The sequence below is a fragment of the Rissa tridactyla genome, chromosome Z (genome assembly GCF_028500815.1).
Source record: "Rissa tridactyla isolate bRisTri1 chromosome Z, bRisTri1.patW.cur.20221130, whole genome shotgun sequence".
In the NCBI taxonomy this organism is placed as follows: domain Eukaryota; kingdom Metazoa; phylum Chordata; class Aves; order Charadriiformes; family Laridae; genus Rissa; species Rissa tridactyla.
Genome location: NC_071497.1, coordinates 10,553,970 through 10,797,762, shown reverse-complemented (window position 1 = coordinate 10,797,762; position 243,793 = coordinate 10,553,970). Strand labels below are relative to the sequence as shown.

Here is a 243,793-nt window from a genome sequence, read left to right as displayed (position 1 = left end):
CTGAAGGTAGTGTTATTTATCTGTGGCCTGAGTCCAGTGCCCTGCCTGCCGTATACATCTCTCAAGTTTTCTCAGTGTCTGTCAGCCTTCAGTCAGCAGGATTAACATCTCCAGCTGTATCGCTATTGGATTATTTCCATTCGGTCTCCTCACGGTTTTTCAAGCTCACCAGCAGTAACTGGTGGCTGGCTTTGACTGGTGACTGGCAGTAACTGGCTTTGTGACTTAATCTTTGCATAGGGCACTGAAAACAACGGATGTGTGAAAGATACTGTAAAGTTTATACAGAATAAAGAATCATGAAATAGAGAATAGTTTACAATTACTTTTATTGCTATGATTGAAGACGCCGTCAGGTTTTGTAATTCAGGATTTGGCTGCAAAATGCAGGAATGAGCAAGGGTATGTATTTGGATTGCTAGGGAACTACTTAATCTGTCTACTATTCTAGGGGCTAAGTTTAAACCAGAGGGAGAGAAGATTCATGCTTCAATGGTGTATGGAAAGAATTCCCCTTCATTGGAATGTGCGGATGAAACAAGAATATCCCCTTGGTAAATTGTGGGAGTGAAGGGTGGAGAGAAAGCTGATCTATTTTATCCCCAGTTTTGTTTAGGGTAAGGGAAATTAGATTTCTTTGTTTTTCTTTCATTTATGAACATCTTCCATCTTGTGAAGTGGGACAGGAAGAAGGAAGGTTCCTGCACTTTCAGTAGGTGTAGCTGGCAGTGAAAAGTGACTGTGTGGCAGCTGTGTCAGTCTTCCCAGCCACGACATACTGTCCTCTGCAAGCCAAACCGTTAATCTGAAGAAGAAACAAAAAGGAGGGAAAACCAGTTACCTTGGAGTAAGAAAGAAAGATCTAGCAAGGCAGGAGGAGTAACCAAGCATGGCAAAAATAGCAGAATAACATCGCTCATGAACATGAAGCACCAGGAGGGGCGGGAACAAGAGGACCCTTAGGAAGGTGACAACATGTCTCCCTCCCTGGTGAGCAGCTCCTCTCTGCACTGGGGGTAAGCCTTGTACCTGTGCCCGCTTGCGGAAGGCCTCCTGTGCAGCCTTCTTGTTCTCGTTTTTGCCCACCCATGCTGCCAGGGCAGAGGCTTGCAGGGCTCTCCCATATGAAAAGGTCAGTTTCCAAGGCTTAGGTAGAGACAACTGATTCATGGCGTTCAGGTTGACAGATGCCTCCTCTTCACTCTGACCTCCAGACAGGAAGCAGATTCCTGCAAGAAAGAGGTTTTGAGGCTTAGAAACAGTGCTCCAGCCAGCACAATCCCTGACATTTATATGCCAGAGGAGTGAGCGTGTCTGATGTAGGAGCAAGGCCAGCAAGGCCATGTACAGTGTGAACGGATATGTAGGAATGAATTAGGAATCACCAGGAACAGCAGCAGGAACGGTGCGGAGAAGAGTAGTGACAGTTGCTATGGCTACATCCTGAGCGGTGTACTTCTTGGGGCAGGAATGCCCAGCCATCACCATGTTGGGTTTCAGCAGTGTCCCTTCAAGGTACACATGATGATCATTCAAGGCCTTGTAGACAGCAGCCAGAACCTGGAAACGGGAGGATTGAATACAGACCTCTGCTGAAATCTTCACCTTAACATGCTGTGGAAAGACAGCTTATTCCTTGGGAATGTGAGAAGATCAAATTGAACTTTACTTTCTCATTAAATTTATCACAGGAGTTGCAGCCCTGGAGACAGCACTGCTTTTGAGAGGTATGAGGTATCCTGATACCAGGATACCACTCTTGTGTACTGGATTTGTCCCTGCAAACTGAGGTGCTGAAAGAGGGGTAAGTATTTTTGCTCCCAATCCATATTTTTGATATTGAGAATGCTTATATTGTCAATTTGAGTGGAAATCCAAATGCATGGATTCTACTCTTGTGTTTGCGATTAACTAATTATTCAACCATGAGCAACTCATTTTTGTGATGCAGTTACAAAGTACTTTTTTTGGTAAAAAATCTTTGAGATCTGTGAACACAAACTCTGCATAAGATTAGATTTTTGAAGGGAAGGAGAGGGGCAGGAATCTCTTACCTTTTCTGTGACATACTGACAGCGCTGGAGATCATGGTCTCCATCAGGCAAGATTTCTGGCTCCACAATGGGCACTAAGCCATTCTAAGAAAAAAAAAACAGAGGAGTTGTATGGAGTTTAAAGGAAAAATTGTCCTTGTTGTCTACCCTGACTTTGGTGGTATTCCTTCTTGCTGTGCTGCCCTTCTTCCTCATCTTTCCCAAAACCATCCCAGAGATATGCCTTTCAAGTTACCTAGCATGTTATTGCAGGGAACAGTGAGAAGGGGCAACAGCATCACAGGAAGGGTTGCTGGAGGGTAGATACCTGCTGGCAGATGCTGGCATAGCGGGCCAATGTATTGGCATTCTCTTGGATGGCGAGTTGAGAGGGTGTTGTGCTGGTGATCTTCAGCACTGCACGCCACTTGCCAAAGTCAGCACCATCTTTTTTGTACTGGGCACAGCGCTCAGCTAGTCCGTCCAGCCCTGCAGATGAAAGAACAGTCCTTCACTGAGAGCAGTTACTCAGGATATAGCTCTGAAAAGTACCATGACACCAGCCAAGGCTGCGACTCAGGTGAGTCACCCCATGGCTTTTGCTGCACTAGTCATAGCTTAGGCTCCTTAGATCTCTCCTTACCTTGGATGGTGGTTTCTCCATTTGTTCCTGCTAGGGGGGCTGTGCCCTTATCCAGCTGTGGAGACCAAGAAAACAGGAAGGGTTACAGAGAGATGGAGAGCAGTCTCATCCTTATATTCTTACCCATGGCTAGTCAGTCTTTGCAGACTGACTGTGAGTAAAATACGGAGCTGAACATGGTAAGGGCGCAAATGAGGGAAATGTTGGAGCAAAGGGGAAGAAAAGGAGTGAATTGGGCAATGGCTTCAGGGAGTGGCTCAAGAGCTCTGTCAGATGCAGAAAGGACTGGATTTAGGTTACTGCATGGAGGGATTTAATTGCAGTGAAAAGTTCTTGCATCAAATACAAATGTGCCCCTGGTTAGTTGTACAAAAACAATGCAGAGAATGGTCGCAGAGATCCTCTAGTGATTTTAAAAACAAGCACAAAAAAAGAAAAAAAAAAAAGTGGAGAGAGTGCAGCCCTGTATATAATTTTCACTGGAAATGGGGTTTAGAGTATGTTGCCAGCCAGACATGTACAGATACTCACCTTTATTCCCACCACAATGCCTTTTTCTTTGATGAGAGCTGGAAATGGCTTTCCATTGCTGTCTTTCTGATAGAGTGTCTCATGGAAGAGGATCACTCCCCCAATGCTCTGGTTGATGGAAGCATCTGAAGAGAAGAGGATCTCTCGAAAAGCTCGGCGATTCTCCTCCGTGTTCTCTACATTGATCCTCTGCAGCCGGTTCCCCATGGTACCTAGCGAGGTGGACAAAGTTCAGACAGAGAAGTGTTCGGCTTGGCTGGCCTCCTGATCCCAGTATGTAGTCATTAGGGACTTCAGTTCAGAGCTTCCCTTCTTAACCCATAGTTTGTCAGCTTTTGTTGCTATATACACAGCCCTGCCTGGCTGAGTTGTTCCTGCTCAGTCAACAGTTTTTAAGTGTTTTTCATTTACTCCACTGATTTCAAAGATGAAGCAAAATTAAGAGGAAAAGTCTTGGGTACTGCTAATTGATTGATATCAAGAACTCACCCACTGATTCATCTGCAGCTAAGATCCCCTTTCCTGAAGCCACAATACGCTGAGCAATGTCTGAAAGAGCTTTCTTCTGCTCTGGAGACAGCGCTGGGAATTGGTGGGTCATGTTGGCTTACCTGTGGAAGAGAATACTGTTACAAGCTGAGGGACACTGTATACACAACCGTCAACCAGAGACACCACTCAGGTATTTCTGTTAGAGGGCTCTTGGTGCTTATCTGGTCGACGTTATCACAGGCGCATGCCCAGAAGTCCATTCAAGTTTCTTCTTGGCTTGGTGTGTCCGGCAAAACCAGAAGACAGAAATGCATCCTAACACATCCTTCCAGAACCAAGTGGGAAAGACTGCATTATACATGGATTTGCTGAGCGCCTAAAGGAAGGTCAGTCTGTCATAAAAGCATGCACCAAGCTAACAAGTGTGCTAATTGCAGACTCTGCAAACCTCTCTGCAAAGCATTTACGATTTTTTGGTCAGAAGAATTCTAATTGTCACATTGCTTACCTTTACATTTTTCCTAATAATACCCCTCTCCCATGCCCTGGTCTGTGTTGGCAGTATTTGCTGTTTTGTCTAGTACACCTCCCATCCCCATCCTCCTGCCTTGCTTTGTAATTCCCTCCTCCCCATGACTGCGTTCAGAACTGTAGTGCATTGCTTACTTATGCGTAAGACCTGGGGTTTTAGAAAGGTTCACCACGCATTTCTAACTTTTCTGCTGTGGCAGAGGCTTACAAGCTGCAGGTACCCAGCACCTGAAATCCATGTTCTGTCTTGTTATGACAAAATGCTTGATCTTATTAAAGTTTTGATTATGTGGCATTAAATCACAGTTTCTCGGATCATCTGAATAGTCCGAGTTACTTCCCTATGTGTATAAGCCTGTGAGCCTGAGCTATACTGACTCTTTTCCCACTGTTTATCATGTGCTATAGCTAAAGCAACACCCAATGCTTTATCAGCGGATGGTAAATCCACAAGATGAATTGTTAAAACCCACACAAAAGATCTCCAATAACAAGTTTTCCTCCAGAGGGGAAGGCCTCTGGGCAGCATCTGCGTTTTCTATTCCCAAACTCAGTCTTGGGAGTAAGAACATGCCATTTCCCGTTTCACTGTGTGCCAGAGATGGCCAGCAAATAACTCTCTCCATGTACACAGCCAAGTCCTGCATCCTCTTTCCCTGCACACAGATACTATGTTGCCAGAGAATCCGTGTCTTACCCTCCCTGCTGAAGGGCATTAATGGGGAGAAAGGATCACAGGTCTGGCTGCTAGTTGTGATACGGTAGATGCCAACATCAACAGAGTTCTGTGCACTATGCCAAATGGTGCCAAAATTTTCTGGTAACAATACTATCACAGTACTGTGACAGCTATAAATCCATGCCTCTGATTTATAGTTGAAGGTACTTTGTTTTGGTGTTGTTATTGTGCAAGATTCAAATGGCGTTGCCTGCCAGTACAGACCAGTCAGATGCAGTGCCCAGATGTCTGCTTTACCGTTTTGTTAGTTGTTTGAGACTAGAATTCATCCTATGCAACTTATCAATGGTGAGCCATTCTAGTTTTAGAGGGAATTTGAGAGAATGCGTGACGAAGACTGTGCAAATGGGAGAGGGTTCCCTCCTTTTCTAAGCACTGAAATGCCTTCCTGTGGTCCTGCAAAAGCAGGCTTTGCTGAACCCATATCTCTGTGTGCCAGGCTATGGCCAGAGCTCTGGGAAGCATCCTTCACTGTGGTGACCACAAGTTATTCACTCCCAGCTCTTATCCTGTTTGGCCCACCTAAAAGAACTTGAAGAGCTATGGTTTATACTGCGTAGGTAATTAAGTTCACCTCTAACCCTCCTTATCCCTCACCTGCTTTCTGCGTCTGATCTGTCTCTTAGAAATAGGAAACTGGCTTGTTATCATCATTATTATAATGATAGTTGGTGTTGTAAGCACTTCAGTCAAAACCATAGCGGTGTTAAATAAATTGTTTTGCAAAATGATGAGGAAACACTCCAGTAGTTCACAGTCTCCATGGAAAAGACTGTGATATTGTGATCTGGCAAGAATATGATCTTGTCCAAGGTCAAAGCTAATGAATTGCTAAATCAGTAACGGGATTTCAGAGTTGCAGTTTAGAGGTATGCTGCGGCATGAGTAGGTGTATCCAGATAATCTTTAATCCAGCTAGTTGAATTACAAGATCATCAGTCACTCTGGTTATGTTATTATGGGTATACTTTCTCTCCAGCAATGCAATAAGAAATGAGACTAATGTCTGTTGTGTCTTGCTTGTTTCCAGTGTTTGCATAAAGATAACAGAGAGACAGTTATCACTCAAAACCAGCCTGCAAAGCAAATTGCCAAAATACAGAAATATGAGTTTTCAGTGGATAATGCTGCTCCAAGTGAGTACTCTGAGAGACTGAAGCAATACAGTGTAGTTCCACAATGATGAATTGGTAGACATCAGATTAGTTCCAGTTTCCATGCAAGTATCTCATTGAGTGTGAAGGAGTAAGTGGAGATTTGCCAAAAGGCTCCCCAAAATGATCTGTAAGGCTGTGGTGAGTGGTTCCCAGCTACCCTGCTGAGCTGCAAGGATGAATAAAATGCACAGTGTTTCTAACTGAAATGGTGAAGAAATGTATGCAAAAGAGCAGTTGTAAAGCTAATGATAGCTCCAAGATCTAGAATGTTGAAGGATCCTTGATTTAGGACTTCATTTTTCTGTGACTCTTTCATAAGGAGCATAACCTCTGAGGATCTTCCCCATTGGATTCAGAAAGGGTGTCTCTGCTGTAAGGTACTGCTCTGAGTATTTAAAAGGGTAGTGGAGAAGTCTTACACTTCAGGAACACTTCATATAGCTGCCTTGTAAAGAGTTAGCTCCCAGCACATCCATATAAACATTGACGTTCCCCCTTAAAGAGCTGGATATATCACCTTACGGGTCCTGAGGAAAAATGGTTGTTCCCAAGCTGCCAAAGCTGCACAGCTCATTTCATTCTTCTGAGAACAAAGCTATTTGCCTTATTATTCTGCTTTATTTGTTTAATTTGACAACTTTTCCAGACAGGAAAAAGCTGTAAGGAACTGTGTTCTCGGTAACAGTATCTAAGAGTTGTCTCACCACTAAAGTTTTTCAAGACATTTTATTTTTATTTACCCATTTTAGGCTCTGGGCTGGTATCATAGTGTCACAAGCTCAAGTGATTTCACATTGATTTGACATTGTATTAATACAATGTTTTCTCTTTGTGGTAACTGCTTATGTAACATTTTTAAAAAGTGGAAGAAAAAAACAAAAGAATAAAACTGCACAGAATGCACAAAGCCCCCAGCTTTATGGCTACCTTGAGTGTTTGTTAGGCTTCAGCAGCTCCTTAAGCAAACAAACTTCTTTGTTAAGCCCTCAGTTTGTGACCAGCAGTAGGTGGGGGTGGGGGAAAAGGGGACAGCACAGTTGTAAAAGTAAATATTGTACTGCTGAAGTCTCAAGTTTTTCTTAGCTACCGTAACGGAGGACTGCAGGGGAAATATCTTCATGGATATCAGCACAAGCACTGCATCCTGTTAATATTAATAGTGAGTAGCAAAGGGCAGAGGCAAGATGAACAGCAGAAGGAACAAACTGTTACATTCTGCTTCAGGTCATCTTAGAAACATTAATAGGCAACTTTTCTTTCCAACCACCTCAAGTGACTGGCATTTTCCAATCTTACAGAAAATCTCACCTGAGTCCTGGTTTGCAGATGCGAAAAGATTGGATTAGAATCTGTAAATTTTTCTCTTGAGTCTCTTCATTGCCTTCTTTTATAAAATTGGTTCCAAAAGTGCAGGACCAAACTCAAAATACGGCTTGTATCCCATGCATGTAGCTTTTCCTGTTCAGCTACTAGTAAACGCAGCCTTAATCATCGCTGACAGTTAGCAATACAAACCACATGTGCATGTGGTTGCATTATGAACGCGAGAGGTTCTGCCTCCAAAGAGCAGGATTTGAAGAAGCAAAAATTGCATATATAAATAGATAAATACAGTTGATATGGAGAATGAAAAGTATTCAAAAATTTAGCCCATCACATGTAGGCACAGTTGTGACCTGGCTGGATTTACTCCTCATTCGTTTACACTTGTATGCATTGGAGAGACAGACACATAGTGAGTTAGGCACCTTATATTCTCATTACAGTGAACAACTGTATTGGCCTCATTTATCTATGGAGCTCCATTAAAAAGCTATTTCTAAGTAAGTCTAGTTACTTGGACATTGGGCAAACTGATAGGTATGAACGGCTGGGCAAGTCTGGCCCCGTCCTGCTGACAGAGCACGTTCTTATCTAGACACCAAGCTGGCAGGACTAGTTGATACGCTTGATTGCTGGAGAGTCATCCAGAGGAGCCCGGACAGGGGGCAGGAAGAGACCAACAGGAACACCATGAAGTTCAAGCCAGGACAAATGCCCAGCCATTGCCTTGAGGGCAGAGCCCTGGCAGTGATCCCACCAGGGCTAGTGGGATGGGGGAACAGCTCACATCTGGGTACTGCATCCAGTGTTGGGCCCCTGCAGTACAGGAAAGATATTGACAAATTGGAGTGAGTTCAGCAGATGCCACCGAGAAGGTTGGGGGCAGAAGCACTTGCTCTGCAAGGACAAGGCTGCAGAGCTGGGTCTAGTTCATCCTTGAGGAGAGATAGCTTTGGAGGCACCTCTCAGCAACCCCCAATACCTACAGAGTGGTGAGCGAACAGGCACAGCCAGGTTCTTCACAGCAGCAGGTGACGGGAGGGTGAGAGACAACAGATATAAGCTGAAACTAGAGAGATTCAGACTGGATATGAAGAATTTTTTTTCACTATTGGGACAGCCAAGCAGTGGAACAGGTTGACAGAGAGGCTGTGGTGTCTCCATCCTTGGAGGTTGTCAAGACCCACCTGAATAAAGCCATGAGCAGCCTGGTATGACCTTGTTTCTAACCCTGCTTTGAGCAGGAGGTTGGACTACAAACGTCCTACTATCCCTTTCAGCCTGAATATCTCTGCGACTCTGTAACCTTTCGGGAGTTGAAGTGGCAGCGGTGCCTCCTGTATGTATAAAGGAGCTCTGAGGGAAGAACAGGATGTTTCTCCCTTCATCTTTGCAGTGTGAGGGAAGGTTTTAGTATAGCAAAATGTTTAATTTCTGGGTTCTAAAAAGTGAGTCAAGGGTATGGAACAAAAAGAGATGTTCAGACTTCGGTCACCTAGAAAAACCAGCAGATGTTTTTGATTGACATACTGATTTCACCACCTTGATAGGTCCTATGTGGCATATATGATGGTAAATTGCCTGGTTGGGTTTTGCTCTCTCTTACGAGGGTAAAAACGAGGGGGTTTTCCATTTTCATGCTCTGTCTAGGGACCTTGCTTCAACATCCTATCTCAAGTTGATGGGAGTATGGGAGACCTGCAGTTCCCTGCGTACTGATTCTCACATTAGCCTCAGAGCTATACTTGAGCTCTGAGCAAAGGTACCGCCATTTCATCTCTCTAGCAAGTATGAAGAGGGGTTATGTACTGAGGGACATGGCCTCTGCAGTCAGTGCAGAGCACTCCTGCAGCACTCATGATGGCTAGAGACGGCTGAGGTGGCAAGAGACTGGTTTCTTGGAAGTAAGTGCGGTCATTAGGCTGAAGCTGCTTCCCTCTCAGGGCTAGGCTCTTCTCAGAGAAGGTAAAAAAATGCAGTCAGACTTGCATGGGAATTCAAGTCTTGTAATGCCAGCAGGGGAGGCTGGAGGAAGCAGTGGTGAGGGTTTCAGGTTGGCTAAATAGTTTTGGGTGCCAGGCACAGGGGGTAGTTGAGAAAGTGATGGAGGATCACAGACTCAGTGAGGATTTGAGTTTGTTGAGCAATTTGCTGAAGCTGTCTGTTCACAACTTGAAAGGTTACAGCCTAATGCAAGAGCAGTTTTTCGTTTCCTGCACTGCAGACTACCTTACATCCCCCTGCCGAAAAATCTTATCCACACTACTGCACTAATACTTCAGAGGAAGCTGCACAATGAACACGCATAATTACACTTCAGCATTGGTGTTTGTCAGGACCAGCTGCATTTTCCAGTAATTTTCTCTGTCTCCTTGCAAAACATAAATTTATGTACTCCACAAGCATCAACAAATACATACAAAACAAAGCACTAGAAAACAATGCAGGAAATGATGCAGGTATGTTATTGCTCTACTCCAAGACTAAGGATTCACTTACTCCAGTTCTGAGTGACTAAGCTAAGCTACAAAGCCAGTGCTAGCAGCTGATGGTTCACATTGGAAGACCACTGCAGAATGGCTGAGTGCTTATTTCTTGCAAGCTGTTCCTGGAACAAAAAAATGAAAACAAAACCAAAAACAACTCCCCAATCCCACTTTAAAACACATTGTGTCTCAGCTGCTGATATTATATACCACCTTTACAGTTTAGAAGTGAAATTATTATACTTACTTGTTTGTGGAAAGTGCTCTGCTGCTACAAGCTTCTGGTGAGGTGGTTGCAGGCAAAGAGACCTGGTCCTTCTAGACACTAACTTTTATAAAATTCTTGACAGTTTTTTTTTTTTTCCTCCACTCCTTCATTATCCCTCCTCCCCAGGCCGGCTGGGGAGGTGTCATTGCTCGAGGTCAGTCATTGGCTGTCAGATCACAGCCGCACACAACCAACGGGACCTACTCTCGCTCCCCGTGTTCCTCCCCTTTCCCCTCCCCTGTATATATGTAAGGCCATTCATGATGTGGTGAAACTGAGATGTTTTCCAGTTATTTCAAATTATTCCTCCTCTTTCTAAAACAGACTGAAAAGACCTAAAAGTTTTCCATTTCAAACGTAGAAATCATTTACAGGGATCTTTGGCATAGCATACAGTTTAGGGTTAGATCTCTGGAAGCTTATACTTAGGAAACTTCACAGTGCAGAAAGGAAGAGTAGAAAATAAAACACAGAAACAATGCAACAGATCCTTAATTGACATGAGTTACTATCATCTCAGTGGCTTCCTAGGTGTTACAGTGATTTTCCTCACTTGAAAATTTAGCGCAGAAACGTATTTTCCTTTTCTAATTAGTATACGGAAAGGCAAAATGCGATGCTTCAGTATCAGGGTTAATGAAACTGCAAGTTCTGATTTCCTTTAATACAGTGTATTTGTGACAATGATGGTTATCAGAAGAAATATGCCCACACTGAGGCGCACAAGTGTAAGCCAAAATTTTCCACCAAAATCCCAGTGAAACACCTATCTGTATTACAATGACATACAAACTTCTCAGTTGCTTAGCAAAATTTTTCTGTGAAAATTGCTAATGGTCTATAACCAGTAGTAGCATTCCAGTTTATATGAAATGGCACTACAGCTATTCAACAAATCCAAGTAGACAGGCTTGATTTTTTTTTTTCCTCCCGTCCAGCAGGTCAGTACTCCTGGAGAGAAGTACAGCGCAGGGACTGTTAGGCAAACATCATACCCTCAGCAACAACACGTTCTGCGGCCTTGGACATTAGTATGTCTTTACCACAAAGATCCAGTGTTTGCCTGAAGAATGACGTAGTTTCTCCATTTGTTTGGCTCATGTAGCGATACCTTTAGCCTTTACATAGACACAGTGAGACATCTGATTTCTCCTCTCACTGAGCAACACAGTCCTCATTTGGGCGCTTCCTCCTTGAGCCTGTCTCTTCTAGAGGTGCCTGCCAAGGTCAGTGCCTGTGGGAAATGGTAACAGCTTAAATGCTGCCAGCAGTAGCACTCCATGACAGTCAGCAGAGAAACCTCTGAAAAAGCTGAGGATACAGTCTAATTGAAGGCTTTGTGTTTGTATTGTTTTGTTTTCTTTATCATTCTCAGTCCTGCTCCGTACCTTTTTGCTGAAGAATGCTGTAGCACATAACATGGACATAAAGCCTCCCCTGCTTTACAATGTTCGTTTTATATTCCATTTCTCCCATCCTAGCAGAAAGATGAACCCCATGGTGTATTAAAGTTTCTCCACCACAAACAGAGGCATCTAGTATGGATTTAAAATATTTTGGCCACAGGAAAAATCAGAGTTTGAGTCCTGACATTCCTGGTTCAGTTAGAAGCTGTGGCAGGTAGGAAAGTATTTGGAGGTGTTTCTTTCCCAGTGTCATCTCTGATATGGTCTGACAGATTATTAGAGAAGACCTGTGTGAGTCTTCTTGAAAAAAATACTGTCTGACATTTAGAAACTGCTTTAGATAATTCCCTGCAGCCCACCTTGCATTCTTAACTCTTTCAGAAGTGCGCATATATATATATATATGTGTATGTATGTATATATATATTTTCCAGGTGGGTAATGGCTAGTATGTGCCTTTCTAGTCCTTCTGAGCCAATATCAAGCACTTCAAGTGCTAGGATTACAAGTCCTGGCAGAGATTCTGAGGACTGAGGAGGAAAAAGGTGAATGGACATGATGGTTAACTTTTTAACTTAATTTAGGAATGGGAGCCTTTTCAGGCAAGAATATTGAATGAGCAACCATGCTAGATAATGTCACTGTAAAGTTCAGTTCTATTAATATGCAGAACCATGACATTGACCATGCTGTGCAGAAATCAGTAGTAGAGTGGTATTAAAAAGACACTGGAAAAGAGTATATACTTTCATCATCACAGCTATGTAATCAAAGTTTGGGAATACTTATACCTCTAAAAATTAGGTTATAGTGGTATCATACATCCTTAAATGGTCAGAGAAATAAGCTCACATCGTGCAGGGAATGCAATGTACTCGCATTCAACCAAGCAACTAACCTGCTCCATAAAAAACATCAAATCAGTGCCTGCACTAATTATTCTACAGCAAAATTGGTATATTATCCAGGTTGTAAACCTGTTTCATTTAGTTAGTGTTTGAATTCATAGCATTGCCAACTCTCTCAGCTTTCCAGTGACCCAGCTAATTTTGGAATGGTTTCTTTTTTTGTTTAAGCCTTTTTCAGAGTAATGTGATGCAGCCATAGGTCTGTAGCTATCAAGAGACTGCTGGTGTGAGCACCCTTGGTAGAGGTGGCTACATCTAGACATTACTTTGACATATATTGAATTTGTGGCTGTGGACAGCATGACTTCAATAATACAGGAAGACTGGGACATCTTTGGTGGACATGGAATGGGAGGAACACTGAAGCCCTCATGGAAGGTGTGTTCAGAGGAATAACAATGCAGGTCAGGAAGCAGATTTGGGGGCTTCAGGAAAACAGGAGGCAGGGGCCAAAGAGAGGCAGAGATCATGCAGATGAATGTTAAAGGGAACAGATAACAACTTTGTGACAAAATGGCTCGGTAACAGCATGAAACAGATACCCTTTCGTAGCATCCACTGTTGTTTGTGTTCCCACCCATCTCAGTGGTATGTGGGGTTGGTCTTCACCTGCAGTTTGTTAGGGCTGGCCATGCAGGGAGGGTTTACTGTGGGTGTTCAATTCCTGAGGAAGAACCAGCTCTTCTCTGCCTCCCTAGGGTTCCTCATCCCCCTCTGCCTTCGGCATGGGAAGGGGAAAATACTGCAAAGATCCCAGGCTGAGGATAAAGATGGGCGAATGGGAAGAGAGGGCAGCTGAGCTAAAGAACAAGTACTTTCAGTTATTGGTATTCTTAAAAATAATTTTACACAATATTGCAGTGATTGCAGATCCACTTTTTTAGTGAAAAGAAAAATCTTTTATATAGAGGAAGAATTACTAACTATTTTTTAAGAATTTTGGGTGTGTGAGAATTGATTGCTTAAATACATATCTAACTAAATACAGTAATTGAAGTTTTTCTGCATGGATTATGGCTTTTTTTATACGTTATTGAGGAAGCTGACATAAACAGTCTTGCAATATGAAAATCTCTATAGCTCACTCAAATCTCTGTTTGAAACATCACTGCAAACAAGATGCATAAGTAGTAAGAGGGCTTAAATGTTTGTTGTTGTGCCTTCTATAGCATGGAACCAGAAAATGATGGTCAGCTATAAAAGAGATGGATAATGTTAAAACACAAGCATCTAGCATTTTCTCTCAAAAACGTGGCACACCATATGTGAATTTTGTATTTGAATGGCTTGGAGATTTTTCTGATGTTGACTTTTCCATCTGAAAGTTGACAGAAGTATACATTTAAAAATGTTAAAGACCACTAAGAACTGTATTTACAGGTGTCGGGTTATTATTTAGGTCTTAATTTGTGGGTTTGCTTTCTTGAGTTTGACAATGCAAGTACTGGATTTTCATAGTAGAAGTTAATTTAATTGCTGTCCTCGTTATATCCAACCTTGCTGTCAAAGGAGCTGTCAGTTCTGTATTGAAGTTTTGAGTGAAGATTGTTACTGGATTAAGTACTTTAAAATCACTAGCAAGCCTAGTTTAAAGACAATGGGTAAATATTTCAGAATTGCTTGTGTTTCTTTGGGTTGATGACTGTGTTTTTTCTCTGTGTTTCTAGCAGTATTATTCTGATACTGATTTTGCCTTTGCTCATATTAACTAGCATTTTAAATGAAAATAGTAAGTAAATGTAAAGAGAGACAAACTAGTACATCTGAGAAAGAAAGATGAAAAAGAAAGAAATGGATGAAGGAATTTCAGAGATTACACGGTCACAAAAAAGAAAAGAAAAAGTTAAAGCTTCCTTCTGCACTTCAGTAAATGAAGTACTATTAATTTTATCAACACTTCTGCATGTGGTCAGGCCTGTAGAAGGGTTTGAAATAGAATGGAAAAATACAGTGCAAGCTGGAAGAATGTTTGAGTATAATATGCATCCACATGAAAAACACCTGGCTCTGTGCGTCCCAAGAGAGTGCTGCCTGCGTGATGGGGTTAAAGTCTAATCAGAGCACACTTGAGCTGAGTGGAGTCTGCCTCCTCCTCACCCCTCCGCACTGTGCTGGATGTTTCCTGTTTTCTGTACTCTGAAGTCTTGCTTAACTGTCTCAAAGTCCAGCTTGTTCATCCCTATCTAATCAGAGCTATTGTTTATTAAGTGGGGTTTTTTTCCCCCATTCATCTACAGCCCTCACCCCCAATGCAGAGCGCCTGGCCTTTAACCCCACTGAAAGAAATGTCCTGTATTTCTGGCTCCACAGCAGTGTCTGTGGACACGTACATCAGGGAGGGAATGGAGGGTCTTGGGCAGGACTGTCTCAGGCCCACACAGAGCACAGAGGAGACTGCTCTTCGTTCTTTGCACCTTAAAGCTGGGCTGCAACAAACACCATGACTTGGAATGAAAAACAGGCAAGCACATAACATTATGAAACTGTTATGAACTCTTACAAAACAGGCAACCATGTAACTGTTCTGAAAACCCAAATCTTTGTAGTAATTTCAATAGCGGGGATAGCAAACAAGGATACAACTTTAAAATCAGGTTGCCAGTGGCAATGTTTCTGGGCTATGTAAAATAGCTGTAACAGGACATGAAGATAAATGCAGTAATGACACTGGTCTCTATGCCTTTCTGTTGACTTTTTGTTTTTCAAAAAGCAAGTAGGCAAACAACTGGCTGCTATAATGGGAGACACTTAACTGTTTATTACCTGTTTATCTAAGCAGCACATAGTCCCTCAAAAAAGCACACTTAGGGGCCGCATGTTAATATTGGCATACAATTTGCAAAATACAAACTACAGCAGATGTCTGAAGTGCGCCAGTTTGATGAAAAGACCATTGTAGAAGTGGTTTCTGCACTGCTGGCGGAACACTGGACACCATGGCAGAAATTCAAAGAGAAAGTAGGCATTGAAGAATACATCGCTGGCCAGAGGCTTAATAACAGGGCAAGAACGTGTAGCACTGTTTTTCTTCATCAACATTTAAAAATCACACATCTGGGAATGTGGCATTCATATCTCGACATGCAGAACAAAGTCTTGGAATGGACACTGATATTGCTGACTCTTGGCCTATAGGTGGGCAAATAAACTGTCTGGTGTGGCAGATTCTCTCAAAGCATGAGCTGTCAGGACAGAGTCTGTGGAAATGAAGTCACTCTAGCAACAAACACACATGAGGTGAAGAAGCACAGCGCATGACTACCTAATTCTATATGCATTTTTGGCAGATGTATGTTATACTAAAGATTATTCAGAACCATATGTTGTACCCTACCATCTGCTGAATTTGGATACAGCATCTATAAAGCTGGTGTGGAAATACACAAAAAGAAACTCTAAGTTCAGGAGAGAAACTGCCAGTGCCTTTGTAACTACAACTGTCTCCCACAGAAAATTACCTTTTTTATTTTGTGAAATATATAGCCTTTCTATACAAAAGTATACTAAGGTTAAATTCCAGCACTCAGAGCTTAATTTCTCAGGTCCTCATTAAGATGCCTCAGTACTTGATTGGAGAAGGGCCTGAGCAATGCGGTCTAATAAGACATGCTTTGAGTGGGGAATTTAGGACCAGGGACCTTCAGAGGTCCTTTTCAACCTGAATTGTTGTAGGATCCAAATTATTACATCCATGCAGATGCATGCAGATGCATAAATACCGAAGTCTCTTAGTCAAATATAGTAAGAAAAGAGATGGATCTGCTAGTCATGAAAAAAAACAGTGGCATACAGGAGGAAGAGACAATAGAGTTTTAATAGAAAGGGTTTTTTATTTGGTAGAAAGTTTGCTTGTAAATATCTTTAGAAAAAAAGTTATTCACCCTGCATCCAGCCGAATTGCTGTTGAAATACCCAGTCTGGCGACTCACAGCTCCTCACAACTGAGAGGAAGGCTTTCTCGTTCTCTCTTCAAACGCAGTGCCTTCTCACTAAAACATTGATTGTAGTTAGAAATGCTAACTAGAAAACTGCTAGAAAAAATGTAGAAAACTACTACAGCTGTAGTTAGAAAATCCTCTTTGGTTTCTAATATAATAGAGACCGATGAATTCATGTTTTGTATTCTGACGGAATCATGCTTATGTTGGACATGCCTTGGAAACAAAGGTAATTTTTGTTTAGTTTAATAACTTCCCCTGAATTTTCTTGGACAGTAATGCCTTGAGTCCTGCTGTCTGGCTTGTCAAGAAAGAATCCTCTTGTGCAAGCAGTAGTTGCTGCATTAAAAAATAATCTCCAAACTACTGGGAATGAAGCAACACCCAAGAAAATCTGTATTGTTCATTTCAAAAATAGTCATGAAGTTTGTTTTAATGTGAGTAAAACCAAACTCTTAAGTCTACGTTTCAAGGATTTAATGTTAGGCCTTAAACTTACGTAGCCTGAGATACAGCAACTCAGCTCCGTTCCCCTGATAGAGGGAAAAGGCTTGTGTGTTTGAGACTATGTTTTTAGCTCAAATTGCGGAACAAAATCCAACAGGACTTAAGAACTCACAGTAACCTCCCATTTTCTGTTCCAAGGGCAAAGTACACTTCTGTGACTTGTCATTTCTAATAAAACGTGGCACAGAAAACAGAAAGAAAAATCAATCTGCTTGTGAAAGTTCAGAGGTGGCCGCAGAAGGAACACTCACCTGAGACCCCACATTGGCATGGTGGGCACTGAGCAAGTACGTGAGAAATTCAGAAACAGCCCCAGCAGGCTCAGTGCAAGAAACACCCCTGTTGTAAAGGTGAACTGGGCATTTAAGGAAATTATTCCAGAAGGACATGAAGAATTTATTAACCTGCTCCTTGCACAAAGGAGTTTGTTCTCAACGGGTTTATCTGAAACTCTCTCATTGTCGGGTTCAAGCTGTAGGCCCTCTGAGTGTTGTTTGGTGTCCCGGTCAACTTCCCTCACTCCTTATGCCCTGAAAATTGTCTTCTAGTTTAGAAGGGATGCTGCAAATTCATGTTTTTAATTTTCAGCTACGAAGCTCACTGAAATTATTGACTTCCCCCGGACTTCTGGGATGACAAATAAAGTACTACTGAGCAAACAAGAAAAATAACTTTAGAGACAAACAGATAAATCATTTCCCACAGCAAAACATTTATTAACTGCATATCGTTAGCTGGTTTCTTTTCTAAGGTTTCTTTCTACCTTTTCCTTTCTTCTTCCTTTCCCTGTCCCATTTATTGTACCTTGCTGTGAGATTTCCTTTGCAAGAATGAGTATGAATGGACCCTCCATTGTCCTGGATTTGTATAGTACGAAGATAGAAAAAGAGTGAAGAGAAAGCACACCGCACGGAAACATTCACAGCTGAAGATGCATAAACAAACAAGCTGTATTTCCTCACACACGCAGGCACTTAGTGGAATAAATATACAATGACACTCAAATCCTGCCATCTTAACCATATCATAGTAAAGCCTGAGAATAGGTTTGCCCCGCTGCCACAGTGCGACCACTCTGGTATCTTTGGGATTTTCAGCAGCTGGGAATAAACGGGTTCTGCCTGTGCAATTTTTCCTTTGTCCTCTGACAGGAGAGGTGTTTTGCCTTCAGAGTGACGCGAGATCCACAAGCAGTTTTTACGCACATCTGATTTCCAAAGGTGTTACAGAAGTATTCCAGCTGATTACTAAGAGCGCAAAGCACTGCGCTGTGTTGTGAAGCCATTTCTAATTGGCTAACTTGCATTAGGCATGTGTGTTGTGTAATTGATACCGTCACCCGCTGACAACCAGAGGTTTGGAACTTTCTTTGGTTTCCTTTCTCAGGAGTTTTATGTCTTTCACATCCACAGCCAGACTTGTTAAGAGCTTAAGGCATAAATCACTTGGGAGAGACAATTATAGCTCTTCCTTCACCCAAACCAAAAACCTAAATCCCCACTGACCAAAACTCGACACAGATACTGTACTTAGTTCATTCCAAAGCTAGGAATATGGTTTCAAATACAGTTCAACCAAACTCCACGTCTAAGTGAATTTGATTTAAAGCCCACTAAAGTCCAGGTGGGCTTTTCATTAGACATAAACATTTTGGTGCCCGTTTTGATTCTGTATGTGATCTCTGTCATCCGCATGGTTTTATATTTAACTGCGCCCACAGCTGTGGTACAAAGTTCCTCTCCCAAATGCTTAACCACCAGAGCACATTTAGTTAGTGGGTCAGTATCAGAGCGGCCCCTTGATGCGTTGTGCTGTTGTTGCTTGTGTCTATGAACAGCTAGCTGTTTCCCATGGATATTTTGCCTGCTGCCAGGAGCAGTGAACGAACCACTCAGGCTGAGCTGTGAACCACAGCTCCAAAATGAAACAAGGATCCCGCACAATAGCAGCACCTGATCTAATTTTTCTGTTGCCTCTGTGCTGATAGGAAGTCAAGATAAATTCATGTTGCATGTCTAAGTCCAGTCTGCAATTGATAGGGCCTCTTTTAACGACCTGGATCCACTACAAGTGACGATAACAACCAACGCAGTAGTCATCCTATATTGTTTATAATGGCTATAATTTAGCAATGAAAATATGCATTTGTGAGCTGTCTGTGTCACATCTGGTATTCTGTTAATGGCTGTTACTCTGTTTTCTTATTCCTACCTTCAGAGGTGACCTTTAACAAAGCAGCAAAGGCTTTAAGAGCCTCTGTTCCAAGAAAAAGGAGTGGGAAGGGTGGAGATGCAGCTAGGATTTGTAGGGGGAGACAGTAACAAATAGAGGCTTTGTAAAATTTGAGGAATCTAGGCGAAATTTGTGGGAATGTTCACATAAACCACTGTTGCTTTTGAAAGATCTGCTCAAAACCACAACTTCGAAACAGAGGTCAGAGATCAGATCTTATTAAGAATGGGAAAGTAAGGGGTTTTCTCCTCAGTAGCTTAATTTTGAAACATTCAGTTTGTCCAACATTTCTGTTGCCCTAAGGTAAGGATTTCTGTAAGCAATGTAAAGCAGAGCAGGCAGTATAGCTGTTTATTTTGGTGTGAGTGCTTTTTCCCTAAGAATGATTAAGGAGAGTGGATAATCCACAACCCTCAAATGGAATCCTCCAGTCCCCCATCGCAATTGGTGCATGGTGATTAGTTCCAAGTACATATTAAATAAGGTCTGCATGAACATAAATTTATTTTTTAAGAAACTTTTTTTCTTTTTAAGAGAGTTACTCTTTTTCCACCTGGAGGCACAGGATAACCAGTGTGAGCAGCACAACATCTGAGTTTGCACACTGTCTCTCTGCCCAGAGGCAAATTCTGTGGGCTTTGAGTCTGGAAAGGCATGAACAGATCACAGCAGCTTCGGGTTGTCGTTTAGGCGAAGGCTGGAATACATTCCCACATGCCGGACTAGGTTGGGTTCCACCACGTAGGCATTCTCCCCCTTAGTGCGCAGCAGCGAGTAGAGGGCAATATCCTTAGCAAAACCCTGACGGCAGTGCAGCCCCTTCAGGTAACCTAAGGCACGGCGGGCAGAAGGAGCGGAGAAAAGCATGGCAGGCGTGCAGCACTCGGTGACCGGCATGATATTATATAGGGTGGGGGCCAGCCGGCGCAGCTCCAGTATGTAATGCCGTCCCACCAGCTCTGACAAAGCCATACTGTACAAAGCAAAGAACAAGACAATGGGCCAGCTGAGGCTGGGGCGCCCAGTCGCCCAGGAGTACACACAGTTCAGCACGGGCCCCAGAAACATGCCTAGACCTAGCCACTCGAGGATTCTCATGGGTTCGGGGTTGAAGTAGCGCTGAAGCCTCTCGGGATGGTAAAGCTTGAAGTAGAGTGCATCTCTGAGGTATGGTTTGGATAACCGGGCCAACAGGAGGTGCTGCAAGACAGCAAATATCTCCTCCTCTGGCACAGCATCATCTTCCACTATGAGGATGTATTCTGGGTTGTATGCCAACAGTGACTGCTCAAGGCAGAAGACATAGTCCTGCTTCTCCTTCTCAAACTGGTTCACTCTGGGGTCAGGGTTCTCCCCAGTTCTATCACGACTGACCATAGGAAAGAAGCTGCTCAGCAGCTTGACATCCTGATGGCTACTGGGATCTGACTCCACATTACAGAGGAGGATACGGTGGCTCCAGCAGCGTGCACCACATTTCTGGAGAAGGCGGTGGAAACGGGAGGCCACTTGCAAGACATAGTGGAAATCACTCCGCCTCTGCACAGTGATAATGGTGACCAGCAGCAAGGGCTGGAAGGCATCACTGCCAGCGGCCTCGGAGGCGTTTGGTACCTGCAGCTGCTCAAAGTAATGGAGGGCAGCCTGGCCCTCCTGCTGGTTCTGCTCCAGGAATTCCTGGCTCATGGGGTTCAGGTGCCAATGCCGCAAATAGAAGTAAGAGTGGAGAAGCCGGTGGCAAATCAAAGGTGCGAGCACACCGAACGTCACCACAGTCAGTGTGAGGAGATGGACAAAAGGACTGGACCAACGGCACCACCTCCCATAGAGCTGCCAGGCTTGGTGTAACATGGCTCCTGCAGAAGGAGGGCACCCGTGCTCTATTCATGCCCTCATTCCTTCACTTGTGATGTATCCTCCCTGGATTGCAAGGGGCAGTGGCTGCCAAACGTGCACAATTTGCCCAAGCCTAGAGAAGAAGAAAAAAGACAATTAAGACCGTGATTTGAGAAAATGGAAAGCTGAGGGCTAGTCACCAAGTAAGCCAAAATAAAAGCCCCCTGAGGAGTCCCTCAGGTGGGGGCAATCACAGAATTGTCATGGGAGGTTGAAGAAAGATGAGCTAAAGTTAGTTTCCAGCAAAGTGCCCCTAAGACCTTTTCTTCATGTAGGATCTCTGATCTGGCTTAGCTAGATAGGACTTTGTTGTATTTGCTACTGTGCACGTGTGCACATTGTTACAGGCAATGTGGATATGGGATGTGTGGAAATCTGTCTCTGTTGAAGGCGGAGAACTTAGATCTGGTCGCAGTGACACAGTAAGACTTGGGCCATAGCCAAGAATCAGAGCCAAGTCTCTTCTATCTTAGCCTAGCAAATATTTGAGAGACAAACTTTTACCTCTGTGGAATGACACGTGCTTCCCTTCTGTTGCTCACATGCTTCCAACCCCACGCATTTTCACTTTACTCCCCATAGTGTGAAGCCAGATAACAAAGATACCAAATTTACTTCACCAAAGCCACGTGTACGCTAAGTGTAATATGTGTGTCTATCAGTTGTCTCCTCCTCTCTAGACCCTGTAAAATACACAGTCACGGCAAAATTAACAAGTTGCAATTGAGCCATTGACTCATATTTGTTATTTAAAAGTTTTTAATTTAAAATTATATGCCTTTAATTTAAAACTGTAACATTTATTTATATATATATACATTTTTATACACACACACGCATGCTTTAAGCAAACATACACCTTCACAAAAATTAGATTTTGCCATGTTTGGCTTTTCTGTTCTGCTTCTCTGGGCTGCCATGAACGCCTAACAGCCTGGCTGCTGGAAGCTTACACAAAATCAAGGCAATTAGTCTTTTCAGATGAATTCTGCTGTGCCAGAAATTTCCCTTTTTAATCTGCTGTCTGACTCTTCCTTATACTTTCCATTCCCTCTCCTTATGAACCGAGTTATTTGTACCCCCACAGCTGATTGACTGTGCCCCATTCAATGGAGAGTTTCTCCCATTTTTAACCTTCTCCTTCATCAAGTTCTGATTACCAAATGGTGCTCCCAGGACAAAATGTTACCCTTTTTCCTTCTCTGCACTGTTGTTTGAAGCAGCCTGAGCAATCATGTGTGGATGGAAAGAAATCAGGGCTGAGGCTTTTCTTCTCTGTCTCAGAAGAATGGATCATCTACAAGAAATGACTCAGAGGACACTAAGCAGGGTCTAATCCTGGGACTACTTCAAAACTGACCTCATTACCGTAGTCACAGATTTGCTGTATTTACCATTAAGAGAACCGCTTCCTATTTCCATGTGGGAATCTGACAATCTTGTGTGAAAGGTCTTTTACTAACATTAATGGAAAATATATAAGAGTTATTCCAAATACTAGTTAGAGACCAAGCACTTCATGCTGTGAAATCTCAAACCATCCTTGGCATCAGTGACTGTGGCATCAGTGTTGTGCTATCTTATGATTCACAAAAACACAAGGCTTCAAAGATTTAGTGTAATTAATTTACACGAGGCATGACAATCTGCAGGGTCTTCCCACTCTTTTTTTCTTTTCTTTGTGATTACACAATCCTGTTTCACAGAGACTGCATGGTATTGCAACAGTGGACCTCATAAAGACCTTAAAGGTGACGGCTACGTTTCAGCCAGCAGATTCAAGCCATGATGATTGAGGACATGAAGACCTGAAATCCATCAGATGCAAAGACCTGGCATGTAAATTCACTTAATCATACAAAATCCTGGGCTTTCCTTTTTCTTATTTCCTGCTAATCAGTCACAAACATTAAGGGAACACACAAATGCAGAGTCATATTCTACAGCTCACACTGGCATACTTTTGGTCTTCCTCTTAATGCCAGCAGCATTGTTGGCACTGTCACTGAGTCAGCCTCCAGGCTTGAAAGTGAGGACCACAGTGGGAAAAGGAGATAAAGAAACGCTAGACGGTACTTTAGTTCTCAGGGAGTAAAGAAACTTATTTTCCATCTGCCAGCTATGCTGGAGATCTGAGCTACAAAAACTACGAGCCTGCAGTGAGCTCCGTAGCTCTTGGGATGCACACTGAAGGATTAATAATTCCCACTCAAGGAAGAGGCCTCCTCCCTCATACTGTCTTCTACTGAAAAGGGGGAACTGAGCGCCGCGTTTTCCCTGCAGCAGCAGGAACAGCTGCCGGGTGGCCCGATGGGTTGTGGGGGCTGCATCCTCCCGAGAGGAATCAACGGCACGCCGGCCCGAGGCCTCGCCCTTCTGCAGCCCGTGCTGTTCGAGGGTCGGGCTCACCTCGCAGGTCCCCCCCCGCTCCCCGCGGCGGCCTGACCGGCTGTGGGCCCGCGGCCCGCCCCGCGGCCCCGCCTGCTGGGAGAGTTGTGCTGGGGCTCCACCTACAGGCCGCGGTGGGGTGGTGCAGGAAAGCGCCACCCTCTCGGGAGGATGCAGCTGCACCCGGCAGGACTTCGTGCCACCGAGCAGCTGACTCTGAAACAGCACAGCGGACCGTAAGCCGCGCAGGTCCCTGTGTCATCTTCACAAGCCTTTCTGACTTACCCTGGCTTCACCTCCTCAGGAACACAACTCAAGGTCTTACACCTCGTACTCTGGTTTCGCAACTCAGAACACCTCAAGGAGAACAACCATCAAAGAGGCACTTCTGCTTCTCTCCAGATCTTCCTCTGCTGCCTGGGCTGTTAGTACTCACAGTAACAACCACGCTCTTTATCAGTTTATTTGCGGAGGAGAAGTCAGCTTTCATTGAGTAGTGGAAGAACCACAGAGGCTAAAAATGGTCAGCAACTTATTAAAGTGGGTCAAATACTCTAGTTCACGCCAAAAACAAGCTGAAGGATCTAGACAAGAGGGGAGACACTGACCCCCTCCCCATTCTTTGGCTGTTAACACTGGGAACCTGAAAATTCCAAATCTAAATAGAAATGTATTGCTTCTACAGAGGCAAAGTTTGATTTTATCTGAATCCAGAGTTTCTGGTCAGACTGTTTTCTAGTTATTAGGGTGGTTCTGATTTTATAGAAGCTATTCTGTTTTCAGAAGCTGTTGGTATGGTCACTTTCATTTTTTTCCCCTTTTAGGAGGGAAAAAAAAATGTTGTTTGTTCTTCTTTAGGCATTTAAGTGGCATTTCTGATAGAAAAATAAAGTTTGAGGAGAAAAGCAAGAATCAGAATTGGATTTTATAGTGCTTTAAAAAGCCCTGTATGAATCCTGAGTAGTAACAACATTGCATCCATGTAAATACTTGCAAGTGGAGGCCACTTTTATATATGTTCTGTGTAGAACTGAGCCATTGTTTAAACATGTTTAGAAGCTATGGTGATATAAAGCTATATATTCAGCTTGTTTCTTTACTTAGATCCTCATGATGAAGATTCCTTCCTGTCCTGGTTTGAGGTAAAACAGAACCAATTTTCTGTTCAGGAATTTTACTTCTTAGCTTAGCCTCTTCTAACTCTCTGAAATTAACAGCATGTTGTGCAGAAACTGTTTGTTCTCAGAGTTTATAGTTCTTAATGTTTATAGTTCATGCCAAGGAATGGTATTACTCTATTATACCTATTGACATAACAACCAAGGTCAGCTAATTTCATTATTTGCCCCGTTGGAGGGTCGGAAGGGGAAAAGCGTAGAGGGGTCCCACCTGCGGGGAGGAGCGGACAGGACAGGGGACCCAAAACTGACCAACAGGGTAGTCCATCCCATCTGCCTCCTGCTCAGTATACAAACCGAGGGAGCAAAGGGTCAGCTCTCTTCCTTCAATGGCTGACGTCCGAGGAGGACCCTGTCTGTTCATCTGCCTTTGATCCCGATCCGTGGGTTCCTGACTCGTCTGTGGAATCCGGTTCCCACCCGTCGCTGAGTGCACTCTGGGACTTCCCCAGACATTATATATATATATCATTATATATATATAGAGAGAGACATTATATATATATATCAGACATTTTATATATATATAATGGGTTTATATGGGTGTATATATATATATAATGGGTTTTTCCCAGACATTATATATATATATCAAGCTCCCAAGCTTGATATGGTTTTGTATATATTGTATTTATTTCATTATTTCCTTTGTATTTTATTATTAATATTTCATTAGTTTAGTTTCTTCTAAACTTGTAAAATCTCTTTATCTCTCCTTCTCCTCTCCTTGGAGCAAGAGGTGGTGGAGAGCATCTGTCTTCTCATCATTCACCAATTTGTCCAAAACTACAACACTTCAAGAAAAACCTGGTTCACCTGGTTCAAAATCTACATTCCCATGTTCATTAGTCCTCTAATTACTTGTCTGAATTATACTGTTCAGGAAAAGGTTACCTCTGCTCACACTAAGGAAGAGTACAAAAATTAGTAACGCCCTCTTTGGGGTGCAGAATACTGTCTGCTGTGCTACTGCTTTAAACAAGAAAGTTGGTTTTACCTCTGCTCCAAACTCCTCTCCACAGAGTTATCCTTGGGGGTTGGCATTCCTGGAACAAAGCTTCCTACGCTTCAAAGCTGTGAAATTTGAGGAGGCTCCTAGGTAGCTAATGTACGAGAGGGCATCTCTGTCTTCTATTGCCTACTCTGTGTGCCAAAGCTGTAACTATTCCTTTATTATTACAATATTAAATGATTCCTTTTTGCCTAGCTACATTTGTTTTCAGTGTCAATGGGAAAAGCCATTCCTTTCCTAACATACAAACAGCTGGATGAAGTCAGGTGGTCAGAAGCCATAGCCATCTCTGTGAGAAACAAAGGTAGTCTCTCAGAAGACATCACAGAAAGGCCAGCTGTTACAGTCTCCAGCTCAGCCACAGCAGTGGTAGTAGTAACGGTGTTCACACAAGTTGTAGTTTTGACTTATTTGTTGATTCTGTAGTGGCATCCCAAGTTGAAACCTTTGTGCAAAAAACACTTCTATGCCCCAACCTAATATTGTGTGGACAAGCTGCAACCTCAGGACCAAGCTCCTCTATTAATTAATCCTCTCTGGCAGAGACAAGAGCTTTGTCTTGGCTGTGATATTGTTCGCGCACCAGCAAACACTCCTGCTTGAATCTGAGGAAACCGATGGAAGCTTCACAAAGTCGCAAAGACCCATATAGATCTCCTTCTGTTTCATGTATGCATGCTGACAGCTGACCGTCGTGTACAGATACCCTCAGCTTCCAAAACCTGAGGTGCCTACCATGAGCTGATACATATTACAGGACGAGATGGCCAGCTTTTCTCATCTGCAATTCCTCTTGTTTTCTGACAGCTTTTAGTAGGTCAGGTGCCAGATAATATTTCTGCAATGTGTTCAGGATCACCGTGAGAACAGCGCTGCCTGGTAGAAGCCAAGCATTCACAGATCTGGCCGTTACACTTAGATGCCAAAGTGGGATTTGGGCTCCCTAGAAAATACAAACTATCTTGGCAAAGGCTGTGCCTCTAAAAACTTTCAGCAGAATCTTAATGGTAAGTGCTCTGCAGTTGTTCTTCCGTTATTTTACTAGCAGGTACCAAATATCTCTCTTCCCTCTTTTACTTCAAGCACTGCTTAAAGCAGTTGTCATTATGTTGTTTCTAGACAATGAATGTCAAATTAGCCAGGCTGTTTCATTTAACTTTCACCTAATATGCTTCCTGCTATGGCAAAGACCAGGGCTGCTGGTGATGCACATGATCGCTCAGTTCTCCTGAGACTTTACTTTTTGTTTCGTATGGTCTATGTACTAAATGGCATAACACTGCTACAGTCTAATGGGTTAATGATGGCTTGAAGTGCAAGAGAAGTGGCTAGGGAGGGAGAGAGCGTTCGGACTTGGCCCTTTGCAGGACTTATGTGGTGTAAGAAATAGAAATCAATGGCACAGACATCTGTTTTGATCTGCCATTCCTCAGAGCCTGTCAATGAACGTAAAAACTTTTTCTGTCCAACCAGATGGAATTTAAGCACTATTAGAAACAGGAAAATGCACAGATATGCAGGGAGTTACCCCTGTGCAGTTAGGAAACCCCAGAAACCGCAGAATTGCATCCTGAATGTAAATTTACTGATAGGCTGGCCTGCTTTTCTCATTTAACTGTAGTTAACTTTTACAGGTTGTTCATAAATCCTTAGAAATCCAGGGACCACAGTTTGAAAGCTACTGAACTAACAGGCAAGGTACATGGATGTGGCAGCTGGAAGATACTTTCTCCATTTCCCTTGAACCGAGAAGGTAAAACTACGCCACAGTGAAACAAGCTATGAATTGAATGTATATTAAGTTATGTCCCCAACTTCTGTCTTGCTTCTCATGTGTATTAGTTTTCCTCTGTCACATACATCTGAAGAGAGCCCACTCTCAACACCTGCTGACGTTCACCTGGCTGCCTCCCTGCTATGCAGTGTCACGGGAAAGCAACGTTCTTACCCGATGCTATCAAGCAGTAAGGTCAGTACACAGAGCAAGTGCGAGTGGAAAGCAGCCTGGAAAAGAGAGTTCTGGAATAATAGCTTAAGACAGAGACTTAAGGCAAGGAGTTTTGTGAGGAGCTGTCTTTTAGAAGATGACACCAAAGGTTTGCGTGGCTTCATGTGCTAAAATTAATTATGCAATCTGTATCTGTCTGAATGTACATTTTCTTTTGTGCCAGAGGTAAAAAAAAGGATAGAGAATTTGATAATGATCTGTATAAAAACTGCTGCATACTTTCCAGAGATCTGCCTGGAGCCCTCCAAAATCTTAAATGTGGATTTTGGTTTAAGCTCACTTGTGCTTTAGTATAAAATTTTCATCCCTATTTGTTAAAAAAAGAAAAAACATATTAGACGAAGCTGCTGCTACTAATGGCACTAGCTATTACCTTTTGCTGTCAGCTTTTGGAATCTCAGAGCTAAATGTGCATTGACTCATCAGAGGTGCTATAGATAATTGGTATTTTACCTCCTTGTGTCACAGACTTTTGCAAAAATAAGACCAAGGCCCCTGCATACAAGATACTGTACACAAATACAGCAAGATGCCATTTCTACCTTAGTGGATCTTCAGTTTAAGAATATAAAAGATAGGAGGGAATCTCTTATTCCCAGACACGTAACAAATCAGCCTGGTTTTGTTGTCATGAACAACTAGTATTTTATAGTTTAACCACACCAGTAATCCACACAGGTAAAATATCTGGAATAATATTGAAAAAAAGGCCACTAAATGTGGTATGCTGAAGTAATAGCAACTCTTTGCAAATTAAAGCAATCTGACAGACAAGGATGAAGAAGAATCGGTCTTGCAGAAGTCTATCAGGAGCTATTCCGGAGCAGCAGAAGTGAGGTATTCCAGTGCAGCTCTTGCAGAATAGCTCCTTATACCTAGCTCTTCTGTTCAATTTTTATATGTAATTGTACCCTTGGGGCTTGCTAGGAAACCAGCCATTTCACAGTCTCTGAAAGAGAAATGTGCAGATTAAATTAGCTCCCGAGTATCTGTGATTTGGGTAGGTGTGACGGGTGCCCCCGCTCTGAGTGAGTGAGCAGCACTTTGGGTCAGGCACCACCGACCCATCAGCCCTGCTGGGCAAACCATGAGAACTGTGCTAGGCCATGTCTTATCAGGAACCGGAGTCTATGCCACGTCTTATCAGGAGCTAAGAGTTACGTCCTGAGCCCGGACTAGACAGAACTACAACTGCTGCAGCTGCACACCTGCAGGTACACCAAAGCGGGGGCTGAGTACAAGTCAGTCACTTTACACTACAGATATCCGTAGCCCCCCTGAGCCCGCTGAGCTCCGAAAGGCAGTGGGCTGCACAGTGGTGATCTCCCCTTGAGCAGGCGGTTGCCCCTCGGGGTCGAGAGACCCCCTTACCTGGCATTTGGTGTCTATAACAACATAAACGACACTTTACAGGAGGCCTAAAAGTATGTTGTATGCTAACATCTATATATCCAGCTATAGCTTAAGTATTAGAAGTGTAGTAAGTAGCAGAGAGTTTGACCACCATCATAATTTAAATCATTGTTGAAATCACCAATTAGATCATTGTTCAAGTACCATTTCAACTTACTGATCAATTATTGTTAAATCATTGTTAAATCACTGTTTAATTATCAATTATTGCTTAATCGTGGTTTGATTATCATTTAATTATCATTCAATCATTGATTTATTATAATTTGATCATCATTTAACCATTAATAAAACCTTAATAATTAACCTGCGACAGTAGGGCTGGGGGTGTGGGTATACAAATGAGGGCAAAGGGAAAGAAAAGAAAACAGATGCGGTGATGGCTGCTAAATGCAGAAGATGTTGCAGCTTTACTGTTGTTCATTTATGAATGTAAAGAATAAAATACAGTAATAAGGAAACAGGATATTATTTTTGTGAACAAAGGCCTTTGCTGATAAGGTTGTAAGTTTCCAGCTGGGATAGCTCTGCGTAAGAACAAAACCATAAAACCGTACCAGGTGACAACCAGAGTATTCTGGTTTTAACCTCTGTTTGAAAGAAAAAAAAGTCTAGTCATATTGACAAGCAGCATTCCTCTTTGAAGAGACACTGCCTACTAATGTTAAACAGCACCGCTGACCTTTCCTCTGTCTTCACCACTTGTGTCCGAGGAATACACAAGGCTTCCTTCCCTCCAACCCCCCACCTATGAAACAGACCATTTATCCTGCACAGAAAGGGACGGTAATGGGATGCCCTGGTTATGGGGAACACTGGGGATCTGTTTGAGCCCCAAGGGAAGAAAATGGGATAAAAACAGTAGCTGAAAAATAGTCTTTTGTATAATTAGTATTACCCTTGTTGGACAGACAAGAAAGCAGCAGCTCCACATGTGCAGGAGGGTATTTCTCCTGGGTTTTGTGCTTGCAGATGCTTGCTGAACCTGGTGTGCCTTTATGGCAGCCCATTGGTTGTAGATAAAATGATTTTCTCAGCAACTGTATGAGAGCAAGCCAGCCTATGAACCTGTAGTGTGCAGCGGTATAGAGTTTCATCTTTTGCTGCACCATCTGCTGATTTGCAGCTGCAAATTTCCTCGCTATAATTTTCAATGTCTGCGACTTCAGCCCTTGGGTTTCTTAGGTGCTCCTCTGTCCCTTTGGGAGAGCTGCCAGGTAGCACAAGGTGACCCTTAAAGCACTGGGATTAATAGCAGTTACCTTAGTGATGATGGTCAAAGAGAAGAGGGTGTTAGATAAAAAAAGCTGATCCCCCCCTCCGCTCTCTGCTCTCCTTACAAAACAGCAGATGGTATTTCAGCGTCCCCAGTCCTCAAGCCCCTTACCTGGACTTCTGACCAGAGAAACACTGGCCATGCTTTTACCTTGGCCGAGGGCTCCTTTGGGTGGCACCAGCCACAGGGCGGAAGCCAGATGTTTTTTTTTTTCTTGTTTCCTTAAGAGTTTCATTCACCTTCCCTAACGGATGGACTGTTTCTTTAGGCCCCGCCAGGCTCCGGCCACCCTTTCCTCTGCTTGTCACCGCGTACAGTCACATCCTCAGAGCGAGCACAAAACATTTCCTCGTTGCCCGGAGGCTCTCCGCTTACCCCCTCCCTCACCTACAGGAGCCGAGCCCCGGGAACCGTGTCCTCCTCCGCTGCCCGTCACCCGGTAACTCCGCGCCTCCCCTCGCCCGCCTCCCCCGCGGACCACAAACACGCCCCGACACCCTCCGCTCGGGCGGTCCCCAAAGCCACGCCGGGCGAGGACGGCCCCCTCTCCCCGCGGGAGAAGAAAGAACCGCCCCCCGCCTCCCTCCCCCCCGGGACGGCCCGAACCGCGCCGGGAGATTTACCCTTTCCCGCAGGGCAGCCTCGCCCCCCGCCTCGGGAGGGGTCCCGCAGCCTCCGCGGCCGGGAGGACAGGGGGCGTCCATGCAGGTCCGCTGTCTGCCTTATCGTGACACTCCGCTTGTTGCTCACTTCTCTCCCGCAAATTTTTCTCCTCCCTCTCGGGCGGTGAGGGTGGGATTAAAGGCACCAAAGCCCAAACATGTGACTCCGCCGGCGGAAAGATGCTCGGAAGGAGGGGAAGGGGAGCGGGCGAGAGTGAGAAAGCGAAAACCAGAGAGGGGGGAGCTGCGTGAAAGCAGGTTAAGAAGAGAAAGGCGAATTGCCGGCGCCCCAGAAGGGCTCCCGGGGCAGAGGCCGTGCCGCAGCCCGGCTCCCCTGTTCCCCCGGCTCCCCGTTCCGGCTCCGTGGTCCCCGAACGCTGCCCGGGCAGCGCTGCGGGGCCCCGCGGTCCCCTAGGGCTGCACAAACCTCCCCCAAACCCCCCCCTTCCGCCAAAGGCAGGATTTGCAATGCACTCCAGGCACGGCTCAGGTGTATCTACCCGCTCCTACGGCCACGCCTTTGCGGCACTGCCCCGTCCTGCTCCTGCTGCGCGGCTCCCATCCCTCCCCCGCCGGCAGCCCTCCTGGGCTCCAGCCCTGTGCCTGCTGTCCAGATCTGGGTGCCTTCCTTGGGGGAGAAAAAGATCACACGCACACACACCCCCCGCCGCTCAAGTGGAAAGTCAGTGCTCCATAATTACCAGCAGACTGTCATTACTGAATTACCACCAGACCAGTCAGTGCTTCAGAATTACCATGCATTATGTGCACGTCAACCCTGACATGTAGAAATGCTTAGCTTTCGCTGTATTAATCTGTAATGAATTCATTACAGATGTCTTCACTGAGGTGAAGAGGCTCATCCGCTATGCCAAAATTTGTATCAGGCTGTTCAGGATCCAAAAATCACACCGAACTCACGCAAGGGTGTGTCTGACCTGCTCATTTCCCCTCCCCCTTTTGTCTGTGTTCCATTTCCCTGTTCTACACGCATACCTTCTGTCCCTGTCACCATAATACTTACTTATACAAATTGTTTCTAACTACAGTTGCCTGAAATATTCCTCAAAGAAAGTTTTCTATCTTTCATTGTAAGGAATTGTAAGAACTCCTTAGTTTTGTGCCTGCAGCTCCAGAAAAAGTGAATGCATATATTTAAGCTAAACTATTTTCAGGCTCTGGCCTCTCTTACTTCTAGGAAAAATCTGGGAAAAAAAAAAAAGAAGAAAATAAAGAAAAAAAACCCTTATGCTGTTTCAGTAATACACTACATTCTGCCAAAGCCCAGCTAGAATTTTGCTAGAGCCCAGTCCTGTGATTCGAAGCTTCTAGCATGACGCATGTTTTTGTTTTTTAACATGTCAATTTATATTATTCCCTCTAATAAGCATCACGAACAAAGGAACTCAGTTATGCATGCCTGTGATTCTTCTTACAACTGGCAAGAGCTATCCTCACCTAAGACTACTTATTGTGGATCCACAATGTGGATGAAGGGGCAAAAGCCAGAGGAAGAGTAACGCTATTAATACAGCCAAGCACTACATAGTAGTGACTTCTCTCCTAGGATAAGGTGAGACACGCTGTAAGGTCTGCAGGTTCACCTAGATGCATGTTACTCCCTGAAAACATAAGGAAAGACAGTAGAAGAAAGCATAGTTTCTCAGGTGATTTGCTTTCCAAAAGCCTTTGCTAACCACCTCTACTCCTTTTTCTACCAATAAATGACAGTGATTCATACTTTACCTTCCACTTGAATGTTCTCAGCCTGCAAATATTGATGCCCTGGAAACACAATAGAACCTGGAACAGAACAGAGGAAAAAAGGTATATGAGGGTACTGGAGGTGGGAAAGAGATTGTATGTTCCTGAGAGGTCCATTAGCATGTTTTTTGTAGGATTAGAGTTGCAGAATTTGTGAGGAACAAAAAATATTTTTTTCTGCTTCTGTGTCAGTATATGTGTGGGAGAGTGAGTAGTGAGTGACATCAGCAGAAACACATGTCACATTGCACCCAGCATCAGATTTCAGATGGTGTTTCAGCCAGCAGAACAATTTGGTGGAAATATATTAAAAAGAATGGGCCAGAAGGCCTTTTCTTCGGGAATAAATATTTAGGTAATTGTAATTTTGTGAGAAGCCTTTCTTTGTATCTTGTCTGCTTCCACTTTGCTCACTTGCCTGCTTTTCAGGGAACACTTGACTTTCATCCTTAAACATTTACTTCTTTGTTACAGCTTCTGTTAGACCCGAAAGACTGAGGGAGAAAAGTCACAAGTGATTTTGTGGCAGTGGCACGGTTTAAACAACAGCCTGTCATCCCTGACTGCTCATTCTTATCACAATACTGTTGTCTCCTGCTGTGTGCTAGCATAAGGGAGACTGATCTGGCTGAAAAATAAACCTTTTCTTACGGTGGATTATTTCTTATCTGGATCACTTCATCTCTCCAGTTGCCCACACCAAATGTCTATGTCAGCACAGCGGGGAGGGGTCTGGAGAGCAGAGATGATACATTTGGGGACACGACGGCTCATGGGGTAACCTAACTGCAACCTCAAATGCTCAGAAGAAATAGTTCTGAAATTATTCAGCCTGTACAGTAAGAGGACAATACTTTAAAATTATAATCAGAAAAAGAATCATGTGGTGAGAATCATGTTCAGATCCGAGTCTTTTCTGTCGCCATCTTCCCCTCTGCCATCCACTGTTAACAGCTCTCACAGCACCGAGCATTTGTGCAAGGAAATGCAGCTAATATTTTCTTTTGCTTTGCTCGAGATCAGGTGCAGCTCCTGCTTTTCATAAACATGAGCGTTAGAAGCAGGACAAGCGAGCCGGGTGATGTTTGGATGCTTGCACAGCGTGGAAAGCAGCAGAGGAGAAATCCACAGTCTTGAGAAGTTGTGTGATTCGTGCCCTGTGCGTCACTCAGAACGCCCTTAGCTCCTGTCTCGTGTTCCTTGCCCCCTCCCCATTTCCCGAGCTTTCTTCCCACACGGTAGTCCCGCTGCTGCATGTTTCGACCAGGAGCAAGGGCGTGAGGGTGTGTGTACTCTAGCTGATTTTGAGCCGCGTGTGCTGGTTATCAATGTACGTTACATCAAACGTACAGGTTCCCGTGCAGTGTATGCTGAAGGGCTCCATTCCGCGGGATGGAGACGTGGGTCACAAGGCTGCATGATGTACATAGCAACAAATATACTTGAGACTTACCTTCTTCAGCCCGATGCAATGAAATTTGGCAAGTGTGTTCAAAATTTATTAGGGACAGAGAGGAAGCTGTGAAAAGTCGGGGAGGGGGGGGTGGCAGGGGGAGGAAAATAAAAAAAGAGAAAAAAGGGGGGAAAAAAAAAGATTTTGTAAGCCTGGTGTCCTTAGGAAAAAACCCAAAGTTGATTGCATTCTAGCAGGAGGAATGAGCAGTATGTTTAGCACAACACATTGTACCCTTACGTGCATAACCTGGTCAGCTGTAAAGTCTCTGCCTCTTCTACAAGCATTTTGTAAAGTTCTCCAGTGCAGGGATGGAATTACTCCTTTACCTTCAACTACCAGATGATAATAATTATCTGTTTATTCCTGTACTGCTAGCTGCACAATAGGTGCCTTCTCCTTGTAGGAATCTGCTGTTCACTTCAAAAGCTAACTTTTTAAATATTTTTCTTCCCTTGATATGTATTTATTGGGAAAAATGCACAGGGTAAATCAATAACTGTTTCCTGCTTACATTCTGCTTTTTAAGAAGAAGCAGACATTTCTGATGGCTGTTTTGAATAGGAATACAATATTGATGATAACCAAATTATGTACAGTGGCTTTCTTTTAGACTCGGTATTGATCACTGGGGACAAAAAGTGTTCAAAGTCCTTTGTTGTTTACTGGAGACACAGCGAGCTCATATGTCAGGGCTATTGTGCTTGACTTCAGACAACAGTAGTGAGATGAAATACAGCTCCAAAGGGGATGAATTCATGCTGCCTTAGCTATCTCATTAATATTCTCTGAAAAGGCTGAAATATTTTGACCTCCTTTCCCTCCTGGTCCGTGCATTTGGTTATCTATTCAGGACTAAGCACTCCTCATGTATTTCACAGGCCTTTTCTCTCTACAGCCTCCTATGACTTTTCAGGCTTATGCCTATAAGTAATTCATCTTGTAGATAAATTATTAAATACGGTTCCTATAATCTCTTCTACCTAAGCTGCACACAGCTGAAGCGGACAGAAACACGCTCACTGCTAACTGTAGTCCACTTCTTTTCAGAGTATGGCACGCAGACGCACACGCAAAGCTCTTCTGCGCTTCCTTTGCTCCTCTGACCAAATCATTAGCTGGGGCTGTCCATGGCAAAAAAGAAATACCAGTCTGAGCCAACATGTCGATGTGTGAAACGATGGCAGAATTTCAGAAGGAGCACAAGTGTGACTGCACGTAGAGAAATGGATGTATCTTAATCGGTTTAGTTGTATACGCTCTGGTGATCCAACTTCCTACCTGTCTCGCTCCAACATTCTGACTCTTGCAGACCACAAACCAAGTATTTCAAAGAGAAGGACAAAGGGTTTAATTAAGAAATAGAGTCCAGTGGCTCTCCAGACTTTCTGCTGTTTCTTTCACGTTGGCTCTCGGTTACTTGCTCTGTGTTGCAATATAAAAGAATAGTCTGGGACAGTGTAGCTTTTGCAGATGCTAAAAAAGAGAATGGGGTAAAGAGGCAAAACACAAGATTTCCTAACTGGGAGTCAGGCAGGAATTATCCCCCAGGGACTGCTGGAAAGCTTTTAATTATCCCTTGCAGAATGGAGTAAAGTTATTTTGTATGGTTGCTGTGCACATTTCATTACAAAATTCTGTGCCTGTGTGAGAAGCACAGAACATTAGCAATTTCTTCTTTCCATCCTCTTTGACTGCAAATTTTAGGTGTGCACTTCTGGAACTAAAGGTCTGCTACTGGCATGAGGGAAATGGCCTGTCTAGCTGGAAAGTTTGGGTACCACTCATACAAGGTTTTAACTACACAAAGAGTCTCAAGGAAAGTTGTATCAAATTGTGACTACTTTAAAAACGCTTCAAATCTCAAACCGACAGCATTATTTGAAATGTAAGAAGTTTTCATTCAGTTTAGCTGAACAGTCCTTGGAAGTGAAAAAAGCAAAATAATGTTTGACCTTTTTTCATCTATATAATAGCATCTGTATAGGATGTAACACGGAGACCAAACAGTTCACTTTCAGTTCATATTTTTAATTCATTCAGATTAATTTTTGTGAATGTTTAAGTTTAGAAAGTCCTGGGAGGCCAACGAGGGGCACCCGCCCTACTTCAAGAAGGACATAAAAGTCCGTGACTAGTCCATGATATAGAAGGGTAACCTGCTACAATTACTAGAGCTACATTGGCTAGTATAAAGATGTAAGTAATTTTGGAGCTTATTTTGTAAATTCTGTAATTTTCACTGCTGATGACTAATGAATATTTTCAGATAAATCTCATTTTCCTTTTTCAGTCTCACAGGGCTAGTGTAGATCTTACCAAGACACAAAGCAATTTCTGAATAGCAGCTCTTTAAAATGTACTAGTACGGGTAGCGCGTATAGGCTCATTTTCAGGAGACTCTTCATAGCACTGTTTCCAGAATCACTTGCACACAGGAACCCTCCACACACAGACAGCAAACGAAGGCAGTATGCTGCCCAGCAACAAAAACAGAAAGAATACACTCAAACTCCTGCTCCATTTGCTGGGCTTTTTATTTCCCATGATCATTATTGCAACTGGGCAGTCAGGCAGCAAGGCAATAGCTAGTAATTCCTGTGGGACTTCTCCGTCTGAGTTACTCGCTAACTGGAGTCTTTCATTCCTTCTTTCTCTAGATTGCCTGCCAGGATGGTCTGGGTGTCAAGAGAGTGGGCAAAAGTGAGAGAGCACTTCTCTCCTCTACGGTCTTGACTTTTATCGAGCTGCTTCCAGTATTTACCTTTTTGTATCTCCGGGGCCATCTGGTTCTTCAGGAACTTCCAGTGTGAGTGGTGCAGGCAAACAGTCTTTGCCTTACTGCAGAAGATTGTATTTATGACTTACTGACGTGGGCAAACGCTACTGTTGTAGCTATATAGTTAGATGATATGCAAAGCTCGTATTTGAAAAAGTATGGGGGGCGGCATCCTTGTGAGTTACCAAACAGGAAGGGGAAGTATGTAAGGCATGTTTTGCAGACCTCATTATTTCCATAAAATAAAGCCACTTAATAATCTTTTGCATTCGCACCTATATTCTCCATTTAGCTTATAGCATCAAGTGTTTCTCTACAGGAGGAACACAATTAGGGAACGAACACGACAAAACAAAAGTAAGTGAGAATTTCTGTGCAGAATATAAAAGCCACTTAAACATTTTTGTCCAAGTCAGTTCTGGCCAGATGACAATGGAATTTCATTCTTACACCTGAGGAAAATACAATTTAAATCTCCTTTCCCAAATGTGTGTCCTAAGTATTCTAGTATGCTGTAGGATGAACTTAGATGAGAAATCATTAACTAATTTTAGTTTAAAAATTTCTTTTTACAGTAAAGCAAGAACCCACTTAGTCCAAGTGCATTGGCTGCAGTTCTATGTGTGTTTGTTTTCTTTAGTCAGCTTGTCTACCAAGAAAATCAGACCATCTTAAATAATATAAACAGCAATTGTCGGATAGATCAAGTATGCTGTATAGTGGTATATTTTTGTGTGATCTGGTGTACACACTGCATTGGGTGGATATAATTAGGTACAGTACCCCAATGTTATTAAATACAGTACCACTGGTGTCTCTAATAAATGCGCACCTAGCACAGCACTCTGCAACATCGCCTTTTCATTCTATTTCATGACCACAGCAACAACATTAGCTACTTCACAACATCTGTGAGAGAAAACCAAAAATGTTGCTGTTTTTACAGCACATCCTTAGCCATAATGAGGTAAAAATGAAGTCATGCCAAGATGATGGGATACTAAACCAAACCTCAAAGAACCAAATTTTGAGCAAGGACTGAAGCTTTGTGCTTCAAAAGTCAGATTTAAAAACTAATTTTCTTCTTACTGATCACACTTCTGTAACATGAAAGTGCCTCTTGTGAGGCCCAAGCCCTCAGGTCTGTTTGTCTGACCTCTTTCCATGTGCATGCAACTTGCAATCCCCTTCTCCATGTGCCGCTGACAGCATCAGGAGCTGACTGGCCGAAGCTCTTCCATTCCTGTCTTTGGGATAAATCTGTGTTCTGGTATTTCCTCAGCAGACTCCAGGGCACATAACCGTTCTGGCAAAACAGCGCATTTTTCTCTGCCCTCTAGGGCGGAGCCTCCCGTCAGCCATGAGCTCAGAGCGAGTTTCACCAACAGGTTTTAGCGAGATCAGCTATCACACCATCTCCCATATGGCCTTTCCTCCTGCAAGCAGCACAGTTCTGCTGGATGAAAGATCATTTTAGGTACCATCCTGGGTGTGCCAAATTTCCAAATTTAACTCCGTATCTGCATGCTGCCTGTCCAGACACATCTGGGCAACGGGTGAACAGTTCCCAACACCGTGTCTCAACATCCTGCCTTACTGAAGAGGATGCATTTCAAGCCAATGTGTTGGGCTTTCATAACAAACTTTGGTATACACTACTACTCTTTTAACTTGAGTGAGAGCCAGTATTTGAGTTTTTGTAGATCCTATTGATTTGGAATAGAGAATAACTGGTAATGGATGATGCTCAGCACAGCCCTGGTCACAAGGCTATGCAAGTCCTTCTTACGCAAGGAGAATCAGTAAATCTGAGTGTCCTTTTGCAGTCACAGCCTACGAGCTCACTATGAGCTCAAAATTGTCTCCTATGTAGGCTGCTCCTTTATTTACTCAGTTCATCTCTGGGTCTTTGGTGTGTTTCTTCATATCAGTCTCCCCTCTGCTCATGCCTAAAACAAGTGCACATCCTTTCTACGAAACTCTCTGCTTCAGACATTCAAATTCTTCTGCAGCTGTAGTTTTTAAATGAAATTTGTGCTTAACTCACAGCAATTGCAACTGAAGGACTGTGGCTGAACCTGCCAGTTTCAAGAAAAAGCAACCCTACCTGTCATATTCCTAGTAGACTGTAAACAATTGCAAGTTGCTGCAGGACACCCTCTGACGTTCCTCTTCAGTAACATTAGATTGCTTGGCTCTCCCAGTTTCTTCACAAAAGTATCTCAAGTATTAATACAAGTATTAATACTCCCTCTCTTTCTCTCCTTAGCGCTCGTTTTTATGCTAGTATTTTTTTCCCACATCTGGTGTATTATCTGTGCAAAACAATTCACAAGCATGTCAGAGTTAATCTATAAACACCACTAAGAGGAACAGCACATTCCTTCTACCGGAGGGGAGCAAGTGTCTCAGTGCTCAGAGGAAATAACTGTCGGGAGTTAGGTAAAATCAGAGTGGTAACAGAGGGGAGGAGGAGGGAAATCGTTATGTCTTGAGTTTGGAGGCTGTGTGGAAAGCTACACAGGTATCCTAAAGCACAGCCATCTTTTTTTAGCACTACGATCTAGCTGGCCGCAAGGACTTTCCCTTTAAAAACCTGTTTTGGGGCGGGCCCAAACACCATGCAGTATGCAGTATATAAAAGAGCAGCTCAAAGATAAGTTTGAATGCTTATCTAAAGCATGGTTATTGACACAGATATGGAAAAGAATGTACAGAATAGGAGGGTGCTTTGAAGGAAATGGGTTTTTCTTTCCCCATGGAGGAAATGCCGAGGTGCATAGAGATAAAAGACGTAGACATGACATTAAATAAAAGGTTGTGACTGTCCCCATTTCAGTTACAGTTTTGCTGTGATGATGTAAAGCTAGTCTGCATGGGATCAACACCTGAGAAAAAATATGCAGAGGGGAGAAAAACCAAGTATAAAGCAAAGGCAAGGAAAACACAAGCACTGAAAGCTATGCTGACTTGAAGACCTGATTTGGAGTGCATTTGATTCAACAAGAAAGCTCCTTTTGGTTTCAAACATTTTGGTCAAGGATTGGCTGCACCGAGAATCAATGACTTACCAACCATTTCTTACTCAGCTAAGTGGTCTCCAGCTGCAAGGAAATCCTGTGGGCGGAAAATGCATTAGCAAATGCTTTGGGGTTTTTGGGTTTTTTTAACTGAGAGAGGTTTGAATGCAACTTTTAAAAAACTCTCCTGAGGGGACTTCTAAAAGAGTCTTTTAAAACTTTAAAAAAAGTCACCTTTCCAGTTCTGTTATGTGAAGTTTGTTTTATGCCACAAGACTGTGTTGATAAAGACTTCAACCAAGCTGGTCAGATTCCCCATCCCAGCTGCTCCCACACTTGTTCATGAAGCTGCAGAAGCTCGCTGGCTCGCCAAGCTTGTTATGGCAGCTGCAGGAGGGGAAAAAAAAATAATTAAAAAAATCATAGGGGAGGCTTTGTTCTTCCTTCAGGAAGTCAGATTTTTATTCAGCCTGAAGTCTTGTAGTGTACTGCTAGGCTAGTCTATTGCTCTTGGGCATAGCAGCCCATTATATGGTGATGCCATTATATGGCAATGTGGGCAGTGTACCTTTTTTTGGCGTTTCCCAGTGGAGAAGGCTGCCATGGGGCCGGGGGAAGGAGCATCCCAGCACCTGCACGAAAAGCTTGCAGCTGCTTAAGAGATACAAATCTAGTTTAAATTAAGCAGGAACCCTATCAGGGTGATGGTGTTTGCAGGTGCGTTCATGTTTTTCTACAGAGACGGGCAAAAATAAAAATATTAAAGCGAGAACATTAAAATTTTACTTTAAATTTGCATTATCTAAAATATAACTTCAATCTCAGTTGGAGCTAGGCCTGCATGGTATATGTATTTTAACAATTTCCACATGCAAATGTTATCTGCACAAAAGTGTCAGTGGGGCACAGCCCGTGCAACGGACGCTGCTGCCGCCTCAACCCTGAGGCGACCCCCTCGCCCGCTGGTCGCCCCCGGCGGGAGGCCCAGCCCCCGGCGTCCTCCCCGGGCGCGGAGCGGCCTGTAGCGAGGAGGCGTCGCCTGCCTCGTCTGCCGGGGCGGCGGCGGCTTCTTGTGCGGGTAAAGACACTGGCCTCAGGCGCCTCCGCGGCACCATGGCAACGGCGGCCATGTCGGGCGAGGGCAAGCGGCGGGGCCAGGCGCCTCCATGACGGGTGAGGGCGAAATGGCCGCCGGAAGCGGCGGTGCTACGTGACGTCTGCTCAGCCCACCATCAAGGCATTGAACCGTCGGCGGGGACTTCCGGTGGCCGGGAGGAAGGCGGCGGCGGCTGTTTTTGAGGCGCGTATGAGGAGTCTGTGGGGCGGCCGGGCTGGGCCGGGGGTTTGGGGAAGAGTGGGATGTGTGGGGGAAGGCGGGTGGTTCGAGGGCGGAGGCACTGTACACCCGTGACGGAGGAGACGAGCCCAGGGGACGGTCGGTGTGGGGGTGCCGTGAGGTGCAGCCGTCGGTGTGGGCCTAAGGGACGCCTGAAGCAGCGGTGGGTGTGGGGCTCTCGGTGGCCGGGGAGCAGAGCCGGAGAGGCGAACAGCTGTCCAGCTGTGGACGCGGGCGGGGGTTGGTGGTGTGGGAGGCTCCCGGCTGTGCTCCGTGGGGGTCCCCACTGGGCGCGGAAGGCAGGAGCGGGCGTTAGGGCACGTCCCCGAGCATTTGTGGGCATCAGTGAAGTGCGTCCCTACGAGGGCCTGGGGAGTCCCAGCGGTGGTTTGGAGTGGGTTCCTTGCTGTGCGTGGAGAGGAGTCTCTGGTGGGTGATGTGGGGCTTTAGGCACCCTGTGTGGAGCAGTGTTGCTGGGGGAGGTCTGGGTTTTGAATGGGTGGTCCATTGGGGAGCTCCAAAGGGCTGTGGATTATATAAAAAAAATCCCAAAAAAACCCAAACAAACAATTGTAGAGAATGTCTGGTGTGTGTAGGAACCTGAATGGTGAGCTTTGAAAGGTTTCTTGACTAAGAGGTGCCACAAGCATGTGAAAGGGCTCAAATGTGGGCATAAGTTGCAGATGAGTGGCTAAGTACTGGGCCTGGGGAAGTTAGGTCTTGGCAGGTGGATGACGGTGGTCAGAGTAGATGAATTCTGGCCGGTGGTAGGTATGGGGAGTGCCTGGTGGAGGTGTATTTTGGTCTCTGTTTAAGAGGGTTTTAACCCTAAGAGAGGGATGAAGATGAAGCTGAGTCCCTGGTAGGGGTGGACAGTCGCTCTTTCATGAGGCAGTGTGATCTGTTTGGGGAGAGAAGAATGTGAATAGCCTGGGACTGAGGGTAAGGTTGAGCTCCTAAAGGAAAAAGGGCCTGTGGTCATGAAAACTTAGTGGGGCAGGTGCTGGCATACAGCACGTGAGGAAGTGAGTAGTGGGGAGAGGGGGAGCTAGAGCTGAGTGGGATGATGTTAGGAGCCAGTGGAAGAAATATTTTGTCCGTGGACAAAAACTCTGAAAGGCAGTGGTTACTGGAGACTCACTGGATTGATAGGTAGCAGATGTTTTTAGTGACAGCTGCTCTCCCCATCACCCCCCAATGGCCTAGTTGCCCACTGAATTCCCTTGATAAAAGGAGGAAAACGGTTACATGGAAGATGTCTTTGTTTATTTTTTAATTTTGAGATGTATTTAATACTTATGTTAAAAGACAAGTTGCAGGAACACTATACGTGCTGTTGCAGTAACTCATTTAGAAATAATCATTTTATTATTTTGCCTATAGTGAAGGGCAGTGCCAAGCTAAAATGCTTGTTAAATGATAAGATTTGGCAAAGTAGTATACCAGCTTAATCTTAAAAATACAGTAGCTTAAGTACTTTCAATAGAACTAGGCAAGTAAAGCAAATACATAAGAACTGGCAGTTTCAGTTTGTGGCCCTTAGTTTAACTGTAAATGCCATTATAGATTTCAGCGGAACAATATAAATCTTACTTGTGTGGTCTGCATTTCATTTACTTCTGTGTTTCATTTAGTTTAGAGGTAGAGAGAGATATGAGGATTGAGTTGTCATAGCATCAGTGAATATAGGAGAAGAATGCTATGTATGTCTAATGAAGATCTAATTGTTTTCGTTTTCCATCACTAGCCACGGTATTTGTTTTGGAAACCTTTCAAGTAGACAGTTGTTGTTTTACTAAATAATATTTTTGGGAACTACAAGAAATACTGTTCAAACATGAGGAAAACCCTGTTTAAAACAGTGAGGATCATCAAGTACTGGGATAGGTTGCCCAGAGACATTGCAGAGTTTGTATCTCTGGGGATACTCAAAGCTGACTGGACAAGGCCCTTGGCAGCCTGTGCTGTCTGACCCTGCTTTATTCAGGAGCACTGAGCAGGAGATTTCTGGAGATCCCTTCCAGCCTCAACTATTGTGTGATTCTCTAACTAGTAGTCCACAGCTTTTCAGATTGCATTAACTTGGGGATAAATACTCTTCAAACATGTCTGTATTTCTCCTGGTACACAGGAACAGTCTTCAAGTGGTTCTTTACAAAACTTGTCTCAGCATTGCTGTTCAATTCGATAGGATTTGTAAGATCTCTATGTAAGCTCTTGTAGGGCTTTTCTGCAAGGTGTTGCTGCCCTTGGCTTTAACTGATTTTGAATGTTGATATAATAAGAACAGTTTGGTGGATATGAAGCGAACTGGTGCCACATAGACGCAGTCTCAGTTGCTTGTTAATTTTTTGTTAATGCAGAGGGAGAGATCAAAAAAGCAGAGACTGAACCTACATGAAGATTGATTTCCAAAGAGAGTGATAAGGTACAGTGATTCCATTTTAACATTGCAGAGCACTGGATTTTTTTCCCATCAACTTGCTGTTTGCAGTGCTAATCCAACTGGTGTCTTTTAAGACTTTATGTTTGTCCAGTGTTTTCCAATACCTTTTGAGTTATATGGTCTGTACTGTGTTGGGCGTCTTGTTACCGTGAGGAATCTGTATGTTAAAAACCCTAAATTGTGTTGCTTGTGTGGGTGTGTGTTTGCTGGGTTTTTTTAATAATGTTCTTTAATGTTCAGAAAGAACTTAAAGAAAGCGGTAGTGTGTATGCTTCAGCCACCATGTCTGGAATTGGCAATAAACGGACAGCTGGAGAGCCTGGCCCTTCTGCACCTCCAGAGAAGAAGGCGGGGGTTGAAGACTCAGGGACCACGGTGGAGACCATTAAGCTTGGTGGTGTTTCTTCAACGGTATGTCTTCCTTGCACAACGCCACTCAACCTATTGTTTTTTTTTTCATCTGGAAACAAAAATATCTCTCTGCCTTCTATATGGGCCCAATGATCTGGCTTCTGTGGGATGTGCGCTGACTTATTCTTCTGCACAGGAGGAGCTGGACATCCGGACGCTACAGACCAAGAACCGGAAGCTAGCGGAGATGCTGGACCAGCGGCAAGCCATTGAAGATGAGCTACGAGAGCACATTGAGAAGCTGGAGCGTCGGCAGGCCACTGATGATGCCTCTCTGCTGATTATTAATCGATACTGGAATCAGGTTAGTAAAACCCTTTGTGATTTTATATACGCCACCCTCTTGTCTCTTCTTCTGTTTCCCTGCACTTCCTTTATTCACATCTATTCTTTGTCTTGTCTTGCCTTTCCTGTCATTCAGTTTGATGAAAATATCCGTATCATCCTTAAACGCTTCGACCTGGACCAAGGTCTTGGAGACCTTTTATCTGAAAGAAAAGCACTGGTAGTACCAGAGCCTGAACCAGACTCAGACAGCAATCAGGAGCGTAAAGATGAGAGGGAACGAGGTGAGACACCTGAGTGGGGACAGTGGAAAAGATGGGTTCCAACTGTGGACAATGTTGATATCCCTTTTTAAAGGATGACAGAGGCTTTCTGATTGTGGACTAGAGATATGTTGCCTGCCAGAGCACATTTACTTTTTGCACCTCTTTCTGTTCCCAGGTGAAGGACTGGAGCCAGCATTCTCCTTCCTAGCCACTCTAGCCAGCAGTACTAGTGAGGAGATAGAATCTCAGCTGCAGGAGCGTGTAGAGTCCTCCCGCCGTGCTGTTGCCCAGATTGTGACAATGTATGACAAGCTGCAGGAGAAAGTGGATGTGCTGTCACACAAGCTGAATAGTGGAGGTATGACCAAGGTGGCTGGTACTCAAGGACATCATCTAACCCCAGCTTAGACATGATTCTGCATTGTATGCGTTAAAGCCTAGTCCTTAAATCAATTGTCTCAGTTTTCCACAATGTCAATTAGTAAAACCTGTAGCAAAGACTAGTGCTATATGCTAGAACTGTATTATAAATGCCTCTAAATTTGAATGCTGAGAACTCTGCCCAGTGTGTTGGGCTAAGGAAAGCTTTGTTTCTGCCTTTAGTGTGTTCATGCACCTGAAAAGTTACGAATTACAATTGAACCTTACCACCCAGCAATCCTCAGCTACTGAGTTAACAGGCTTCATGCTTACAAGTGAAGAAGTGAAATCAGTGTTGCAAAATGATTTTGGACTCCTCGCTTGCAGTTTGGTAAAAGACACAGGAATTACCAGCTCCTCAGTTTCCTCTGAGTTTTGAGCAAAATGGTAGCTGTCTAGTGTCTTGGTATGCCTAGTGTAGCTGTCAGTTTTGAACACAGAGTTCTGCAGAAGAAAGCTGAACCACTGGCTTCTGAAAATTGATGTAGCAGATTCAATTTACACCCAGATGACTGTCTGAAAAACTTCATTAGCTTAAGGTTAGAATTTTAATCTTTTGAATTAAAATGTAGGTGGAGTATCAACTCCTCCTTGGTTTGTTTTCTGTCCATAGTGTTTTATATGCTGTGATCAAGGAGCTCTGGCAGGTCTAGGATTTGTGTAGCAAAGCATTAGTAGCCTTAGTTGGCAGTCTTAAACAAACTCTGTAGTAGCATTGGCCTTAGTGCATCATGAGCCTTACTCAGTTGCTGTAATTGTCATCTGGTATATTAGCTTAAACCACCTATTGTGGCAGGTTTATGCATGAATTTGGCCTTCATTAGGGTGTCACTGTGTTACAAGGGCATGTTCTGTGTTGCCGGTACTGAATGATCCCTGACATTAGGGGATTGTAGTTGACAATCATGAATGTATAGCATGTTAAACGGCAGAGCCTGCTGCTTAGTGAATACAATTAAAAGCTCTGTGTGGCTAGAGATCTGACCTTTGGGAACCACCTGCTAGAGGGATATGGTAAGCAGAAGACAAAAACAGAAATTTCCGTTTCTGTTTTCTTTTTTTCTTTTTGCTGTTTTAAAATTAAAAAGAGTCTTCCTTGATTTCTGTTTGTTTCCTTTTCTTTCTGCATCTTTCAGATATTACACTGATGGAAGAAGCAGTCCTAGAGCTTAATACCTATCTCTCACATGAAAATGGACGGCTGCAGGAGCTGGCTGACGTTCTTCAGGAGAAGCACCGAATCATGTCTCAGGAGGTATAAAAGGAGAGAGACAGAAATCTGCTTTGGAATTCTGCTTAGAATAATTTGTCGTTATCATAGTTTGGAAAGCAGGTTATTGCTTTGGAGAGGGACAGGAGCAACAAGATTTAAAAGTTGCCTTCTGAACAAAGGCTATGGAAAGGGTTGTTTTTGTGGAGAACTGCACATAGACTTTCTGTGTGGTTTGGGTTGATTTGCTTGTTACATCACTGAATGAAAGAGAATAACCAGACCAGTGAGTTGAATGGATTTAATTTTTAAAGAAAACAGAGCAGAGGAAGTGGTAAGGTGATGCTAACGTGGTTGTGTAAGCATCTGAGACACTTGACATGATATCGCTGTCATTTCAAATTCCTTGGTTTCTCTGGGTAATGTATGAAAGTGTAACAACATTAATTACAAGAGGAGCCCAGTCATTAAGGGATTCACATTGTTGGCAGTATTTATTTGAGAGGTTTTACTTCCTTTAGTAACTGTGTATTTAAACACTGGCGTTGCTTAATGTTAGACCATCAAGCTTTAGTGGTCTGTAGAGTAGATGAACATATGGATTTAAAAGATTAAAAAAAAGGTGCCTTGGAATAAGATGAGGTGGCTGCCTCTGTACTCTGCCAGATATTACCAGCTTCTTGCCCTTTTTCGATTTTCAGTTTTGTCTTATTTTTATTACTGTGTTGGGATGCAGCCGGTGTAAAATTCTGGACAATTCATTGAGTAGTCGCCACAGCAAAAGACAGGTGGAAAGCACATGAATCCAGGGTATGATGAGTAAGAGAAAAATTAATATTGAGCAGTCTTGGAAAACGTTGATTGTATTCAGTATGCCAGCTGAAACACTCTTTTGGTTGCAGTTCTCCAAGCTGCAAGAGAGGGTGGAGACAGCAGAATCTCGGGTGTCTGTTCTGGAGACTATGATTGATGACCTTCAGTGGGATATTGACAAGATACGCAAGAGGGAGCAGAGGCTCAACCGCCACTTAGCAGATGTTTTGGAACGGGTAAGCACCAGCCCCTTTGACAGGAAGCCAGATAAATGGTTGTAGTTTTGAGATGTATGACATCATCTTATGGTACTTTGCTGAGAGAAGTGAGAATCTGTAGAGTACCATCTTTCATCCTGAGTATGCTATATCAGCAGCTTTAGCATTTAATTGGGTGTTGACGAAATCTGTTGCCTTTTTCTGCAGGTAAATTCCAAAGGCTACAAGGTGTATGGAGCTGGGAGTAGCCTCTACGGGGGCACCATCACCATTAACGCCCGCAAGGTAATGTCAGACGCTTGGTTAAGAATAAAGTCAAGGAGAGCTTGTGTGTATGGCCACAGATTGGAACAGAATTTAGATACCTTCTTTGCCACAAATCTGTGTGTCTCTGGTCAAGCCATTTTGTCTGTGTGCAAGTTTCCAACTTATGAGACAGACCGGATGAAAGTAGACTCTGTCTCACTTGGTAATGTTACCTGACTGTTAAGTCTGTAATTTCTGTTACTGTATAAATAGTTACTTAATCAGTATCCCCAGTAGATACATTAACATTAGGATTTACAAGCACTTTATCCCCAACAGTTTGAGGAGATGAATGCAGAGCTGGAAGAGAATAAAGAGCTTGCTGGTAATCGCCTCAATGAGTTAGAGGAACTACGCCAGGATCTTGAGGAAGTAACAACACAGAATGAAAAACTCAAGGTGAGACATTTGTGCCTATTTGAGGATGAAGGTGTTCTGTGTGGTTGGTTGCCCTCTGTCTTGCTGTATTGCATCTCTGGAGAACTTCGTTAATACTATTCTGTTCTGTGCTTCCTCTAGCTGGGTTATATTTTGTACAAGGTACAATTTAGCAAGTTTGTGTGACTTACGCTTGCAGTTCAGTGCATTGGTGACACCATGTGGTCATCATTGGAAAAAGTAGTGGTTTCTTATTTCCTCTTTTCCATTCTGATCTATTCAATACGTTTTAATGATACCTAGTTAAAAGTAATTCCACATTTTTATGGGTATTGACTGCTCTTCCACCTTTCCCCTGCCCTGCGCAAGTGGAACCAGAGAACTGGAAAAATTGGGGAACTTGTGTATGAGAGCTAGGCTCTTGAAAGTGTTGACGAACTTAAATCTTTATCAGTGTTTATCAGAATGAATAGATAGGAAACGGCATATGAGTATCTTATGTCTTAAAAAGCTGTGACTTTATAGTACATAAGAATATAATATATAGAATAATCTAAGTTTTATCTTAGTGATCAGTAGGTCTGTTAGCCTGTTATAAGAAATGTCTGAGCTGATAACCTAAGTTTGAGATGAGATTCCAGAAACTGTCTCGAGGCATGTCTAAATTCTGTTTATCCACTTGAGTTTGTTTTAAGAGAAACATCATTTACCATTATAACTTTCTTTTTCTTTTAATTAGTGTTAAATTGTATGTGTGTTTATATGTGTCTTGTTTCACTGCTGGTAGTCACAATCATTTGTTAACATTTTTTTTGTAAGGAAAATTCAGATTCTGTACTTCTGCTTTCTCTCATTTCTCTTCCTTTCAGTCATTATGTCTCTTACTGGTAGAAAGCTAATGTAATGCCTACTTGCACATGTATTTTCTGTAGTTTTTTATCATACTTTTCTATGTGGCCATCTTTATTGATTTAAGTGATTATGGTTTTACAGCAGATCCATTGAAAAGGTATATCATGTTTTCCAAGCTCTTAACTTTGAGAGAAACTATTGCAGAACCTGAGAATCCAAAACTCTTGTCATGTGACTTTGCAAGAGAAATAGCCTAGTGCATACAGAGAGAGCATAGACTTTTTAAATTGATCCTGAAGCATATCACTTGCATGTACTCCACAGCAATGCTATTAAAGTTATACTTTTGTCTTTGCTTGTGGCAGCTTGATCACCGTTCTCCTACCTTGCAAAATAGATGCTGAAGACCAGGTAATAACTTTTCTTTCTGTGGCATTTTCTTGTGTCCTGACTAGGTTGAGCTGCGACGAGCAGTGGAAGAGGCTGTGAAGGAGACCCCAGAATATCGCTGCATGCAGTCCCAATTCTCTGTTTTGTATAATGAGAGTCTCCAGCTGAAGGCACATCTTGATGAGGCCCGCACTCTGCTTCATGGCACCCGCACCACACACCAGCGCCAGGTGGAACTAATCGAGGTAGCACCACCGCTCCATCAGACTAGGGAACGTTGTTGTCCCATTGATCATCACTACTGGGTGTGGGTGGCTCTGGGAATGCTCAGGAAACTTTTCTTCCTGGCAGTAATTCATCTGTGTTGGTACCTCACGTTGATGAGGTGAGAGATACTCCAGGGTCACAGCACTAAGTTCTGTCCCCTTATTACTTCTCAGAGGGACGAGGTCAGCCTTCACAAGAAACTACGCACAGAGGTGATTCAGCTAGAGGATACCTTGGCACAAGTCCGCAAAGAATATGAGATGTTGAGGATAGAGTTTGAACAGACACTTGCTGCTAATGAACAAGCAGGTATGGAGTTTTTCTGCTGTGCTTAAAAGCAAACAAACAACCCCGCTGTCCCTCCAGTGCCCATTAGAGACTGCATTGCAGTAAAACACCTGGTTGGATTCTTTGTCATTGTCAAATACTTCTTCTGGCAGGTTTCCATCTCAAAAAGCAAAGCTCTTCACGTGTTTTATCAGAGGCCAGTTCCATTTTATCTGACTTCATTTTAGATGTTGCAGAATGCATACATTTTGCTAATAATTTGGTTTATGACAGACTATTTAGCATTATTAAAATTATTTTTGGGGTGGATTTATTTACAAGTCTGGAATGACATGCTGGGTAGGAAACCAGTAATTTTCAAATTTAATCAGAGGAAATAAAGAAGTTATTTCTAAAGTAGCATTTAAATCACGGAGATTTTTCCATAGCATGACACACTTTCTATAGGAACATAGGGAAAAAGTAACGTTAAGGGGAAATTAGGACTGGGAATTTGCAAGAACTTATGGTTGCATGTAAACCTGGCATGGTTTTTTTCTGCAAATGTGTTGTGTTGCTCTTTTGTGTGGCAGAATGATCGTAGTCTTATTTGGTCCTTTGTCACTTAACGTATTCCCCATCTCCACGAAAGTCCTTGCAGGTCGGCAAAAGCGTGGTTTGTTACAGTTGTGTTTCTGCTTTTGTAGGCCCGATTAATCGGGAGATGCGTCATCTCATCAGCAGCCTCCAAAATCACAACCACCAGCTGAAGGGAGAGGTGTTAAGATACAAGCGTAAACTGAGAGAGGCCCAATCTGATTTGAGCAAGGTATCAGTGCAGCAAATGCCAGAAAAGAGCAGAAAGTGCCTAGAAGGGGGAATGCTGTCACCTTTGCCTGCAATGTCATCCTTTCTCTTATGGCATGCAGGATGCAATGTAATTTTTGATGGAGCTCTATGCTCTGCTGCTTCCACTTAACAAATTAATAGTCTTCCTTTGTGGCTGTATAGTGCTTCATGAAAAGTAGTAGCAATTATGGAGGGGGCATGCAGGGATGGATCTGGGAAGACCAGGAAAGAGGGGAATAAGGTATGTTTCTGTCTAAGAACTTACTGCTTTGTTTTGTTCTGTGTCTTCTTTCTTGCTATTCCGCAACAGATCCGCTCTCGCAGTGGTAGTGCTCTCTTACAGTCCCAGTCCAGCACAGAAGATGCAAAGGAGGAACCTCCAGAGATCAAGCAGGAACCTGATGATCCGTCTGCCCAAGTGCCTGTCCCTAAGGCTGCATCTGAAGATGTTAATGAAATGAAGGCCAGGCGAGATGAAGAGGAACGGGAGCGAGAGAGACGGGAGAGGGAGAGGGAACGAGAGAAGGAAAAGGAGAAAGAGAGAGAGCGAGAGAAAGAGAAAGAAAAGGAAAAGGAACGAGAGCGGGAAAAACAGAAGCAGAAGGAATCTGAGAAGGAGAGAGAGTCCAAAGAGAAGGAGAAAGGAAAGCATGAAGATGGAAGAAAGAAGGAGGCTGAAGTGATCAAGCAGCTGAAGGCTGAGCTCAAGTAAGTCTCTCCCTTTCCTGCTTGAGTAGTGCCCAAACTGTGGTGTTTGTGTGAGATGACTTGTAGCTCGCTCTTATGAGATTAGCTTCACTGAAGTGAGAGGTTTCTGGTGCCCTCTATATCTGATTGCGATTTGGACAATGTAGTAACATTTCTGCTTCAACAGCCTAAAGCATGAGCTACCAAACCAGATACTTCATAGGGTGGGTCAAGTAACTTTATTTGTTACTGTCATAACAGTTGAGTAAAGCTTTAAAGCAGCAGGTTATTAATAAAGGGCACAGTAGTCTTCTCTGTCTTGGATCAGTACCAAAGCAGAGATGGATAGTTTGTTGTTTACTGTTAGGGTATGTGTTTCCTCCCCACCCCACTTCTCTTGTGCCTGAACACGTTTCTTTTCAGCCTCCAGCCTGTGCTCCTTGGCTATTTTACATTACGAGGGAAAGATGAGCCAAGGATTACTTCATAATACGCATGCCATGTGGGAGATGGGGAGAATATTGCTCTGACTCTCATGCTGGATATGTGACAGCATAGGTTTCCTGCTGTGTTCTCACAGTTGTTTATCTCCCTGTCTCCAGGAAGGCCCAGGAGAGCCAGAAGGAGATGAAACTGTTGCTAGATATGTACCGCTCTGCTCCCAAAGAGCAGAGAGACAAAGTGCAGCTGATGGCAGCTGAGAAGAAGGCAAAAGCTGAGGTAAATCTCATTTCTCTTTTATTTTTCTCTTTAGCAAGTTACTTAAAACTTCTTTTCGGATACTCTGCACTTAACTGTGTGGTTTTTTTGTCTTCAAAACTGGAGATTGTTCCTCGTCTCATCTTTGTCACTTAGAATAGAGATTGAAATGTTCTGGAGATGAACAGGGAGGTTTTGGGGTATCCTTCTCTGCGAAGGATGGTCCCTTTGCCCAGGCTGAGGGACGTGCCTGCCTCTTTCTCAGTTGCATATTCAACCGGTAACGAAGCTGAGCATGTGTCCCGGAGACATACACACACAGAGGACGCTGATGTGGCCAGGCAGACTGCCACGGACAAGGCGCTGCCTTCAACATATATAGGACTGAAACAAAACATAAGCATAGACAGCCATGTCCCCTTCCTTCTCTTCAGCTGGTAGAGATCACTAGTTCAGGCATATGTACAAAACACTCCAGCTTCACAAGCACACGCGCATTCACAGATCCCAGCAGTACCAGCACGGCCCCTCTGTGTCTGTCTGGTACCCCTGTGATCCCAGGCCCTCTTACCTTCTTCACATACAGGTTTCACTTACTCCACAGCACTTACTCCATGTAGCACACTTACACACGGGGTAGAGAGTTATTTTACACCAAGATAGCTAAGAAAATAATAAGAACAGGCTGCGGTGATCATGTGCAGGGCTGAGCCGGACAAACATGTACTGACTGCAGTCATTCTACATGTGACCAGCTCCTTTTATACCCTTCTCTGTTGAACTCAAATTTGTTTGTCCTTGCTCTCCCCTCCCCTGCACATCCCTCCTGGGTTTATACAGCTCTGTTGATTCCCACAGCCCTCCTAGTCCAGGATCCACCCCTGGTTTACAGTTTTAACAGTTGCAAAGTCCAGGTTGATCTTCTTGGAACTGGTGCCTGTAGTTTCTTGGTAGCTTATCAACTGTTGTGACTGCAGAGATTTGTTTCTTGTGTTTGTTTCCACCTTTGTTTTGTCAGGTCCATATCTCTGTATATTTTATTTCTGGTTTCCTTCCCCCCACCTTGCTTTGCTTAGTTTCCCAATTGACAGGGTCCACAGTCAGACAACCTTGCTGGAACAAACATTCTCATGCTCTCACGTGCTCTCATCCATTAGTGTGACTGAACAGGTTTGGTTCTCATCACTGCCTCCCTTATCATGTGTCTGTCAGGTTTGTGTTACTGTGTGTTTTGTTTATGGCTCCCTCCTTTTCTTGTTCCTTTTTGCATTGAAAAACGTCCTTGACCAGACACCCTTAAAGGAGTAGATGCTCTCCGTCCACATACCCGTGCAACATATACAACTACAGGAGGCTGATGTTTCTACTCTGATAAAAGATGCTATGGAATTTTCAAAGGTTTTGGAAACACAATCTTAGGCTTGCAGCCCATCTTAATGGTCCATCTGCCACTAATACACTGTCCTGTCAAGATGAGCTGGGGTTTGTTTTCTCATGCTCTGAAGGCAGTTTCTCCAGTGTTTCAGATAATTGTGAGGAAAAAACAGGCTTTTAACAATGTTCAGGACACATTCTTGTGCTTAGTGTCATTTCTGTTTTGTTGTTGCTGTAGCTGGAAGAACTGAGGCAGAGGGTGAAAGAGCTGGAAGACAAGGAGAAAAAGGAGAGTAAAAAGATGGCTGATGAGGATGCCCTCCGCAAGATCCGAGCAGTGGAGGAACAAATTGAGTATTTACAGAAGAAACTAGCCATGGCTAAGCAGGTGAGAAGTTTTTGATGAGTTCTGTCTTGGCTGGAGCACTTGGGAAGGAACTGCCTTCATGTTATGGCCAGGAAGATTACCTGAGAGAAGCAATTCCTGTCTCTGTGTGTGCCAGAGATGTGAGTTTTCTGTTTATCAAAGGGGGAAAAAACCCAACTAGCCAAAAAACCAACAACAATAAAAAAAAAAACTCACAGCATTAGGGCTTCACAAAGCTCATGGCGGGGGTGGTGGGGAATGTTTAACTGTTTGTGGCCTAGGTGAAGAGCACAGAGGAGAGATGGCTGTATCAGCCTTTAGTAGAGGAGGTTGCAGTTTCTTTCCGCACAGTTCATATAAGTAATATATGTGCATGATACCATAATGTATCTTCTTCCATGAAAAGGGCTTAATCTAATGATAAGAGAGCAGGACCACCTCAGTAGGGGACAGGGAAGCGAGGACTTGACATACTTTTTTAGAATTCAGATTCTTTTTCTTATAGTACAGAACTGTTTTATCTCGTCACTACTTGTTTAATGTTGAAGTGGCCTAAGTGAGTTTAAGGGGCTTGCCAGCTTGTTAGTTGGAAGCTGTTGAGTTGTCCACATGTAGAATTCTTTGCCTGGTATATGTATATGACAGCTGTTCATTTAGCTGCCTGAAATTGGGAGTCAGTTTCTGCCCAGCTGTGACAACTACTGTGTCACAGCTGATTTTGACAGCAGACAAGCCACAGTCTGTGAATGCTTGTGGAGATGACCATCTCTTTTTTTACACCTTCTAATTTAGTGCATCTCTGCAGTGGTGCAGATTTCTAGGGAGCACTTTTTTCTGGTTGCTGGGAAGATGCTGTTCTCTGATACCGAGCTGTCTTCCTTCATCTGTGCTAGGGTTGGTGTCTTTGAGTAAAATGTTCAGGGTCATTGTAGGGGGTACAGGACACAGTTTTGCCAGAGCCTGTGATTATTCTGCAGGAGGAGGAGGCCCTGCTGTCGGAAATGGATGTCACAGGCCAAGCCTTTGAAGACATGCAGGAGCAGAACATCCGCCTGATGCAGCAGCTGCGGGAGAAGGATGATGCCAACTTCAAGCTGATGTCAGAACGCATCAAGTCCAACCAGATCCACAAGCTGCTGAAAGAGGAGAAGGAGGAGCTGGCAGACCAAGTTTTGACACTGAAGACACAGGTAACCTGGGAGAAGGAGAGAGGACAACAGAACTGATGGGGGAAGGTAGAGGTGTTGTGGGTTTACTCTGGTAGGCAGTAAGAAACAGAGACTGCTGTATGAGTATAAAATATTCATTGCTATGGAGAGCAGGAGGAAGAAGTAGAAAGTAATTTTCCTGTCATCATGGTACTTCTACATATATATTCTGCCATCCTTGGAAGCAAGGTGGGACTGTTCACTGCCTTGCAGCAATTCTCTAAGCCACCTTCCAAAAATATAAGACATCTTTGTTGTGATTATTTGACTGCTAGGTTTTAAAGTGCTCACTGGAGAGCTCTGGATACAGCTGTTAGACTGACAGTGTGTCTGTTTGGGGAGAAAAAGGCAAGCTGAAGAGGTACTCCTTGGTGATGGGGAGGCAGGGATAGTTTTATCATGCAGCTTTAATGACAGCTCTGAAGACCATGCATTTCAGTCTTTCTGTACCTTCTGTACCTATTCCAAGGTGGATGCCCAGCTGCAGGTTGTACGTAAGCTGGAGGAGAAGGAACATTTGCTGCAAAGCAGTATTGGAACAGGTGAGAAAGAACTAGGTCTCCGAACACAGGCCCTGGAAATGAACAAACGCAAGGTGAGTGATTGCTTAATTTCCTCTTGGATTGTAAGATGGAGTTGTTGTCTTGTGGGAAGCTTAGAAGGCTCCTAGCTCTCATTGGTATTACAGAACCTGATACTCCCTGGTTTTGGACTAGTATACCAGAGGGCTGAGAAGTACCTAAGAGAGTTCTATTAAAGTATTGTAGCATAATGTTTGCTTTGATAAGGACAAGCAGGTCATAGCTGTTTCAGTGAAAGTCTGATTAGGGAGCTGAAGTAAGGTGCCTTTAAAAGGAAACCTATCATGAAAGAATAAGCAGCAGCCAGATGAAGTTAACTAGGGTCAGAGCTTTTATAGGAAAGATGGGGTAAATAAAAGGAAAATATGTCTGGGGAATGTTAAGACCTTTAACAGATGTCTAAGATCAATAAAATAGGTCTGTTACAAGTAAAGTAAGACTAAGTCTCATAGTCAGTGCTGCCTTTGTTGTTAAATCTTTAGCAGAAATGCAGGAATAACATCTAAACAGACAGAAAAGAAAGCAGAAATATCACTGAGGAGGAGATGGGGAATTCAGCACTATCACTTGTGCTTAATATCACAATCTGTGGTATTGAGGGCACTTGGCTAATAGATTCATTGGTGGTATGCCAGTTAGAAAGCGATAGGAGAACTGGTGAAGGGAGAAAATGATTAAAAATTAAACACTTGCAGTTCTGTCTAGTTCAGCTATACAACTACCTCAAAACAATTTAGTAGAGAAAATGTAGAATGTGGAAGGGTGAAAATACTTGAACGAGAAGATAATTGTGTGGTCATTAGTATTTTTTATAAGTGACATGCATTGCAGTGTGACAGGGTTTGGCTCTACTGAAGAGGAATGTTGAAGCTAAATGATTAGAACTTGTTAATAATAAGGGATTTTGCTGTTGAAGTAATGTTTAGGGAGTAAATCATAGTTATTCCATTTGGAAGTACCAAAATTAGATTGAAAAAATAGATCTCCAGCAGCGCAAGGAGTATTCTTTGAGCAGTCTTGGATTGCCAGGCAGAGGGACTAGAAATCACTAGAACTCTTTTTCCGGGCTTGGTACTGGTTTTCTTTTTCAGGCCATGGATGCAGCCCAGCTTGCAGATGATCTGAAAGCTCAGCTAGAGCTGGCTCAGAAGAAGTTACATGACTTCCAGGATGAGATCGTGGAAAACAGAGTAACTAGAGAGAAAGAGATGTTCAACTTCAAAAGGGCTGAGGTATGTACCTGATGCCCAGTCCTTCAATATCTCTCTGCTTTGATGTCTGTCTCCTTGTACATTGAGCTTGGAGTGGGTTTCAACTACACTACTTTTTTGGGGGTCTGGTTTCGCTTTGATTTCAGCTTCATCAGGTCTTGGCTCTTTCATGTTTTATCCACTAATAACTGACAATACACGTGGCACCAAACGATAATGTAATCTGTCATAAGTCTGTTGGACTATCGGGGATGAAAGTATGGGTGGTGTGACAGCCAGGTGCACTGTTGGCCAGGTGCTAGTTCTCTTTGGTCCCTGAAGAAGCTGTGACAGAGAATATACTGCTCAATTATTTGGTCTCTTGGCTTTTTGCAGGAAGATATTTCCAGGTTACGCAGGAAGTTGGAGACTACTAAGAAGCCTGACATGGTTCCCAACTGTGATGAGATATTAATGGAAGAAATCAAGGATTACAAGGTGAGTAGCTGTCTCTATGAACTTCCGCCTTTAATGCTACTTCAGTCAAAAGGCTGTTCAGTCATGTTTTCAGTATTTGACATCTCTTGTCTGATCTCTAGCATTGTAGACCTACCTTTCATTGAAGAAACCACCTTCTCCTTATGAGGAATGGAAGAAGCTTCATCTTCAGTTACCTTTTAACATACCTAGTGCAATGCAGTGGGTCCTCACTGTAATGTTTCTGTCTTTCAGGCCCGCCTGACTTGCCCATGCTGTAACATGCGCAAAAAGGATGCTGTGCTCACAAAGTGCTTTCATGTCTTCTGTTTTGAGTGTGTGAAAACACGCTATGACACCCGGCAGCGTAAGTGCCCCAAATGCAATGCTGCCTTTGGTGCCAACGACTTCCACAGGATCTACATCGGTTGATTCTTTCCACTGGAGCGATGGAAAGTTGCCGCTTATGCTGACTGCCCAGCCTCCCTCACTTTCTGTGACTGTCACCTTTGGGGCACCCAGTGTTTCTGTCAGCTGATCTGCAGTCTCTTCTGGGAAGTGTGGTTAGGGTATGGAAAGAAACAGGTTCTGGATATTGATTCCTTTCTTGTCCCTTTTCTTTTATTCTTGCCCTCATTTTTTGTGGATTGTTTGTGCCTGAGAGGACGTTTCCCATCACTTTCACACTGCCAAGTTGGAAACGTCTAACTGAAGTCCTGCCTTGATGGGATGGAAGCTGTCTGTGGTGCAGCAGAGATAAATGAGGAGTTTGCTTGGGTGTTAATTATTAAATCCCATCAAGGTATGGTAGTGTTTCTGAGAGTGTATAGTTTCCCAGTTAAAGGTACGGGAATGAACAGGTACATCTGTAGACTTCAGTGGAGTGACTCCTTAGATGTCTATTTTCCTGAGTCAGGGCAAGAATCTGTGAAGGTTGGTGAATTACTAAACATCCTCCCTACCCCCAAAAGTAAACACACGTCTTAGTATCCAGAAGAGGAGAAAGATAAGACATTGGAGAATCTTTACATGTAGCATTCCACTAATGAACGCTGGTTGATGTTGACATCTTCCCCTATTTTGAGGCATGTCTGTCATTGTCTTTAGTTTCCAGAAAACAATATGTAGGGCTTACTTTGTTGCAACTTTGCCACAAAGATTAGTCTTGTAATGCACAAAATCTAATAAAAGCTGTTGCCCAGGTTATTTTTCTGTTTTTCTTCCTTCTGGTGGTATCTATCTGCACTTCTGTCCTTTGTTCAGTTTTTGGAAACACTTTTCACAATCTTTAAGCTCCTAAAGTAGAGAGATTAATTTCTTCCTTCCTCTGTTTTCAAAAAATGGTTAACTAAACAACCTTTGTTCTTTTGTCTGTATCTTCACTACCTTATTCCTGACACGGCAGAAGGGGCAAGTTGCTAGATTATTTATGCAATCATTTTGTCATGGCTGTTGAGAATTTTGTGAAAGCAAAATTGCATAGGTTATAGTCTCTGTGCTCCCTGTAGTGCAAGGCTGTATGTGAAGTTTGCTCCTAAAATTGAAACGCAAGGTCATTTATTTACAACATTCCTTCATGGGGCATCGTGTTTTTTCTGTAAAGTTAATTTTTTTGGGGGAGGTGCAACTGTCAGAGGTTTGTCTCATCTGTGTCCCTTCCCTGAATCATAAAATCTGTATTAGCTTCCTGTATTTACCATAGGAATTAATAGAAAGAATAGTAAAGTGAAAGCTGTTAATCGCAGACTATCTTATAGTATGTATTATTATTCTTATCTTTCTGAAAACATTTAAAAACATGAATTAAACTTGTAAATTATTATGAATCCTGAGAAATGAGAAGGAACACAGGACTCTATCTTTGCATGGGGAAGCTTGGATGCTGAGAGTTTGTGGTATGGCTGTTACAGCATATGTAGCAGAAATGAAAGCAGAACCTTTTCTGCTTTCACAGGAAGTTAATTCTTGGATTATAGTTTGTGACGTCAAGTTGGAGAAGCAACAGTGCGTTAGGAATACTAATGTTCATGGTAGGTTTTGTGGTACAAATGCTTGTTCATTAAAACCAGGACCTGGGTCATCAAAAAACCGTCTGGATGTTCAAACAGCTTTGCTATAATAGCAGACTTTTTTTCACAGCTCTGAAGAACAATCTGAATTAAACAGCCCTTGTAGAAGTGCAAAGCCCTTTTACCCTTTCCTGGTCATTAAGTCACATCAGCCTACTGAAAATTAAGCTTGAAACTTTTGTGTGTATACTGGCAGTGTTGGGCTCACTCTTGTCCCGGTAGGAAACAAGCATTTGAAAGAATTTGGATGTGTTTCACAAATGAGGTTTGGAAACTCCTATTTTCTCTTTCCTCACCAAGCAAAAAGTATCTTCTTATTTTAAAATAATATTTTAGTTTAAGCTGAGGAACTCCTTGAAGCTAATTTTGCAAGTGATTAAATTTCTGTGCTTAAACATTGAGAAACAGTGAAAACTTTAGATGGTCTGTTTTGACTTGCCAGAATGAAAGAAAATAATTTAAAAGTTTATCAAGACTAGAAGTATTTTGGAGTAAAAAAAGGGAAATGGTGACAAGTATTCTTTTATCAAAAATCTGTCTAAATTCAATGTCTGAGCCATAGTAATTAAGTGTGGACAAAGAAGAAGCCTCTTCAGCCATAACAATGTGTGCGTACGTACAGATTTACATATATATAAAGAAGAGTGGTTTTGCAAGAGTTCAGCTTAAATCTTTATGCTTAATGAGCAGGATTTTAAAGAGCATTGCTATCACAAGGCAGCCTGTAAACATAACAATTGTGTATCATAACCAGAATAAATGAATGTGGAATGATGAACTGAAAGAATTGTAGGGTGGGGTTTTTTGGGGTTGGGTATTTGTTTGGTTTTTGTTGGTTTTGTTTTTTGTTTTTTTTTTTTAAATCCAAAATAGCAAACGGGTCAGACTGAAATAAAGCTGCAAAGTATGGAAATTTTCTTGCTACCCATCTTGTACAGGGTGTGTAAAAAAAAAAAAAAAAAAATCTTAGATCTAGCCTGGGCCAGTTGATGTCAGTAGCATGACTCTGTGTCAAGCAGGAGAGTCATCGCCTGTGTTCTTATTTGATCCAGAACCCATCTGTTGTTCTTCAAATCTGTTGGTTGAAGTTATTTTCTTCTTGTGATAGCTGAAGTTGGAAAAGTGTTTGAACGCGCTGCTGTCTTGTAGATCTCCTGCCCTCCTCTTCCATATGATCAAGCTAGTCCTGAGGATAGTGTGGGGTTTGCAGTCCACTGGCTGTGACCTGCTGGTCAGCAATGACGTCTTCTGCTTTCTCCCCTGTGGGCTCTGCTTCCTTATGTGATGCTAGGTCTGTCCAGAGCTCTGTGGAATCTGGACAGGGTGAAATCCTCGAGCAATTCAAGTTCTTCCCTTAGTCTGAGGAGGGAGGAATCAAACATGAGGCCCAACAATGTGGACAGGCCAGAACCATCTGCAGTTACTAGTGCATCTTGTCGTAGCCAGTCCTCCCCCTGGTTACGCAGGCAATGATGTGTGTGTGATATTCCCCATCCCGTAGAAAGCTACAGCAATCTTTTTTCTGTCTCCTGTGGCATCAGGCTGGAGCAATAGGTGAATAAGAAAATAACATGCCAAAATGTCTCTCTTATGCAACAAGTTGGTCCTTCTCCCAAAAGGCTTCTAGTTAGTGCTGCAGTGATTTGGAGCAATCCCTATTCTGCATTTCACATGGGAGTAGCCCCTAAGGCACCCACCAGAAATACAGATTTTTGCTTAACGTTAATTATTAGGTGTTTGACTTTTTTTTCCACTTATTTTTTTTGTTTTTAAATGAAGAGTGATTTGTTGAAAGATTGGGTGTTTGGATTGGAACTTTGAACTTGAACATGCACGTTTTTGTTATTTGATATCATTAGCATTTTCAATTACTTTAAAAAAAATCTTTCTGGGCTTATGCTTAAACTGTTGATAAATGTATTTATAAAATCGTGCAGAAATATTTTTTTCCTAGTGTTTGTCTCATAATGATGAAAAGAGCAGTGTTCATATGTTCTAACCAAATGACGTTGGAGGTTGTAAGGTAGTGGATGCTACACAAATAAAAAGCTCTTCCTAAAAAGCTTATTATCTAAATGAGGGAGGGAGGGTAAAGGAGGGCAAGAAAAGCAACCTGAGTGACTTGTCCCTAGGCATGTAGCTTGCCAGGAGCAAGGAAAGACGGGACATCCTACATCTTTCAGACCTAGCTGATGTGCAGGCCTCTGGATCCCACTTTCCTCTTTTATGTCCTAATTACTCTTTTCTGTGTTTCTGACAGTATTGAAAGAAGCACGCTTGCTGCCCAAAAGCAGAGGCCAAGGACCAAGCAGGGAATAGAATATGAACTCCTCTTGATAAGGCTAATTAGTCTGGGTATCGCTGCTAGCAGCTTTTAGTGGTCTGTGCAGAGCTTTTCATTTGCAAGTGTGTTTCAAAGGTTAAAGGTGCAAAAAGGTAGAATGCCTTTTCAATCCCCAGAATACAGTTTCAGATCTGCTTGTAGCCTTCAGACAATGCCTGGTGAGAACATCACCCCTGTCAACATTCACACAGGTGGATGGAGACACAGAGAGGGTAAAAATTACTTTGGTGACGTATCTGGGAGACCAGAGTTAATTCTGACAGTGTTAAAAATGTTCTTTTTCTCTGTCATGCGGGATGCATTGGGAAGTATTGTTTAAATATTCATAGAAATCCTGTTTAAATAACACAGTCAGTTGGGTTGATGCAGTATTTATTCAGATGCTGAACAGCTTACCCTTCCTTCCCTCTACTCATCATTCAGGTGGGAGAGAGCTTCACTTAGTACATTGCCTTTAAAACCGCAACTCTTTTCTCCTTCACAGTGAGCCCTGGTCCACAGGGAGGCTTTGGTGACTCCTTTTGACTTTGCTGGGAGCTTGGTGTCAGAATAAATCATGGACCAGAGCACCTTTATGTCACTTTGGCTGTGAGAAAGAACCTTACTGTCAACTGAAGACAGAGAATGTTAAGGGAGTAGTTTCACATTGGTAGATACTTCACCTTTGGTGGTAAACAGTGATGTATGGTACTGCCACCCCTCCCTTCCCCTCATACTTGCTGTGGGCCACCGTGAACCCATCCCTCACATCTGCCAGTGCAGCTGTTTGCATGGCTTCTCTCTGGGTGGGAGTGGAAGCTGAACCCGGGCTCAGAAGCAGACACGAGGTGGTGGTTTGGTTTTCGCCAAGTTATTTTTAAGCTGGGTGAGTTCCTTTTTCACAGTCACAGAGCAGCCGCATCTGCATTTGTGCTGACAGAGCTGAGGGAATGGTGTGTACTGGGATTGCCACCAAGAATTTGTCTCGTGAAAACACAGCTTGTGCCAGGAGGGAAGGGACTGCCAACACAGAACTAGCACCTGCCGTAATGAGGCAACTATAAGGAGCCTTGGCATGAGCGGAGACTAGACCCATAGATATTACAACAAAAACATACCAACAAGGGACATGCTTTCAATGAGCAGTTTAAATTTCCTTTTTTTTTTTCCTTTTTCTTTTTTTTTTTTTTGAATTAATGCACAGAAAGGGCTAAAAAAGTGGGAACCTCACTGTGCTGTCAAGTGGAGGAACCAGGAACACTCACTGTTCGGATGCTCCTTGTTTCTCCAGTCCCTGGGGAATGGCTGACGTTTGCCAGGAGAATGAGAAACTTGTTATGAAAGGAGGAGGACTCAGGAGGGTGGCAGTGGCTGTGGGCTGCTGCAATTCCGCTCTCGTGAAGAGCGTATTGCCTGCTTTATTTTCGCACCTCTTTCTGGCGTTACAAAAGTGTGTTACAAATTTTACGGAGGAAGGGAAGAAAGGAAGAAAAGAGGAAAGGGCCCAGGTGTGCTGGCCTAGGGCTCTGCAGTCCTGTTTGTCCTCTGGTACTCTTCCAGCTCTGATTTCCTGTCCATGGCGAGTTGCAGCTCCTGCTTGATGATTTCGATCTGCTTCTCCAGCTCCGCAAGCTCTTGCGTGACGGAGGTCCTCGTGATATTGAGGGACTCTGCTTTCCCATTGGTCGTTAAAGAAGCTGGAGTCTCCCTCCTCACCTGTGGCAGGGGGATGTCTTGGTGCTGTCGGATCGTCACCTCATTTTGCCCTTCGTCGGTGCAGATATATTTTTTCCGATGACAGTTGCCCAGATTGGCGGTATTCCACACAGCATGCTGGCTGTTCCCTACATGGGACCTGAACAGAGATGTGAGAGTTAATATAAAATCCGAGCCTGCTCCTGTGTGTATGCAACCCTCTCCTGTGAGCCAGCCTACTGGAAAAACATGATGCTGCTCTTGCGAATTACATAGAAATATCATTCCTTTATCCTAGCAATTACTTTTCCCAAGAAGCACAAATCATGATCACAAATGGCCAGATTTTTCTGATCAAACCATAGCAGAGACTAGAACAGAATCCTAAAATTCATCTCCCCCAAAACTGTTTTTTGTTGTTAATTATGAAATTACAGTCCTCTCAGCTCCATTTTAGGAAAATGTGAGTTCTCTGGCTCCAAAGCTTTCTGAAAGTTTTTGTGGTTGCCATGCCCTTAGTTTGTTACAGCGTTAGCCCTTTGTGTGCTAGTAGTCTGTGCTAGCTTGGGCATTTGCTTCCATGGAGGAGCAAAGAGGCTGCCCGAAGTTGGTGTGGAGAGATGAAGGGGAAAGCATGTCCTTTGGATCTGAGGTCTTCTTGAGTATCTGCTTATGCGTTGGGAGATGGACACAACGATGTGTATCCAAACCTTGCAGTGTACAGACATGAGCCTCCTGACATAACAAATAGAATTGGGAATTTTTCATGTTGGGGGAGAAATTCCCATTTGGGAACTTTTTCAAATGCTTCAGTGTTTTCCTGTGGAGAAGCCTTTCCAAAATACTTTGATTCCAGAGAATCCTTTCCCTCTTTCTTGGGAACTTCTCTTTGTAACCCTCCCAAATCAGGGTTTTCTGAGGAGCACCCTGTGGCCTCCACTCTCCGACTGGAACGTAAGGAAGCACAGTTTGCTGCTGTGGGAGAGGAGCCTGGCTCTCCTACCTGCTTTACCTTTTGGACAGGTCTGTGTGCGTTCATTTTATAAACTGAGGTCGAAACTCTGAAGTAGTTGCTCGTAAGACTGCTGTCATAGATGTCTTCTGTGGATATCCTTGCACAAAACGCCTATTAGTGTGAGCTGCCAAGCGATAAGTTAAGGAAGAGGATTAACATTTCGGGACTGGGATTGCTGAAAACAGCTGGATTCAGGAGTCTGGAGCTAGGACTAGATACTTTTCTCACCTGCCTGCAGAGAAGGAAGTTGGAAAGTCGAAATTTCTCTAGAGGAGTTGGCAACCAGGAGCATTTTCAAAAAAAATGGGATGGCAGAGAGGGAGGAGGGGCGGCTTGAGGCAGGAGTGGCAGCCCCTGCCTGGGTCACGCTCCGGAGGGCTCAGGGAACCCCGGCTGGGACGTGTATGTAGAGTTGTTTACTTTTGTGTAGATTGGCAATTTTCTTCTATTTCAAAATAAAAGCTAGGAAGACTCACAAGTCTTGTGCTAAACTGGATGTGTGTTTTGTGATGAAATTATGTTAATCCCCTGAAGAGATGAAAACAAGAACGTACCTCCTGAAGCACATTTCAGACAAGGAACGGGATTAGCCTGGGCAAGTAGAAACTGGCAAAGCATTTCCAGGGCCAAGAGCAGACAGCGGTCCAGCCAAAAAAGGTCACTTAGCAAAAAGTGGCACAACTGACATGGGACTGATGTCCCCAGAGGTGTCTCCCTGCTGTGGAGCTCTGCAGAGCCCATGGTCCTGGGCAGACAGTGCAACCAACTTGCCTTGGAGCAGAAGTACACTTCTCAGAGAAGGTGCAGCCCTTTGTTTCATAAATATTTCTCAGAGTTATATCATTAATCTATAATTTCTGGTACATTTTTCTTTCACAAATCAAAATACAGCTTTTTCATGAATGTTAGTAACTGATATAGCTTCTGCTGTTGCTGGTGGCAGTGCTTTTGTCTGGGGGTCTGGGCAGGTGGTTTTAACAAAGGCTACGGCCCACAGTTAACACTCAGGTTTCATCAAGTAGATGAAAACCTTCACAGTTTGGCTGCTGATGCTGAGCAGCTCTCCTAGTGTTTGGAAAGTTACGACCTAAAAAAACCAGTGGCTTTTCTCCCCTGAGGGAAACAGCAGTAGCATAATACAAATTTTTTTCCACCTCTTTTCCATATCTTGATGCTTTTAATAATTCCACAGTCCCCAGCAGGAATAAAAGAAAGTGTAGTAATATAATTGATTTGAGAGCTCTAGGTTGTACCTTGCTATGTCAGTATTTATGCCAAGCTGGGCGCCATGTCACTAGGTGTCTTGATTGAAGCTCACCATAATTCTGAGCAAACAGCAGCTCAGACCACGAGAAGAGCAAGGATGATGGGTGGGTGTCCGTGCACACACACACACATGGGCTGGATGCTGTGTGGGCAGAAGTTTTTGGGCACCAGCACATCTTCACTCTCAATGTTGAAAGAATATTCGTGTGGTTCTTTTCCTACGCCGTTCGCTGTGGGGCTTGTGGCCGTTTCCTTGTGTTACGAAATTTTTGCACTGCTCAGTACGTGGCGAATAGGTTCAGCTGGTGCTTTTTGTATCATCAAAGATAGAGAGAGCCCCCTCCTCCGGAAGACTCTCCCTCCGGCTGAGTTAGCGCCGCGGGCTGTGGGAGTGCGAACGCTACCGCCCAGCGAGGAGGCTGCAGCAGGAGGAAACGTTTCGCACCAGCCAGATGCTGGTACCGACATCAAAAGCGAGGAGCTGCTGTGTGCAAGGAGGTGCCACATGATGGGGTTTTGTGGGGCAATAAGATGAAAGAATGAAGAGAGGAAATTAACCAAATGTCCTTTTATATACTTGTTTGTATGTATAGGCAGTCTAGGAGCTTATAGCTGCTTGCTTCTTATATTTGTTGCCATTAGTACAGGAATGACAAACTAAACAACATACATTTACATGCGTGGGTTTCAGTCATGCCAAATATCTAGCAACAGCCTGGAAGACATTTTTTTTTCCTATCGTCTGTGGCTGAACTTATCTGTAGAAAAGCAATACTGCTGCCTGTGGACTTAAAAAGTGCACTAATAGTTTTGAGTTACTGAGTAAATGCATAGTTTTAATAAAATGCCTTGTGTTCCTGGTAGCTAGAGATAAGATTATCTCCTATTCAGAAGACACAGGCTATGAAAACGAGGAAGGTTGTTACCTACTTTTTTTCTCCAACAAGAGTTGTTTGAGACAAAGGTTTCTGAAAGGACTGCATTTTCCTCTTCTCAGCTTTCTTATTTCTCATTCTGAAAAATAAGAAAGCTGAAAAGGTTTCTAATATGTATACTACTTGATCGCTCATTCACTGTGAAGCTGTTTTACAGGGCTCTATTTATCTGCTAGTGCTTCAGCGTGTGAGTAATTAATTACCTAGGAACAAGGGCAGTGGACTTAAACGACTGCAAAGCCTGTCCTTAGAATGGGTGTGCTTTTATTAGCTGTACACGAAATCATGAAAGGACAAAATTTCAAGATTTAATACATTCTATTGGAAACAATTAATTAAGTTCTGCCTCCTTCCCTTGTCACTTCTATCTTGTTTCCTTTTTTTTTTTTTTTTGGTTTTATTATCTTTGAGGTCTACTAGATGGCTAAGTAGATATCCAGACACAACATATTTAATTTCAAAGTAATTTTCATAGTTTGTGTTTTAAGGCATGCAACACTTCCCACCTCTTTTCTCCTCGTTTTGTCTTAGGCTGGCATTTGTCCTCAATAAATGAACTGTTCAGTGCACGATGTAATCTCTAGAGGGAGAAGAAGAAAATAAATTAGTAAAAGCAAGATTAAGAACAGCTCCATAAATAGGTAAACAATTTGGGCTTTGTGCGATGGCCTTGAGCATAAATTATTTTTCACGTTCAAGGATACAAGCAATGTCTGTGCATTGTCATTACAACAGATTTATTTTCACACAGTTTCCGAAGGAAGGGCAATCAATGAAAGGTTGATAAATAGGTTGCAAACAATCCTTGATGTTAGAATTCCTCAGAAAAAAAGCAAACTTTGTTATTTTCTAAATGATCTCTTTCGCTGTGCTGCTTTAAAGCAACAGAAGCTCTTTCTTTCTGTGCCTTTTGCTGCAAAGTAACCTCTTCCTTTACAGTGAAGACCTACAGCCATTTTCTTCCATTATTTTCCTAGAATAATGAAAGAAGTTACCCAGCACTTCTTGCATGCATCAAAAGTTTGGGAACTTGTAACTGTGAGATAAAATATTCTGGTTAGACAGTTCAGGAGAACAACACTGTTGCTTCTGGTGTCCAAAAGAGTTGTTAAGGTTACAAGCGCAAATGGAAAGGTCCCTTTTGCAGGCTTTGCAGTTGTGAATATTTGAACTCTTTCCGCTGTGCTTCTCATTCCATCATTAAGGAAGCCTCTTCAAATTCTAGAAGCTGCTGCCACACTTCAAATGCTAATCGTCAGAGCCCTTACAACGTTTTGCACCTTGTTCTTGTCCAGGCCTTCTTAATCAGCCACACGACCTTCACAGGGTTACTTCTGAATGCGTACCTGACTTGTATGGAGCCAGTACTTCATCTTGGATTTCTTCTTGATGCGTGGCAGGACCAGTCTGTACACGATGTGTTCCCCAATGGTAGTGAGAATGGACAAACCAAACCCAATGCACAGCATCACAAAGAGCCCAGAAAAATGCTTGATGCCCATTTGCAGTGTCTGTGAATAAAAACAAAGTGGGAAGTTAACGAAGTAGGCCGTTAGTGTATTTTAACAGATGCTTCTGTTTTCTCCTTTGGAAAGGTGGTCTGACTGAATATGCAGTGGTGAAATACTGCGGAATAGCCTGGATGCTGTTCACAACAAAGCCTTTCTGTGCTGCAGAGAGCTTGGTGGTCAGTGAGAGCAAAGGACCTGTAATGGGAATGAGAATTAGCCGCAGACCTGGGAATTTTTTATCCTTGTGCTGTTTCCCTAATGAGATTAAGTGTTGAATACGTATGGGAATCCAGTATTTGTGGTGTCTTTGCATTTGTAAAAGCAAATACTGCTCGACAGAATACAGTCAATGAACTGTAGAGCAAGTCCTTCATCAGCAGTAAGCTAAGCCTGACTGTTCATATTTTCTAGGAATTGATCATTAACTTCCCCTTTTTGTGCTTTACCCTTGATGGAAGGTCACGGAGAAAATGTTTTGAAGAAGTAGCACAAACATGGCAACTCTCCATTCCCTACATTAACAGGACTGAAAATGTGTTTGTTAGGAACCCTGACTGCAGTTATTAAAACCAGGAACACTGTCACCTTGTTCTGCCGACCCACCCTTTTCATGTAGGGTAGGAAGCCTTTAACGAGTTCGAGTCTTTAATTGGCATTAATCTTGTTTGAAGACCAAGAAACCATGTACAGCAGCCATCTGTACCACAAACACCTGCATTCCAATGGGTGAGTCAGGTTTGCATTTAATGTATAATCTTACTACCTTTATTCTCATGCCTCCGTAACTTGGTTATGAGTTTATCAATAACTAAAATCTCTTGCTAATAATTACGGCCCACAAACTACTTTGGAAATATTTCCAAGAATACAAGTTCTACTTGTGCCTTTCTATTAAAGAATGTTGTTCCCCAAGTCAGAAAAAAAAGCGATCAGAAAATTGCTTGGGTAGGGTTGTGTGTCAGGAGATGGTATCTGGGATGCCATCACCCTGGATAACTGACCTGATGCGTTCCTTCAGTTTGTTGTTAGTTTGGTGGGTGGGTGGTAGTGGGGATTCTGCTTTGTTACAACTACAGATGTACAATCCAGAAAAGAAACTGGATTTAGCCAAGAGATAAATCACAGAATGTTTGAAAAATCTTCTTATGACATCATTTTAAGCCAACGAGTTGATTAGTGATGAGTCCATTGAAGTTGAAGGCTTGGAAGCCCCTTTGTGTATTTGTTGGGTGATTGTGAGCGGTATTTCTCTCTTCTGGTTTTCATATTTGATTTCTGTTCTTTAAAACACAATGATATGAGATAGCATATCACAGGTTTTTAACAAGAACAGAGATTCAGCAATCTAGCAGAGTGAGAACTTTTGCATGTGGCACTGGCAATGAATGCTTATTTTGGGGGTTCTCTGCCAAAATCAACCTGCTTGCCCTCAAGCACACTGAGCAGAATTTTTGGGAAGAGAATTTTTATACCAGTGAACAAACACTTCAAGGGTGTTGAAGGGTATAAGGGGGTTGTAAAAGCAATTTCCAAAGAAATTTACTGCAGCCTGGAAAGGAAAGTGGAAAACCACCATAGAAGGATGCTGGGGTAGAAGGGAGTCAAGAGTTTTGGCACGAGGGTTTTCTGATACTGAGAGTGCATCAGTTCAACCTAAATGCAAATCTCAGCATTGGAATGTCTTATTGTCAAAAGCCTGTTGTCCCACACATTGTCGTTCCAGTTAGGGGAACAGGAGGGTGACACAAAAATCACAGTTAAGCCACTCAAAAAACAAAGTGTTTGAACTGGCCTGGCCTGTTTCTTTCAATTAGCAGTGAAGCCCAACTTCTAGCTGAGGTAGCATAAAAGCAGAATGAGGGCCCGCGTCTTACCTTTTTCACAGAGGTCTTTAGAGCCAAGACCTCAGTATGACCCACCTCTAACTTCAGCACATATAAGTATTTGTAGGAAGCAAAAAGACCGCTATCCGTACTAGCTGAACATACCAGTTAAATGTGCTTTTGTTAATTCTCCAAGAAGCATTAATGCAAATCACTTGCTTCCCAAAAAGGATGTTCAAAGGCAAGCATGAAATGACTTCCTTAGAGATGTAGAGTTAATAGTAAACATAAGAATAAATTGAATGAGAAATGGAATAATGATTAAAAAGGAACAGATTTGCTCAGTCATCTGAAGAACACACACCTGTAGGTGTGTGCGTATATGTATATAAATCTATCTCTATATATATGCTCCCAGGCTACTGCTGTTTGATGTCATACGGAATAACAGTGTATGGACAGACATTGCCATAAACTCCCTCAGTGTCAGGAACCTGTGACTCAGCTGGGTGAAGGTCCTTTTGCTTAGCTGCTTGAGAAGTAATGCAGAAGTCCCCACAGGCAGGGGAGATCAGTAAGGAGGCCCGATCTGCTAGCGTTAGGTTGCTGTATGGTAGGGAGCATTTATGTTGCTCTGAAAATGGGCACTAGGTTTAATGGGATGTGATAAAACTCTAGCCATGTAAAATAATAATTAAGAGAAGACACACAGTGGCAATTGCAGTGGGGATTCCTGCGTGCGTGAGATGTCTCCTTCAGCCTGAGGTCGCTGTTTGATGCCACCCCAGTACTGCTGCAGAGAGAACACTTGGCCAGCTCCGTAAATGAAAAATAACTCCCTGGTCTTCAGTAAAGCTGCTCTGAGTTATGCTGATGAGGGTCTGGCTCACTGTCCTGTCAGCTCTGCAGAATCATTTTCTACCTTCCCTGGAAACAGGTGAAAGAGACTCCAGCACTGGCATCTCAGATGTGTTTTTCACTTGTAATAGATAGCTTTTGAAATTGTCCCAAACAAGACATCTTTTCCTAGGAAAGGGAATGCCAAAACAAAGCGTCAATAATATTTCATCTAGCAATACAGAAGATAACGCGTTGACAGAGCTGCCTGATAAAGGCTGCACAGGAGAGGGTGATTTTTGAGACTAAATTAAGTGGGGAAATGAGGTAGGGGAGAAATAATTAGCACAGTATGTCTTACAGTGTATGGAATGATTATTTATAGGAATATCAGCACATTTACATACCATTGTAAAAAGGCAATTTATCAGCTGTTCATAATTACTGCAGACATACAAGTTAACTAATAAAGGAAACGATCTAATAGAGGCACCTCTCATTTTCATAGCTTCATTCTGATTTGTATCAGAGCAGCAAGCTCTACTACTTATTTTGTAGTTTTTGTATGTATTTGTAGGTGATATACATAGAATGTTTTTGGAAAGAGCAGCAATATACTGGATCCTCCGTATCACTGCTTTCCTCTCTGCTGAAGTGGCAGGGGTCAGGTGTGTGTTAGGTATGGGAATAAAACCCCATAATATGTTATATTCTCTATTAACCCAGGATAAAAATATAGTCCTTGCTCCAACTCTGTAATCATAAATTCAGGAGGTAGCTCGCTGCGTTTTAGGAGAAGGTACTCAATTATGCCCATGTGGTGGTTCTGAAGCAATAAGCAACCACAGTCAATCCTGTGATAACTACAGCTAATGGGAGCTAAGCACCACAATGGTAACAGCCTCTAAGTTATTTGCCACTTGGAAATTGGGAAATTGGCAGTTTCTGAAAACCAACAAATACAAGAACAGAAGTGGAGGTATCTGCTTTTTTTAATGTATCCCTGGAGAGGCTTTTCTGATTTGTCAACCCATATCTGCGATTGCTACCTAAACACGTCGTACTGTCTCCTCTGTAGTTAGGTGCTTTTTCTTTTGGCCCTGAAGAGAAGGAAGGGGATGCAAAGAAAAGAGTTTGATACTTGCGTTCTTTTTGAAGGGGGAGGCAGAGACAAAAACCAGCACTCGGTGATTTCATTATTGGATTTCATGTGAAAAACTCCTGCTTTACTCCCTACTACAAGAGATTGTAAATGCTTTACTCTCCCTGGTTGTACTCAGAGCAGTGAATAAACCATCAAGCCTGTGGTCCAGCTTTGACTAATTAGAAGCCTCTAAAGATTTTTGTGGATGCTTTGCAGGTTGGCAGCACAGCACAGGTATTGGTGCTACACACTGCTGAACCCAAACACTAAACAGGGATATCATGTGTGTATTAGCTATAACAATGAGCTAGCCTGTTTGATAGCATTTTTCCCGCAAGGATTTTAAAAAGCTTTGCTGAGATCAGGAAGTTAAATTTTGCAGCACCTGTGTGAGGAAGGAATTATTTCCAGCTTTACTAGGGATAAATGGATATAAAGGGCAGATTTCTAAACTCATTTGGGCATCTCAGTAGGTTTTCAAAATCCTACTGATGCTGATCCTTATATTTAGCTAACTAAGTAGTATTAAAACCTGTCCCTCTCTCCAGACACGGGCATTTTTGTAGCTGCAGAAAGACTGTTATTTACTTATTTATTATTCATTCTTGTGGCTTTCTATGTTCTCAAAGAAGTGGCAGCATTAAAGTAATATATATTCAACCTCTTTAGAGAGATTATCCTTAGCAGAGACCAGTAACCATAGCTTTAGGGTTTCAAGTGCCAAATTTTAAGATACTGTAAATCATTGTCTCGCATTAGCAAGACAAGTTCCTTTCCCACCTTCCTGTGAGGAGTTTTGCACAGATCTGGAAAAACACTCCCTTTTGTAAGAAATCTTTTTGTTTCAACTCATCCATTTTCCGGGCCCTGTCTGTAGTGGGAAGAAAAACAATACACACATCACCCAAAGTAGGTACCGAGAAGATGTTTGCCTTTGTGATATCACAGGCTGGTGAATTGGGAATAACAGCTTTGTCTCCTCAGATAGTGAACTTCTGGGTTTTTTTTTTCATTTTTGACAGGTGGATCTAAATCTGTTCCTCATTTCCAGGAAACTCAAAACGTGCTTCTCCTGACTCTGTTGTCAGACTCAATACTCATACACTCCTTTCTTCAGAACCATTATGGAAAGTACTTTTTTCCTCAGGGCAAGTCCAGATGCCACTGCCTCTTCCCACATCAAGATGACCCCTTCACAATGCAACGTCTGTCATTTTGTGATACCCTTCTTCATAATGCTCCCGGTCCTCCAGCGGGCAAGGGCCAGTCTCCTCCCCAGGCTCCATACGTGCAGACTGAGCAAATTGTCTTGGCAGCCAAATCTTTTTTTCCTGTTCTTTGTTTGTTTTTCACACACTGGTAACAAGGTACCATGAAAGGTGACTGACAGGCAGCTTTTATTTATGAGCACAGGGCAGTTTGTTCCCTTTGCAGAGGGGTCTGTGTGCCCTTCCCTTGACACCTGCACTACACCAGCGAAAACATATAAACCACAGCTTCAAGGTTATGGCTAGAAAACTGACTGTTGAGTTGTTGGGTGACTGGTATAACAAAAAAGGAAACTAACTTTTGACCTTTAAGGAGACCAGGCAAAACTCGGAGCAGAAAGGCACAATTTGCTGGAGGACAACTGGACAAAATCAAGTGAAGATGAATGAGGAACTGTCTGATTGTGCCGAGGCAAAGATTGCCAGGTCAGGCACAAGCCACAGTGGGTCAAGTTAGAGCAAGTTCCTTCAACGACTCCAGAGAAGAGCCGTCAGTGGATCCCACCACTGCTGAGAGAAGAAGAGAGGATGAAAGGGCTTTGTCTTTGCTGTGTGCCTGATCTGGATCAGATGGAAGCCCATGGTCAACGACCGATGCCCACCATTAATAGCATGGACCTCTCCCTCAGGCACTGGCAGGAGGTGCACGGCACCATGCCCTTCCCCACCCGTGAAAAGTAGTGGGTCTACAATGACAGGATCATTTGGGCTGGCATCATTTGTGTGCTTGCATATATTGTTATTGTAAATGTCAGGTTAGATACTGTTCATATCTTCACATGAACAGTATCTTCACACGAAGGACCTTCACACAATCCTTTGTGCTTCACACAAACAGTATCAGGTTAGATACCATTTGCGTGAAGCATCAGTACGTTGTTGATATTAATAGCTGGGATACTGTTATGTAACAATATAGAATTTTTTATTCCATGTATTGATTACTATCTGACTGAACTGCCAGTCTATGTGCAAACCAGCCTCTGAGTTCTACAGCTTCAGGTGTCCTGTGGCACTTGAGAATGGAGAATATACAAGCCTTTCAAGTGAAATAGAAGACACAGTTTCAACAATAACATCTTAAAAAAATGTGGCTGAAAAGCTATGAAACAGTCTGTATGCATAGTTAGCTTTTCCCGAAGCCTGAGTACTCTTTGGGCCAGAAGAGGTCCTTCTCTTTCATCCTGCCTTGAGAAACTGCCATGTGCCAGCTTGTCTCCTAAACACCCTGCCCGGTCTGAACAGTCAGAACCACTGCTAATTGGCAGGAAACCTGCCCGTTCAGGCCATCCACCCTGCCTGCTGTCATAGCGGCTTGGTGCCATAGCTGTTTTGCTACCATGAGCAGAAAGAAGCAAAGCTGCCAATTCACTGTATTTTTGGTTCCCCAAAATGCCACGGAAAGAATCTGCAGTCTCTCCTGAGCCTGGGTGGAGCTAATACGCTGCGGGGGAAAGTCCTAGAAGTGCGGCTCCTGCATTAATGAGTGTAACAGTAGAGGAAGGGCTAAGTGTATTGTATGCAAACTGAAAATGAATGACACTGATTATGTCTAGATGAAATATGTGCAAATACAACTCTGCCAGCCCCGCTTCCCTCCTGCACCATGCTCTGCCCTAAGTAGGGACTTACCAAATTTACAACACAGAAATTCCTTTGAGACTGGCATATGACAATTTTAAATCAAGAGTACTCAAGCGGTACTGCTAGCGACTAGCAATCAGTGTGAACAGCCGCTGCTACCAACAATTACTTGTGGTGGAGAGGTTAAGATGCAATTCACTGCAGTAATTCATTCCAAGCTTGAGTTAGCTGCATCCCCCATGAACGATCCAACGGGTGCTGGCCAGAGTAATATGCCTTGGGCAAGGGGGTTTGCTGAAAAGATTCACACAAAACTGTGGAGTCAAGCCCCACTGACCTCTGCACTTTCAAACTCATCTTTATTTGGTTTCTCAGCTTGAGGAGTCGCTGCAAATTTTCCAGCCCCAGTCTGGGTCATGCCTTTCCAAGACAACTTTGTTTTCAAATGCAATATAGAATGAGCAAAGTGCTGCCAGATAGAGAGAGATGGAAAGAGCTATCAGTGAGTTCTGCCACAGGAAATATAATTTCCCAGTGTAAGACTAGGAAAAAATTATGAGTAGGAAGATGAATCTCAAAACAAAGCTAAAGAAAAACTAACCTCGGTGGGCAGGAGTGGCAGGTGGATAAGAATCAGGTTCAGCCTAAAGGGGTGATGACAAAAAAGGAAGATGGATATTTCACCCATTTAAAAGCTATACTGATCAATATTTCACCTACATATATTCCCATTTTTGGGTCATTACTCTTGGTCAACAGGAGCAGTGTGTCACAGACCAAATTTATCAAAAAGACATAGAAAAATGCAAAGCCTTACTCTAGCTATCAAAAGGCAATTGCTGAGTCTTAGTTTGGTAGATAATCCGAATGAATGACTACCCACTTAGAAGCTGAGACTTTTTCGGAAATGAATTATCTGCTTCTGTGTTGAACATTGTCCACACTTCAGTGAATCTGTTGAATGTTACTGTGACTGATTGCAGGGAGTTAAATAACAAGAGATTTCTGGGCTGTACAGAGGTAAAGGATATGACCTGACATAGAGATAAGACCAAGAATAATTCCCATGCTTCTTGATGTAATGACGGGGAAGCTATGCTTTAGAAAGTGTCCACTGCTTGGCCTTGTTTAGTTTAGTAAATTTGTCCCAGCTGTGAAATTTCAAGCTCTAAAATCTGCAAGTTATTGGCCAAGCGTAGTGGCTGAAGAGGAGGGGATGCTCATGGGAGATGTGGTAGAAGTAGAATAATTCAGGAAAAGGAAGGTCTGGACTTAGCAGACCTTACCCCAACAACGGCACAGACTTATAACTGGACTTTTGTTTCTGCTCGCTCTTTCTGATTGCATAAGGCCCTTGAGTACATGATGATTTTCTGGGCTCCACAGTTCAACAGAGACAGGGAACTACTGGAGAGAGTCCAGCGTAGGGCAACAAAGGTGATTGAGGGACTGGAGCATCTCCCTTATGAGGAAAGGCTGAGAGAGCTGGGACTCTTTAGCCTGCAGAAGAGAAGGCTGAGGGGGGACCTGATTAATGTTTACAAGTATCTAACGGGTGGGTTTAAGGAGGATAGAGCCAGAGTCTTTTCAGTGGTTCCCAGTAACAGGATGAGGGGTAAGAGGCACAAGCTGGAACATAGGAAGTTCTGATCAAATATGAGAAAAAACTTCTTTACGGTGAGGGTGACAGAGCACTGGAACAGGCTGCCCAGGGAGGTTGTGGAGTCCCCTTCTCTGGAGACTTTCAAGACCCGCCTGGATGCAGTCCTGCTTTAGCCCGACCCCTGCTTTAGCAGGGGAGTTGGACTAGATGATCTCTAGAGGTCCCTTCCAAGTCTGAAAAATTCTGTGATTCCATGATTTGTAAAAGGACAAAGTCTTTGAGTGACTTTTTAGAGTCCTTCAGTTCAGTCACCTGAATTAGCTTGTTGGACCTTGGCCTCTGGAGAAAAACTCAGTTAGGCATGCTGGGCTAGCACAACTGAAGATCAAATAGGGAATACAGTCAGAAAACCAGCCTCAACGCAGCCAGACCTGCCTTCCTTTCTGGCATCACATGGAGGTTACACTCAAAAGACTGCATTACTTTAAAGCACAGCATGTCTTCCATCTGTGACCCTATGCTTAAAACCTATTCAACACTGAGAAAAAAGGAAGTCTACGGGACTATTCACGTGACAGTATCAGAATTTTCTCTTCAGACTGGAGCAGCTCTTTTCCCACTTCCTCTCCCTTTGCTGGGAGACCTTGAGGAATCTTTGAGTACTTCAACCATGTCATTGTTTTTTCATGCCATGAACACAGGGAATTTTAAAGCTTACCTGGAAAAAAGACTCGGTATTTTGTTGGTGAACATGAAGGAGTTAATGAAAATCTAGGGAAGCAGAAGAACTGGGTTTGCCTCAAAGATAATGTACTAGCAGTAGCTCAGGAGGAAAATGGTATGGTCTTTCCTCATATTTTTAAACTGCAAAGGGCTTTCAGAAGAGTAACTGTAAAAATGACATTCTGCCTATCAGATTTTTTCCCTCCAGTTTGAATGCAAGGTTTATTCTATCTTTGCTCAGGTTTGCTTTTCTTTACAAAAAGACAAATCCAGTTGGCTTTATAACATGCCTTCTGCAGTTTGCCCAGACAGAGCTTATTTTCTCTATTACAGTATTTGATATGGCAGAAAAAAAAGTTCCTGGAGATAGTACTGAGATCCTAAGGCTTAGAGCAGTGGTCTCCAAACTTTTTTTGATTGCACACCTCTACCAGTAATTTTTTTAGCATGCACCTCCATATAAGTATATTTATTTATAATTTTTCTATATATACATATGTATTACTAAAGTTCTAGCATTTTCTTCCTGCACTACAGTGGATCGTCTCCTGCAGCCCCAGGGACTGTATGCACCCCACTCTAGAGACCACTGGCTTAAAGGAGCAAATATATATTCTGGGAGAAAACCAGTACTAAATAAAACCATATTTTTTGACCAGAAGATGTTTAGAACTGATTCTGTGGCTTAGCTATTTCTCTAGGAATACAGCGAATACAGCCCTGGATACAGCTACTGGAGTAAGATTCTTACGATTAGAGGAAGCTCCTTATGTCTCATTACTGGGGAACTGGTAAGAAGGTAAGTTGGCCTCTGCTATAAGAGTTTTTAGTTTTAAGACAGCTGTGGTAATTAATGCCATTACCATCTGGTAATTTTCCTGAGACTTAACTCAAAAGATTGTGTTAAAATGGAGAGTAACAAGAGGTCACTGAATGAAGTGCTTGTCAGGAACAGATACATCAGCTACATTGAAAAGAAAATTCCCCAGATACCTGTCTTGTTAGATGATAATATAATCTTCAGATAAGCTAGATCAGAAATAGCACTGAATACACACTTTTGTTTAAATGTGCTTTCTTGTTCTGAATTAATCACTTAAAACCGAAAAAACTGAATTGAAGAAGTTGAATAAAAATAAATTGGATTTTCTTCTATGAATGCCTGATGTTAAAATATAATTTATTTCATATTGGCACAATCTTAATGAAAAAGTTAAAAATGTAATGCAGAAATACTCCAAAAATCTATGTATTAGAGCAGTATGTATTAAAGCAGTCTAATAAGGTTTTACTTTGTCTGATCTCTAGAAAATGTCTAAACATTTTTTCCAGTGATCTAGTTAGCAGTGAGAGGTTTGCAGACAGAGGCCCAGGTGACTGCTGAAGGGCACGGGTCAGAGTCCTGGGAAAATGGGCTCCTGTTTTAAGGTAGAATGGCCACACTACCACTTCCTCGGGGAAGACACAGGTTTGGTTTGATGTTTGGCTGAACGCTCTGTGAAGGAGACAGCATACTTCTAGCTACGTGTTCTGTGCCAGTGAGAACGCATAGACTACGTCTTTTAGAACACCTTCAGCTACAAGTGTATTTAGCTTTAAGCTTCACGAATGCTGGTTCTTTTGATTCCTCAGTACTTTATCTTTTTTTACACGACAGTCTAGGGAACTTGACAAAAAAACGCTATTCCGGTAAGAGGAGTCCTGTTCTTATCAATAATGGCCTACATCTTCAGCTGCCACAAGCTGGCATAACCCCTGTGATTTGATACCAGGATGTAAAACCATGGAGATTTAGTTCCTTGTCCTGTAGATCTACTTAGACATGAAACCTGCTTCTCTTCTGTTCTTAGCATGGTATCTTAGTGGACCATTTCTAGCCAAAGTCCTATCTTTGGTACAAGTAGCTGCCACACATGTTAGGAAGCAGTCAGGGTTATATTAGAAATTTGTTATGTGCTAAATTCCCGCTCTCTCTCATTCTTTTGCTCTTGTTGGTCTCTGTGTTAGCTATTTTAGCTGTTGCTCCTGTGGGAGATGGTCCAGAGTCACTGACAGGTCCTGTAGATGGTGATAAACAAAACCGAGTGGCATCAGAGAGATTTGTTGTGCAGTGTGCCTGATCACTTTTTTTTAATGCTATGTTACATGCCCTGATTGTCTCCAGAAGCGCTCTCTGATGCATGCACTGCATGCCCAACTTAGCAGCACAGTCTTACTGATGTTTTTTCTCGTGCTCTGACCTGAACGCTGCTGGGCTTAGCATCTCTTGCTTTTGAAGCTTAATGCTTCCCTTCCGCTGCAGCCCATCTCTGTCATGTGTGTATGTCTACTGCACATTGTGAATGAGGGGAAATAATTGGCAACTTGAGCAAATCCTCATTTTTGTGACCCAAGTTCATTGCTTACCTCCGTGACAGCAAAGCTTCTTTTCCCACACGGAACAACCTTGTACCATTTGTCGTGCAGAACATCCATGAAACCGTGAGACTTGTACTGGCTTATCAGTTCAGAGATGTTTGAGGTGAGTGGAGAGTTCGGTGGAAGACCAATACCGTATCCTAGAAGGAAAAACAGGACAATCATCTCTCTCTTACTTGTTTGCTTTTGGTAAAGCATGTTAATTTCAGCTCCCAGCTCCCAGCGTGGCAGATCCAGTTGGCATTCTGCTTCAGCAAGCCAGTTCAAACCTGGATGCTGATTTACTGTGGACTGAGAATGCTGAGACGAGACTTTTTGCTGTGCAAAATAAGGTAGCCTCATAAAAACAGGATATGCAAATTCAAAATTATTACGGCCACAGAAGTAGTATGTAAAATTGAATGTTCAAAAAACTTAAGACAGAGGTACAGATAGATGAATAAATCTGTCTAATCTCTAGGAACAGAGCCTTTTGCATGCTCTTGCTATGGGCCCTTCTTTTTTACCTTGCTTTAGCAATGGAAAAGGGCCTTAATGTCAAGTAAACCTTTCTGTGATCCCTTTACATTGTTACAGCAGTGGATGTGACTGTGGTGTCAGATGTGGCATTTTATTTTCCTCCCATGTATTTTCTGATGAGAAACTGTGTGTGCGCAAATGTATATAGAGGCAGTCTATATTATTGTCACACAGCAATGCAAAGCCCAGGGGCTATGGTTTCTGTTCATGCAGTTCTGCTCCGGCAGTGACATGGACCTCCAGACAGTAATAAATACAGTTTTTAGCCACCGTGTCATCTTTTACCACTTCAAAGTGCTGGTAAAGGACTTAGTGTACGTGAAAATGGGTTCAGTAATTCTAAATGCGGTCTTTCAATTTGTAGAATCTGGGGTTTGATTTTAGAATATCAAATGCAATTCATGCCTGGAAGACATGCAGAGATGTCCTGCCAATTGCCTGCAGAGATTCCTTTCTAGTCTACCGTGGATTTTTGTTTTTCAGTTCAGAATTTCAGACTGTCTCCTTTAAAAAACCCCAATAAACAACAACCAACCCAAAACACAGGGAGAAAGAAAAAAAAACCCCATAAATGTACAGGAGTGGTAAATTTGCCATTACAGTGTCTTGCTTTTCAATGATGCAGTGTGATGTGGTTTGTTTTTTGTTCTGTATTGAAATTTGCTTTACTTGATTCAAAGTTGTGGAAGCTGGTGGTTTATGTCAGTAGAGCTGACCCTTCTGAAGTTGAAGATTTATCAGGTTCCATGAGCATGGTGAAACATGCTGCTGCACACACACAAATCCTGCTACAGCCTCAACAGCTCTCTGAGCAGCTATCCCACCCGATAACACAAAGAATAAGAAGAAAATGGATTGCTTTCAAGTCTCTGGTGTGAATCCAAACGGGAAACGCCGATGAGGTATAGCAAAAAGGAGCGCTCTACAAAATGCCTAGTGCTGGTGACTTGTAGCTGAAATGATTAAAATGCTCCGCTTCCCCTGGCCTTCATTTCGCATATTGCCTTCAATCAGGTCTGAACATTTCTGAAGGAGGTTGTCTTAATGTGCGATGGGAGCGGCCAGAGTGATTGCCCTTGGAGGAGCGGAAAGAGGGGACCTCAATCATTTCCACGGGCCATCCATCACAAAAGTGATTCCTGAAGTCTAATAGCTGCTAATGTGCTCACCCGTGCTGGAGGCCGCTTCAGACAAGCCTTGCTTCCAGGTTGCATTCCCACGCGTCCTTGCCAATACAGCAGGACTGCAGGAGGCTACGTACCAGCGTAGGCTCCCTTTAGCTTCAATTCGCTACGGATTCAGCGGGAATCTTAAGCTGGCCTTCAAAATGGGGACAGTATTTATCTGCTTCAGATGAGAGCGAAACTGTGGAACAGCATTTTGAATGTACTTCACTGGGTTTTGAACATGTGTAATGAAAGTGAACCTACAAAAAGCAAGGCTCGTTTCAGGTGCTATTTTATTTCATTGTGAGCAGGGAAATGGACTGTGCCTCCTACTTGTTTGGAGACAGACCATCTGAGCACTCGGAATAACTCCTGTACTGAGCATGGCAACAAATGGTACAAGTGATCTGAAAGATCAGAAACCACAAAAAAGGGGTAAACCTTGGTTCTGCTTAATCACTGAGAATTTTACATGATCTTCAAGTTTTGCCTGCATACTTTCATTGAGAATACCAAATCACAATAAAGCAAATGCAACACGTGAGAAATAAAGCAGTCTGTTATAAAAGTTATTATTACCTTCAATAGCAAAGGGTTTTCCCACAGTTAGAAGCTTGCAGTCAGCATCTATTGATACCTCATAATCTAAGAGTGCTTTATCCATGATGAAGGCATCGAGCTTCTCTGGATCATGCCTGTGTTCAACATCAAAGTCAGAAACAATCACTCCACAGTCTAAGACTCAGTGATGCTCACTAAATATTTATCTATGGAGTTTTCTGGAAGATTACTGAATGAAAACAGACAACAGGGACTGCTATTTTAAACACAAAACTGATTTATATTTTGAAGAAGGGAATTGTGCGTGAACTACAAATATTGTGCATCTAGAGCAGGACAGTGGGCGTAGGACTTACTTTGCTCCCATGAAATACTACTGATCTGAAAGATGGAAAATTCTACAATGTGTTAGACTTCAACACAATTGAAAGGTAGCACAAAGCTTTATTGGAAAAGATCAAGAAATGCTAAAATATTAGTGCTGTCTTTGTTTCTTTGTGATGTTAAAGTTACGGTCATTAGAGCAAAAATGCGGGAGGATAACTCATACAAGGTGTTTCTCCTCCCTTCTCCTTGAATATGAGGTGAATTAATTTCCGTCACCCAGATCAGCTTTTCTCTGTGTTCAGTCTTCATGAACAGAGGACTGAATTTTACCAACATAATCATTTATGAATAGCACGCTTGCATAAAATGATGATGTAAAGGAACAGTTGCAGTGCCTGCTCTCATCTGATCCAGGGACTGCACCCTCCACTCTTGTCACCTTAAAGGTCTGGGTGTTCTTCTGATGTGAAGTTACATTACTTCATTGATTTTGATGGATTGACTCCAGTGTACCCAAAGGAACTGCCGTGTATCTTAATTAACTTTAGGGTAGGTCTGTGAAAAAATATGTAAACAGGAAACAACTTCTGGTGAAAAATTCTCAGGCCATCTGTTATGCAACTTAATGAATTAAATTAATTGAATTATTTCAGGCTTATTATTTATCACCTCTCCTGTTTCCTAGCAGAGTGAATAAACTGTGTGACCCCACATTTTTAGGCACTATTCTATCTGAAGCACAGTGATGCCATGATTCCATGGTGTTTATTACTTTTTACCAGTCTAATGCTTCTTTTATTAATTTTAATGACAAATGCTTTAAGGTTTCTCTGTGAGAACCTTCTCTCCTCCCAGCATGCTGAAGATGCTGAGGAACCTCATTCGCAGCTGTTGCTTGGACTGTGATGTTTTTTTCTGGATGTTTCTCACTGCCTGATGAAGGGCCCCCAAGCACAGAAACCTGCCAGGATTTATGCGTTGCCCATGCTTGATGGCACCCTAGCAGTTAGTGCAAAGCACTGCTTCCCCTGGAAACACTCCAGCTGGTGCTACGCTAGCTTGCTCTCCAAGTATCACTCCCTCCAGGTGATTACTTGCTTCCTTCTCGATCCATCTGCCACACTGCCTTCAGTGTCTGTTTTGCGGGATAAGTGATACTGAAAGTGGGAAACCCATCACCATCTCACTGCCACGCATTCTGGTTGAGTTGATCGGCTGTTGCATGCAGAGGCTCACTTGAGATACGCTACGCCATCCGGGGTTGCAGGGACATTGTACCGTCGCATGTACTCGTGCATCTCTGGGAAGCTTTGCCTCACGTAGTCTTCTGCGCTGCTTTCTCGCACAGTTCCAAACCGAAACCCTTGAGATGGGTGGTGGAGCTGAGGAGATGAAATTACAGATTAGAAGAGTCGTTTGCCTCCTTCATATCTGCTCTTATGTGTGAACAGTTTATCAGAAATTCTCAGCATTCATAGACCTGCCTCTGATGTGTTCCTGCAGTCAGCTTTCCACATCACAGAAAAAGTTTGAAAAGACTTACCAGGTGACTGATTAGCCTGTTCGTGTACTTTCAGGATTCTCCTCAGGTGTGGAAAACGTTTCCCTTGAGACATGCTGAACCTCCCAAATCTAGGTGTCTAGTTTTATTATTTGTCTTTAAACCAGCCAACGCTTCAGGCAGCATCATGAGAAGCCTCTAGGCTTGCTAGGATCCACTTTCTGGGGCTCTGGATAGCCAGTGAAGGACCCACAGTCTGTATTTGTTTTGGCAGAATGTCTTTTATTGACTCCTTAAGGATGACATTTAGTCTTCTGCAGAAGGCCAGCACCACAATTTAATTTCTAGAAGCTTACTGATTTCTAGAACCATGCCACAGACCACTGCTGTCTTTGCTGCCATACTTCAGAGAGAAACAAAGGACTGAAGTGTTGTGGACACCAAAAAGTCTCCCCTGGCAGTGGGAAGGAGGAAGACCACCCCTCAGCATAGCCCGAGCTGTAAGCTTGATTACCAGGCTATATGCACACAAACAATTTTTGCAGTTTTGTGTCCTTTCCTTTTCACAACTGGCTCCACCTTCTGTATTAAAGCCCTGAGTAGTTTAGATGTTCACAAGTTTCACGGACCTCTCTTTCTAAAGTACCCTGTTTGTCTTTGAAGCGCTTAGTGACTCATGGGAAAACTCTCAAATTGCAGTGGAGGAGTCAAATGGTGTTCTCTACCATGCTAAGGACTTCATTGAGATGGCCAAGTGTAGCCAAAAACAGACTAATTGGAAAGCTTTCAACAATGTACCAGCCTCCAAAAGGTCAAATTTTCAGAGCACAGGAAGCCAAACAAAGCTAAGGCTGAAGTAGTCATGCTCTATTTGCTTTCCAGGAAGTTCACAGTCTTCACAGCAGCTTGCAAAGATGATCTCACCATGGCCATGCTCTGCGTTGCAAAGACCAAGCAAAGAGGCATTCTGCCAGTCCATCTGTCTCTCTACATTATAATCTATGTAAAACAGTATGTAGGGCAACACAAAGCCACACAAAATACCTTTCCACTCTTCTCTTCAATGACCCCATGGATAAAAGGGTATTCCTAGCTTTTTTAAGAATACCAGAGGTAGCCTGTAAATGCACAGCCATAGAATCATAGAATTGCTGAGGTTGGAAGGGACCTTTAAGATCATTAAGTCCAACCAGTCATCGAGTTTAGTCTGAAAAGGAACAGAAAAAGGTCTTTTGGATGGTATTTTGATGTCCTGGAAGCTATGAATATACTGTATTTCTGGTAATTTTTATCTGGAAAGTGGGCAGGTGCTTTCCACATTGTGCTCTGCTCATCTAGTCCCTGTGTTGCAACCCAGGAATGAGACCCCTGGATAAATGCAAGACTGTGGGCCTGGAGGGATTCTTGGCATGTTTTGTGAGGTGTTCTGGCCTAGGTGATCGTGGAACAAGCAATTCAGGGTGTGCCTCCTTCCGGAGCTGGCCGTAGTGCATGCTGTGCCAGAAGGACTGTGGGCGCAGAGGGAAATGTTCTTGCCTGGAAATGTGGAAGCAGCATTCAAGTGCCAGGAGACATAAATAACAGAGAGTGGAGCTGTGACAATACATCATAGAGATTTCCAGCACAATGCCGTCAACTCAAATCTAGGTCTAGTCTCAAGACATTGAAGATAACTTGCTTAAAGAATGAGCTTGGGGTGGGCTCTATGCACTCCATGTCCCAAGAAGCTAGTCACCACACTCAGTACTGTGTTTTGGGGTTTTACTTCTTGGCTGTTTCAGTGGGAAAAAAACATCGAGTTTCAACACTGAATCATACTGCCACCTTCCAAGTCAACTTACGTGTTTGTTGTGATGTTTGTGGCCCACCTAGTGATGCCAGTTGCAGTGCAACACCTAATCTGCAAATAAAGACTGCTGATACCTGACTTCACTGGAAGGTATCCCTCACTCCTATTCTTTCTATTCTATTCTATTCTATTCTATTCTATTCTATTCTATTCTATTCTATCGCTCAGACTGTCACCAATGTCTACATCTAGCTAAATATTTAAGCCTCTATGAGAAAGGCTGGTACAAATGAGAGAGTTAACTGCACCTCCATGCAATTTTCTGTCCCAGATGCTTTACTGATGACTGCCCATGCTTTCCTTTGGGCTGGGCACATTGTCAAATTTCACCACAAATGATGACAATATTGGAATATCTATTAGATCAAAAGTCCATCTGGCTTAATATCCTGTCTCCAGCAACACCATATGTCTGGTGGGAAGTCTTGGAAAGGCTATGTAGGGAAGTTATGTAGTGATCCTTTGTATCGTATGCTCTTCCTGATTCTGGCAATCTATGTGCTTTTTAAAGCATAATTACATGTCTGCAACTTTGTATTTGATGACTCTTGACTCCTTTTGTGAACGATAAATCTTAATAGTGTTTTAATCCGCTGTGGTTTTTTGGGACTTCTATTTTCTTCTTGCTGCTGCTTATCCACATGAGGAAAAGCTTTGCTTGCAGCCATATGAATAGTGGATTAACAAGACAAAATGCTGCCAAAAGCAGATAATGGACTACCCGCGCTACCTTCATTGCTAATCTACTAAAAGTGCCAAGGGTTACTTGCTTCAACAGAAGATAAAAACTTCAGGATGGAAACAAGAGTCATCTGCTGTCACTGCTGCTTTCTTACTTTCTGCAGCCCTTTCCTGGGAAGATTCTGTGAAAAGATGGAAACCACAAATATCTATGTGCCAACAGGATAGGTAAACGTCACAGTCTTCCCGTGAGTCTTGCTTTATTAGCTGTCTTTTTTTTTTATTTCTCTTTTCTGTTTCTCATGTTCTGTTTCTTTTGCGTTTCTTAGATTTTAAGAGTCCCATATTGAAAGAGCCTTTCTGTTTTGTTTAAACCAGTAACAGAATCTTAATGCCTAGGGCTTCAGAGAAATCACGAACTCTGAAAAATCAGCACTTTTTAAAGAACCACAATTTGAAGAAAGAAGAATGGATTATTATTATTATTATTATTTAACTAGTGATCTGGGGGAGACGGTTACTTGCTTTTTTATCAGTAATAGCAAATATAAAAGCTATCCTATTGAGAAGGAATAGCTGTCCAAATTATAGGCATTTCTAGTGTGCAGAGACGACACTTCTGAGTACTCTTTTGAGTGTTTTTTCATTCAAAGCTCAGTCAGTGTGAAAGGTGAATAACCATCACAAAGCAGGTGATGGGCACTAGGAACTGTTGACGCTTTTTTGTACCTGCAGAGTACCTGGAGATTTGCTGGTGATTTGAGTATGATTAAAAATAAATGAATACAATAGCTGCAGATCCATCTCCAGACATGAGCCTTCTTGGCATTCAGCTTAGATAACCTTACAAGGTCCCTCCAAAATCAGACATCTCTGGCTGTAAGAAATACAAAGAACAGGGTTTGTTTTGACCTAGAGAGAGGTTTTCAGGGGAAAAATGAAGCCCCAGCTTGACAATTCATTGAACAAGATGTAAAGATAGTTATGGGTACAGATGATATATCCCTCTTTATTAATCTCTTTAACTGCCAGACCTCCCCTTTGAAGACCTAGGAGCAAAGGAAACCACTCTGTTTTTTAAAAGGGTCATTACTCCTGATTATAATTGCTGCTCAGCCAGCAGGCTAACTCTGTATGCCCAAGCAGCCTTTGCCATGCAGTGCCTGGGAGCTAAGCATTGCTGACGAGTGTCGGACTTGTTAGTGTTTAGCGAGTAGCCAGCCCTTTGAATGTTCACGAGCAAGGCCACCGCAGCAAACTGCAAACTGCACCGGCCAAGATGCTGAGTGGGAGAAGTAGGGGAGTGCCGAGGGCCTGGGCAGTCTAACAGTGTGTATATGAATATATCAATGGAGTAGTTAAAAGCCAATGTTTTTCAGGGGTTAAAAAGCTATTTAGTGTTGCCTCTTAGTGGCTCTCCCAAAAAAGGGGAAGGCTTTAGCAGCTAACAATATGATTTTTGCAGCTCAAATACTGTAGGTCAGAGGTTTCATACCCGTAAACTGAGTTTTCTGTCTGAAGCACTGGTGTATAGCATGAATGGCCACACTACTTAGGTACATCCCAAATTGTTAGAACCATCACCCCAGTCTAATGTGAGAAAGCTGTTGCATGTGAAGTTGTGAGACACATGGTGACCTGCCATTTGGATCTGGGTTAGAACACGGGGCAAACTCAAGAGACGGTCATTAAAGCCCTCGCAGCAGAGAGCTGTAGTGCCAGAGGGGGCTGAGCACTTGTCCTCTTGAATGAGTACCCTGACTTCACAGGTTCAGGGCTGTGGCCTGCCACGACAAGATGATCTTTCTGCATAGGTCAGGGACAGATGCTTCAGGAAGAAGACCCACCTTCTGAGAAGACAGAGCTCTAGGGAGGCAGGACTAGGAAATGCTGCTGGGAAGTGCTGAATGAAGGTGCAGGAGAAAGGCTAAAGAACTTTGGAAGTGAGTTCACTTTCTGGAATTGGGGTACCAGTGCTGTCCCTGTGACCTCTAAGAACCTATCTATCTATCTACTGTGGGATGCATGGGCTGTGTCAGTACTTCCAAGAATAACTCTCACTGTTTAAGAAAATATGCCATGGGTAAGAAAACAAACAAGGGCTAATGTTTTCTTACACTGTGTAGAAAACAAGGGGTAATGTGAATGCCTCCAAGTGCTGAGGAGGTGAAATGGTTGTTGGGTCCCGTGAGCACTGAGACAGGGAGGTTATGTAGTGTTTAAGGAAACTCAAGAGCTTTACAGAACATCCAGCTCCTCTGACAGCGCCAGGAAAAGCTTTTGGACTTCTCAGAGGCTTCTGTACCTTGTATAGCATTGTGCTACTAGACAAATGATATTTGTGCTGCTTACAGCCAAAAGCAAATACTGCAGCTACCAGTTCCCTTGGCTTGGCACCTTACTTCTAAATTTTCCTGGTTTCTGTCTTCTGTTGTTAAAACATCTGCTGAGTGGGAAGTGGAGAACTTGTTTTATTTGGGAAGATGTTGAGAAGAACTGGGCATCTGCATACATCTACAGCTTGGGGTGCCAATTATGCATGAAAATACCAATGTGATAAAACCACGGGAGCAGAAACAGGAAAATACAATCCTAAATGTCAAGGATTTTGCATTACTCGGCACACTCCAGTTTATGTAATACAGTGCCATTGCATTCAGTGCCATCAGCTAGGCTGAGAACACCTAGACTCAGGCTTGAAAAGACTCGGGCATAGAAATATCCTAGGCAAGTTGGGATTTAAAACTGAAAATGCATGAGATGCTGCCAGCAGTTAACCGTGACATAATCCGAAGTCAAACTGTTGAGTTTTGAGGTCTTTCTAGAGGGTTCTGGCTTCTGTATGACCTTTCAGTGCTGCAAAGCTAGAGGATTTGGCTCAAAGACTTTCCCCCCCTTGGTGCCCTGGTTGTTATGTCTACTGTCATGTTGAGGTTTGCATCACACTTGGTCATCATGTGTTTTTTCAGTGTGTAAGAAACCCAGGTGTTCAGAATATAAATACAGGGAAAATATGGTCTCAGCTCCAAAAAAGCAGGCAATAGAATATTGCCTTCTGATGCCGTGGAGTTTGAGCTTGCTGGGAGCTGTGAAGAGACAAGGAACATCTAAACAAAGCAACTGTTGGGAAGTGAAATTACGGCTATTTTCTGTAAGTAATGAAGTGACTGAAATCTAGGAAATGCTTTGCCGGTACTTGATTGATGGGGTGCACTAACTGCCTCACTGAATCTGATTCAGAACTATTCTGGGCATCTTGATGGCTGTCTGGAGAAAAAAAAGGTTTCAGGAACTCAATTTCTAATTGGCATCTCAAATCATTAAAATGATTTAAGTGTTCATTCAGTTAGCCTCTCCTTTCCAAAATTCAACTCCACAAACTATTTTTCATGGAGAAAAGAGCAAGCCAGTATACCATGGGGTGCAGTGCCAGTGACTGCACCCTGCAGTGATGGATGCAGAGTTAACATGGATTCAGCCTTTACCACCACCTACAATACTACTTTTTCATTTTAACAGGTTATAGAAAGGGGGAACATAGCTGAAAACACTTTCATAACTTTTCCAACAACTTCTAAGGAAAAATTGTTATTAAAAGGTTTCAGTAGCTCTGCCCCATGATAGTGCTGGTTACCTGGTATAACACCAAGTGTAGTGTTTAATGGACGTCTCAAATGTCAGCAGAATTGCTGTTAGTGTCAGCACGATCTCTGCCAGAGAACTGCTTCAGACTCTTGAAAACCTTCAGTTTCTACTGCTAATCACTGGAGAGGAGTAGCATTAAGTGGTCTGCTCTGCTGTGAAGAACTGCCATGCTTTTAGAGATCTGTTGCAGTAAGTCTTCTGTCTTCGGCATATGAAGCAATGGCATTTTATCTTGCCTTACGTAACCAATGCATTTAAGTGGTCATCTAGCTGCTAACAGATTTCTCACGACCCACTGATAAAAGAAACGCAATAGCTAGCACTAAGCAAACTTTCGGGGGAAAAACAACAAACTAAAAAAAAATTAAAACAAAAAAAGAACAATGTAGAACTCTGTTCATGGGCTTTTCCCTACTTATCTGCAAGAATTTTTGAAAACTAACTAGTGAATATTTATGGTGTGCGGAGGGAGATGAAAGAAAAGAAAATTATTCACAGTGAAGCACATGAATTTCAAATTTTAGCGGACGAAAATTCACAGCTGAACTTCTGGAAGTGCAGGCTTTGTTCAGAAACTGTCCCATGTGTTCAGGCTTGGGAAGTGGAGATGTTCCCAGGGCCTCCAGGAGATGGTGTATGCAGAATGTATCTGAAATCTCCCTTTTCCTTCTCTGTTGCAAAAAGTGTCAGTGGTGGTGATTCTTGGCTTGCCAGGATAATGTCAGATATTGTTTAAATCCTATCACTTTGAATCCAATTCAGCTAGGTCATTAGTTGGCATAAATCTTTACAGCTGCATTGAAGTCAATAAGCAGAAACAAATCCACAGTCCAGTACTGACAATTTATTCTCCTGTATTGCAACAAGAGCATACATGAAAAGAAATACGACTTACACCTCTCTTTAAAAATACAAAGCTGCTTCATTGACACTCCCGATGTGAGCTCTAATAATTAATTACAAGATTTGCTCTACTCTGCAGAAACTGCACAGCTAAGGGATGAGACTGGGGACTCTAGTCTGTGGTGGGCAGGTTAATTTCTGAAGATAGCCCTGCTGATTGAGTTGCTGGGCAGTGTTTTAGTGCAAAAAGTGGCATAAGAACAGATCTCTGGTGAATATGAACTTAAATGTGTGTTTATCCCTGTTTCTTCACAGCACTTAAGAGTTTTCTGGACAGAGGGATCTTTAAGCTAGGATATATTCTGGGAGAGCTGAGAACTGTAATATAGTAAGTGTAAATTACTGTAGGAAAAATGGATCGACTGGGGGGAAAAAAAAGGATGTAATTCCCAATAGGCAACAGATCACTGTTTCCAGCTGCACTTCAGCAGCACAAAGCAGCCATGAAAATGCTTCAGACTGAGTCACTTCATCGACCATGTTCTTCTGCTTCCTACCTGTAAAATAGGGCTAATGCTGCTCTAATGCAGGTAAAGTCCTTTTCAAATTAGAAGCAAGGGAAGCAGAGCTGTTTGGCTGAATACCTGCTCAAACTACCTAAGAGACATGGGAGATTTCTGGTTAAATAATCCCTCTTGTCCTTCCATCTCGGGTCTCAGATCTGCAGGTGAAAAGCTATCACAGTACTCTACAATCAACTCGGGGCTGGAGGGAGAAACCTAACGTGACAGTAGCTTGAAGTGTACGTAGCTTTCTCACCTTCAAAACAATCATCTTCCACATCCTTTTTCCTACAAATTTCTCCTGCTGCAGCTGTTGCTGGTGGATGAGGGTAACACTGCCAGGCCTCCTGTCCCCGGCCATATGGCAGTTGTCCCCCAGGTACCAGGGCTGAACACAGTCCTCTGTGGTGGCACTGTCTAAACTCGTAAAGGCAAGGCTAGCACTTTCTGGTTTCCAGAAAAGGAACAAACAACGGGTTTGTGTTGCAAACGGCTCACCAGTGACTAGGATAAAAAGGTTTCCAATGTGCACATGGTGGAACTGCCTACCAGCGCAGCCCTAATTTCTTAAATACATTATCTGCTACTGGCTTTTGGTTCAAAAGCATCAAATGAAGGCAAAGTAAGTCCTTTGTTACTGACAGACACAACATTTGAACTAAATATGTTTTTTTTTTCTTCTTGGAATCCATTTGGAACAGTGAGGCATGTGTTAAGCACGAAGTGTAACAGAAAAATGATGGGCTCATTTGGATGCCTTGACCTCTTGCACAGTGAAATATGGACAACAGTTATTTTACTTCACCTGGTGTTCAGTCAAATCTTATTGTACTCAATGAAAATTACTTTTTTTCTAGAGGGTTTGACCCCTTGGCATCCCTGAAATCCAGGGGATTTCATTTCATCTAGGAAGGTGAGCCAGGCTAGTATCAGGTGTCTGTTTATAGAGCACAACGGCTGTGACTTTTGTGAACAATAATAAATATCCTCAATGCTGCTAAGTCAGCTTTACGATGATCTTCCATCTGTCAGGTGATAAGATCAACCTTATGCATCTTCTCTATTTTCTGCTTCTCTTTGCCAGTTACTTCAGGAACATCTCCTCCTCCTATTTCTCTGCTTGCGTTATTTCCTGCAAGGGTCTGCGCCCCCTGTATGACGCAGTTGCTATTTCTGGTGGTGGGCTCACTTTTCTTTTAAATGACATGATGTATAGGTATATTGCAGCTTGAGAGTGAGAAACTGCCGTGAGAACAGCTGGGAAAATGCTAAAAATTATTAATTCCTTCTAGTGCTGAAAGACCAACCTTCATGACCTGCACCACATGGAATAAAGACAGCAGGGATTTCCTCTCTACCAACCCTACACCTACATTCTTTGGATCAAACAATTAATATGGCGAGGGGTAAAGAGTGGCCAAGACAGTAGGTGACAGTACAAGGCATTCTATGTAGGTGAAGACCTGGGGCAGTAGGGGTTCATATGCAAGGATACCGAAAAGATAATTGTTGGCAAGAAGGCATAAAAAAAGCAGGTCTTGATGGAAAAGGAAACTTGGGTTGGAGAACACTGCAGCGCATTGTCTGATAACCTGGATATCGGAATAATAAAAATCCAAACTAGACAGATTCTAACCTCCAAAGCCATAACTTTACAAGAAAGCTTTAACAAGGTGATGGGGAAGCTAAACAAGTCAAGTGTTCACCACCATAAATTGCACGGGGAAGCTAAAGAAGCCAAGATTCCACCTCCATAAATTGCAGGTGTCCTTCATTCCTGTGTGAGATGGCTCTGCAATGCCTGTTCTTTATTCTGATTGGAGTTTGATACTTAATTTCTCCTTTGTCTGATATTTTTTCACTTTGGTCTCTGTGACACTTAAAGTCCTCTTGAGTTCAAATCATTCACTGACTCATTAAGACTCAGAAAAGCACCACGTATTAATTAGCAGGCTGTGATGCTGTCAGTCATGACCTTCCGTGCCCAATGACATCCTGCACAGAAATGTATGCTCTATAGCTTTTGGAGCCAACTTCTTTTAATTGTAAAAAGAAAAGACTCCTGCAGTCCTATACAGATACTAAACCCCATGGGAGCAATAAGAGTTCTGTGCACCGAGTTTGTTGCTTGGTTTTTTTGCTATACAATTTAATGCATTTAATGCATATTTAAATACATGCTATTTCATTATATATTTAATACATTGCAGTGCAAGTGGCGCTTCTTATCATGATTGATCTTAGGTTGCCACAGTAAAAGACCACGGCAGTTGTTAAGAGCATTTTCTTCAGTGTAATTCGTACAAGGCCTCCTTTTTTCAGGAAGAAAATTTATCAATAAACTCACAACAGTTATGGCCTCACTCTAACGCTTGCTGAACTTGAGGGAAAATATCATTAAATGCAGGGGTATTTGAATCGTGCCTCTAATGATGAAAAAGGTCTACAAAGTGGCCAGACATTTACTTTGCTATTGTTTGTTATTGCTAAAGCTCATCTGCAGTTACTTGCCAGTTGGTATTTCTGGACTGTTTTAATACATGTAACGGGGAGTTTTTAACTGATATAATAATGGCCATAAGGCCTCTAAATTAACTGAGGTTTTCACAAATCAGAAATGACAGCTTGCACCCTCACATTTTATATTTTAAATCTAGAAACAAAAATCTGGGTTATTGTACACATTCAACTCCTGAGTAACAAAATCCCAGAAATACCTTCTCTGGATTACTCAAAGTGCTTAGTTTTGCACTAAAAGGATGGAGAGGTCATTAAGAGACAGGTGTTCAGACAGTGGACTGGAAGAGAGGCAGAGATTTCTGAGGGCTAATCACGAAGCACACCCAGGCTGTTGAAAGGACTTGCTGGATGGGGCTTGTCAGAGTGATGGTAGGTGTCTGTGGTGTATTCCTCGGGGCACCTACGCTGTTTGTGAGACATGAGTGCTGGCCATGCTAGTACGCCATTACGCATGATGGAGAGAAACAGGTGCTTTCAGGGAAGGGTTGGGGTGATCTTGTCCTGAATTTAATGTCTTCAACAGCAGCCCAATGCGCCTGCTTCTCCCAACTAACTGTAAAAGCATATTAGACAGAGTAAGTCATACGTAATGTCTCCACAGCAGACGTGCAAAGTTAGATGAGATAACACAATGAAATTTCTGATGGTGGGACTCAAAAGTGTAGCACTTTTTGTTAAATGAATCTCAATAGGTTCAATATTTTCTGTCAAAATACAATGTGTAAAGGAACTCTGCCATTGTCGAAGGGTGTGCTGAAGGTAGAGGGATCCAGAGATGTAAATACATAACCATAACAAATTAACAGGCATAGCTACTCAAGTGTGTCCTAAACATGGCAAAGAAAATCTGACCGCTGTCACAGAAGTGGCAGTGGTCGGATAGCACCTGAAAAGCTCATTATGTTGTTGAAAGAATGACACTTTTACCAGAAAGAAAGGCCAGGCATTGGACCACTTTATGGAAAATCTGTCCAGCTCCTCAGCTTCTGCTGTTGTATGCTTTCTTGTTAGCATGCTTGATATATTTCTTCTGTCCTCGGAGCTCCCACAATTATTTTGCCTCAGATAATCTGAACTACTCAACATGCTCTGGACTTCATGGTGCATCTCCAACATGTGCTCTTGCTTTAGAAGACTGAAAGCGAAGTCCCTGCTTCAAATCCCCTTGCCACGAAAGAAAACCCACTTCCTGGGTTTATCCTGTAATACAAGACCCTATTTTTGGATTTGATAATGAAGAGTTTTACTGGATCTGGGCCATAGCTGCAGGCTCACTGGACAAAGGAAGGACCGCCACTGCTATGTACTTACAGATAATTTCTTCTTTTGCCTGTCTGTGACACCAAGACCTAGATTACTCACATGCAGATAGTACTGCTTTATGGAAACCATACTGGAAACTGAAACATAAAATATCTTGATTTGTCATAAGACTGGCCAAAAGAGACAACAGCTATAAAGATATATGCTTCTGAAGCAGATGGTAGCAAATCCTCTTTTTTGTACCCAGAGACCCTTGCTTATCATTGCGCCCCTTCTCTGCTCAGCCCCTGCCTGTGAGGCTGCATGTGCTGTAGATCTGTAATGCAATTACCACCTATCGATCAGGAAACAGGTGACAGTGGCCAGCTGTCCTAGACTGATCTGTCCCCACCTGCGTATCTATGTGCTCCTCGAGCACCAGCTCTGTTTTAAGGCGTTACCTATTGCAACCTACTCTTGCCACTGTGAAAACGTGCATCGGCCACAGCGAAGGATGAAAACTGGATTATGGCTTTTCCCACTGCAACCGAGTATAGTGTCATCACCAAGGGGCTAAGGAGCTATACAACAAACAAGGTGATAAGCATGTTTGGGAGACGTCAGGAATCAGGCCAGACCTCTCCAGGCCATTACAGGTGGGACAAAAGATTAGACCAGCTCAAAGGCAGGCTGCTGGTTTGCATGCCTGTAGGATGAATAACTGACCTTGTAAAAAAGTCAACTCGTACAACAGCGTACAGGCTGCCAAGCACTCTGACAGAGAAGAATGTTGTCCTTTTTTCTGTATCCAAAGATGTGACATTAGGAGAAAAATTAAAATAAACCACTGGGATTCAGTTGAGAGAAGATAAAAGCAGTATAAAATGATCCAAATACGATGTTTTTCCTCTGTCTCTATCTTCTCTGTCTGCTAATAAGCCTTTAGACTGCTTTGCCATGTACTATAGAAAGCTTCCTAAGAGGGAATCAGGACTCTGCTGCAACTTTCATCCAGGTAAATGCCATGTTCATCTTGTAGCTATCCTCTCCTGCTCAAGTAGCAGACTGAACAAGTTCAAGTGAGTTTCTTCCCCAAAAGCTGTGTTTGCCAGTTTCCACAGGCAAGAGATGACGTGTAAGATTAGAAAATAGGGGAGAGGGGGCATCTGTGTCCCCAGACTGCCCCTTCTCTTTTAGAAGTGCATGATTTTAAGGTGGCAGAACACTGCTTTATTATTTCTGCAATTTACTGGCTATGTTGCAGCTCCTGCTGTAAAAAGTCATCTGAAATGTGACCTGGTAAGTGCAGTAGCCAGCTTAGATGGGTACTCCAGACGTTTGGCTTTAGTGACCCACTGTTGTTAAGATTCTTACATGGAAAACACATACTAAGTTTCCAAAATTCAAGACATATTCCAAGAACTAATTCTCCTGCCTCCCATTCCTTGCCTTCTGCTATGGTTTGCCTTGCCTCCCTGGCTGCTTCTCCTTTCATCAGCATGATGATACTTCTTTATTCCCTCATTTCTACTTCTACATCGTTAGAGCATTTAAAGGTCCATCTGAGATATCTCTAATTCCATATTCCACTTTGTCTTGTGATTAGTGGTTGTACTGCAACTCATTTTCCTTTGATTTCTGACGAAAATGTTGTACCTTCGAGATTTCAGCAACATGAGAGGACCATTGTTTCCTTTGCTGAGCTGCAATGAGCAACTGATAAAACACTGTACTGCTTGGTGAATTAAACATCACTGTTGTAACATGAATTTTTCTAGAAAGGCAGATGTGATTTTTTCAGGATATACCCTTGTCTTTTTTTTTTTTTTTAACCAGAAGAGAGAGCATACATATTCCTGGCAATACTGACTTTATATACCAGGTTTCTAATCTTGAAAAAAATAATTATTAATTTTTCCCAACTTGCCTTCCTTCCTGACTGTTTGCAATCTCAGATGGGATTTACTGTTTGTGGGTGCCAGCCTGAAGAAATGATATGTCTTACATTGCCTGAAGAAGGTTGCTCCTCTATTTTAGACTTTGTTTTTTAAATACACTTCAAAAGCACAGTACAAGGACATATATATATACTGACAGGAGCAGGAGAATGTTTAAAAGTATATTAAAATTAAAAAGATGATTATGTCTGCACCCTGCTGCCTTCTTTTTGAAATGAGTCTCCATGACTGAAAAGAAAGAGGTAAACAGATCTGGAAAAAAAAAAGTAAGAACTTTAAATTGTGTAAAAATGCTTCAAGTAACTAACTAAAAAGTGGTGTATGTACCTTTGCAACTGTTGTACCCCAAACATTTCCTAAACCTAAAGTCTTAGAGACAACTTTGAAAGGGCACAGCTCAGGCTTTATGTGAGAAAAGGTTAAACCAGTACATTTGCTATTATAACTACTCTTACAGACTAAGACTTTGGAGGCAAATGCATGAATGAAATATACTAAACTATTTTATAGTTCACGCGATGGCAGGCAATCCTCTTCCATAGAATCTACCTTGTCTCAATTCCCACGTTGGAAACCGCTAACTACTCAGAAGCTTAGATCTAGTCCATGAGGCAGAGAAGTGCCTGTCTAGGAAAGGCCGGTAATGCCACGGATTTAATGGGATCACTGAGGTTACTAACCATGAGTCATCGGTGTTTCTGTTCAGGACTAAGACCTGTGTTTGCAGCACCTGATATGCTTCAATAGTCTGCGCTCAATTCTGTAACTCAACAGCCAAGCTGTACAGCGCAGCTTTAGAATTATTTCATTTTCTTGCAATTGCAGAAATTTCCCAATACCTGTTTTAGGAACTCCATGTGTGGTGACGCTAATGATGCAGAAAAGCAGGACGTAAAAAAAGCAGGATTTGATGGGTTAGGTGATGCCCATGCAAAGAGTCGAGGACTAACCTCATTTTCAAGCCAATATTATGGCTCACACAACAATCAATGACTGTAACAGAGATATGGCTGGAGCTGGGGAAATTCAGCTGAAAGCTCTCATTTGCTTATTTAGAATGCTCTGAATAAAATGAATACATGATTCCTGGACTTTTGCAGCTTAAATTTATGAAGTTATTGATGTAGTATTCATATTTTTTCTGGGAGGGGGAGAACAGATTATTAGTAGCAATTTGCTATAACCCATAAATCAATTTTAGAGTGCCTCAGGCCAACCATAAAAAGTATTGTTCTTTGTTTAAAATATTTTTGGGAGAAACACTCTAGGTAACATTGGAGCAAGTGAGTCAGAAGTCGCACTCACAAAGTCAAAGCTGTATGGTCATTAGTCTGAATGCAAAGGTTTACCAATATAACAGGTGGAGCTTAGCCTTTGCTATCTGGAGGCACATACATAACCTTTATTTATACAATTTATGAAAGAAAACTAAATGTTCAGTTCTTGAGTTCTTAAGATGACGTTTTTCATTGGCACGATGTGGTATCAATTCAGTCACCTGAGACAAATTAATGGTGGGTGGTTTCAGAGCTGTGTACCAGTAGTTAGGTCACAAGTATAAAACTGTGGACAATACAATCACAACTTCACTGGAGAAAGTCCCAAACAAACAAGGGAAATTTGCTGTCACCACCCTGTCCCCTAGGGTGACTGTCGGATGAAGAGGATGCCTGCTCTTGTGTCACCTGCAGCCACGTATTCTCTCTACAATCCATTCTGCACTTATGTTTTCATGATCATTATTACTTAGCAGCAAACAAAATCATAATAGTTTTATGAAATGACTGGACTTAAATACCAACTGAAGATCCCTTCCCTTCATCCCACCTTGGGAGTCGGGGAGAGAGTGGGAGGAGGCAGTCCCTTTTCTACATTTTTCCTTGCCTTACCAAAAAGTACTAGGAAGTCTGAGCTATTTGCAGATGGGTTGTTTACAACATAATTCATCTCCTCCTGTGACAGTTCCCCAGCAGAACCGACATTGCAAATCAAATGTTTGACTACTTGTAAAGTGAATTCCACTGTTTTGATGCAGAAGGTAGGATTTTTCAACAGATTTCAGTTCTGCTCTATTTGATGTATTATTCGTGGGGAATTTTGCCAGTAATGCCTTTGTAAGCACAGTTATAGCCTGTGAAATACTTGCAAAATCCTACCTAGAACATCAGTGGTTTTGTCTTCATGCTGTGGGGTTGTTTTGTTTGAGTAGGTCTCACAATGACCCAAATCATCCAATTGATCAAACCAGCTATAGCTAAAGGGACTAAGACTTAATCTACACGCAGAATCCTCTTTTCTTCTCTGCAGCAGGCAACACCAAAGTCCTTCACCTTCTTCCTCCCCCTCAATCTTTGAAATCTCCCCTACAATTCTATGGATGCTTAAAGATTCTCTCTCATTGAACTTTCTTACTGAAGTGCCGCCAGATGGTAATGAATTGTAGTGCAACTGCTGTTTTCCACACAGATTGCTTTATGATTTTATTTGAAACCATAAATTATGCATCAGTGAATTTTGACTGGGAAGAAGAAAAGGCTGAGTTAATAACAACAGACATGTTTTACCTTTGGGTCGTGTATTCCAGAAAGCTCTTCATAGATCTTCTCTCCTACCATGACAGCAGCTAGGTTGGCTGTGTATGTGGACAAACAAAAAAGACAGAAAATAGCCCAGAGATTCATTAAAAACCTTCCAGTCCAGCACTTGGGGGGTTTGATGGCAGCTGTTCTTCCAAACAAGATCGCATAGCAGACGTTCAGGGCAGAGGAGAAAGAGAAGACTTTGTTCCTGTTCCTTCCCTTGGGTGTCATCCCAAAAGGACTTTTCCACTCATATAAGGTGAGGAATATAGCTGTGATGTGGAGAGCAACAAATATCCCCAGCCACATAGTCCAGTGAAGTGGCCACATAAAGGCTCCAATAGGAGCTGCTGTGTCTTTGGTCCTCACCAAGATGCCCAGGCTGGTTGAAAAGAAAGGGCTGGTGAAATCAATCACTTGGCTGCGGGCAGTGTTAATGCTAAACGATGTCACCGCCATGTGAGCTGTGCCAGCAAGAAGGTCTCCCACCAACCCTGTCCAGTGCCCGTTCTTCCAGGCTCCATATTTTCCATCACCAACAATGTACAAGTCAAAATCAAAATTCATATCCTCAGCTAGCTTCTCCAGCAGGTCAATGCAGTAGCCATAGCAGCACTTCTTCAGCTCAATGGGAACAGTGTCATTCCCTCCTTGAAGGGTTTCAAACAGGTTATCCAGCACGGCTGAATCATTGGTCAAAGGATCCAGGCACAGCTGCCCTGCTGGGCAAAGACCTTCATCGTCTACATCTCTTGTAAAGACAAATGGATGCTCAATAAGAGTTACCACTCTGAGGTGCAGCCGGGTGGGGTGTTGCATGTGATTTTTATGTCTCTGGGCCTGTTCTGGCCATATCCCATAATCCATGATTATCTTTCCTTCTTGCCAGCTCCCCAGACGAGTCCACATTGGGTTTCCAACAGGATCGTGCTGCAGATTCCAGATGAAGAAGTTGTTTTCTGAGCTGACAATGGATGAGTCCTTCACCTTAATGTGGCCACTGAGACCATCAAAAGTTGTGTTGGCTAAAAACCTGTTGAAGGGAGAACGCAGAGTAATCAGAAGTAGACAACTGAAGTCATCATGCTAAAGCATATGCAGACACCATGAATTTATGTTTAAGAGAATACATTGGGGATGTTGTTGAACACCTGGATCATTAATAGCTTTCCTATGGCATGATAAACAAGGCACTTAATTTACGACTAAAGTATACTTGGAAATGCTCTCCTACATGTCTTACCTAATGTAAATGAAACTCTTCAGGAAAGATATTCTTTTCACTTCCTAGAAAAAATGAGTGAGACAACATTGATTTTTTTCAGTTACCTTTACCTCATAAATTAATGAAACATAGGTTAGTTCTAAGCTGAACTCACCAGATCTGCAGCCAGTTTCCTAGATAAAAATATGCATGAAAATGGAAGAGTGGAAAATATGTTTGAAATGTCCTTCCAAGAAAAATCCTGTAATCTCAGTAAGATCTAGCTTACATAAGAGAGGCTACTGAAGTGCTGTCAACAGCTTTCACGCACTCTGAAGTGAACCAATCTGGATTCAAAAATGCAAATTTGGCATTGGTAAATCACTGTTAGCGACTTCAGAATCAAGAAAGGGACTCAATGAAAGATGGTTGCCCTAGGACAGTCAGTTTTAAGTCTTAGCAAAAAAAATATACAAGTTTCTTAAAATATCTGCAGCAGTAATGTTCTTAAAAGTGCAATTTTGACATTGTAGCAGATCTCATGAAGTGTGCCAGTTTTGCACTGCACATTTTGCATTGAGATTTCTGGGCTTTTACTATTCCAGATATTCACAACCAAGTTAAGTATTTCCTTTGTATTGGGTGGCAATATTTGCTAGTACTTTTCTTTCCTGTATGTTGAATTCAGCTTCTGGTAAGTCATTATCAAAGTGGCTAAAATGACACGGATAAAGGCACAGGGAGCTGAGCAGGAAATAAGTGTTACAGGGCGAAAATCCTTTTTAGTGTAGACACCATGACCAGCTGAACTGCACTCTGGTTATAAGAAAGCTGCTATGCATTTTGCAGGGGCTGTAAAGGGACTGTAAAACTGTTAAAGTCTTAGCGCGGTGATTCCATCAAAAACAGTTGAGTTAAACTGCTGCTAATATGACGTCAGGTAACTCAAACATATTTTTCAGTAAGAGGCAGTCAGAAGACAGACTATTTAGCTATCACAGTAGAATATAACACCTCACATTTGCTCTGGGAATTGGAGAAAAGCAAGTATTGAAAGAAGAATAAAGGCTATAGCTGTCATTCCAGCCTCAATAAGCAAGGCATAAACTTTAAGTAGTCTTAATTGTTTATCAGTAGTTAGACTGGATTAAAAATAACCTTTAATTGATTTGAAAAGGCTAAATTCACAGCAAGTGTGTGTGCATGCATACTTCTGCCTGGTCTCTACCCTTTGTTTTGATGACTTTTGATGATTTTTGATTATTTTTGATGGAGTTTCAGCACATAAAACTCTGGACTGTGTAGGTCTCAATACTGTATCAATTTTGTCCTCAGCAAAGGGTAAATTTACGAAACTAAATAATATAGTTTTGAGTGTGGTTGTGTGTGTGATGGCCTTCTCTGAGATGTTTTAAAAATTCTTCCTATGCAGTCTATTTTGAGTAGGTTGAATTGGAGAAAGATGATACAGCCAATACTATGAAAAGCAATTGATCTGTACATGTCTTAACCTGGGCCTGAAAATTATGCCTAAAAATGCACATAGGTGTTAGCTAAATGATACTGCCACTTCGTTAATCAGCGGTGTCTGCCACTGTTCCACTAGCCCTTTTCTCTTACCCTGTGTTTCCTATTTCATGGTGCACTTGCATATTTGTGTATGCAAACACTATCAAGACAAAGTTTATACGGGAAAGCAATCTCAAGCACTAAAGAAAGGCTTATGTGCCCATAAACTTACCTGTTTTTTATCTCTTTTCCTCAGTCTTTGTAAAAAATTATACAACTTCTTCCTTACAAGCCTTGCTGGACTTACATGCTGAAGCCATCACTATGACAATAACAGTAAAACCATTGCATGTGTAGATGGAATCGTATGCAAAATTTTGAAGGAATTAAGTGTGGAAAATAGTGTTAACAGTTCACAAAATGCCCAAACTGAGGGAGACAAGTCCTCAGATGGAATAAGCTGTCGAAGTTCTGATGAATTTGGCCCCGTGTTGCTACAACAGCATGACTTGGATATCAGAATGCTGCAGACCAGGTGTTTCGGGAGTAGATGAAGCTATGGAATAATGCATTAAATTTATTTTCTGCAGGTAGAATGAGGACAGTGGAATTTATGCACTGTGTTCTCTGACTTTCACTGTAAAAATAAGTGTGCCCATGAGGGTGCATCGAGCCCTCTGTACCTGTCCTGCGTTTGAATTGTGTTAGAAGCGGTTACCTGAGAGATTTAGTAGCATTTGAATGTACGACTTTGCTACCTTATAGAGTTAGTGGCTTACTTTTGCAGCTGATTTGCATGTTCTGTATTTTTGGTGGTGACAGGACATTAATCAAAATAAATGAGGGGAACCATGTGGGAGATACATTTTCACAATGCTTTGTTTTATACGCGAGTGGCTGCGGCTGCTGATCATTTGCGTACGCTGTATGCAGCGCTAGTCCAACTCATGCCAGGGACTTCACGTAAAACCTCCTTTACTCAATAACTTTAGGAAGTAGAGACAAGGATCTGACTACATAATTTAAGCCAGCAGTCTCCAGCGTGAATCTTTGGGAATTACAAGTGCAGAGTATTGCATACACACATCAGCAATACCCGAGCAGTAACTTTTCAGCAGGGCTACCGATGGGTTTGTATGGGAAGAGGATATGTACAAATTCAGAAGGGGAAGGGCAGATCCTCAAGTCTGGCAGCTGAATGAATTTCCTTGATGTTATGTCAGTATGTGCGAGCTGATGATCACACCCACAGGCTGTGAGAGCTGGATCACACCTTTACTAGTGTCACGTCAGTTTGACCAATGAGTCCAAAGTGTGTCATTTGCTCATTTCAGCTTTATTTGTTTTTCATGTTCTTTGTTGTAAGAACTGCTCATTAGAGCATTAGCAGCACTACCATACTCCGGCAGAGATATCTTCATAGTACCTTTAAGAATGATTTAATTAAATTATTTCATTTTCTTTCAAGCTTGATGGCTTGGTCATTCCACATCATTCTTGGAAAGTTTACTGAAGGCAAGAACTACAGTGGGCAAGCAAATAGCAGGCTGCTGAAATTATCCAAGAAGCAGAGTTAAGCTGCAAGACTAATTAAGGCTATACAGCAAGATGAGGCTTTGAATTTTTAATGCCTCATTCCGTCAACAAGGATGCTCCCATAAGCAGTCAGGAATAGATCAGGGAATTGATCTCATCGTAAGAGGGATGAGGGATGGAGACTTACAACAGTATAATCTTCAGGGGTTTGTACATCTATATCCATACTCATATCCATATCCATACAGATAAAAGCATGCTTTGCCACAGACTAGACCTTGGCCTTGTTCACAATCCTTATTCCACTCCTGGGTGGCATTTACACGTCTGCACAGCCAATGTATGAGCACAGTGTTGGCAATGAAAGCTCAGGTGTCAGCTGTGGCAGCTCGTGGGAATGCTGTTTAACTACACACTGCAGTTGAGGGAGGCAAAGCTCCATGCTTTCTCCATCCCCGCCCGCCGCAGCTCCAAGGCTACATGTCAAGACAGATGGGTTCATTCCGACAGAAAAACGCCCACGTTAGCAAACACTCAATGAAGCAGCAGATAAAAGTTTCCTCTTTGGAGGCGCACTGCTTGCCTAGAAGCACGTGTGCAACAGACGAGGTTGGCCACTGTTGAGCCACTCATCGGTGCTTCATGCCTGGGAAATTATTGGTACCACTTGGAGTTAATAGTTATGCTGCTAACTCAAATATATCAGTACTGGCTATCAGGTATCTGTCTCACTTATACAGTATAAAAAGAGCTGCAGTGATTCAGGACAAGAGTTTACCTAACCTGTTGTTTTGTCTTTAATAGGGTCCACAAGCAGATGCCTAGGGAAAACCAGGATAAACATACGATCCTTGTTTCTTTTCCACAATATCTTTACTGAGAGGACAGAACAAGAAATTTCCTATATGTGAAATTGCTTCTTGTCTCCCAAAATCTAACAGAAGATAGTAGTTTCCTGTAGAAAGCAATGATGAAGAGATATTTTGCAGGAATACATAAGAGCTTTACTTTTGCTTTCTTACTTCTTTGTCCCTTCCTTAACCCTCTAAAGATCTGTTTGCGAAACTATTGTCCTCAAGTATTTGTTACTTTAAGAAGCCTGTTGCTGAGTTTTGCTTTTCAGGGACTTAGGTATGATCTAGTTAAAATACCCAGAATAATGAGACAAAATTAATGATACCACAAGTCAGTGGGCATATTGCAAGCCAGTGCAGTATTTATTGCCAAGCCTTTTTTCACTCTTTGGAAACAGGGGGTTTTTGACCCCCAAGTTATGGACAAGTGCTGACTAAGGAACTGTTAGGGTCTCAAATGGTTGTGTTTTGAGCAATGCTGTAACATTACTGTGAAAAAACACCTCAGGTATCATTTCAAAAAAAGTTGCAAACATACAAAAAGCTTCAAGAACTTTTATCCTAACTCCACTCAACAAAATCTGTTGGCTGAAAACCAGGTGTAATGGGGGAAAAACATGCAACAGTCATAGATGTACAACAGCTGATGTATTCACATAGTTAGCACAGCACTTTTTTTTTGTTTTCAAAAGGAACCATGCAATTTTTCCTCTCATGTGTTAAAACCCAGAATATTTCTAGACATGAATTTGCAAGTAATTTTGGGAGCAACTTCAGTACAGTGACATGCAGTGATCTACAGGAATAGTTTCAGCAGAAGCTGAAAGAGGAGCCTTCCACACCAAGCAACAGAGACAGCACTTTGTAGTTTTGAGTGCTCTCACCAGCAGCAGTAGTCTCTGAGGTGGTCAAGGTCCATCTTTTTGTTTCTTTTCCATGGAATCATACTAGCGAGGGCTACACATCTGCTTTTATACTCTCTGATTGCTTTGGTAGTGCGAATAATCTTACTGTGTTTTGCGTTCTCTCAGGTTTCTCAAAACCTCAAGAGAATTTGACAATAGTCCCGACTTTTCCCTCTTATATGCATAAACATAAATACAAGATTCTTTCAGAGCATAGTCTGTAACCTAGCCTATGTTTACTATGTGATTTCTACTTCTGTAGAACAGTGCCTTCTTCTACAACTGCCTTAATCTCCCTCTGTGGCTAAGTTTAAGTTTCATTATTTGCCCAGAAGTAATGAAGCAAGAGGAAATACTGAAACGAATGTGTGTATTAGGGAGGGTTAACAGCATGATAGCTAAGCCACTGAGAATGGTGGGGAGGGGCAGGAAAATTATTTTTCTTGTATACCAAATATTAGCTACAAAAAAGAAAAAAAGGAAAAACTTACTTTGACAAATACTGCCCTGAAGTGATATTCCTTTCATCTGTGTCCATACAATTCATCGTACTTGGAATAAGAGCTAGTTCGGGTTGAATCATGGTGGCTGCTGCTACAGCTCTTGCTACCAGCTCCATTGCATCCTGCACGTAATGCTCAAAGACTGACTGTGTTGTCTTGCCATGAGCAATGAGACCGAGCGGCAAACCTTCTGTCCTCAGTTCTTCCACGTTCTGTGAATCCCCAATAATCCAGTGAAGTTCTGGAGGCATCACACCGAACCGGGTAGTTATTTCAAAAATCCTCCGCGTTTTTTCCATGTCACATCCAAACATGACCATGGTAGACGTTGTGTCTTTGATGCTCTCCAGGTAAAACTGTAAGTAGTTCAGAAGGTCACTGGTTGAAGTGAGGTTTGCTGTGATGTTTATAATGGATCCCAGGTGGAACTTGGAGCTCTGTTGTGTGAGGAAGAGAAAATCTGTGATGTTCCACTCTTCCTGGCACAGCATCAGGCTGAAGTTGTACCAGTTGTTCATCGCAAGGATGGAGAAAGTGACATCAGCATCAGAACTCAGTGAGTTTTCTAAACTCATCTGCAGGTGAAGGGGATTCTGTAGTTAAAAATATGAAAGACAACTGATCACAAATATGCTGGACCCAAAGTTAATGAGTTTGCTTAATTTTTATTCACTTATTTAGTTCAAAGGAAGTCAACCAAGAGAACTGTGTGAGAAACAGGGAAACTTACACCCACTCAGCTTAAACGGACTATGACTCATGGGCTTCCTTGGCTAGAGTTTGAGTCAACTTCAGTAGTCACAAGTCTGTTTCCAACAGACTTGGAAACAGAATCTATTTCCAAGGATTTGTGTTTCTTTCCTTTTGGATTTCTTGGCATTCTCATGTAAAGATTTCCCTGCTCTCCTAACAGAGGTATGAGAAGGTATGCCTTTACTGTTCAGGTGCAACCCTGGTATTGATGTTCAAATTCAATGGATGCTGACAAGTTCTTTGGTAAACAATAAGAAAAATAAAGAAGAGCCCTCAGTTCTTTTTATTGCCTCTTTTTTCGGTACTTGGGGGATTTTTTTACAGAGACACATGAGTAACCCAACTAAACAGATCACAGTCTACAATCAATACACATCATGTACTGCAAATAAAACATGAGAAGATGGATTCTTTGGCAAAGGACAAGTTACTGAATGCACAAGAGGCTAAGATATGCAAACTGTGATTTCTGAGCTGGAAAATATTTGATAAATAACCATTCCATACTCATTTTTTCCATGTCATTGCTGATATAATAGAACTTAACCCATTAAATTTCCAGCCACCACTGCCCTTGGTTTTATCTATTCCAGAAAAGGAGGAAGGATGTAAGGCTAATTTATCTGTTCTCATAAAGTAAATATTTCTTCCTTTCTTATTATTTGATCCATAAATACTTTTCCCTTACTCTTACTCCTCCCCCTTCCCTGGTCCCAAAAATAAAGTTAAATTTTATCTCAGATCTAATAAGGAAGAGAAAAATTAAAGAATCCATGTAATTTCTGTCACTTTGCTACGAAAAAATTCTCCAGTCTCCCAAAATGTTTCTATCAGGCATTCAGCTAGCACAGGTTCCAACTTTTGGTTTCAGCTGAGAACTTGACAGTTTTCAGTGTAGCTTTGCTAAAAAAGTTATTTGACTTTACATTGGCATTTGATACCAGCCATGAGATTGTTCAAAAAATGTGAGTTATGATGCCTGTTTCGTGTATCTTTTGGTTTGTGAGATCTTTGTTTATGACTTTATGATGTTTGTCTCTACTCATGCACCCTCAAATCGTATCTTATCTTACACAGGTAGCCAAATTATATTTTTCTGTTCATTAAGTTACTAAACACTTCAGGTCTGTTCTTCATTCTTTGACATATTCAGTAGTTAACATGTATTATATATAAAAGGGATCAAACCTTTACTGTGTTGAAAGATGGCATAAAATGCTGTCAGTTTTATTTTAATAGTATTTCACTTTTCATTATAGGTTCCAGTTTGTATGGATCTTAGAAATGTCATTCTGACTTTGGAATAATACAGTAATTGCTCAATTTGCACTAGTTTTACTAAAATAAAACCCTGGGCTCTCCAATACAGATTTAAGGGGTGGAATGAGGAAAAAAAAAAACAACAAAAAAAAACACCTGAAGAGCTAAACATCATTTATAAGCAGCGAGCTTTGACTGTGTTAATTTGTAGTTACTCATCATCTGTTTTCCAGAGCAGATCATCTAAATTCAGAGCTTGATAAAGAGAATACTGTAATTGAGGATGCTCTCAGCAATTGTTATCTCTTGGTTTTGGTACCTGTGGCCTTTTTTTACACAGGCACATGAACAAGCTGATTAAATAGATCACTGTCCACAATCGATGCACATCATGTACTGCCAATAAGACACAAGAGGATTGACTCTTTGATGAAGGACAAGTTACTGAATGCCCAAGAAGCTAAGGTGTGCAGACTCCGTGAGTTCTATGCTGGGAAACATTGCCTGCTAATTAAAACACATGATTAGTTCAGGAAAAAAAAAAAAAAAAGCATTGTGCATAATATCTGGGTTTGTGGAGCTGATGTGAATAAATTAGTCTCTGCAAACTGAATCACAACAAACTTTTTTTCGTGATGTTACGAGAGGATCAGGTAAATTAAGTCTAGTTTGTCTCTCACTGCAAATAGAAGGGAGTAGGAAGAATTATGTTTGTGTCCTCTGTCCAAGATCAAGTAGAAGTATGAAAACTTTCTCCACGATGATCTGCCTCCAACCAGCAAAACTTTTAAAGTTTATTGTCTTAGTTAATTTGAATGTTAGAAAAGAAATTAGTTATTCAGTGTACATAGAACACTTTGCATATATAAATGATAGCACAGAACCTGACCATGCCTGTACGAGGAAGAGCAAATGTCTTCAGCATCTTCAGAGGCATAACATCCCAAACACAGTACTATACCTATGGTATAGGTGCAGGTATAAAAAATAATCTATTGGATACAGGAAAACAACCATGGTCTGATGAGTGGCAGAAGTTAGCAGTAACAGCTGTGTCCATTCTGTTGAATAAAACAGCTCCAGGAAACAAACTTGAGCATTTGTGCTGCTAAGTTTGACTCTGGTCTTGGCACATGCCAATTAGCTTTCTCATACCATGCACTGGCAGTTTGGGTCCCAGCACATTTTGGGGATCACTCCTAGTAGGCAGTATGGATAAGACTGTGTGAGAACTGCCTCTCCATCATACCCAGCAGGTTTAGATCTTTGAAGACCTCTGTGTCCTCATGCTAAACCCAGTGCATATGCATAGTTTCACATATACAAGACTGCTTCTGCTTGTCTATAGCACGGTTCCTCCAGTATTAAAACACTTTGAACTGACAGAGATACACAAAAGTTAAAAATTACACCTTAGGGTCACTGGGCATTACACTGGGCCCAGAGCAAGCACGGCACCAAGCACACATAGTCCAGAGAATGCGAAACTCCTCCTCAGCACCAGAAAATGGGACATAATTTTACTCAGCAGTGCAGGTGAAGGCAGTCTCCATCTGACTTGGTATGCTCAGGTGCAGGTTATCCTACAGCACTGCAGCTACAGGCTTAGTCCTCAAGAGCTCTAGCGTTGGTCCCCGTCTCATGTGCAACAGAATGTGGTCCAACAGACTGTTCTTGTATGGAGACACTGCTCCTTCACTGAAGATACATTTGGGATAACCTGGAATAGACTGAGCCTGCGTTTAAAAGTGTTTCTTGGTGTGAAACCACCTGTGCTTCAGCTGTCACTTTCAAAAGCCCACAGGTGCGTCTACGTGAGCACTTAGCACCACTGTGATTTATTAGTTGCTAAATTCCCTGTTAATGTGCTTGAAACATAAACATTCAGCTCTGAAAAAATAGCAAACACAATTTCTTTTCTTTACTAAGTATATTGGGACTGCAAACCTGTCTTCAGAATTTTTCTTACACAGTCATATACATCAAATTCAGTCACTAGACGTCTCCCTTCTACATAGCTTTCAGTTAATTCTCAGCCCACCATGCAAACACCCCTGTGGAGACTGGGGAGGAACAACATGTAATGTTTGCTTTGTACTGGGACTCGGGGAAGGGGATCCTTGATGGCCCACATTCTTTCACAGCTCAACCAAAAAGAACTGTCTCTGGCTTCGTCTACTGGTACTCATCTACTGAGTGGCTATCTGACTTTACTGGTTTTATATGGAAAAGAAGATCCCCCTGCCTGTCAGTATTCCACAGGCACTTGGACAATGCCCTTAATAACATGCTTTAACTTTTAGTCAGCCCTGAAGTGGTCCGGCAGTTGCACTAGATGATCGTTGTAGGTTCCTTCCAACTGAAATGATACTATTCTATTCTACTCCATTCCATTCCATTCCATTCCATTCCATTCCATTCCATTCTTCTAGGGAAGGATGTGGAGATATTTGGAGAAGTTTGGGTTTAATACCTTATTTATTTTGAAAGGTTCATTTGCCATTTGTAGGCTGCAGTTGAACATATAGGCGCTGATTCAGTATACAGCCTTTGATATTACAACATTCTTAATGCTTTTACATATTTTTATTGATTTTATTTCCTTTAAAATAAGCAATTACTGCTTTTTAATGAGGAACTTCCAAAAATTGTTTATTCAGTCATTCAGTAGCAATCACTGAGACTGCATAATTTCACAGCAAAGGCTTTTGACAACTTAAATGATAGTTTAGATGTGTGTAACTTTGTACTTATCATGGAATAGAATATTTATGAGATAGTATCAGTGTATTGAACTGTGCCCATCCATCCTTATTAAAGTTCTTATGCAAACTCCCTCATTTTCTCACTTTGGAAATTAGTCAAGTTCGACTATCTCAGTTAAACTGTCTATTAAAGCTCACATGGAAATTCAATTGCTTTGTTTAAATTTGACTTTAAGCTGTCATTAAAGATGACATGACTTGCATCAGTTTTGCTTCAAATTACACAAACAGAGAATTAAACCTCATGTGAATAATGTTAATTGTGATCTATTTTTAATAATGTGTTTGCATTTACATAGTGTCACTATCAAAAACATTTTCTATGTCTATGAGAGCTTAATATTTTTATTGCACGTCATTAGCTCCGCTTTTATAAACCAGCCATGATCAACGGACTTCAGTTTCTACTGGGTAAAGAACAGGCCTAGAATCCTTAATTTCTGACTAATCCCCTTCAAATCAGATACCAACAGTCTTTCCCCTGACTTTCAGTGGGCTTTGGACCCAGCCACTCATGGAGTATTAAGCTTTACATGGTCTGATATGTTTCACTCCTGTACATCAGCAGAGACTGTAACTACTTATTTGCCTTTTGTATCCCAACCAGGGCAGTTTTACAGTTTCATTGCCTGAGACACCTGAGATAGCAGGTTCATTTAACAACTGAAACATGATTTGCATTTCATTAATGCAAGATTTTTCAGTAGTCTGTAGACCCGTCCTTAGCCCTTGTAAATCTTTTGAGCAGAAATTCCTGGAGCTGGACTGACTTACACCCTGAAGGATCTGGCCATTTATCTCTTCAACCAAATTTGTAATGCTAATTAGGCGTGGTCACGGTGACATTTTATTTGACATTATGATAGCTTCATTAGCAGAGTTAAAAGCACATATGTCAATATTCTTTTGCTAACTGTGTAAAAGTAAATAATACACAGAAAATATTATTCCCCTCTGACTCTTGGGGGCAAAGGCAGTGCTTAGATATATATTTATGATAAACACAAAAGAGAAAACATGCTATATAATTACATCAGAGAAAGCCCCACCGAAGGAAAAAAAAAAAAAAAAAGCCTTCTGGCTTACAGTGCAACTGTGGGGACTCACAGCTTTACAAACAGAGCTAAATGGCAGCTGTGCGCAAGCTGATGCCGCAGCTTCAAAAACTGGGAAGCTCTTTCTTCCACTGTTGAAATTACAAAATTCAGGCTTAAAACCCAGTTCCCTAAAGGCTACAGGCACACCTATTGCTTCTTCCTTCCATGCCATGAAAAAAGACGCTATGAAATGTTGGTTTATTTTTTTTAATATCTGCCTGACTGCTGAAACTGCAGTGCTTCAAGGACGGATTTTGTGTTGGCAGCTGGCAGACCGCGGGAAGGACATCGGATGGAGACATCCTGCCGCCCTAGCCGACCAGCTGCTGAGCTGCCCACCACATCCCCTACTGCATCCCAGCCGCTGCATGGTCCGCCTGGTCGCGACAGAGGGATGGTGTGCTCCTTCCAGCACCTCCACCTCCAGGCTGGAGTGAGAAACCTGCTCTGCCCGTGACGGGTGGCTGTAGCCAAGATGACGGACATCACGGTGGGTGAGGCATCCAGGTTTTCTTCTCAAAAACCATTCTGCAGCTTCCGCAGCGGCACAAGCGGTGATCGTGGCAGGCACACATCCCTCCGCTCCCCTCTGAAGAGCACCGGGAGCTGGGCACAGGTGTTGCACTGCTCCTGGGCTCTCGCCTGGTCCCAGTTAAACTCCCACACCCTCGTCATGGACATCGGTAACCATTAAGATTTGGCTTCTAAGGCCTTCATCCAGCAAGACACTTAAGCACCCGTTTAAGCATCATCATCATCAGTGTGATTAAAAATACCAGTCATACGTTTCTTCTGCTATTTAGACAGGAGAATAATCATGCCTTTCAGTTCTCTGGGGAAGAAAATCCCAGACCTGCTTTGAGGAGGATGACTTCATGAGTTCCTCTTTTTTGCATCTTGTGCACCCGTCTCCACATACACACCTGTTTGACCAAGACTGTAATTGGAAACAGGACAGGTGCCCACACTAAAGGCTATTTTTTGCAGGTGGTTTAAAAGCTTCTGAGAGACAAAAGTTAGCTTAGACTAACCAGAGCTGTCCTGACTCCTGCAGCAAAAGAAGCCTGGCAGCTGTCCAGGCAACACTCACAAGCAGATCCTAAAAAGGCACCGACTGTTGATTTTACACACACAAAACCACAACAGTTAGACTAGTTTAAGTCTTGACTTAGTTTGTCCTGAAAATAATTTCTCTTGTTAGACCAGACAGTCATGACTTGAGGTTGCTTAGCATCTCTAATGCCTACATACAAATACTCCAAACTAATCTGAATATGTACAGCTCTCTACAAGGTTGAAGAGGCAATATAAAATATGAACTTCCAGCTATTCTTGGAAAGTAAGACCCATTATTTATCTTCATAGGCACTTATAAATTATCACAACTAATACCACTTCAAAAACTTCAAGGTGTTCTTTGCTCCAGGAGGAAAAAATAAAGTCCAACATTTAAAGTTTCACAAAAAATATTTCATACAGATGCCAAGACCCAAAATAGGTTTTGCTTCCACTAAATGTGTCATTATAGCTAAGAAAAGACAGATGATTGCCAATACAAATAGATTGGGGGAGCTGCAGGAATTCTCCATGACAGGCCTTCCTCCATCATTAAAATAGCAATGCAAAACTCCAGAGAACCACCTCTGCTCTGTGGTACGCTTCAGCTTGGAGAAAGAAGTGGCTGGGTCCATGTCTGTGACTCTTGCTCCGAAGTGCTACAGCATCGTAATCCATGTCCCCAAAGCCCTTGCAAATGGGTAAAAGATACCAGGAGATAACAAGTGTGACTATTATCCACAATGGACAATTTGTTACTGCGTGGCAATATTTTCTAGAAGCTCAACACTGTTGCAGAATCAGGTTGTCACAAGTAAGTGAGCATTTGCCAGCAAGAGCAAGGAGATCGTGGCTAGCTCTACCCCAGGCTTTCTTTCTAATGCCATTTCCCAGTAACACATTTTCTTACGGCTGGCCTCATCTAGACTGTCGTGTTTGTGAGCAGGATTTCTCATTTGGCGTTCGTGCTGTAGCTACCCCATTACTGGTCTTCCTACACTTGTAAAGGATGCAAAATACAGTGACTGGTCCATGGAGGTGTATCTTTTCGGGGTTCTGAATGCCACTATAAGCTTGAATAACTGGAAAACAGGATTTAGCAGAATTTAATTTTTCCCTTAAGGAGACACAGCATTCAGCTAACTCAAAGCCCTTCAGCAGACTGTCTAGGGGTGTTGCTGTGCTCCTCTGTTGAGAAGCACCTCACAAACGTTGGTGCTTTTCACATCCTGGCCATCAGTCAGAAGGGCTCTGTTTTAAAGCGACTCCCCAGCAGGCAGTCTGAGTTTCCCCTCATGTGTTATTCAGGCGATGCACAGCGGAAGGGCTTTTTTCCCCCCAGTTTTTGGTTCATGAGGACAGGTGGAAATTCAAGTTTTGATAGCAGCAGAGCCAAAACTGTGGCAGCACCTGGGAGCAGATGGTGCCTGTCCTTCAGGCTTGCCAAGATCTGCCTCTTTGGCCCTGGCACTCCCAATGTCTGAGCTGTGATGCAGGAAGACCCTGTTGTAAAGAAATTCTGATAATACACCAGTGGTGCTGTTTTGACACAGCAAATTATTTAAGTGGCTACCAGAGCACTCTCTTTGTGTGTGTCTGCCAGGAAGAACTAACTTATTAGTCTTTTAGAGTCTTTTAGGGCCGTGAGTAAGGACCCTAGATCGAGGACGTAGGTGTGATCAGGCTGCTGTAATAAAATGTTACTTGGATTATCAAGAAATCACAGTTCAAAGGCTGCTGAAAAAAAAAACCAAATGGGGTTGTATCACAGATCCCCACAAGATGAGAGGAGAAGCCTTCACGCTGCAAACACAGGATGGCACCAGAGGTGCCAGGGATAAAAATCACAACTCACCAATGGTCAGCTTCTGGTCACTAGGAGATTGCAACCTTGGGAGCTGAGTAAAATGGAGAACAAAGAACCAGTATCTATATACGTAACATGTACTAGATACTCTGAATGTGGATATAAGGTGGAATTGCAAAAGCATGAGGAATGGGTAAGTAAATACAGCAGAGATGCAGACGGCGCTAACAAACATACAAAAGTGACCAAAAGCCAACCCAGAGGAGGAAGAAACTCCTGCTACCACCACCATACTCCTCCTTTTAGAGATCTTGGGACATAGATGACTTGCCTCTAACAACCCCCACCCCCTGAAAGCACACACGCACTTGCTCTGTCTCCCTGAAGATGAGGATGCCAACCTCAGGACCCAGAGCTGCATTGAAGGGTGAGCCCAGCACCTGAGGAAAGAGACAGGGGAAGTGCGTGTATGGCAATTTGAGCTGTATCATTACTGAGAATGAGCTCTAGTACTTGGATAATTTGCCTATAAGTGTTAGCATCATTGGGACCAATGACACTACTTTGATTAGACTGCTAGGACTTTAATGAGACTAACAACTAATTCTTGGCTTCGCATACAGAATGGGTTTCTAAAGCTCATGTTAATTGCATGCAGTGTTTGCTGTGATGCCTCACTCTTGAGGACAACTGTTAACACAGTGCAAGAGTTGACAGGGAATTTGGCAACCAGGGCTGTAATTGCCATGCACATTGCCAAGCATTGCTCCACACCATCCTCCTTGGCATGTCACCCCTGCCGGGCTCCTTGGCGTAACGGGCTCTTGCAACGGCATTCCCATCCGTGCCCTGTTACAGCAGCATCCACCTTCCCATCAGCAAGATGGACGTGTTGCAGTATATCACTATCAAATGCTAATTTTTCACAAGCACAACAGGCTATGAATACACTTTCTGTACTACCCAGCTTTTTGGGCATGAGCAAAATTCCGGCTGAACAAAAATAAATTAATTCTGTAAGAAAATGTAGAATATAAGGAGAGAGGGTATAGAGAAGACTAGTTAATGCTATGTAGGTAAAAGAAGTTTGATACCGTTTTACAAAAGCAGCTATTGTCCTTTCTGATACGCACTCAATGTACCCACGCAGCACTTAATTCAACTAGATTTTATTCACCATTAATACCTGCAGCAAGGAATAAAATCTGGAGCACTGTTTTCACTCATCAGTCCAGTTCCAGCATGGGTTGAAAGTATCTTCAACTCCTGAGCATTTGCATTCCCCATATTCTCAGTAGCTGTGCCCCCGTGTCTCATTATTTTTACAAATGACTATGTGCCTACCAACAGGCTGTGCAACCCTCTCTGGTGTTGGCAGCTCAGCAGAGTGAAACTAGGTCATCAGATCTTGGAGACAAACAGGGAAGGAGGTGGCAATTCAACAAAGAAGCCTTCCCCGTTCATCCTGAGGCAGTGCTGCAAAGCGATGCTCGGGATGGGGCACAGGCAGCACCTCCAGGACAGTCCTGGCCGCCATGGGATCCCCCGCACTCCTTGCAGGGCACTGGGTGCTGCTCCTCAAGGACAATGACCGGCCACCAAGTTAGCTTTTTCATCTCTACAGGTCCCTGCCAGTCAGGGAAATGCCCACAGGTTGTGCTGCACGCGGTTATGCACGGAGCAGCCGCTGTAACGACAGCTGTATGTGGCAGTATACAGTGGGAGAAATTAGCGCTGACCCATGTCCCGTTCCTCAGAAAGCCAGCACCAGCTCACCATCACATCCTCTTCTGCTGCGCCTTGCTCCGGGCATGTTCCACAGGATTAATTTTACCTACCGGTGCATTTTGCTCTATATTGATTTTTTTGTATGAAAGCAAGCTGAGAATTAAGCTTGCAAAGACTGATCTCTCAGCTCTGTTAAATGAGGCCAGGGTAGATTAAGTTAGTAGTTGATCTTTCTGAGGCTAGACATTTAAATCACGGCTCTAAGGTGAATTCTTGTGTGTACTTGCTTGGCTTAAAACTAGGATCGGCATTTAAACATCTCCACTTGAGGTTTCTTAATTAATACATCAAGGATTTAATTAGAAAGACCAAAAATGAGAAAGAAGAGTTGCAACTGGTTCCCAGGGCTGGGGGTGAGCAGGGGAAAAAAAATAAAAATCAAACTTCTCTTTTAAAAACAAATACACACTGCATGTGGTGGGGCAGGGAGCTGACAGAGGGGACCAGCCACCAGGACGTGCCATTCTGAGCGGCCGCGAAATGCCACTTGCTGCCCATCCAAAGTTGGGGCAGGAGAGTCTCATCCTGCATAGGCACCCTCACCTCGCTGGGCACCTTTCACTAATTGCACCACACAGTGAGGCTACTTTCCTCAGCAGGAGGCAGTCTGTTTGCATAAGAAATAGTTCAAGGATAAGTGTCACTCAAAACCAGAAGCTGCTGCAGGAGGAGAAAATAAATAAACTGGGAGGTGTGATGTTTGCTAGCTCCTCAGCTGCAGATTTATGATCTTTCAACACAAGACAAGAATCTGACTTTTGAAAATGCAGCAAAGCCTAGTGGTTTATATTCGCTGTAAATGTTTTAATCACTGCTCCCCATTTTTCCTTCCCAATCCTGAATTAATAAATTATCACTACAAACCAGACAAACAAACAAACAAACAAAAACCCGTGCAAAAGACAGCTGTACTATTTAAAAGTTTTGTGGCCAGTGTTTGCAAATTTCTCTCCTGGGTATGCAAAACTCAAAACAAGGCACGATCCTGTAACCAGGAGGCGCCTACCCCCCCGCCCCCAAAGGCAGAAGCGTTTGAGTTTCCAATAAAGCGAATAGCAGCTACCCACAAAAGTGTGTGACTGCGCAGAGCCCGTTACCAAGGCACACAGGCAGAGGAGGAGGAGGAGGTGGAGGAAGGGGCCCTGGCTGGCTGTCGAATATAGAAACGGAGCGATCCGGTTTGAAATCCCTGCCTCATCTTGTGCTGCCCTCTCGAGCAAACCCCTCTCTGTAAAAAGGGGATAACCCGCTCCGAAGGATTGCAGGGGGACGCACCGCCGCCGTGGCACGGACAGACTGCTCCATCCTTTCCAAAACTGCTCTCTGCCCATCTTAAGGCTTACAGCAAGATAAATATTTCACACCCTTTTACACAGGGAGGGATCACAGGGAAGGAAAATTAAAAAAAAAAAAAGGAGGTGAAGTCACACGTCTTGGAGAATATACCAAGATTTTGCCAGAAGCTGAATCTAGGGCTCAAATCTCCTGTTATTCCTGTGCTAGACAAAGCTGCATCAATAGATAAAAGAATTTAGAAAGTAACAAACAGCAATTTGTTTTATGTGTTATTGTTAAATAATTTGGGCATCTGTACCATCACACTACTCACGCTGCACGGTCTGTCCTTCCAGACTAGTGTCACCTATGCCATGGACACTTGCCTCATTAGGACCCTATGTCTGCAAGCATTTGGATACATACTGTATTTCCTCATTAGTTTTAAGTGGATAAGCAACTTACTAATTATCCGTTGTATTCCAACAGAGTCCCAGGTACAGAGTTATGAAACGAGACCTTACTGCAGCAGGCACTTCTGTCCTGGTTCCGGTGGGGATAGGGTTAACTTTTCCTGGTATTCCATGCCATGTGAGCCACGCCCACCCTGAGCTGCCGGGGGAGGGGGCAGGAAGTTGCTGCTTAAAAGCGGGCTGGGGCGGCCCGGGTCCGGCCGGCGAGCGGCGAGCGGCAGGGGGAGCGGCGGTTCCGTAATCGCGTTTGTATATTCCCCTATCCGTGTTGTTGTTGTTGTTGTTGTTTGCCTGTTCCCTTTGCTGTTCTATTAAACTGCCTTTGTCTCAACCCAAGAGTCTTGCCTTTTCTTACGATTCTTCCTGTGTTTGGAAGGCACGAGCGAGCGACACGTGGTTCTTTGTTGCCGTCTGAGGCTAAACCACGGCAGTCCTTTTTGGCGCCCAACGTGGGGCTCGAAGGGTTGAGATAACGACAGAATCCAACTAGAACGTGGAAAAAACGGTTTTGGTTTGTTTTTGTATGCATTTATTTTATTAGGTAAGTAGTCACTGGTCATCATGTTGCTTGGTTTGTTCTCATGGCTGTGTTACATAAATTCCTATATGGCTTATGTACTCCCTGCGATGCTGTTTACCATGTCTGGAACAGGGATGAGGATTATCATTCTGCTGTCCTGTGCGATATCTGTTTATGATATGATAACATCACTGTTCAGACGGCTATTTTGGGGTGTTTATGCGGTTTTGCTGTCCTGTCCGTACATTGGACACCGTCTCTCAGAATTTGTTAATAATTTCCCCAGCCCTTCTGCCTCCCTTTTCTCCTTCGGGTCAGGTATGACAGCTTTTGAGAATTTTGAATATCCTTGGGATACTCAAACTAGCGTGTTCCTAGTGCTATGTCTCCTGAATACGTTCCAGGTCTTGTTTAGGGTTAAGCGACTATTTAAGACTACCACCCGGAGATCTGCTCCGAGGCTGGATAGTCAGGGGTGGCATGGCATGTGGGAGAGCATGGGCAGGTACCTAGAGAACTACTCACCTCCAATGGTCTGGGACTTCACCCCTGAACAATTACAGGACCCTGATAAAGTGGTAGAATATTTGAAGGGAAAATGCTGTGGCTATTCTAGAGAGGCACAACTCACCGCGCTGTGCTGGGCCCTGGCCAGTATCTACCAGGCACTGCTCAGAATTATGCAGCACCCTCAAGGGGAAGAGATGGAAACCAGACCTGCGGCGGCCCCTGCGGCTGCTGCAGCCCCTGCGGCGGCCCCTGCGGCTGCTGCAGCCCCTGCTGCAGCCCCTGCTGCGGCCCCTGCGGCGGCCCCTGCGGCTGCTGCAGCCCCTGCTGCAGCCCCTGCTGCGGCCCCTGCGGCGGCCCCTGCGGCTGCTGCAGCCCCTGCTGCGGCCCCTGCAGCCCCTGCGGCGGCCCCTGCGGCGGCCCCTGCGGCTGCGGCGGCCCCTGCGGCGGCCCCTGCGGCTGCTGCAATCCTTGCGACAGACACTGCGGCTACTGCAACCCCCGTGGTAACCACTGCCACTGAACCAGGGAACCAACCCATGCCAGTATCAGTTGCCCCCATACAGAAGAAGAAGTACACAAAGAAATCAGTTCGCTTAGTAAGAGATGATGATGAACCAGGGCCATCACGAGAGCAGGAGGAAGAGGCAGAACCAGAGATAATTACTCGATCCCTATCCTTGAGTGAGCTGCGGGATATGCGAAAAGATTTTAGCCGACTTTCAGGCGAGCACATTGTCACCTGGCTGCTCCGGTGCTGGGATAATGGGGCCAGTAGCCTGGAATTAGAGGGTAGGGAGGCCAGGCAGCTGGGGTCCCTGTCTAGGGAAGGCGGCATTGACAAGGCGATCGGGAAAAAGACCCAAGCCCTCAGCCTCTGGAAACGACTCCTGTTAGGCGTGAGGGAGAGGTACCCCTTCAGCGAGGATGTTGTATGTCAGCCAAGCAAGTGGACTACCATGGAAAGAGGTATCCAGTACCTGAGAGAATTAGCCGTGCGGGAGATGATTTATTATGACTTGGACAATGCAGACTTACCCACAGACCCTGATGAGGTGCGATGCACAAGGCCCATGTGGCGGAAGTTTGTACGGAGCGCACCATCGTCATATGCCAACTCCCTGGCAGTAATGGAATGGAAAGGTGAAGAGGGACCAACGGTGGATGAGGTAGCTGGCCGGCTCCGGCGATATGAAGAAAGTCTCTCTTCCCCCCTTGTCTCAGCTGTGGAGAAACTGTCGCGGAAGGTCCAGCAACTTGAAGAGAATATGTCCTACTCCCCACCTGCACGGGCCAGCATCTCAGCTATTAGAAGTAGGCATTTCCCCACTCAAGAGAGAGAGTACAGAGGGTACACACCACGAGGCACCCTGTGGTTCTACCTGCGGGACCACGGAGAGGACATGAGGAAGTGGGACGGACAACCTACTTCGATCCTGCGGACACGGGTACAGGAGTTGCAAGGAAGGACAACCACAAAAGGGGATCCCTCCAGGAAAAGTGCCGCCCCAGTTTCCAGTGGGCCGTTCCCCAGACAAAGCAGAAGGCTTGATCTTGCTTCTGATCCTCTTGAAGGAACTTCCAAGTCATTTATGCAAGAAGTGAGTAATGGATACTATGACCAGTATTAGGGGGGCCCTGCCTCCGGCCAGGTGGAGGAAAGGGATAACCGGGTTTATTGGACGGTGTGGATTCGATGGCCTGGCACATCAGACCCACAGGAGTATAAGGCTCTAGTGGACACGGGTGCGCAGTGTACTTTAATACCATCAAGCTATAGAGGGGCAGAACCCATTTGTATTTCTGGGGTGACAGGGGGATCCCAAGAGTTGACTGTACTGGAGGCAGAAGTGAGCCTAACTGGGAATAAGTGGCAAAAGCATCCCATTGTGACTGGCCCAGAGGCTCCATGCATCCTTGGTATAGATTACCTCAGGAGAGGGTATTTTAAGGACCCAAAAGGGTACCGCTGGGCCTTTGGCATAGCTGCTTTGGAGACAGAGGAAGTTAAACAGTTGTCTGCCTTGCCTGGTCTCTCAGAGGATTCTTCTGTTGTGGGGTTGTTGAGGGTCAAAGAACAACAGGTGCCGATTGCTACCACAACGGTGCATCGGCGGCAGTATCGCACTAACCGAGACTCTCTGATTCCCATCCATGAGCTGATTCGTCAACTAGAGGTTCAAGGAGTGATCAGCAAGACTCGCTCACCCTTTAACAGTCCCATATGGCCGGTGCGAAAATCTAATGGAGAGTGGAGGCTAACTGTAGACTATCGTGGTCTGAATGAAGTCACGCCACCGCTGAGTGCTGCTGTGCCGGACATGCTAGAACTCCAGTACGAACTGGAGTCCAAGGCAGCCAAGTGGTATGCCACGATTGATATAGCGAATGCATTTTTCTCAATCCCTTTGGCAGCAGAGTGCAGGCCACAGTTTGCTTTCACTTGGAGGGGCATCCAATACACCTGGAATCGACTGCCCCAGGGGTGGAAACACAGCCCCACCATTTGCCATGGACTGATCCAGACTGCACTGGAACAGGGTGAAGCTCCAGAACATCTGCAGTACATTGATGACATCATTGTATGGGGAAACACAGCAGAAGAAGTTTTTGAGAAAGGGAGTAAAATAGTCCAAATCCTTCTGAACGCTGGTTTTGCTATAAAGCGAAGTAAGGTCAAGGGACCTGCGCAGGAGATCCAGTTTTTAGGAATAAAATGGCAAGATGGACGCCGTCAGATTCCAATGGATGTGATCAACAAAATAGCAGCTATGTCTCCACCAACTAGTAAAAAGGAAACACAGGCTTTCTTAGGTATTGTGGGTTTTTGGAGAATGCATATCCCAGATTACAGTCAAATTGTAAGCCCTCTGTATCAAGTAACCCGGAAGAAGAATGATTTTAAATGGGGTCCTGAGCAACGACAAGCTTTTGAACAAATCAAACAGGAAATAGTCCATGCAGTGGCCCTGGGGCCAGTCCGGGCAGGACAAGATGTTAAAAATGTGCTCTACACTGCAGCCGGGGAGAACGGCCCTACCTGGAGCCTCTGGCAGAAAGCACCAGGGGAGACTCGAGGTCGACCCCTAGGGTTTTGGAGTCGTGGATACAGAGGATCCGAAGCCCGCTACACTCCAACAGAAAAAGAGATATTGGCAGCATATGAAGGGGTTCGAGCTGCTTCGGAAGTGGTTGGTACAGAAGCACAGCTCCTCTTAGCACCTCGACTGCCGGTGCTGGGTTGGATGTTCAAAGAAAGGGTCCCCACCACACATCATGCAACCGATGCTACATGGAGTAAGTGGATTGCACTGATCACGCAGCGAACTCGAATGGGAAACCCCAGTCGCCCGGGAATTCTGGAAGTGATCATGGACTGGCCAGAAGGCAAGGATTTCGGAATGTCACCAGAGGAGGAGGTGACGCGTGCAGAAGAGGCCCCACCATATAATAAACTGCCAGAAAATGAGAAGAAATATGCCCTGTTCACTGATGGGTCCTGCCGTATTGTGGGAAAGCATCGAAAGTGGAAGGCTGCTGTGTGGAGTCCTACACGACGGGTTGCAGAAGCCAGTGAGGGACAGGGTGAATCGAGCCAGTTTGCAGAGGTGAAGGCTATTCAGCTGGCTTTGGACATTGCTGAGCGAGAAAAATGGCCAGTACTTTATCTCTACACTGACTCATGGATGGTGGCAAATGCTCTGTGGGGATGGTTACAGCAGTGGAAGCAGGGCAACTGGCAGCGCAGAGGCAAACCCATCTGGGCTGCTGACCTATGGCAAGATATTGCTGCCCGGATAGAGAATCTGGTTGTGAAAGTACGCCATGTAGATGCCCACGTACCAAAGAATCGGGCCACGGAGGAACATCAGAACAACCAGCAGGTGGATCGGGCCGCTAGGATTGAAGTGGCTCAGGTGGATCTGGACTGGCAACATAAGGGTGAACTATTCATAGCTCGGTGGGCCCATGACTCCTCAGGCCATCAAGGGAGAGATGCGACATATAGATGGGCTCGTGACCGAGGGGTGGACTTGACCATGGACACTATTGCACAGGTCATCCATGAATGTGAGACATGCGCTGCGATCAAACAAGCCAAGCGTTTGAAGCCTCTTTGGTATGGAGGGCGATGGCTGAAATACAAATATGGGGAGGCCTGGCAGATTGATTATATCACGCTGCCACAAACCCGTCAAGGCAAGCGCTATGTGCTCACAATGGTGGAAGCAACCACTGGATGGCTGGAAACATACCCTGTGCCCCATGCCACTGCCCGGAACACTATCCTGGGCCTTGAAAAGCAAGTCCTGTGGCGACATGGTACCCCAGAGAGAATTGAGTCGGACAATGGGACTCATTTCCGAAACAGCCTCATAGACACCTGGGCCAAAGAGCATGGTATCGAGTGGGTGTATCACATCCCCTATCACGCCCCAGCCTCTGGGAAGATAGAACGATACAATGGACTGTTAAAAACTACGCTGAGAGCAATGGGTGGTGGGACTTTCAAACACTGGGATACGCATTTAGCAAAAGCTACCTGGCTAGTTAACACCAGGGGATCTAACAATCGGGCTGGCCCTGCCCAATCAAAACTTCCACGTACTGTAGAAGGGGATAAAGTCCCCGTAGTGCACATGAAGAATATGCTAGGGAAGACAGTCTGGGTTAGTCCTGCCTCAGGCAAAGGCAAACCCATCCGTGGGATTGCTTTTGCCCAAGGACCTGGGTGCACTTGGTGGGTGATGCGGAAGGATGGGGAAGTCCGATGTGTACCTCATGGAGATCTGATTTTGGGCGAGAATAGCCAATGAATCAGATTGTGTGCTGTTAATTGCTAAGTAACACTGTCACTGTATGTCCTCATTGCTATCAGTTGTACTACAAGTAAGGCACAGGGGTGATGGGATAAGAACTGATCTCAGCAGCCGGCGCCCAGCAGTTTCCTCAAGATCTACATCTTCAGCCTACAGACTGCGTGCATGAGCCACACCAGGTGCACCAGTCACAAGCTCCGAAAAATACAGCATGCAACAGACCAGCACCACCCAGCATCTCACCTGCCCTGAGAGACTGTTCTAACAGATGGAGCCCAAAGCCGTGGATTAAAAGAACTCAACGGACACTTTGGAGGGATGACCCATAAACTAAGGGTATTATATGTGTGTATATATATATATATATAACAGGGGAAAGTGGTGGCAATTCATTGGAACCTGCTGGGCATGGCATAGATGGTATGGAATAAGGGGTGGATAATGTCCTGGTTCCGGTGGGGATAGGGTTAACTTTTCCTGGTATTCCATGCCATGTGAGCCACGCCCACCCTGAGCTGCCGGGGGAGGGGGCAGGAAGTTGCTGCTTAAAAGCGGGCTGGGGCGGCCCGGGTCCGGCCGGCGAGCGGCGAGCGGCAGGGGGAGCGGCGGTTCCGTAATCGCGTTTGTATATTCCCCTATCCGTGTTGTTGTTGTTGTTGTTGTTTGCCTGTTCCCTTTGCTGTTCTATTAAACTGCCTTTGTCTCAACCCAAGAGTCTTGCCTTTTCTTACGATTCTTCCTGTGTTTGGAAGGCACGAGCGAGCGACACGTGGTTCTTTGTTGCCGTCTGAGGCTAAACCACGGCAACTTCACAGAGCAGAAAGTGGTTTACTGCAAGTATTGTGGTGAGGGTTGGGAGAATGTATCAAAAATCACCACCCATGCCTGTTTCATCCTTTGATTTATAATGTGCAAGATCACCAGGTGAACATTTACAGCTCCTGGCAGTGATTCAATCGTCTGCTGTCATCTAAACGTTTGACAGAAAATACACAGTACCATCACCTCTCTATGATGCACAAACATTTGCATAGATTACTGCTACCAGGTTTTCTTTTACTCTGCACCTAGCAGCGACATTTAGACCAACAATGAAGTGACTGCACAGAGCTTGTAAATCACTATAAAATATGAATGATACTTATTAATCCCACTTTGTACTGAGTTTGGACTCAGTGGAACAGCGCGAACTGACTTCATAGGCTTTAAGCAGTGTGTCCACCCATACGTATGTAGTATGTGATAGCGGGCACAGACTGAAGACAAATATGCAACCATGCACACCGGGAAAAACAGTATGCCATGCTTGATGCGACCATCTGGCTGTACTGAAGATTCGTATTGCTGTCTGACACTACCACCTGCCAGAAGCTAGCACTAATCACAAGACACTGGCCAAACAAAACGTAATTCTCTTTTCCTTCGGCTCTGCCTGTGGCAAGGGTGGTTGATCCCGGTATCACATCATCAGAAGAAGCTCATCAGCCTTCCCCTGTAGATCCATTTCCTGCTGCAATTCCATAAAAGCACCATATGGACACATCACTGCTGGTGGCAATGGACCCCGACAACAGCCCGTGTGCAGCAGCTCTACCGTAAAGAGAGAGCTTTTGGCCTTACTGCCATCCCTTGCCCAAGGGGCAAGCTCGCAGCGGAGGCCATCGTCCCACCGCTGCTGGGGCTGGAGGGCTGCATACACTTCATAGAGCTGACAAAGAAATTGGAAATTCATGCTGCATTGAAGAAATACAAGATCTTCCCTTGTTGATGGGAAATTTGACAGCATAGGGACAAAACCAGCTCAACACACTAGCAAAACCTTTAGTGGTGGGGAAGTTTGATATAATTTTTACCCTTGTAGAAAAAAACTAGCGAGGAGTAGCTGGACAAACTGTTGTGATGGAACTAAATACCGAATTTACTTCATTGTAAATAAAGTTCTTCATCCTACCTATTTATGCAAAAACTTATTTGTACTGCTACTTTACGTTACTTGAGGGGGAAAGGGGAAAAACTGTTGTGGCAGGTTAATAGGGGTTGGCTTCCTTTATGAGGAAGTAATGAAAGTAACAGCAACAATTTAACAGGCTGGATGTTACTGATGTAAGAATGCTTTGCAGCATGGAAATGAGGGGAAAGGCCTTTATAAATCTAGTTTTCTTTACAATACTGGCTCTACCTTCACTGCTGCAATTCCTTTACATTTCCACTGCCTCTGTATCCCCCTCTTATAAAATAACCCATCTTCTCCTTAAAGTTCTGTAGGGTTTGTGCAACTGTGACAGCTGAAAACCACTACACTCATTGCAAAGCACCAATTACCCAAGTAAGTTGGGTATTTAATTTATTTTTTAAGAGCTTTGTGCTTTAGGAGCTGGTAGGGCTGCACATTTCTGCGAGTCAGAAGGCTCTCAAACACTCCGAACCAAATGAATCCATAAAATCTTGTCTGTGCTTGAGCTTCCTACTGACATACGACACATTTTCTTCCTCACAGCTCAGCTCTTCCTGCCCTGACCCCACGGGATGACGCGCGTATGGATGCTATGCCCTCTCTAGGTCAACTGTGGCATCAGCAGACGGCTGATGAGCGATCACAGCCGATGAAGAGACCCTCAGCTCCTGATAATGAACTCTGTGGGCGTTTTGATGCGCATGGGCAGCCAGATCAGGCTCTCTGCAGGTAGACTGGGTGCAGTTGGGTCAAATGGCATCTTTATTTGCATAGCTGCAAATCCAAAAGCATCAGATGTATTTATGGGTCAGCCTGCATATGACTGCCCTCCTCAGCTTATAAACTCTCAAAGCACAGCAGCTGTAACTCATTTTGAATGGCACCTCGATCATCGGAGCCACCATCCTTCCTACAGCCTTCGCCAGTCCAGCGTTACGGACTAATATCACAGTCCAGTCTAGCGCTACCAGTTCTATGGACTAGAAGAAACAATGACATTTATGAATTTAACAAACAAGACTGAAGTTTATGAATTTAATGATCTGGGAGCCAGTCTTGAGTTATGCAAAACACATCGAGTTAGGTATTCACAAAATTGCTTCAGCATAATTGTCGGCACGTGGATTGTTTGCAAACAGCTAGCACAAACTACTTAGTGTTAATCATTTGTTCCGTGACATAGTTAGTCATGCACTATTTCTGCTTCTTGAGTGGGTGATTGTATCCTCCTAAAGGAGAGGGTAAGAACCAGCGAAAATGAAGCGCGCCCTGGGAGTTTAACATGGATAAACGCTTGTGATAAAATACGAAAGCGTCATGTCTCACTAATCTCAGCAAGATGTTTGCGTCTATCCATCTCCATGCAAATAACCCACGATGACTGTGCAGAGTCTGGTGAACCAAGCCTGGGGACGAGGAATTCACGTCAACTATTTTTGGCGCTGTGATTTTTAACTCTCCGAACAAGGGGAAGTGTTGCAGAGGAGTATCTAATTCCCCCAGTCAACCTGGAAGGAAGGGATGACAGAACACCGCTCCTGTGAGTTTGGCAAGAACATACGATCAAAGCTTCTGTCTGCAGGAAATGGTGCTGCTTCAGGAGAGAGAACCTATAATAAAAAAATCGCAAAAAATGTATATTCCCTGAAGAAAAAGGAACATATTTTTTTTCTTCCCTGTTTCAGTTTCCTCTGTTTACATGATGCTAGCACTTTAATGCAAGTCTTGATCAGTCTCCCAAAAGATAAATTATACTTCTACACATTTCAGTGACCTGGGATGGATATAAGGAAGGTGAAAAACCGTAAGCTCTGAATTTTGTTGTAATATTGCTGTGATATTCTGCACTGACACGGCGGCTGCACTGCCCTGTCTAAGCAAGGGAACTGATATATTCTGTAAAATCCCCTGCCTAAAACCCTTTACCAGGTACCACACAGAACACCAGGATGTATTATTAATAAATTGGAATGAAACAGCCAGCCAGCTGTGAGAATAAAAGGGAGAGGACACTCACAGAAAGCAGGATCTTTTGTGAAAGGTTTGCTTTTCTTTTCTGAAAGGTAAGCAGCATTTGTTGGGAGACCACTCTTAAAATGACTGAAGATTTTATACGGGCTTAAGCATATTGATGGACAAACACGCGAACTGTTAAACTGGGGGTGGGGGACCAGGCAAAGAGGTGTGAAGGCTGCTGGAACAACATCCTCCAAGCTCACGGTGAAGGCAGGAGGAGTCACCTCACCAGGAGGGCAGTGTCGTTCTCCAAGCCCTTGCCATGTTAGCAGACGTAGTAAAGTCCTCCACAAAAAAAGGTTGGGTGCACAGCAAGGAACTTACTCTCTGCGCTGGCTGTTTCTTCCTCTCATCGATAGTGCTCTTGGAAAGGATGGATGCTGCAGCACCACACAAGAGCTCCAACGGTGACCACACTGTGGCGACGTTGGGCAGCGGTCAAACGCGCAGACTCGGCGCTTCGTTTACAGACAGACAATGGGCCGCTGCTGATTTTGACAGCCTTGGACAACTTTTAACCTTCCACAGGAAACTTCTGACAAAGCAAAGAAATTCAGCTGGACTTCTCCATGCCTGGACTGGTAGACCAGTAACTATTCCAGCATTCAGCCCAGTGTATTTTCCCGTCCAGTTTTTAGCTGGGTGGGAGAAGACCGAATCTCCCATTTGAGTCCCCTGTTCAACGGTCAGACTGCATACTCATTTTTCCCCCTCTAGCTGACAATAACAAGCCATTTTGCTGCTTATTATTCTCTAATAAGGTTGTAATAATTTTGTATGACTCTCGGAAGACATGCATTTGCTCTCATAGTGCTGGCAGAATACGGATCCACAAAAAGATTGTCTGAATTATCCTTGATCTTAGCCAGTGAACAGCTTTCTATAGACTTCTAAGTGAAGGGAAGTCTCTGGTGAAAATAAGGCAAAGTCAGGTAAAATTAAACATTTAGGTTGATAAGTTAACTTAGGAATATAGTTTTAATACTGCAGCAACAAGCCACAGATCCTGTTGGACTAGTTCCTCATCCTAAGCAAAGCCGCACCACGCTCAAAACAACAGGAAGTCTGAATATAGCAGTTTCGGTTTTTTAATGATGGCAATTGCATCAGAAACAACACATCGATACTCACATGAATGAAATGATTCGCTTCAGCTGTTCTTGTTCTCCCCAACATTTGCTTTTCATGAACATTCCAGTAATCAAATTACACTAGGATAAATGCTCATAGAAAATGAATTGCAAAACCGAACACTTGCAGTATTTGCAAGTTCCAGCTTCCGTGTATATCTCCAATTCCTGTGTTCATCAGATTGGAAGAGAAAAAAAAAAATAATCACACGGCTTAGCCAAACAACCAAAACTGTATCTCAAGCTGGTCCCTATTCAAAGCCAGTGAAGTAAATGGAAGCACTTCCAATACATTTTTTGGAAGGCTCTGGGATGCAGTTATTCCTAACGCTTATATTGTTCATGCTTGTTCCAGAAATTTCAGGTGGTTTTCAGGCAGAAAAAAGTGTCTGTGATTATCAGATGTATTATTCACTGTGAATTCTCACTTCATTTTCCTCTTAAAGTACACTTCTGGGGAGGAACACAAGAGCAGTATGATCTGGGCAACAAGCTCCCATTCTCTGTCAAGCAAAGCATCTTTCTTATGCTAATCATGTGGTACACTGCATCCCACCACAGGTCTCAATTTGCAATTTATTCTTTTGCTGTAAACCTGGAAGGTTTGTGAATGCCCAAGGAGGACATCGCAGCCCAGCTAACTTTCACATAACTACACGTTACATATTTATATGCACTGTCAAAATGGTGGGAAGACACGAAACCTAGTTCCACTGGAATCTAGCAGGCTGAGCTATTTATAAATAAGTGTCTTATTTTTGGTGCTCTTCAGAGAATGTGATGAACAGTGAGTGATGAGCAATTTATGTTGCTGATCATTTGTATCACAATAGAGCCTTGCGGTCTTTTTCTGGAGTTAAGGCTCTGTTAATTTAGGTTCTGTATTATCCTACAGTGGAAGACAGGACCTCAGAAGAAAGACGAATAGGCAAGATTAAGAAAGGGTGAAATGAGCATGCCACACTGAAAATGGAAGAGAAAGAAAAGAAATGCAGTAGAAAATGGTGTAGCTGTAAAAAATTTGAGGGTTCCTGGGGATTCTGGGCATCAGTATTCAAAATAGACTGATCCCTCATCTCTCTCTCAAAAGAAATCCTCAGTGTGAAGGAATCCTTTCCCACAAGTATTCTGCACTGAGGGATTTTCTATTTATACAATGAAAGATAACATTAAACAAAATATGGCATAATGAATTTGAAATAAATGCCGTTAGAAGGATTACATGCGTTAAAGAGATCTTGGGGGTATAAATGAATGAAAAAAGTAGGTTTTAATTAACAAGTGTGTAAGTACCCTGTACAATGTAAATAATTCATGTGTATAAAAAGATGATCACAAGGGTGACTGATTAATCATCATTTTGGCTTCCCTGTGTTGACTGCTGATGCAAGATTCCTAATCAGAGGCCACAAGAGTACTGTTAACCGTACCAGCCTATCCACCCTGTTTCTACACTGATACACCGTGACATGAACTTTTAAAGAGGTGGTTAATAAGTGTTTGTTGTTTTTTTTTTCTCCCCCAAATCTCTGAGGAACAAACACTGATGCTGTGTTTTATCGTTTCACGCTCATTAGCCCTGCAGCAGACAATTTTATAGATGCCAGTGGGAGTTTGGCATGAGCTGCCCCCCTGTCTGGTCGGAAGGTAACCGGGAACAGCAGCAGATCTTTTGCCTGTCACACTGGGCAGGGCAATCGGTTTTGCAGAACTGGCAACAAAGGGGAGGAGTGCGCGAGGTCAGACACCACCTTCTTCTGCAGCCCTGGAGCAGGGAAGTGTCACTAAGTGTTACTGGTGCTGGGTGACTGGGGAAAGAGAGACGGCAGAAGAGCGGAGCCTTCCATCAAAGCGTTGCTTGATTTTATACTCTGGAAACAAGAATAAGCACCTGGAAACTCCTGTTTGGCAAGTGCAACAGGGTGCAATGACATCTGAATTTTTCATGTCTCGAAGCTTAAACCCAAAATAATCCATGCTTTTTGCTTCAACTATTTACCTATGTTTGCCTTGAGGCTGTTACTGGGTGTACATATATTTGTCCCCTTGGAGCTCTATAGTTTATCACCTATCACGTGGAATTTAAACAGAGGAAACCCAGGCACATCACTCTCCCACCTTGTTGCCCTTCCAATGTCGAGGTAAAATTAACTCCATGGTATTAGCATATTAAGAAAATGTTAATCACAAGTGAAACAGCTTCAGTACACTCGTGAAAGAGGCCAGCTATCAGCTCCGAGTGAAGGTTACATCGATTTTTCCCCATGTTCTGATGGTTACGTTGAGTATAGTAAATTCTTAAAAACAACTGTTCTCCTACAGGGAGCTGTTTAGCTGATATATATGAGTGAGCCTTACACGCTGAGAAAGTGATAAATAATTACGCTTTCATCTAAAATAGCACCGGAAAATGATCAAACTGTGAACTCATAACACTGACTTTTCATCTGATTTGAAAAAGAAAAAAAGAAAAGTTCTTTTTAAGCATGTTTGAGTGAGTATGCTATTACGATGAGTGTAATGTAACTGCTTTATCAGTAGCATCATCGAGAGAGCCTGGTGCATAATACAGCTGCTCTTTCTGGCTATTAATTGCTATGTCTAATAGTTCCTTCCTTGCAACAAATGCAAAACTTCATTTTTAAAATATCGGTTTATGCTTGAAGATCTATCTCGTCTTTTAACTCTGTCTTAAGTTAGAAAGCCTTGTAAAATGTCTTATGAACAGCATGGGCAATCATTTCCTTCACAGTCTTAAAAAAGCTGGAAGTGGAATAGCATGCCTTTAGGGAAATACTAAGAGTTTAAAATATGCCTGTGCAGCATATTCATAGATTTTTATAATGCATTTCAAACACTTTCCACATTGTAAAACAGGCCTTGGAAACGATCATCACAGATGAAAGCTGGTGAAGGAGAAGTAATAAAAATACTGTAGCAAGAAAAGGAAAAAATGGTGTCTGCTGCTGAATTCCCTAACAATTGATTTCTCCTATATAATAACAGCAATCAAACAATCACAGTAATTTCCCCATTTGCTGTGCCTTAGTGGCAGCTGAGGGTGCACCTGTGTTCACCTTCACTCTTCTCCCCTTCCTTCTCCACCTCCCCATCTGCTGCCTGCAGCCATGCAGATTCAGGTGACTGAAACATTTCAGACAAAAGTTAATTAGCCAGCACACTACACACCAGATCTTTTCAAACTGGTGCCAAGTGGAAACCTTCCAGTCAGCTCTGGAGGTCTATCCTGGCTCCTGCAAGAGTGCCATCCATGGCAAGGGAGACTCCATGCAGCGGGGCACATCTGAGAGGCTCAGCATCATCTCTCAACTTGCTGGTAACGCCCTCACACACCTCACCAAGATAGGGATGGATGCTTCGCACAGCAATACACACATGCTGTTTAACATCGGTGTCGGCGACATGGGCAGTGGGATTGAGTGCACCCTCAGCAAGTTTGCCGCTGACACCAAGCTGTGTGGCACGGTCGACACACTGGAGGGAAGGGATGGCATCCAGAGGGACCTGGAAAGGCTTGAGAGGTGGGCCTGTGCGAAACTCATGAAGTTCAACCAGACCAAGTGCAAGGTCCTGCACTTGGGTCATGGCAATCCCAGGCACAAATACAGGCTGGGCAGAGAATGGATGGAGCGCAGCCCTGAGGAGAAGGACTTAGGGGTGCTGGTGGATGAGAAGCTGGACATGAGCAGACAATGCACGCTTACAGCCCAAAGAGCCCCCAGCATCCTGGGCTGCATCAAAAGAAGCGTGGCCAGCAGGTCGAGGGAGGTGATTCTGCCCCTCTACTCCACTCTTGTGAGACCCCACCTGGAGTAGCGTGTCCAGCTCTGGAATCCTCAGCACAAGAAGGACACGGACCTGTTGAAGCAAGTCCAGAGGAGGGCCATGAAGATGATCAGAGGGCTGGAGCACCTCTGCTATGAGGACAGGCTGAGAGAGTTGGGGTTGTTGAGGCTGGAGAAGAGAAGGCTCCGGGGACACCTTACAGCAGCCTTCCAGTACCTGAAGGGGGCCTAAACGAAAGATGGGGAGGGACTCTTTATTAGGGAGTGGAGCGATAGCACGAGGGGTAACGGTTTAAAACTGAAAGAGGGGAGATTTAGATTAGATATTAGGAAGAAATTCTTTCCTGTGAGGGTGGTGAGACACCGGAACAGGCTGCCCGGAGACGCTGTCGATGCCCCATCCCTGGAGGTGTTCAAGGCCAGGCTGCATGAGGCTTTGAGCAGCCTGGTCTGGTGGGAGTTGTCCCTGCCCAGGGCAGGGGGGTGGAACTAGATGATCTTTAAGGTCCCTTCCAACCCGAACCTTTCTATGATTATATGATTCTAATGCTCTCTGCTTACACTGACAGGATATATATCTATATCTATCTATATGTATATGCTACAGGGATGCAAGATGCTTGTGAATGGCTGTATTGTACCACGCTGTGGGGAAAGGATACACTAAGCTCAGGACTGAACGGTGAACACCAAGCCTGAACCTTGAAGGTTCAGGCTTTTGAAACCTTGAAGCCTTTTGAAACCTTGTCTACAGCCAAAGATGAGCCCCAAGGCCAGCTGCACGTAAACATTTGGTTGCTTTACCCTGCAAAGGCGGCATGTAACAATTATGGTGGTTTATTGCAGTTTGTGGTCTGCCACGCTGTCAAGTCACTTCTTAGTTCTTCATATAGATGTCCATAATTACCAAGAGTAATGTTAGTAGCTCGATGTGACAGCTGTGAGGCACTTGGGGCCAGATTGTGAACTTCTTAGTCACACTGATGAGGAGTCCCTTGCACAAATGGCGTTGCTCGAGTGTGACTTCCTTAATAAATGAATCATCTATCACTGCTGCCTACTCAAGCTGAAATCTTTCTCCCAGTTCTGCTGTTACTTCCACCATCTGCACATCCTCTCCCCATGGTGGTGAGAAACGATTTGGCTGATTGACAGGCTGTCTGGTAAAATGTGGAGACCTTCAGGGCCAGACCAGAAGTAAAGAACAGTCGCTGATGTCCAAAGCTGCCACTGTGCCTGAACTTGCTCCCATTTGTTAGGAAATCCCTTCTGGGTACCTATTGGTATGACGCCACCTGTATCCAAGTGACCTTGGTCTGTCTCCTGGCGCTCTGAAATGCAGACCAGAAGATGTCAGACCCCAGCTGCCAGAGCATCAGGTGGGACTGTGTCCTGAGATGCCCAGGTGCGTCTCTGTTACAATAATTCTCATCACCAACAAGGACAAAAGGCTTCCACTAATTACACCCACCCACACCAACACCAACACCTCACACCCTTTGCAAGAAGCCCCTCTGACAGCAACAATAAACCTCTACCTACCTTTGATCTAATTCTTAATCCTTTCACTGCTTCCTAGATGTTGGCTTAGCCGTTCCCTGGGAGGTCTGCTCTATTTTTGGGGGAAGCATTATTCACTGAAGGTAACCATCCTTAGCCAGGGATCAAGACAGCGCTGCTAATTCAACCCTGACTTGGGCAAGATGTTTCGGTCTGTGCTTGGTGATCCCAGCTCTTTGTATGGTGCTTTCATGTAAAATTCAGTTCCCTTGTTCTTATGCTTCTGGGAAAAGTAAAGAGACAGAAAAGGGCACCTCTTCCTTTTTTTCAATTCACTTTATTTTCTCCTTCTCTCCCTGTGTCACTGGCATTTATGTTTCTAGTTTTCTTGCTTTCTTGTTTCCTCCTCTTTCTTTTCTCTGGCTCCTTTCAGCTATTCAGAATAAACTCTGCAATAGCTATTGGTACTGCAGTGAGACTCGGTGTACTCTCAATCAAAATGAGAAGATGATCCTTCCCCTCTCTAAAACCCCTTCAGTAAGATCTACAGAAACATGGATTTACAGCCTGAGTCTTCTTTGAAAGAAAAAACTAAATTTTTAAGAGAAACTGTGCTTTTTCCAATTTTCTGCTAATTATAATAAGTACATAAATTCTAGCCATGCTATGCCTGGATTTCTTTAACATTAAAAAATTATATGGAAATCTGCAGAGGAAAAGAATAGAACACATGAGATAAACACTTTATTTGATGGCTTAAAATTGTAACTAAATCCAACATAGCCAAAAGTTCTAATACTGTGAGTTTTCAATATTTCATGGGTTTCAATAGTAACTAACTCATTAAATATACCCTAAATGAAAACACTTGTAAATAGGCTTTGAATTCAATTGTGAGCATTGAATTGAATAACATAGAGCATGACAAGATCTTTGGCTGTTTCTAATTTTGATAGTTCTGCCTCCATTTTAGTGGAAAGATGAGGTGCTTTCTCTGACTTTTGTGAAGACATTCTTGGGGGAAGTTATACTGCACACCCCAACCTCCATTTCTAGGGGGTGCTTTCTTTGTTAATAATCTGTTTGGTACCATAACTTTTGTATTCACATAGCATCTGCTACCAAATTGTCTTTAAATTTGTCTTTTTTGGCAGAATTTTAATTTTTACTTAGTGAATACAGCTAAGGATTCTTTGGTGTTTCTTCTGATAATGCATGTCATCAGTAAAGTAATAATCAATGATTTACCCTGTCATAGTTTAATCACTCATCACCAAAATGAGTTTGTTCAGTGTATTATGAAAGACCTCTTCTAGGCTATGCAGTGAGGAAGATGTTGCCTTGTGAATACCCAGAACAGCAAAAAAAAACTCAAAAGAAAACATAATGTATGCTATTGAATTTGATGTTAACTCAGCTTTTTCTGCATCAGAGAAGCAGTACAGGATGAGGAACAAGAAACTCTTGCTACTAGCCAGATCTGATATTTTCTCCAGAATGTATGATGATATCATGAGTACAGCGAGGAAGGAGACTAATAAAGAACAGCACATCTCACTACAAAGCGAGTATCTTGGCTTTTGAGTTTTCCTATCAATTCAATATAGATATTTGTTTTCCATTTATGTAGGAGATGTCTACTGGTACTGTATTTAACTACAAGAATGACCTTCCCTCTACCCCATTCCCAAATCTTAACTCTTCACCACCCTTTTCAAATGGAATTGATATAATTGAAAATACAACAGAATTTATAAAGTTGACTAAGTGATTTGATGAAACTTGACAGAGCTGGATGTACTTCAAGAACAAAGTGACCATTGGCATAATTTTATCTAAGGATTCCCAGAGTCAGATACCTTAAATAATTATAGACTCAGTGCACATTCTAAATCTGGGTAATAACCCCTTGCTGTATTTAAGATAGATTGCCCACTGTTGACTTGAAGCCACTCAAACGAAGAATCTCTGGTGTATGTATTTCAAATAGCACTGCACTATCCAGTTTCAAAGTCTATAGTACTCATATTAAACCTAACTTTGAAATCAGCAGACATTTAAACTGTGGCATGTCCAATATTTCCTTAAATAATAATTGCCAGGAAAATAAAAATGTATGGAAAATTATTCATGGTGCATAGCACTGTGAATGGTGGTGGTAACCAAGCCTCACGGTTTATATTACAAATTACAAATACTATAAAATAAGAACATCTTTATGCTATCTAAGCTAAGTGTTAAAGAAAAATTAGGGTAGTTTAAGAACGCTGCTGTAAGATTTCACTGAGACTTGGGTGGTAAGGAATACTAAGTAACTTTCTAGTATTACTAACAACTTCCAAGTCTTGGACTAGTATGCTTGAAAACACTTTTTCACCTCAAAAATTTGCTCCTCCATAAGCAGCAAAACACCTGGGAAAATAATACATTCTCATACCTCGAAGTGTCATATACATTTACCATATACCACGCTAAAATATTCTAAGATGCAAGATCCCTTAAATTCAAAAGCCCAGTGGCAGGACAGTGAATTCAATGGGTTTCTGGGGGGTTTCTTTGAAAGGAGAGGGGCCAGTGACAGCACTGAAAGGTGCTGCTTGGAAAAGTTCACCCTGGGAGAGCTCTGGCTCCTTCTGTCTCAACGGGATGTCAAAATTAAGGATCCAGGGGTAAGAACTGAGTAAAAATACTTTCACCACTTTCCTGCATTCTGAAAAGGGATCTTTTGCAGTTGTGATGAACTGAATCCTACTTAACATTGTAACTAGAATAAAGAGACTAGTTCTTTTTTTCCTTTTCATTGTCCCATGCTTCTGAGTATGCAAAGCTTGTCAGAGGAACTATCCTTAAATTAGTCCCCATGGGTAGGGGGGCAGCAATGCTCTGTTTTACATGACTGGATGCCTTTAGTGGTGTTCTAAATTGTTTTTAAAACCAATGACTCTGACAGTTTAGGAGACAAGGATGGCTTTTTGTGTTATCAAGGGTGCAACACGCAGAGAAAACAGACCCTGAGCATTAAATGAGGTGAAAAACCGCAAAACGCAGAAGGTGCCAATACAACTCCCAAATGTTATGCCAACGTCACTTTCACAAAACTTGAGGGTTTTCTGACCCCAGAGAAGAATATAAACGAGGACTCCTTTCCCTTCCACACACATCATTTATCAACTTAAAGGCAACAGGCAGAGTGGCTTCAGCTGACAACACAGTGAACCACGAAAACTGGGCCACTCTCGTAGCTGACAATGTTCAACACTGCACAGGAGCACAAGTAAAACCATTCTCAAAGTCGCAACCTGAGGACAATATTGGGGAAAGGCGTGTGAGAGGCAGGAGATTGGATCAGTTAGCAAATACTGTGTAATTGCATTTTAACAGAGGACTGTTACAATGAGGAGACCTCTCACATGACGCCAGGACCACCACGCTGCCAGCAAAACACCGGTTATGCCTCTGAAATCTGTGTTTGAAAGAATTAATGGCTCTACAGGATGCATGGCTACGGAGCAAAACTGTTAGTTACACAAAGCTTTTTTACATTAGCTGGCAACTTAAAAGGAGTCTCTCTCTCTACAGCAGATCTGTGGCCTGAATTGTGCAAGTTTCAAAAGCTCACTATAAGCAAAACTGCAGAGAGACCTCTGGCTGAAATAGAAGCAGCTGAACATTCGTTTGCACATCCTTTCAATTTCCATCCTTTTTTCCCCCAAGGCACCTCTCACAAACCCTCCTGAAGCGCGCAAAAGGTATGTGCCATGCTATTTATGCAGCGTGAGGTGAGGCGGGTTGGTGATCACAGGGAAAGACTGAATACGTATTCCTCATCTACACAGTAACTAGTACAAACTTCAACATTTGGGCTAAATCAGATTAGCAAATGATAGTCTGAATTACCAGCGCCTGCAGCTAGGCACGTGTTTTGTAGTCTTTCCTGGAAAATGAGATTTTTAAATTTTTATTTTTTTTTCCCCAATCAAAAATACTTTTCTGCAAAAATGCAATTCTGGATTGAAGGAGGGAGAAAAGTGTCTTTGGGCACTGAGTTGGACGGAAGCTTTTCCACATGTCCATTCCCTTGCTGTAATTTCTACCTGCCCTTGCTAGTGCTCTGCATGCCCAGTGCCTTGCAGGTCAGTGACTTCTGGGGGTACCATACACACAGTGGTACTCCTGGCTATTTCCAAGAGGGAAAGATGTATAATTCTCTACCCAGAGTGGTTTGATATGTATAAACTATAAAGCTGCTTTCAAAAGAAAGCTTAATTCCTTTAAAAAGAAACCAAAAATTAAATGCTACTGGCTAAAGTTTCTTTTCACAGCATCTGTTGTAGGGCTGAACTCGCTCCTTCACCAGGAAATTCTTTGTTTAACCTAAAACTTGATTTATTTGTTCTTCTGACCCTCTCTGAAGTCATAGAGGTAATCAGCAGTGCTGCAGTTCCAGTTCCTCGGGAAACCAGATAAAGCACAGACTGGCTGAGCAGGGACTGATGATTCAGATTTACTTTATTCTGTTTCATTGCTCTGAGGTTCCTTTTCATGTTAAAAGACATCAGAGCTACTGATTTATCTGAAAGCCAGTGAAAATACTCCCTAAGTCCTGAAGTTCAGAGAACGCTGCTGCAAACATGATCTCCCCTGTGTTTCTGATAGTATCACCTACAAAATAGATATTACGGGCTATTCTTCCCAAACTCTTGGCTCTGAACTGTAGTACTAGAAGTGATATCACTGTATTTATTTATGGCTCATGTTCCCTGAATCTGTTCCCTGTTTCATCCCTGGGAAAAATATTAATGACAATGTCAGTCTTGGAATGAAAAAATAAAGCGTGTTTCTTCATACAAACACATGTAACGTGACGAGCCCCGACTCAACAGCATCAGGGCTTGTGAGCTGCTGCTTCCAAAATAATGATCTGTCACAGCTTCAGTGCAATTTGCATTTGTGTTAGTAGTAAAGAAATCCAGTGGTTATTTTGCTTGCTGAATGATACTGTTAAATTGTTACTTTTGCTTACTGAGAGTGTGAAAATTTACTGAAGTGACACTAAACTCAGAAAAGTAAACAGCTTTTTTCAGGTCACAACAGCGCCTGGATTTACTGTCAGTATATGTCAGTCATTAAATGACATATACAAATGAAAATGGAAGAAGTATGTCACATTTTACTCTGTGTAGCATCCCTTGAAGCCACGTGTGCGTTTTGCCACACACAACCCTGAACCTCCAGCAAAAGCTGCTGCTTGTGAGAGAGCAAACACTGTACCACACTTGGTGATGGCTGGTGTCTTGTGATTGCTAATTGCCACGAGGAAAGACTGTTTGCTCTTTTTTTTTTTTTTTAACTTCGGGAGAGTAGAATGTTTAATGAGGAACAGACTTTTAAAGACCCTCACGCAACCACAAAACTTTGGAAAACACTGTAGGTATCCCTTTCACTCTAGTTGCCCAGCTGTGACACTGAATTTCCTCTCGAGGCTGCATTTTTGAAGTATGTCATCAAATGTCACGGAGGCAACAGACAGTATTATTGAAACATATTTCAGTTCTGGATCCTTATCTTCATTTTCATCTTAAGTATTGCTTTTCACCATGTTAAGGAAGATTTGCTCAAAGATCAATGTGCTTTTCAGTTACAATGAATATCCACTTATTACAGACTTCTGTATGAAGTGATAATCACAGAATCACAGAATTTTTCAATGTTAACATGCAGCAGCAGTACAAATGTTGCACGTGTACATTCCTGTCCTGGTGTAATGTGGAAAATGAGACCCCATTAAACAACTACTACCTTAAAACCACCCTAACAAACATTCTGAATGCAGAGGAGAAGCAGCTTGAGGCAGCATCTAGCAAACGTCGAGTTCGTCAGTGTGTCTGCTGTGCTCCTCATACGGCAGACAGTGGGAAATGCTCTTCAAGGGCAAACAAGTTTTGGGTCTGCTTCTGCTCCTGCCTGGAAGAAAGCTGACTGCAGGCAGCCCCCCAGCGTGTGTGGGGTGGTGTTTGGGAGGGAGGGTGGATTGCTCTGCCAAAGTACCAGCGGGACGGGTGACCCCAGGGAGGGTCATGCTTCAACATTTCAGAAGCAGAGTCTTTTCTTCCTGACTTTTCCTCTCTGAAAAACTGCATGCTGGGCCTATTAGCAAAAATCTGCCTCGCCTACAAAGATGTCATTTACACTTGCCTCCTCCGAAACTGCCGGTCAGTAGAGGCAGCCAGTCTGTGGCTCGGGGCCAGGAAGGTGGGAGGTCCATGGTATGTTCATTTCATGCCAGTACTGGCATGGGACTGTTGAGGGACACAATATCCCTGACTGCAGCGGGCAGTAAGACACCAGAGGCTGCTCAGGCCAACATCTCTGGGGTCCCTGCCAATACGCTGTTGAAAATCCTGTAACTCTGGGGAAGTATTCAAGGTAAGGCTGCCGGAGCATCGCCTCCAGAGCTAGCCTTAAAATGCTATTTGTTACATGAAGGTATCAAAAAAGAGTGGTCAGAAGATGTCAGGCGCTTCAAGCCAATCTTGAGAGACTAATATACTTGTATTACCTGCTGGCCTTTGAGTAAGGCTGAGATTTTTTTAAAATCCACAGAGCCTTGAAGAATGATTTTTTTAGCTCAGCTGAAAAAAAAACCAAAACGGATTCTATTCAGCACAGGTTTAATGTCAGGCATTGGTTTCACTGTCATTGAAGACAATGACACTTAAATGTCTGCTTAAAAACAAAGTCCTGATTTGGACAGATTGATCCAATTGGCTCCCCACTGAGAACAATTTGAAAGTTAAGCAGGAGCTTTGAAGTCTGTGGAAAGGAGCAATGACTCTAACCCGGTGCTATATACATCTTCTGTCCTCAGGCAGCTTTGGATGAATTTAGACCCATCTCCAAGACTGAAGAGAAAAAAGTTCTGACTTTAACAGACGGAGCAAGGACATGCTGCGTTCAGGATCTGGTCTTCAGGTAGCTTTGGCTATTGGCTCCAGCACAACTGTGAGTGTAGCTGCAAAGCTGGTAGATGTTACTGAGAAAACCTGGACCCTATTGGCACCTAACATGCATCAGTAGTGGCATTCAGTGGCACTGATTACCCTTGAGCTTCTGCATAAATCTACAGAAAGCTGAGTTACATGGGTTTTGCTGAGGTAGAGAAAACTAGCTGAGTTCAGAACAGCATACAGCAGTCACACCGTCAATTACAGACCAGGAGATGCCTAGCATGGACTTTCTTTTCCTACCTTTTCTGTCACAATCTAACACAAAAAAAATACAGAAATCTAACACTGAGCCAGGCTGGGTTTTGTATTTGCTTTTGCAAAGCAAATTCAGTTGGTAGTCTTTTTTTCTGATTACATTTTGAGAGCAAAGTTGAGCTATCTCTTTTTATATAAAACAACTATTTCTCCTGGCTACTTAAATGGCAGCTTCTGCCATTTTACTCATCAGTTGCCTTGCATGGGCCACACAGGACAGAGCATTTTTTTCCAACTCTTCTGCCTGAAGATGATTCCTGGCATCAAACACCCATTTGCAAAATACTGATCTATCACCTTTTTTCCAGAGTGTGTAACGCTAAGTTGCCATCTCTGTTATGACAGAAAGTTTACCTCCCCACGGATACTACTAAGTATACAAGACAGCCTCAGACAGTCAAACACAACAAATTTAGTTTTACTATTTTTTAGTTTCTACTCTACACAATCAAACACAGCCACAGACAAACTGTAGTTTCTACTACTTTAGTTAGGCAATTAGATTTAGCAAGAGCCTGATCTTGCAGCGACACATGAACTACGAGCAAAGAAAATCCTAATGCTTCAGATAGCTCAATGCAAAGTCAAGTTACAACGAACGACTACCCCAAGAAGTGTCATCTGGTGAACAAGCTACCATGCCCACACACAAACAAGCACAGCATTTAGAGCAGTAATAAACAAAGTAATAAATAAACACCCTGAATGCTCGTTGTAGCTTTTTTTTTCTTTTTTTTTTGCTAACAACCTTCTTTTGGTCTGCGAACCGTGTCCTTCTCCAAAAGCCACGCACAGGACCTCCAGAAAAGCAGCTTCTCATGAGCGCGTGTCCTGGACCCCCCTTTCTCCTCTCAGCTCTACAACTTAACGCGGCACACGACTTCGGGCTCATAACTTAGCTTTTCCCACCGAGCTCTACCTTTCCGCCCAGAGGATGCTCGTCCCCCTCCACACCAGGGCTGAGGGCAAGGGCCAACACGGGGGAAGGATGCAAGAGAGGGAGGGGACGACCAGAAAAGCGACTCCGGCGGCCCAGGGGTCCGAGTGCTTCTCCCCGGGCAGGGCTCGGGCTGCGTCCCTCCCCACCGCGACCGCTGCCCGGTTCCCACGCCCGTGGGACCCCGACCCTTCCCCGCAGGGTACCCGGGGCTGCGGGGAGGTGAGCCCTGCCCGCTCCCCCCGGCGCCTTACCGGGCTCCGCCGGGGGAACTCGCCCAGCACGATGCTGACCACGGGGATGCGCAGCGCGGCCGAGATGAAGTCCAGTTCCAGCATCTCCCCGCGGCTCTGCGGGAAGGCGAGGATGGCGGAGACCCCCTGCACCACCACGGTGTGGCAGAGGCTCTGCAGGAAGGAGACGGGGTCGTTGCTCCAGGAGGCGCTGGGGGAAGAGAAGGGGAAGAGGGGCAGGTCGCCCAGCCCCGCTTCGATCGCCATCACCACCTCCAGGGACAGGTTGTAGGGCAACAGCCCGGCCACGCCGTTGAGGTTCGCCACGGCCAGCAGCAGCGCGTCCCGCGGCGAGGGCGAGTGGGGCGGCCGCCGCTCCCCGCCGCCCCCCGGCCGCCGGCCCCGCGGCCCCGCGGCGCTCCCCACTTCGGGGCTACCGCCCGCCGCCTCCCCCCCGGGCCAGGCGGCGGCGCGGGGCTGCAGGTGAGTGGCCCCCACCCTGACGGTGTGCCCGATGCGCCGCAGGATCTGGCAGGGCTGCGGGTGGGACGCGGAGCCGGGCACCGCCGCCAGCACCAGGGCGCAGGGCGGCAGCAGCAGCAGGCACGCCCGCCCCAGGAGACCCCGCACCCCCGGCCGACACATGGCCCGCAGCCGACCGCCGCTTCCCCCGGCCCCGCCGCCCGCCTCAGCCGCCCCGCGGGCGGCCGGCAGCGGCATCAGCCGCGGCGGGCGGCCCCCGCGCAGAGCCGCCCCCGCCACCGCCCATGGGGCCGCCGCCGCGCCCACGCCCCGGGGCTGGATGCGGAGGGGGGGCGAGGCTCGGCCCCCCGGCCCGCCCCCCACGGACCCGCAGGGATGGAGCGGCACGGCCCCGGGGCGGCCCGCCTCCTCCGCCCTTCTGCCGTCCGCAGCGCCGGTCCCTCGCAAGCCCGGCTCTCCTTTCCGAACCCACCGTGCGCTCCCCTGCACGCCTCCCTTGCAGGACTCCCCCCCCTCCAGCTGCACCGCGCTCCCCTCCCCGCCTCCCTCGCAGCCCCCCTGCCCAATTCTCCTTTCCAGCCCCGCAGCCCTCGGTGCGCTTCCCCTGCCCGGCTCCGGAGGCGAGAAAAGTTGCGGGTCGCTGCCGGCGGGGCTGCGGGCGGTCGCTGGGCTGCGCTGCGCTCCCACCGGCAAGGGAGGGCGAGCGGCACCGGCTCCTCCCCGGGCAGCCGGGACTTGTAGTCGCCGCCGCCGCCCCCGCGGGCAGCCCCGGGGGGAGGAAGGAGGGTTTTCGGGGGATCGCCCGTTCCCCCCGCGCCGCCTGCTTGGTCCCCCGGGGACGCGTGCCGGGACAGCCCCGACGGAAACCTCTGCCCGGGTGTTGTCGGGGCTCTCCCCGACTCACAGCGCCGGAGAAGAGACACCGGGTTGCTCCGTCCCTTGCCGGGGAGGGGGTCCCTTCGCCCCCCCCGCCCGCCGCAGCGCGTTCGCCGGGGAAGCCAGCGGTGGCCGCGCTCGGTGCCTTTCTCATGCGATGCTGCCTCAAACCGAATCGTTTTTCGACATGTGGGACCCGAGATCCCTGCTCAACAAGCCATAGGCACTTTATAAAATTGCGTTTATGATAGAAAACACTTATTCTAAGAGAAAACAGGGCAGAGCAGAGATGGGCGTTTGTGCGCGGGTCTGGAAGGGGCTGTGGAAAGTCCCGTCCATGTCTCGGTTCTGGTAATTGCGTTTAATCGTGGGCAGTCGGGAGCCGCGCTAACCCGAGGTCTGAGACTTTAATGCTCCGATCGGGGCACTGGCACGCTCAGCGAGGTGCCTCTGCTCCGTGATAGATCTCCAGGGTCTTAAAGGAAGCCCACTCCCACAGCCACGTTGTCCTTCAGAGGGGAATCACAGAATCACGCAGAATCACAGAATGGTTCGGGTTGGAAGGGACCTTAAAGATCATCTTGTTCCAACCCCCTGCCATGGGCAGGGACACCTCCACGAAATAACCTCGCGGCTCTGCGCAGCAGTGGGGTGCGGGCAGCCTACCGACACGGGGGACGCACAGGGACTTGAATGTATTTTCTTCCTGTGTGACTCCTGTCACCTTTCCCTGGCTGATCCAGCCCTGTTTGAATGCAGTGTGGTTTCCTGCTGTCTGCTGTCCCACATGGAAGGACAGTCTGAGACCTTCACTCCTGGAGTGGTTAGAAATCTTTTGGTCCCTTCTTCCTGAGCAGTATACCTTGACCTAGTGCTACCCTTATTCTTTAACTCAAAGAGCTCTTCATGACTAAATGTTAACCTTCTTTCCTCTTTCTTTGAGATTTATCTTCAGAACTATTTTTGAAGACACATCATATGCTCCCTTTTTCATCATTTGGTGATGATGAAATCTGTGTAGAAGGAAACACTGTTCATCATGCTGTATAAAGGAGGTGGTCACTACCCTCCAACAGGTCTGAACTGCATGTTTTCTCATTTAAATTCATCTTTCTTGAGGGGATGTCACCAGAGGTGTACACACCTCTTCAAAGTGAGGTCTTACCAAAGTCTTGTGCAGCTGTGCTGATATTTCTCTGTCTCTTGTGTCCTTATCTCCATGATGTTGGTACCTTGTCATACACACCTGCTGTTACCCTCTTCCAAATGGCCTGCAAAGCTAGGGTTGTTCTCGTACTGCTCTCTCTAAATTGTGTTATTGCAAAACTGGTTCCTAGATGGAAGACCATGAATGGCAGAGTGGTGGTCTGTAGGCCAAGACTGACTATACCAGCTGCTATGTGTAAAGATGAGCTAGTACTATGTTTAAGAGTTTAAGAGTTGCTTCGAGTCTAATAATCACATTTTTATTTCTTGGTATCTTCTCAGATCAACCCAGCTTCCTCCTGTGCCTTTTCCTCTTTTTTTTTTTTTTTGAAGGAATGGATGCTATTAACATGGGACTTATTGGCTGGGAGAACTGGCTTTGAATACAGTAAATTTCACACAGTGCAGAGAGAACTTTTTTTTTTTAGCTCCCCAAACCACAGTAGTTAGCTGTCAGGTTGTGAGGATTAGCTCATTTGAGATCTGTTCAACTCCAGAGGTGTCATCTGTATTTGCATTCTTTTTGTCAGGTTTGGAAAAAACTGGTAAGCATGTAACTTCTCTGCTGTGCAGTTAGGTAATTGCTGGTTTTCATGGGGGAATTATTTTTATAAGAAACTTTTACTTTTCCGTGTCTTAACAGACAGCCCTAAATTGTCATTTGTTTGAAGCTTCATTATAGGAGTCGATCTTTCTCTGGCTTTAGGGCACAAGTGACGCTAGTTTAAAAAAGCAAGTGTTTCAGAAAATGTAATAAAACTTATTATTGAAACAGCTCTGAAAATTACACAAGAAATCAGTTAATAAAGGGAAATCATTCAGTATCTCTCTTTTTTTTTGTTTTTGTTTTTTTTTTGTTTGTTTTTTTTTGTTTGTTTGTTTGTTTTTTTTTCATTTGTGGATAATCTATGACCAGGTTGCAGTTTCTGCTCTTTCTGGTGATCATGCAGTACCACTCTTGAGAACACTGCTGTAAATAATTCCTGGTCTGGAGCTCATTTCTGAGCAAGTCATAGCAAGTGGTCACAGTTAGAAACCTGAGCTGTAAAGGGTGGGCAAACTCCACAGGCGATGTAGTAATTTTCACTCCAATGGCTCCAGCTCTTGAAGCTATCTTTTCAGCTTGATTATTTATAACAAGAAATTATGAATTTGTCTTCTTTGCAATTTGTGTTTATTTTTACTCTTTGCTTACATATTCTTGTTAATAAAGTTCTCTACAATACCCTTGATATACCAAAGTGCTTAAACACAGTTGGTTTGTTTTTTTTTTAAGAAGGCATTTAAATCGTTAAGTGCTGCTCTGTAAGATGCTGGGATGTTTTCAGAAAGTGATCTGAAAAAGGATATACACCCCATGAAAGCGTATACATGTAACACTGGCAAAGTTGTGTCATTAATTTTTCTGCTTTATTTGCATAAATATGCATGTGGAAAAGAGCACAATTGGTTTAATCTAATAACGGAATTGGAGGCTGCTCTGCGTGAATTGCACCCTGCTTTTTAGCAACACCGCAGTCTTTCTTCCAAGGCTGCCCGCAGAATAAACTTTTTGACAGATTCTCGACTTGTTTCATCTTCAACCAGAAGACTGGCTGCCTTCTACGCTCCTCCCCCCTTTTCCTTTTCTCACAGTGGTTGCTGCAGTAGGAATGTCCACTCCACTCTTCTCCTGTGTTAAATATTCCACTGAAATAAGACCAGGCAGATCCGGGCAAGTGGATGGACCTCCTCTGCATCAGCTGTCACCTTGGGTAACCATGAGTACGGCAATGATGGTGGCATTGATTGCTGGGGAACGGTGGCCACAGAAACTATTCATCTTTGGTTGGTGTCTGAGGTTCACAGTTAAGGCTGGTGAAAACCCTTCAGCAATGAAAAATGCAGAAGGGAAATGTGATTAAAATCACCACTCGTATTTCTCTTGCTGCTCTTTCCGCTTGCTTGGCTCGTTGTCATTTCTTTGAAGTAGGGTTGGTTTGTTTGCTTTCTGGGCTGCAGAACAATTGTCCTCTGTGTTTCACAGCGACCTTCTGCGAGGCTTGTTCCCTCTGAGCAACTTGGCTCATTTGGAAGTAGGTTATTGCTGTCCTCCCGTTCATGTCTGTGTTGCTCTGCTCCCTTTGCTCTGAGGGAGAAGCTCCTTGGGCTTGCCAGAGCGTGATAGCCAGATTGCTTCAATTCATGTTCATCTGCCCCTTTTTTAGCTACTCACATTTTTCAGGGCACCCAAGTCACTAGCTGAGATGCAGGGAACCACACACTGTCTCTGTAGCCTTGGAGAGGTTGAGGGATTTATTTTGGGTCAGCCTGGAATGAAATTTTTTTTTTCCTTTCATAATCAGTATTGAAAAATGAGAATTAGGGAAAAATAAACCATTCAGGAATAATGGTCTAAGAATACTGGAATAGGAATACACTTTTTTTTTATATTTAGATCCCCCAATTTGTCGAAATGCAGTTTCAGACATTTCAAAATGCTATGTTTTTCATTTGTATTGCCACTTCAAGAAAAAAAAAAAGAAGTCAATGTTCTTACTTTCAGGCCTCCACACTTTTTCCAGCCAGAATAAATTTGCAAATACTTTCAGATATCTAAAACTGCATTAAGAATGTTAAGTAGGGTATTAAGTTTGAAAAATTTCACGTTGCTGTAGTGCTCATCTGCTGTGAATCGACAGTGCACCGGCTACTCCAGAATTACGCCTGCAAACATCCTCCTGTGGGCTGGCCTGGTGTCGAATCCAAACAACCGCTTTGAAGCCAAATTGATTTTCACCAGTAAGGGCTATGTGCTACTTTAATGCCTCAGAAAAGAGGCCGAGACAGTTCTTACACCCCTAACAAAACTCCTATTTTGTTTCTTCTGTGCAATAAAAATGCACAGAAACCCTGAGACTGTCAGAGGATGCTCAAAGGGTCAGTGAGGAAAGCATGCAGTGAACCACTTTATATCTCTGGTCCCTTTCAGATAGAAGAGCAGGCAGGAGGTCTTGTAACATTGCCAGATAGTGGCACACAGCCCACCAGCCACTCTGATTTTGGTAGACTCCTCTCTGAAACTGATGCTAGCATGGGGAGACTTGAAGATATTTTAGGTACCTATAAATAAAAAAACCAACCAGTCACTTCTATTCAGTTGCAGCCTCTTTCCACCACTGGCACTGTGTAAAGGTGCCTAAAGTAGGCATGAATATACTCTCACTGTGTGACCTGTTTCCATTTCCAGAATGAGGAAGGAAAGTTTAGTTGCAGGTGAAAATGCTGTTCTCTCTATTAACGCGAGCGATCCGATTGTTTTTATTGCTCCTTTTCTGAGGTGGTGGTCGTGTACAGCTTCCCAAACAAGTAGCTGTAAAACTTTTACGAGATCCCCACCTGCCACAAATTCTGTTCATGCTGTTTATTTTGAGCTTGACACTTAGTCAGGTTTTTCTCATTGCTGGTCCTTTTATAGCATTCCCCGTCGTTCTCACCTTTGAGATACATTAATCCTGGGCAGAGTTACAGCTACTAGAGGAGCACTATAATGCCTCAGTTGAGTACTAAGCCTCTGGCTACGACTACCTGAAGTTATTTTCAAGTCTTTCCTGTTCTGTTGTCATATCTCCTGTTGTTGCTCCTTCATAGTTAATATATGATGGTGATGAAACCGACTCAGTAGACACAGAATGGACCCAGCACTGCTTACAGCATCATGATGGGTGGTACAGAGAGCCTTTAGAAGACCCTCTGTTTAGGGGGATGGTTGTCTGGGAATCCAGGGCTTGGCTGAATGTGCAGTCTCCCTCTTGAGTCTTGGAGTCGAACTCTGGTGGTTAAAACTACACAGGAAAGAAATGTCTGGCTACTCCAAACCTGGAGAGATCTGGCCAGGGACCTTTAATCTCTAACAAAAAAGCACCAGCTATATGCCAGAAGTGTGTTATCCCAGCATCACAGGGAGCTGTTAAGGAGGAAAAGTCATCCCCACTCCAGGCCACCTTCCCTGAGCTGGCAAGCCCCAAGCAATGACCATGGAAGTGGTTCCTAGGATGATATGTGCTTGTGCTTGTATGTCATGACTGTGAGTACGTTGATTTTTTTAATGACTTTTTGTCAGCAGGCAGGCAGGTACTCCCTTCCCCAATTTTTCTTCCAGACTGTAGGAGATCCTCTATCATGGCCCTGCTCAGTACATCCCCCATGAAAACAGGATGCCATCCCATGGAATTTTGTAGCACCAGGCTGGATTTAATGTCTAGATTTGGCACTTCAGGGCATGCTCTAGTGGCAGAGATTGTAGGGTGGTTTTTTGGTGTGTGTATGGTTGGACTCGATGATCTCAGAGGTCCTTTCCAACCATGAAGACTGATTCTGTGATTCTATAATGCAACTTTCCCTCTACGTATTTGCTTCTTTATTCCAGGATGACAGGTGAGCACTTGTGGAAATTTTGGGAGGCAGGAAGAGAAAAAAGAGAAAAAAGGGTTTGAAGTCAGTGTCAAAATTGTTACTGACAGCGATGTCATTTGAGTAGCGAGCTCACATGAGCACCTTCTCACAGGGCAAACCCATAGTTTTGAAAAAAAAAAAAATCAATACTGCTTTTCTGGCATCATGGTGCCCTCTGCATTATATCATTTCCCCCATGCTTCTGCGGCAAATATAAAATTATTATAGGCTCTGTGCAACCTTTGCACTGTTGTGGTTGGCTTCAAAAGGCCACTTGGTGTAAATGCTAAATAAAGATGAATAAAGATTGTTTAACTTTCAGGCAAAGTCTTCAATTTCCACGAGATTAGGAGGGCACCCCCACACTGCAAGGCTGTGGCAAGCTCACATGCCTTTCGCTGTTCATTCCCTCCTGTTCCCCCTGACTTTGGGGCGGGGGTGAAAGGGGAGGGGGAGGAGTGAGAAATCATGGGTGCTTAGCAAAGTTAAATTGTAAGGGTGGTGTAAAAAACAGGAAAAGACTGAATAAGCAAACTAAGGAAAGGCCACAACAGCATCTGTGTAAGAGATAATTCACCCAATTTGTCCAGCTAAACAATTCTGTCAAGTTTACCGAGGGCTGCGAAATTGGCAAACTGCCTCACCTCCTCCGAGAAGCGCAGAGGCAGCGTGGGCTCAACCCTTCTGTTCGCTGCTTAAAGAACGGATCCTGCAAACCCTTACTCAAAGCAGCTGGGATGACCTTACTCAAATTATTTGCTTTAATAAGGATTTTAGGTAGAAGCAAAACTGAGCTGGGCAGGAGTCGGCTTGTCAGCTGCCATCATGACAACTGCGCTCCTGGAAGCCCGCGAGCTCGCTCCTGCCTTTGGGCACTGCCTGAAGCTGCACTGCAGAAAATGCAGCTTGTCAGGGATGCACCTGAAGGATGCCGCCCTGAAAGAGATGGGAGTCCCTCTGAGGACCTAGACCTCACGCAGAGCTCTTTTTATCAGATGGAAAAGCCTCCTCGGGGTCTGTGTTTGCAGTGTGCCTTCTGGCCCCGGGCAGGTGCGGTACCCACACCTGTTGATTGAGCCCTGTGGGGTTATACTGAGCATTGGGCTGCTGGTCTCTCCCATAACTTGCCTTTTCTGCACAGTATTAGCTCACTGGCACGTGTGTATTTGTGTATAGTGTGTGCGTGTAACAAATAATCGACTCCTTTAAAGATGCTTCTTGTTGAAATGTCCCTTAAGAACATGCCATACTGACAAAAAATCCCCAAAGCAAAACCCGCTCTACTGTGCCTAGACATCGTGCTGAGCTAATGCCTCAGGGAAGCCCTGGGAGAGATCACACACCTTGCTCACTCTTTGCTTCAGTAAGACATGTCCTAGGTGTCAGCCGTGCTATCTTTCTGAGTCAAACACCCTGATAAGGGCATATGCATGAATGGAGATAAGACTCTTCTGTATCAAGTAGGTATTCAGCTGTTTGTTCCTATGCATCTGAGCTCAAGAATAGGCTACCTAGCAGGGGTATAAGCTGCAATATAGTCTAAATTACAACTAAGCCCCCTTCAAAATGACATCAGAAAAAATACGTGATACAAGTAAATGTCTTAGGTGGCTAAATAATACTGGAATTTGGCAGGATTAGGCTCACACAGGAGATTACGTTGGCAGAAAGGAAATGTCTGTAAAATGCTGACACGTGAGACAAAGTACAAGTGAGAATGGCATCCACCCAAGGTCGTGGTTTTAGAAGGAAATAGATGAACTGGATGTGTGGCTTTTGTTCCAGGGAGCCTTTAAATAATGTGATGGTGGATGCTCTCCTCTTAAGGTAGTACAGAAGAAGCAGTAGTTAAATCAGACATGTACATATAACAAATGGTTTTCATCATGCTCCAGAAGCAACCTAAGAACTGAAGAATTTACACATCTGCTCAATAAAAATGAAGTCTGACATTTATAAAGGCTATTTTTTGAAAACACAAGTCCCCTTTAACAACACACTCAGGAAATTCCCAAGCGCTAATGGCAGTGCCAAATTATTCCCATTGTACAAATGGGCTGTCTTGGAGCAAGCTCAAGTATTTTTAACTTGGTGCTGGATAGCAGTGGATAGGTATATCCAATGAAAAGGAAGAGTAAAGATAGCCCGGAGTTTATGGGCTATCCTGAGCTTTGAAATTGTGATGTGCTTTCCAGCTCTGTTATACGCTCCGCGAGTCCTTACTGAGTTTCAGTTTCTTGCTATCAAATACAGACTGCAGCTCTAGCCCATCGCAGGGACACAGAAGGGTGTTACTGGGGAGGAAACGTCTCTGAGAAAAGAGAGTACAACTTTTGCACCACCAGGGATTCTTGAGGCATCCTTTTGACAAGCTGCTCTAAACTCTTAAGACCTCTGTGATGAGGAGGAAGAAAGTAAAGGTTTTTGTCTCTTGTTTGCAAGCCCAGAGAATAAGCAAGTGCCAGCTGTAACCCTTACAGATGGTGTGGCTAACCACTGTTGTGTAAATCTTCAGGGAAGACCCCAAAGCATCAAAAATTGAGACATAATCATAACACGTTGAACATGACTTAGATTTTTTTTTCATGACTGAAGCCTTGTGCATTCCTATCGCTCAACAAAAGTGCAAAAAATGCATTTTTGCTTTTTATTAGAAATACTGAAAAGGAAGGCAAATAGCCTAATACGTTTGAAAGATAAATTATTCAATAAGGCTCTTCAGATGGCTTGCCTTTTTGCTTTCTGTATTTTAAAAGGATTTTTATGTAAGAAGTTGGTTGGGTTAATAAGACCATACAACCTGTTTAGATGAGAGGCCTCCAGAAGAAAGCAGTTGTCTTGTCCTGGTTATTTCCACAGTGGAGAAGCTTCTGTGAGCAAGCTAGTGTAAAGAGGAAGGGAATCTGGTATAGATAACACATGCCCTAGGAATACAGAAGAAATTGCAGAGCGTGCTGGCATCCTGAGCTTAGGTCCTTCTCCCACTTGCTTCTAGAGAAGCCAAGTTATGCTCTGTGTTTTACTTGGTTTCGTAATAAGATTCAGATCCACCAAATGAAGGCCAAATACTGCCACTGCTGAATCTGTGCACTGCTAGCCCAGAGCAGATTGACCTCAGTGGGACTACTGGTAGAGTTAGTCACTACACAGTGGGAGCAAGCAGGGCATTTCTGATAGTATCCCCATGACATTAACAGCTGGCAACCTGGGCATTGGCTGCTCCTAACTTTAATGTCAGAAGTATTTTTATGGCTGACAAAAGCTGATGAGAAATGAAAATGTTGGAGGCTGTTTGGAATGCAAATCAGATTTTAAGTGCTCAGTGTCTCCTACCTCAGACTTTTTCTGCAGACAACAGGAAAGTCGTTGGGAACATCAGTTGGGAAGATATTCTTTTAGCTGACGAATTTAAATATAAACGGGAAAGATGTTCTAGAGTCTCAGACTCATTTTTGCCATGGAGGGGTCATCTTCAATAGCAAACCGAATTGTTTGCCACATGCACACAAAATGTTCATAAACTGAACCTGAATAAATATGTAAGGAGGAAAGCAGAACCATAGCTTAGGCTCATGCTTTACTTCAATGTTCCAAAGCATTGCCCAGCCAAGGGGGATATCTCATGTGGAACTGTCAGCTGGGAGTACATAACTACTTGGTTCGGCGAGGAGTGGAACAAAAGGAAAAGACAAACCCAGAAATGAACCTACTGAACTAAAAAAAGTATCTGATGTGACTCAGAGAAAAGTTATCTGTAGCAGCAGCAAGGGATTGTAAGTATTTTGGAGTGGAGAAAAGTGAGCGAAGGAAAACCAATATTGAACAGCCTCATGACAAAGTGATATGATCCAAGTCTACCAAAAACAGTAGGTGGTTTCTGCAGATAGTATTTTTGAGGAAGCCTTTCTGATTTTGATTAAGCCACTCATTTGTTTACACGAATGGCTTTAGTTGTATGTAACAGAGTTCAACTACTCCAACTGAGTGAATTCTATGTCTTTTGTTCCCTAAAATTATTTACACATATAAATATAATATTTTTGTCCTGGATTTGCTTTATTTCTGCAGATAACGTAACAAATTAGGAAAAGAAAATTCCATAAGGACAATGGACCTCATTGAATGTATTTGTAAAAAATAAATTTTCATCAGTTCAGGGCTGATAAGTGTCCTAAACTATATTGATTGTTTGGAAGCTGCATGACTGCATCACGTGTTGTTAAAGTGGGAAGAAGAAGGAAGAAGAAACAAGATAAAATTCTCTTAGTCCCGCAAATAAATCTCCACCTGATTAATTCAATGAATGAGTTCTAACTCAAATCCGCATCTTACAGTTATAGTTTTGCAATTAATAGAATAAGAAAGTTGTCCTTAGCCCTGTATGTCTGATGAAACCTATCATGCATTTGAGTTCTGTCTATCAACTACTTGCAAGAAACTGATTTTGATAAATCTATAAGCTGAGACTACATTTTACAAATAATTTGGGGAGCAACAAATATTCCAGAAAGACTACTAGGCTGATTATAGAACAGAAAGAAAAAAAAGATTCACTAAGGCAGCTATGAATTATTCACTGATGACTAATAATAATAAAAAACCCTTAAAAATTATTGGGCTAGATGTGCTGTCCCTGCCTTGTTAACAACCCACAGCTGACATGGAGCACTGCATGTTTGTCAAGGGGCTAAACCTGTCTATAGGAAGAAGTTGAGTCTCTTCAGTCTAAAATAGTAACTGGTCTATTTAAAGTCATGCCAAGCACCCAGGGAAACAATCCTAATCTAAAATAAGCACTATTCATACTGTAATATGTGTGCTTTTCTGCAGCTCTCCAGACTTGTTTAAATAAGTAATTTAAAAAATCACATTTTTATTTAAAACAGTGGTATTTGTTCCTTGCTCAATCCTTTCATTCTTCTGTAAAACTTGTAGCAAATTTGGAATAGGGGCTAATACACATAACTTGAGATTGAGACGTCGTGTTATTACTCTTGCATTTAACAGTAGAATAGATAAAACAGTGTACATGCTGACAGCATTTTAAACAAAGGAAGAGCTACGCATTTTGTCTGTTGAGAAAGGTCAAATTCTAGACTGGTCACGAGCCAGAGATTGCTGTCAACGGCATTACTTGAAGGAAACCAAGAGATGACCACGCGCCTTTCTGCCCTGCAAATTGAAGACACTGAAGAGTCAAGAAAAGCAGAGTGTGATTGACCTGCTCTTCCCAGGTCAATTGGCAAAGCTTATTAAAGCCATGGTAATTTAGGAAGGTTTCTGCCAGTATCTGCTGAAAGCTCTTAGGGCAGACGCTTTGGTTAAATTCATTAACCTGTGTTTGAAGTTAGCTTGGAAACAGATGGATTGTATGTTGATATAATATTAGACCTAAATGAGTTTATGAGTCTAAAGCCAACAGGCATTCAAGTAGAAATTGGGCCCCCTTTGACTGTTCCAGCAAGAAGTCATCGACTGTGGGAGGAATAAGCGTTATGAGTGTAGCAATGATTTAATCACACTGAACACATCATATTATCTCAGCAGAAGGCTTTGTGATCAAACCAACTAAGTAGTAATAACAACAGGGTCCTGGTAGAATGGTAAGCAAAGTGGGAAAAGTCCATGACATGTTATTTGATGTTGCTCCACAGAGGTCAATGTAATTGTACAAATTAACAGCACCTGCTGAGGATTGGGTAATTTAAAAAATTAGAGCCCCCACAAAAGATATTCATACACTGAGTTAAACTGCTGGAAGAGCAAACAGTGAGTTCTGCTGGTACCATGCCAGGGAAGCATATCCTGCTAAAAATTCTGCAGAGGGCTGCCAGAAAATCAGCAAGCATTTGCAGTTAAAAAGTTGTCAAAATACTCTTGTAAAAATAGACTTACTGTGAATAATGAAAAATACAGGTGAAAAATGTGTACAGCTAATGAGTGAACAGAAAGCCAAATGAGTTAGAAATGCTTTAAATGCCATTTTTCTTTGTGTTAGATAAAGGGCAGCTTTCTAATTAAGTCAACAGGTATATATAAAGTGGGGATATATTTTACGTCCATGCAAAGTTCAGTAGTTTAGAAAAGATAATGATCTTTTGTTAGGGATTCAGAAGATTCTTAAAAACTTTAGAAGTCATCTGTATTCCTACTGCAGGGTTTCACAGGGCAGACAGTAACATCATGGATAATAGATGGTACTTTGGGGGAACGCAGGGCTCTTGCAGCTGAAGATGAGCTGGGTGCTCACTGTGCCTCACACTGTGTATTCTCCACCCGAAGAAACCCTGGCATGAGGGAAGGAGAGGACCCAATATGTGCACTGGGAGGCGGCCTGGCCTGGGTGATATTGGGAAGCACGACTGCAGAAGATCTGCCATGCCTTTTTGTTGGGATTTGGGGTAGGGTTAAATGTTCATTGACTCTGCTGAAGAGTGCTACCTCATACGAAGATTCACATTGATGTGGATGAAGATTTTAAAAGACAAGAGTTTGGAAATGGTGTAGACTCTGATGATCTTGAACCAAAACCATTATGGCAGATAAAGTTGCTCTTAGATCAGTAGTTTTCTAATTGAAATGGCTTCCTTAAGGGAGTGCCATGGAGTAGCTGGTCCTGACTCCCCCGTGAATGCGCAGTTGTCTGATTGAATCAGTCTGTTGTCTTGATATGTGCTTATGTGGCCTAAAGAAAAGTTATGTTAAAGTCCCACAAATATGTCTAAAGCCACTTTTATAGAACTTGTTTAATTTCTTTTTGTGTTTAACCATATTAAGTTCCACATGACACTTCTCAGAGGAAGGCAAGACAAAAACTTGAAAGAATAAAAATCTTACTCATCCCCTGATCCATGCTTTTTTGTACCCTTCGCATCGTAGAAATACAATAGATCAGTTTTGCTCTCTGCTGGTGGTTATGCTGTTATCTCCTGCTGCTAAGTCGTCTTCTGGGTTCACAGAGTTCTTTCCATCTAAGTGTCTGAACATGATATGTAGATTTTGCAGTTCAGTTACGGAAATAAGATCAGTGATATAACCTAAGTAAGTCAGTCAATCAGTCAATCAATAACAGTACACTGGTTTCATAGGCATTTCAGAATATCACCTTACTTCTGCCCCAGCTCTAATAAACTCAGTAGCACCTTGGGGTTTGGTCATGGTGGGGGGATATTTTCTCACTTAAGAGAAAGTATATCTATATGTATTTTCAAAACACAATAGAGATTTGCTGTAGCCAAGCTTGTCAGCCTGTTGTTTCCTTCTCTTGTATTTCTTTCTCTTTCTGCACTTGCTCTGTTATTGTTTGCATCTCCCCAGCCTGAGATCTTTTAGCACTTTGCCTTAAAATCTTCTCCCCACTCCAAGCACTATCCGTAGTCATCCCTCAGACAGTAACGTTTCTTTCTCTATCTTGTATGGAACTCATATATCAACTTTCTGCCACTCTGCAAACCTTAAGCAAGTTAGTAATTCTACTCCAAGTGACATGAGAGTGAAGTTGCACGAATGAGTAAGTGCTCACTGAATTTTGGCAGCTGTGTGAAGTATGCCTGAAAAGTTCTGGAGTATTTTTGTGTCTGAAACACACCATACAAAATATATTTTTAGTCTACTAACACATTGTGCTAGACATAAAAGACGTGAGCAAAATCAGTCCCAAACCTATTAACTTACAAAATGGCAAAAAAATGGACTCCTGATGTAAAAAATATTTATTTCTAGCCTATTCTGAGACATGTTTAGGCTTATCTAAGCAATATTCCCCATGCTATCTCACAGTCTCCTTTAAGACTCCAGTAGTTTTCCTTTTTTTCTCATTACCTTCTCTGCTTGTCTTTTTATTTAATGAGCTTCACATCATAGCAGCCTTTTCTGCAATGGAAAAATTGCATGGGTTGTATGTGTTTCTCCCATTCCATGTTATTTTTGAGGAGGGACTGCCAGAGGGAGAACTCCTTGAGCTGGGTCATTCAAGGGGCTGAGGATCAAATTCCCAAAGGTGCCTGAGGGTGTATGCAGGCCTCACATCCTGACTGTCACCCACACATAACTACAAGGACTAAACTGAGATTCTCCACAACTGAGATACAGTTTTCCGGTATCCCCATTAGACCTTTTTTTTTCCCCTTCAGTTTCATGGGACTGACTGATGCCAGACGTGTGTTAGTATTGGCATTACCAAGATATTCTCCCCCATTGTAGAGAGGGAACAGTGGATTTTGGGTTGTTTAATCTGGGCAGGCCTATTTAATAGGCCAATTAATTAGAGGAATGATGACTCTGCAGTAGTATGATTTATAAGGACAGTGCTTTAGTAGCAACAGAAGAACTGCAAATGCTAGCATTACACTGATCTACACATTGCTCCTCCTTTATGCATTTAGGGTTTGTCATAAGACCAGAAAACCTTCAGTTTAGAGATTAGAATAAAAATTTACGCACCTGTGAGTGTGAAGAGGCAGCACTTTGAATTTACTGTTGAGTACTTAAACCCTGAGAGAACTTTACATCTTTCCACAGCTTCTGAAATTGCTAGAATCCCTTCCAACAGTTAAGAGATTTTTACTTAAAAGTCAACTTTCAGACACCCAGGTGAACAATGTCGATATTAACTTCCGGAATTTCATAACAGGTGAATATTTTAAAACATCGAAGCTTCTAGAACTTAGTACTGAGGAGAGTGTGCATTTTGGGGGCTAGAAAGAGTTTGTATTTTTGTTTGGTTTTTTTTTATTTTACTAAAATGTTTCCAATTTAATTTCTGACACTTTATGGAAGGAGCTCCCAGTTACGGAAGGTCTGTAGTAGTCTTATGTTAGAAGACCGTTTTTTTACCTTTTTCTTTTCCAAACCTGAACATTTCACTTTTAAAGCAGAGCTCTAACTCTTTGAGTTACCTTCAATGTAGCTAAGGGATGGCATTCAGCACCTAGTCTAAAAATGGAATTAGTTCCCCACACAAGTTCAAGAATTAAGGTGAAATACAGAGAGAAGACAGTGGCTGACAATCAAAAAGAAATGAAATACAAAGAAATGAGAAAAAAAAGGCAAGGTCATTACCATCCAAGAAAGCTGGAATACTGATATTTTTCTCCAAGCTTGAGGACAGGAAATACTTGTAGGCAACAGCAAGTTTGGAAATATGAAGAAAATCATGCCGAACCACCCAGACTGCCTTTTTTTTGCTGAGGTGTTTGGCTCTGGTGATAAGGAAAGAGCAGCGGATGTTATATCCTTGGACTTTAACAAGGCAAAGAATTATGGCTAGAGGGCAGCCTTGGTCACAGTGACCATGAGAAGACCAGGGGTTTTAGCTCTTGGGGAAAGAGAGCTAAACTGAGAGAGGAATGAATACCCTGGCCCATGGGAGCAGAGGGATGCACCCAAAGGCACTGAGGTAGTTGGGCAATATCCTTGTGCAGTTGCTCTTTGTTGGTTTGAGAAGGTCCTGGTGGCTGTAGGCAGTTTCCTGGGAAATGATGGGCAGATACTACCCATCTGACTAGGGCAGTGTGTCTGGTTCCACTTTCAAGAAAAAAAGACAAAACCTGCACACTACCAAGACTTGTTCTTCACATGAAACCTATATTTTTGTTTAATGTTCTATTTCTGCCCGATCTATATGAGATAGCTTAACACTTTAGGCCTTTTCTAACCACAACCACACATAGTCCTGAAAGAGTTACTGTTAGACAGGTTGATTAGACTTGCTCAGTAGTGGAATTAGAAGTCTCTTAAATATACATATTGTGTAAGTTTGTCTTTTTTGCAAGTTAGGTTCACCTTTGTTATTTGAGTAAATTTACCTTTTACAGGACCTGAAATAGACAGGGTTATGTCTATTTCATGGGCAAGAAATACCACTCAAAGCTGATTTCATCATGGCCTGCCTGTGAAGTCTCAGTTCACTCAGGTGCTTATCCATGTGCATAACTGGGCACATGAATAGTCCTGTTACCATCCTTTTATCCCACACAGTGGGAGGAGATGTTCAGAGGATCTTGAAAAGCCTTGAGTCATGGTCTGTTTCTGCTCCTCTGTACATGGCATAGGGTTTTGGCATCTTTTAAAATTATTTTAGTTACTTTAACCATCATGATAATGAAGTATGAAGTGAGACTCCTTTTCCAGTCTGAGGTGAACTTTTGAAGAGACACTTGTGCAGTTTGTTTGTATTATTTTTTTATTTTCTTTGTGATTTTATATAAGGATTCCTCAATTTTTCTCTTCTAAACTATAAAAAAAGGGAGTCTGGAAATTTATTATGTTATAATTTGCATAGACCCTTGACTAACTACTTGGCCTTTATTTTATTATCTGAGCTCAGTTCTTTTGGGAATTGCGAATGAACAGGATATGGATTCCAATTTCCTCCCTCTAACAGGGATGATGGATCCTTTCTCAGTAGAAATTTAATCCATCTGTAGATATGGAAATCATTGTGAATTTCTATTTGGCTTCTGCTAGTTCAATACTATAAAGGTATCAGGCAATGGAAACTAATAAACAGATTTTATTTATATATAATATAACAGATATAACAAATTTTGAACATAACTTCCTTCTGAATATAACTTTATGAGTAAGAGAAACTAGCTTATGCTCCTATGCATAAAGTCTTCTCAATCTGTTGAGCCAGAGATTTTTTGTGGGAACTGAACTTGTTTTAAAGATGGAGTTTACTACTTGGGATGTTCATAGTCAAAAAAAATTCTTGGGATGGTCTATGGTAATTTCCTGAAGATCTAATTTGTCAAGGTCTTCTGATAATAAGATATAAATAAAATGTGGTAAGGATCCTTTAATTGTGTTTTACCTGGATCTCATAATCCTGAAGCTCTTATAGGAGAATATTTATCATTGGCATTAACTTTTTGAAGAACTATTTTAATGAGGTAACTGATAGAGACTAGGTCCTTCAAAAAGAATCATAAAGTGTTTTAAGAGTATATTATTCACCATGAGTTTTGGTCCATAAGCTGTTGTATAGCCTTTGCAGATAATCACCATAATTTTATTTCTTGAAAATTTTAAAGGAAGTTAACTCCTTCATTGGTCTCGCAACAACTCCAGCTTGCAGGACAAAAGCCAAATCTCTTCCGATTCTCCCTATTTTCCATTTCCTTCATAGGCCCTTTGCTCTCTGTACCCTTGCGTGTTCTGAAAAGGTCTCATCTGAGTTTCATCTGGGCTCCCTTGTTTCCTCCATGTTGGGTCCTGACTTGACAGCTGCAAGTAGGAGTTTGTGTATTAATACTCAGAGTGTCTGCTTCAAACACACTGTCAGCTTCCTACTAATTCTTCTGGAGATGATCTGCCAGTTGGTGATTTCCCAGGTCTGTTTGTTGGGGACGAAATCCTCCTGGCTATCGCACAGCTTTTTTCTAATATCAGTGTCTCATGACATCTGTTTTCCTCTCTGATATTTTGCCTTGTGGAACATTTGCAACTGGGGGGAAAGGATGTTGATATCTGAACATCAGCTCTTCCTTGAAGGTCAGACTCAGGCAGAAACTTTTCCTAATGGTTGGTACTTCAGGGTCTCCAGTATACAGATCCAGACATAAAAAAGACCCTGCAGGTTATTTTTGAAAAGGAATAGTCTACATTAGTTTCATTTATCTAAATAATGTAAAATAAATGGTAATTTTTAAAGATCTTGGATGAAAAAGGTATATTTTGGAGTCCAAATAGGCTGTTGTCAAAGACAGTTCAGTTCCTTTCATTAATTCAAAGCAAGAGAAAATAAGATCATCCTGCAAATACCCAGCAAAAGTTGATTTATTAAAACTTTATGACTCACCAACTTCCTCCTCCTTCTCAAACCTGAATTTTGGATTGAAATCCTTTTAGAAAAATTCCTGTAGGCAATAATGAGGGTGTTCTTCATCAATCTGTGATGGATTAGATTTAGTAGAGTCCCAACTCCAGACACGCATTCCTCTCAGGCTCAGTGTAGTCTGATGCACGGTTCATTGCTGCTACTTGTTTTTCCTTCTGTCTTGATTCACCTCTTTTTTTCTTTGATGAGTAAATGAATATGTCATTAAAGAAACAAATCCAGATGCTTTCTCTCTTTGTCTCTGAATAAGAGCTTTGTGGCTGAGGGGCTAGGGAGTAAGATAAAAACTAAGCATTAGTGACCAGTTATCCTGAAGGTCCAGTTTTCCAAGGCTGAATACTGAGCTCTTTCAGAAAATGAGGTAGTATTGACGTATCTGAGGTGGGAAGCACTAAAATGGAGAGTACAAAATTACTAATTGATTTTGAAAAATTGTGCCTTTGCTGAAAAGGCCAACGTTGCACGAGAGGAAAAAAAAACAAACACCACCAAACCCAAACAAGAACGCAATCAAAAAAATGACACTTGAAGTTATATGGCACACTGCTAAAAATCTAATCTAGATTTTTTGCCAGTGGACAAGCAGCAAAATGGCTGCAGTTGAAAATTCAGAATAAGCATTCAGAATGAGCAGACTGACTTTTTTGTAGCCAGAGATGAGGTTTATGGATACCCTGTGGTAACAGTACAAGAGAGGGAAAAGTGATGGATACCAGAGGAATGGCATGCTCTGCAATTAAAGAGGGAGGAAGAACACTTGTGCATTTTGGCTAAAAGCCTGTGCACTAAGAATCACGTTGTCTGCTGTAATTAACTTTTGCAAAGAGGAAGACCTCTGGGCAGTGCTGTGGTTTGCCTTGTGTCATAGGTGATCTTGACTGTGAGACAGGGCAGGCGAAAAATGTCTCTCAGATAATTTAGGTGACAGTGCGTTGGATTCACCATGCCAAAAACTGCAAATCAAATTGCACCTAGAGTGGATTAATGGCTGCCATGTGCCAATGGAATGTAACAGAGCAGTGGGGATGGAGCAGCAGATCTGGTCCTGAGTCTCTGCTGCTGACATGCCATGCCTCTTCATGCTTAGCAAAGGTATTGCGAGCTCTGACCAGGCTCTGGACTTTGTTATTCCAGCTTCCATCAGGGCTGAGGGATGTCTGGGCAGGGGGTCACACATTGGTCTCCTTCACACCTGCCTGCACTATTGCTGCAACTGAAGTCTCTGCAGGTACTTCACTGAATATCTCTGCACACGAAAGGTTTTATGAGTCAGCTGGGTCTGGTATCCTTGTCTTCGTTCTCAGTCTTTTGTCCTCTACTGTGTTGCCAACATTCAAGCAAATACAAGCACAATTGTGAGAAAGGCATTGCAGACATCAGGTGTTACCCAAGCAATTACTTCTGACATGAGAAGTATGTTGCCCTGCCTGACTTAAATCTCTAGAAATAATACTATGTAAGCGTGCTGAGTACAAGCCTGGTGGTAAAATGATAGAAAAGCACTGTAAATCTGTAACTTTCCATCATGAATTATTCATGGATGTTACTCAAGTCACAGACAGGAAACTCGTACGTATAAAGTTAGCTAAACACAATCGTTCATTTATGAAGAGGACTCAGTCATGTGAAGGCTTACCATATGGCCTCCACTAGGAGAAGCAGAGATCCAGAACCGTATTTTCTGCTGGTGTACACAGGCATAGATCCAGTGAATTTAATGAAGCTGCGATTCACATTAGCTGAAGATTTGGCCCCTTTTCTTTGTGAGATTTTGTTGTTATTTCTTTATTGACCCATTTATTTTTCCTTGTATTGGTTAGAATGTGGTTATAAGATCAGGTTTAGAATCTCTCCTCTACAGTTGTTTAGGTTTTTTGTCTCTTCTAACCCATAACATGAATATTTCATGGGGAAACTGGATATTTTGTCCTTGAGATTCAAGAGAATCCAAATATTTAAATGAAGATGAGAAAAGGGGCTTGAAAGCATTATTAATATAATAGCAATAATGGCTACAATAACAAATTAAAATTTGGAAGGACTCAGAGCAGCTTGTTTCAGAGGACTAAACATCTTTTAAGATTAGCATCTCCTGTATTAAAAATGAACAGTAAATTATTACAATGGGTTTTGTTTATCTCTCTCCTAATCTACCACTGCCTGGTACCATATAATTATTTTTGGAAACATGTGCCACCTCTTTAATTTCTCCCTTACACACGTGTTTCTTAGCCCACATTACTTGAGAACACTGTGAAAACAGGATGGCTTTATGGGCTACCTGGATGCTTTCTATCATGACCTCTCAAAGGTTGTAGATGGGCAGTGGTCTGCATGTTGGAAGCTCTAGCTACAGCAGCCCGCTATGTTCAGTGCTGCCTGGACTTAGGTTGTACCTCCAAAAGCCAGCGTGTTCAAAAGGTACAAAGATTAGTGAATTAGTAGTATTTTATGAAAAGTCTCATAACAGATTAGGGGAATGTCATGGTTTCCATTGAGATAGAGTTAACTTTGTTACTAGCAGCTGGTACAGTGCTATGTTTAGGGTTTGGGAGGAATACTGTTGATAGTGCACTAATGTTTTTGGTTGTTGCTAAGCTCTCAAGTCCTTTTCTGCTCCTCACACTGCCCTGCCAGGGACTAGGCTGGGAGTGCACAAGAAGTTGGGAGGAGACACAGCCGGAATAGCTGACCCCAACTGACCGAAGGGATATTCCATGCCATATGACATGACGCTCAGTATACAAAGCTGGGGGAAGAAGAAGGAAGGCAGGGACATTCAGAGTTACGGCATTTGTCTTCCCAAGCGACCGTTACATGTGAAGAAGCCCTGATTTCCTGGAGATGGCTGAACACCTGCCTGCCGATGGCAAGTGGTGAATGAATTACTTGTTTTGCTTTGTTTGCATGTGTGACTTTTGCTTTACTTATTAAACTGTCTTTGCCTCAATCCATGAGTTTTCTCACTTTCTTTCTTCTGATTCTCTCCTGCATCTCACCATGGGGGGAGTGAGCGAGTGGCTGCGTGGTCCTCATTATTGGCTGGGGTTAAACCATGACAGGGAAGAGATGCAATTAATAAAAATTCAAACTCTCCTGGAATGTGATGGGACAATTCCACATATTTTTATGGCAAAATTCTAAAATTTATTAGACTCTGCTGAGTAAACATGCAAGGACATTACAGAACAAGATTGCATCTGGATGCATTGACTTAAGTGATGATTCACTACAGTTTTTCCTGAGCTGCTGATTGGACAAGGCAGCCAATAGCCAGCCAAATGTATTTTAGACCACCCCAGATACTCCAGGCTTAGTAAAATTGCTACTAAATATTCCTGTCCTTGCCTAGGAACAATTGTCCAGGATGCTAATTTGCAAAGCAAACAAATATTAGCACATCTAAGAAAAATCTCTGCTGACTTCTAGTCACTGATTTAATGCCAGTTTTTTGTGTTTGGTCAGATCTTAACAAGCAGCAGGTTGCTAACAATTTTTAAGAGTATACAGAAAAGCTCTCAGTCATAAGAGGCTTTCTCTGTAGCACACAGAGCAAGGAATGAAAAATTTTTGAGATGAGAAAGGCATAACCACGTGCAAACATGAGTTCTTGTTAGTGCTGCAGCCTTGCACCCTGCCGAATATAGGAATAGGCTGCAGGTGAGAAGATTGAAGAGCTGAGCTGCATAAAACCCATCTCTGATGCTGGCACCTGGAGAAGGTAGCACTGAATTGAACAAAATCCTGGGGAGTCTGTGGTCTGAATCACACCTGTCATGCAAGTACCTGTCATGGGAAAAAACCATCTTACTCTGACCCATCTTCTCACAAGTCAACAGGGGTGCTCCTGTTGAATGTTGTTCTTCACTGCAGCATGGAAGAACAAGAAGGCTGTGTGCTGGAAAGAAAACTCACACTGATGGTAGAGCTTTCCCAAGTCCTGGGGCATCGGTGGGAACGGACAGGCCAAGTAAGGGAATTCAGAAACAAAAGGGACAAAACCGGCATTAGTGAGGAGCTGTCAAAGACTACTCCTAACAGCTCCGTACATATCCGTGAGTGGGAAAGCAAGGAGAGAGTTCAGATTTTGTAACCCTGTCAACACCAGCAGCGTGGTAAAGAAAACATGGAATACCAGACCCCCAGGTAAGTGCCATACCACTCTGTTTTAACTGATGTATCATACAACTGGCACACCATTCATGCCAGGAAAAACCTGACTTCTGAAGTTAATGACATTCCACAGTATTAAAACAACAGTTATTTTGAAAATTTTCTTATACTTCCAGTTTTACTATTGTTGTTTCTTTTTCATTCTTGAATAATGAAGCTAACCTAATAATTTCATTTTCTCTCCAAGAAATGATGTATGTTTGGACCCACAATAACTCAATATTGTTTGCGTCTTGCACAGTTCCGGGGACAAACCAGCTTTATTATTAAAATAAAACAAGTGTATTTCTTTTCCTCCTGTCCGAATTATGGTCCTTGCTTCAATAGCGTACCATTATGCTGATTAGATTTTGTAAAATCTAAACAAGTGGGGCCTGAAATAACCTGTTACATATTTGTTTCTGATGTCTCCAGTAGATGAGAACTTCATGGTTAGTAAGCACGTGAATTCCTCACAGTCATGCAGTAAAGCTACATGAGAGCCAAGCTCTCAACGTGAAATCCAGTTCCTAGCCAATACTTTACTCACATGGGTCTGTCTTTCTCCTGACCATGAAAAAGATTGCTATTAGGTGGTTGACAAAAGATGTCTACAATTTGGTTTGAGACAGGACAACTGAAAGTGTGGCCTTGCAAATTGTCATTGTTCACAGATATGGCTTTACTGCTGGGAAGAGGAAAGAGAAGAGAGGAAGAAGAAGGAGGCAGTAACTCATGGTTGCTTGCCACATTGCTGAGATCTCATGCCTTCCCTGAGACTCGTGACCCTCACGTGGGCAGCTATAAGGATTTGGAGACAAGACGTATGTATTTCTGTGATGTGACAGGGAACCTCACATGTGTCCCCATCTGAGGTCCCCTGACACGACCCTGCTCCATCATCTGGCCCAGGGCTGGTAGGAAAGGGGGCTCTGCCTCTCTGCTTGCCTTGGGATTGTGCCACTCTAATCAAGCATCTCTCTTTGTGGAGGCAGGTGATTCCAGGATATATGTGGAAAATATGTTCAAAGGTAAATGAAATACAATGTGTTCGAAGTTCCACAGCAACGTCTAAACTGGAGGATTTGCTGTGCCTCATGCATATGTGGGTAATTCTGAGTCCAGCTTGGGAAGAGTGATTCGAAGCATACGGTGGCAGCACTTGTGGCAGAGTTTTACTTAGAAATCACAAATCTAAGTATAAGTTGACTAGGAACTAACCTCAGTTCACATCCAGATTTGGACTTAAATTTCCTTTATATTTTTTTCCCCTTTATTCTTTATGGTGAGCCTGGTGAAACAAAACAAAAAAATAAATCATGGTTCTCTGAGTCACCTGTTCTTAGATGAAATGCCTTTCTTGCACTGCAAAATACTTTCCTACACCCAGTCTATCCACATATACTGGGACTGAAGAAGACTTTTCTGTGTTCATTACAAATCTAATGGGAAAACAGCAATTCACTATACTCAGTCGCAGTCAGGTGAAATAAAGTGTGATGGCCGTACATGAAAGTACAACAGAAAACATGAAATTCTGCCATTCAAAGGAAAAATAGCAAAAGCTATGTGTTACATTTTCCATGGTGTGAAAGGTCAAATCCTGGGCAGACCAAATCCTGGTCATGAGCTAGAGGTTACAGTCAATGGCATTACTTGAGGGAAACCAAGCGGAGTGTGACCACGCACCATGCAAGTTAGAATTTCGTGTATTCTTTCAACCTAGTTCTTAAACTATTTGTTCAGATAAGTCAAGAATTAAAAAATATGGCACAGCTTTTTTCCCCTGTTTCGGAGCACCTTGAATATTGAATGAAATTTAAAGTAAATACATAGGTTTATCCCATCTGTTTTCTTACCCTTCCGGCTATAGACACAAAAAAGGCAGAATGTTTATTTCAGGTGTGTTCTGTAAATCTCAGCTAGTTCTGCCTTTCTTTGGGCTTGTTCTGGATTAAAGTAGGAGGGTTTAAATATACCCTTCATGAAAAAAAATTTCTTTCTGTAATTCCCATGATTTTCATGAAGCTACCAAATGAGATGTGAGATTGTTAACCAGAAGAGTCAGACAGAGATGTGTTTCTAGAAATGCATTAGGAATGGGAGCATATATTTTCATGTGGCTAATATGTCAAGAGCTGAGATCGCCAGAGGCCAATAGCCTGAGCAAATGAGCAGTGACTCATGGATGTTCACTGACATTTGTTATAATGTGAACAGACTTCTTAGGAATCCTTATGGTAAAAAATAATCCAGTTTAAAGATGAAACTAACACCTGATATAACGCATGCCATTGGCTAAAAACAGTCCTACAAAGACATGCTGCAGTGCTGCGACAGGGATCCAAAAAAATGTGCTGCTAAGAAAGACAAAGTATATCTCTCTGTCTTACTGCTCATGTCAACCCAGGAAACAAAGATAACTTCTGAAATCATAGCAGAAAAGGAATTTCTCATCACTTCTACTTCAGTTGTAATTTTTCACAGTCTCATAATACTTGCCTGTCACAGGATTAGGATATTGTAATGATTGATCAGTTAAGATTAATAAATACTCAGATCTCAGGATTGAAAGCACCCTTACAAAATAACAATTCATAAACCCAGCAAACTCACAGCCAGAACCGGGGTCCAATGGTTCGGGTTTTCTGTCCCTTTGATCCCTAGCAGGTGTTTGTTTTGATAACGCAAGTTGGCTCTCGCTTTTGTTGCAGGTGCCAGGTTGTAAAAGCCACATATTTGGGGTCAGCAAACAGCCACAGCTTTGCTAGAAAGCCTACCTGAGGAGATCTGCTCCTAATTTCAATGAAGTGACTGCCCTTTTAAGTGCTCTGAAGAAAAGGTGCAAGAGTTGCGTATTCCCGGAGACTTTTTTAATATCTGGGCTCCTTCATTTAGGGGAAGAGATTGAGAGCTCTGAAAATCAAGAATATTCTGAAGCTTATCTACATTTTTTATTCACTTGAAAAGGATATTAAAATAGCCTATCTTGTGAACTTTCTAGTGTTTGCTCTTTTTCGTTATAGAGAAAAACTTTTAGTTGTGGATTTCGGGAGATTTTTGGTTTTGCTTTTTTGGAGAGGGCTCTATTCTTTCCAGTTCCTGACGCCTGAAAATTCAGACCATGAGAAAGATTCTCTTTTTTTTCCCTAATACATTTCACCAAACCTAGAATTACTTCCTGTTTGGTTTGAATTTCAGATACGGCTAGCTAGAGAAAAGTGTTCTTCTAATTTCTGATTTTCAGTTTTCAGAATTAACCGCATTTTGAACTGGCAGGCCCAGAAACCCACAGATAACTTGAAGTGTGACAGGCAAAACTGAAGCCAACATTTTATTTTTTTTCATTTACATCCCCTCATTGTGCATCCAAGGATGTTACCTCCATGTTTTGCATATGGCAATGAACTGCTTAAAACACAGATGAAGCTTTGCTCTTCATAAAGATAAAATCTTACATGACTGAAGATGTCTGGCAGAGATGTGGCATTTTTCTACTCACCTGGCACTCCTCTGTCCTTTCTTGTGGTTTTTATGGGTGCTGTATTAAAGAATTTAATAGTTTGGGAAGTGGCAGGCAGCCGGGAGGCTGAGGAGCTGTGCTGAGCGACCTCGTGCATGCCTCCTCCTGTCCTGCTGCAGATCCCCCTCCTGTTGTTTTCCTTGTATTTAGACTCTGTGAGCTCTTTTGAAGGCCCTGTTTCGTTGTTCTCCTTGTTCAGTGCCCTGGAATAGTGAATTCCAGGTCTATAGGAAGGAGGTGCTGATACTACACACCATCACGCTGACTGTCTGAATAGGCAGACAACCAGAAACAGTAACTGCACAAGGGGACAATTGCCGTGTTCACTTCAGGCAGGTTTTGTTCTGAATGTCAGCAATTAAAGAGTGGCATATCCAGCTCTTGCTTGTGCAGACTGCTTTAATATAGTTGCTTTAATCACCTCTGGCATCGTTTGTAGATTTCTGGAGTTTGAAAACATCCCATCACATGTATCTTCTCTCACTGCTTTAGGATATGACCTTCTTGGTTGGTGCGGCCCCTGAAAATGCCATCAACCCTGCTATCTTCAAAACAGCTGTTTTGATGAACGTAAACAAAATCTTGTCACTTAGAATTCTTGATTTTGCCTACGTGCATGTTTTGTTAAGAGGAGAAAAAGCATAAAAAAAATCTGAGCATACAGTGTTTGAATGTCTTGTACAGTGATTATATGATTAAAATTCTCTCAGAATATCTGTCTGCATTTTTGACTTGCACAATGCAACCTTAATGGCTGGTAAGTGCTGAATTTTGTCACAGATGAAAAGAACACAAAAAGTGCAAAGCTTGTTAACATGAGCCAAGCCTGCCATTTATCTGATATTTTCAGCACGCTGAATGTATTTAAGCAGTTTTGCTGCCATTATGGAACTTATTTTAGACATATCAAGTGCCAATTTTCTTTCAGATCATAAAGAAAGATGAGAGAACAGGAATTTAGTTGTTTTGTTGATAAAGCTTGTCCTAGAACTGCAATAAAGCAAGGCTGCTTGGTGCACACAATGCAGCAAATAGCACTTCTGTCATAAGTGACAGAATTAGAAGCCAATTCCTGCTGATACTTCTTATCTATGCACCGAAGTGTAATTGAATCAAAGTGATGGGAGCCACAGAGAAGCACAGAAACTCACTTCTGTGACAACTGCGTTTCTGTGCTCAGAGAGTGCTGAGGCTGGGGGCTGTGCTAAAGTGACGGAAATCAAGGGGACTGGGAGGAGACAGGGATGAACAGAAAAAATCCTCCCACGAAGGTGTGGAGTAGAGACCAAATATCTTTATGTTCCTATAAAGAAGAAGCAGTCACTCTGTAAAAGACCCACTGATTCATATTAGTCACTGGATTGGACATTTATTTACCTTTTTGTCCTGCACTTTGGGCAACATTATAGAGGCTGCAGGATGAGTGTTTGACTAGCTGTCTCTGAAAGTGATGATATCAACCTATGCCATACACTCCAGACACTTCTCTTCTTTTGCTGTCCCTGATGGTGGAAGACCAGGAAGTTATTACTCAGGATGTCTTAATTCTAGTCCAGGAGAATTTAGAATTTCATAAGGAGAATCTAGTCTAGGAGAATTGCTAGGAGAACTTACAAGACACAGGGTGTTTCAGAGACAATGACTGGCCACTTGCAAGGTAGTTTTTACGCTTAGTGGTATAATTCAGGAAGCTGTAGTAGTTTTCGATATCTTTGCTCATTTTCTCCCTATCTCTGCTTTGTCTTCACTTTTTCATTTCACATGCATGGCTGTGTGTATGCTCACATGGTAATAACAGGTTTACATTACCAGATGAGTGGGAAGGATGTGTGAGCAAGAGGTGGAAAGGTACTAGCTGAACTCGATGTACTCGTAGCAACACAAACCACAGGTTGCTACTGACAGCAACAGTAAGAATTTGCAGAGGTAGGAGGAAGAGAAATGTCCCATAAGGACTGAAATTCCTGCTCCTGGGGACCTATCTGCAATTTTGTCTTGAGCTTTCCTTTTGGGTCTGAGGAGGGAAGAATGTTTAAGTTTTCTGAATTCAATGGCAGAAAAATATGAGTTGATCATACATGAATCATAAACAAGCAAATAAACAAACAAAAATCACTCCAGCAAACAAACCAATAACAGAAGTACCTGGTAATATGTTCACTCCAAAACTCTCTGCAGACCAAAGCCTTCAAATTGTCCCACTAATTTCAATATCAGGTCTAATCTAATGATTTTTCCTGACAGGGTACCTGGTTTGCAGGGCATGAGAGAAACAGAAGATGTGGTGTACTGATTCCTGGCACAGTGCTATGAGACTTTCACATAAACCATGTAGTAGAACATGATACAGACTTATGGCCTGTGGACATATTTGCTGCCTTATATTGGGAAGATGTTGCAAGCGATGTCCTGAGGGTTAATTGAAGCAGAGAGATGTCTTGCTTAATGACTTAAATGATAAAATTGAAATGTGCTAATCCAGATGGTGTGGAGCTGGGAAGGGCTGAGAGCATGATGGGTAATGGGTTTAAAATTAAATATGATTTTGATAAATTGAAGAAAGTGCACAGTATCAACAAGATGAAATCCAGTAAGCACAAGTGCAATGTACTATGTCTAAGGCAAAAAAAAAAAAAAAAAAAAAAAAAAAGTGATCAAAGAAAAGGCAGGTTACAGAGATGCAGCAGATCACAGACTGAGCCTGCATCTGCTGTGTTGTTGGGGAGGAAGAAGGAGGGAAAGGCACTTACAATAAAAATATCTATTAAAAGGAACACCGAATGTCAGATGTGGAAGGAAATGGTGCCCTACTCCTGGGCGCTGGTGAGGCTGGGGCTGGGGCACTGTGTCCTAGTGTAAGCAGAGGACTGGAGTAATGTTGATTACAAATTGGAAAGATTGCAGGACGGAACACCAGGAACGATATGAGATTTATGAAACGGGGCCTGTGAGGGAAGGCTGAACGAATTAGCTGTGTTCATTTTAGAAATATAAGGCTGAAGGGAGAAGAACAGTAGCTGTTTTCCAGAACTAAAATACTTGCATAAGGGATGGCAGTAAACCATTCTGCATGACCTCTACATGGGGAAAGTTAAGAGTAACTTCCAGCTAAAGAGAAGAAAAAAGACCTGGTGAGACACTGGGTAAAACTTTTTACGCTAAGGATAGATGATCAATAAAAGAAGCTAACGAAGGAAGTTAAGGAATATGTTTTTTTGAATGCTTTAAGAAGGAATAAGTGTAAAATCTTTTAGAGGTGATTTAGGATGCACCAAATGATTCCTCAGGAGAGAGAGAGAGAAGGGACTACCCTGAAAAAATAACCCTCTCCTACAGGGTGATAGGGATCAGGGAAATAGGGATGAGTGCACAGATCCATAGCCTCTGTCCTCTTAAAAGTCATTGAATTGCAGAGATCATCTAGTTTTTCTGGAGACAGAGTGTATCAGTAATATGCTTAAGAATATTTTGCTGTATTAAGTCGGTATACAGGGAGAGCTAGAAACAGATAGAAGTGGTGTGCAGAAGAAGGAATAATGTAATGAAAATGTAAACAGATAAAAATGATAGATATAGCCTTAAAAATAAATTTATTTCTTCATTAGGAAGTTGCTGATGTCTATGATGAGGGCAGTAAGCAAGAGAGCCTGTAAACAAGGTTTACTATCCATCAGATTTTTGGTATTCTTGCTTTTCTTCACCAATGACCTGTCAAGACAATGTGTATTCAATCTTTTGGCAGCTGTGCTGTTTGTGAACCCTACCCTGCATTATCTGCAGTGCTCGTGCGCAGAAAAAGCTTTACTTTTTCGTTATGGTAGTTTACAAGTGTTTTACAAGTCTGGTTTAATAGATCACAATTAATACATGGATTTAAAACCCTGCAAGATGCTCTTGGCTTAGGGCAAAGGGGTGTAATTGGATGACTTCTCTGAAATCCCTTCCAGCGCTACTTTTTCACTGATTCTATGTTTATCTTTTCATGACTCAAACATCAGAAACTCAGAGAATATTCCTAAGCACAGAGCTTACAATACAGATGTACTGGCATTTTCATGTACAATGTGGTGGGATTTTTAGGCCTAGATAGAGAAAAACACATGAAAAGTGTTTTTCTTTTGTTTGTAACTCCCTCGTAAAAAATGAGGATAGAAGGTTCTCCCACAAGAGAGAGTAGAAGCAAATCCACCAAGGTTCACGCTCCACCATAACGGGACAGGGAATGGCTTTGCCTAAAATACTTCAGACTGTGTAGGGGGCTGGGGAGGCTCTTTCTGTTTTCATTGAGTCTTTTAGTAGTTTTTGGTTGGTTTGTTTTTTTTTTTTTAATTGCCTGTTAATCAGAAGGGGTAAACAACACAAACTGTAGGGCTCTTGTTTTAATGAAGAGTGCATTTGGTTCAACTGGTTGAAAAATTTTCAGACCTTGGGTCTCTTTAAATGTAGGATTGTTCAGTCCTCTTAATTTACTACCTGATGACAGTGAACACATGTGGTTCCAGCAATGGTTTCTGCTGTGCTTTTTTGTAAGCTGGCTTTCCTGTATGAAACTTCCAGGCTAAAGCTCTGATTTAATGAGAACTCCAGATTTACACCACATTGCCAGAGGAAGCGTTTGACCTTCTATTAGTTAAATCAGACCTTTGCTGCTTTCATCTTCTAAAAGCAGATTTAAAAGATGTTTTTTCTGTTTCATTAAATAGGGATAGTATGTGAAAAAGAGGAATTTTGTCTCTGGGCAACCTCCTTAAAAAACAAAATCTTTTGTGTCTGTGTTTCTTTTGAGTAGTTAAGCAACCTTTCCTGTGCTTCCAGGCGGGGAGAAGCTTATGTATCTTTACACCTTCCTATACATCAACAAATAAACTTTGTGCTTACAGATGTATGAGATCTTGCTGTACTTTCTGGAGGAGTACCTCAAATTCAGCTGGGAAGGTGGTAAAGTCTAGAGATAGTGAAACGATCTCACCACCCTCTGCACCTTTTCCCTACGCAGAGGTCTTCTGTAGCCTCAGAGAAAGCTACCAACCATCACGGAATGTTTTGGTGGGACATTTTTATGTGGATGGTTCCCTTAATATAGGGAGCTACATGGAAAGACAAGAATTCAATTTAGCCACTACTAATAATTATAATCATCTACATTTATTTTGCAGAGAAGTGTTTGGATCTTTTAAAATCCTAGGACCATCTCATTTTTATTTAAATATGCAAGGAGCAATCGGTGTGGTGCTGCCACCATGATTCTCATTTCCAGCCAAAGAAAAATGATGCTGAATTTTGAAAAAATATTTTCACAACAATTTCCCAGCTTGCTTATGCTTGCAGGAGTGTATGAATTTGTTACTTTACGATCATTTTTTGGATCACTGTTTGATGTTTTCTTCCCTCCTGTGGGTCTCACAGGTTTTTGTGAACTGAGAAACACTGCCTGTGGTTACAGCCTAACTGTAGAAAGGGCATATATCCATCATGAAGACCAGCGCACAATTGTCTAGATGAATAGCAATAGATTTTCACCTTTGTCTAAGGGCATGGCTACCCAGCAGTCACTCCTACAGTTCATAATCCTGAGATGACATTGATCTAGACTACCTTCTAGCTACTGCTATCAAGGTTTGCATAAGAGAAGCACTTTCCGCCTCCTCCACAGCTATGTCCTGTGCTACATTATGTGCCAAGACCCCAGAGTATTTCCTTATCTTCTTGAGTTATTCTACTTAATTCCAATGAGGCCAAAGCAAATGCAATTACAGAATTAAGAATACCAAATCCTTCTGTTTACAACAAATTCAGACGTAGCAGTGTCTGCAAGATAGGCTGTTAAAAGGTATAAAAGGTAAAATAGTGTTAAGGATCAGGTTTTATTAATTCCAATCTATGCTGTTATGACTCAGACTGAGGAAGTGGGTTGCAGAGTAGCTGAGCAGCACAGAAACACATTTCCATAAATTATTCTGTTTACAAGAGACACTTATTACTACAACAATGGACATTGTGACATAAGGTTCAGGGGTTTTGAAAGTTGTGTTTGAGGGGCAAGATAAAAATGAAATGGTAACAAATCCTCATTCTTTTCTGGAGTTCATCTTCAGATGTTCTGTAGTAGCATTTTTTTTTCTGATAGGTTTTTAGCAGTTTTTCTGTTTTTTTCTTCCCAGATTATTTCATACTTGAAAGCTATGAAGATTTTGCCAAGCTCCTGATTTTCCTAGTTCCTTGTCAAAACAAACAAAAAAAGGGGTTGACCTATCTCAGCAATTTCTTCATTTTTTTAAAGAAAAGTAAGCACTTCTCTTGACAGTTTTAATAAAAGGTAAATGTTTCTTCACAAGTTTAAATAGTGGGTGTGTGGGAGGGGGTTGAGTAATTTAAGGTGGGTGTGGCAGAAAAAAGAAGCATCAGCCAAAAATTTAGCAGTTCCTCCTTATCCTGCCCCAAATATAATTCTAATGAGAAGAACAACAGTGGTTAGTTGACATACTTTAGCCAGACTGAAAACCTAAACTCTGAAATAGTCACTATGGGAAAATTAGATAAAATTCTAGCTGGTTGTGACAGTGAAAGAAATACAACTGAAAATTCAATTCAAAGTGGTCTTTTGTTAAAGTGGACTGCTTTGCTTCTTTTTTGGTCTGATTGCCTATTTTTCTCCCATCTGACTTTGACTACGTGCAAAATAACGCACATTTTGCAATGTGCCGTAGCAAAATGCCTGTTAATAACAGTGATGGTAACGCAGTGATCACATACGGACTGCTGCAGGTAACATTAGATGAGAGGGTTAAACAGGCACAACTTGGAAGGTGCAATTGAAAGTGAAAATGCCTTTTGGAGTTGTTGTTATGAAGGCATTCTCTGAGCTCTCAGTTCTCAGTGCACGTGCTCCTGCCTCTGCTGAGCTGTACTGACTGTGGAGTGGAGTGCTTGAGTCAGTGCATGAGACAGTTTTAAGAACAGATAGTTCTGACATGGCCTATGCTGAAGTAGGTACATACTGCAGATGGTTTTGTAAATATGTTTACCTTATGCACACGTCCATGTGTGTGAGTATCTCTGCATCTGTAAATGAAACGCAGGGCTGGTATAAGTATACTGAGGACGGAAGGGTGTAAGTCAATACCATATATAAGGTAACCCATGGACCTGTTGGGGAAGCCAAAGACAGTTCAGATGAAAACCGTCTTTTGCACATGAAACCGGGGTCCTGCAATGGCATCTGAAAGGGCCAGAAAGGGTCTGCTAAAGGCTGTACCTGGGGGTAGGAACACACGCCTGGAAGAGTCCTCTCCTTGTCGTTTTCTGTGTACTACAATTGGTGTGCTAGGATCACGGCACCCAAAAAGAAGCGACCCTTCTTGTGGCCTCCACCTTTGTGCTCGCATGCTTCCTGTGGCAAGAGGGGCAAGGAAGGACGTTGCAGCTCTGTTAATACAACACAGACCAGGGTGCTGCAGAAGACTTTTCACTGGTCCTGCATAGCATGGCTGAAATACCCTGTGGCAACTCTACTTGAATGACAAACTCAATACACATTTGGAGAAAAGGGGGTATAGCTGTAGAGAGCCATGAGAAAAGTGAAGAGCTGGGCATGGATCCATGCTTCAGACAGCAGAAGAAAATTGTTGGTCTCATGACTATAATAGAGTGCTCCATTTGCTATATACAGAAATACACCTGGATATTTTGTTATTCTCCTGAATCAGTAATTCAGTTTCAGATCCCTACTTTTATCCTGGGTGTACTTTTTGAAAAATCAAGTGCCATAAATAATGAAAGGAATCTGTGCTTTTCTTAGCTTGTAAAGGATTTAAATGATATCCATGATCCATCCGAGTTTAGGAAATTATGAATGAATTCTGCTGAGGCAGGGGCTACTAGACAAACAGGCCATTGATCAGTGGCAGAAAAAAACTGCTCAGGCTTTCCCAAAAGATATCTTGGAAGAAGCTGTAAGGGTCTGATGACAGTATAAGCAAGATGCTAAATAATTCCTACAAGTCATGGTGTTTGTTCCAGTCTCTTTGAGTACAAGTACACAGGTGTGGCTTTGCTTAAAGTAATCCTGAGCGCTGTCAGCAGTGAATACTGGGTACTGTGAGAAGTCTAGCTTAACACAGAGTCTAGCTGTAACCCCAAAGGCAGTGCAAATACAAATTGCATTTTCCAAGCACAGACCTGTGCTGTCGTGTCTAGTAGGTACCAGCTCCCAAAGCAGGTGGCTCAAAGACACCAGCAGGTAGGACTGGAAGAATTACAGCCCTGGCAGCAACCTTCAGAAAATAAAGTCCTCTCAGGAGGCAAGAGTGTCTCTGCACCTGCATCCAAAAGCTCTGACCTTCTGCCAGTGTGAAACCTGGCACAACATCCTCTGTGCCAGAGTCCGATGCAAATTTTGTACTGATGGTTAAGTGTACAGTAGGCGACCTAATTACCGGATTAAGATCTTGTCTTTTAAAATACCATATTTGGTAATGGTTTATGGTTTCATTTTGATTTCATTTCTTGCGGAGAGGGAACTGCCCAGGTGAAAGCAAGAAGATACTGAGCATGCCTGAAAAATGTGATAATGGATACTTCCCGAATTTAGGACTGAAAATCTTGTCTTGAATGTTGCGCTTGGTTGGAAGCAAATAGGGGAACTTGCTGGGGCTTTATTTTTTTACAATAGCCACTGGTCTCCAATACCATGGGCACTAATCATACTCTTTCTGTGATATCTTGGATTTACATATGCAAATACATTTAATGGGTATTAAGATTTATGATAGACAAGGTAGCTGCCTTATTGTTCCTACATTCCTGTTCTTCCTTCACTTCCCAGCTGCTGTTTTTAGAAACAACCTTTTGTCTTTCGGTTATAAAAGATAAATTCTTATATCCTGCAAGATTACTTCTACCAGTATATATAGATAGGAGTTTCATTATACTTGTAAGCTAGCAGTCCCACCAGATTGGAAGGGCACAAATTTAAGTAATTTAATTTTATTTCCTTCCATGTGGGAAGCTTAAAAAGCCTAAGAAATAATCCAAAGTCTAATCATAAATGATCCTTCCCCAGGGTTCTAATGAGTAGAAACTGATCTTTGTTTTATGCAGATGTCAAAAGAGCTAATCTTGCAAATCACTAGAATAGGCATGTGTAATAAAATTTTCATAGTCTGTTTACCTGTCTAATTGAATAAATGGCCAAAACCAGAATGAACACTTTGTAACCTGCACTTTCCAGAACTACTACTGGGAATAATCATCCTCACTGTATGTACGTCTTGTGCGTTAGCCTCTTAAAATAAGGTAAAAGGGTTGAGTTCATGGTCTGAAGGTAAAGAAAGAATATTACTTTTGCTATCTGAAAAAGAGGAGAAAACTCAATTAAAAAAGAATTAATGTTAATGGATTGGACCTTATTGCTTAATGATGCTATTAATTCTGACATTGCAATTTGTCTGCTGTTTATAGAGAAATTTTGCTTATATTCTGATGGGGTATATTTAGTGAGAGACATCATTCAAAATCTTCTCTATTTTTCTTTCTTTTTTGTTGTTGTTTTGGTTTCAGAGACAGGATGCTTAGACAGTTGAGACTTTTTGTATTGAATTTGTGTAAACTGCATACTGTACTTAGAAGACATGGCAAAGTTGGGTAATAATTCCTCATTCAACTGATTCTACATTAACAACTAATTTTTCTGACCGCTTTCAGTCTCAAACATTATACCATGTTTAAACACAGAGAACAAAAATAAAGCACTATCTAAAAAGGCAGTTTTTGAAGACCATATGCATTTCTTAAGCTCTGCTCAGTGATTAAGGTAAGAACTATTTTTCTCTCTAGGTGTCAAGGAATAATATGATAGAGGAAGCCCCTGTGTTCTGTTAAGTGCTACAGGTGAGGAGTGTTAGACCTGCTGATCAGTTGCTCCTGGACAGATCTTCTGAATAATTCCATGAACCACTGCTTTAAAACCGGATTAAAATACAACCTGACTGGGCACCAAATTGCTCTGACGGGCCTGAATATTCCTGACTTACTTGTGCAGGACAAAGACGTGCAATAGGTTTGCATGCTTGACCAAACCTGGATCTCAGACAGGTGAGGTGCTACCTGGTCAGAGTTGAAAATGAAGCCTGTCTCCAGTCCCCTTCCCTTATCAAAGGGCATAAAGGTCTATATTCTGGCAAGCTGGGGAGACACCTGCTCTTCACCTGGTGATTTCCAGCTGGGTCCCCCTATTCATAGTCTGCTGCCCTTACACCCAAGTGTTATGCTGCTCTAGCTTTTGAGAATGCCACTTACATATGAACTCACTGAACTCACAGAAATGAGCTCTCATGACAGGGCAGAGATGTAGTGCAGCCCTTTCTTCTGTCCAAGGAAAGACTAGAGAGTTTTCAAATGCTACCAAACCTCCCTTTCCTTCTTTTCCCCTTCACCTTTTGTGGAGTCTGGAGTCCCATCAGCACTTCTGTAAAAGCTTCCATTCCAGATGAAAACTGAGGATGGATGGGTCTCCAGGGATGCCATAACTTTATCCTGGCTGTGTTCAACATTTGCATTCATTACATCAAAAAAGCAGCCATATGTGGATTTATGGAAGACACTGAACTCTCCAAAATTTCTTGTCTTGACTTGCACTGCAGGCTATTATCACAGCCATTAATCTTAAACCATCAAAATTGTGAGATAACAGATGTGCTGGATTTTGTCTAATCTGCCTTCAAAGTAATAAAGAATAATGACACTGACAAGGAAACTCTTCAGGGAATCCGCAGAGCAGCCTCAGCTTTAAACCTCTTGAGAAACCAATACCACAAGCCTAACTGACAACAAGGATTTCTGTATGAAACAGCCCCATTCTGCTCCAGGTGATATTTGTGTTGCTTTTGGTCCAGCGGTTAAATGAAATCAGTGACAATTTTCCTGGTGAAAACAGGGCAAGATTAAAAAATGCTGACATATCTTCTTATTTTGTGTGGCAATAGGTCATCTGAATGTGGGATCAACACTATGTGACAGGACATCTTTAGGAGTGCATGTGATATCTATCTTTACTTTGACTGGCAGCTTCCTTTATCAGCAGGTTTCACAGCACTGAGGTCTGCCCTCTGTCTGTAACCTCTCCTTTGGTAAAACCTAAAGCAGCATGACTGTGATTTAGGGCAAATGAGGCTCCAATATGACACTACTGCTGCAGTAAGAAGGTGGTAAAAAATATACCTTACAGAACCAACCTGGAGACTGAGGATCATTTGAAAGGTATAAACAGAAAACCAGGACTTCGTGTAAATAAAGAAATTACTCACAGATCTATATCAAATTGCAATCCTTTCAAGGTACAGATAATGACTTTTAACATTCATGTTTCTGGAATTATAATTTCCAGATATTAAGAATAGGAACATAAACCATTTGTCATTTGCTCTTGACCTTTCAAAAGTCTTACTAGACATCTGGTACGCTCTACCTATCATGTGTTGAAGAATAAAGTTGCCCAGCTAACACAATTTCAAAATGCAATAGCTGTTGAAATAGTTTTCTTTTTTCTTTTTTTATTTTTTAAAGAAGTGATTGCAGTGTCATCATCTTTAGTATGTTTCTGTTGCTTTGAAGCAGAAAGTTATCCGGCATTCCCCTACAGACTTCATGAGGTGAAGACTTCCTCCTGTTGCGTATTCTCACGTGTTCACTTGCTGTATCTTTGACTTGCAGAATTTTTTGCTATGCCTTTTTATTCTTCACTTCAAGGGCATTTTTATATGCTGATTTTTTCCTCTTTTACTGAGGTTTGATAATGACAACTTTCTCTCTACAGACTAGAGAAGAGGTCCCTCAGGAAAACCGTCCCCTTTTCGTTGAAGGACAAGAACATAAGATTTGTCAGAAGAGACTAGATTCATAGTATATCATTCAGTATCTCATTTCTGACTATGGAAAGCGTTGGATACCTCAGAAGAAGATGTTAAAAACCACAAAATCTTTGTAAAAGGATGTAATTAGTAAAAGTTTAAGCTATGGCTTTATCATGAGAATTTAACCCCTAGCATTTAAAAATCCTTGATTACTACTAACCTGCTTGATTTTTCCGTGAACGCAGCTTACTTTTGTCATTGAGGCAATCAAGATCTTTTTTATTCTCTTCTACTCCCCTCCTACCCTAACCGATTTCTTTTGCTAATGTTTTGCATCTTCAAAGTGCTCCTTGCTCTGACAGGGTGAAACAGTTTCTGGCTGCTGCTGCTGCAATCCACATTAAAGAGGATTTTGTGGTGGTGGTGGTGTTTTTGCATCACTAGCAGATGTAAAGGAAGCTGCATTCACAAGACACTCTAAGCTATATAATGGCTCTTGAAAGCCAAAGGAGGGTGAGAAAGGGAGCGTGCTCTGAGTGCTCTGCAAGGGTACATCATGTCTCTGCCAAATGTCATGCTGTAGAGGTGACAGCTGAGCAGAGGTCCAATGACTGAATGCCCGTAGGACGCATGCTGCTGGTGGGGTTGCTCTCCTCCGCACACCGCTGTGCTCCAGCTGCAGAGGGTGTAGCAGCAGAACTGAGTCCGTTGGACAGCTTGGTGTGTCTGTCAGCCCCAACTAATCCTTCTCCTGGTGGTGCTGGCGGTGCAGAAAAGAGGTCTATACTCCTTCTCCCCAGACGGGGGCAGAAATGGTTGGAAGAGAACAGCTTGTTGTCTTTACCCCTGTACGCAGACAGTGAAATTGCTGTCTTGCTTTATAAACTTAGTGAGAAAGAGCTATGACTCACTTCAAATCACAGTCTTTGAAATGGAAGAAATAGTGTTTTTCCATGGTGGCTCCTGTGTCCTCTGCTGGAGAAGAAGTGTTCTCTTTAAGATTCTGTGTGTGTACAAGCTTTCCTTTCCACTGAAGTACATGTTCTGCTGGACTCTGAGTGACAGGATTAATAAAATAGCTTTTCCCATACTTCGTATAGATGGGTAAGCTCTCCCTCTTCTATAGTTTTCCAGGTGTATTCTGAAATTGCAGCCTTTCTTGCTTCCTGTGTGGAGACTGCTCAAGACCCAACAAACTTGCAGGTCAACTACTTGAAGGTGGTTGACCTTCACATAGTTGCAACTACCTTCAAGTAGTTGCAACCCAACTACTTGAAGGTAGTTGCAAAAGCATGGGACAATGTGTGATATCTTTGTACAGCACTGGTTTTCACTCTCCACAAATACAAATGACATTGTTTCTCCACTCTTTGAAGTCAAGCTTTTCTTGTAGATACTCTGGTCTAATTTGAGAAATGTATTCTTTGCAAAGTGCTTTCGCTTTGCAAAAGACCCTCAGCTCTTTCCCTTGATGTTGGCTTATTATTCCTCCCTTCCTTTACTCCTCTCACATTCTTCTCTTCTTCCTCCCTTCTCCCTTGCCTCCTTCACCACTCCTTCCCTCCCTCCCTCCCTCCCTCCCTCCCTCCCTCCCTCCCTTCCTTCCTTCCTTCCTTCCTTCCTTCCTTCCTTCCTTCCTTCCTTCCTCCCTTCCTCCCTTCCTCCCTTCCTCCCTTCCTTCCACTCTTTCATTACCAGATGTTTCTATAATCAATAGATTAAAACCAAAGCTTTTCTGTAAGCAACGTGTTATGTTTTCTGTCGGGAAAACTAGTGCCTGTTTCAGAAGCTGGAAATGGACCCTCTGGTTTGTGTGTGCTTGGGAGACAGTGGAGAACATTGATGGTGTAGCGCGTGCTTCCTTTTCACATCTCTTTTCTGTTTCTTCCTTATAGGTTATTTCTGTGGTTCATTCTCAGGTGACTTTGAATTTCCTTTCCTGAACGAAGCCTTTCTTGCATTTGTTCTTTGAACCCAATCCACCATCAATGAATACCAGATTAATCATATTGAAGTTAACTGTGCCATGGAGGTTTAGAACAGCTGAGGCTTTAGATTAATTTCTTCTGAGATTTTTCTGCATGGTAATGTATGTCGTTTTCTTTTGGAGAGTCCTTTCCACTTTCTGCTCTTCACACTCTAACTTCACTGTGCTTCTATATATCTTTATCACCTCTGGGTCTTGTATATAATACATATAATGTGTGGTGCAGGGCTCATTCTTTAGCATATTTGACTTAGAGAAAGAGCACACATTTAATTGCAACTGTTGTCTTTCCTTTATTATTTAAGCTTATTTTGATTTTAAGCTTTAAAAAGCAGAAACAGTGAGCTCTGTTTTGCTCCTGAGTAGAGGAGAAGTAGTTCTTTTATGTGAGCTTCTCCTTTCTTCACTCTTTCATAGACAGGGTTGAGTGTTTCCATGATAGCCTGGGTCAAGAGTATAAGACGACTATAGGCCATGTATGCCTGAATATGTGAATGAGAGAGGCCTGCCTCACTCAAATTAGTGTCCAGTGGATTGACATCTCTGTTAATATGTCAGTCTCTGTACGTCTGTATTAATGCATCCTAAATATTTGTAACTCTTCCAGGGTAGTGAGGATTTTCTCCCTGGCTCTGTCTATTCTCTGCCTCAGCCCAAGTACAGATTAATACTGGTTTAGCAGCAGGCCTTTCTCCTGTGACCTGGGAAGACAACAGCTGTGTGCACAGCATATCACCGCTGATGCCAGCTGTATTGCCTTCTGGCAAGAAAAGAATTGAAACAATGCCAAGTAATTTTAACTTCTAATGACACGTCTGTGGCCTATGGGTTGAATACAGGGCTCGGAGTTAGAGACACTTTCTGCCCTAGGGACTCTGTCCTACTTGCTCAAACACACATTTTGGTTTCTTACTTTAGAAGTTGTATATATGCCGAAGAGTGTTAATAAGACCCTTGTTGCACACGACATCTTGAAATGGCTATTGAATTCCAGTAAATAATAGTAAAAGGAGGTTATCCATTCAGAACAATCCATACATAGCCAAAAAGGGTTGGATGAATCTTCACTACCAGAAATGAAAGCTCATATTTAGGAGAAGACAAGCAAAATTTTTTTTTACAGGCTGAAAAAAGTTACATTTTGTCTGTATTTGTGAAATACAAAGTATTATTGTCTTCTCTATCCCCATTTTGATTTTTGCCTTAATATTTAGCCAGGGAAATCTGCTTATCCAGAATATTACAATTACACTAAGAGTGAAACTGGAAATCTGCTGTGCATCTTGGCTTTACGAATACTGCAGGCCTCTAGCTGGGTAACTTGGGATAGTCTTTCACTTCCTGGTCAGTTATTTGCCATAACGTTAATATCAGATAGAATTAGAGTCTGAATACTAAAAAATAAGCCTCCTAGTGAAGGTCTTGATTCTTTATTTTACTAAAACTAGAACATGGAAAATATTATGGTGAATGGTTTGTATACAATTTTGGACACACAATCATCTGTACAATTTTGAGCAATAACTGAATCACTGTACTAAATGAATACCGAGGTGCTTACGTGACCTTCTTTAAGGCAGAGGCAGAAGTGTCACAGCATAACAGGTACACACTCTCCTGGGATGTAGGAGTCTTAGTTCACATCCTCTTTTGCCTCAATCAGCAGGATTGAATCCAAGGTGCCACACATTATTAGTGTCTGCCTTAAGAATTCTGGAACAAAACTTCCTAAATATCTCAGGGCAAGGCAGTCCCACAGGTATAAGTCAAGCAGATGTTAGAAGAATAATTGCAAACCAGTTTTTCAATCCTCATAAAAGTGTTCCACTGACTACTGAATTATTTTTTCAGTCTCAGTTCCTTTGAGTGTATAATGCATCAATAGGAGAAACTGAAATTAGTTAATTGCAGAACACTGTAACTTAGTGTTCATAGGGTTATTCTTCTAAGAAGTTGGAAAACTATTGCAAGGAAAGTTATTTGCTTCTGTAGCAAGTTGGAGGATTTTTTTTCTTTGCTTTCCATGGTAGTGCTTAACTTGACTGTTGCTGGATCATTCCATCTTTCTCTGATTTTATAAATTTAGTCTTTTACTTGTATTAAAAATATTCCCAAATGTGTTTCTTTTTTACTTAAGTCTTTCTTTTTTTGAGAAGAAAAAAAATCAGTTTGGAATTCAAGCAAATCTTAATTAAAAAAACCTGTTTAAGTTACTTTCTTAAGAAAATGAATGCCTTCACATAATTGAAGGCATGCACATTAGAGTGCATCAGTGCATACATTTGACCACATGTCACTGGTAGAAGTGAAATAGATTTGCTATAGTGTAACTCCAAAAAGTTTGCATTTACTAGGGATTTTGCCTATGAGTAACATATGTGTTAGTCCTAAATAGAACAAATATTGCAGTCTGTTAATGAGTGAGAAATAAAGAATATCAAAGATAAAAATGTAACATGTCACCATTTTTGCTGTATGTCTTTCAGTTCAAGAATTTTAAACCTTGTTGCTGTACTCGAAAAAGAGCAAAGTCTTGCCACATGTAGTTGCCTTTGCTGTATCTTTTTTTCTTCATGTAGGGACCCAGGTGACAAGAATATCCTCTGTTGTAGCACTTTGTGGTAGCTCTAAATTCAATAAAAATGCAAGGAGCACCTAGAATCTATCATCTTTAATCTTATAAATGGTATCTCTGTATAAAAAAAAGAGAAAGCAATAGTTAACCTATGAGCCATTGCAGATTTCTACCAAAAAAAAAGGAATTTGGGGAAAACAAAGATTTTTCTAAAGACTTCTGTGAAAATTATGTATTGTAGGAAATACCGTTAATGGGCTAGGAAATGGAGTGTGACATGGCATGAAAGTAATTGCAAGAAATTCTAATAGACTTATTGGCTGCTATTTCATACAACTATTTTTCCCATTTTAAATTTGGTCATGGGTTTCATATTTGCTTTTGAAAGCCGCCTTCTATATATGACCTATAAACTGTAATATGCAATGTGTCTAGATGCTTGTGGAATTGCACTTCAAAATATTGGGATCTTTTTTGTTTGCCAGAGAAAATGTTCCTCTGTAATGTACTGAATTATTCTAATGACTTCTGAACATCTCTTCCCTTTCCTTCTTTCTGCCCTTCTCTTTTCTTGGCCATGAACCAAGTTCATCTCTGATGTCACACTGTTAAGTCAATGGAGTTATTTAGCATGCTGGGCCCAATTAGTCCCTGATATGCTTAGATCCAGCTGGTATCAAGCTCTTCATTGGTTTCCTGTGATGTCTTTGTTAAGCTAATTGCTTGGCTTGACCACCTGTGAGAAGGATGAATTGCACTCACATATACATTAGAATGGCACTTTAGTACTGATTAAATTTGTTCGTGGTCTGGTGGTTGATGTGTTCATGACTGCTGTCCTGAGAACTGAAGAGTAAAAATATTTCTTGAGAATAAGTGCTAAAGCTGACTGAAATAGCACAACAGGTCAGGCCAGAATTGCTTACTGTTAGGAAATCAAGGTCAGGTTTGTATAGGTAGATTGTTGCTGGAATGGACACTTCTGAATGTTATCAGGAAGCCAGACCTTCCAGGGGAGAAAAAGCAGTCTGTCCTTTCAGATTATGTCGATTCACCAAGTCAGTTCTCACCACAGTATTGAAGCCTTAGGGACTCTAAGAGATGATTTCTCACAGATTTGCAGTAGCGATATAAGAGGTTTCTTCCTCCTCTGTCCTCTTCCAGAGATCACCATTTTCAGAGCAAAGTCAATAGAGAATACTAGAACATCAGTAATCAAGGATGGCTTGGGAAAGGGAAAACTGTTGATGTTAACTCAGCAAGTCCGTGCCGTAGAGAGTGTATAATTGCAATTGTTTTCGGTATGGCCAAGTCTATTCATGGAATTTTTTTTATGAGCCACAGTTTCAATCAGCTAAAAAGAACAAAACAAATATTTAGCCAATTGCTTCTTTATCTCTCCTCATAGTTATTTGGCATTTCTGAGAGCAGTTTCAGTAGGATGTGTTGAGACTGGGTGGGGAGGGAGTTTCAGATGCAATTATTGAGGTGAACTGAAAGTGAATTTCCTCTCCTGTCACAGGGGAATGCTCAGGAGAGTTTCTTTTTGTACAGTTTCACTCCACTAACTCTCTTGAAAACTGTGCTGCAGACCTGGCTTACTTTGTGCTTAATTGATGTCAGCAGAAAGCTGTGTCTCCTGCCAGCTTTTAGAGTGATGGATGTACTACAAGAGGATGAGTTGATATGAGGGAGTAGGAGGGAGATGCTGTTGTACCTGAGGCAGGGATAATAACAAAAGAGTGGGATCCATACCTATATTGGGACCACATGAAATCACCACCTAGAGTCTTTCTGCACTCTAGCATCTCTTTTACAGTAAAGCACTTTGATTAGAGTCAAGATTCTTCCCCCTTTCTTGTTTTTCACAGTTAATTTTAGGCTGAAGGGTGAGCATTTTGCATGCCATCATGTTCAGCAATAAAAGCTGAAGGAAGAAGAAGGAAGGAGGGGATGTTCAGAGTTATGGCATTTGTCTTCCCAAGTAACTGTACCTGTAGCCCTGTTTTCCTGGAGATGGCTGAACACCTGCCTGCGAATGGGAAGTGGTGAATGAATTACAGAATCACACAGAATCACAGAATTGTTCAGGTTGGAAGGGACCTTAAAGATCACCTAGTTCCAACCCCCCTGCCCTGGGCAGGGACACCTCCCACTAGACCAGGCTGCTCAAAGCCCCATGTAGCCTGGCCTTGAACACCTCCAGGGATGGGGCATCCACAACTTCTCTGGGCACCCTGTTCCAGTGCCTCACCACCCTCACAGGAAAGAATTTCTTCCTGATATCCAATCTAAATCTCCCCTCTTTCAGTTTGAGGCCGTTACCCCGTGCCCTATCATAACACTCCCTCATAAAGAGTCCCTCCCCGTCTTTCCTGTAGTCCCCTTTAGGTAGTGGAAGGCTGCTAGAAGGTGTCCCTGAAGCCTTCTCTTCTCCAGCCTGAACAACCCCAACTCTTTCAGACTGTCCTCATAGCAGAGGTGCTCCAGCCCTCTCATCATCGTGGCCCTCCCCTGGACCCGTTCCAACAGGTCCATGTCCTTCTTGTGCTGAGGATTCCAGAGCTGGACACGCTACTCCAGGTGGGGTCTCATCAGAGAGGAGTAGAGGGAGTGAACCACCTCCCACAACCTGCTGGCCATGCTTCTTTAGATGCAGCCCAGGATGCGGTTGGCTTTCTGGGCTGCAAGTGCGCATTGCCTGCTCGTGTTGAGCTTCTGGTCTACCAGCACCCCCAAGTCCTTCTCCTCAGGGCTGCCCTCCATCCATTCTCGGCCCAACTTGTATTTGTGCCTCAGATTGCCATGACCCAGGTGCAGGAGCTTGCACTTGGCCTGGTTGAACTTCATGAGTTTCGCACAGGCCCACTTCTCAAGCCTTTCCAGGTCCCTCTGGATGGCATCCCTTCCCTCCAGCATGTCGACCGTGCCAAACAGCTTGGTGTTGTCAGAAAACTTGCTGAGGGTGCACTCAATCCCACTGCCCATGTCACCAACAACCATGTTAAACAGCATTGGTCCCACTACTGACCCCTGAGGAACGCCACTCGTCACCGGTTTCCATGCGGATATTAAGCCATTGACTGCAATCCTTTGAGTGCGGCCATCTAGCCAGTTCCTTGTCCACTGAGTGGTCCATCCATCAAATCCATGCTTTTTCAGTTTAGAGACCAGGATGTCATGTCAAGTGCTTTGCATATGTCCAGGTAGATGACGTCAGTTGCTCTCCCTTTATCTACCAATGCTGTGGCAACATCATAGAAGGCCACCAAATTCATCAGGTACGATTTGCCTTTGGTGAAGCCATGTTGGCTATCACCAACCACCTCCTTATTTTCCATGTGCCTTAGCAGAGTTTCCAGGAGGATCTGCTCCATGATCTTGCCAGGCACAGAGGTGAGACTGACCGGTCTGTAGTTCCCTGAGTCATCCTTTTTTCCCTTTTTGAAAATGGGGGTTATGTTTCCTCTTTTCCAATCAATGGGAACTTCACCAGACTGCCATGACTTTTCAAATATAATGGAAAGTAGCTTGGTGAATTAATCTGACAGCTGCCTCAGGACCCATGGATGGATTTCATCCAGTCCCATGGACTTATGCACCTTCAGGTTCCTCAGATGGTCCCGAACCTGATCTTCTCCTACTGTGGGCTGTTCTTCATTCTTATAGACCCTGCCTTTGCATGCTGCAACTTGGGTGGTGTGGTTGGAGCTCTTGCCGGTGAAGACCGAGGTGAAAAAGTTATTCAGCACCTCAGCCTTCTCCATGTCCTGGGTGACCAGGTCTCCTGTCTCCTTCCTGAGAGCGTGTGAGAATTCCTTGTGTGCGTGGCTTTTGTCGGACCTTTTAAATTGTCTTTATCTCAACCCACGAGTTTTCTCACTTTTACTGTTCTGATTTTCTCCCCCATCTCATGGCAGAGAGTAAGTGAGTGGCTGTGTGGTGTTTAGTTGCCGGCTGAGCTTAAGCCAGGACAATCTCTGAATTTGCCCCTCTCAGGCTGGACAAAGCTTAGTAAATCTCTTTGCAGTCTCCTAAAGTACCTAGATGGATACTCTGAAAGGCTCCAGGTTGCAGTGGAAAATATTTCTTCAAATGAGGCTGTGGTCTGGGATGAGGAGCCCGAGGACTTGGGGACTGTGGAAAGCAATTTATTTTACACCTTTTATAGCATCTCTCTGAAAAAAGAATTGATTCCCTTAGACTCCTTTATGATGCTTTGTAGTCTGGACATCACTAAATACTCAATGTTTATCTTCCAGGACTTTCAACACATTCAAATTTTATTATCTTCATTTTAGATATGAAGCATAACAGGATCAAAACTGGAGAGTATTAAAAATAGACTCTTGGTCGATCACGTTTACAATCTAAAAGATGAGGCAATGTCCATCAGTTCACCAAAAATACCCCAACCCCAAGCAAAAACCCGATACAAATTTGGCAGTTGTTTTCTGTTGGATCCATTTGTCTTGCAGTTTTGTGATAACCTGTAGTGCTGACCCCTACAACAACTTAAACCAGTGGCTCTGCATGTAGCTTTGTGTAACACTGCTACTATTCCTAATTCTGGAAAGTCAGATAGTGATTGCATAGAAGCTGACAGAGCTTTGTTATAGGAAGATGATGATCTTCTGATTAAAAACAGAATAGCTTCTATACATGTAGAGGGAATAAATTAACTTTCTGACACTTCATATCCCATATCTGACAATGCAAATTTAATTATTATTTAAAGAGTGTCCTCCCCGCCCCCCACCCCAGCTGTACTATGTAATGCTTCAAATCTGGGTAAAAGGACAGACAGTAATATCAGAACAAAGTTATGCTAAAAAAAATAAATCTTTTTTTCAAGGAGGATTCCTGACACATAAATTTCTGGAGTTCTTTATTGCAGGACTGGGTGCTCCCATGTAGTTATCAGTAGATGATAACATTTTCATGGATACACTGCACGTAAAAGAATGGGACAAGGATGAATGCCAACCATTTCCAAAACATCATTTCAGTTAACAAAAACATTTTGTATGTAGTTTTCACAACAGTAAAGTGTTTGTTTTTTCAATGTTCTTTAGACGTGCTCCAGCTATGAACATTGCCATAAAGAGAGTGATTGCAAATGAGAAAGAGCCAAACTTGGGGAAGGGTGTTTGTGTTCAGTCATAGGATTCGTCATAGTACATACATGTTGGAGACAGGCATACAGGATGTTATTACCATTCTTTGTCTCAAGATCAAAACTTGTTTTTACTTTAGTACTATAATTTAGTCTTAGGGAGTTTATGAGTCTATATGCACATGGGAACAATACAGGGCAAGAGAGAGAGCACAACTGACACTTTTTGACAGCTAGTGATTGCACAGAAGCTGACTGAGAAGAGTTTCTGTCTAAGCAGTCAGCATCTTCTTAAAACAGCAAAGTTAACATATCTGTGCTCAGCTAGGATAGCTTCTGTTCGAAGCTGAAAGTGGAACATAACATAATCCATTATGGATGGATGTTTGAGAAAAGAGTTGTTCTCAGCATAGATATACTTTGTACTAAGCCTCATATGATTGTATGAGGCTACTACATTCAGAAGTATGACTGACACTGCAGAAGACAGTCATTGAATCTGTGGCAGCGTAACAGAAGTATTAACTGAAATGCATCACATTAACCTTGTTGTTTTGAAGGGCATAAAAGATAAGGTCAAACAACACAAAATGACAAGTGACAAGAAATCAGAAACGGACCAACGGTATAAAAGACAACTTCAGTTTACAATGAAATGCTCTTTTTAAAAGAAAAATGAAAGAGACAATAGGCAGACCTGCCAGTCTTTTGACTAAGCTGTTATTCTTTGAAAGCCATACTCCTTACAGATGGGAGATGCAGACCTCTCCCACAATGGGGTATAGGACCTACAAGTGTGCACTGCTCCTGCTGAAACAATACTTCAGCAGGTAAATGGTTATACTCCCCCTTATAGTGCAAGTCTTTAAATAAACTGTACAAAGAGCTCTTTTTCTTAGGAAAAGAAGACTCTGAGGAAAATAAACAAGGAGAAGAAAAGATAATTACACCAAAATTTAAGTTCATAGACATATTGCTAATTCATCTGCAATTGCAAGCAAGAGGGAAAGCAATGGTAGAAATACCATTCTCTTTTCTGCCACATATCACAGAATCATCGAATGGTAGGGTTTGGAAGGGACCTCTGGAGATCATCCAGTCCAAACCCCTGCCAGAGCAGGATCACCTACAGCAGGTTGCACAGGAAAGAGTCCAGGTGGGTTTTGAAAGTCTCCAGAGTTGGAGACTCCACCACCTCTCTGGGCAGCCTGTGGCAGTGCTCTGCCACCCTCAAAGGAAAGAAGTTCCTCCTCATGTTTAGATGGAACTTCCTATGTTCAAGTTTGTGTCCATTGCCCCTTGTGCTGTCACTAGGCACCACTGGAAAAATTTATCCTTAAATTTTACTTTACTTTCTTTACTTTCTCCCCAGTCCTGATCTTGATTTGGGGGTGGGGCGGGAAGGGGATTGGTGTTGTCAGTAGTGAATGTGTCCGACCTAAGTCAAGCTAATATAGCAGTGAAAATAGCCTAAGGCTGCCACTTTATTGAACCATGAGACAGAGGAAACATTATGGGTTGACTAGAGATGATCATCCTGTTAACCAGGAGCTTGTCTGCATTTTTGAAGATCTACAGCCTTGCCTTGAGGGGTAATGGAGTTGGTGTTGCCTAGAACTTACTTGTATCCTTATAAGACTTAGCAATGTGCATTAGCACCCTGATATGACTAGTCAGGATAGAAGAACTACTACAAGGGTCTAGTGCTATTTATTTAAAGGGGTTTTCAGCTGTCCTTCCTGCTTTTATACACAAATAAGTTTATTTTTGAAAGAATGAGGCAGTGATTTGAGAATGCAATACATATTTACTCTGAAGCAAGACTATTGTCTAGAATATTTTAAAATTAACATGCTTATGGTAAGTCAGGGGATCTGTTCCAAAAGGTCAATAAGTCATTTGCAAGACAGGTTAGACTAATCTGTGTGCTTAGTGTTGTGTTGGCTGACAGCAGGTGTTTAGCCTATTTAGTTAGGCAGGATATAAATAGGTGTTACATCACACATAAAAGCTTTTTATACTGAAAGAGCTTTAGTACAGAGGAAAAAAATGTAAGAACCACATATGTGATCTTCCTTGAACTATACACACTAGTGCTCTCCATGCTGAAGCACACGAAGAGTAGTCAAACTCTTCCCTCCTACCTTTTTAGCTATCTATAAATCCTGTTGTCATACAGATATCTGCAGTTTAATGAGCGACTATAAGGGGTACTGCTTGTGGAGAAGAAGAGTTAAGGCTGCAGGCATGAAAAACAAGCCTTACATAAAAATATTGATTTATCTTCTAGGTAAATTCTAGGTGTACTGAACCAGTCATGAACCAGTCACTTTTACATAAGTTAAGAACAACAACAAACAACAATTTATATATTTAGCCCTTCTGACTAGTCTTGATACTCTACAGAGAAGGGGCATGATTAAAATTTTACATTATCAAGTCCAAAATGCTGTTGAAGTTATCTAGCCTTCTTTTTCCTTCTCCTCCAAAGATTTGTCAGAAGGAGAGAAGGATCCTAAATGCTTTCTAAAGGGAATATTATTAATTGGACAGTCCAGTAGGACATCCAGACACCGCTTTTCTTTATTTGTTCTCTTTCTTCTCTGGCAGAAATCATTGCTAGAAAGATTCTGGAAGGATGTGGCAGCAGAGAAGGAGGCATGGACACCTTCAGTGTGTTGTTTGATCTGATACACATGTTCTTGGATGTCAGCTGTGAAACTATGGGTGCCAGACATCAGGCCAAGGCAGATGTCCTTCAAGAACTGGATAATACTGCGAACTGCTGCCAGAGCACAAGACTATAAGCTGTAAAGAGAGTCAGAAAATCAGAAACACATTACGTAATGTTCTGTACAGCAGAATCGTGGTATGAGTTCAGTGATACTCATCCATTAGGACAGCATCAGTTTGTACTGCTTGGTGATATACCTCTGGCTGGGCAGTTTCCAGGTCTTTGTTTCTTCCAGGCTGCTCCCTACTCCATTCCATCCAGAGCGGCTTTTGCTTCTCCTTGCTATCTTGAAAGTTCTTGTCTACTTCCTTCCATCAGTCCAGCTAGGGTTTGGGGAGGCAAATAGGAGGTGATGTGTCCATTCTCTGAGATCAGAAGGTACAGCAAACAACATTCATACTACTAGTAAGCTTGTAAGAAGTGTGTTGACACTATCAACATGTGCCTGATGATGGACAAATTCCTGAAAGTACCATTTACATTTTTGCTCTTTGATGAACGCCTCCCGTTAGAGGAACATTTAAGTATCGTGTGTACATATAAACTACAGATTTACAGCCTAGTGCAAATGTGTTCAAATTACAGGTGAGCTAGTGTATGTACAGAAATGTCTACGTTTGCACATCGTGCTTGGTTTGAAAATTATATATGTCATATGCAAGTGTTGGACTTTCCCGCTAAAGTTAGCAGGTTTTATTTAAGAATTTAGAGCAAAACTCTGTCAAAGCAGTGGCTGTTATGTCAAAGGCATTGTCTTCAGTTTACTGCTGACGAATTTCTTTAATTGATCAAAATGGATTTATTTTTCGGGGTAAGCAGAAATTATATCTTATGTCAAATTTGGGAAACCCTTCGTTAGCAAGCAAAGAGTGAATGTCAGCCACTCCACTATCCAAATACAATGCACATACAGGCTGAACAGGGAACTCATGAAATTAGTACCTGTTGTAGTTAAGATTGAACAAAGAGGCTTTAACATTGAGAGTATTCGAAAACCTTACACAGTTTCTTGCCAGGGGAATTGCTTGCTGAATCTGGGAGATTTCCCTCATGCTCTGCCCAACTTGTTTCATTTTCACCATAGAGCTCTGGTGGGCTCCCTGGTGGAGTTTTGTTGAAATAAGAGTCCATACATATGTATTAACTTTCTTGGGTTTTTTTTCCCCTGCTCTGTGGAAGGAGCTTCAAACCCCTCCAGAGTTTTTGTAAACTTAGCTGAAAGTAGTACCAGGAGTTATTCTAGCTAAGGCAAAGGTACAGGCAGCTGCTGGATGACTGGATGCCGTCCTGGAAAAGATCAAGAACAAGTTAATGCATGCCAGCCTCTCCTGTGTAACTGGTTTTATTCCAGCCTCCTATGGGTATTGTGCTAATGAACATTTGTGCAGGTACAACAGGTGCCATAAAAAGCAATTTTTTGGATTTGTGATTTGGATTTATACTCATTAGGCAGTGAACTCTGAGACAGCAAAAAGATTACATCTAGTCATAGAATCATAGATTCATAGAATGGTTTGGGTTGGACCTTAAAGATCATCTTGTTCCAGTCACCTTATCATGGGCAGGGACACCTCCCACTAGACCAGGTAATCTTCAGTGAAAGCCTATGCTTCAATCCAGCAGTGAAGAACACTAGTTTATAGGTCAAATGTATAGAAAATGTATAGCATGTGATTTCAGAGGAAGATAGCTATTGCAGATGTAGGCATGCCACATAACATCTCTGCTCTTCAAAGAAAATGTGAGATGGTCAGATAAAGCAGTCATAAAGCACTACCATTTATGCTTAAGGCAGCATAGTTCTGAAGAGTCCTGAACACAAGTTCTGTCTGAATGTATGTGGCACCACCTGTTGCAGTGGCTAGTTAAGGATGATTCCTTAACTCACCCTTTGCAGTTATAAATTCATATAATAAGTCAGACGGGGTTTTGTCACCAGTTTTACTAATTTCTTATGTTTCGTTTGTACTGAGGATGAGGACTTAGGCATCTTTCTATCCTGAACAGCTGAGGTGAGATAAGTCCAAGTTTAAATTGCTCAACAAGTGATTCCACTTCATTTGATCAAATGGAAGCCACATTCTAACTTGAACATTTAGCATATCAGTTTGTTGTCAAGAATACATGTTTAGCAGCACCACCTTCACAACATTTCTGAAACATTGCTTAACTTTGACAAGCTTCTAGCCCTTCCCTTGGATATTTGCTTGTAAAGTCAACCACTTGACCAAGGAGGAAGAAGTGGAGTTTTAGTTCTGCTTTATTCATGTGAAGACTTTCATGTGAAGATTCAGTCTCACTTATACAAACCACAAAGAGCACTACTGGTGTAGATGTTGCCTGTAGACAGCATAATCCAATATCAAATAACTCATAGATCCAGTAGCATCAAAATGATTTATTCAAGGAACTGAGTCATATTTCCTCTTTTCAGAAGAGTTAATACAAAATAACCACTCAGATCCTCATCACTTATTGGCATTCTTATGATGTTACCAGCAGGGTATCAAAACTGACAGCAGCTTTCTGGCCTATGCTTGCCTCTGGGGCTGCATCATTGCTAAGAGTTCTTACTGATTTGGTCATCTTTGCTCGTTCTCAACAGCCTTTCCAGCTCTTTCCATCACTTCAGTTACAGAAACCCTTGCTGCCACTGCTGCAGAAACTATGAACTCCACTGCATCAAAGACAAGAAAGTGGAATATTAATGTATTTAATCGGTCAGAATCATTCACAGTTCCATACTGTTTCTGGGTCCATTTTAGCTTCTTGTCTGGCAGGTATTTCAGAAGTGCGTAAATTACTTCTACCCATCAGCTTTCCTTCAGTGCCTGGTGTACAAAGAATATATATTATTAATTTTGTGTTAAAATGCACTGTAAGAGATCAATTAATGGAGCACTAATATTACCCCAAGGCAGTACATTTGGGCAAGGAAAGATGCGCAGACTTGATGGAAGAACTGAAGCTGAAACCTACAAGATTTTAAACATTTGTGTCTCCTTATATGTCACCTGCTTCTTATTAGTGCAGGCTATTCAGAACAAAGACTGTTTTCTTAACTTTGAGTTTCATTGAACTGAAGTTTCAGGTGGGATGCTTCTTCATTGCTAGATCTTGCTAGCAGTAGGTCAGTCATGCTGCTTACTGCTCTCTGGAAAGACCAGCCATGACACTGTCCACCCAAGAGATTTAGTGTCGGAATAAGATTCATGGAGTACTTGATGAGAAATCTATGAATTGTATTAAGAGTCACCCTACTTCCTCTGGTAACTACTGTCTGTTCTCAGTCTGATTGTCTTCAGTGTGTCTCAATCTGCTGCCTAAAGGTAGGCAGTGGATTAATCGAAGCTTAAACTTGCAAGGAGAAACATAAAATTTGTTTTCCTTTTGACAGCCCTGACAATTGTTTGCAGCATGCTGCACAAAAAAGAGGGGGTTTAGGGGGTTTTGTATTCTGATTTCCACTGTTCTCTACCCAGAACTGAATCCATCTCAAGACTAACTTCTCTGTTGTAAGAAGTTCATGACAAATTAAGTTAGGCCTTATGGATGCTTAGTTCTGACAGGCTTAAGAGAATTTATGTTGCCAGGTAGAGATATCTGTCAACTGTTGCAGGTTTCTCCAGAAACTTATGGATAACAAGGAGGGGAGGGCAAGATTGCCTTCTGTGATGTTATTGATCAAAGATATATTGTATCTTTTAACATGTTTGTCAAAAGATACAACTGATGCAGCAGATCACTGGTATATTCACCTGTTTTAATCAGTAATGTCCACTTCATAAAAATTTTTCTCCTGCTCAGTAGAGAATATGGCGAAGTTAGGGAAGAGGTAGCAAGAGAAATGTTTCTAAACTTGATGCCATCGAAAGTGATCATATTATAAATCTGTCTGTTTTCTCTTTATTTCAATCCCTTCAAAGTCATTGAAGGACAGTGCAAGTGTGCCAGTAAATGCCACTCAGTATTCTTACAAGGTCCTTGGTAAACGAGCAGTACCTGCAATGTCTATGACAGAATATTTGAAGCTGCATCTTCAGAGTATCCTGTTTCCAGAAGGAATTCATCACTTGCAGATGGTGGTAAGGAACGAACGTGACACACAGCAACTGGCTCTACTAGTTGTAGTTTAAGGCATGATGAGACTGAAGTGACACATGTCCTTTGTGTGCCCTGAATTGTGCTCTCAACAACAGCTACCCTGAAGATGGAGGTTTTTGACAGATCCAGTTAGAGGTATCCTTTTGTCAAAGAAATATCACAGCTACTTTATTGTATGTGGGACACAACTGCACGGGTCAAACAATATCAATATAAAAAAAAGACAAGGATGAAGAAGCAGGTGTCAAGAACAATTTGCGCTTCTATCTGTCCCAGTTATGGTTAAACACTACACTTACAGCTCTTACCAAGAATGTTTCTTGCTATCCTAATATTATTTACTGATGTTCTTCTTCTAACGTGTACACTCGCCACCTTCTAGCTGTTCCTGAGATTTAATTCCCCTAAGATATTCTCATCCTGAGACAAAAAGTTACAAGTTTAACTGAAGTATCCTGTAGCTACTATCTCATACCTGGATCCCTCACGTTTTATTTTGCCAACCAGATCAGTTAAGAACTACGAGGCTCTAAATGCCTCAGTTTGCACATACAGAAGTCTTTATGGCTCAGATATTATAGGTAATGACGAGTCTTATATATCTTTACGACACAGCAGTCATAAAACTAAAAGTTATCGCAGTATTTGAGATGAGCTTTTAATCGTGCTCGTAACTCACTGAAAATTCCTCAGTGGCTAGCCAGCATGTTTCTCAGGTCAAACATAAAAGTTGTGTTTGTTGGCTGAGAGAACAGAGATAGTTTAGGATTAAGTTTTTTCTAACTAGATTTAAAAGAAAGGAAAGCTGAAAGGGTTTAATCACAGTTTTATGAAGAGGTTTACTCATCTGTAACATACAGCATCCCATTAGATAGCACTGAAGTCCTATAGATACCTCTAGCTTCTTTGCTTTTCTGTTACTGCTAAGGCCTTTCATATTATCTTTGGAGAATAGAGGAAAGACCATACCATACTGTTGGCAGGTCAGAACAAATTTATGTCCTATAATTCAAGCTGAGAATACTGCTATTCAAAGGCCCTTTTTTGTCTTGTAGCAGTTACACCCCTTACTGTGTTGCCAGTCCTTGTTTAAATTGTCTCCTTCCAAGATCTTTAATTTTAAGCAGACCTAAGTTCTTTCACCTCCCCAGAATACTTAGGTATTCATACAACTGTATGCAAACCTATCTGTAACACAGCCAGGAGAGTTTGTAATTAACTAAACCCAATTTATTCCCCTTTTCTCTTAATGGCTTCTTAAAGAATGATTTTCTGATAAGTGAGGGAACTTAGTCTATATGAGAAGCTGTTAAAAACAAACTTCAGGGAGAGACAGATGTTTGTAAAGCCTAATTTTTCCTTCTGCTAGACTATAGAGGTGTTACATTTTTTTGCCTTTTCAACTTGCTAGTACTGTGGTTTAGTTTTTACAGCTTCTCATTTAGTGTGGAACTGAAGGACATTTCCAGGACAAATGAATCTGACATTATCGCCATCATTTTCCCAAAGGCATTCATGTACATGCCATTAACAGATGGTAATTTGAGATTGAAGTACCTGAGTAACCTAGCTGATCTTGGAAAAAGAAAGGGAAGTGGGAGGATGGAATGATTTCTGGTCATCTGCATCCCAAGTCTCATCCTGTGAACCACATCAGCTTTACATGTGGCCTTTGCCAATAGAAGTCACCTAGTGTTTATGCTGTAAGCGACCTTCTGGATTTTAGGAACACACACATGGCATCTCTTTTTGACTACTTAGAAAGAAAGAGCAGCTGAAGTTATTCACACTTTTGAGTCCTCCCAAAGAAGACAGATTTCCTGAGGTTTCATTATTTGCCATTACTAATAAGGGCTACTTAGATTAATCAAAGTGAGAGTCAGTTGCCTCATAGACCACTTACCCAGAATGTTTTGAATGCTAAGTTTAAACACAAATCCATTAAAAAGAGAAAGTAGTTTGACTAACCTGTGATCACCCCGTAAGTTTTGTGCCAGCCTTTAACATGAGGCAAACTATTTGTTAGAAAGGTGGCTATTAGAAGTGGTCCTTATGGAGTGGGAGATCAGCGTAGGAGCTGCCACTTCCTGAAAAGCACACAGAAACTATGGAGGACACTCAATGAAGGGGAGCACCTGGCTAAACCGGTTTCAGAACACAAAAGGTGAGATGCAGGGAGTTGTCATTCAACTCATCTCCATCTTGCCTTGGCAGACGCTTATCGATCCCTATCTATGCAGAGATAACTTGGGGGGAGCTGTGGAAATGGCTCGGCCCGGGGTGGTCTCAACACTGCGTTACAATAAGAACTGAAACCCGAACTGAAACCCGAATGGTGCCTTTAACAAACAAAATGCCCTGAGTCACGCCCCACCGCTATTCAGTGAGTGTGAGGCCAGACATCACAAAATAAACATTGCTATCTGAGGGGCCATCAAACCACCGGGGATAACCATCCCAGATAGTGTCATCCATTCAAGCACAGTCCCATAAAAAGGATATTTAAGTCCAAAGTTTTGGGGAGAAAGTGTGTGGGAATCTTCCAAAGATACAGCTGGTCTGTAGGAGATTTGTGCCCCGCCTTGTCCAGGATGCTGTGCAAGGTAACTTCCCGGGACTGAGTGGCCTGACCTGAGACAGGGAGGGCAAGTGATTTAATAACGTACGTATGATGTCTAGCATGCTTTAAGATCATGATTTGTGTGCTCATTTAAGGTATTCATATCTAGCGCGCTGGTGGTTTGTGTTGTTCTGTGAATTGTTTTGTTGTTTTCCCCTTAAATTGCAATAGTGCATTCTTCCGTTGTATCCATAAGAACTTACAATAGTGGCGTATCGGACCTGTGAGTGTAGTCCAAATAAATTGTTAATTTGAACCTCTCAGTGAAGTCTTCTCTCCATCACACTCAATAAGCATGAAACCAAGTGCTCTGGGTTCAGAAAGTTGTTGTGTTAAAATTCTCACCAACTCAGCTTGAACTTTTTTCATAAATTTTGAAGAGTTTTTTCCTGTGGTGAGTACTTAAAACCTCATACTATACAAGCCTAACTGAAAACAAACAAACAAAAGATTGTAATATGTTAGCATGTAGAAACATACATGGGAAATAACTTCAACCAGCTGATGACCACAATTGCACACATTTACCACTAGGAAGAATTAATATTTTTACAAGCACATTTATTTTCTTCTTTCAGCCCTTTTCTCTTTTCCCATACTCTAATCTGATTTTCCTTCACATAGCCTACACTGTGGAAAGTAGATCTGCTCACCTTATATATCAGACTGATGAACTCCTCACAGGGAATAGCAGCCAAGACAGGCAGGACACAAAAAACCAGAAAGTACCAGATGGTTGCAAAATACATTGTATTTTACCATTTTTCTTGTTTCTTTCTGAAACAGTGGGTTTTATTTGTGTGTAGCTGCGTCTATTTCAGTACCTCCTTTCCTTCCTGATATGTGCTTTCCTTTTCTCTATATCACAGAAAAATTGGTGTTGGAAGGCACCTCTGCAGATCATCTAGTCAAGCCCCCGACTCAAAGCAGAAGCAGGAAGAGCAGATTGCTTAGGTCGTATCCGGTCATGTTTTGAACATCTCCAAGGACAGAAACTGTGAAACCTCTCTGGACAACCTGTTATAGTGTTTGAGCACTCTCCCTGTAAAAAAGGTATGGATATTTTTCATATTTAAACCCAGATTTTTCTGTATTTCAATTTGTGCCTAAGATAGAAAAACATTGGTCAAAGCAGAAATGGGCATATTCTAAATGCAAGAATTAGAAAGCTTTTTGTTAAATTAAAAAAAAAAAGCCATAAAGCTTTTCTTCACCTGAGTTTGGTTGGTTTGCCGTTTCTTAGGCACAAAAAAGAGTTATTTAGGAGGCAGGCATTGCACCTTTAACAGGTAGTTAGAAGCAGCTGGTTGAATAAAAAAATGTTCTGGTGGACAGAGTTAGTAGGGTTCTCACCTCTGCTCACTGCCCATTGTAGAAAAATGGTAAAAATGCAGTATCTTTGAGACCTCTGTCTTTCTGTTGGATAAGTTACAAGGGATATTGGAGAGAGTCACCTGGATGGATCTGCATAGGTGCATGCATGTAGTTTGTCAGCCTAGTGCCTTTTCACACTAAAATTTTTCCTATGACACTGTTTTTCACTGTGTAAATTGTCCTTCCTTAGGGTAAACACAGTATGAGTCTATCCTTATTTTTTAAAATACTTATTTTAAGGGTAAAAACTGATTACAAGCAATCTCAAATGTTTGTGCTAAATAATATCTGGCAGATTTCCAAAAACAATTGAAGGAAGCATATCTTTGAGTGAGGTAGGGAACTGAAGAAACCTGGTGTCCATTGTACTCTCTTATCTTTAACAATAGTTTTAGAATCATAGAATCATAAAATGTGTTGGGTTGGAAGGGACCTTTAAAGGTCATCTAGTTCAACACCCTTTAGTTAGTATCCTGACTGGAGTATTTTCATCTGATACAGGACATCTGATACAGATAGACAGATTTTGCCTAATATACACAAATCTCAGTTATTGAAATTACTGTTCTATTATGAAAACTTTCAGCAAACAGCTTTTAGGCTCTTCTTAAATTTCTTTTGAAATTGTGTAAGTCTGGCCTGCTTTCCATCATTTCATTTTTACTGGTGTTGTGTTATTGGGAAATGTGTCTGTGTACAGCCATAAATTCTGTCTGATGAAGGCAACTCTCTGTGTGTCAGAATACAGCATCCATTTTTAATGTGAAGTTTTAATTTTCTTTAACTTGCATATAGGAATGAATTTTCAAAGGAGTAGAATATCCAGCTCACAGTAAAATTTGATGTTCTCTGGTCACAGGGAAAATGCCTTGGATAAATACTTGCCTACTATGTAGCCTACATGTCTGGTGACAAGTAAGTTGTAGTTTCCTTAAGAAACTGATTAAGGTCATACAAAAAAATCAGGAAGTTATGGAAAAGAACTTTGCCCAGAGATTTTCAGGACAGAGAGAGCAAGAATAGGAGGAAAAAAACCAAAAATCTTCTTCCCAGGAAGATGGGAAAGGGTAACACTTTAATTCCTTATTTGGGAGCAGAAGCCAAAGGCATGTTGGCAGAAGGAGTTAAAGTGTTACTTGTCAGCTAGGAGGGCTCTCAGCAGGTAAGGTAAGGCCTTTGACACCGTCTGTCTTGGTAAAGGCCTTCGACACCGTCCCCCACAGCACTCTCCTGGAGAAGCTGGCAAAAAATGGCATAGACAAGTGTACTCTTCGCTGGGTTAAAAACTGGCTGGATGGCCATGCCCAGAGAGTTGTGATTAATGGGGTGAAATCCTCTTGGTGGCCGGTCACCAGTGGTGTCCCTCAGGGCTCAGTTTTGGGGCCGGTTTTGTTTATTATCTTTATCAATGATCTGGATGAGGGGGTTGAGTGCATCCTCAGTGAGTTTGCAGATGACACCAAACTAGGTGGGAGTGTTCATCTGCTTGAGGGTAAGAAGGCTCTACAGAGGGACCTGGACAGGCTGGATCAATGGGCCAAGGCCAACTGTATGAGGTTTAATAAGGACAAGTGCTGGGTCCTGCATTTTGGTCAAAACAACCCCAAGCAACGCTCCAGGCTTGGGGAAGAGTGGCTGGAAAGCTGCCCGGCAGAAAAGGACCTGGGGGTGCTGGTGGATGGCCAGCTTCACATGAGCCAGCAGTGTGCCCAGGTGGCCAAGAAGGCCAACAGCATTCTGGCTTGTGTCAGGAATAGCGTGGCCAGCAGGAGCAGGGAGGTGATGGTGCCTCCGTACTCGGCACTGGTGAGGCCTCACCTCGAGTGCTGTGTTCAGTTCTGGGCCCCTCTGTACAAGAGGGACATTGAAGTGCTGGAGCGTGTCCAGGGAAGAGCTACCAGGCTGGTGAGGGGTCTGGAGACCAGGTCATATGAGGAGAGGCTGAGGGAGCTGGGCATGTTTAGCTTGGAGAAGAGGCGGCTGAGGGGAGACCTCATTGCCCTCTACAGCTACCTGAAAGGAGGTTGGAGAGAGGTGGGTGTTGGCCTCTTCTCCCAGGTGAATAATGACAGGACCAGAGGAAATGGTCTGAAGCTGCGGCAGGGGAGATTTAGAGTAGATATTAGGAAGAATGACTTTACTGAAGGAGTGGTCAGGCACTGGAACAGCCTGCCCAGGGAGGTGGTTGAGTCACCATCCCTAGAGGTGTTTAAGAAACGTCTAGATGTGGCACTTCAGGGCATGCTCTAGTGGCAGAGATTGTAGGGTTTTTTTTGTTTGTGTGTATGGTTGGACTCGATGATCTCAAAGGTCCTTTCCAACCATGAAGATTGTATGATTCTGTAAAAGAAGACTGCTCAGAATATGTGTGGAAGATTGGTAATGAGGTGCATGAAATTCCCTCCTGCCCCCTAAATATGTGCTCGCTGAAGTGAATAGCTCTTATTTATTGGAACACTTGAAAAATTAGAATGTCAATTAAAAGAATAACTTCAAGGGATTTTTGTGGTAGTGGGGACTTGGTTACAAGTTCAAGAGTAGAAACTACATTTTGCCTAAGCAGATACAATTTTGTGATATCAGATTATAACTTTCAAATGAGAGAATACCTGCAATATCCAAAGATTGCAAATACCTACATTTTATTTGCATAAATGGAGCACTTTTACAGTCCTAGTACTCTTCTTGCATATTAAAAATAGGATACAATTGTGATGAATAAAAGAATCTGATTCCTATTACGGTTATTTGCAATATTTTTGAGAGTTGTCCCCATGATATATAGAGAAAATACCAGCTTTTACTGGAATGCGGTTTATAGTTTAATTGCATTCTAATAAACAGTGTAAGTAACAGTCACTCTGAGAAGGTCAAGATTTTATCTATGAGAAAGCTGATTCTTTTTGAAGAAAATAATATTTTTAATTGACATTTTGTTTAGCCAAGACTGTGGACTCTGCATGGTATGCCAGGATAAAAAACAGGTCTGGTTTTACTTATTAAAGAGAGGGAACAAGTAAGAATCTCAAAACACAGTAAATCGTGTTGCACCACAGAATTGTCAAAGTATTATGTACTATTTCATTCAGATGAGAGCATCAGTTTCCAGTCAGAGAGATTACAGGTGTCAAACTAAGAAAGGGTTCTTACTGGAGCATTCAAGTTAAATGATAAAAGTATTAGCAGTTCCCTGATTTGTTCTCCTGCGAGCTGCAGGGGTTTTAAGATTTCAGCTGTACCAGTATGTAAGTGAAAGGATTTCTTCCTAGGCATTAGCATAGACACCCTTAGATGTTACTGTAGCCAGCCAAGTACTGAAAGAACATGAAATAATATATAATGCGGATATTAACTGAGCACCTGGTTGGTTATCCAGAAAATTGTTCTTTGCTTGTCCCACTAATCTACCTTTGTCCTTCCTTCTGAATTATTTCGGGGATCAGGTGTGCGGCTTTTCTTCCTTGGGCTTAATTCCTAGGTTCTGCGTGATGTGATAGACTTTAACTGATTTTCCCTTGCACCTTGTTTTTATTGCAAACAGATGCTACCTCTAAATTCCAGGCATTCAGCTTCTTAAACTTCTCATATGCCAGTTCAACCAAGTACTTTTTTTCTTCTGTATTTGTAAATTGTTTGCCAAGAAAACAACATGACCAAAATTATTTTGTGAAGTGCTGTCAGCTTCAGTAAACTGGATGAATGAGAAGTGAAGAATGTGTGTGGATATGGTAGCACTCAACTGAATGGTTGTGCAAAACGAAGGTTGTTTGAGATTTGTGGATGTGCCTGCAAAAGGTCTGTGTTCTAGCCAAAAAGATGGAAGATGGGGTAGGGAGAGTCCATGTTGGTGGATCCTCTTTTTGTCCCTATAGCTTATAACTCAAAGGGTAGGGTACATGGCTAAGACACAAAAGATACAGAACTGAGAGATCAGTTAATTTCACCTTCTTATTTGTCCACAGAACTTGCTCAATTTGATGTAAAAAAATTTAATATCTTCTGAAGCTTTTCCAATCTTTCTATGCTTCTAGAATGTTAGAAAGTATACAGCTGCAGAAATAGAAATGCTCTGTGCTGGTAGTTCCACCAGAAAAGACCTGTGGAATTTTCAGATCACTGGAAATATATATTAAAAAAATTTAATTTCAAATGGGAACAAAATCACATCCAGAAATAAGGAAGTTCCTGTAGAAAGGTATTTCTGAGATTAAGAAGACTCCTCTCACAGAATTCAGGTGAGACAAAAGTTAAAATGAAAATATTCAATTAAGATAAAATAAATCCTATATTACTTTGGTTTGATATTTTTTGGATGAGCAGAATATGTTCAGCCATGTTAAATAACAAAATGGTATATTCAGAAAATCTGGACAGATGCATTTCTAGATGTATGTCATAAAATGTACAGGGCAGATATGCAGATGATATCATAATGATGATGTCAACAAGTGAGATGTGAATTTGAATAATAATGAAAACTCTTTTACCTTTTCACTCTTGATATTTCAGATCAGGCTTGGCTGTAACTCTAAGCTCTCCTGATGATCCCTTTACCTGTTCCAAATACCTGGGGAAACTTGGCATTCTGGGCTGTCAAAACCTTTGGAAAATTCCTGGAAAAGCAAAAAGAAGAACACAGTGAATAGAGTCAGTGGCACTAAATGAATAGCATTCAGCTATTCCTATTGTGATTCCAAAGCTGTAACATTATGGTGTCATGAGTCACAAAAATACATTAACTTCAGCATTTTCTCCAGGATTGTAATGGAGTGCTGCTCCAGTGAGACCAAATTAATTCATAAAAGTTTTCTTTCCATTTCCCACCCACGTAGCAATATATATAGTAGAATGAGGTCTAAGAAGAAGGATCACATTATGTTAGGTGTGTGTAAAGAGTGTCCCTCACAGATAAATGGTGGAGTGTGGTGGTTTGCTGACTGGCTACGCTTTGAGCTTTCAAGATTTTTTTCCAGAAAAATACTGTATGTTTGGATGGAATGTGAATATATCTAGATTTTCATTTCAGCTGTTGTGTTTTCGCCCCTTTATCTTTATTTTTGCTGGGTACACCTTCTTCTTACCTATGGCAACTTGAAAAGTATCATTTAATTAATCACTTGTTGCTTGGATACTGTCAGTCTTTGACCTAGAACTCCACTCCTAAATCAAGCTTACACAAGTTGGATGAAACTCTAAAATAGCTTTAGAGTAAAAATAGCTGTAGCATTGCAAAGTCATAATTTTTTCTTTCAAGATTGACATAAATTTGCCAATCTAATGGAGTTTTTTTCTGTATTTTCCTGTACTAAAATTAACAGTCCAGTAGCTAGATTACAATGCCAATTATTTTGTTAGAAATAATTTTGATTTTTCTAATAAAGAACCAAGAAATTACTAGTTATTTTATTTTGTGCTCTTAGAGAACACTACAGAGACACAGTCCCTTATGAATACTGTACACAGCTTCCCCCAAATTAAAATTTGGATAGCAAAGAAAAACTCCTATTTCAAAACCAAGTAGTTTGTAAACATTTGAGAAAGTAATTTCTTCTACTAGAAATAATAATCTACAATTGAGCAGTTAAATTATATTTCATTGCATAGACACTGTTAGAGACTGATTTCTCTTCGAGAGAAAAATGCCAAACATTGGAAATGCTTATAAATATAAGCTTAATATATGCTTGTCAATATCATGCAGATAATTGCAATATTGAGTACTAGATTTGCATAATGGCAGGTTGAAGGTCAATGGCATCAATGCTTTACATGCAGCAGTAACTGTGTCTTCTTGTGCATCTAGAAAGCAGAAAGAAAAGGAGAAATCTAGATATTAAAGAGCAGGTACTGTGCATGCATCTTCTAATTAAATAATCTCCTGATTTCCCTGGTTACGTATTAATTTCTGGGTTAATATCTCAAGCACTTACCAGTTTGATTGCTGATCTATCCATAGAAATGGAAGGTGCTCTCTTACTGAAAGAAAAAAAAGGTTCCATCAAAAGTAGCAGAATTATTCAGGTCTTCCACATTTTCCCCATTCAACAAGATTTTAAAAAAGAACAGGCAAGGAAAAAGGGAAATTTCTGCCTGTAAAAGTGGGAGCTTGACTAACATAGAAGTTCGTGAACAAATGTGAAGATGTTACTTGCAGCATCCACTATTGCTCTTAACAGTATATATTTTTAAAAAAGTAAGCTCAGTTAAAAATCTCTGCCATACATAAATGGTGTATTTTGCAGAAGGCATTGCTTTTGGGTTTGGTAAAGTTGATGACACGAACTAGGAACTGGGATATGGGGTACAGTTTTGCTGACAATTATTGGTGGACCTTCAATGCAAATGAGTTCAGTGAACTGGGGCTTTGCCAGGCTCCACTGACTATTGTGTGGCCATTGTCACCATTCCTCACACGTGTGGGATATCAGGCAAGGCCTGAATTCAGGGCCTTGCTTGAAGAGGACCTATGCCAGCCCACTGAATAATTACCACGTAAGTTAGTACAAAATTGGGTTTCCCTGAAGCATTAGGAGCAAACCACATTCAGGATAATCCATTTGGCAGAAATTCCACCTAGACCAATTGTGAAACAATTGTTTATAGACTGAATATAAAGCCCAGGAATTAATTTCTTTCTTTCAAGGACCGTTGCTGACTGGCATACAATCAATACGTTGTTGTGAGAAGATTAACACTCCTCAGATGTCCTCATCATGTTAACTGCCTGTGTCTGCAATCCTTCACTGCATGAACTTGAAGAAAAGCCTTTTCCTTTTATAGCTGTTTTTCCTGGATTTGTGTGTAAGCCATCTAGACCTAGTAGAAAACTGAGACTGGCTTTGATAAGCATGACTGTAATGATCACCATAAAACAAGTGGTGAGTGATTAATCTAGATCTCAGGAGATCTGTGTAGAGGGAGATGAAGTAGATCACAGCAGTCAACTGCAGCAGGGCTTTGTTTTTTTTTTATTCTTTTTGGTGGCTAACTGCATATCTCTTCCCCTGAGAACCTATGAGAAGAACAGTGGTTCAGATTTAAAGTCTATTAATCTGTACTATGCAAGATGATAACGGTGAAGAAAATATTACTTTCATCCCTCAAAACTTTTTTTACTGCAAAGATGATATGCAGACCATCTTATTTTAAATTTTTTTTTTTTTATTTATGTTGGAAAAGACCCTTGGGATCATCGAGTCCAACCATCAGCTCCACTCTACAAAGTTCTCCCCTACACTATATCCCCCAATACCACATCTAAACAACTCTTAAACACATCCAGGGATGGTGACTCCACCACCTCCCTGGGCAGCCTATTCCAGTGTCTGACCACGCTTTCTGTGAAGAATTTTTTCCTAATGTCCAGCCTAAACCTACCCTGTTGCAGCTTGAACCCATTCCCTCTTATTCTATCGTTAATTATCTGTGAGAAGAGACCATCACCAACCTCTCTACAATGGCCTTTCAAGTAGTTGTAGAGAGTGATGAGGTCTCCTCTCAGCCTCCTTTTCCTCAAACTGAACAGTCCCAGCTCCTTCAATCGCTCCTCGTAAGATTTATTCTCCAGGCCCTCCACCAGCTTCGTTGCCCTCCTCTGCGCTCGCTCCAACACCTCGATATCTCTCTCGTATTGAGGTGCCCAAAACTGGACACAATACTCAAGGTGTGGCCTCACCAGTGCCGAGTACAGGGGGACAATCACCTCCCTCCTTCTGCTGGTCACACTATTTCTAATACAAGCCAGGATGCCATTGTTTCACAAGCCAATGAAAGTATTCTTAGCTAAATATCTGGCTGAATAATTTTGAGATTTTTGGTAATACTAACTATGCATTTTTTCCTTTTGTTCAGAAGCTGTAATTTTTGTTCTGGAGAGGCCTTACGTTGTCTTCTCTTTTAAAGATCAACAGAAAAGATGTTATATCTTTAGCAGACTGTCATTCATGAGCTCAGCATTAATCCAGTTTTTAATAAAGCAACTAGGAAGTCAAATAGCAGTGATAGTGTAATTTCTATTAGGTTGAACTAAGCAGGATTGAGAAGCAATGAAAATTAAGAGCATTTTATTTTTAAATTTAGCAGAATCACATAGCTGAACATATTCATCCATCTGTGGCCCTCTGCATAAAGTATGCTCATAAATGACAAGTTAATTCACAGAAACAGATAAAGAGTTTACAAGGAAAAAGCCAATTGCTCTTGTCTGAGTCTCTCGCCGTGTCCTGAAAAGTTCAGATTAATGAATTTGCACTGTAAATGAGTTAAAGTAAATGAATAACATGGTATTTCTCACCCTTGTCTGGTGGAAGAGAAGCAGAATGCAATGTTTCTCTTCTGGGCATTTTCTACAGAAATATTTTAACTTTTCTGTCTATAGTTCTTGGCTACTTATACCTTCTTTGGAGAAAATGAGGCAGCTTTCCTCACGTCAGAGATAACAGGGGCTGCTTGAAGGTATAATTGCTTTTGTTCTTCCTGGTCAGGAGCCTGTTTCCCAGTGTAAAGAAGGTACTAGAAGTTTACTGCTTCCTGTGGTGCAGGAATTGCTCTCATTAATAGCCTTAAGCCAGCTTTACTAAGAGGTGCTGACATCTGGTATGCCTCTTGTGATCCAGCTCCATGTCATGGGCTCTTACAGGGCAGGGCTTTTGCTCTGTTTTCAGAATAGACTTGAGAAAAGAACCTTTTGAGATGGCAAAATGGCCAGAAATGAGGGCTCACGGCACCTGAGAGCTCTCCATGTTGTTTTTGCATGAGTCTTTTATGTGCAAGAGCCTATAATGACTTCCTAGGACTGTGATAGATTGCCAAAAGTTGGATAAATTGTGGTCGTGTGACATGAAAGCTTTACTGATTTCTGATGCATGTCTTCACAGTGCTTTAATTCGAAGTCTTCTTAAATCACTGTTGCATACACTTGGAAATATGCATTATTATTATTTCAGATCCTACTAACTAGAAGATGTGCTCTCCACATATGCTGCAATTGTACTGAATAATGTTACCTGAGTCTGAGCTTTTTTATGTCAGTGTTTGATATTTGTTGTAAAAAAAAAAATTAATTTCTACATGGGCCTCCCCATTGTATAAAACATAAAAAAACAAAGGGAAAAGGTACTGCTTGCTTAGAAACAGAACTGTATTAAGATTTAGCTGAGGGGTGATTCTGGTTTTACAAGTTTTAGAAATGAATTTGGATTAGGAGGAATATAACCAATTTTAAAACTGCTTAAAGCATACATTTGATGCCACAATTACTTAGCTCATTTTTATACATCATGATATATGAGGCACGACAATCTTTTAGCCTGTTAATTAATGACAAACAGTTCTGACAGCTGTATGATAAACATACATAAAGCTTAGGCAGTATACAACCTGATAGGATTAAAACAGAAGTTATGTGAATAGTAGGCACAAGGTGATGAAAATGAGAATCTATTATTTGAAAAAAAAATCTCTTTCCCTATCCATCATTTTCCTTGATGAGTATTTGAAGTTACGGGTTCTGTATTTTTCCTGACAAATACAAGCACAATATGGAGCTCAAGTTGTCCAGGCAGCCAGAAGACCCACTGGATAGACCACCTCCACTTTGCGTTTCCAGAATGGGGAGGGACAGCAGCTCCTTCCCACCCAGCAGGAGAAAGAATGAAGTAGCAGTACTGGTGAAATAAACATTCACTAACTTAAGAAAGGTTTGCAAAACAGGATGCAAAATACTAGGGAATAATCGTGAACCGCAGTCAGCCACAAATTTCTCCCTTCTTGCATCTTTCAGTTACGTTGATGCTGTCTCAGGGGGAAAAGCAGAAATTACTTGGGTGAAAAATTTGTAATTTATTCTGGTTTTTGGTTGGGTTTTTAATTTTTTTTTTTAATTTTTTGGGTGATCATAGTGCTTGCAGGAAGTGCAGGGGCCATTGTTACTATTGTATTTCCCAGGGTTCAGAAATTTCCTGAGATTGCTTTGGTGTTCAGTGTCTAAGCAGGGAGGTGAGAGGGGAAAGTTCCAGGACTATATGTTTCCTTTGACTGACAGGGAGGAACACTGTTTTCCATCACTACACAAGTTAATGATTTAGTTACTCATTTATCTAGCTTCGCAATTTTGGTGCCCAAAGGCAGACTGTGTGAATCCACTTTCTGCCCCATTGTTTTGCATTGTTCTGACAGAGTAGTGATTCAAGTTTCACTGCCTATTGTTAAATGAACTGTGATGTGTGCAGCAGGTGAGTTTGACTTTTGGGTATAATCTTATGACAGCACTTACGGAAACAGCATTTGTGCAAATCAGTTTTAGAGAATATAATCCAGAATGATCTTTATTACTATAATTTGCTATAAAAGATGTTCAGATTTTTTCTTTTTAAAATAAATTGTTTGGCTGAATACTTTTTTTTCCAGTTTTTGTCATAACCTTTATCTTCATGTGGAACTACAGCATCATATTATTAGAATGCCTTGGTTACTATTAGGTTATTTGGTTTGTACTTTGAAATACAGGAAGACAAGACATTATGGAAGAGTGATTAAAAAAGGAGACATAAATTAAACAGAAAAATGTACATAATTGGTTTAAATGGGAATAGTCACCAAATCCTTAATAGGAGACATTCTCCTGGGCTGGGAGAAACAATATGCAAAATAGTGACTTTAAGACAGCTTTTCAGAGCATGCAGCCAAGCAGACATGTGGCTCTGCATACCTGCTGGAAGCCGCAAGGGAATGAGGGCCCAGTCTGCACTGAGATAAACTGACCTAAGAGTTGTAATAACAGGCTTATAAAATAAACTACTAGCTTCCTGATGAGGAATAGCAAAGTAGCTGTTGTTTTGCAAACTGTAATTATTTCTCTTGATAGCTGCCAGAGCACTGCAGGAAGAGGCTGATTTACAGGCTATGACCAGCCTGTGCTTATTTTCCCAGTCATGTAGGGGGCTTCTGTGTCAATTAGTCTCTGAATACATTGTCAGGTTCTACTTTTCCAACTAATGATTAGCTAAACATCATTAACAAAGAGGGGAAAGCCATGGGACAAGATGCATTTCATGTTTCAGAATAAAAGCTAATTATCCAAGAAGTTCAAGAGAGAAAAAAACCCCCACAAAAACAACGAACTCTCTTTGTGCTGCAAGCCAAACTATCAAAGAGATGGAAAAGATAAAGCTGGGAGCGTTTCAAAAATTATTAGTCTGGTCTGCTGCCTCCAGGTAGGATCAACCATGCAGTTGTCAATTCTAGAAGATATTTGTAAAACATGCCCTTTAAACCTTTCACTGATGCAGATTCTTCCAATGCTTCTCTCTCCTTCCAGTTAGAAATATTTTCTTAAAGTCTTGACTAAAATCATGATGCAGTTTAAGATAACTGCTTACTCTCCACAACTCTGGAGCAACTTTTTCATGCTTTAAGATTGTTATCCTGTTCTCTGTTCTCTAGACTAAATGACCCTGATTTTTTCCATTTTTGTGTAATATGTACCTTTCCTACGATTTTGTTTTCTTTTTTTTTTAATTTTTAATCTTCCTTCTCTCCTTTTTGGACTCCAAGGCTTCAAGGTATAGTCTTCTCTGCTTTTGGTAATGATAATCTTTTTTGTGTCGCCCACTATGTCACTTCCTTGTTTTGGAGCAGCAGGGCATAGCTGATGCATCCTCAAAGCAACTAAGTCAATTGCTAGATCTCTTTTTACAGAACTATTGACTAGTCAATAATTCCCTAAATGAATTTATGCAGTTGATTATCTCTACCCTCACAAAGAACTTTGCCCTCATCCTTATCAAACTGTCTCTTTTGTATTCAGCACTGTTTTGTCCCAATTAATCAGAAGCTTTTTGAATTGTTAATCTTATTTTCTGATGTTACTGAGACTTTCTAGCTTAGTGCCTCCTGAAAATTTAATATGGGTCCATAGTCTGAGTCACCGATGCAAATACTGAATGAGAAACTTCTGTGGAATTTCACTTGATTGTTTCACCAATATATGAAGGTTGATTACATTTTTTCTCCCAGTTTTGCATTCATCTAGCCCTCTTTTTTATCCCCTGACTTGCTTACAATTCTGCTCTGTAAGACAAGATCCCTGCTCAATTCAAGAAAACTTGCAGTGATTTCTTCTTTCCTAAAACTAAATACATTACATTAATTACTGTTGTCATTAATACAAGATCAAATCACATATGTCAAAAATTAATGCATCACAGGGCCTTTCTTAATAGTTCAATGCTAATTTTGCTTACTTATAGGCAATTGATTTAGGAAGTGATGCTACAGTACAACGCTGCACTAACCCTTTCCTTATTACATCCTGACTTACAGAAACTCTGCCTCCTTTAGGATGGAAGAGGGGTACTTAGAAGATATAATGCCTTTTCAGACATAGCCATTTGCTGGTTTACATCTTCGTCAGCAGGACTTAATTTCAGAAAGTCATCACAAAGAATGGTGAAATAAAAAGTATTCTGTAATTTGTAAAAAAGTATTTCCTGCTAGATGGCAAATTCCCGTGCTCATGGAATACAAGGAAAGCATATGTTAAGTTCTTGTGTTCTGTAAAAAAAAGTGAAAATAATTTTTAAAAAAAAATCCCTTTTATGAAAGAAGCAAATAACCATGAAAGTTTCATGTATCAGTTCATCAAAACTTTCAAATAAAATTAAAGGTGTCACACAGGTGATTTGCTTGCTCTTCCTCTCTATTGCTCATTTATTGTATCTATGGAAAGGCTTGTGGATATGTGGCTTTGTTGCATCTGTGTGTGTGCTTTTTGGAAGAAAGCACAGCAACTGTTAGGCACTGGGTTCTGGCTTAGCGTCATGAAATAAAATAAAGAGAAATATTCGGAAACAAATCATTATTACGTGATGTCTTTTTCTATATTAGCTCTATGTAAAACTAGCCTCTTACTACCAGAATGGGCGTGAATTTGCATGCATCCCATCTCTAAATAACCTTAAGTGAGTCTTCTGTGACCTACTGTCCTAAATTTTACCTGTAAAGAACAAAAACTAAACCCAGACTTTTCAAGAGTCCCATGTGCCTTAAGAATAACTAAAGATGAGATAAGGATCAGCGTTCTGTTGAATGACTAACCAAAGCTTTAATAAAGCCCAGTACATAGTGAATTCTCTTCATGAGTTTTACATGCCTGATGGTTATGAAATCTGATGGGGTTTGATTTGCGCTAAGTGGCAATGATTATAATCTGAAAGAGGGGATATTTTTGATGTGAAAAAAGAAAATAAGAACCACAATGTGATCAGCCTGGCAGAGGAGCAGGGGACTAGGGAGGCTGTGAGATCTCTGCCCTAGGAGGTTTTGAAGACATGACTGGATTTCGCATGATCCTGAGGTCTCAGTCTGAATTCAGTGCTGATAGAGGTGTGAGTTGGAGTTTGGACTAGAAACTTCCTCTTGTCTCTTTCAACTGCAATGGCTCTCTGAGTCCGTAGAAGTAAACTCACAGGAAGATCTGAAACCCAGTATGTATTATTGAAGAGTATACAAATCACTGCTTAGTACTTGTGAAAAATGTGTGGGAATTCAGGAGGCTAGTATTTTTTATCATGACTGATAGTTTGCAAAAAAGTCTTGATAAATATTTCTCTGTATTCCCTCTGCCCCCATTTAAAATTTTCCAGGCATTAGTTCACTACCAAATGAATTGTCTGAACCAAATGTATGCACCAGGCTACACCAAAAGCAAATGATGAAGGAAAAAAGCATAGACAAGCGTTCTAGCTGAAAAACATTTTCCAGACCATTCAAGTAACAAACATATTGCATAGGGGAGGAATGGACAAGTTTCCGAACTATTTGCTAAACAAAGCAGAGGCTAAATTCTTTATGAATAGGATTAATAATTGAGCAGTCAGTCAGCTTTAGTTTTAATTTCCTTTGCCCCTGCTGCATCACTGTGCTTACTAAATCATTTCAGAATACAGGTTCCCAGGTGACCAACTTTTTCCACCTTTGACAAACCTCTAGGCATTGGAGGAGGGACTAGAACATATCTTTGGATGCCAGGTTCATTACCTGTCTTTTGAAAAGCAACATTCCGTACTTTGCTGCTGTAGGAGACATAGTTGCTGTTGCTGTAGTGAACAACAACAGTGTGAAATAGCTTTGACAGCCCATGAGGGAGTAAGATGGAGTGTAGCATAGTTGAGTAAGGAAAAGGAGAAAAACAGGTGAAGGGAACGTAAAAACAAAGTGGTACTTTCTAGCAAAAGTTCCTCCAGTTTCAGAAATTTCTTGATGTGAAAATAGGGTGGGAAGAGAACATAAAAAGATGCAGCAAAATAAAGAGAAAAGAGATGGTTGGTATGTGTTTGGATGTAAAAATAAAATAAAATTAAAAAAAAAAAGCTCCTGGAAACTTTTTTTCTGAAAAGTGGACTTTTTGCTGAACAAAAAGGAACTTTATTATCTGCAGTATACTGTTTGACTTGGAAACTCTCAATTTCACAACACAAATGAGCTTTGTGGCACCTAGAATAAAAGGATATTGTTCCATGAAATGGACATGTGTCTGCACGTGAATTTTCAGGGAGATTTCTACATTTATGGACACTGAAAAAGAAAACATCTCAATTGTTGCACACAACACAAAGCACTATTTGCCAGTGACTGGGAAGTGGGGGACTGGGGAGAGGCAGGGAAAGGCTGTTGTTCATGCCCATGCAATCGGTAAGAGACATTTTGTTTGGACAGAGTATGCTAGAAACAGGCTGGAGGGAGTTGGAAACTTTTAAGTAACAGGTAAATGTGTGTGTTCTCATCCATTTCATTCAGTCTGTTCCATTCCCTCTAAAGCAAGACATTTTTAGCCTGTTAATCTGTCTGAATACCTGACTCCTCTCCCCAGCCATTCTGATTTAGCCAATCTAAGCCAGTCAATCTAAATTATTCCCTGGTCTGAACTCCTCAGTCATTCACTGTTTTTCTACTCTTGCATTATGGTACACCCTCCCTCAAAACGTTCCTGTTTTTATTGTCCTTGATTCCAGGATTTCTGGATTTATGCTTTTTTTTTTTTCCTATCTCTTTTCTGTTCCTCTCCAAACAGCCAGTAGCTGCAGGACTACTCAGTGTCCCCAGATGGCAAAATCTTTCCACACCCAAACTTCACGGAGACTATTGCCTGCCCCAGACTTGTTAGCTGCATTTAAAACAGTTTGGTCTTCAGTACAAGAAAATGCTTTCTGAATGTTGAGGCAAGTGCAAAGGGCGGCCTTTTGCTGGGCCTTGTTTCTTCTCTTTTCTCCCAGTCTCTGCTCTTTAGCAAGTGGCATGAATTTAGCGTCTGAATGATTTCAATACAACACAATCATTTTGCAGTTTTTCAGTACCAGCTGCCACGTCTGCCTGCTTCTGGCCGACAGCGTAGAGGCCGGGATGCCGCCAGACCCCTCACCCATCCTGGTTTGGCAGACATGGGGGTGGTGAGGCGTTGGTGACAGCGCTGGGGCTCTGGCTAGTTGGCTGGCTGCTGGATTCGCCATTTCTTTCTCCTCCATGTCAGCACAGAGGTGCGAGAAGCTGCCCTTTACCTCCACCTCCACCTTTCCCTCACAGCCAATGGTTTCTGGGTTTACCTGTGGCACCAGTGCCTGTGTCAGGTGGCCAGTGGAGCTCTGGGGCCGGCAGCAGGGGGTGGCCCTGGGCCAACCACAGCTGCTTCCATCCGGTTGTAGCCCCGTCCAGCTGCTCCAAGGACCAACAGCGGAGCACAGCCCAGCCCCTCAGCCACAGGTGAGGCTGTCAAAACACATGGAAGAAAGGGCAAAAGTGCTGGACAAGCAGAAGTGTGAAGAAAAAGGAGTGAGGGCCAGGGCAGGGAAGAGCAAGGTGGCACCGAGCAGCGCCTGGGGCTGGAGCAGATCTGCCCTGCCGCCGGCGGAGAGCCCACGGCCAAGCAGGGCAGGGCGAGAGGGGGAAGGAGCGGCCAGAGAAACCGGTAAGTGTGGAGCGTAATCAGTCCCCTGCCGTGCTCTGGGTGTAAGGGGTGAAGTGGGGCCTTGGGAATGCCCCGGGGGAAAAGGTGCCGGCTTGGGGTCTGTGTTTGTTACTGGCATTTTAACTGGCAGTAAACCGCATGGGTTTTCACCAAGCTGAGTTTGACTTGCTGGCAACAGAAACTGGCCAGGAATCTCCCTGTCTTTATCCGACCCACGGGCTTTCTCACCCTGTTTCTCCCCCATCCTGCTGAGGAGTGACTGACGGGGCCCGATGGCAGTCTGGCCTTTCACCAGAGTGAACCCTCCACAGTCTTAAATTTGCTATCAGCCACTGATAGACCCTAGTTTGTAGAAGATGTCCTGTGAGACCTTCTGCACTGTTACCTGTGATTTAGAAGAACTGAAATTGGTGGCCAAAATAAGTGACATTTCCTCCTTTTCTTCCCACTGGTTTGGGATGTAGCAATGTTTGAATACCTTGCATCAGGTACATTATCTGCCTATTAGCTGTTTTTCTAGTTAGTCTTGGCACCACACAGATTCAAGAGGGAGCATATGAAACTACAGTCAGAATTTAGCTCTGATTTTCTATCAGGAGAAGAGGTGAAATAACAAACGGCAAACCCTATGGCCGAATCTGCAGAGAGGGGCCGACAGCAATAGTATCTCTGACAGAACAGCTTTTGTTGTAATCTCAGGCCTTGTTGTAACCTTAGACATCTGGATTTTATATCAGCCTATAAATTAAAGCATTTCCAGTAAGTGATGCTAGATACTTCATAAATACTTCATCAATTAAAAGCACCTTTTGATGCTTGTAAGCCCCAATATTATACTTCGCTTCCTTAAAATCCTCATTTATGACCTTTGCAACAGATAAGTCAAAATATCCTCATTCAACTGGTGGATTTTATCATTATATCTTTATATGTAAAATTACTGTGGGAAGACGTTTGCTCTGGGTTGTTCAAAGATGTGCACAGTTACAAGACCGAGAGCTTCCAGCAGCTTGGACAAGAACCAACTCTTGTGTGTCCTTTATTTTCAGGAAGTGAGCGCAGTGTGTGCCCAGCACAGGGCTTTGTATGCAGAGCTGTCACGCAGCTGAAGGAGAGGAGGAATGAAATCATGTTTAAATATTGCATGTGTTTGTGTCAGAGTGCTTAGGAAGAGCTTAAGCTACCCGAAAGGCTACTCAGCTCTCTTCCTGGCATGATAAAGCCTCAGTGTCTATGAGAAAAAAAATAATTATGTGGCTCAAGTCTAAACAAAGTGGCAGCAGAGCTGTACTTCTGATGAAGCCATTAAGAATAAAAGGGTGTAAGGGAAATCTTTCTTGATAGGAGCAAAGGAGGGTAAAGGTAGTTTTGAGAATGTCAGGTGTAGCGAGGACTTTAAGCAAAAGAAGGCTGCAATGTAATTACTTTGCACTATACAGAGGCTTGTAGTTTTTATTTTACATCTTAAGAGTACGTGTTATGAGAGTTATTTGCATTTAATGATGCTCCAATTTCTCACTCAAAGCTGACTGAAGTCAGGCTACCATGAATTTACTTTACAACAGGTTCCTTTTATGTACACTTCGGACATGAGTATTGTTAAAGGCACTATCAGGTGTCACAAAAATTATTGCCTGTAGCAATGCATCTCTGAATGCTATTTTTATTTGTAGTGCTTTCTATTAAGCAAATACAGGTTAAAATCTGCACTGCAGTTCCATGCCATTTTTTTGCAGGAGCTCATGAGTTTTTGTTGCATTTTCATCTTGCAGAATCTGGAGAAATTAACGTTTACTCAAATATCACACTTCTGCACTCTGCTTTCTTTAAAACAGCAACCTGGGGTTTGGGCAGCTTCAGTGTCAAGGAGAACAGGGTTCTTCCCTGCGGCGCTGAACATTTTACCATGTGTTGCTCACCCTTTATAAAGTGAGGTGTCTGACTCCTCTGCACATCATAGAGTGATGTGGTGGAGGACTTTTGTAGGGTGTTTTCCCATCCTCATGTAAAGTGCCTTTCTGTCACCTTGGATACTCATTTTATGGGGAACAAGGAAACACCGTTTCCTTTCCCGTATGTCTTCTGCTTAAATAGTTCTTGCCCCTTCTGTTGGGCGCTGTCCTCTTTCTAATGTTTCCACATCTGTTTTTAGAACAGCACATACTTTTTTCGGTGCCAGCACTTTAAAAAAATGTTGCTTGACTAAACTCCCTGTGCAGTGACCTGAGCGGCTGAGTTTGTTTTGGTTGTCTACTGAATGATGAACATATTACAAAGATTGTTACAACTCACAAGGAGCAGCACTACTACAGGACTGTCTTCTTAAAATTCACATTAGGAGCTGAATATGAACTGGCGCTGTTCCATGGACTTAATACATTCATAGATTTTAGGACCAGAAGGAGCCATTGTTGCGATCAGCACTTCTGACTTCCCATGTAAAACAAACCTCAGAATTTCACAAAGTGATTCCTGTGTCAAATCTGATGACATTTACTGGAACTGGAGCATATGTTACTGAAAAATACCTGCTCTTGTTTTTTAAAAGATCAGGCAATGAGATATTCTCCATGGTCATTCCACCTAGCTAGTTGTTCTAGTTGTTAAAACACTTCTCTGTTAAAAGATGTATGTAATACGCAATTTAAATTTTCCTCACTTAAAGTGGCTGTTTCCCATGTGCTTTCATCAGCCAGACAAGTACCTGAAGTTTTCTTATGTAGACAGCAGGGCCAGGGTCTAGTCAATTATGGTATTGTACACAGTTCATACCAGCTGAAGAAGCTGACCTATTCTGGTGCATTTTAAAAAATGCCAAATTACACATACACAAAGAAGTCACAGAATCACACACACACATAACATATGTCAAACTTATGCATGTTAAGCAGGTAAACCCCAAAATACACACAATTAACTCTGTAGGTAGAAATGACACTCTGATGAGTATTGCTTGGGTGGATGCATTTCATGAGAACAAAATTTAGCTGAGAGCATCATGCACCTCACATTTAGCTTGTCAGTTTATGTACCTTTGTACTGGTCCATGGCAGACATACATGTCAGTGAAGTAACACAGTTCTTCACTAGCTAGTTTGACTGACAAGTCAAGCTCCAGTTAGTGTAATTTCAAACTGTCTTCATTCTGAAAGGGCAATATTACAAAAATGGCTGTTGAATTATATGCTCTCTATTTCTGTCTTGTAAACGTCTATAAAAAAACATCTTGAAGAACTTGGATTCAGGACTGGAGGCTGGGGCATGTAGTTAAAAGACAGACAGTGCTGAAGGGGACAAGGCTTGTGTCAGAGGGGAGATTTGTTTCCTGGTGTAACTTTGGAAGGGGCAGATTTACTTGCTGGAAGAAAAGGGAGCCTTGGGGACTGCATGGCTTGATAAAAACTAGAGGAGAGTGAATTCAGCCATAAACTTAGGGGCTTCCTCAGGCAGCTGACTGGTGGCTCCTGAAGGCTCCTGAGGCAGAAGTAGCTCTTTGTGTAAGAAGCTAGAGGGTATCAAATCCCAGAAAGGAAAAGAATGGAGGATGGGAGACTTGAAACTAAGAAGAGCCTGGAGATGGAGGAGTACAGAAGATGCGGCTGGAGTTATATTAGCATTTAATTTACTATTTTGTTTAAACAAACTTGAAAATCGATTTTGTTTCCAGCCACAGGCAGGGATACTGCAGTTACGTTTGTGAAGGTTGCCTTTAGCTGCAGCCTGAAGATTCTGTTTAAATTAGGATATCCTCTTGATCCTGAAAACTGCTTAACTTTTCATTATCATGTGGAAATTTTGTTTTTATTTTGTTTTGAATTTGTCAGGAATTCAAAGGCACACATGGGAAAATTCTGCTCCAGTTGCATGTGGGTAAATCAGGAGTAAAGTGAATGATTCAATCTGAGTTACTGAGTAGTTAGAAAACACAAAAATGAAGCCATAATCAGCTTTTTAAAATAATACAAATTGAGGAAATGGCAAGAAATTATGTGGGACAATGGAGTCAAGGGAGACTTCCAGTGGTTTAGGGGTCATGCCACAGCTTCACCTTTTTTCTGAAGTTGTTACTTTATTACAGGTAAAGAAGGCCTGATGGATTTTTTGAATATCAATGACAACTGTGAAGGGCAGAATTGGGTTGCAGAGGAAGGACTGGGGGCATATCTGAATTTAAGACTACTTAGCTTTTCAAACTTGGAAATGTTCTTCTATCTTATGGGTTCTGTATATGTGTAATTAACTGAATAGTGTGAAGCTGGGTTGGTGCTCTATTTGTTACGCACTCGAAAAATATTTCTGTAGTCGACTTCAGTATTTTAGTGGCTAAACCAAAAATGAATTTACACGGTCTTACTGATGTTGATACAAATGGAAATGTGAACTAGTGGAAGATCAGGCAATCATAGAATCATAGAATCATAAGGTTGGAAGGGACCTCTGGAGATCATCTAGTCCAACCCCCTGCCAGAGCAGTGTCACCCAGAGCAGGTTACACAGGAACGCGTCCAGGAGGGTTTTGAATGTCTCCAGAGACGGAGACTCCACCACCTCTCTGGGCAGCCTGTGCCAGGGCTCTGCCACCCTCAAAGGAAAGAAGTTCCTCCTCGTGTTTAGATGGAACTTCCCATATCCAAGTTTGTGCCCATTACCTCTTGTCCTGTCCCCAGGCACCACTGAAAAGATCCTGGCCTCATCCTGCTGACACGCATCCTTTAAGTATTTGTAAGTGTTGATATACATGTATCTCTTGTGGAACTGAGGACAGGAGAATTACATGTGTGAGTGTGTGGGTTGGTGTCCAGGATGGGAGGAAGAATAATATTTTGCACACTGTAAAAAGTTAGATCACAGAAAACCAAGATCATTTTAGGTTGTCAAACTACTGCTATGAGCAGGAGCTCTCAGCATCTGTTTAGTGTGTATATGTTTCTAATGGCAGCTGGTGACTATGTAGGTCATTAGTTTCTTGTGCATTTATTTCCTTTGAAAATTACTTCCATTGGTAAAACAGGAAGAAGGCTTTCGGGCCAGACAGATGCCTTCTGTTTGTGCTGTGACGCCACTTGACCGTAGCTGAGATGGGAAATTTTCAATGGGCTTCCTATATAATATTGACAGAGAAATAACCTAAGGACAGAAATTGTAGTAATGATAGTAATGTACATCCACTGGGATGTTCCAGAGACTGCTCAGTGGGGATGGGAGTGATATGGGGGATGCACTCTTTCTCAGGTGCGGAGAAGGATTCTTTAGATCTGAACTCAGCACCCTGTTTTTCTTCACCTGGGAAAGCATTCTCCTACTCCCAGTTACTAAGCAGCATCCTTTTGTTATCAGATGAATATTATAAGCTGCATGCATAATAAGGTTTAAACACAAGTAACTGAAAGATGTTGAGACTTGTCACTATCCAAATTTTGTAGTTTTTCTTGGAAAGCAAACAACTCCCTTCTCCCAAGTGGAACCAGCATTTTTATTACTAGTTCACACAGTGAAAAGTTGGAAAACATCAGAATTGCAGAGACTTGTGCCATGTTAATTTGCCTGTCCAATCCATGTTATATTAAGACACTGCCATATCATTACATTGCAATGATAGTCCTGGGCTTTTTGAATTCTGCAAAGAAGATAGGTGATACCAGTTCCACTAGCTGAAATGCAGCTGAAGGCAATCCCTTGATTATATTGTTTATGTAGACTCTGGTTCTTTGTTCATACAACAGTGAGGCTATGCCTCCCTGGTAGTACAAAAAGGGACTTCTCTGTAACAGAAGTAGGGACTGTAGCAGTCTGTAATACTGAGTCTCTCACATTCTGGTTTGATGTATTTAATGTATGACATTTCGTACTTGTTTGTTCCGCAGTTTTGATCAGCCTTGCTCTGGATTAAAAAAACACATTGTATTTTCACCAATGGTAAAGTGTACTTCCAATTAAGTCAATTAAGGCTATTAAGAGATGACCCTGTGAGAAAAAAACCATTTATCAGGAACTGAGTAACTAATGAACTGCTTTCTGAAAGTTCACAATGTCAATAGGGAGGTTCTTTGCATGACAAAAAGAGGAGTTAAAGCTAGCAATAGCCATGGTATTTCTGAGCACAAAAATAGTTTCTCAGGATACCAATCTGACCACCTTCTATGATGCCATGACTGGCTGGGTGGATGAGGGGAGAGCAGTGGACATTGTCTACCTCGACTTCAGCAAGGCTTTTGACACTATCTCCCATGACATCCTCATAGGTAAGCTTGGGAAGTGTGGGTTAGATGAGTGGACAGTGAGGTGGATTGAAAACTGGAAGAATGGCATAGCTCAGAGGGTTGTGACAAGCAGCACAGAGTCTAGTTGGAGGCTTGTAACTAGTGATGCTCCCCAGGGGTCAGTACTGGGTCCAGTCTTGTTCAACATATTCATCAGTGACCTGGATGAGGGGACAGAGTGCACCCTCAGCAAGTTTGCCGATGACACAAAGCTGGGAGGAGTGTCTGACACACCAGAAGGCTGTGCTGCCATTCAGACCTGGACAGGCTGGAGAGTTGGGTGGAAAGGAACCTAATAAAGTTCAACAAGGGCAAGTGTAGGGTCCTGCACCTGGTGCAGAATAACGCGATGCACCAGTACAGGTTAGGGGTTGCCCTGTCGGAGAACAGGTCTTCAAAGAGGGACCTGGGAGTCCTGGTGGACGACAGGTTGGCCATAAGCCAGCAATGTGCCCTTGTGGCCAAGAAGGCCAATGGCCTCCTGGAGTGTATTAAAAAGAGCATGGCCAGCAGGTAGAGGTAGGTTACCCTCCCTGCTATGCTTCCCTGGTCAGGCTGCATCTGGAGTACTGCAGCATATGGAGGACTCATCTTGAACTGGGCTTCCCACTTCAAGAAGGACAGGGAACTACTTGAAAGAGTCCAGCAGAGGTCTACAAAGATGATCAAGGGACTGGAGCATCTCTTTTCTGAGGAAAGGCTGAGAGACCTCCAGACTCCAGGTCTGTTTAGCCTGGAGAAGACAAGACTGAGAGGGGGTCTTATCAATGCTTATAAATATCTAAAGGGTGGGTGTCAGAAGAATGGGGTCAGACTCTTTTCAGTGATGCCTGGTGACAGGACAAGGGGCAACAGGCACAAGCTGGAACACAGGAAGTTCCATCTCAACATGAGGAAACACTTGTTTACTTTGGGGTGATGGAGCACTGGAACAGGTTGCACAGAGACGTTGTGGAGTTTCCTTCTCTGGAGATATTCAAACCACGCCTCGATTCATTCCTGTGCAACCTGATCTAGGTGAACCTGCTTTGGGAGGGGCTTGGACTGGGTGATCTGTGAAGGTCCCTTCCAATGCCTACCATTCTGTGATTCTGTGAAATACGCACGCAACATCAGTCCATTCACACACCACACTGCTCAATGACTGAAAAATACCTGTAAAAATTTCTAATAGCTGTTTCACAGGATTGTGGTGGTCACTGGCTGACATGAGGTGTATGACAGGGGGACAAGGTGCTGAGAACAGGCGGTGCCAGCACTGCCAGTGAGACCTCACCAGCTGTACATAAAAAGCTCAGAAGACTTTCAGTAAATCCTTCAAACTCACCTTTTCTTTCCTATTGCTTGAAAGGGTTGCAAGTCTTTAAGTTGCCTGAATTTCTTGGGTTAGGTTATACCCATTTCTACTGTGCATGTGGATAATTCTCATTATTTACTTTGTAGAGGTTTTCTGGTTATTTACTTTTTAAGCTCTGCAAGTCCTATTTTAAGTACCTCAGTTTCCTACCTTTAAGGATAATTTTGTCTTGGTCCCTTTCTTGCTGGTTTCAAAGGACTTTTTTTGCCTCATGGCAGGATAGGACTAATTTTCTATACATTCCTGACTATTCCTGTCCTTTTTATTTCATAGTCTTTGGGTATCAGTAGCTTCTCTGGAGCCTTTATAACAGAAAAAATTGTATTAAAAAATAGTAATTTCATTAGCAAGTAGAGCAAAGTATCCAAAAGAATGGGATTTGAAACACAGCTGGCTCAAAAGTAGCAATTCTGTTTTCATGAAAACTTTTTGAGGGCTTGACATTTATTTAATGCTGGAACAAAACCTCAATCTTTAGAAGGTTGTAGTGTCCATTTTTAGATTGAAAAGGTTGGGTTTGCAAATGTGCTTATGCTTCCTAGTCAGCCTACACAGGTTTATTGGTTTTGTCTGGGATAGAGTCAGATTTCCTTTATAGTCTGGTGCTATATATGGTGCTATGTTTTGTATTTGATACCAAAACAGTCTTGATAACACACTGATGTTTCAGTTATTGCTGAGCAGTGCTTAGACAACGTCAAGGCCTTCTCTGTGTCTCACACCACCAGTGAGTAGGCTGGGCTTGCACAAGAATTTAGGAGAGGACACAGCCAGGACAGCTGAACCCAACTGACAAAAGGCATATTCCACACCATATGATGTTGTGCGCAGCAATAAAAGCTGGAGGAAGAAGAGGGAAGTGGGAGATGTTCAGACTTAGGGCTTTTATCTTCCCAAGTAACTGTTGGTGATGGAGCCCTGTTTTCCTGGAAATGGCTGCTGATGGGAGCTAGGTAAGGAATTCCTTATTTTGCTTTGCTTGTGTGCACAGCTTTTGCTTTACCTATTAGAAAGGTCTTTATCTCAGCCCACAAATTTTCACATTTTTTCACTGGGGGACAGTGAGCGAGAGGCTGTGGGGGACCTGGCTGCTATGTGGATTAATCCATGAGAGCAGGTTTTATCAAACTGCTACAACAGAGTCTATTGAAATTTATATGGCTTTATGGAATGCCTGATTTAAATGAAAAAAGACCATTTTTTCAATCTCCAAATTCATGCTTATTTTAAAGCACTGGTATTTTAAGTCTTTTTAGCTCATGATAATATCTAAAGAAGGGTACTTGTTTTACATGGCCTCAGTCTCATTTTTCAGACAATTTCAATTTTGAATGCTTTTTCCCAAGACAGAAGCCTTCTAAGTTGTTTGTTCTCCTTTGTTTTTCTGAAGCTTTTCCAGTTCTTGTTGACCAAGTTTTACCAGTCAGCAGGAGATGGAAGTCAACACTTCTGCCTTTGACTCTTGACAAGTGGCTCTAAAGAGATGGGCCTGTCTTGAACCGCAGTTCTCATTTCTGCCTGAATTCATAGAAATGCCTCTTGGCATAAACTAATACAATCATATAGGAAAGGCAGTTCTAGTAACAGGCCAAGCTGACATAAATTCCCACAGGGCAATTATGTCAGTTAAAATATAACATTTGATATAGGATAATTATATATAAGACAATAATATTCCAGGGTACACCTACTTCTAAATGCTTTGGATCAACCATGCAGGCCATTGGGACACCTCAGTGTTTCCAAGGAGAAACAAATCCTTAAAGGCAGCTTGAGCTAAAGACTCAAAATGAAAAAGCAAACTGAATATATTCAATCTACACCATTTTAACTTTCAGTTCTGGAGGCACTGAAGCAAGACTTCAGTGGAAAAAAGATCCTCCCTATAGTGCAAAAGACTCACCATTGAAATTAAAGTTTCATTTTCATTGATTTTCTCTGACATCTGTGTGTCTGTCTTATATCCCATTTTATCATTGCTCATGCAAAAAACCTTCTATTCCTTAGTTCTTGGCATTTCAACAACCTTTTTCCCTTTCTTTTACTGTTTATAGCTCTACTTCTCAAATTCAGCTGCATAATATGGTGATTTGTCTTTTTCATTTGTTAGTTTTCCCCAGACCTATGCAGCCCTTTTAAGTATATAATCTGATAGGAGACAGATTGATAGATAAGAAAGATAGTGTCAGTATTTGATTTTGCACCTATCGAATTACAGACAAGCCTTTTTTAGTATTACTTCTTCAGTTCCTCTGTACTCTTCAAGCAGCCCTGTAGAGGCTGGATATCTGAATTGCAGTTTGCTTAAACTGACATATCTACACTGACGTCCAAAGAATTCAGGTTCATCTGTGTCTCAGTCTAAAGCTAAAAAACAAAATAAATTCTAGCTTCCTCCAGGTGTGGTTGAGAGCTGACTGCAATTCCAGTATTGCTGACTGCAATTCACAAGAAGAAGATATGCCCTAAAAATTAATTACTGGGTTTTTTGATTGGGATAAAAATTCTGTATGTTAGAAAAAATATCATTTATCAGTCATATTTAATGGGTTTTGCATATTTTAATCTATTTCAAGGCAAAAACTAAGGCAAATCAGTATGACATATTAATGTGTGCCATTTCTTTGATATTATATGGCTAATGTGCTGTGTAAAGCATATATTTTTTAGGTCAAAATTCTCTCTCGTGTCATAAAAGTCACTTGATGGCATGAATAGTCAGCTCAGCTGAGAACTGAACATAGATATTTCAGACAACTTGTTTTACTTCTAATAAAACAGATGTCTGTTTAAAACATGACTCCTCACCAATTAACTGTTGCCACAATTTCAAATGGATACAGATCCGTGCTCTTAGGTTTTTAAAGAGCACTGAAATTCATATACACACACTCTGAGCAGATGTAAATCTCAGTAGTTACACTCAAGTCAATAGAAACACGGAGATTTATATCCACTAGAGCTATGGCCCAAAGTGTTTGCCCTGGATAGATTGCTATTTATGGACAGTGGCATAAAGCATTGAGAATTAAGGATGATCAGAATATATCTCTTCTATGAAAAAACAGTCAGCTGAAGGAAAAAAATGGTGTGAGGAAGAAGCTGGCTTGGAACTGGACTGCTGGCAAATGGTGAAAAGGCCGGCATTAATTGAAATGAGTTATGAACTAGTACAAAATCTCTAAACCAATACAGAGTCATTGAATAAGCAGATGAGATAAAACACAGGTTGCACTGGACACTAAGGAATACTACAAAAGGACAGAATTAGGTATCACGCGGTACAACAGTAACCCAAGGAACTGCATGCAGCTGTGGAAGCGTAATGCTTCCTGCAGGGGCAGTCTGCTGACTAGCATGCCAAAAGGAGTGGTGCCATAAACATACTGTCTTCTCTGTCTTTTCTGTCAGTTCCTATGTCACATGTCCTATGTCACGCAGGGAAGTTCATGGAGCAGATCATCTTGAGTGCCATTACAACTCATATAATGGACAAGCAGGGGACCAGGCCTAGTCAGCATGGGTTTAGGAAAGGCAGGTCCTGCCTGACGAACCTGATCTCCTTCTATGACAAGGTGACCCGATTATTGGATGAGTGAAAGGCTGTGGACATTGTCTACCTAGACTTTTGAAAAGCATTTGACACTGTTCCCCATGGAATTCTCATGGAAAAACTGGCAGCTCGTGGCCTGGATGAGCATACGATCTGCTGGATCAAGCACTGGCTGGATGGGCGGTCCCAAAGAGTGGTGGTCAATGGAGTTAAATCCAACTGGCGGCAGGTCACAAGTGGTGTTCCTCAGGGCTCAGTGTTGGGACCATTTCTGTTTAGCATCTTTATTGACAACCTTGATACGGACATAGAATGTATCATCAGCAAGTTTGCAGATGACAGGAAGCTAAGCGGGAGTGTTGATCTGCCTCATGCAGATAGGGAGGCTCTACAGAGAGACTTGGATAGATTGGACCAATGGGCCAATGCTAACGGTATGAGCTTCAACAAGGACAAGTGCTGGGTCCTGCACTTGGGCCACAACAACCCCATGCATCGCTACAGGCTTGGGGAAGTGTGGCTGGAGAGCTGCCTGGCAGAAAAGGACCTGGGGGTTCTAATTGACAAGCGGCTGAACATGAGCCAGCAGTGTGCCCAGGTGGCCAAGAAAGCCAATGGCATCCTGGCTTGTATCAGAAACAGTGTCACCAGCAGAAGGAGGGAGGTGATTGTCCCCCTGTGCTCAGCACTGGTGAGGCCACACCTTGAGTATTGTGTCCAGTTCTGGGCACCTCAATATGAGAGAGATATCGAGGTGCTGGAGCGAGCGCAGAGGAGGGCAATGAAGCTGGTGGAGGGCCTGGAGAATAAATCTTATGAGGAGCGATTGAAGGAGCTGGGACTGTTCAGTTTGAGGAAGAGGAGGCTGAGGGGAGACCTCATCACTCTCTACAACTACTTGAAAGGATATTGTAGAGAGGTTGGTGCTGGTCTCTTTTCACAGGTAATTAAAGATAGAACAAGAGGGAATGGGTTCAAGCTGCAGCAGGGTAGGTTTAGACTGGACATTAGGAAAAAATTCTTCACAGAAAGCGTGGTCAGACACTGGAATAGGCTGCCCAGGGAGGTGGTGGAGTCACCATCCCTGGATGTGTTTAAGAGTTGTTTAGATGTGGTGTTAAGGGATACGGTGTAAGGGAGAACTTTGTAGAGTGGAGTTGATGGTTGGACTTGATGATCCCAAGGGTCTTTTCCAACCTAAATTATTCTATGATTCTATGTCCAGTAACACTAACGGTTATTGACTTGGCACTGGAGGATAAACAAATCCTGCATTCTGGGTACTGTGAAATGAATAGAAATAGGGTTAGTTATTTGTTTTTATAATTGTTAGAAACATGAATCTGCCCTTAAAGTGTTTGCTAATTATGGACAGCATCAAGGCTTTTAAAAAGGGTGTGTCATTTTCTTGTGTTATTTGGAGTTTTCTTTTGATAAATTTATAGCGCCTACTGTTCTACTTTTGTTTAAAACTTAATCTTGAAGGAAAACACAGTATAAATACTAACAAGTTTTCATGTTTTTGTATATAAATATAGATTAAGTTATTTTTAAACTCCTACTAGTGATGCTTTAAAAGACTTATAAATATCCACCCTTTTAATAAACTAAAGTTTTTAAAAAATTCTGAATGAAAAGTATTTCCTCTAATTTCTCCTATTTATAATTTTTTTACCCATTCAATGATGCTTCATTCATAAATAGTAATACTTTTCCTCTTTTGCCAAATACATTGTCTTTGCAGTCCTGCACACTTTCAACTGCAGATACTATCTTTACCATTTCACAGCACTTCTTCACTGCTTGCTTGTTTTTCTTTCCAGCCTTTCCTTAGTACCCTCTTTGTTAGATTTTGCTTTACTGATGCTCCATGTCATAGTAGAAGCAGTAACCGTGTTGTACAGTCATTGTGCACTGATGATACTCCAAGCACTTTGTTTTGGTAACCATGTGGGTTACAGGAGAATGACTCAATGAAGGTAGAATGTTTTGCATATAACCTCCAGACCTTTGTGAAAGAAACCCATGTTTCCCACTCATTTAATTTATTCTCATTAGCACATTGATCATTCTTCACCCAATAATTTTCTGGCATCATGAAAGCGTGACAAAGTGTTGCTCTAATCTTGATAATGATCACTTTATCTAAATGTAACAGTGTGTGGGGGACAGGGAACTTAGAGAATGTCTGCTGTTGAGAATGTGTTTTAACTGTTGGGATGTGTAAGCTGGCTCATTTATTTTGTGAATCATAGTCTGAAAATACTTGCATTTCAATTTAAACTTCTGATTGTATTGACAGTGTAAAACTCTGCAGCTGTGCCTGCCTGTTTCTGATTAATTTGCTTTAGAAATAATCTAAAACTCTGGATTTCATTCAAATGTGAAACAAACATTTTATGATATGGAACTTTCTCCTAGCCAGACCTGATGAGTTGATTGGAGGGTCTCATCTTAATGAATCCAGTTTTGTACTCTTTCATTTACCCCCGGCAGTTAGAATGTATCTATTAAAAAAAAGTAGGTCAACAGAAAAGTCTGTGCCAACATTTATTTGGATAAAAAAAGTGTTGCTTATAAGTAGAATTATATACCTGTATGAAAAAACCTGTCCTGGTGGACTGATAGCGTCTTTCAAAATTACTGAAATAAAAGACACATCTTATAGGTAGTGTCTTTTTATAATTTTGGAGTAGTTGCACATAGTTTTTTTCCCTCTGAATAATCACTGAGCGGCTGAGAAGTTTATTACAATGTATCGTAAAATTTCCCTCATTTTGTTGAGAACAAAAATCTGTGATTGATTGCAATCACTGAAGGGCTCACTGTTTACTCATTTGTATTTTTTCCCATAAAAAGGGCATATCAATCCCCTGCTACATCATGCAGATTAGGAATATTTTTTAATATGCTGGCATTACCCTTTTTTGGTTAAAAATGACCAATTTATACTGCTCTAAACTGTGATATGAAAGGATATGCCAGTGCTCTTTGTTTTAAACTGTATTTTAATGATCACTTTACTTCAATGGTTGGAAAAGCATTTCTAACACGAAACTAGGAAATTTAGTAAAGAGATTTTAGATTCCTTTCAAAAGCTTAAACCCTGCAGATGATACTATTATGCTGGCTATTACAGTGTAGCATTAGCTGTAGTATTTCCATGCCTTCTTTCAGTATTCATTCATATGTGAATCAGGGATTTGAAGTATTAGATTTTCAGTGTTAGACACAAAAGTTGTTATGGAATTCTAAACTCCATTATTTTATGGTGTGCCCCAAACTGCCAGGCAGTATTCATAGCACATGTCTTCACATCTGTCTTAAGTTAATTAAAACATCATATGTATTCATTGTTGCATATACAGGTTATTTGCTTTTACTTACGTAGTCCATTGCTAGATAGTATCCAAAGCGCCGTATCAAAAAGCTTTTTCACCATGTCATGTACCCTGCAACAGGTTGACTATGAATATCTTTATAAATAATCTGAATAATCCATTCCAAATATGCAGTCACTAGCAATTGTAGACACGTCACTTAGGGACATGGTTTAGTGTTAGGTTTATGGTTGGATTCAATGGTCTTAAGGGCCTTGTGCAACCTAAATGAATCTATGATTCTATGTTTTGGCTTTGAATAAACTAAGCCCACTTGACTCAACACTATATTTCCAACTTCCCTTTTCTAACAAGATATGTATCTGCTGTAATGTTTAGTGGATTATTGAAGGAGAGTGATTTATTTTGCCATGGAAGAGGTAGGTGTGTTGAAACATCAGGAGACAATGTAGTAGAAAATAGCTGTACGGCTTTAAAATATTTAGCTCAACAGCAACCTTTAACCCTGTAGAAAAACTTCTCATAGAATGATAAATAATTCGTGTTTTCTCTGAGGTGCTTTTTAAAATATAAATGACATTTTTTCCTCTTTGGGAACATGTAGGATAATTTCCATTTATACAATCAAATAAAACTGCAAAACAATGTCAAAAAACCTTTTCTGGTCAAAAGCAGAGTGCAATTCATATAAGCCAAATGGATAAATCTGTAGAGGAACAAGAGATTCTGGCCTCCCTGTAGGTAGATTCCCTACAGCTGGAGAAAATTACAGCAAAAATGTTCTGTCACATTTAAGAGAACCTGCTCAGTTGAGCTGGTTTCAGTAGAGATATTAAAGAGAGCCCACCCCATAAACTACCCAGGAATGATTCCAATTTAATATTAGCTGAATTTGAGTAGTTATCATCCGTGAAATGGGAAGCTTTCCTTAAGAAATGGCAATGGGAGATATCACTGGAGCAAATCCTATTTTGTGAGATGGAGTGTTACTGGATTCTACCCTTGGGATCAAAGATGTTACCAGTAACAACTTGTTAAATACAGTAAAGGAAAAGGGGAATAAAGTCCAGAAAGGGAAGTGTTTGCATCAAATGGCTTTTAGACTTTTAAACTGGAGGACTAAATTAAGAAGCTACCCCTACACAGAAATAAGAGAGAGAGTGAGCTCCTCTGGGGGCATTTCTGAGACGGATTCTGGTGCTGGTGTTTTCTGATCCACTGCAAAGGAGAGTCTAATTCTGTCCATGGACAACTGAAGAAGGATTCGGTATGTGTGAGCAGATTAAAGGACAGGGAAAGTAACAGCACCAAAGCCTCCTGCAGGACAGGTTTGAATTTAAAAGTCATACCACAAAGCACTAAATGATTTACCCACCCATCCTGCAGGTATGAAACTTCAGTAGCTTCTTAAGTACTTGGTGTTTTTTTTTTTTTTTTTAATTTTATTTTTATTGCCTTGGAATTTGTGTTTCTCAGCTTCTGTTTTCTGAATTTTCAGATTTCATGAGCCAAGGCAGGCAGGCAGGAAGGAAGGAAGGAAGGAAGGAGGAGAGGAAAGGGTAAAGGGGAAAAGAAGAGGGAAGGGTAAGGGAAGAAGAGAGGGGAGGAGAGGAAGGGAGGGGAGCGGAAAGAAAATAGAATGGAAAACAGAAAGAATTAGTGCAAAGTACAAAATCACCAGCTTTGAGCCACTCCAGTTCTTGATTTCCTGATATCATTATTTTTTTTTCCTCAGATATCGTGTTATGACACTGAACGTCCAAACAGAGACTCCTGGATGGGCATCTAATAAACTAGCAAAAGCGGAGCTTCTATTACTGACCATGCAGTATTAGACTGTTTTAGCTGTGAAGTTAAATTTCCTAGTGTAACCCATCCTGCAGTGAGCGATGCAAGCCACTTGGGGGTGTGTAGAGAAAGCGATAGACAAGACGATGCTTGAAAAGATATGATATAGTGAAATCACAAGGTTTGAGATTTCCTTCTTGACTCCTATTCATTCCCCACTGCAGCTGGAAACAAGTGGCACAGCTTCTTGATGACCTCCTGCTCTTTTCTAATGAAGCTGGCTGTCAGCCAGGCTACGCTTGGCTGCCATGTGCTGGGTGAAATGTCTCAGGTCCTCAGCAGTGATCGGCAGAGCACAGAGCCATCCCTGTTTAGCACTGACAATTTCTAGATTGCGTGACAAAGGAGACTGTCTGCCGGGGTGTTGAGGTCTCTGAGTTTATGAGGACGGTGGGCTAATCAAATTTCAAATGGCGCTGGGGGGATGGTGGGTGGAGAGAGATGCTGTCTAGCTGTTGAGGCAGCAGTGGTTTAGGGGAGGCTGTGGCCAAGAGAGACCTCTTGTTTTACTCATGCATTTCACAGGTGACTTCTAAATTACTCTTACTTTACTGGTTGTCACAGTTTGTTTAATACTGAGGTGTGAGTGAAACACTCTGAGTTTAAGTGAAAACATTTTGTAATTCAAGTGATGCATTAGATGCGGATGAAGTAGAACTGTAAACTCAAAGGCCGTGTTTATATTGAGCAAAAAGAGACCTATTGTTGCCAGTATAGGCTCCTCATCTAAAATGGAATTTGAGTGTTGTTTAGGACAATGTTTGAGTAAGCCTACAAACTCTTCTGTTCCTAATAAATTATTTATTGCCTGATGGGCTTCTTCTGCTGTCAATGGCAAAGTTCCCTTCATTAAAGCACCAAGATAGTATGCATGTAATGGAATAATGCCACATGTAAGCAATTTAATGGGCTTCTGTCCCCATCTTCCATTCATAAACCAATCTTTTGAGAAAAAAGCAGGCAGGCTTCAGAGCATACAGCAGTTTATGAAATCTGAAAGAGTCCCTTTTCATCAGTATTTGTAAAACAAGCAAGCTTGAAATTTGCTGTTCAGCAGAAATTCTAAAATTCAATGATTTCTAGGGTCAAGAAGCTCAAAATGGCCTTACCAAAACATTGTAATGTCTGGTTCAGAAGTGTTGTCAGAGCATTCCGAATGAAATACTTTATTGTGATACAAAATGGGCTCAATATGCTGACGTCTGATGAAAATCAGAGCATTCCCAGGCAACAGTTTTACTTTTTTCTGCTTTCCTAGATGACCTTTGCTTAACCCCCTGGGGTTTCTGTGAAATCTAACCCCTTCTGAAGAACTGCTAGTATTCTAAGATATGAGGCTGTGTATTCTACTTCCTGACCATGTGCGTATTAAGGATTAGAGGTACCATTTTTGTTGCTGTGTTGCTCCAGCTGTTTGAACTCATTATGATTGAGTAAAGAGCGAATGAGAAGAAAATATTTACTAATACATCAGTTATAGCTTGAAAGTTTTATTGCCAATAAGACACCTCTTAGAAAAACACCCTATTAAAGATTCTCAGTGAGTCTGACTTGGTAATGGAGTATAGAGTTGCATTGTTCAAGGACTTGCTTGGCTTCCATTAGGCAGCTGTGAGTCATCCTGTTCAAGTGCAACACAACAGTCGGTCCAGAATATTTATCTGATGTAAATTAAAAATATGAGGTAATGTTAGATTGTTTATGGAGAAAATTAATGGAGGTTTCATATCCCTGGGCATATATTAATGGCACGTGGGGTATTACATAACTGTGGTCATATTTGCATCACAGCTGCTCAGCTTTTGTTGCTGTTGTCAGACCTGAACATAAAGATTTTAGTTAAAATGGTTTCGCAGGCAAAAACATCTTCTTTGGGGTGTGTACAGACATATGTTGGTGTTTGTACTTGCTTCCTGCTTCTGTTTCTGATAATAGTAAAATTTAGAGCTCCCCATTACAAAAGAGATACAGGCATATGAAAGCAGGTAGTATTTGCTAACTCCCTTTCATAGCAGTGGGGTTAGCCAATGTTAAGAGCTGTTTACATAGCATTAACAAATACAGAATTTGCTGTTGATAGTAAATGAAATTATTTCCTCCATTATTTGGTCAGATTTAGTGAGTGTATATTATACTCACTTACCAAGCAGGAAACTGAAGGATGAAAAAGATGAAGGAAGAATTGTTGTTACCTCTTCCTGAAGTACACAGTTGTTGTGGAGAATTCCTCCTCCCACACCAGGCTTTGTAATGAGGACATACTCCCTGAAACTCCAGGTTTTATTAAAAAGGCACTGAAACTTCCCCTGATAGGTTACATACCTGACACGCTATGTGTTGTTCTAAGCCAAGGCTTTGCTTAAAAAGGAATATGTATTCACTTGGTGTATACTCACACAGTGAGACTGTGCCAGAACGAGCATTGCTTGCCAAAATACAAAGTGTACAAGCTGAATCCTGAGTGAAATTCATAGACAGAAAATAATTTATCTGTTGGCGGTAAGGAGAACGGACAGCTTGCTGTAGTTTATAGCTTGACAGCGTGGTTAAGGTAAAGCTATGCCATTCTGCCACCGTTCTGCTGGTGAGGAACAGACAGTGATCTTCCTCCAGGTCAGACATTTGCTGAGAATTCGGGGCTGCTCAGCTGCACTGAAGTGGAGAAACAGACACGACTTGAGCCTCCAAAGAGGTTCCTGTGAAACGATAGGATGATCCAGATAGGTTAGCTTCCTGGACAGTAAGAGACTTTTGGTACAAAAAGTTACTTCTAATGGCATCCCAAATGAGAAAACATAGATTTATTGCGTGATTTATAGAGTGGGGCATACTGGAATTGTTTTGCTCTCTTTATAACAGCGTCATTGACTGCACCTTGTTGCTACCAATAGGGCCAACTCCTAAAATAAGGCGGTAAATCAGCCTGCCAACTTCAACGTCTTTGGTCCTCAGTGTTTCAAATGAGTGAGAAATGATCCTGAGGGAGAAATATTGTCACAATTGCTTTTCTGAGAGATGGTCATATGTTGATGATAGAATGTAGGCTGATGTAAAGAATGGAACAGAAAAGACTTCAGAAGATCCATGAGGGTATTACATGTCCTGAAAAAATGCCATGGGACTAAAACTACATACAACAAAACCTTTGATCTAATTGAAATGTGAAAGATTACAAATGAACGCAATTCAGAGCGGCTTTTATTTTAAACCTTTATTAGCCAATGGAGTTCAAACTACAATAAGATTTGTTAAATGTGACTGAAAGTGTTGAGGCTTACCTCCTGAAACCTCAGTTTCTGAAAATTTCATCCCTCCTTCAAGCCCAGTTTTCAGAAGGTGTTTGAGGTTTGGTTTGTTTTTGTTTTTTCTTGTGGTTAGATAACTGATCAATTGGAAAGAACTGTGCAAGTAAGTTTATTGCAGAAAGACTGGCATAAGTTGTCTTTAAATAATCTCTTACTTGCAGGCTAACTCTGTCATGGATGCTAAATTATTAGAAAAGGCATGTACCTGGAAGCTGTAACTTTATTGTCCAATTTTAAGAATCTTGAGTGTCTGGGGCCTGAAGACATTTGTGTCTGGTTCTTTGCTTTCATGGATCATTTAAATCAACAGCACTGTATAATTGTATGTAACAATGGAAGTATCATTGTTTCAATGCATTAGGGAAAACTGATCATTATTACAAGGAGAACAGAGCCAAGATCTATTGGTAGAAGGACACAGAGTCTTCTCTGGCGTATGGGATTGATCAGACAAATTAGGCTTTACATTAGGTGCTAAATGGAATCCAAAACTTTTCAAATTGGGGATAGCAGATCAGTGAATTCCTGTCTCCATTATCAATACAATTAAGGACTCTTTTAAATCGTGCATGATCAGAAAGCCAAGAGAGTGCTGTGATCCTCAAAGGAGAGTTTCAAAGACATAAATTAGAACAATTTCCCATAAATTTTATGTGTCAGATACCTTTTAAAAACAGACCCCTGTGCTTGGCACAGAGGGGTTTGCCATAGTGCTGGGGCTGGTGGCCACAGAGGGAACTGCTGTGATTGGATGGGAATTGTCCTTTTCTGGGTATGGCCATTTGTGGAGGTTTGCTACTCCCCTTTGTGAGCAGGGTTTTTTCCTGTGCAACATTTATTTATGTGATCTAAGAGCACTGCCACAAAGTTGCTTCATATTTACTTGTCATTTCCTCATTTCCCACCCTTTCTGGAAACTGTGTCCTCATTTTTGCATTCCTCTTTTTTTTTTTTTTTTTCAGACACAGGTAATCATCTAATTTTCATACAAATCTTTGTGTCTTATTATTTTTGGTAAGCAAAATACTTATGCCAGTTTTGTCTGAGCAACAAGAACAAAAACTGATGAGTAGGTCACGAGTCTATTGTTATTTCCAACACCGTCCCTGTAGAGTAGAGTAGCTGTTTTGGTTTTTTTCCTTGCTCTTTGAATCAGCAGTTGTTTTTGTGTACATAAGGTTGTGCGAGAGCTCTGGTAGGAAGAAAGAAGTCAATTGACAAGTCAGAAAAGAACCATGATTTTCAAGCATTTTTTTTTTTAAATTAAGTTATGGTTTACTGTGTAAAATAAATTACTAATAATGTCCTAGTAATACTAAGGGGTTACCCGCTTCAATCTGCCTGGCTTAAATGTAGAATATTCTGCTTTTGCTAGAAGTCAGTATAGACTTGGTTCCTTTCTTGAGAGATCCTGTACCCACTCTAAAATACTTGTTCCTATTTATACTGTTGCAGTTGCAACAGAATATAACTGTATATATCTATATCTATCTATATCTAACTCAGGAAATTAGAGATTGCTGTGATGGGAGTGTTTAGAAGACTGAAAAATCAGGCCATCTTAAACTTTACTAATTTACTCATTCATCAACAATGCACTTGGTGCTGATGGGCAGCTCTTACACAGCATTAGTCAATATCTGTACATATACAGAAGTACTAACAAACAATTGTATTCTAAATTAGCTGTGGGTTTTACAGTGTCATGGACCTGATGCCATATAGTGATTCCATATGGCTGGAGTCCCTGATGGTTGCATGTCCTAAGGTTGAGGTGAACAGGCTCAAGAGATCCGCAGTGAGAAAAATCAGAACTAAATTGAATTTGTTTTCTTTCTCCTCAAGTTCTCCTTCCTCACACCTGTACTTATGCTGTTGTCCTCCCTTTCCTCATGGGGGAGGGTTTCTCTTCTGCTTGATGACTTGCTTATTTTGGTTTCTTTTGTCTTCCCACTCAACGTTCTTGTGTAACTTTACCCACTGTTGCCTTTCAGATGATCACACTACTCAAATCCTTATCTAAATTTGTGCCTGGCTCACACTATTACAAAAAGCTTACATACTATTGTTATACCATTTCAGTACGCCTATATTCAAGTGCAAGAGAATGCTAATTTTATCCTGATTAGTACATCTATGATTTGTAGGTAAGACAGGCCTCTGCTTTGGCTAGAGTATTGACACACCTATGAATATCCACTCTTTCCTCACAGACCTGGAGGGCTGCAGAAGGATTTCTTCAGAATCCAGAAGTTCTTTCCTGGGTAACTTAAAGAGTGAGAGCAGTTGGGGAATTAACTGTGTGGCCTGGAGGAACAAGAATGACTCTAGAGAAATCCCTGTTAGAGTTGTGTGACTGTTTAGCTGGATGACTGTCTTGAGGAAGAATGAAAAATACTGGTTTATCAAACTGCATAAAAATGCTGTTGCCATTTTTGTTTATACAATTAATCAAATTAATGAATTAAACATGTACAAGTATATTTTAAAACTGATGTTTCAATACTGCATTTTGGAACTGAGTTTTCCCAGAGCTAATTAAAACTTTTCCAAAATTTGTTCAAGGGTAACTTTGTTACTGTTCAATAGTCTCAGAATTTTTTCTCCCATTTTTATGTCTGACCATCAAACTGAAAATTGATTGCTTGGCCTGGCTAGCGCAAAATTTAAGCCAATAGGTGCTAACCGTTCTGGTCCTTTAGCAAACAATTTCTACTACATTAAATGTGACCAAGAGTGTGTTTAATGAAGTGCTTATGACAGTAAGTACAGTATCAGCTCATGTTTTATTTAATAGTGGATTAAAATAGAGGATTAAATATTTGCATAAAATGAGCATAGACTTTCTGGAACTCGAGATCATTTATATTTGTTGCGTTTATAGGGTTTTTTTTTGTGACAGAAAAAACCACCCGAGGCAACCAAAGTGCAACCCAAAATATGTACAGTACACTGAGTTCTGTAATAAGGGATGACCCTTTGCGTCCTCTGCTGTTTCCAAAAGATGGTAACATTTTGAATGCGAGAATCAAGTCAATGTGTTAATTAGTTTGCAATCTATTTCTGTTCTCTGTAACCAAAAATATTCAGGATGACTGAAAAATGAGATGAAAGTTGCACTGTACAGATTGGTAGGTTTTCTTTTTGTCTGTGTGTGAGCTATAAATAGGTGTGTACCACTTTAACTTCTTACCAGGGAATAAAGTTTCATCATTTTGTACAAGTCAATGAACATTGCACAAAGTGATGACTATATACTATGACATGGTGACTTCTTTGTGTTTCCCTCAGCAGTATTTTTTGTCATTCTGGTATTTTAGAATCGCATTTACTTGGAAGTTGCAGCTGTCATAAGACATACAAGTTTCTGCAGTCCCCCTCAAATGATTGCTGTGTTATAAGAAAGGGGTGCCAGACTATCTTTCTGAACTGACCATTTCACTGTACTGACTTGATTGTTAACCAAGAGATTGGGCATTGTAGGAAAGTTTTTCCTGCATTTATTGGGCAAATCCAATGAAAAGGGAGGTTTTGACATGTGTATGTCATAGAGGACATGGCCAGACTGGAAGAAACCTTGATGCCAGTTCCTGCAATAACTGGGATAACAGTTTCTGTGGTAGATATGCATTTACCTGACTTTTCCCTGTCACTGTCAGTGCACCTGAGAGGAGGCCGCTCTGCAGCCTCTGAAAGCACAGCCAGAAGAAAACTACAGGTAGTTCTCTACAAGAATGATGTGGTGTAACTCAAAAAATAGGTGGACGAGACAAGAACCGAAGTCAGGTTGTCTGTGAGAACACATACCCCCCCTCACGAAGTCGGGTCTGAGCCTGCTCTTGTGATTTACACAGGTGAAGTTAGAGCCTTGACTGGGAAAAGAGTGAGCGGTCAACGTATTTGCAGGCATTTCATTAATGAGATGTGAGAAACATTCATTAACTGCTCTGAACTGCTTTGTAGAAATACATCACTGCATGCTGGCATGCCTCTGGTGCCTGTGTCTTCCACTATCTGTAGTAAGTAAGATTCAAATGAAAAAGAATTATTTTCAGTTTACCAGGCTATGAAGAGAAAGAAGGTCCTTGAGCAGGACTAAATGTTTTTTTCCCTTAGCCCTCTGTGAGGGAAGCTGAAGCCAGAGCTCAGAGAGGGAGGTAGTGCCCTCTTCAATGTTACAGGATGGTTTTCATGCATAAGCATAGCAATTCACTGTCTCCATTTGAGGTCTATTGTATCGTCAGTCATTTCAGAAAATACTCTGTCTTTTCTAGGTTGGAGAGCAGAGCTGTGTATAAAACAGTTTCTTTGCACTCTGAATTACCCAGGAAGCTTTCTGCGAAATTTGGAAATTTAATCAGTACTTATTGGAAATAAGTTGGAAATTTAATTTAACTTACTAGAAATTTGGGAATTCATTTAGTGCTTACACCAGGACAACTGTAGGCTCTATGTTCTATTAAACCAGCATCAAAGACATGAAACCCTGCAGCTTGTCTGAGCCGCTGATCCTTTTCACAAGGCCATGCTGTTCATACCCCCTCTTCCTCCATATTTTCTGAGCACACTGATAGGATGGGAATTGTTCATCTGCTCTCCCCCTCTGCCAAGGCAATATCTGTGGTTTTCTAAAAAGCACTGAGCTCTCTGATAAGTCAAAAGTGCCATCAACATGCAAAGACAGTGATCTTCCATACAATATTTACAATCTGTACCCCAATGTCCCATAAAGGTTTTTAATTTGTAAAGGAAACTCTGCAGGAAACATTGTTTTTTGTTTGAATTGCTTGTTGCTTTGGTAATGATTTGCAAGCATATAAAAGGCAATGTACTTCCCTTTGGTTTTGACTTCTAAATTATACTGCAAAATGTCTTTACTGACACTGTGCTTTTTTCCCTGATATATGAAAGGATGGTGGTACTTACTCCCGCTGACAGCCTGCCCTCGTACCTCAGACTGGGTGTTTTCTGTCCACCTTAGTCTGTGTGTCTGGCTGTACGTACATGAATGTAGGTGTTATACAAGTGTGTTTCTATATGTGTACCTACTGGGAATGCATGCTGAGTCTCACTACCCATAGGACTTGGGTCATGAAGTTGTGGCAGCCTTTCTCATGTCAGGCTGTCAGATGCAGCAAATCTCAGTATGCACCTTTTGCACTTTTAATTTACTGATATTTTTCTGTCTTACCTCTTATCAGTTAATCACTTTTCAGGCATTTTCACACATTCAGGCATTTGGGAAGAGAAAACTGGTTTAGTGCTTGACTTTCATCCTCATAGACTAATGGTCTGAATGACATTGCTGCCTGAACTGTTGTGCTCCATTGCTGAAATCTTTATTTCCCTTTTACATATTGTTATGTGCAATTTTTTAATAAAATTTTGTTCCTCAACATGATTTGCTCCCTAAACGTGCATGCTACTGCTTACGTAGTAGTCTTGTGTAGGCCCTTGTAGGCTGAATATTAATTATTGAAGGGCCAGGTTGCATTTGAGGTGAGAACTTGCTTATTGTGAACAAATACTTGTTTTTTTTGGCTCAAATCAAGTGCCCATAAGAGAAAATCCTCTTATGACACTGCTGACTCTTGCTCTGTTTTTGGTAATGATAGTCAGAGTTTAGCAGTATCTGCTAATACGATCTGTGGGGTCTATAGGTTAGGGCTTTTTAAAAGTAGCTCCTGAAGGTCATTCCACACTAAATAGCTCTAGTTACTAGTTTGCAATCATTTCCTTGCCATCATTTCCTTTGATTTCTGCTTTCAATTTGATAACCTTTCTCAAGGTTTCCCTGAGCTGGTTTATCCAGCCCTATGTATTCTGTTATCTCAAAACTGTTCAATTTAACTGGCTCTTTTTGGAGGACTGCTGGGTTTTTTACTTTCATTTCTGTCATGTTTTCTTGAAACTATATTAGAAAAACCATCACATTTGAATAATTTTTTTTCAATTATCTCTCTTTTATCTGAATTGGTTCACTCCTCTTCTAATATTTTTATGTAATTGTAGCTTTATGTCTTGACTTCAGCAACATTTCTTGACTTCAGCATATGTGATCTCTCACTTCACTTCTCCAGCTTTTCTCTATTAAAGCCACTTTCTAATTTTGACTGACACTGAGTGTTACTGACCCTGGGTGAGATTTGTGCTATCTCCTTATGAATGTTTTTTAACTCATACACTCTTAGTGCTTGCAAACAATCAGAAGGTTCTTGGCAAATTTTTTTAAAAACAAGCTGCAGTAGGTTGACCTGTTCTCTGCAGGTTGATCACTGAGGCTGAACAATTACAACTCAGTATCTCCTGGCTAAT

The 243,793-nt window shown here is 42.1% G+C and overlaps 4 protein-coding genes and 1 long non-coding RNA gene across 16 annotated transcripts; 2 read left to right on the top strand and 3 right to left on the bottom strand.

Annotated features, from left to right (window-relative positions):
* Positions 1 to 312: 312 nt before the first annotated feature.
* On the bottom strand, positions 313 to 10,335 carry ALDOB (aldolase, fructose-bisphosphate B). Its single transcript, XM_054185401.1, has 9 exons — positions 10,183 to 10,335; positions 3,697 to 3,818; positions 3,208 to 3,419; positions 2,677 to 2,731; positions 2,362 to 2,522; positions 2,055 to 2,138; positions 1,386 to 1,560; positions 1,030 to 1,229; positions 313 to 805 (listed from the first exon to the last, which is right to left on the bottom strand). Exons 2-9 carry the CDS (start codon positions 3,806 to 3,808, stop codon positions 710 to 712), a joined length of 1,095 nt encoding a protein of 364 aa, XP_054041376.1. The 5' UTR covers positions 3,809 to 3,818; positions 10,183 to 10,335; the 3' UTR covers positions 313 to 709.
* Positions 3,342 to 40,906, top strand: LOC128902413 (uncharacterized). 6 transcript variants are annotated; one of them, XR_008463781.1, is made up of 9 exons: positions 3,342 to 3,480; positions 3,940 to 4,085; positions 26,476 to 26,675; positions 27,303 to 27,421; positions 27,537 to 28,890; positions 30,634 to 30,804; positions 32,759 to 32,854; positions 36,316 to 36,443; positions 36,905 to 40,906. It is a non-coding gene; the product is annotated as an uncharacterized LOC128902413 (long non-coding RNA). The 6 variants fall into 6 exon arrangements; XR_008463783.1 differs by lacking the exon at positions 36,316 to 36,443 and adding an exon at positions 33,815 to 33,950; XR_008463782.1 differs by lacking the exon at positions 36,316 to 36,443 and having other exon boundaries at positions 32,759 to 33,950; positions 36,905 to 37,053; positions 37,599 to 40,906.
* PGAP4 (post-GPI attachment to proteins GalNAc transferase 4) lies at positions 17,047 to 31,463 on the bottom strand. 4 transcript variants are annotated; one of them, XM_054185396.1, is made up of 2 exons: positions 30,989 to 31,463; positions 17,047 to 21,163 (listed from the first exon to the last, which is right to left on the bottom strand). In XM_054185396.1, exon 2 carries the CDS (start codon positions 21,043 to 21,045, stop codon positions 19,858 to 19,860), a length of 1,188 nt encoding a protein of 395 aa, XP_054041371.1. In that variant the 5' UTR covers positions 21,046 to 21,163; positions 30,989 to 31,463; the 3' UTR covers positions 17,047 to 19,857. The 4 variants fall into 4 exon arrangements, with proteins under 4 accessions (XP_054041371.1, XP_054041373.1, XP_054041375.1 ...); XM_054185398.1 differs by lacking the exon at positions 30,989 to 31,463 and adding an exon at positions 30,753 to 30,797; XM_054185400.1 differs by lacking the exon at positions 30,989 to 31,463 and adding an exon at positions 30,477 to 30,530.
* Positions 40,907 to 41,237: 331 nt separating the features above from the next.
* On the top strand, positions 41,238 to 58,315 carry RNF20 (ring finger protein 20). Of its 4 annotated transcripts, none has more exons than XM_054185874.1 (21): positions 41,238 to 41,343; positions 43,743 to 43,807; positions 44,066 to 44,236; positions 44,373 to 44,540; positions 44,658 to 44,805; positions 44,963 to 45,145; positions 46,344 to 46,462; positions 47,320 to 47,466; positions 47,656 to 47,733; positions 48,034 to 48,153; positions 49,440 to 49,619; positions 49,815 to 49,950; positions 50,616 to 50,737; positions 51,068 to 51,465; positions 52,047 to 52,164; positions 53,756 to 53,905; positions 54,862 to 55,074; positions 55,562 to 55,687; positions 56,765 to 56,905; positions 57,260 to 57,361; positions 57,596 to 58,315. In XM_054185874.1, exons 3-21 carry the CDS (start codon positions 44,108 to 44,110, stop codon positions 57,770 to 57,772), a joined length of 2,955 nt encoding a protein of 984 aa, XP_054041849.1. In that variant the 5' UTR covers positions 41,238 to 41,343; positions 43,743 to 43,807; positions 44,066 to 44,107; the 3' UTR covers positions 57,773 to 58,315. The 4 variants fall into 4 exon arrangements, with proteins under 4 accessions (XP_054041849.1, XP_054041850.1, XP_054041851.1 ...); XM_054185875.1 differs by lacking the exon at positions 41,238 to 41,343 and adding an exon at positions 41,521 to 41,542; XM_054185876.1 differs by lacking the exon at positions 41,238 to 41,343 and having other exon boundaries at positions 44,070 to 44,236.
* Positions 58,316 to 63,101: 4,786 nt separating this feature from the next.
* GRIN3A (glutamate ionotropic receptor NMDA type subunit 3A) lies at positions 63,102 to 143,698 on the bottom strand. Its single transcript, XM_054186936.1, has 9 exons — positions 143,000 to 143,698; positions 106,008 to 106,612; positions 99,494 to 100,541; positions 83,364 to 83,509; positions 81,819 to 81,934; positions 79,543 to 79,694; positions 67,990 to 68,154; positions 67,150 to 67,223; positions 63,102 to 63,587 (listed from the first exon to the last, which is right to left on the bottom strand). The coding sequence occupies exons 1-9, from the start codon at positions 143,696 to 143,698 to the stop codon at positions 63,251 to 63,253; spliced, it is 3,342 nt and encodes a 1,113-aa protein (XP_054042911.1). The 3' UTR covers positions 63,102 to 63,250.
* Positions 143,699 to 243,793: the final 100,095 nt, after the last annotated feature.

Excerpts from the sequence above, each read along its gene's own strand:
- ALDOB (XM_054185401.1), bottom strand. The coding sequence starts at position 3,808 with ATGACCCACCAATTCCCAGCGCTGTCTCCAGAGCAGAAGAAAGCTCTT. Across the intron at positions 2,732-3,207 it reads GCATTGTGGTGGGAATAAAG|CTGGATAAGGGCACAGCCCC; the intron begins GTGAGTATCTGT and ends TGGTCTCCACAG. Across the intron at positions 2,139-2,361 it reads ATGCCAGCATCTGCCAGCAG|AATGGCTTAGTGCCCATTGT; the intron begins GTATCTACCCTC and ends TTTTTTTCTTAG.
- PGAP4 (XM_054185396.1), bottom strand. The coding sequence starts at position 21,045 with ATGTTACACCAAGCCTGGCAGCTCTATGGGAGGTGGTGCCGTTGGTCC.
- RNF20 (XM_054185874.1), top strand. The coding sequence starts at position 44,108 with ATGTCTGGAATTGGCAATAAACGGACAGCTGGAGAGCCTGGCCCTTCT. Across the intron at positions 49,620-49,814 it reads GCCAGGTGGAACTAATCGAG|AGGGACGAGGTCAGCCTTCA; the intron begins GTAGCACCACCG and ends ATTACTTCTCAG. Across the intron at positions 52,165-53,755 it reads AGAAGAAGGCAAAAGCTGAG|CTGGAAGAACTGAGGCAGAG; the intron begins GTAAATCTCATT and ends TTGTTGCTGTAG.
- GRIN3A (XM_054186936.1), bottom strand. The coding sequence starts at position 143,698 with ATGCCGCTGCCGGCCGCCCGCGGGGCGGCTGAGGCGGGCGGCGGGGCC. Across the intron at positions 67,224-67,989 it reads ACTGGCTCCATACAAGTCAG|AGATTACATCGTGCACTGAA; the intron begins GTACGCATTCAG and ends TTCTCCCTCTAG. Across the intron at positions 63,588-67,149 it reads ACAAAACGAGGAGAAAAGAG|GTCCCATGTAGGGAACAGCC; the intron begins GTGGGAAGTGTT and ends ATCTCTGTTCAG.